The sequence below is a fragment of the Anas acuta genome, chromosome 16 (genome assembly GCF_963932015.1).
Source record: "Anas acuta chromosome 16, bAnaAcu1.1, whole genome shotgun sequence".
NCBI classification, from domain to species: Eukaryota; Metazoa; Chordata; class Aves; order Anseriformes; family Anatidae; genus Anas; species Anas acuta.
In genome coordinates this window covers 3,108,085-3,382,768 of record NC_088994.1, presented here as the reverse complement: position 1 = coordinate 3,382,768, position 274,684 = coordinate 3,108,085, and the positions used below count along the sequence as shown (strand labels likewise).

Here is a 274,684-nt window from a genome sequence, read left to right as displayed (position 1 = left end):
ACACAGTGGGAAACCTCTGATTTTCTCCTCACTGCATTTATTCCTCTCTTCCTTATTTCTGTTTCAGTCCTGTCTCGATTCAAAACAGCAGTAGAAAGAAATTAATTTCATTATTATAATTCACGTTATTAGGTACTATCTTCAGAAGCAGTCTAGGATATTCAAAAGCAAAGAGCAAAGTGCTAGAGAACGACTCATTGCTGCCTCTGCTGAAGGACCAGATCTGAGACTAGGCAAGGACCTCAGCATCCCAGCGGATCTCCAGGGTTTGTGCTTTGACAGGTCAGCAGCCGCCCCTGTCTGCTCCATCTCTGACTGTCAGCACTTGCCTGGAGCTTTCAGAACCAGCCCAATGCGTCCCCTGGTGAAGGAGAGCGTGGTGGTTTACTCCAGCCATCCAGTCTGGCCCCGGCCCATTGCTCCGGCCACTTGTTTCTCAGAAAATCCCACTGGCAAAGGAGAGATGTGTTTGCTCATGGATAACTTCTCCCAGTTACCATCACCATGGTAACAAAGCAATTCACCAGCATTACTAGAATTATCCTTGCAATGGAGAGAGGGCAGTGCCATCAACTTCAAATGAGGGAATGGGGCAGCTGATGAAGACACAGCTCTGGAGCATCACTGTGCAGCAGCAGAGGTTGCCTCCCACCTCCATTCCCACTCCCATTCCCACTCCTTTTGCCCCATCCTTGAATCCATCCGCACCTGGTGTGGGCACCCATTTAGCAATGGGAAGCTGAATAATGTGACACAACAACTGGCACCCTTTCTGCGGGGGCTCTGCCCACCACACCACCTTAGAAGCGGCAGCAGGGCAGGGCCAGGCAGCCAGGCAGACCTGAGCTGGTAGGGATGAGCCAATCTGCCAGTATGAATGTGAGATGGTTGGAGGCAGTCACCTGGCTTCTGACCCTGACCAGCACTACTGAAATCCAGCTTTATGGGAGCTCTTCTTTAATAACAAAAACAAACAAACTAACAACAAAAACACTCCCCTCACTACCCCAAAATCAAACAAAGAAAAAAAATCAGAAAGCAAGATGTAAACCATGTGCTTTTACTCTCAGAGAAAAGAGAGAAATTGGGATTATATTTAAAAAAAAAAAAAAAAAAAAAGCAGAAAGCAGTTAAAAAGCACGGAAAATGCATTATGGCATGAATTTGCCAAGTGGCTATAGCCATTTTCAGGCTTTTTAGCATTCAGACTCATCACTTCTGGAAACGTGGGCTGGCTGGACATCAGCTGGCAGGTTATAGGAGCAGCAAGGCCAGGGAGCACAGTTTCCCAGACCGGGTGAGGAAATGGCACAGCCACAGCCCCTCACCGCTGTACCCGCTGGCTGGTGGCACCATGCAGCCATGCAGCACCTTAGCCAGGGGAACAGGCACGGTACTAGGAACCTGTGTGTGGTACCTTGGAGGCGTAGGATGTATTCTCTAGCTCTTACATGCCACAGCTCTGGTTCCACAGGGCCACCAGCAGTTACCGCACACACCCTTCCCTCTGCAGGTCTCTGTAAAGCAGCTCCATGTGCAGCACTGGCATCCGCTGTGCTTCCTCCCAAAGCTGCCTACAGGACCAATTCTGCACCCAGAGTGGTGCTGACAGCAACTTGCAATCCTGCTTGGTGGTGATCCACACAGCCAGCAGTGGAGAACAAGGTGTCCCCTGAAGTCCAAATACTGATAGCTTGTGGCTCTGCAGAATTAGCAGTGGGGCTCATTTCAAAGGGCAATCATATAAAACAAGAGGTGTGCCCACAGCAGCTTGACTGTCAATGCCACTAAAAGCTTTAAGTGGCAATTATTTTACAGGGATGCTACATTCAGGGTGGAAAGCACCTACTCTTTGGTTTATAGACCAAGGGGTTTATAAACCAAGCAAGAGGAATGAACTGGGAAACATAAAATGCTATTCGACAAACTGCCCGATCTTTTATGAAAGATATTTCTGGCTATGTATGAGGACTGCAGGCTAAGAAATTTAAACTTGTTGCTGCAGACATTTCCTTGCAATGCTTCATCAAATCCCAGCCAGAGATCTCCAGCTGGCAGAGCACTCTCTAGAAGGCTGCAGTGCTCTGGAAGACGCTTGTTCAAAACTGCTCAAACGTGTTAACTTCCCAGATATCCTGTTTTGTGGAGCACCAGGGAAATGTTTCTCCCAGTGGTGGGACCCTCTGTAGCTCCTGGTGAGCAAGCATGTGCTCAGCTCCACAGCAGCTTCTGGCTGTGCTGTAAGCATAAAGGGTTCATCCTAAGAGCTGAAGGCCAGTTAGACTGCAAAAGAACACAAACACCTTAAAAAAATCATGCAATTACTCACCTTAAAAAAAAAAAAAGAAAAAAAAATCATTTAGTTACTCTCTGTTCAGCAATATGTTGTTTAACTGTCTTGAAATGCAATTCATAAACCAAGTCCCACAAAAGTCAACTAATCTCCGCGAGTGCCATGAAGACAATATTGAACCAAACAGCTGGCTGAATTACCCTCTGTAGCAACACATTACAGGAAAAATCATGAGAACTTTAACTTCAGCAAGGTGACATTAGTATAATAGGAAGCTCTTTTGTTGCATTAACAAATTACAATAATGGTGCCTGGCATTCTTTTAAATAAAATTCACATAACTGCTTTATATATCAATAAATAATAATAAGCATCTTCAAGCATAAGTGGACACATCCCACTTTATTGAAAAGTGATATTAGCTGCTTAATGCAATCCTAATAATATCTCAACTTACAGCTAATCTGCATCAAAAGCAGTCAGTCATACTTGGCCCATGACGATGATTTCTCTCCTTGTTTTAGAATAAGGCTTTCTTCTAAGCTTTCCACCTTTTTTTTTTTTTTCTTTTTCTTTCTCTTTTCTCTGTTGGATCCATGTAAAGAGTTAGCTTCACATGAGTAAGAGAGTCCCACCATTTTATTTGATATTTTTTTTTGTAGTCAATGAAGAGAAGCTGGGAATTTAACGCAACAATCCTAACTGAGTCTTCTGCCTCATCCCCCAAAGCATCCCAAAGCTCAGGCCCCCGCGGTGACCATTAGCTGCTGGGGCTGTCTCTTGAGGGCTGTGCTAAGGAACAGAGTGCTGCTGGCTGTGGAGAAATCCTCTGCTTGCAGAAGAGAGACAGGCCCTGGTGTTGGTGCAGAGACAGGAGCTGTGGTCCAGCAATGAGGGACACCAGGAGAATCACAGAACCATAAAGGACTCATAAAGGGAGGAAGCTCTGAAGGTCTGAATTCATATCCCTAAAGGTGACATGTTGAGTGTCAGTAACTTTTGACAAAGGTGTCCTCATCTTACCTGTTTCAGAAGATGAAACATTGCTTTCTCATACGAGAGAAAAAAAACAATAGTTCTTCCTGCAGCCCTCAAGGACAAATACTTCAAGCCCCAGCAGGCTTAGGCTACAGGAGGGACGAGGTGACTTTACAACCGCTGACTTTACAGCTGCTGCACTTCCACCCACCACATTTAAGGACCACAGGGCTGCCCAGCCTCCATGGCTCATTCACTCGTTGGCTCTTCTGCCAACAGTGCCAGGTGTGATGCTGCTTTTGATGTCCCCAGCTCGTTTCAGCAATGCCCACTGACCAGCTGGCAGGAGATACGGGGGGATTTCAGACACCGCTGGCCCAGGAGCAGTTTCATACTCCATTAACAACGTCCTCTGCTCTGTGCTTGCAGTGCCATGGTAGGGATATGTTACCCACCTAAGAACAGCTACCCCAAACCAGCCTCCAGAAGCTGTCCATAAAATAGATGTTTCAGCAACAGGTTTATTCTACCTTAGTAGAGCGAATAAAATATAGCATTTCTGCTAAGTAAGTTTTCTGGGCTTTTTATCAGCACCGTAAAACAGGCAACAATGTTGTTCAGCCTTTTTTTTTTTTTTTTTTGGAAAGGCTGTAATCAGCCTTATTTAAATTGGTTTGGTCTTTTGCCTCATGGCATCACCTCAGAACTTCTGTAATGTGCAGGATGATTTTATGAGAGATGTACGGGCAGACACCTTGGATTCTTTCAGTTTTCATTAATTTGATTCCTTCCAGGCAAGAAGAGGCTGTAATAACGTGATAAAATGAGGGAAGTGGTGACATTTAATATCATAAAAGAGCACAGAGAGGGGTTTGGTGTTTTTAAGTGTCACTAGCACATTTTTCGGAGACAGCCCAGCCCTGGGAATCAGAGCACTGAAATAATTTAATCCTTGCCTGATAAAAGGAATCACTAGAAATAATTCATTCCTTGTCTTATTGCATATAGGCTAATTTGGGAGCTCATTATTTATTTGGCAAGTATTTAGCATAACAAATCAATTTCTAGTGACATCTCAGATGAAGTAATTTAAACTGAAAGTCAAAAGAAGATGAGAAAAGGAAGATAAAAACTTTGTTAGCTTATAAGCAGACTGTTTGGGTCCTGGTGTGCCTGCTGCAGAAAGGACGGGGGGGCCGGGACCTTGTGTGCCCCCTGCTCCTCCTCAGCCCCATAGCAGGGCAGAGGCAAGAAACCTGGAGTACCAGCGAGCCAGTGCATTACATGCCTCAAGCTGTACATCCCCCTAGGAGGAAAATCCTGTTGACTCCCATTTAGGCACCATCTCTTTTCGCCTACTGCCACCAACACCCAAGACTGAGCCATCTGAACAGGCTGCCCAAGAGAGAATATTTGCCTCAGGGCAAGGCACTCCAGGCACACCGTTTCACAGCTCTTTTCCTGCTTCTGGCGGGAGAAGTCAGGCTACTGAAAGCAGTCTTCTGCATGCATAAAGTTGTTCTAAGGACGTTTCGATGGAGGCTAAAGGATCTGCAGTAGGTGACATTCAGATTTCTTCTGAATCTGGTTCAGCAGTGCAGGAGAGGAGTGGTTTCTCAAGTGCAGCCCCCAGCAGTTTTTCACGTAAGCTTGCACAGAACCATGTCAAGGGTGGCAAGAAGATGGGCTGGGGACATCCCTGAAGGTAGCAGCAACATGTTCAAGTTTCATCATTTGCTGCTGCTGCCAGCACAGAGGAGAGTGTGAATCTATGGTGCTGGGAAAAGAGAGAGGGAGATAGGGTTGGAAGAGAAAGAGGAGACGAGTTTGTGCATCTGCTTCTGTGTTTTTCTCTGCTAACAGCCCTGAGCAGCTGCAAGCAGGCAATACCAGAGCACATGGAAGCTCAAATTCCCCGTCTGTGCTTGCATACGCCTAGCTCAGTGTGCAGGGAAGGACTCAGATCCTCAGCCAAAGAGCCACATCAGAGCAGACCAGCTCACCAGCCCACCCTGCTGTGCTGCTACAGCCAGGAGTGAGCCATGGGTTTTTTGCCCAGTTAACAGGCAATTCACTGAAAGTCAGGTTTTCTCAAGGATCAGTGCCATTTGGATTTGCATTGTGTTGGCAAAATGTTTTAAACTAAAACTTTTCATGTCAGTGTTATCTAACAGAAACTTCTTCCATTTTGTTTTGAGTTGATATTTTTAAATTAAAAAAAGGAAGACTCCAAAATAATAATTAAAAAAAATATCTTTTAGAGAACACAGAACACTGTGGGGGTGACAAGAAGTGCTTTCCAGAAGCATTCAGAAGCAGGTATTTGCCATTTAATGACAACAGACCATTTTCTTGTTTTCTTTGACCCAAACACTTTTTTCTCCGATGTCTCAGTTTGGCCACCAAAATGGAAGAAGAAAACACCTGTATCTGTCTAGCTTTAGTCACATCTGGGAATTCACAGACAACTACAAAGTGCCTTTTGCTTGAAGATGCTAACTGGACAATATTCCCAGAGAGCAAAGAGCACAGAACAGGTCTTCATGCAGCCCAGCTCCCTGCTGGCAGGCATGCTCTGCACCACCAGGTCACAGATGAAAACAACCTGGAAATGCTCAGCCGTGGAAAACCTTTGCATGGATTTCTCTGTCCTGTTTTCAACTTTACATGTTGACGAAGAGCTACAGCTGCCATTCCGCAGTTCAGTAGCTTGTTATTATTTAAAGAAACGCAAATTCTGCAGCCACCAGGCAGACCACCTAAACCTGAAGTCATCGCCACCTCACGCAGGAAGGAAGCAGAAGTGCTGCTCTCTTTATGACAACACATAATTTGTGGGTCCAATGGAACTGAAGGACTAAATTGGTCACTGGTCTAATTAGGTGGTGAGGCCTAAAATTAACTGCTATAATCAGAAAATACTTTGTGTTAGATTTCCTATGAAAACTTCATAGGTGGGTTCACTTGGCTTGGAGAGGACCTGTTGCTTCCTCAGTAAAATAGAGCAGCACTTGCTGTCTTAATGAAACACCCCAAGATATCTCAGTTGTATTTTATTTCCACAGGTGTATTTTCTTTCTTGCAAGGCCTCAAAGTGGTCAGGATCTCCAGACTATGCCAGGGAGACACGAATGGTCTCACCCAAGTCTCTGCGTAAAGGACAGTTAAAACTGACTCTGAGATGGGACCAGATCTCAGTGTGAACCGCTCTGAATTTGGATTAGCTTAGATCCTGTGTCAGAAATGGCTTTTGGCCCTTGCCTTCTCTGATGAAATTGCTCCTCCTGCTTAAACATCCCCTCCACCTGCCATGAACCCCATGTGCACGCTAACCCCACTGTGCCTTGATTCCCAGCACGGTTTGGGAACCTTGGGAATCCTTAGATCAGTTTTCACCAGATGCCTCAGTGACTACAGCATCATGTTCCCTAAAAGCAAGACTCCCCATTGCCAGAAACCCATGGGATTAAACTCCTTCGGGCAGGTGCTGGGGTCACCTCTGCCAGCAGGGACACCTTTGGGTCCTGCAGGACAGCGATGGGTATGGGGGGAGCAACGCGTGTGCATGCACACAAATGCTGTGTGTTCTTACCTTCTCATATTTGCACCCAGTTGTTAATTAACAGCCATAGAAACTCTGCAAACATTTAAACAGGCTTTAAATAGCCATGAAAACACAACTGCAATGCAAAGCGTGCCCACCTAATTAATGTAATTAAAGTATCAACCTCTGAGCCTGCATGGAGGATCACTGCAGCTCCCCCCCTGAGCCCAAACCTGCCCTGTGCATTAAGCAGAGTTTAGCAGTCCTGATGACAGGTTTCACAAGGGATGGCTCAGCAGTGACAGCAAGCCGAGGTGGTGGGGGCTCTTTGCTTGGTTGGAGAAGCCAGCAGGCACAGCTTAAAAGCAAGGACGCGCCTCCTGCACCCGCTTCCATGTGCTGCCCACCTCCTCTCTCTCCTCCAGATGTTGGCACCTTCTTCCACCTTGCCTGCTCCCTCACCACACGCTGGGGACCACACGCTCCTGTACTCCTCATGAGGGATTCAGGGCTTCTGTCTCAGGGCATCAAAACCCTGAAACCCTGGAAAAAACACCAGGCTAGCTTAGTGTTCAGGTGATCTCTTTTTAAATGGGGATGGCTTATAGTTGCCTCTGATTTCTGCATCAGCACACTATGTGGAGGACAAGACTCAAGATTTTTCCAGGAAATCCCAGGCAAAGAAATACTTTGTGTTTCTTTTAAAAAAGTCAGACCAGAGGAACACAGAAACAGGACTGGAGAAGCATGCCCAACCTCACACATTGTAAGAAAACGATGTAATGACTACATATGGTTAACCTTGGAATAGATGATATCACCCAGGCTGTCCTTTCTGAAGGCAAAATCAAGGAGTAGAAACAAATACAGTGCTTGATTTGACTATGCCCTTGAGAGAGATTTCTCTGTACTGCCATTGAGCCAGTTACACTAACAGTTGCAATAAAGGCTTTCCCTGATGTTCCCTTATATCAGCCCTCTTCTTTAGTCAGCCAAGACCACTTCATATGAGGTTGCTAAGCATCCCCTAACAAGAAAATTTTGTGTTTGTCACTAACTTGGATTAGGTTTGGTTTTAACTACCGCAAGTGAAATAAATCTGACCCTAGATCTCATTGTTAGTCATCTGGATTATCCAATTCCCCCCAGATCTGCAGATGATCGATCACCTGAAAACCCGCATAACCTCCAGCAGGCATATGTAAGGAGAGACTAGAGAGCCATTCCTGTGTCATTATCCCTTTGGAATTAAACAAACCTCCACCAATAACACTTCTGAGAGTCCTGTCTCTTTGTTAAGACCTGTGCTATTTTCTTATACGTGTTTATTTTTTTAAGTCATCTAAATTCAGACCACAAACTTCTGCCTTTACCCACTCTCTCTTTCCCAATCCCCGGGACAAAGTCCTGCACAGGAGCAGAGCCAGGAGCTCTCCCAGGACTCCGTCCTCCACCTACGACAGATTTACAGTAAAAGCAAATGTCTAACAAAGTCCTGCAGGTCAGCTCTTGTGCTCAGGGATCCCAAATCTTCTGACATAGCCAAAAAACAGTTCTGAAATATTTTTTCCCAAAGCCAGAAGTTCCCGTTTTTTACATGCAATGCTTGGTAACCCCCAAACCTTCATTCCTTACCCTACCTCTCCCAGTGCTTTCTGCTGGCTTGGATTGCCCAGGGGATGGCTCTTATAGGAGCTGTGCTCAGTCTGAGCTGATTTTGGGCCTAAGAAATTACAAGATTACCACGTTGTATTTCCTGTTTTATTTATTTAATTTTCACTGAGTCATTCGTCTACTACTTTGCAGAGAGAGCTGGGTCTGTTCAGCCTGGAGAAATGAAAGTGAGGGGGGATCTCACTGCTGCCCACAACTGCCTGATGAGGGGGTGCAGAGGAGACAGAGCCAGACTCTCCTCTAAGATGTACTCAGGCACAAGCTGAAACAAGGAAAACTGCAGTCTGTTAAGGGAAAAAATCACCATGCAGATGGTCAAACAGTGAAACAAGGGACCTGACAAACTGTGGGACCTACATCGTTAGAGATATTCAAAACTCATCTGGGCAAGACCCTGAGTAACCTGATCTAGTTGGCCCTGATGGGTCATTGGAATGTGCTTGGACTACAGACCTCCTGAAGTCCCTTCCTACCCACCTTATTTTGTGTTTCCACGTATTTTGTGATTCTGTAAGGAGCTAAACAAACCCCCACTTTGAGACCTTGTCCTTAAGCCTCCAGATAACGTTCATTACAGCAGCCGATGGGCTTGCTGATGGAGTGAGCTAATTGATACCACTGACATTGGCATCCGAGCATCTGATTTGGAGCAGAAGGCTGAGAGCAGGGCTGTGTGTGGAGACACACCAGCAGTGCAGAGCTCTCATATCACATGGGCAGGCATCAGTGGCAGTATCAGTCACATCGCTTTGGTGGCCCTGTGGTGTCAGTGCCTGCAGAAGAAGCAAGGCTCTAAAGTACATGTAAAGACAAAAAAAGGAGGCTCAGCTCTACACTCGGTATCCTGTGTGTATAGGGTAATTAATCACACCAGATATTAGTAATTAAGAATAACTATCATGTGTCTCCTGGTAGATAAGTATGCATGCTCTCTGGGTCTCATTATGCCTCCCCTACATTGTGGTAAGTACACTGCCATTAACAGCACTACTTCAGACACAGTCCAAGTCTTCCCAAAGTGACAGGCAAGCAGGTTTTCCATGGGTTTCCATCTTCCTCGTGGTAAATCACTTACATCCCTTACTGGAATGGATTTAGCAGCACAAACGTGCCTTACCCCAGGGTCTCTCCCCTTCTCTGTCTTTGCAGCTCAGAGCACTGGATAATCACGTTTGGCTGTGGTAAATGTGCCACTACAAATGTCAGTGCTGGGACCACAAGGATAATCCCATGCCAGTCGAGCTTAATTAGGTAAAAGAGCAACATGCAAAGGGTTATTTCATTACATCCTTAGTTGTTTGTGTGATTAATAATGTAAACTGACACCTCATTAGCTTCTGAAGAGGGAGAGGATAGGTGCAGAAGTCTATCTATTAATGGGAGATAAAAAGGAGCAGTATCATTTCAAAAGGCAGCAGTATTTATCACAATGCATTTGAAGTTGAAATATCTGAAATGCATGATGTTGTTCTGTAAAACTACAAATGAGTATTCTTGCAATTGTAAAACACATCAGGGTCTTCGTGCTGCCTTTAATTTGTCAGTTCACCTTCAAGAATTTAATGAACTTGTCTAGGTTACGAAATGTTTTATTCAAGATGAAGGCTGATATCATCATTTAAGATGTAAATCCTAAACTAATAGAAGCTGAAGTTGATAAAATAGCAATTAATTCACATTGAGAGTAACAAAAATTAACAAACTATTGTTCAAATATTTATAGCAGGAAAGTTCTGTTACTTGCTCATTGATACAGTTTTGAAGACTGACTTTGAAAGCACAAAACCTGGCTTTCTGTCAAGCAGAGTGCTCTCCCATATGAAGCTGCCTGGCATTTACTGCAACAGAAACAGCCCCAGCAACAGCAACACCCGCTTCCAGAGGGGACTCTGGGACCATTCATTTCTAAGCTTCCCAATTTTTCTCTTGCTGTTTGCTGTCCTGAAAGTTTAACCTCTTTTTCATTATAAATGGAGATCTGGGATGGGGGGGCTCAAATGATTCACTGAAGAGCTGTAATACTGCAGCTGGGGGGTGCCACACACACTTCACTGCGCTTGGCTGGTCTGATTTAAAAATTTGATATGTCATATATCCAGAGCAGCTTTCTAACCCCAGCAATAGACTTTTTTCTCTCCTGAGCTTTGTAGACTTAGTGAAAAGAAAAAACTGCAAATATAAGCCTAGGAAAAGCTTCATGTTTCTACATGATGAGGATCTGATCTATGTCACATTACATTGCTCAAGGTTAGGCATCAGCAATACGTGTAGCTACCAGGGATGCGAATGCATATCAAGAAGACCACACAGAGTGGTAGGGCTAGAAAGGATCCAGTTTCTCTCCATAAGGAAGGTACTGGCATGGGCCAAGAGAAACCTTTCTGCACAGAGCAGGTATCCCATTTCAGATCATCAGGCAGCTTGCCAGAATATCTGGACCTGAGACACAAAGCTTGAGCCTGGAAATGGCTCCTTTGGTTACAGAGGCGGGTTGTGAAGCTTCATGGCCTTGTCTCAATCACATAGCAATAGCAAGACATGCTGCATCATTAATGGGAAAGAGAGAGAGAAAAGAGAGGGGAAGGCATCACTCCTGTAACCCTACCCATTAAATCTGCCCCCAGGCAGATGGACCACCAGCCTCAGCTGCTGCATTTATTCTCTTCCTCCATCTGGATTACAGACTGTTCAATTAAGATCTCCAAGGAATTCAAAAATCAGAGGTGTACTTCCAGACCCTTCCATGAATTCTCTGCTGGACCCAGATATCCAAACAAAGAGGGAAAAGAAGGTGTGTGCAAACATTTGCAGGTGGCTGCTCATCAATGCATGCAGTCATTTTCATCCCAGCCAGTTCTCTCAAGCCAAAGTAAAAATTAAAGTTGGCATTTCACTCTGCAGGCAGATGTGTTTCATAATGCATAGGCAGGATATATTTTATTAATTCTGTTTTTTTGTGGATCTCTGTTTGCATAAGTTTCATCCTTCCATGACGCTGCTTGGCTCCATGGGTTGTGTGTTTTTTCCCCTCCTGTGGGATGCTGTTAGAGGCTGATGCAGGGAGCTGAGCAGGTTCCAGAGAGCTCTGCGGGTGGGACAGCAGCAGCAGGGTCCTTGGGACAGAGGCATGGGAGTCCCAGCCTCCCGAATCCACAGTTGAATGTTGCTCTTCTGGCTGTGTAAGTCTTGTGAGTGCAGAGTCACCTCTACCAAACAGCCAGTTTACAGAGCTCCCTTGATATTCACCTAAAACCTGTTTCGCAGTGTTTTGTATTTTCCTTTAATAAGCTTTTTGGAAGAATCATTTGCTTATAGGATCTAACTGGTGAAGGGGAAGAAAAACAAGCATGGAGATTTCAGTGCTGAATGCTTCCTCTCTGCGGTGACAGATGTGTGATAAAACCCAGTTTCCTAGGAGGCCACGCTGCTCTCCCAGCCCCCCTGCCAAACACATTCATTACGTTCAGGTAGTTGGCAGCACTCATTGTGTGTGTCAAACTTCAAGACATGCAGCTGCTGGAAGCAGAGAAGCAGCTGGGAGGGAATCAACAGTGGTGGGGCCAAGGGGGAATTTGGGCAATGCTCTAGCCCTGTATGACCCCTGTCAGCTGCCCTTTACATCACTGCAATGCAGCACGGGCTCTCACAGCCCTGCGCTGGTAAGACCAAGGATATTTGCTCACTTCAGCCATCCCAAGCTTGCTCTGATGCGAGTATGCAAATCAAGAATCCCCTCCCATTTCCAGTGAAGCACCAAGCTGTTTTTTCCTGTTATTCTGATTCGTTTTTCTAAACAAGGTGCTATAGTCTTTCTGAGCAGCTTCCTCCACTTGGATTTACTGTCAAGGGATGTAGGCATGACCAGTCATAAAACAGAGGTGACCAGCACACAGCCAGCACTGACGGTGAGGCAACCTGGCTTTTATCCTCTTTACCTCCCATGTTAGAGAGTAGGCAACACACGGGCACCATCCCTGCGATGACTGTCTGCCTGACCTGGGCAGCTCTCCCTCCTGTACCCTTCACTTCCATTCCCACTTATAGCTGGTTGTTGTTGTTGTTTTTATTTTTTCTTCTTCTTCTTCTTTTTTTTTTTTTTTCCCCCCTGTAAGGTAAAAACAAAACAAAACAAACAAAACAACAACAACAACAAAACAAACAAACAAAAAAACACAAAACAAAACAAAACAAAAAAAAAAAAAAAAAAAAAACACACAGGGTCTGGAAGCAGGCAAAAGCACAAGTTAATAATGTACAAGTCATTTGGAAACAAGCACAAGACCAGCCACTAATGGTACCAGCTGGGGACCTGCACTTATTTTACATAACGCAGCCCCAGGGCCAAGCTTTTGTGAGCTGGGGCTATGCAGAAGCATAATACAAACAGTTATTTTTGGAGCAGTATTTCTAGGCTGGTCTCAGTGTATGTGTTTAGCATTTTTTTTCCTCTCTCTCCTCCTTTTCCAAAATCTTTTGGGCCATCTTTCAGTATTTCTCTCAGGAAGCATCGCTGAGCACTGTGTTGTTCAGCTTTTTTTTTTTTTTTCTCCTTGTGAAACTGCACCATTTCACAAGGTCAGCCTAGAAAGCGAGTACAGAAATCTTCATGCTCTTTCTTTAGGGACATGTTACACCAAATAAGAGAGGAAGAATGGTAGGACCTTTAAGAAAGACACTTTCAGTAAGAACACATTGCATTAGAGAACGTGAACAGACTCAAAGTGCCAAAACTGTGCTTGGGGCAATACAGGATTTAGGGAGACAAGATGTCTTTCGGACCCAGAAGATGTTTTCAAGGTCAGCTTTTTAAAGTGTTTCTGAAAGAAACAGGAGGATATTTCTAAGAAGAATATGTCATACTTGAGATCACTGGCATCTTATTTTGGTATGACAAATCAGATCTCTCCACCCCCTACCTGCTTTGACTAACTTTAATTATCAAATCAGTAAAACATCCTAAGGAGTGGAAGTGGATATCCCCCTTACCCCAGAAAAAAAAAAAAAAAAGTCAGAATCTACCTTGAATTTTTTTAATTTTGTAACCTACACATCATTGGAAAATATGGAAGAGTACCACAACCTATCCAGTTCACCACAAATCCCCTTTATGGTATTAAAAGATTCAGATCCAAAATATGTGGGTTAAACTAAAAAAAAAAAAAAAAAAAAAAGGAATATGAAAAGGCATGATAAATAAAATACAAATATCGATTGAAAGTTCTTGTAGAAATATGTAAATTTTCTCCTACATATATATACACTGTACATAGAGAGATTTGAAAATGAAGTTCCTGAGACTATACAAAACCTCAATATTTACCACTAAGACAAACTTTTCGGGAAGCATGCTGGATGATCCACAGTGCTGAGGAGCACGATAGCTGCAATACTGCATGTTTAACAGATGTGGTATTCCTGCACTGCTCTCACACACAAAAATGCAGGCAGCCCTGCACTAAGCCAATATTTAAGTCATTGTTGCCAATGACATGAATAAATAAAGTAGATTGATTGCTCTTTCTGGGCTTGTCCTCTGTGATTGTGTGCAGAGAGAACTGCTGAGTAACTCCATATACCTGCCTCTGGAGAAAGGGACTTCCAAGTTTGTGCCTTTTAATTTTGTGGACACCTCATGGATGTGGCACTTAAGGGATGTAGTTTTGTGGTGGACATGGTAGTGTTAGCTTGATACTTGGACTTGGTGATTTTCAGGGTCTTTTCCAACCTAAATTATTCTATTATTCCAAGATTAATTAAGCCTTCAGACAGCTTCACACAGTGAACGCAAGGACTACCATGCAGACAGACTTCATCTGTGCAATAAGTAGGGGCACGAAGTAATAACAGGTTACAGCAATCCATATTCCTCCTTGCTACCTTCTCTTTGCCCTTGAAGATGCTTGTAGCACACGGATAGGAAATACAGGTATTTCTCTGCATGTGTTCAGCCCCCTCTATCAATTAAGGTAGGAAAGAGTCCCTCTCTGTCAAAACATAGTTAAATTTTGGCTCCGCACTCTCAAATGCCACTTGCCTGTTTCACTCATGTTGGCATCTCACATTTTAAATGTTGCTGTAATATCCAGGTGGCAGAATCAAGACTAGGCAAAGCAAAACAACATCTTTCACTGTGATGAGCAGCAGACACACTTCTAGCAAAGTGCACATTTTCAAGATGGAAAAGACATTTTCTATGATTTTTTTTTTTTTTTTTAATGCAAGAAGTATTGCTTATGCTGGTATTTTGCATTTAATATTGAAAAGTAAGGCTAACATCAGGCCCCAAACTCTTCAGATTGCCAGTGCCAGCTGTCTTCATCCCTTTAGTTAATGAACTTGTGATTAAAAAAATACTGGTAATCAAGTGTTAAGGCCAAGAGGCCATCATCTTACAAGAACAGAAAAAAAATATTGAATAAACAAAAATTCCAAGAAACAGTTCTGATCTAAAAAGGCAAATTACTTAGTATTTCAAGTGTCTAGATAACCTTGACTTGGAAAAAACAAACAAACAAAACAAACAAGACTCTGAGAAAAGGGTGCCCATCAGCCCCCATCACAAAATTATAAAGAAAAAAGTTTTACTTGATCAAAACTCAGCTTTTTTTTTTTTTCCTGCCACAGGGTTTACAGAGTTTTAAAACCAAAACCTTCTTGTTCTGACAAGACCTGTGCTACAAGCAGATTATTCACAAAAGACTATTTTGAAGATCCACCCCAACAGGCCACTTGAATTTTATTTTTATGTTTAAATAAGAACTTATCTAGACTGTGTATTGTCCCAATATTCTTCACATAGAATATTTTTAAGTAAACAAAATTGTTATGGAACCAAAAAAAAAAATAGTAACAGCAAGCTTAAGCTTTGAGTTGGAACATAAACCATAATAGATTTCAACAATAATAAACACAAACAAAGAGCAAGACATTGGGAATCTAAATTTCTTCTTTGCATCAAATGCTTTTAGTATAAGTTGAATCAGTGCCTTGGCATTTAACCTGCATTTTGTTGTTACCTGGTAACAAAGGCAACCAGCCTTTTTTCACCAGGTCCAGGTGCACATGGAGACATTCACTTTTTGCAGACAGTTTTCACTTGTCCATCAGCCACACACATATACTATTAACATACAGATTTAATTTACTGCAAGCACTACTTGACAGATGCAACAGGAATTAACCAGCACAACAGGACCATTTATGTGGTGTTAAATGAGACTATTTATCAGCATGGAGGGTCCTTAAAACCTTTCTGACTGTTTTTCCTAATCTTGTTAAACTCCTTTCACTTGTGACAGCTCAGATGTGCCTGAGGTGTGCTAACAGAGCTGTCTGGTGCTTTACACCAGCTGGGGAGCAGGGTTCAGATTATTCTGAAAAGAAAAAGAACAACCCTGTTCTTTGGGGTTGCAAGGGGAGTTCCATTTCCTGGCTAATATATTCTGCTTGATTTATAGAAACTAAACAAAGCACATTCAGTCATTGTTGGCAATCAAATGATTGTGAACGTTAGGACCATGTAAGCAATAGCACCTTCATATCCTCGCTCTGCCTTTGAGCAGTGTTCCCAGCTGGGAAGCTGCTGGGATGGAGGATGGCCTCCTCAGCCCACTCACTCTTATTTTCTGATGGCAGCAATTGCATCCAGTCAGCTTCATGCTCAATTTGGCATTATTTAAATAACTACAAGAGAAATGAAATGCTTGGATATACATGTTTTCATGCACTCGTTTGCTAATACACCATACAGACCTGGCTGCTGCAAACAAAAGGCAGATCTAAGAGGCAAGTATTTATTACAGAAGTTCAAGCTCCAGGATCTTGTTTCCTTATTTCTATTCTTTCTTTAATTACTTTATTTCAGTTTATCAAACAGCCAAGTTGCACAAAAACAATGCCTACAGAGAAAAGAGTTTCTGATTCTCTCCAAAAACCTGTGGACTTCTCAACACTCACCCTGTAAAGTGGAGGAGAAAGTTGAATTTATCTAATAATTGCAAACATAAATAATGAGTTACAAACCTAAGTGGGGATTTCTGCAGAAGCAGTTACTCTACATTCCCGGGCAATTCCAGGTTTAAAGAGCATCTACACATAAAACCATCTTGGGATGGGGCCCCTCTGTGTGTCTTCTTCAGTTTCTATCTGTTGTTTCCCAAGGAACCCCAGATCAGTATTTGGTGCAGTTTTTGGAGAATTAAAGCCTCCTGCAGAGAAGTTACAATGTTCAGTTCAGAAAAATAGATTTCTGCTTGCCTGAAATTTCCATTTTCCTTTGAGGAATGCAGCATGCAGCTCTTTTACAGCAGGTACATATGTTAGTGAGGAGAGTGACCAAACCTTGTCAATATGGGTCAGATGAGAATGTCTTTCACCCTTGCAATTCTTCTTGGTCTCATGGCTTTTGGAGACAAAGAAATGCAAAACCATCTCACACTGAGGCATTGTGCTAAAAGTGTTTTAAAGAAATATGTAAGAACTTGTCCTGTTAGAGCCTTTATCATTGAAAAATGCAAACTTTCTGGTATCACACATACATGTAGTGTGTCCTAATTTAATACCTACCACCTCATTCAAAGGAGGGTGTGTTTTTATACCTACAAAGCCACGGGCAGCATCAAAGTTAAGTCAAGCCCTACATCTCCCCACCACCCTAGAAGCATTTACTGGTGTGTGAGGATCCAACTGAGGGCAAGGACTTCTCCATGATCCTTACAGGACAACAGTTTCCAATATTAGGATGTGAAGAACAGAGCCTAGAAAACAGGGGAGGACAAAGGACAGGCAGTGAGAGTCTCCTACAGGACACATGGCATGCAGAAAAACCCGACAAAAAGAAGCCTGTGGGCTGAGAGTATGTTTAATCCTCAATGTCACAGATAGTCTTCCAACAGCTAAAATAAGAAACTATTAGCAAAACTGCCAGAATTAGAAAAGGGAATGAAGCAGGGAGTGCGGCATGGCTCGCAGGAACAGCTCGTAGGTGGAAATGCAGCTTGTGAGTGAGGAGCAGTGAAGAAACACTTCGCTTTGGTGTCCAGCCTCAACAGGGCCTTGTTATCCTGAGCAACTTAGCTCTAGCAAGCTGGAAGTGAAGGGCACTGTAGGAGAGCAAAAGCCAGCAAACAACCCTCTGGAAGAGGAGATGACAGACCAGTTTGCTCTGATTTAGGTGCTAGGGAATGTTACCCTTTTCATCTGCCTGTTGGGTTATTTTTCCCTTTAATAGAAATGTTTATATTAAATCCTGTGTTTTTTATTTTTTTATTTTTTTATTTTTATTTTTATTTTTTTTTATTTTTTTTTTTTGCAAAAGGGGTAAACTAATTCCATGTGTACCAGAAAATTAGATACACTTCTGCCAGGATTCCAGGTGGGTGCACTGGAACCCACTCAGAACCCACTCATTGACACGAGTCCTTATGATCCTAAAGAAATGAGTCCTAAAGAAAAACCTCACAAGGACCATCCACAGCTCCACCTTGTCCTTGGCTTCCCCACCAGGCTGAGTCTGTGTTTCTTTGGGGAACCTCATCACTGTGTATTCACCTCATTGTTTGGTTTCATCTGAAATACTGCACAAGAAGAAATACATGCATTTCCTACTGTACAGTCAGAAGCATTGCTCCCAAAGCCCTGGGAAAGGATATTCAGGGTAGATGTGATATCCAAGTGTAAAGGCAGATTTTGGAATTGTATTTTTTCCCCATTCATCTACAAATGGAAGAACTGCCCGAGACAGTAAAATGGGAACTTTTTGTCATTGTCAGACAACCTTCTCTGGGATACTCTTTGGCTCCTGAGGGCTCCAAGGCTGCAACCCCAAATTGTTGGCAGACAATTTCATCCTCCTTAAGCATTTTGAGGTTACTTGGACCCAGAATGTGAGAAGCTGTTTGCATGAATCTGAAAGATAGTCCTGACCCCTTGCACATACCAAGTAGTCAAGGCTTTGGATAATTTTCACTCCCACACTATGATATTAGAAGGCAGCAACTGAACAGCTATTGCTCTTAGAAATGACAAAGCTGGGAGCAACCAACTCAGCTGGTAGGATATGGCATCCCATAGAAATATCTTGTCCTTATTGGGTAGAGGTAGATCTCTTTCTTCAACCACGCAGCCTCAAGGACCACTACGAGGGTTAGAGTACAAGCCCATCATTTCTGCTAGCCTGCTCTCCTGCATCCATCACTGCTGTGATGTTACAGCCCATGGAGGGCACCAAAGCCTTCCAGAAAGGGAGCTCACACCCTCAGGGTCATGTTCTTCAAGGCCTTAATTGCCTGATGAGGAAGTCTGCTGTCCAGAGGAATGGGGAGGTGACTTGGTTCTTAGCACAAGGCTGCCTCCAAAAATGGCACTGACTGTTTTATTTTGTTCTTCTTGGAGAAGGAGTACCCAAATCCGACTAAAGAAGGGCTTTGAAAGACAGCTCCAGAAAGACAGCTCCCTGCTCTGCACAACCAGTTTTACTGTCTCTCCTCTCTAGCAGCAGCACTTCTTCCATCCCACAGGTAGGCGTTAACTAGATAATCAGGACATGGCTCCCTACATGAGGATTTCCTAACCACAGAAAAACTGTTGGGATTTCCCTGCAGACAGGCAGTGTGCAGAAAAGTCAGGCAGAGACCCCCATCCCTGAGGAAGCTGAAGACAGTAAAGGTAACGCCAGGGCAGAGGTGGGATGTACCCCAGCTTTTATTAGCTCCACCAAACTGCTTTGGCCACAGGCTGCAAGCAAAGAAAAGCACTTTTTGCCAAAGGATTACTTGAAAAAAAATAATTCCCATGACAATATGAAGGGACAAGAGAGGAAAACCTCATTTTAATGGAGAAAGGTGAAAAAAAAATAGGATAGTATGATCAGAAAGTCCCTATTCAAACACAAATACCTCTTTCAGGAAGAGAAAAGAGTGGCAAACTCAGCAATTGCTTCTCCACTGCTGCACAGTCATTCACATTGTGAGCCTGAGCACCTCCTTTGCAGAAACATGATTAGACCATATATCCACAAGCGTAAAGCACTGGAATGAATGAGGATCCTATGGCAAGTGCATGGAACGATTCATTCCTCCCACAAAAGTGACAAATAAGGATAATCCTACCTCATTTCTGAGATGACTTTTTGGCCTGGCTGCAATAAAACTGTAACAACTGTAATAGCATGTACACACAAATTATCTTTTGTGGAATTACGAATTAGGCATTTCAGTTCATATATCTGCTTGGGTTTTATTTTAGGGCACTGCATGCAATATACAACTACCAGCCATTTGCAAGACAGCACACACAAGCCAAGTAAGAGCAACCACATTTTCCAGAGCAATTGACTCAGTGGGAAAAGGGACTTGGACCGCAACTCAGCCTTTATTGATAGTAACTTCAATCTTTCTGCCCTAGGAAAGATTTGTGATAAGGTTAAAGATACCTCAGACTGTTCTTACCTTCTCTTCACATAAATTTACAACCCCAAGGACACCTGTTAAGACTAGTGGAGATAAGAAAGGATAGTCATATTTCCTTATCTGGAGCTCTCTTGTTTATAGCACTTCAGTTTACAGTATAGAAGTGGTTATATTCCCGGAGAAAAGGTCCCTGCGAACTTCATGAGCAGCTTTCTAAACATTCAGTAGCCTCTTGAGTATATAGTATATGTGATTCATGATTAAAAAAAAAATAATAATAAAAAGGGCTCCTACCTGTCAGGAACACAGATACAGATTGAAAAGACTCAAGAGACTTTCCACCTTCCCCTAAAGAGAAGTTTTCCCATTGGATATAAGCACTCAAGCTTGTTTTGATCTTGGATACTACCAAACCCCACAGCACCCATCCAGGCTCTGTTGCAGGCTTCCACATGGGATGCAGAGCATTAAGAGCTTGGCTGTGATTTAGCATGAGCTAGAGAATGGCAAGTCAACAAGTCCTGCCGAGCCTGTCACTGTGTAACAGAATTAAGGTAATAGGAGCAACAACCACGCAGCACATAAAGCCATATGAATTCCTCCAGGGAGCTACATAAGCTGCCACCTCTTTGCACAGATTTTTTCAATGACGCCTATTTGCATGGCTGTTTGATGCTGTGCTTAATACATTGTTCTGAACAGAGGTTAGCCTTTCTTTCATTATAACTATACCACTGATTATAAATGTATTGTATACATTCTTACAATTTATGCAACAATTTACAACAATCTAGTCTATCCCTTAGCTTCTCTGACTTTTGCTAAATTTGGTTTGGGATGCGATATAGAATTAGTTCTTTGGCAAGGCTTGACAAATGCTGGAACTTTAAAATTGAATGGCAGAAAAACGGGATTTCTGAGGACATTCTCAAATATAAAACACTGGAAAGATTCAGATTGTGTTCAAACCCTCTTCAAGATTATTCTACATGAGTAATTTCTTTTTCTCTGCAACAATAGATGAATAATTAGAATTGCCTCTTATGCTGAAAACTGCAAGGTTTCTTTCCCAGGCAGTATGTCCTGGTCTTACTGCAGGTATGTTCTGGTATGTCAGGATTGGGTGCCAGGGATTTTTCTTTTCCCTGGTATACCAGTACAGCTGTGATTTGAATACACACACACCCACATGAAACTCAGCCAAGTGTTAAATAAAGTGCTTGCCTTAGCAATCCAGTGACTGTAGGTTCCCCCAAAGCTCCATGAATAGAGAGGGGCCTTCAGGAGGCAGTACAGATTTTGGACAGACTCTCCGTATGACCCACTGGAGAAAATTCTTTGTCCACATACTATCACTGATGTTTAACTCAATTACATCTAGGTAACAACTAGGTCAGATGAATTACTCCCTAAAATGAGCTGTGCAGAACAGAACAGAACATCTCCAGTTGGAAGAGACCCCCAAGGATCACCGAGTCCAGCTCCTGGCTCCGCACAGCACCACCCATAAATCAGACCGCCTCTGAGAGCAGTGTCCAAAAGCTCCTTGAGCTCTGGCAGCTCAATGCTGTGATCACTGACCTGGGGACCCTGTCCCAGTGCCCGACCACCCTCTGGGTGCAGAACCTTTCCCTAACCCCAGCCTGACCCTCCCCTGTCCCAGCTCCATGCCGTTCCCTTGGGTCCTGTTGCTGTCCCCAGAGAGCAGAGCTCAGTGCCTGCCCCTCCGCTCCCCTTGTGAGGGAGCTGCAGGCTGCCATGAGGCCTTCCCGCGGCCTGCTCTGCTCTGGGCTGATCATCTCGATGTGTAGATGCTTAAAGCTCGGTGAGACCAATCCCACTCTTGAAACGACTCTGTGCATATTGCTCAGACTTCTGATAAAGTGCATGCTGTGACTGCAGCTAGGATCAGACTCTGCAGCTCTTGGTCGTGTTGGACAGGACTTCATCTTATGAACCATCCCCTTGAACTCACTCATGTTCTGCACTTGGAGCAATTTAATCTGAAAAGGTGGTGAAATTCCTTCCCCAAAAAAGAACAGTGAACTGACACCATCACAAGACAAAGGCAAAGATATGTGAATAAAGCCACTGTGCAGACTCCCAGCAAGGCTGAACAGAGCCTCAAGCATTGCAGCAAACCTGCAGCAGAGCTTTCATTTGTCCCCACTGGAAGGTGATGAAGAGATGCTGTTTTGCCACCTGACACCCACAAGATCTTGGGATTTCTCACAGATCTCAGGGGGAAAAAATGCTATTTGCTCTAATCTGAGAATAAACTGCCCCAGGAGAGAAGCTCTGTGCTGTTGCAAGCCATCACAAATACATAAGCACCAACTGGATGCAAAAGGCTGGGACAAGAACCCACATTTGGCGGTTCCCAAAACAATACTCTGTCAGCTGAAAGCCCCTGGAAGATGCACTCTGGGACTCTGATTTTCCCTACAGACAGATCCACCAGAGAACATCACCTTATATTTCTGTCAATACAGCAGGTAATTTGCATGTGTTTGGCTGCTAAGCAGATCCTGAGCTGTTTAACCCCAAACTTTGCAGAGAATAGGTCAGCTTCTGCAGAACCCCCATAATGAACAGCTTCTGAAATGCAGGATAAAACTTCTTATCAAAATCAGAGCAAGATTGACACTAGCGAGACATATGAGATGCAGATTCAATTCCCATTCTGCCTAAAACCACGCTTGCTTACTCCAGCTGAGACTTCCTTGTTTCTTCTAGTGTCATTCAAATTATTGCTACAAAACTGTAGGTTAAGGCTGCCTTACCTCTCCTGGCACCCTGCAAAAATATCTAAAAATACATGCTACTCCTAAGAGAAATCGTATGTCTCAGAAGAAAGGAGTCTAGTGGCAGAGGCAGTGACCAGTTCTCATGGTGATTTAGCCACTAGCTGATGACCATTCCAGATTTTCTCATTTATGTAGGTCTCAGTGACTGAAAAAAATGTTTCCTATCAGTTCTGCATCAGATCATCCCCAGCTCATTGATTTGCTCATAGATATTGCCAGCTGATCACTAGCTTGAAAATGAAGTGCTTTGTAAGGCATGGTTTTTACAGATACTGAGCAAAATCACTTTAAAGTCTTCTAACTCCACACTGCCCTGGGGAACCCTCCCCAGGACAAAGTTGTCTAAAAAGCATGTAAAGGTGAAGCCCAGAGCTGCAAAACTCTGTTTCCAGGACAAGTAATTTTCATAATAGTCTGTTTGCAGGCAAATGTTCTTAGAGTATCTTGTCTGATTGCTTTAAAGTACATGAAGATTCAAACAGATGCCCTCACCTCGCACAGCTTTGGTTTTCCAGCTGGGCTGACTGATCCGCCATCACTGCAAAAACCCCAAGCCAGCCCCTCTTCAAGCAGCTAAACCTCTTCTCTTTCAATTTGCCTGTGTTTCAGGTGAAAAGGGGTTGGATCAGGTTTGCAATGTTGGAAGAGAAGGAGGAAGAAGGAAGGCAAAAGATAAAGGGGAAATCTCTGCTGTTTGATCTGCTGAAAAGAAAATGTCTAAGAGCTGTTCCTTGAAGTGCATGAGGATGAAAGGAACAGGAGCACAATTTGGTGTGCTTGTTTGCTTGCTTTTCAAAATAAAACTGCAAAGAATGGTGAAAAAAAGAAAATGCCTTTTGCTTCATTTTATCTGAGGACAGAATGCAGACAGCAGGGTTCATATTTACCCCTCATTTAGACTCAATAAATGTATCCTGTGAATACATTTTCGAAAACTATTTTTCTTAGGGAATACATTTTTTTATTAGCTATTATTGCTCAATTTGTGCTGGTTTTTAAAGAACTCATGTGGCTTGTGGGGACAGATGAAGAGGAGTGATTCATGACTCACTGCAAAGATCTCCTTTTCTTATAAAACCTCATCAGTCAGTCATTTCACAGGTTTTTAAGCCCATATGAACACACTGGTGCAGCTGTGACCTGCCTGGAAATGCCCTGGGAGGACACATGGGGACATACAACCAGGTGTTTTACAAATGCAGGAGAGATGGTGGAGGATGGCAGAGCCAGTAACACTGACATGACACCAAAGTAGACACCCAGAGCTTGTGCAAATCCTTTAGCTGTCTTTAAACCAAAAAGCAGTGAAGCTTTCCTTCTGTCCTGCTCCTCTTTCCTCCCCTTCCCCTCTCTGTAGCCCAATGGCTTACGCAATAAATTCAACCAGGTATTGGTATTTAACTAGCTTATTCACAGGGACATTTGATGGACAAGACCAAGATGGAAGCACCAGAGGGGAAAAAACAAAACAAAACAAAAACAAACCAAAACCAAAACCAAACCAAACCAAAACAAAAACAAACAAACAAACAAAACAAAACAACAAAAAAAACAGACCAGAAAGTGCTTTAAGCTCCCTGGTTCATTCAGAGTCAGGGTATTTCAGGCTGTACAAGTTCCTCAGACTTCTCCTTCAGTGATAATAATACAGTCATACTGATGCATAAGTAGATGCTCTGCAATGCATATTCTCCATGCAAATACATTTTCTGTCTAGGGATATATGTGAAAAATATTCTTATGGGAAATATGCATTTCTCCATCTAAAGATAACATTTTGGATGGCAGAGCCATTTTCTTGGTCATGCTAAATGACTTAACACTGAAATAAATCTTTAAATAATAAAAAAAAAAAATCCATTTTATTTTCCCATTATCCAGTGGAGAGGGAAAAAAAAAAAGGGGGGGAGGGGAAAGAAAATCAAGTGAATAGAACAGCTAAAAGGAAACAGAAACAAAAGCCACTCTTGCTCTAGCTACTCCTACCCGTCCATCACCTGGAGGCTGGACTTTTCCAAGTACTTTGGCAAACAGGCTACCAGTACACACGGAGGTCATGGAAATGGCTTCTGGAGAGCTGTGGTTTTCTCCAGCAGCCTGAGGGAATCTGGGCTGCTGAGAGAAGTGTAAAGTTTCCTTAAGGGACAATGTCCATGTGCGAGAGGAGACAGCACAGGTTCCAGCAGCCCTCCCCTTCCCACACAGGGATGGGGCAGAGCAGGACAGGGATGCAGGAGTGGGGGCAGAAAGGCTGTAGAAAGCAGAGGACCCCTGCCATTTCTCCCAGCCTCTGAATTATGAGATTGGGAAACACATTTATCTTTTTTTTTTTTTTTTTCCCTCTCTGAAATAATAACTCAAACCTAGAGACAGTTTAGCAATAGCTCATGTACTAAATTGCTTCCATTTCCTGTTCACCTTACTTGTAATGTGTTAAACAAATTGCATCTGAGGGATGTTTTTTGTTATCCTCTGCATTAGTTTGTGCAGGGGTGTAATATACTCTCATCTTTTACTGGAGGGAAGCATAAATGAAAGAAGCATTTAGAGAAATACGAATTTGTAGAACAAAAATCACCTTATGTGAGGAAAACTGCAAAATATTAATTAAACAAACAAACAAAGAACAACAGAAGCAGGATACAGCTTGTTGTAGAATTCAGTTATCAAGAAGCACACCTGCTCAGTGGAGGACCAATTATTTTCCTTTTTTTCTAAAGACTTTTATGGTATTGTAATTAAGGAGTTTGAAGAGTTAGGCACACATTTTAATTGCTAGATAAATAAATGAAAGGCAACCATACTGCACTCTGAAGGATGAAAGACTGATGAAATGGGAGGGCTGGGGGGAGGAATTCTATGTTACTATTTCAGAGAAGATGTAATATGAAAAGTCAGGGCTGAACCCAACAGTGCCTGATTTCCCTGCGCAGCCACTCGGGCCTGTAAGGAACAAGGCTCAGCAGGAGCAGGTCGCAGCCCAGCAGTGATGGTGGGGATAGGCCGACACACAAAGCCCAACACACAAAGAACATCGCTGCATTTCATCTGCCTGTTTGTGAGGCAGCTGCAATCATCGGTGCTTTTCACAAGCAACAAATGTAGAAGTTGTAGGTATCTAGCCAAGCAGGGGATTGCATTTTATCAGCTCAGTGGTACTTCAGTCAATTCTTGTGAATGAACACGGAGGCTTATTCCTCTAGGCACTGCAAACACACTGAAAATTTTTCAAGAGTGACAAGAGCACTCTTCAGTAGCAATGGCATCAGCAAAACAACCCGAGTAAGAGATAAGTATTGTGACAACGTCACTTCAGAAGACAGAAGGGGCCTAGATCTCCTTCCTGCCTGGGTTCTCAAGAGTTGGGGAAGGGGACGACACACTTGTCTAAATCATCACGGCTGGCTTAAGCCAAGGGAAGTAAGACACTGTCCACCAGTTGAAGACCTGCCCTCCCATTGCACTTGCCAAGAGCAAGTACAATCATTTAACTTAAAGAATGGTCTTGCTGAGGATCTATTTCACAGACTCACAGAATCACAGAACCATATGCTGAATTGGAAGGGACCCCCAAGGATCACTGAGGCCAGCTCCTGGCTCCACACAGGACCACCCAAAAATCAGACCATGTGTCTGAGAGTGGTGCTATAAGGCTCCTTGAACTACAGCAGGCTTGGAGCCATGGTCACGGCGTTGGGGAGCCTCCACTCCCCCTCAGAAGGAAGCTGTAGGCTATGGTGAGGTCCTGAAATACATAGGCAGCAACAGATTAGAAGTAGGTGGAATTTCACTCTAAACTTTATATCTGTCATTTAGATGCACAAGCAAAGCACCCATAAGTGGTAATAAGAGAAGATATCATCAAAATTGCTCTACAGCATCAAATGGCAAGAAATCTGCTGGGGGTGCTGTCTCTTGGAAGCAAAAGGTATTGAAGACTTCAGGAAAAACCTGCATTTCTTCTGTTCCTGTCAAATTTGTTGTTTTTGATGCCAGCCTTGACAACTCCGCCTCATTATAGATGAAAAATCAACAAAATCTGGAAATCAAACGCGGTACATCCTAGTCATATGGAAACAGCTTTTCCTTCATCCTGTGCTCCCTAAAGAAATCCAAGTGAAAGAATAAACTATTCTGTAATGCAAGAAGGGAGTCATGGTCTCCCATATCCTCTGTCACTCACTTTTCTCAAAAATATACCACAAATCAATGGTAAGTCACAGCAAATCAACACGATTTGCCCATTAAAGATAACGGATGTGGAGTAGGACAGGCTTTCCAAAAGCTACACTCCAGTTCTACATCAAGTTATTGATCCCCTTCAGCCCAGAAAAGTCTAACAGCATTTTTTAAACATGAAATTGTTCTGGTAAGGAGTCCTTTTACAGCCCACAGTGTGTAAGAGCTTTGGCCATGTTGATCCCGAAAGATGGCATGGCTGACTGTTCCTTTTACAATTGAGCTCTGGCCATTAAAACCAAGCTGGAAGCTCACAAAATTTGCTCATCACCGATCTGAGATAGTGATTTTCTCCATGGATGCATTTCTCCATGGATACACAGCACAGTTCTGCTTATCCCCAGGCTCTGTCAAAGGCCAAGCCTGCCCACACCTTACATGTGCATTCTCCTTGTTTCTTACCCTGTTAGTATCTTCTTTTTGTGACTCTTTAGGTCCTGTCAGCCCTTTCTTCTAGCTGGAGAGAGACCTATTCAGTGACATTCTTGTGCAACTACCCTGAACAAATGGTTCTCAGTTCAATTTTCTTTGTGCATCATTTTATTCACAGCAAGGCTCATGTTCTTGAATTGTAGATGTTTTAATGAGTGCATGCCATCAAGGATGCTCATAGGTAGCTGTCTAGGACAAGGCTGCTACCTATATGGCCTCAAACAGGGAATCCAGAACCAGTTACTTGTTAATAAAGATTGCAACTCGAATGTCCACTGAAACACGAGTTCTTACACTACTGCATGCACCAGTGAGCAAATCTTCCAGGTCAAGAGTCCCTGCCCAGAGGACTTGGTACCCCTTGTAAATCCTATGAAAGCCTTTGATACTGAGTTATGAAATGCTTCTACCAGCCCTGGTCTTTCTGCCTGAATGACTAATACTTCACCAATGGCTATGGCCCCAGTTACCCAGAGGCAAGATAGAAGAAGAGGGAGCAGGATAGCTAGCACTTTCACATGGACAAATGCACACTGTTGGTGCTGGCAGAAACTCCAGAAGGCTTTAGCTGGGTGAAATATGAGGAGAGCTCAGCTTTAGTGTTTTCTGAGTATTTCAGTCATGGGGCTGGTCTGCTCCTCAACAGGAAACACACAGACAGGGGTGGTGGGTGTGGGGAACCTGGCACATACCCATGCCCTAGCCCATGGACAGTATTCTCAGCCAGCCTCAGGTGGTAGACGAGCACTAAGCAACACTCTTGCTAATTCAAGATGATGATCCCAGAAGCTCTTAACCCATTTTCTGATGTTTCTCCAGTCTTGTACCCTGCAGGCTACATCTTCAGATAGGATGAAAGATGCTTTACTTAGTTTAATTTTGCTCTGAGACATGGCAAACCAAGAAAAGAAGCCAGGACACGCTCTCCTGTTATCACTAAGTGACAGAGTTAGACTGTCTTGAAGCACAGGAGGTACGTGAGCTTTTACCTTGACAGAGCAGTGTTTAATTTTCCATAAGGAAGTTGCTGAGAAATGTCTCAGGGAAGATGTAGCAGATGAAGGATTTATGAAGTCACGTTTTTTATGCTTCAGTTGCTGGATGCTTCCCTACCAACCTCTTCTTTGCTCTCCTTTGTGCACAGCTCTGCAGCTTTGCCAGGAACTGCAGCGCTGAGTTAACACCCCCAATATGCAGCAGCAGAGATAAGCACCAGTATAACACAATACAGTACAGAGACAGGTACATGGGTGACTGTGTCATTGCTGGCCTAAATGGGGAAAGGTAGAAGTACTGTGCAGGGTGGGAAATTTAAAAAATATTTTTGTCTGTGTTACCAAGCATTTCAGGAGCCCTTGTTCTGCAGCACAGCAACCAAACAGCACAGCAAGTGAGCTATGAGGTTCAGCAAGCCAAGATGCCTTATGTGGAGTTAGATTAACTTCTGCCCATTTATCCCTGTATGACTACTACATTTAACAGGATTAATTTATAAACAAGTCCCTCTCCTCCAGGGACACTGAATGCCAGGCTCTCTGGATTTTTTCTTTTTTTTGTTTTGTAGTATTGAATTTTCTTCAATAGGTACAGATATTGCATAAAAGGATGGTAAAAGGCTTTAACTGGCAGGAGCTTATGCCACCACAGGAATTTATTTTTATTTTTATTTTTTTTTATTTTTTTGATCATGGGGAGGTTTACTCGGCACCTGGCCTGATGGCTGTCAATGAGTCCCACCTGTCTCAAAGGGGGAAACAGGTCCTAGCCAAGGTGCTGGCAGGGCTCATTGAGAGGGCTTTGAATTAGGTATGAAATGGGGATGAAATGAGGCTAGATAGAGGTGAGCCTGGGGGAGGAGTCCCAGGGTTAGAGGTCAGAGCAATGGTGCAACTGAGGTGCATCTACACCAGCACATGCAGCATGGGCAACAAACAGGAGGGGCTGGAAGCTGTTGTGTGGTAGTTAAACTATGACCTAGTCACCATCACTGAAATGTGATGGGACCACTCCCACGACTGCAGTGCTTCAATGGATGTCTACGCGCCATTCTCAGAAGGAACAGGTAACTTAGGAGGGGAGGTGCCGTGGCTCTCTGTATTAGGGAGTGTTTTGATGTTGTTGAGCTTGGGGTTGGGAATGACATAGAGTCCCTGTGGTTAAGGATCAGGGGGTTGGCCAACAAGACAGACATCCTGGTGGGGGTCTGTAATAGACCGCCAAACCATGATGAAGAGGCAGATGAGGTGTTCTGTAAGCACCTGGCGGAAGTCGCTCAATTGCCAGTGCTTGTTCTGATGGGGGACTTCAGCTTACCGGACATGTGCTGGAAATGCAACGCAGCCCTGAGGAAGCAGCCTAGGAGGTTCCTGGAAAGCGTGGAGGACAGCTTCCTGACTCAGCTGGTTAGTGAGCCTACCTTCCTTCCCCATCAAACACCCATCAGTCTCCAGCAGCTATTCACACAGATTGCTCAGATCCTTTTCCAGAGGATCTATGTGTATGTCTCAGCTCTGAAGGACAGAGATCACGTCAGGTCAGGGAGATCTAAATGGGGACCATGACCTGCACAGCTGCACAACTGGATCATTTTACGAGGTCTTACACTTCACTAAAAGCACTGCGTAGCCTTCCCTGAGCCATCCTGCCTTCCCCGAGAAAGGACAGCTGGTACCAACACAGCTAGCTCCACAGAGTCAGTGCAGACAAGCCACTCCAGCTTTTCCTTCGACATCGCTCGTTCAGGTAAACCCCTGTGGTAGATATAATGCTGACAGGAATGAACCATGCTCTAAACACGATTTGACTGGTGATTAAGTTTGCTCTTCTCTGACTCACTTTTCCTGCCCTTAAAAGCCTTGCACTCTGCTCTCCCACAGGAGGAGCGCTTCCAGAACTGAGCTCCTAGGGTGTGACCTCCCAGTCAAAGCCCAAAGCAGCCCAAAACTTCAACAGTTACTTCAGAGGACTGACAGCAAAGGTCACAAGGAGTGGACTTCACTTGCCTTTTCACATATAATTTCTGTGCTTTTAGTTTTCAAAGACCTTATCATAGCATTTGGGACTGAAAAAACAGAAGGCAGACGTGGCATAAAAGTCTTCATCAGATTAGTCCTCAAATCTCAGAATTGCATCGTAAATAACAAGAAATCGTCTTTCCTTTCTTGAGATTTAAGAGACTGAATAAACACTTCAGATTTTAATAAAACATCTCTTTTCTAGTCTTATGGTAGCAGAGAGAATTTGGAATGGTAGAAAACCTCAAAGGAGTCAACTTCAAGGTTAAATCAGGTTATTCAGTGCTCTGCCAAATGTGTTCTGAAAACCTCCAGGAATGAATATCCCACAAGCACCATGGGCAGCCTATTCTGGTGCTTCACAACTCCTGTGACTGAACAGTTTCACCCAAGACTATATAAAAGGTTCGGGAACCAGCAGGTAACTCACTGAAGGAACACAGAGAATGCTTCCTATTCTGGGAGGTCCTTATCTGTCTACCCATCATCGCAGAGCCTCTGCAGGGGGGGCAATCCAAAGTCCAGGAGCATCTGCTGAAAGACTCTCCCGGCCTGTGTGATCTCTGGAAAAGCTGCAGTAGACAGCATTGGACCAGCAGTTATCCCCCGGTGCAGTCTCACTTTTAAGGTAGTGCCACACTCAGCTGGCCTTTTTGAAGCTCTTACGGCTTTGTTCTTTCAGTTCTCAAGCTGACAGTTCATTTTCCTTCCTACAAGTTCCTGCCATCACACAAAAGAATATTTACAGCTGTCTAAACCCTGTGCCCAAGCATTCTTCCAGAAAACTGTTCATGGCATGTGCATTCTCATTGAAAGGAGAGACAGGGAAATGTAATTTGCATTGAGGATGACGCTCTCTGAGTGTGCACTTTCCTTGTGGTTCCCCTAGTCTGCCTCCATCCTCTCCAGTGTTTTGAAGCTAGATCCTGCATTACAAGAGTTCAAAAAAAAATATATAAAGCTGATCACCTTGTGTTAATAGTCTGGAAATTTATAGGAAAAAAAAAAAGTTTGGGAGTTCTTTTAATTAGCTTGATGATGTTTATAACACAAGGCTTGGGTTGTACTTTCAAGCCAGTCTCTGCAAGACAGATGGCCTGAAGCTTGTCAGGCATGCACAAGGCCAACAGCTGGAAGAGAACACTCTGATGAGAAAGTCAGGAATCACCTGTGAAGATTGGGAATCCTGCTTAATTCAAGGTGGGATTTTCCACGGATCCCTAGAAGATCTGAGGCAGTGCTTCCCAGTGGTCAGGACACCTCAGCACATACCCCAGCCTCTTCACTTCTGCAGGCAAGAAAACTGAACTGCTGCTTTGTGCTCATAGAACGTTAATTTTGCCGACAGGGTAATAATAAGGCTACTAAATCAGGACTAAGATTTCTTACATTGCATACACTACTTAAATTACATGTCATTTTTGTAAATTGTAAACTAGATAATGACTACTCATAATTTACACATGACTTGCAATTGAGATTTTCTAGCCATGGAAGTGGCATTACTGAAGAAAAATGTGCTGGACATAGTGGTGGTCCCCAAAACACAGCAATGGGAGAATAGGATAATTCACTCATGCTGAATTGGAACTATGTCTTTTAAAGTGTATAAATGCTAAGATCTAAATATGATCTCCTGAGCCAAGGTATAACATACATCAAGACGTGGAAATTAGGAAATCTGCTTAGAAAGCCTACTTTTTCTTTCTGGAAGCAAGTGACCCCTCCCCCCCACCCCACCCCCACCTCCCTTAATTATGACAAAGTCCCAGTTTACTGGATTGCTCTACATCTGAAATGCCAGATTTTGGATTAGATCCTTATACATAAAACCACAATGATCAATGCAAAGCTGAATTCAAGTTTTTACTTGAAGTCTATCACAGATTTACTGCAAAATTAAGTTAAACCATTTCTGGACACACTATAGCTCTGGTCATTTTCCATTATTTTGCTATTTCTCAGAACCACAGTGTGAAAAACAGTGCAAAATGCAAAACAAACAGAAATAAATAAATAAAAAAAAAAAAAAAAAAAAAAAAAAAAAAAAGCAACCACTTAGGATTAATTTTTAAAACATTTTTCATCAAACATGGAGAATGGAATAAACAACCTTGGGGACTGTTTCTTATCTTTTACCTCCTAATATTATTACCTGAGGGAAATCATAGATGAGAGAAGTGTTAGGTAAACAGGAAAAAAATGTATTTTTCATATTCTTTCTCTAATAAAAATAATATATTTAGGTTGCTCTCTTTTTCAGTGATTTTAATAATTTTAAAGAATATTCAAACAGCTACAAATTTATACAAAAAAAAAAAAAGTTTGATTTTTAATTGCCTAAAATATACCAAATAAAAGATAAATTACACTATAGTTTACAAAAAGATACTAAGATTACTAAATGGCAGGCACATCATTACCAAGAAAGTAAGTCTCCTGGCCTCCACTGCTTCTTCTTCCAGACTGCCTGATCTCAGAGCTTTAGCTACAGCATATGGCTCTTGCTTAGTCTTGAAGTTATCACTTTTAATATATCATTTTATTATATCATAATATATCACATGAATATATCATTTATATATATATATATTTATTTATTTTTTTTCCTCCCAAATTCAGCATCAATCTGCCTAGTGCACAAGCAGCTCAGGCTTGTTCTAGTAAATGAGAAAGTAGGGGACAACAGAAAGAAGACAAGGAAATGGGTGGAGAAACAAACAAACAAAAAAACAAAAACAAAAACCAACAGCTTAGATAGATGGATACAAGAAGTGTATCAGCATCAGCTGCCTATTCCTTGTCTAGAAAGCAATGCAGAAGTTCAACACTTTTTTTGGCTTTGATTTCTTGGGTTTTGTTTCAGAGCTCCACGGGTATTTCAGGCCTCAGCAGATGGTCAAAGACGGGAACGAGACTGAGGTCAAGTTCTGCTTGGGGAGTTGATGACATGCAGAGGATGAGCTCCTACTGAATATTCACAGAAATGTCCCTTCCTTTTCTGAATGAATCACAGAATCACAGAACTGTAGGGGTTAGAAGGGACCTCGAAAGATCATCGGGTACAACCCCCCTGCCAAAGCATTTTCCTCAGAGCAGGCATCCAGACAGGCCTTGAATATCTCCAGAGAAGGAGACCCCACAGCCTCCCTGGGCAGCCTGTTCCTATGCTCTTTCACCCTCACCGTGAAGAATCACAGAATCACAGAATTTCTCGGTTGGAAGAGACCTCAAGATCATCGAGTCCAACCTCTGACCTAACGCTAACAGTCCCCACTAAACCATATCCCTAAGCTCTACATCTAAACGTCTTTTAAAGACCTCCAGGGATGGTGACTCCACCACTTCCCTGGGCAGCCCATTCCAGTGCCTAACAACCCTTTCGGTAAGGAAGTTCTTCCTAACATCTAACCTAAAACACCCCTGGTGCAACTTAAGCCCATTCCCCCTCGTCCTGTCACCAGGCACATGGGAGAACAAACCAACGCTCCGTCTTCCCTGTTCGAACTGCCTCGCTAACCAACTGCCTCGCTAACTTCCGCGCCACTCCCTGTTTGCCCGCCATGTTTGCTGCGCTCCCTAGGGGCAGCTTTTGAACGGCCGGGGGGGAGGGAGTGCTGCTGGCTCCGCCTGCGCCTCGTCAGCCTCCCTCATGAGGGCTGCTGGGCCCTGGCGACTCCCTCAAGTAGGCTCAAGTAGGCCAGAAAAATTAGCACTGCCTGTCCGATCCCCCGATCTGCTGCAGAACGCGTCTGCCCCAGAGCCGATCGCCTCGGAAAGTGCATTCATAGATCTTCCTCTTCCTTTTGATCTTATTGATGAACTCCTTGCTCATCCACGCGGGTTTCCTGCCCCCCTTCCCCAATATCCTATTCTTCGGGATGCACTGACCCTGAGCATGGAAGAAGTGCTGCTTAAATGTAGCCCAGCTCTCACAAGCACCCTTGCCTTCTAGCAACCTATCCCATGAGATACTCCCAAGCAGGTCCTGGAAGAGGTCGAAGTTGGCTTTTCGAAAGTCCAGGGTAGCAATCCTACTTTTAGCCTTACTTCCTTTGCCCAGTTCCATCTGGAACTCCACCATCTCATGGTCGCTGCATCCCAAGCTGCCCCCAACCTTCACATCCCTAACAAGGCCATCCCTGTTGGTAAGAACGAGGTCCAGGAGCACCCCCCATCTCTTCGGCTCCTCCACCACCTGGATCAGAAAATTGTCCTCAACGCATTGTAGGAACCGTTTGGACTGCTCGTGCCTGGCTGAGTTGCTTACTCAGCAGATGTCTGGGTAACTGAAGTCCCCCATGAGGACCAGCGCTCGTGATCATGAGGCTACTAGCAGCTGCTCGTAGAAGGCCTCATCGACTTCCTCCTCCTGATCTGGAGACCTGTAGTAGACTCCCACCACCATGTCTCCCATACCTCCCAAAAAGAAAGCAGGGGCTTTGTTGTCCAAGACAGAGTAAGGGGAGCACAAGAAAACCAGGAGGAACTGGAAGAAGACAAACATCCTTATCTTTGTAACAGCAGACACGGAAAACAGCCTGGCAGCTCGTGATCCTTGTCATTGGGACCATCCTTCGCTCTGTTTAACTGAAAATATCAAGCACTGCCTTTTACTGGGTAGGAAACTTATTTCGCGCGAAGCCCTACAGCCTATACATGAGCACCGCTGTCAATATGGTGTTTCACGCAACACAGTAGCTCACCTGCCCGGCTCCTGCCTCTGTGCTGGCTCACACTCAGCAGGGTCACGTCACAAAATGCACTTGTCAAAACTCTGTTACTGTCTGAGACAGAGTTTTACATAATTCTGCTCCAGCTGCCTTTCCGACTCAAAATGGGATTTTGGGCTCGCTTTCTCTAGCTTGCAAATTACTCACAGCACTTACTGGGGAACCAATGTTGATGAAAATCCTCTTAATCTGTTTTACACATCCAACTTCACGCCTTGTCCTGATAGCATCTTGCAGGAGGGAAGTCTTGAAGGAGGGAGGAGAGACAGGCAGCAGAAATTCAGACAAGTCTGTTACTTTTAAGGCATTACAGGTTTTTATTGGAAACGTGTTGTACATTGCTGCACAACACATGGCTTCATCTTTGATGATGGGAGGGCTTCATCTTTGTCCTTTCCATTGCGTTCAGTGGTTTCAGACCACTGCGTGTCATAAGCCACTAAAGCAGCTTCTTGCTCGTTTGGACATCTTTGAATATTACTTTGATTCTTGTGGATTTCATTGATGATCTTCAGTCTGGAGGCTGCAAAATTAATTTTCCTTTTCGGCTGGCGCAATGGTTCCCTCCTCTGTGGCTCCTTAAGATTAGGGAACACCTGGATCACAGAGGATTCATTTCTTTCGCACTTCAGATTTGGTGCACCAGCTCCAAGATGATGTTGACATCTTATAGGAAGTTGTTGATTCTTGATGATTGCATTAATTACTTTCATTCTGGAAGCCACTGAAGGTATTGTAGAGTTTGGTTGGCGTAATGCTTCCATCTTCTGTGCCCCCACATTGACAGCTGTAAAGGAAAAAATGGAGAAGAATACGAAAGAAGAAAAATAATAAAAATAATAATAATAATAATAATAAAGAACAGAATGAACAAAGTGAAGAGAAATCAGGTGTTGAGGGACATGGGACATGGTATTGCCTGCTGCTTTGCCATACCTGCATTACCCAGGCTCAGAGCTGGCCTAGGTCTTCACCTAAGTAACCTAACACATGAATTCTAATTGGCTATAAATTGAGCCTTTATCGTCCACAATTTTATCTATACAGGGGCAAGTGTCTGCATGTGTTTCCAGGCAACTCTTAAAATGCCCAGTTCTTTCCAGCAGCTCCACACATATTTGAAGCTACCTTCTCATCCCAAACTCCTCTCTGTGTAGCAGCATATAAACCTGTTTCTTAAGTCCCGTTGAGATCAATAAATGTGCTGAGCTGCAGAAGGAGGCAATTAATAACTTGGATCAATGTCCCCCATCTGCATCCTAAGAGCAGCCCCACATTTGTGGGAGTGGACAGTTGCCAAGAACTTGGTCCATTGTGCTCCTCTGTGAGCCTTTACTCTCGAACCACTTCTTACCATTTTCAGCAGCATGCTGCACCACGGTAGAAGCCTTCTCTCCAGTTGTCTGCGGAGTACCTTTTTCCTCCTGAGAAACCTATGCACAAAACCTTCGCTTTACTGGGGGATTTAGTGCAACACCTAAGCATTTTCCATATTTCTGCCACCGTCTTTGAACCATTGCAGAGCAGCAAGAATGGGAAACCCCATTCATTACCACATTCAAACAACACTGCATAGGACACCATTCTAAAACTGTGTGTACTAGTTCAGGAATCAAGCAAATCATGGTATTTTTCCCTCAAGCTCTTTAGCATGGAAGACCTCATTGGTTAGTATTACAAATGGCATTGTTGCCCATGCAGTTTTCTGCTCGTGCTGGGAACGAGCAATGGTCATCCTCGAGGAGGTGGTCTGCCTGTTCTCAAAGTGCCTGCTGACTGCTGCCAGGCCACCAGGCGCAGTGCAGGCCTTGATCTCCTCGGAAATCTAGAGGGGTTAAATAAGGCCAGGTGGTTTCCATTGGTAGGAAGAATGTACTGTCCACGTCAACAAGAAAGGGCAAGGGGTTCTAGAGTGTAAATGAAGCGGTTCCTATGTTCTCCACACAGTTCAGTTGGGCCAGGCTTCCTACAGGTCTTCCTTTTGGGGATAGAGAGCTAACTGCAGCATTCTTTGAAGTGTCAGGAGGAGGGAATTTGAACCTGCTCTGCCCAAGGAACCGCAGGAATCTGCTCTGAATACGCAAAAGCGATGAGGAAATCAAGAAGCCAGCGGGCAGGAACTGTGTGGTTTGAAAACACCTGGACTCTTCCTGTACCTTACCTGAAACAGCCGCTGATTTATAACGCAGTGATTTCAAATCCTTCAGTTTGAGCAGCAAGAGCTCTAAGCTCATTGTGCATCTGAATAGGATTTTATTATTTGTCAATAAAGAATATTTGTTGTGGTAAAGAAACTGCCTTTTTTTGTGAACATGAGGAAATAGGATAACCGCATTGCTGCTCTCTCTCAGGCCTAGGGCCCTCATACATGAAGTTCAGGCAAAGGTGGACTACAAAGAAGAGCAATTCCATGAATGAAAAGGGATTGTCCAAAAGACCAGAGGCATGTAGCATGAAAAATCTCATTTGGTAGAGACAGACTGAAGGATGACTATGTTTGCTATCTAAGTTTCCTAATTTCGGATTTAAATTTTGATCCACCCCATGAGCCATCTGATAGCTTGCTTGTAGAAATAAAGACAGTTAGGGTCTGACCCTGTGCAAAGCAAACGTAGAATTAAGAAGATAATGAGACATTGGGATCTTACATGATTAGCAAAGCAGTTCCTGTTCTCTGCTTTGGATGCTGCAGCTTGATAAAGAGCCACTTTATCCTTTAAGGAGACATTCTCCTCAAAGACCTGCAGCGTGCTGCCAGGCTTCGGAGGGCGCGCTTCTCGAAGTCCTCTGAGAGGTTTGCGACTACCCCCTGAAACTACAAACAGACATCATAGTTGGGGAGAGGAAGATGGGTGCACCTGTTTCAAATCTTGAAAGAAAAGCAGTAGGCAAAACGAACAGGAACACCAACTTTTCAGCAGCCGTTTAGCAACTTTTACTTTAGAACACAACAAGCACGGAGCATTCGACTTGTGGAAACCTGAAAGCCACGCTTAAAAGCTAAGGTGTTGTTACGAAAGCAACACGTCTCCAAATCCAAACTATCTTCACCAACTGAGAATAGGAAGCTCCTGCTTTTTCATAATTGATGAATGCTGCCCATATTTTTGATATCATAGTTTTAGATTTGGGTTGTCTTCATCATAAGTTATCTTCTCTAAACATAGGACACTGTTCTGTTGTGTTTTGCTCAAAAAGTGTTTAATGGGCTTCGGGCACTCCTCCGTAACACAAAGATAAAATGGAGAAAGCTGGAAAGCTTGTTTGGCATCAATAAGAACACCACGTTCTTTTCCTGGGCAGCCTGGGGGCTGCCCTGAGGGCACGAATGTGGTTGCCCCTCGTCACAACAGAGATCGAGTGCACTCAACTAGAGTGAGAAAGCAGATCCAAGTGGTAAGACTAACCTTTGGCATCGCTGTGTTGTCCATTTTCTGAGAGCATCTCAAAGACTGCCCTCCTCCTTTTAACGCCGGACTCCGCTACACCTGGATTGCTCTCAGGCTTGCTAGTCCGAGCTGGTGACAGTGAGCGCATCTCACTTTCTGCTCCCTGTTAGAAGACGTCAAGGGGATGGGAGTTAGAAGCTACTGGTAGGAGACTGATAGGGTTCTCGGGGGCAGAAATGACATGAAGCAGCAGCAGATTGGAAGGGGGTGCTGTTCTGGCAGCAGTGTTCTCCAGGATGCTCTATGGTCAATTTCTGTGGCACTGCAGGTTGTGAATGGTGCATTCATGTGCTGCTTAGCTGATAGCTCATCGCACCAGCGTGCTTAGCAGTATCTCGCACTTTCCATTTGCCATGGTCTCCTTGCAAAACAAGGAGATTTGGCACAGTTGCACATGCTTGCCTCATGTTGACAGAAGTGCTAGAATCACAAGGCCACAGTGATGGTGGGGGAATCATTCTGAAGTGCAGAACCTTCTTGTACTCACCTTCCTGCCACCCAGGTTCTCGAAGTGGCTCTGAAGCTCCTCATAAGCAATGGGGAAGGTTTCAATCTCGCCAGTGCTGCCCAGGGGCTCCTCCTCAATGGTTTCCATGATACGACCCTGTGCCCGGAGTATTTCCACGGATCTGACATGGATGCGTTTCTTTCGTGCCCGCGACCGTGGCGCAGGTGGGCGCTGGCACACCAAGCTGGGTCTTGTGGCACTGGCAGACTCCCGTTTCTTCACAAGGAGCTGGAAAGAGCCCTTCTGTGGGGTCACATCAGGTGACTCCATCGTGCCCTGCCAATGCAACAGGTACATCATGACATAGCTTGTATCTCAGACTGAGCTTCAGCCTGCATTGTTGGACTGACTGGGTTTTTGTTTGTTTGCTTACTTTGTTTTGAGACAAATACCTAAGGATTTGAGTGGTCTGCAGTATTTCACAGGGGAGGAAGAAGCACAGGAGAAGCGCTAGGTTTCTGCAATCCAAGGGTACTCATGGAAGAAACTGCACTGTGCCATCTGCACTTCTCAGGAATGAACTTGAATTGAGGCCTCAACCTGACTTTAAGCCACTTTCTCCACCTGCTCACAGTCACTTAAATCACTACAAAATGCTGATGGGAATTCATTCTTAAGTCAAATACTTGATGGCGACTGCGCATCTGAAACTGTCAGTAGATTGTATTGCTTCCTGGGCTTCATAGCCTTTATGAAAATGCAGGGAGAAAACTGGGGGAATAAGAACAACGAGAGAGATTTGGAGTTTGGCTTCAATGGCCTTTAGCATTTCAAACCATCTTTGCTGACTGTGGTTCCTAACTTTGGCTGACCACTTGTCAAGTTATCTTGTTTAAATGAAGGGGAGAGCAGACAAAGCATGGTCGCTGCATCCCAAGCTGCCCCCAACCTTCACATCCCTAACAAGGCCATCCCTGTTGGTAAGAACGAGGTTCAGGAGCACCCACCGCCTCGTCGGCTCCTCCACCACCTGCATCCGAAAATTGTCCTCAACGCATTGTAGGAACTGTTTGGACTGCTTGCGTCTGGCAGAGTTGCTTACCCAGCAGATGTCTGGGGAATACATCCAGGGAAATCCTCCTGCAGGGAGGTGTCCGTATGAGCTGCCACATGCAATGGACCCATCAATTCCCAACATTTTAGAAAGTTCCAGTCTTCCTAAATCTGGCCAGTCATGCCTACAGAAACCAGGAGAGCTCTTGTGCTGCAGCTCTGTAGTAAGCACTGCCACACAACTAGAAAACACCTAAAACACTTCTCTTCATCCTGGCTTGGAAACTCTGTTCCCTCCACTAGTTGATACCTGTTTTACAAGCCTGGCAAAGGTGCTACATAGATCAAAGCTCATTCAACAAAATCCTGCAGAACTGTCTGGCCTAAATCCACCTGCTCTTGATGTTCATCCTCCCTAACCTCCCAAGGCAATTTGGCTAACAATCTACGCTCTTCCCAAAACCATGGCAAATACAGATTACTGCAGCTGGCTTACAAAGCTCAGAACATCCAGCCACAAGGTGTCAGCTCCACCTCTCCTCACCACCAAGTACTTACAACAACCAGCATCATTCTCTAAGTATACTTCAACCTCCCTTCAGTCGCTTCCCAATGGATGGACTGGCTTACCAAAAAGCAGAGGCTGCACAGTATGTTCCAGAGAGGGGAATTATTTCCACTCTTCCCTGTCTGCTGGACCACCGGCTCAACTAAATGACAGGGAGTTGTATCTGGGCTGGCATTTATTCCTCCTAATGTCTGTGAGCTCTCATAAAAGATTTTGCCTTGATATTTCTTCTGGTGCACTTGGAGGATCAGAGCTTCATGGGGCAGCACAAAGTCCTTTCCAACTGAGTGAGCTTTCTGTCTATTTAGCAGCTCAGCCAAGTATTCCAGGAGGAGGCTTGCTTGAAAGAAAAAGATGTTTCTTTCAAGCCTCGCATCTTACTCTGTATGAAAGCAGCAAATGTAGTGAAAAGAGTGACCTGCCCCAGCAAGCATGTGTTTGGTAACAAGGTTCAGAGTTCAAACCATTTTGGCAGGGCATGACCATGGCCTATGGCTAGCAGGTCCTGCTTTGCATCCCACACAATATCCATCATTTCAAGATTCTCAAGTGGATAACACCTATTGCTCAGTTTAAAACACTTAGAGCTGTCACAGAGGTAAGAGGGAATCACCTCTGGGACTAGAAGTTACTTACAAATGATTTCTTGGCTCTGCTAAAAGGAGAAAGATTTAGAGCACATGGCTACACCTACTCTGGGAAGCAAGTCCTGCCTGGAAGTGCCTGAGAGGCCACAAGACAGTGGTGGGGCATCAGGATGGGGACGGAGGTGGGCAGAACTGTGTGCCCAAGTGAAGGTGAGGCAGGAGGGGGACCTCCCTTCTTCACTCTTCCCTCCCTATCCTTGAAATTATAAGCAGAAGCAGCCTGCTGGCTTTGGGACAGACCCAAAACATGAAGTCCTCTCTAGTTCTCTGCCACTCCCCAAGGTGTGACCATGCAAAAGTCACCATCATTCCTGCACCTTCAGATACCCTTCCCCATCCCACACAGCATTTGGACGATTCACAAGCTGAGCAAAGACTGTCTCAAACATACAGCACCACAGGGACACAGTCTTATAAGGTGTAACCCTTGGCTGCACACAGGCAGATAAATCATATGGGAGTTGCTTGGTGGCCACACTCTTTGCCAGATAAAGAGTTTCTTATATAGCTGCCTCTTCTGAGGGAGATGAGGCTGTGAAAGCGGGTAATAATCTGAGCTCATATAGACTCTGTCTCTAAGAGCTTGCTGTTCTGCTATCAGTTTAAACTTTGTCTCTATATTAAGCTACACGTCTTTGATTCACCAGCCTTCCTGGGAAGTTTCCAAGGCTTCTTGCTTCTGAGTTCGTGCTATGGCACTGTTCCTGTTCCCAGCCAGAAAGATCCAGGAGTTCAGAGAGAGGTGAAGTTATACAAACTGTATTAAAAGAAAACCCACCAGAGCAACAAGCTCTACTCTCTCAGTCCCAAGGACAATCACTCAGTTCACTTCTAGGAGAAAGTCTGATTTAACTTTTTTGGCTGCATGAGCCTGAGCTCCTGGAGTTCACCACCAGCTCTTCCCAACCATGGATTTCTGCTCCTTGCCATGGCTGGCTGTTCACAGAGCAAAGTGGCTCTGATTTTTCGTGACCACTTGACTGCTGTGCTCGAGTTCCCTGGAAAAGCACAGCGCGCTGACTGGGACATGAGCCCACTTATGTATGTGAACCTCTCACCTCAGAATTCTGCGGTGTGGTGGCCATGAATGACACATGGAGCTGTGTTTGGGCAATGCTCAGTCCCAGGGGAGCACCTTGCTCCCAGTAAACCACAGGGAAGCTGAAACACCTGGGTAACAAAACCACACACATACACACACTAAAAAAGGAGCAAGACTTTTCTTGCTGCTCTTCCACAAAAACAATGCAGCCTCCATGCAAAGCAGATGCAAGCATCCACTGGCTTGGACAAAAGATCTCCTCATTTCCTTTTTTTTTTTTTTTTTTTTTTTTTGTTTGTTTTTTAATTATTTTTGTTTCCTCACATGCAGCTGTTTCACTTTAACAAACATGGCACAGCATGTGCCCATCCCAGCACCCAGCTCAGCCCAGCTTGCTTGCTTCATGGCATCTCTCAGTCTCCCCAGCCCTCCGTCTGCCGCCAGCTGCTCCCCCTGCACGGACCAGCACGTTCCCCAGAACCGCAGGATGAATCGGGCCGTTACTTACGTGAGCATCATGTTACAAGCATTTGCAATGGGACTGCTGGCACCACAGCTGTTGCTGGCTTAAAATAAGCAGAGTTGCTAGGTCTGATCACTGCTGCGACTGTGGCGTATTAAAGAAAAGGTCCCAACAAGGCTTTGGTTCTGCTCTCAGCAGAATGCTGAAGGAGAGCTAAACTTCAACATCATTTATCAGAGCTTTATAGACCTCTTAAAGCACCATGAAAGAAATACTTTCTGTAGTCAAGGTGGTGCATTTTATTACGCTCATCCAACAGCATAACCTTAGTTTAAATCCAGGTTAATGGAACTTATGGTAGTACTGAAAGAATAAAAATTACAAACGAGCACAAAGAATCCTAAATCTACATTCTTCTTCTTTTTTTTTTTCAGAGATCATTTAAAGTTGAACAACCTTAGATTTGACCTTAGGAACAGAGTTCCAAAGCTTCTCTGGACAGCCCCAAATTTAACCTACCAATGCAGAGGGCACGGTTGGCATAGGCTTGTCTTTCACTCTGCAATAAGGAGCTCACGATGAAGAGTGCAGCCCATCTCTCTCACGTCATGGTGGCAGACAACAGTACCACACCAAGCTTGGAGCAGATTTCTAATGCAGAGCTGAAATGAAATAAATACATCTACTCATTCTCCATTCAAATATGCCAGAAATACTATTCTTAAGAAACAATTTCAAGGCCATTTTTAAAAATGAACAAAATTAATGGGTGACAGAAATTGCCACAGGGGTATACTGGGAGTTAGAAAACACTTGTTCCTTCTTGGCTAGGCCACGTGGTAACCTGAAGAGTTTTGTAGCTGAATGCACCGAACCTTATGGCTGAACCTCCTCTCTGTCTCTCCCACAGCTGCCAAGTGTGTACCTGCTCAGGTGTAAGACCTGGTGTCCCACGCCAGAGAGCCCAGAGCTACTGAATTTGCAGAAGCAAAATAGAGGCACACAGCACAGGGAAAGCAGCCCTTGTCCTTATGCTATGTCCTGGGTACATCCTGAGACACGGGGCTGTCCCCGTGATCTCCATACCAGCCATATGTGACCAAACCAGCCATATGTCCGTACCAACCCATATGTGACCAAAATAAGCTCCAGCCAGCCAGCTGGAGACACCAGCACCAGCTCCACTTCACAGCATGCCCAGATGTGCCCTCCTCCTAGGAGCAGAATGGTGACCAAATGGTCATGGTCTCCTGTACCTTAGGCCGTAAGGACAGTGTGTACAAGAAAGGGATGTGAATTCGAACATACTTGGCTTGCAGCTAGTGTCCCCAGCCCCGTGGCTGGCTGGGCACGAGTATCACTTGGCTGTCCCCCACCGTGACATTTACTGAGTGCTGCAGGAATGCACGGCAGACCTCTGGGCTCAGCTACGCTCGTCAGGCTGTAGGGCAGGTGTGATAAGATGCTTTGGGTTCCTGAAGAAGATGGGAAGAAATGGGAGAAAGCAGGCAGAGATAAGAGTTTCTGCCTAGCTGCTAGGCAGCTCTGCAGGTGTTGTCTCAGCTTCAGCTAGTGGCAGGCACCATGGGACAGAAGAGGGATCCAGCTCCAACGTGAAGGTTGCTGTGCTGGGCTCTGGGGCTCCATCATGCTGTCTACTCAAGCAAAAACCCCTTACAGAGCAGTGGGGGCCTGCAGCAATCCATCTTTCTATTTAAGTCCTACCAATGTATTTGTTCTTGCTTTACCAGCCTACAACCAAGCTAACTACCACAATCCCACCACCAGCCTTTTGGTGTATTTTTGTTTATTTGTTTTGTGGGGTTTTGCTTGTTGTAACGGGTTAAAATGAGCCACCCAAGCCCCTCTATCTGGAAGGCATGCTCTGCCCAGCAATCAGTAAACACTGCTTGGCAGGGCAGGACTGGGCTGCTGCAGCCACCTGGCACCCTGGCAGGCAGCAATCTCACATCGCCGGGCTGTGCTCCTGCAGCCGTGATGAGAACAGGGGCCAGACACCGTGCCACGTAAATCAGCTGAGCCCTTCAGATCAGTGCTGTGGTTCAAGGCCTGGGTCCTGTTGGCAACTCTGCTCCCAGAAAGTATACAGAAAACAGGTAAAGTGAACTGTTTGCATGAACATGTTCGTTACTGTAGCTTGGCAGCATCTCTGAGCAAAAAGCAAACCACAGCTATGAAGTATGGAAGCATCTGGCCCCTTTCTGCTGTTGTTTAAATTTTTAATTTTGCCTGAAATGTCTTTCCAGGCAGTGGGAATCAGCTTTACTTCTTCCCATACGTGAGCAGTGGAAGCGCAAGGCATGCCACCTATCTGAGTTCCTGTATCTGTGGGGTGTTCACAGGCTGTGTTCACCTCCAAATTACAGAATGCCAACCCAAATCAGGGCTCTGTTGTGCTAACAGTAAGAAATAAATGCTGTCATGCAGAGCTTGCTGCCTTTAGAGGAGAGAGAGTGCATTTACAATTTTATAGACTAGAAACACAGTCTGAAGAGCCTATTTAAACCACATTTAAGTTCCAAGAAAGACTCTCCTTGACTTCCCTGGGTTTTGGATTGTGCTAAGGGAAATTAAGCAAGTTGCCAAAATTCACACAGTGAGTTTGTAGAAAAGCCAGAAACCAAAAGCTAGATTTGCCGAGCTGAAGCATTCGTACTCAAGCCACTCCACTGCTGGAGGTGCTGGAATGGCAACAACAATCTGCTCGAGTGTGAAATTCTAGCTGCCAACCTGGCGATGTTTTCATTTCTATGACCTATTCCATTGCTCATATCCAGGATTTTCCTTGAGCAGAAAAGAATTACAGAGAAGATTCGGCATCATCACTGGACAGGCACTATCATGCCCATGATAATTCTTTAGCCACAGAGGAGAAGGAAAGAAACTCTCATTTTCAGGAACCAGGACATACATCTGGGGCACCGGGTTGCTGAACGGTGAATCAAGGATGCAGCTTTATGCAGCCTGAGTGCCTTCCTTTCTGGGCTGCAAGCTCACGGATGCTTTTGCCTTCCTGGAGGCTGCTTGCAGGGGATGTTTGCTCCTCTGCTTGGCCACCACAAGCATGTCTAGTCCTGAGTTGTCAGCTGCCGCTGCCTGCTCTGGTGACCCACATACTCACCCACATTGTGATAGAATAAGGTGATGGACGTTACCCAGAAATATGTTCATTTTACCACACCAATTAAGTCCTGAGATCCTCCTGTTTCATCCACAAGTGAGCCTGGCATTGCTTTTTGTTTGTTAAGCTTCACATTCTCGCTAAGGGGCTTTCTGTAAAGAAAACTAGTTACTGCCATGGACAAGGGATTGTTTGGAATCATTTCATATATCAACCAAACGCAGCCTTCTTTGTGGGGAAATGCAGCAGCAATTTACCAGCAGTGGCTAGGGATGAAGACAACTGCACCCACTGAAAACTGCAGAGGAAACTGTATATATATATCTGCAATAAAGACACCTGATTTTGGCTAAGGTACTACAGCTGATTGTTAGAAAAGTATCACAAAAGGTTTTCTGACTAAATGCCCTTTAGTTTTGGATCTGATAAAAGCATTTTCTGGAGAGAAAGGGAGGCTGTGAATCCATTTGAAGTAGGAAATTTGAAAATAGAGTATTGTATTCTGAGGGGGTTTATTTAAAGATCTTCTTGCCACTGTTCTAGGTTCTGAAGATCTATTTTTATGCCTTTGTTTTCATTTGAAAGAGAACACGTTATTCCAACTGCCCTATGACTAGCAAAGACGGTTATGAAAAGGAAAAGAAATGATCGTTTCCTTCTCTTCAGAGCCAAGGAATTTGCATCTTATAATAATGGGTGTAAATTTAACAGACTTTAACAAAGCAGAAAGCCCATACATCTGCTGAATGTGGTGGTACCCCCCCGTACAAGTCACTCTGTATGGAGGACATGAGAGATCAGCTGGAGCACTTGAGAAAGGACGTGTGTTTGGGGAGGGTCTGAAACAAGAAAATGCAGCAGAATGACAGACATGCTTCATGATTACAAGTCTTTAATCCTCATTTTATAAAGGTCTGGACCACATCACAGATTTCCACCACTGCTCAGAGCCATGCCATGCTCTCAGAATGACATTTTAATTTGGACATGGTTGCCCTGTGGAGAGATCCAGCTTTAAAACAAGTAATTTGTATGGTGTATATCAAATGCATATTATTTCTACAGGGTCCCATGCTGCATTACAAAATTTAACATTTCAAATTTTCACATTTCAAATTTTCATCCTTGAGACCAATGGGAATTTAATGCACGGAACAAATGGCAAATACAGTTAGCAGTGCAGTGTTTCCAGGCAAAACAGTGGCTTGACCTCATCTGGACCTGCCTGGTGTCCAGGCACTGCAGAACAGCTAGTAAGACTTGGCAAGGAATCGCAGTGCAGTAATGGGAATGATTTTTTCCACTCTTATGGAGAGAGAACAAAAACACAAATTTACCTTAGAAAGGGAATGAGCAGGCTAAGCAAAACCCTGAGATCAAGGAAGGGGAGAACAAGCACTTTTCTTTGCTATTTCCCAACACTGGAACAAGTTAAAAACTGGTGAAACATCATCGTGCCAAGTTCCAAACTCAGGAGGAGACTGCCCTGCCCCTTCCCACACCATTGTGACTCCGTGGGAGCCTCCAGTGCAGGATGCCCAAGGCTTTGAACTTAGGAAACAAGAAGAGACTTGACATGTTAATGAAGTGTGAATATTCCACACTAAAGAGATTCTTTTAACAGAACATAAAATATAGTTTACAAGATGTAGACAGACCTCAGCTATTAAAATGAAGGGCTCAGGGCTTCGTGGGGTTGGCTTAGCCTCTAACACACACAGTGAGGGAGTCTCAGGCTTTCCTCTTTTGCCTCAGAAAAGGGAGCTGGAACTGAAGAAGGCTCAGGAATTACCATATTTGACCTGACTCATTTCTGGCAAAAAGAGGCAAGAGCCAGATGAGACGGTAAGAGATGAAACCACCAGTCAGCATTTAAGTGGAAGCAGGACAGTGATCATGTGGCTGCTTGGTGTCAGCACATGCAGCTCTTTAGAAGCCATTAGATTTCTTTTTTGGGGGCTCTGTCGTGCTGCCTCCATAGCAAAATCAGCCTAGCAAAGTATCTCAGTAAAGCAAATGGGATAACCAGTAATGTATGGCTCAGTGTGAGCTTTTCTCCAGACGAGGTAAGCAAAGAAAAAAAGGCTAATAGTTGGGAAGAAAAAATTTTCTGACCAAACATGCTGTTTTAGAATAATCAGACCTACATGGATTTCCATTGCATCAGCAGCTAGTCCTCTAAGAAGGAGAAAGGGGGGATGGATAAATTAGTGTCAAGTTTCAAGTTTTTCTAGATTAAATATTTTGATTTTTCTAAAGTGGTTCAAATAATCGTCTTGTATTTGACAGACAGTGTCTGTAAAAAAGTACTATATCTGCTCCAATTTGAAATGTCTGCTGTCAGTAAGGCAAGTGAAGAATGGATTCTATTTGTCACCAACAAAATACTCATGTTTTTGGTCACAGAGTTACAATGCCAGCATCTCCACGGAACTATAGTTATAAGAGGGTTTAGGGAAGATTTTCAGAAGATTTTAACACTTGCTTTTCCCTTCGCTAGTACAGCCTTGCAGAGCTGACCTTGTGTATCATGTGCAAAACTGGACAAAAATAAATGTCTTTATCCACCCAGATTGTCTGCAAAGTGATTTGTCAAAACCAGCCTCCCTGCTCACCCATTTGTATCACATTATATTAATTTGACTCAATAGTCCTAGCACATTAAAGACCTTCGGAAACAGCCTAGTCTTTTCATATGGCTCAGTCATGCCAAAATTGAGCAGCTGAAGCACCACAAAAAAAAGGGGAATTCCCGAGTCCGCTTCACTTTTCTCCATGGCTTTGCTTATGTCTCTTAAACCTGAACTCTGCAACTACAGACTATCATGTTCCTCCAAGAGCCTCCCCAGCCAGCTTCTCAGGCCAATTTACACTACTCACCATGACCAAGCGTGACGGAGGTAAAGGTGCTTAATCCTTCAGGATTATCTCCTTGGACAACAGAACTGCACGCTCTAATGGGCAGAGAAAGCCACACAAATGGCTGTGAGTACAGGTCTTGCTGTAGGTCAGAGGAATGTAGCTTAAAAGGCAGAACTGAAAGTTGTTGTGCACAACCACTATACACAAACAGGTCTGAAAACTCCGTCCTGGGGAGGGCTGTAGTACAGCCCTTCCAATGTCCCCTAAAACCCACCCTTGCAGTGAAGCCCTGATGCTTTCCAGGGCACAGTTTGACAGGAAACATAAAAGGGACTCTTTCTCTTCACTTTCAACCAGGCTACTTTCAAAGTAGCAAACTTTGAAAAAAGCTGATAAAGCACAACTTAAATGATTCATATCTTCCAGTTCTGCAGGTTGGGTAGGGCTTCAAAATGAATCTGCTGCCGGTCCTCTTCTGCTCCTCTCCCGCTGTTTCATAGCTGGATAATCATCAGAAACTAGAGCTCAATGCGGAAATAGGACCATGTCGATGAAAAGAATCAATCTACATGAAAACCACGTAGGATGGTGTATTCCCCAGAGATGAGAACAGCAAGGGGCCTTATCAGGGAAAAGAGGAAATGGACAGATTTAATAAGATGCGTAATGCTGAGCACAGCAGTAAGGAGCCAGACCAGATCCCAACAGCACCGAGCTCCGTCTTTTCTCCAGGAGTTGTCAGGAATCACTCTATGCTCTTTTCCTTCATTCCTCCGATTCCTTTGCTGGGATTGTTCCAGGCTGAGGACATTTTCTCTTGTGCAGATAATGGCACTTGACAGCTTCACTTGGGGTGACCCTTCAATCGACTCTGCTTGTTTGCTTGGTCCCACTTAGCGTGCTCTTCTGCAGCTCTGTTTCACCATGAGAAAATGATATTCTCTGTTCTCTGAACACTTCTCTAGCTCAGCTTCTGAACAGGGAAAGCAGAGATATTTCAGTATGTAGTACAAAGACAGATGATATAGGAGAAAATGAAATAATGAGAATGTCCCAGAGCAGAGAAAGGAAGCTGAGATCTTCAGGAGGTCAGAGAAGAATAGATAAGACAGAAAAATCAGTTAACTTTCTCAAAAGAAACTATCGTGCCTTTGGACACAGTGACATTAATGTCTAAATTAATACTATAATTATTATATATAATTGTCCATGTGCAACCGTCAGTGAGAAGAAGCCAGCCCTTCAGATTTGCTCAGTAACTCTGTACTCTGTGCAATTCATTAATACAATAAAAAGTTGATTTCAGTGTTGCCATCCAGGCTTTGTTTTAAAAAATTGAAAGTCTAAAATGGGACATTCAGAGGACTTTCTACTCTGCTTCCTTTCCTTTCCTTTCCTTTCCTTTCCTTTCCTTTCCTTTCCTTTCCTTTCCTTTCCTTTCCTTTCCTTTCCTTTCCTTTCCTTTCCTTTCCTTTCCTTTCCTTTCCTTTCCTTTCCTTTCCTTTCCTTTCCTTTCCTTTCCTTTCCTTTCCTTTCCTTTCCTTTCCTTTCCTTTCCTTTCCTTTCCTTTCCTTTCCTTTCCTTTCCTTTCCTTTCCTTTCCTTTCCTTTCCTTTCCTTTCCTTTCCTTTCCTTTCCTTCTCTGCTATCATTCTGCAGTGACCCATAAGTCATTTAGCAGAGGGCTCTTGCATGCCCAGGACAGATGTCAGGCATGGCAGAGGAGAGAGGTGACTGATCTGCTCTGCAGTGTCTCCACAAGCACCGTTTATTTGCTGCACACACCCGATCTACTTCTGTACTCCATCACCACGGCAGCTTATTGACATCCAGACAGCCTTGCAGACACCCTCACAGCATCTTCCCAGGACTGCAAATGAGAGGAACACAGATGCCAGAAGGCATCCTGAGTGGGAGACAGTTCATAAAGGAGGGAATGTAAAGTGGGAGCACATCTGAGTGAGAACACTCTGAATTATCTCAGCACCTACAGCACGCCTCGACATACACAACTGCTGAAAGAGGACAAGGCCTGGACGTGCGACAAGCTCCCTAAATGCAAAGAAATCACAGCATTAGGCTTCCACTGTGAACACTGCACTCAGATCAGGCAGGAGTTCTCCAGAGACTGGTTCAAGGACTAGGACCAGCGATGTCTTTGGTGACATCTGTCCCATCACACACATGAGCACATCACTCATGCAGAGAAAAAGTGGGATGGTGGCTTGGGAAGGGTTCAAACACAGCACCTTTTGGCCTTTCCTCTGAACATCTTGTATCAAGAGATGAAGGAGGAAGAGCTGAGCAGAGCCATGAAAAAGGAATCAAAAGAGATCTGCCTGCGGGTTGGCTTCTTTTGAACAGCCAGACACAGCCACAGAAATTCCCATTCCTGAAAATACCAGAACAACCAGAGTCTAGAAAAACAGTTTTTCTGGTGACACGACAGAAGCCAGTTGAACTTGATAGGAAAAAGCCAACCAAAATCCAAGCTGTCATGCCAAGATGACAAAGCCCCATTTCCCACCAGCTCCCAGCTTTATCTTGTCAGTACCCAGCAAAGCCCAGATCTATGAACCCTAAAGGGACTGGGACAGCTCAAAATGCTGTGCTCACACCCACACCCCAGCCTGACACCAGCCTGTGCTGCTGGATACAGCACGGACAAGTCCCATGTCCTTCAAGAGCCCCTTTTGGAGCCCTGAGAGCCCTGTTTGGACCACTGTGCTTTGACAGAGGGTAGCATATCGCCAAAGAGGCGTAACAGTACGTCCACATAAAAGCTAAAGAGCTGCAGACCCTTGGCTTGGAAATCAACACAACCCCCTCCAACCACCTCTGGCAGGGGTAACATACCCAAACAGCTCGACCCCTGGGATCAGTAAGCAGCATTTACTAAAACAGCTAGGCAGGTTTTGCAATGGCATTGTTCACCTGCTCTCCGTGAAGCTATTTTTAGTAGGTCATTTATTTGAGAGCCGGCTCTGGGAGCATCAGTTTCCTAGTCAACTGGGCAAATTGGGCTGTGTTTGCTGTTTGCTGAATTTCTATAGAAAAAGCACTTAGGGAAAAGGAGAAACATGAGCGAGGCAAAGGGAACTGGCCCCCCAGATCTCACTGATAGCACAGAGCTCGCTGTGGCCATGCCATTTTGACCCGCTGCCCTCCAGCCACCTGTGCATGGGCTTTGCATGGCCACTGCCATCGCTGCATCGATGCTGGCATTGCGCTTTTTGACAAAAAGCAGCAAGGATTGTCCACGTGTCAGTAGAGATGTCATACATCAGTTACAGCCTCTCACCCAAATCCCCCTGGTTTGGCTCCGACTTGCTGCTTTCCTGGACCAGCCTTCAACTGGAGGAAAATGGCAGACACACAAATACCCCGCACTGCACCCTGCAGGACCCAGCCTTTCCCTGTAGGGACATTGTTCCTGTTTTGACTGATTTTTACACTGCATACAAAAGAAGGGGAATGAAGGGCTGGTCCCGCTGTCTGGAGCCCTCCCGGCCCCGCTGCTGTTACAAAGCTCTGTACCACGTACACCATCTGCAGCTCTGCCCCGGCTGCAAGTCACACCAGCTGCTCGGAGCTGCTTCTCGCTCAAGCAGGGTTAAACCTCAGCATCTGCTGCGCTGGTCCATGGAGGAGGCCAACCATGAGCCCCTTCGAATACTCCTAGGGTATGGCACAGAGACAAATTCCCCACGTTGCAGCTGTACAACAGTCAGCTCTGAGCACAACCGAGCCCGGAACAGCCTGCGTGGGCAGAAGCCCCAGCATGGCCAGTACACGCTGCTCTCCTGTTCCCACTTCCAAGCGACTGGAAAGGAGGCCCCCACTGGCAGTGTCCTCTGCTGGCCCTTACAGACCCGCCAGCTTCCCCCTTGAATGCCACCAGTCATTATCCTGCCCGGTTTGTTATTTCTCTCCCAATAGCCTCCTTTGAGGATAGCACCACGGTGAACTCTTCTGGCTGAACACCCCGTTTACACCCCCATCCACCATCCCACTGGGTTACAGCCCACAGAAGAACAATCTTCCCTTACTATTTTCTCCCTTCTCCCCTTCAAAAAACAACTTTTCTTCTTCTCCAGGCACTCCCCAGCCCCTCTGAATTTCTTGAAAGGTCATGAGAGTCATTTCTCATGGCAGCTGAAGAAGCACCCCTGTCTCAGAAAGCCACCTTCATATCCCCGGGCTCTTGCATCCTCCCATGCAGCTGCCACGGGGCCAGAATTTGGGAGCCCCCACGGCCCCCAGCAGCAGGAGGCCTGGGGCACACAGGGCACCCCCTGTGTTTCAAGGGGGTTGCTTCTGCTGATCTTTCACTCCCCTTTAGTTCTGCAGCCCATTAGTGCAGTGAATGAGGTACATTTGGGGGCATCTTTGCAAATCTTTGTGGGGGTAAAAAGGAGAGTAGAAAAAGGCCTGAATCTCAGCCATGTTCTTCTGATTCTGTTTCAACACTGAAACCAGTGCAGTGGCATGGGTGTAATGCTCAAGCCTTGCTGAGGATCAGCTCTCCATCCTCCTCCTCCATTTTGGCCTCACTAAAATGGCTCAGCCCAAAAGTCTGATGCCCTGGGTTCCTTCAGGTTGGCATACCCAAGCACCGACTTCCACTTGGTGTCTCTAGCCTCGCTACCATTTCTGCATTAGTAGTCATGACAATCAGGGGAAGACAAACGTTTCTGGACTCAGCTGATGGCAGGAGATGTGAAGGGAGAAAACCTTCCTGAACCTTTCCAAGGCAGAGCCTGCTCCTCAGACAGCACCAGTCTTGACAAGACCTCTGGTCTTTCATGCCTCGTGTCTCCGTGGTCAGTGTCATGTTGAAAATCAGGTCAGCTGCCCTGCTGTCATGCATGCTGAGTCCCTGCAGTCACCTTCGGACACTTCCCACCTTTACCCCAGCCGAAAAAATTTGAGGTAAGCTTTCAGACAGCCTGTTTGAATAAAACTCGGTGATCTTTCCTGCTTCAATCACTGCTCACTTTGTTCCATGCTGTGTGGCACAGACAGCAGGCAGAAGTTCTGGGCAGGGGCAGCAGAGCATCTTGGTGGTCACGCAGCCCAGAGGTGCCATCTGAGCACAGCACAGCAGTCTCCACTGCCACACAGGCTAATTGTGGCCACGTGAGCTAATTGTGAGGACATGAGTACCTGGCCTAGGGAAAAGATCCTGCCTAGCATCTGCCTACACGTAGTGTCCAGAAACCATTTAAAATGCCAGGGAAAAAATATAGTAATGTGTAATTTGCAAATTCAGGTCCCTGGCCTCAAACCAAAATGTGAGCAAGAAGACAAGAAAGTCACTTGCAGGGAAAAGGAAATTAAGAGAAAAAGATATAATTTACATTTAATCATGTTTCCAGCGACTGGAACTTTTTTTTTCTTTTTTTTTTTTAATAAAAAGGCAAAATCCCATACAGAGATGAACAGAGCCAACACGGTGGACCCAGGTATGTTTTGGTCTCTAGTACTCCTGCAACACGGCTGTGGTGAATGGCCTCTCTGGGCAGGGTTTGCCAGCTACACCGTCAGTCGTTTGCCTTCCCTTTCACAGAACTCTCTCCAGAAATGTAACTTGCCTATTCCTGCTCCAGCACAGAAGGGAAGACCAGATGCTAACCTGTTTGTTTCAGAAGCTGAGAAAGCGATGGAGAGAGAGCATTACCCAAGGCAAGTCCGTAGGAGGCCCTGCACAGCCTGGCAGCTCCCCACTCCCCTCCCGCATGAGCATGCTACAGATAGCGTTAGCGCACCACACAGCGTAACTCGCCCACTCATCCAGTCAGTGCCAAAAATACACCAGGAACAGAAAGAACAGGCTCAGCAGAAACTGCTCAGCCGCTGCAAGAGGGGCAGCTCTGGGAATCAGAGGCAGATACAGGGCAAGCGATGAGCACGGAGGGGCCACCTCGATGGCTGCACATGGGCAGAGGAGCTTGCCGCAGCATTTGTCTGGTTGCTGTGACCCTGTGGCTGTAGCCAAGCAGCATGGAGCTCAGAAAATCCCCAGCTTCTCTGTTCCATCTGTTCCCTTCCACAAAGGGAGGGTAGTATAGAAACCATTAAACAAAACATGGCTAAATGGGTGCTGGGGTCATGGCAGTGGTGGAGGTAGAAGCCAGCTCCTTCTTGCTGGGACCGACCTCATGGTTGCTGCACGAGGACTGTCTTTTCTCATTGTGGTAAGTATTTCATCCATCAGGCAGAGGCTCAGACTTACAGTCCAGAATCCACGGCAACTCCATGGCACTTACAGCCCATATGTGCACCACGTCCTTACACACGCAGAGACCATCCCGCGCCGACACACTCACAGGATCACTCAGACACGGTGCTGATCAAGCTGCTTTTACAAGCCAACCCTGTGCTCTGCCTTCATGCACCTGAGGAACAGACCTGCAAATCCTCCCCAGCACGTAAGGCTGAATTCTGCTCCTCGTAGACTCGTGTGTCCCAGCAGGAGATCAGTGCTGAACGAGCAACTCCTCTTCCGTTTAAATCTTTTGATGAATAAGATGCTCGCCTGCAGCTGCCAGTCAGTACATCAGGCTCCTCATTACGTTTTAAAATATGAAATGAAGAAATTGACTGAAATGTCAGGCAGCAGCCTCTTGTCCTGCCTTTTATGAAAGAGTAAGTTTAAAATAATAAGAAGAAATAATAAAACCCTGTCACCTCTGCAGTTCTCTCCATTATGCAGGACTGAGTGTGATAAGAACTCCCTGAAAGTAGAGGCTGCGTTGTCTCCGGCTGCCGTTACCAAAGGCCTCTGGCAGCCCTCTGTCACAAGGGCAGCTTGCAGAGAAATACTGCCATGTCCCTGGGACCTGGGCAGACGGAGGCGTGCGATTTTTGCTCGAGTCCCCCGAGCCTCTCTCCCTCAGCGAGCCAGCTCAGGCCATGCCCCTGAAATGCTCACCAGGCAACGTCAGAGCAGGAGGAACTGCTGGCATCAGGGAGAGACTGAACTGACGGAGCTCCCAGCAGCAGAAATTCAGCAGCACGAGGCTTACAAATAGCCATGCTAATTACCAGCTACTGAGACAATAAATCAGGTTCACCGGGTCTATAGTTCAAAATCTGTACCAGTGCAGATTTGGCAGAACCCACCATTCTTTGCCTTTATTTCAGTTTAATGGGGTGAATAGTCCAGCCAGAAGGACCTGGGGCCCAGTCCTGCAACATTGCTCAGGAGGAGCCTGGGGTCTTTTGCAGAATCAGGGAAGCGGTCTGGGGTTTTGACATATATTCCTTCAGACTTAAGCTGTCCTTGATTAGCCTTGAGAGAGGAGTTAGGTACTGGAGGTGTTGGAGCAGATCTGAAAGACCCTGAGCACATCAAGACCTCTGAGTTTAGCACATTAGTTTAGAATTCAAAGCCCTAAATATCTTCAAATACCTCAAATTACCAGAATGTTTAGATCAGAAATCAAAACAGACAGTGGAGAAAATTTAACTTCTTTTACACTTCATTTCAAAGCACCGGGTTCTTCAAACTGATAAAGTTTGACCATTTGAAATTTTAGCTCTGTACAGCACAGCAGAAACCCATGCCAATTAAAAGATGAAAAAGGGTTTTGCTGTTTTCCAGAAGATAGCGGAGTGGTAACTTTCTAAGGAGAAGATGATCCAAAACAAAATATTATCAAAATGGCAGTGTGGTGAGGCATTGTAATTTCAGCAGGACTGCCTTCAGACATAGAAAACAAAGCACCACAGCTCCTCCTGACCAGTTCTGTTCTGGGAAGTTTGCGTTTTTGAGATGTTCAACTCCAGACCCAAGGTCTGTGAGGGCAAGGAACTGACTGATAACAGATAGGCTTCTCTTTGGAATTGAAAAACAATTTTTTTTTTTTACTTGAGGTAAATGGTGACAAGTGCCAACCACAAATTCACCATTCATCTGAAGAATAAAAGACTGAAAATAGGACTTGGAGGCAAATGCTATTAACCAGTGCTTTGTGTAAGTGGCATCTTTCACATGAATTCCCTGGGTCTTCTGCCTTCGGTGAGCAGATTCAGACTTGCTTTGGTTTAACTATTTCATCAAAGGAAATCAGCAGCATTGCCAGCACTGACAGATGCCCTCACAAAGGCTGACAATTGGTAAGATTCGGCCAGACATGACAATGGTGCAGGTACAAAGGAAAGCAGTGGCTGAATACGGAAGGAGAAATTCCAGCTTAAAAATTATTAACATTTGCAGCACCTTGCATGAAGCTGAACAAAAGCACTGTTTTGAAAGGAGGACAGCTGTCAGTGCAAGGAAACATCTCTTTCGTTGGAGTCCTCTAGTACTCGTTGGGCTTTAGTAAAGCAAGAAACATTTTCTTCCCCAACTATATACATATCCCATGACATATATTCTTTACAGCATTTTTATGAGCTTCTTTAGCTTCTTTTAGCATGGTAATTGTGTTGGCTGCATGTCCTGTCACTTAATTATAATCCTGTCATTGTCATTTGCCAGCTTGTCTAACAGATTAACTTTGCCATGTGGATGACATCCAATTAAGGAGAAGGGGGGAGAAGGAAGGAAAAATATATAAAAATGTGATATCGATCTAAAATACAATTGCTTGATGGTCTTGTGATAAAGTCCCTAAGTTAGAACTCTGATAAACTGTGTCCACTTTCATCCGCAGGCTTCTCGCACATGCGTTATGTGTACAAGAAAGACTTAGCTTTCTGTAAGTATCCTTTTATTTATTTTTTCTGGGCCAGCACAAACCAAGCTCCTGACTAGCTCTGGCAAATATTTGCTGCTGCCGCTTGAATGGAGCTTTTCCCCTTCACCAAGTGCGTGCAGGTACAACTCCAGCCTTAAAACAACCTCTGCTTGTGAAAAGAGCTGGCAAAGGACTGGAAGGGAAAGTATGGGTGGAGAGCAAAGAGACATCTCAGAGAAGTTTAAAACTCAGTCAGAAGGCAGTAATTAATTAATCCTTAATCCCTTGTATTTTTTATATGGGGTTTCTTTTCTGTCTATCTATCCCTGCCTCTGCTGACTAGCAGACACACAGCTGATGAGGCTGACACCCTCCTCCACTGCAGCCTCCCGCACCAGCTCCCTCCCAAGATCCAGTAGAGAAAATCTGGCAAGTCCTGCAATTCCTCAGCCACTGCCTCCAGGACACTCGATATGTTCCTAGACCCTTGAGGTAGTGTCACTTAATCGAAGCATTTAACACACAGAACTAAGTTTACTTTGGCTATCCTATCTGTCCTTTCTAGCATGGGTGTCTCCAGTAAGCTGTCTCTAGGGCCACTTCCACAAGCAAGTAGCAAGTAATGGTGCATTGGCTCTGCCACTTCAACCATCTGCGTGTGCTCTTAGCTCACATGTGGCCTCTTACAACAGCTCAGGTCACACATGGTAATTCATTAAGACTTTTATTTCTACTTCAGATGTTAGCTGCAGAAGCCCAGAATATCCTCTTTAGTACAGATAAGGCCGTTGGATACATTTTGTTACACACTCATAGCCATTAGAGGCTTACATGCATTATTAAATGATCGCTACCCAATCCCATACTTGAGCATCCCAAGAACTAAGGAAACATTATCACAGCCAGAGAAATTCTACCCCTAGAGACCTCATAGATTCCCTGCTGTATACTCAATGTCCTTTTCCACAGTGAGTATGTAACTGCAATTAACAGGGAGACAAAAAAGCTCCCCACAAACAATATACCTGTAAAAGAATGAACTGTAACATACCAGGATTTCCTGCTGCTGAGCAGCTAGGAAAAAGCTTGCCCAAAAAAATTTCCATAGGAAAAATGGAAAAAGAAATTTAGGAGAAATTTTCCTCTCTCACCACTTCTTTCCTTTCTAAGCAAGAGGTTTGGGATCCCTTCCACATGCTCCACTTGCTGTTTTCTCCCTGCACCTACCAACTCTCGGCACCACTGTGCCCCCGGGTCGGTCTGGCTCCTGGACACAGGCAGAGGAGTACACAGCAAGCAATGCAGCACCGCGAATCACTGCTTAAAGGCTTAGTAATTTGCTGTGGCAGTGTTTACTCTTCCCACACTGCTTTGGCCGACTAACCATAAGAGACAAAATCCTGAAAGCAACAGGAAAAATGGAATAAGAGTGAGAACCAAGGGGTTTGGGGTAGGTTGTTTCACCCAGCTTAGCCATTGTACTTGGCTGTGTGGATAGAGAATTGCTGGAGTGTCTACAGGTGAGAGCAGGAGCAATCAAGTTTTCTTTTTTCTTTCTTTCCTGAACTGATCACAGCTTTCTTCTGAACTGCTTCTGCTCCTGAGGAGCTGCAAGAAGCCACAGTGTGCAGAGCGCATGGGCTGATGGGGCCAAGAGGGAAACTCCAAGCAGGGAGGTTTAATTTAATGGAGCATGGCAGAGAGAAGAAAGGTGTGGTTTCCCCTTTTCCATACAGAAAATCTCATAAGGATAAAATCACCGAATCAAAGTTGGACTTACAGGAGACTCAGGGTGAAAGCACCAGAAGCTGGGGAAGAAAAGGTAAATCCCAGCTGGCTTTGCCCAAGGCAAGGCTGACATTGCCGCACCTGAGAAGAGGGGTGAAGAAAAAATCTGCTGCCTTAATGCAGGTTACACTAAGAGGAGACAGAGTGCCTTTAAATTGATTTATGAGTACACACACTGAGGTCTGCATCAACTTAACCAAAGCAATTAAAAACCTGATGTTAGCTTAATCGGTTCAAGGTTTACTACAAGCAAGGCTTAAATGCTGAGATATTTCTCCAGAAGAAGGGCACTTTGAGCTATTTGTCAAGTGTTTCAAAGGCACAAGACCATGTTAATGTCCTTTGTCCCTCCTGAGCACACCAGTACAGCAATTGACCTAGACAAGACATACCTGTTGTAACTGATGGCTCCTCCCAGGGTGATTAAAGTCTGTAACACCAAATTCACATTTTTCAGACAAGATCCTTGTGCCCCTGTTGGAATCTTTTCATCTAAAATGTGACCATAAGTGCCTTCCCTTTCTATACGAAAACCTATATGAAAATATATGAATATATATGAAAAAATATATATGAATATATGTGAAAATCTATATGAAAACCTCAGGCAAATTGAAAGCCAGTGTCAAAGTCAAACTTTGATTCTGTAGATATAAAGCCAGGAGGTGGTTAAGATATACACAGATGATTCATAATATCCTTAATCTTAGCATCCAGACACTTCAATAAAAGCCTTTGATTTAGGCCACCTTAGCTGGCAACTTGATTTTCTTGTTCATCATCAGTTCTTAGTGTCCTGTGAACAACTTCCCATTCCCTTAGTGTAACATAAGTACCTTAATTAAATGGATGCAAACTGAACCACATACCTGCTAGCAGGGGTGAGCAAGCTAAGCTGGGAGAAATAACATCTCTTGCTCCACTGATCTCATGTTCATTTGCAGATCTGAATAGGAGCCAAGTCTTTCACAAACATGCCTTTGCTGCTATTTCACAGCAATTGCTATGTAGCATTATAATAAGTGAAATCACTAGGCAAGCATTTCTCAACTACAACAAAATATTCTTTGGCTTAAAACATTTTTATCTATGTAGCTAACATACAGCCTGCACATGAGGCCATCTCCCAGCATGAAACACTCCTTCTTTGCTAGTTTCTTTCCTGGAAATGGATGATTTGATGCTAAAGGTGGAAAGGAAGAAGCTTTTAGTCTTGCTCAAGTGAAAATCAAGGCTACAGAAAACTTTACTAAAGCCAGATTTTATCTTAGCTCTTTAAAAAATTCTCCACGACTGCTGTCTGGTGACTATTTCCTTTGCCCATGTTTCCATGCCATATGAGAATCTTGTCTGATTGAAATCTGCTTTGAAAGACAATGGTAGCATGCTGGTAGTAACAGGCCTTTTCTTACATCCAGACATGCTGAAACATGAACTACATCCTTAAGGGACCACTTCTCCAGGTACTTCTAGAAGTCCTTAAAAATCTCCAGCTCTTCTAAGATTGCCCATCCAAATTGTGCAATCACAAATAGCTTGGAAAAAGAACATGCTTTTCCCATACCCTATTTCGTGTCCTGATCTATCTGGGTCCATCTATTTAGAGATCTCATATGCAAACGCACACCCATCCTCTAAGTACTCCTGAAAGTGAGCTGCAAATTTGGAATGAGTCAGTGCATTTTTCTTGGTTCCATACATCTGCTAGCAACCGGGAGCATTAATTAAACATTGGTGATATCAACACACACACTTTGCTGGCCCAGTTTATGGGCACAGGTACAAGGAAAAGGAAGAAGAGAACTAAAGCAAGCTGGAACAGGAGCTGACCATGCAGACCTGTCTGTCCTCAGGCAGGTCAGGTAGGTGAGAACACAGCCATTAACCACCACGCAGACAGTGCCAGGAAAGGACAATTGACCTGTCCATAATAAAGAAGTTTGGCCATTACTTTACGTTGTCTTGCAGTAAAAGTAGAAATGCAGTTCATGTCCAAATACATGTAATTATCAACAGTAATTGCTTTTGCGACTACCATTCCAGCTTTTGCGCTGAGGTCTGGTCTCACACGGTGAATCAGCCTCGGTGTTCAGAGAGCTCTCCTTGCCTTAAGCTGGTGTCGAGGGGTTATTCTGTTTCTATCCATTTGATGTGGGAAGTATTACTAGCCCCCATCACCCCAGGTTTTTCTTCATCCTCAGTATTTAAGGGAGCTTTTTCCATCTGATCCAGGCAAAAGCAGCTGGAGATCAAAGTTAATTTGTTCATATCAAAAGGCTTCACAAAAGCACAATTAAAAATATATCCTCCTAATCAGAGTGGCCTTCTCAGAAGTGCAAACAAGTGAGGCAGGAGCAGAGCAAGTATCCCCTAAACCAGATTTCAATCTGATGTCTCTCCAAGGCCTGCACAGCTTTCAAGCCACTCTGCCCCAAGCCCGTAGCACTGCATGGGGTCGTTGTGGCCCAAGTGCAGGGCCCAGCACTTGGCCATGTTGAACCTCACCCCATTGGCCTCTGCCCATCGACCCATCCTGTCCAGGTCCCTCTGCGGGGCCTTCCTACCCTCTGGCAGATCGACACTTCCCCCCAGGTTGGTGTCATCTGCAAACTTACTGAGGGTGCACTTAATTCTCTCTTCCAAACCATCAAGAAAGATATTAAAGAGGGTGGGACCCAATACTGACCCTTGGGGAACACAAAGAAGTTGTCCTAAAAGATGTTGGAATGAACAAGAGGTGCCATATCTTGACACCTTTCCATTCTCTGGGAGTAATTTCCTATCTCACCCACGGATCTGTTTCACTTGTTTTACTCTCTGTATTTAGGTGGCAGGAACAGCAGCCATTATCTGCAGCATGTATATCCCACTCCACCACTCGTTATTCCTAGCCTTGTGCCTTCTAGCATTGCCACCATTATTTTTTTTCTTTTTTTTTTTTTTTTTAATTATTTTTAATTGCTGCTATTTAACTTAAAGGAAAACTTACAAAGCAAAAGTTGTCAGGTTTTGTCCTCAGCTGGGGACACTGTCCATCAACACCTTTTCATTCTGGAAAGGCTTGAATTCCTTCAGCATCCCCAAAGATGACAGACACAGCAGTTTTGCTCTTTCTTGGGCACAGCCTAGGTATGAACTTGGTGACAATCATACCTGAGTGCTGGCTTTTTTTTTTTTCTTTTTTTTTTTTTTAAACTCCCTTTTTTGTCTTGTTTTGGTCGCTGCTCTGCTATCTGGGAGCCACTGTGCAAGGAAATCTCTACATGGGAGAGAAGAGAAAAGCTTATCAGAACTTGCTTATCTATTTATGTCACACAATCATCAAGATCCTCTCCATAATGTGCCTCCCTTTGGTAACGATCCATATAGCTGGAAGGCAATTTCCAGGCTTGAGTCCAAGCACAGAAGGCTTAACACTTTTGTATTAACCTTTAGCACAGCTTTTACTATGTTGCACTTCTCAACTAGCACAGTTTTCCTCTGAGAGTCACAATTTTCCTGCATCAAGAAGGAAAAAGCCAACAAACTTGTTTTCTGCTTTCTTTCAAGCAAAGCCTGGGACTCTTCCCACTCATTTCAATGGCAATTTTAGCATTGTCTTGAGATTTACAACCAGGATTTCATAGATTTCTTTATCATTTGTGGTTGGGAATGATCTCAGGTTAGTTCTTCATTTTTATCTGGGGTAACCAATGAAGTATTTTCCACTTTATCCTTTAAAAAGGACCATAAATTCTTTAATTTTTAAGCTACTTTCCAATTTTGCTCTGAATGCTTCATGTAGTAGCCAAGAGAAGAGAAGCACTCTGCACAGATTTTTTACTTAAAACCTGCCTACTCCAAAAAATGTTTATGTGTCCAACTTGACATCTGGTGTTTAAAGAGCTGCCTTGGCAGCATATGAATCAGAGGAGGAACTATAGATTAGGAGATGGGCATTGAAAGAAAACGTGTCAACAGTACATCCCTAAATCTGTGACACTCCACCAAGAGAGACTTTGTCAACTCAGCTTATGCCAAAATACACAGTGAAATCCCCTTCAGAGGTTTTTAAGAAAGGATAGTTAATCACTGTCCATCAGTGCAGACTTTGCTCTGGGCAATGTGGGTTGATGAACAGTTAGTCTTTCCAGAGACAAATTCAAAGAGGAATTTGATCTACTTAGTTATGCTGCCTGTGTTGCTCCTCCCAGCCCATTTTTCCAAAGATTTTCAAACTCATTGGCTAAATTTTAATGAAGTGGCAAAGGAGAAGCTGTTTTGTAGGTACGTGATTATCTCACCAAGCTCCTGAAAGTTGTAAGCAGGACAGAGGGAGAGACCTAAATTAGCACCCACCAGAGAAAAAGCTTCAGCCCCCTTATTACCCCATTTCATTTCACCTGCTGACCAGCAAAACCTCACTCAGAAGCAGTGTGCAGCCTCTTGGTTTGCCAGTAGCTACAGGATGAGGAGAGTGCCAGAGGAGTCCAGAGCATGGGACTGTAAGGGATGTCAAGTGGGGCAGGGTGGTATGGACATTCCCAGGAGCAGCAGGCTAGATAAGCTTCCGTGTTTCTACTGCCCTGTGGTACGGTCACTCTGTAATAAACCAGAGGTTTTACACAGTCACGTTATCTCCAGGACCAGTGAACCATCAGATATCAAAGGGCTCCCCAAAACAAACCACAGGCACTGGCTGGGGCTGATCTATTTGCTTATCTGCTTATTTGCACGTGTTTTCCTCCTTCTGACACTTTCTGAAAAATAAATAAATAAACAAATAAAATCCTATGGTCGACCTTGCATCAGCTTCAGGAGAGGAACCATCAGCTTAACAGCACTCCAATTAACCTTTATAACTGTTCTTTTCATTAAAGTGCATGAGGAAAATGTATCAGGTGGACTTCAACTTGCATAATTGACAATCTGGCCGTCAACCCTCCCCCCCCCCCACCTCTCCCCAGTCAGGTACATGTTAACTACCAAGTTGTTTACTAATTAGACCTTCAGGAGCATCCGTCAGCATGGTTTAACAGCTCACAGGTTACAAGCACATGCCAGCAACCACCTGTGCACCCCACGACACCGCAGGATGAGATCCCACAGAGGACAGCCCTTCCCTCTGGGCGGCAGAGGCCATGACAACATCACAGTGCATCAGGAGATCCCTGGCCCGAGGTCAGCCGCTGGTGGAGAACATCAGCGGGCAGGTGAAAAAGGAGGACACAGGAGAGCTAAGCTACAGCTGATGGAAATGTCTGGAGCTGAGGTGGCTTGAAGCCATTCTCTCGTTCTTCCTAAAAATTCCATTTTTAGCCAAATCCCAGCAGCCTGTTTCTAAGTGCCCCCATTCTTCCTCCATAAAATGCTTTATGAACATTTTCCATAATCAATACCGTTCTGTTTCTTCCAAAAAGGCTTAACCAGAATTGCAATGAAAAGCCGAGGTCGTTTCACAAAGTTCACTATCTATAACAGAGGGAGATCATCCTGGATAAATATTAGTGTGCAGTGACTGCTCTGGCAACCTCTGTGGAACTACCACAGAATTTACAGCATTGATTTAATTTGCAGGTTTGTCCATTTTCCCGTAAGGCTTTTTTAAATAGGTATCTAATATTTATATGTGCATATACAGTACTTTGCTGGAAGTGATTAAGCATTTATAATGAGACAACAATGAAATGCATTTACTTTATTTGGTGTACTAACTATTTCATTTTGAATGATTTAGTACATATTGTAATATCTGTTTATAAACACTGCTGTCCACCTAGGAATTACCACAAAATGTTTGTTCATCAGTTATAACATGTTACCAGCAGGTAGAAACAGGGATTTTGAAAATGCTCCCTGTGTGCAGCAGAGAAAGAACAAGGTCAATGTGCTGTTAGAGGGCTTCTTCTGCAAAAATTACGCTGGTTTATTAAAGTTGCAATCCATGCTGTGAACTTGTACCAGCATAGCTCTTCAGATACACCAGCTCTTGAGTAAAAATAAAATGCCTCTTGCCATGAATTTGATACTGTGTGCACAAACATTTGTGCCTATCAGCATTAGCAGAGTTCTGGCCACTGTGGGCAGAGGTAGAAAATCTCACCCTGCAAATATTTTTGTTGAAAGTGCATTGTGACTCACCACGCCACTGCATGAAACTATGACTCAAATTGTGCCTATTGCCTGTGATTAATCCATTGAGGAAACATCTGAAAATAGACTAAAATAGAAGTTGGAAAATAACTGAACTTGAGGCAGGATGCAAGTCATTCAGGTATGCTGCCTTAATTCACTTGGCTTCTCATCTCATAGAATCACAGAATCATTACGGTTGGAAGAGACCTCCAAGGTTATCTGGTCCAACCATCCTCCTACCACCAACGTCCCTCCTCTTGTGAAGCAGAAGGGATTTAGGGCAGTGGGCTTTCATGGATCTAGAGGAAGAAAAGAGCCAAAAAGGAAAAGGTGATCCAGGAGGGCACTACAAGACATGAGCAAGACAGAAGGTGATGTCGTCTAGTAATGGCAGACATGGAAAGAGGAGAAAAGCATTGGAGAGGAAGAACATCACCAACAAAACTAAAGAAAGAGCTGTATTGCTGATTTATAAGGCAACCTACAGGGCTGGAAGAAAACTTGATTGAAGAAGCTGGTCAAAGAACCGGGTTTATTCATGCCTGGTGGAGTTTTCCTGGTATTTCCTACGACATGACAGCATCAGCAAGGAGTTGCCAACCAAGGCATGCTTGCACAGCTCACCCCAGGCACACCGCACCAGCAACCACGTTGCATGCAGCTGCAGTGCTGCCCAGTCTGGGACATGCTCTAAAACCTGCCTGGGGACAACCTAACCCTTTTTTCCCCTGGCTTCACCCTTCGTATGGTAACAGCATTATGCAGGCACAGGGGAGAACACACCAATGGCTGCTGCAGTAAATGCTGATGTGAGATAACTGCTTCATTCATTTTTTATGAGGATATCTGCACAGGAGTGCTTATTCTAAATCAGGGACCCTTAGGAGCACAGTTGCAGAAGCATATGGTCAGTGTACAGCATTCAGTGTTTTTTGATGAAACATCTGTATACTGATTACCTTCCTCTGTCCCGGAAGCCAGCTTAGCCCAGTTACTTCTGCCCTGAAAGAAATATTCATTTAAAAATGTATGGTAAGAGAGCAGAGTTTTAATGGCAAGCTGCAGTCAGGTACCAGAGTCCCACAATACATTGCTAGAAGATGTTCTTATGATGCCTCTGAGTACTCTCTGAATTTGCTACTATGATTTTAAAAACATGCACTTTTTCCATTGTTACTTTTTAAAAAGGGAGCTCACCAGGAGTATACAAAAGGGAATAGACTCAATATTTTCTCTAGTCTGAGTTTATGATGACCAATTTTTAAAACCAGCTTTTTCATAGATTTCAGGTGTATATTCAAACATTTTTCAGCTGAACATTTCTCAAGGTCCCCGAGGACTAAACTTATCATGTAATTATCATTTAAGTAAAAAAAAAAAAAAAAAAAAAAAAAACAGATCACAACAACTAACAACAGTAACCATGTCTTCTACCCACATCCCAGCAGGAAACTAGAAATAGACAGAAAAAGAAAGGGTGGAAATGATGGTGTAGACATTTCAGGCACAGAATATGTTAAATGTTAGAAGAAGATTGGCCACAGGGTATACAAAGAAAGAAAGAAAATTAAGAAGTTAAGATGTTCCCTTTTTCAGTTACTCTTACAACGAATAGCTGTAGGATGTTCAGAAAGCTGAACATGCCCTCTTTGGTCACTCCAAGGGAGGAATTACAGGATTCAGCTCCTGCAGTCATGTGATTACAAATGCCATTGCTGCCAAAACTAATTTTCCAGTGCTTGCAACTGCAAAGAAACCCTTAAAAAGCCTTTTATTTTTTTTTTTCCCAGAATACTGTGTCTGCCTTGTTGCAAGTCCATAAAGAATTAGAACAAAACTGTTCTTTGTGCCAACAGCTATACATAAATGACGTATGAGTATTTATATTTGTGTGGTCAGGTTTGTCGGGGAGCAGCAAGCAGCTGTCCTGCCCACAGAGCTTTGAGATCCTTCCAGATGATAAGTATTAATAAAGCAAGGTATAGTAGCATTATCATTATTTTCCGCTTTATTTCTTTAATTTAATTTCATGCCTCACTTTTGTTTTGTTGGTGTTTTGTGCACTGCAACATTTGTAATCATTCATTATTCTGGTTGATAGAGAATGCATAATGCTTTAGCAGTGATATGACATTTACATTCACTTATGAGTTATTAGATGTCTTCTTATAAGTGATGAAGAATGTCAGATCTTGACATCTTGTATTTTGCGTATCAACTAAGATCCCTTTGTAGCTTCCTCTCAGTTGTTCATTGTCAGGACTCTTACCCTGAGAGCATTTATGCTGAGTTCATAAAATCTACAGAAATAATAATTACAGCATCCATGCAATAACTTAGATGCAGCATGTACAATACGGATACAAGGCATGGTTCTGCATCTTTACCCGTGTGACTCTTGCTTTATAGTCAAAGAACCTACTCCTGTAAGAAAGCATGACTCAAAGTTGCAAAAACAGGTCTTGAACGTATTGTAAAATAGAATTATAGCACAATTTAACTATCACTTATAAGCTGGAGCCTGCGGAGTAAAGAAATGGGTAGCTTTCTCATTTATTAAAATATTACTGTCATTGCCTACCATGAAAATGGTTATTAAAAACCTCAGATACCCGCTAGTTATCCACAGCCTACTGCTCACAGCACTGCCACAGGCAGGAGGAGCCGGCAGTGCCCCCAGGTAACAGCCCCCAAGCACACTGTTCCATGAAGGATCAGCTCCCAGCACAAACCAGAGCCCAGTGCTGTACTGGTGCATGTGGGGCATCAGCCATTTCCTGATAAAGGCACTGCCCCCACTCAACAAGGTCCAGTAATGAGGGATTACATATCCCCATGGATATATGCATGTCCAACACCAACCTCCCCTCCCAGCTTCTGCAAAGAGACATCATGGGTGGCATCTCTTATCCCCTCATCTCTTATCCCCCTCGAGGAAGTTACTCATGAAAGGAAGTGAGATTTCTGGTTTGTTCCCGTGTTCCTTCCACCTACACAGACAAACACACTGGAAAAAATAAAAATAAAAATCCTATGTTCTGTCTATACAATATCTGTCTTTTCGTATGGGTTATACTGCTTAAAATTTACACCAGAAGCATTTAAACACATTGTGGCAGGAAGTAAAACTGCATGTGGATGCCACACACTGTCCCCTTTATCTCTGTCTGTCTCTGAGTGGTGCACAGAGGAAGAAGCAGTGTTCCAAGTCTAACTGCATATTACTGCTGACTCTTAGCGAGACTGATAAACCAGCTCACTCCTCACCCTAGCTCTAGAGTGCCAGGAGACAAGCAACACTTAGACACAAGTCATTTTTCCATGTCAAGCAATTTTCCACAACCTGCTCAGCTGCTATGTCTTTGATTTAAGCCACTGCACCTCCAAAAAGAAGCATCGGAGCATCCTTTCCCAAGGCTATGGGATGCTGCAAGCAATTTCATGTTGCATTTCTCATACATACAAACATGACAAACAATGGAATGAAGACTGTTATTGAAAAGAACTAGCAAATAAAGAACATGCAGATGGAAAGACTGCACAAAGGGGAAAAAAACAAAACAAAAACCACCACAACAGCTACATGGAATAACATTCTTGCTAAGCAGATTATGTCCAGGTAATCTTTTCACTGCTGTTCAGGTACTGAAAAGACATTTCTCTCTTTGTATTGGCAAGAGCTCTCCCTAATTTTGTACCAAAAGGTGGCAGCACTCTAACCACCTTTAATTTGTTTGTCCCTGTTCCTGCTTCTATTTCCCAAGACACTGTAGAAAAGGACCTATGAATCACAGCTTTCAGAGTCAAGCAAGCATTTCCAAATGTTCCAATGAACTTACACCCCATTCAATTAACCTTTGCCCTTTCATAGTTCTTTTTTTTTTTTTTTTTTTTTTTTATTATTATTTTAAAAAACATTTGACAGGCAGCCTCATTTAAGAAGTTACATCACATCCACAGAAAACAACTTTGGAGCCTGTAGATTCAAAGAATGCCAGAAGAGTACACCATTCAATAGAGGAGTGGGAACAGCAATGCAGATAAGCTATTACAACTCTTTTGAGATGAAATGAAATGAAACAGTTTCAAACACTTTGGCATTCAATATGAAAAAAGAAGTCAAGGGCAAACACAGCTTGAAAACAAAACAAAACAAAACAAAAAAAAAAACCTTAGGAAATGATTCTGAACAACACACTCCATCAATGGGAACTTGCACCAAGCAAAGACCAGAGAGCAGCTGGTTAAGAAGGAGAGCACTACAGATTCATCTCTACTTTGGATTTAGCTAGAAGCTCAGGAGAAACTGCGTGTAATACCGCAACTTAGGGTAACAGGGTTAATAACATACTTGTTCTAGCATACGCACTGTAACAGCACCTCAGTTAGCATCAGCATAATCACCCCACTGACTATCTGGGAGATGGAGGGGGAGTGAAAGTGAAATCATAAATCATAACCTCTCAGTGTCAGCCTATCTTGGTTACGTATTGATTCAAAACAGGAAAACAGTCCTGAAATCTAAAAAGTAGATTTTTGTATATATTTATTGAGAGAGCCATTGCTTTGCCCTACTTTGTTGCTGGTTCGTTATCTACTTGAAAGCAGCAGGATAAACAGTCCAAGCCCAAGTATAAAATTCTGCATAGATGTTCAGTCACAGGATTAACTAATAAATTCAGCTCTATTTTGTTTGCAAATTCAGTTCACAAATTGTGTATGAAGAGTTTAAGGTAAAAACCTGACCTTCTTGAAGTCAGCATCTGTTTTCTCCACTTCTTACCCTAAAATCCTAGTAAAATATATGTATATTTATTTCTTAGCTAAATGTTGGAAGCAAAAGATATCTGAGCCAAGGATTTTTCCAGAGTTCATTTACTTTGAATGTGAGCTACTTAGTGCCTGTAAGGCTTGATCAGTCCCCTGGTACTTGCACCCCCATTTGTTAGTAGAGATGCTGCTGAGTGGTGCAGACTCTACCAAGATCACGATGGGCACCCAAGTGCTTCTCATACAGATTTTGCACGTATAGTTGCATGTCATTTTTTGTAATTTCTATAAATATTCATGTGCTCTTTTCCTTACAAACGCTCTCACAAACAGTATGTACTTCTGTGAATGCTGATGAGGAATGGACAGAAAGGATCAGAAAAAACTTGCTGGAAAAATTGTTATTTTGATTGGAGTAAGTGTTCACGCACATCTCTTCACTTTCTTCATTCAAGCATATACTTGCAGAAGTCATCCTTTTCATTATTAATTGGTTTTAGTTTCCTGATTTACAGAAGCTACCTTTCTGCCTAGCATTACAAGAAGCAAGTCAACATGACACCATTAGGAATAATTACATCTCAGTTTTTGCACTGAAGTAACTTATAGCCGTGGCAGCTGAAGCAAAATACGTCAGTCAAACAGTTTTACTTCCAAGACACTACAACTTCCCTTATCAAAAGTATAACAGGCAGGATCTGATTGCTGTTTGCAGCCTATGACTGGCAAGGGATTCATGTTAGCACTTCAGTAGCAGGTGATGATACACTGCAAAATACCTACCCTATTCTATGTCCCTCTGAGACCATCACCCAGCCACTTCAAAGCAAGTCACTGCTCTCAGGTTCCTAGCGCCTCCATCAAAGGCTTTTGAGAGATCACTCTGGAATTAGAGATCCAGTGCAAGAAGATCATTACAATGCAAGAAATTGGAAGGAAGACATTAGAGACTGATTAAGAAAGATCATCAGCACTTCTAGTCAGGGACCTCACCCATGTGCTGTGACCTCACCCCTGTGCTGGGTAGTCTTACACTGCATGTCCAGAAGTGAGAGATGCTTTTCAATCATCTCTTGAATAACTATCATTTATGTCAACTATTTCGCTCATCTGAGCATTTTTTATCTTAATCTGAGAATTGCTCACATTCTTTGGAACTCCAGTTCTGACCTACCTTAGGATACGATTCCCAAACACACTTTAGCACATGCTGAAATAGTTTCCTGTCAAGTTAATCAGTCATGTAACCTCTTGTTGCCCAGCTATGACAAAAATGGATGATAACCAAACACCTGCAAGGGCTATGCTGTCAGGAGCACAAGCAGATGCAGGTCAGTCCTTGGATGCACACAAACAGTTCATTAAAATAGATAACATAATGCATAAGCAGAAAGGCAAATTTAGGCTTTGTAGACAGTGCTTAAGTTTTGAGATCTTGACTTGGCCAACCTACTAATGACCTCAGCTCTTTTTTTTTTTTTTTTTTAAAGAATTAAAGGCTGAGAAGAACTATCCTACAATCCAGCTGTACTAATTTCTCACATGTTTTATCAGCAGAATTTGAATGTTCAGAATTTGAATCCACTACAATTGTTTTAGTTGTTTCAGTTAAACTACAACAAGGAGCAGCAGAAAGCTGTTAGCTTCCTTACAGACCAAGAGATGGAGATGGTTTTCAGCTATTTACCAGACAGCAGATGCAAACACCTGAGTAACGGGTCCAGCTGCTCCTGTGTCAGATGCTTCTGGCCATCCCCAGCCTCTCCCTAAACTCCTCTTTGCCTTCTGCCCACCTCCTCCTCAGACATCCTTGGCAGCTCCTCCCAAACCACCTCCCATCCCTGAGACCTGCTCTTTCCTCCCTTTTTTATTCCCCCTTTTTTATTTATCTATTCCCTTTTTATTCTAATACACCCTATGAGTCAAACCCTAAGAGGCTGGGTTTTTTGGCACCTTCTTCCATTATCTGGAATAAAAGGTGTTTCCAGCCACCCAGAAGCTCTAAGTTTAAAAGTGCTCTCCTAAAAATACATTTAATCTATTCCTCGTATTTTGTATCATGCAAATATAGCTCCTTTTGAAATATCTTGGTTCTCATGCACCTGTCATGTTTAAGTTATTTTATTCACGTGCTAAACATAAGCTCCCACTCGGCTCCTGCTGTATTTTAATGCACTTTTTGGACATTTCCCAGTCTGCACATTCCCCTCCTGTACCACCCCTGGGGTCTTGTACCAAATTCCGCTAGGCCTTTGATGGAGAGCAGCCAGGCTGCTCATTAGCCCGTTACGAAGCTGCTCATCAGTCCCTCTCCCAGGCTCCCCATTACTTCATTGGTGTATCTGCAGTAATTGGGCTGCATATTTTTCAGGCTTGTATTAGCATTGCTTCAGCCAAACGCTAATGGCCCATCCTGCGGTGTATCCCACCATGTCTCCCCCACATTAATGCAGTTACATTTTTGTCACTGGTTTTGGGTTTATTTCTCATGTGAATGGGAGAGTTTTGAGAAAGCGCTCGGCAGGCCTTGCTCCTGGCCGCACCCCGGGCACTGCCTGAGCTGGGAGGAGAATGGGATGGAGCAAAATGCTCTGCTGTGGAAATGATGCCTGGGAGCCATATGCAGTCGGGACAAGATGATTAAACAACGCTAAATGATTAAAAGCAAGATTCAAACCTGACCAGCAAATATTTCAAAGCTTCTAACACCTGTTATAAAAACAACTTCACAGGTGCCATGCCAGCATAGCTCAGCACTGGCCCCACAAACCACACCTGAGGGAGATTTCATCAGAACCAGCCCCCTACTTCAGTCATAAATATCTGGGGTGCGTGAAGCCAACAAAAATCAGCAAGAGACAGAGTGTGGTGGTGGTGGAGCCTCCCCTCACAGCTGCCCCCCACCCCACCTCACCTCAGCTGTGGGACACGATGGGCAGGGCAGGCCAAGGGTATCCAAGGGTATGGCTGGTCAGTGTGGCAGGACAGCTGGGGACAGCCCTGGGTCCCTGGGAGAGAGCAGAGACAGGCGTGGGGACAGGCTGTGATCCCTGAGGTACGGCCTAGGGTCAGGCCTTTGCCCACCAGCTGGGGACAGAGTCATCACAGGCAGCATCAGCACAGCTCAGGCCTGGTGCTGGGGTAGGAGCAGACATAGAGCCCCAGGGGGCTAGGTGGGGTCCCTCATCCTGCTGCCTTTACTGTGTTAACCTTTATTTGATATCTGCTGGAAGGTTTGTGTAACAGGGTGGAAAGCTTAGCACAAGCCTGGCCTGTACCCCATGGAGCACAATGTAGGCCAGGAAAAATGGCTCTCTCATAAAACCAGCAAAATCAGAGTAATCAGCACTTCCCTTCAGTCCACTTTGCGCTTTGCTGTTCTCTGCAAAACCTATCTGGATTTTCTGACTGTTTGCAGACTGTCTGTCATCAAAAGGACCAATACTACTTGTTCCTGGCAAGGAAACATATGGGTCGCAATGGGATCCAGCACTATGAGCCTGCAACTGCAGGGCTGCAGTTGGACACCGTGAGTATTGGGACACTTTTGCTCTGGCCAATGTTTGTTCCAAATGAAAAACCCATCTTCCACAAATGATTGGAAAGCAAGAGGACAAGCTCTGAAGTCCACCTGTAGGAATATGCAGAGTGTGTTGAAGAGAATATTCATGAGTACTTTATTTTCTTCATACCTCCAGCTCTAAAACTTGGAAGTGAAATTCAGCCAAATACTGTACAGCATGGTGAAGAGAAGAAAAAAATGTTTTTGTGCTCCCTGAGTTCAGGTGGGCTTCAGGGTCACAAATTCTGAGCCACTGGAAATTAAATTCTAAAACTCATCAACCTAAAGTAAAATTCCTTGCAGGGGTGCTGGAGAGCTTGTTACAAGCAAAGATCAGAGCAGTAAAATTTGCCATTTCCCCCACAACTGCACTAACAATAGGTCAGAAAAGGAGGAAATAACTTCCAGCTCCTATTCCATAATGTTTTTGTTTGTCACTTTTAATACTCTCAGGCTTCCAACCTTGGGCTCAGTATGTGAGCTGCTCAGGCATGTTTTCAGCTGCATGAGAAAATGCCCAGGCAGAGAGCTCAAACCTGTCTTCAGGGGAGACTTCCCCACAATAGCCAGGAGCATGTTGAGAAAGAGGACAAAGCAGCCACCGAGTGGGATGGAGCGGGACCCATTTCACGAGCCCAGGAAGCAGACTTGAAAGATTAAAGTTCTTACATCTAATCCCTACTGAGCAAGTTGTACTTTCTTATTTACTAGGAAATATGCTGATTGCACTGAAGTCTCTGAAAATATGGAGATAGACTTCGCTGAACTGGGACTCTGCTGAAGGCAGGTACGTAAGAACATAGCAAATGTATCAGAGTTACTTCCATACATATTTGATCAAAATACTTGTGCCACTCAGCCCATTCTTTACTACTGTGCAAGGGATGTTAGAGTATGGAGGGCTTAGAGATTAGCATGCAGGGATAAGGCGATGCCTATGGAGAGGAACTGTGCCAAGGAAGCAGCACTGCCATGGCTGGTACAATGTAAAGCCACCATGGATCTGAAAGGACTCGGTAGGTTGGATGTCATGCTGTACCTTCATAACAGTATTGATTCAGGCCATGTCAGCAGTTCAGGCATTTTCAGGCTGCACGTAATCTAATGAGCTCTTATGGGCTGCAGCCTGTTCTACATGGCTTCGTATGGGTGCTGGAAGCCCTGTGTTCATTTCTTGCCCTGTTTTCATTGGCACAGTGCTGGACCTGTCCTGGCTCTGTGAGCACATCTGTTTTGCAACTAGGAAAAGGGACAGAATGCCTGCCTCTGGGCTGCCTGTTTCTCAGAGTACCTCATGTGGCACATCAGCCCACCTAGTCATAGCCCAGCAACTCTCCTCCCCATAAGTCCACAGAAACCAGGAGCCATCCTCTCATTCCTGTGTGTGCTGTAGGGGACCTAACAGAGACAAGGTTAGGACACAGTAGTCTTGGGTTCATATTCCAGGAGATGGCTTTATACCCAGTAGATTAAAGGTCTAGTGATGGAGCAGAGCAACACTTTATATCTCACCTTCTGAGGGGTCTGTACACAAAAGGAAAGAAGTGACAAAATTCTGCAGAAGAGAAAGACGTGTTCCTCTGACAGACAGCTCTTAAAAAATGGAGGTGACTGGAATCAGGTGAAAGGAGATGAATTGATGGTCAGAGTCCAGAGGAGACTGTCAGAGGAGCTTGATAAATATAACCCATCATAGCATCAGGGGCATGTGAATGAAGGATGTAAAAGCATGTTGTCTAAAACTCAGCCATCGTGAACACCTCCAGAGCACTCTATGCCTCTCCCTCAGTGTTTTTCACTAGCTCCATTCCCAGTTTGCCTAGCAGAGAAGGGAAAGCTGCTCCTTAACAGATATTCCATGTAACCCCCAGAAGTCCTTTTTCAAGCATCGTCTCTTTTCCTGCTCTCCCTAAGGGACAAGACAGGCAAGTTTTTTGTTCACTGTGTTTCTGTTCTCCCACTAGGAAAGAGACCCTGAATCCAAAATGGTCCTTGGTAATTGCTCGGCCTTTTTCTGGGCTGAAGATTGTCACTAATTTCAGCTGACCCCTATAATTATATGTTCTGTATGGGAATGTCCTCTAGTTGTCACGTCTGTGTAATCTGAGAATGTCCTAGTAAGAAGAGGGTCTGTGTGCATCTCTGCAGGGGACAGATAGTAATACTGTTTGTTCATGTTCTCTGGACAGAGACATCCTGCCAAAGTGGTGGTATGACCAGGCAGGAAGGGAAAGGCTGTCTGATCTCCTTGTCCTTGATACTGGTGCGTGGAGTGGAGATCTCTGAGAGCATTTTGGCTTGGAGATGGTGCAAAGAGCGCGAGGACAGGAGATGGTGATGAAGAGCCATCAGCATGGCTAGGGGATGAACGGGGAAGTTCCTGGCCTGCAACAGGGAACAACTCACAGCCCAGATGCAGAGCTGACAGACAAAGAAGGACCCGCAAAGAATTTATTTCAACCCAGAACATCAGATATAATTTGAAAGGGAGATTTGTGTGTGTGACTACAGTTAATTTTGCTAGTCTTGCTCCATTTTATTATTTTTGTGTTCTAATAAGATGCAGCCTCGACTACTAGGAGCCTTTGGTATTTCTTGCTACATTTATTTAAAACAACAACAACAATAACAAACAAACAGGAACACAAAGGTTCCAGCCCAGGGCTCCGGGATTGCTGCTGCCTGCTGTGTCAAGTGCCCACATTCAGCCTGGTGCTTAGTAACGAGCAGTGAGTGTGGGATTGGAGTTATATTAGTGATTAGTTTATGTCAGCAACTTGAGATTGCTTTATTCTAGTACTCTCTATGCAAACTTTAAGGTATATGTGTTCACGCAGACTTTTTTCTGAGGAAAGACATCAGTATCCCCCTTGTCTAAATGCACTCCTCAGTAAGGAATGAAGATGACTCTTTGTCCCAGGGGTGCATTAACTATAGCACTCCTGACATATCGTCCCTCGATCTTGCAGGCTTAGCTGGTCAACACACATCCTACACAGAAGATTCTGGCTTTGTTTAAAAAAAAAAAAAAATATATATATATATATTAGCACTTCAGCATGAGGTGCTCTTTCAGTGTTTGGCACTGACGTAATACTTTTGCTGAATGTGAGGTCCAGAAGAGGTTTAAGACTGTCTTTCAAAGGAGGTCTCACACAGTGTCTGCTGTTCAAGAAGGCAAGAAGGTTGCTGGCCACATCCAGTGTACGTATTTGTCACTGGACAGATTCCCTTGTTTGTGTCTAAGCTCCTGCTAGAGAGGATCTGTGGTTGCTCCTACAGAAATGAGCTCCTCAATGAACAAAAGAAATGTCTCTTCTTTGGCCTGGAGCTTGGAGATGCCACATACATGCACAGCACACCACAGACTCCTCCAATTCCAATTACATTTTCAGCCAGCCCTTTCTCTACACACCTGCTGAAGATTGGGTATCTCAAATCTGCTCTATGGATTGGACAGGTGGACTTGCTCAAAACCATTGATTTAATTGGAGATCAATACGCTGAAAATGGAACTATCAGTTTCTGCAAAGTGTGACATACAGTGGCATTTAAGTTAGAGCTAAGTAGAATTGCTTCTATTGCATGTACAGAATACTAACAGGAATTGATTTCACCCTGCAAAGGCCTGTATTTGTTTATTCAATGGCAGAGGGCTTTTCTTTTTTTTTTTTTTTTCTCTTTTTTTTTTTTTTTTTGGTGGTTGTTTCTGATTTTGAATGCTTTGCGTAATCCCGTGTTTGAAGCAAATGAGATGAAGAATCAGCAGACCCCGTGTAAACTCAAGCCAATGGTGCAGGGACGAGGAGGATTCAGCTCCAAAGACAATGTTAGAAGCTGGAGTCCAAAGCAACTTCTGCATTCATTTTCTCTCTCTCTGCCAACTCAGTGCTCTCACTGAGGGGAAAGCTGCTCCAGCCATGCAGAGCAGGAGGGTAGCTTTGTTTTATGTGTGCGTTGTAGAACAATGTGATAGGGCAATGCCTGCTCCAGACAAGCTGCTCATAAAGGCATCTACCTGGCACTGATCTTGGAGGTCTCTGCTGGCCTCTCAAGGCTCCTGGTGTGAGGTGACATAATGGTACCTTCCAGTTTTCCTCACCTCTTAGAGAATTTTCCCTCCTGGAGGCTGCAGGAAGGGTCTGGTCTGACAATAAAAGCCTGCATAAAACCGGCCTGAGACAGGTCCTTTGACTACCCAGGGAGGAAGACAAATGGCTGCAAGTGAGGGAAGCCTTATAAATGCAAACCACATGTTTAGAAAGTGAGCAAACCATCAACAAGGTCAGAGGTCTAGGACTGAGAAACACATTTCTCAGCTTTCCCATCTCCACCTAGTCCCAGCCTGGATCAGCAAGGGTTTGAGCCTGCAGAGCATCTCCTGAAGCACTTCTTGGGGGCTACAGGTCATACAGAAGAGTTTTACAGGATGCAGATGTGTTATCACCTTAAAAATCCAATCCAATGCCCCCTGGGGTTGGCAGAGAAGCTCCCAGTGACTCTCCGGAGTTCTTGCTGACCGCGGGCCCAGGCCATTTGCTGGAAGCTCAGAAGCCATCAGCATATAGCGGTGCTCTCAGTTTTTTATTACATCCGTTACAAATAAGCTATCATGATCTGTCTGACACCCCTGATGTCCAGTACAAGAACTATCTGAGCCCAAGATGCTCTCGTTAAGGAGATGGGGCATTCAGGTAACAGCTCAGGCACGCAGAGGGAGTCAGAGGGGAAGCTCATGTCGCTGCTGCTGGTTTTGCAGGAACAAAACCAAAAAGGGGAACTCCCCACTCAAAAGGGAATTCCTATTCACAAATCCTAAACACAGCTACTTGTGGACAGGGGAAGAAGATGACGATGTCAGAAGATATTTTTTCTTTTTCATCTAAAGCTGATTTGCTCATCCTTTTCTTTTGTTCAGGGAATATTCATTAAATAGGGAAGAGAAGCAGGTGGCAACACTCTGGTTTGACAAATGCTGCAATCCAGGAGGGACCCATTTCTTCACTCAGTAAGGTTTGTTTCCCACGTCATGTCTGTTGCATTGTGTCCCTTTGTCCTCTAAGGCTATAGGGGCTCTTGGGCCCCTGCCTGGGTTCGACAGTTACAGAGTAGGAGTAGGCACAGCTTTATCTCATGCACCTGGGGACTGCTCGAGTCTCACAATAGATGCACGTCCTTATCTGTGATTATACACACATCTTTCTCCTGTATTGTGAGACTCAAGGAAAACATGGGTTATTTTTTGCATCCCTTGAGGCTGGAGTCTCACTCCATTCACTCTCACAAAGCCTGGAGTCACTCCATTAGTTGGGCTATTTCCAGCCTTCCCAAAATCAGAGGGGAGCCATGCTGCGAGCGAGTGGGCTGCGAGCGTTCCTCCACTGTCAACAGTCAAAAAGAAAGGAATAAACCTCATGATTATATCCCTAACATGACGCACAGCAATATTTTGCAATAATCTTGCTCAAAGAATTCTCCACAGATGCTTACTCCGGTGTGAGCTGCTGTGCTGATTCAGTTGCTGTCGAGAATTTCCATAGCTCAACTCCCCAAGAGAAGAGAGATGTTAATGTCAGTGCCAAAAAATTCATACTCAGATTCACAGCTTTGGCTTGTCAGGGATTTTAAGGCCAAAATGGACCATTGTGATTATCTGGCTTGATCTTCCTGATAACCCAGGCAAGCAAAGTTCACACCAGGATTTCTACATCAAAGCCAGTGACTGGCAGCAGAATGTGTGTTGGAAAAGGACACAGGGCCTCAGTTCAAAGACTCTGTATCCATCTCTCAGTAACCTGAGTCCATAATCTAATTACCACCACTGCCCAAATGTGAACTTTATTTCTATTTGAATATATCTAGCTTTTACATATAGCAAAATTGTTGTTATTTACTGGATTTAGGGGGTATTTTCTACTAAATTACATAATTCCCTGCATTCACAAACGAACCTACTGTTTTAGCAGTTATGGATCATATCCTCTTGTCAAGAAAGGAAATTAAAACCTGTCATTTTACCTGACAAAAGATGAGTTAGAGGTTGCAGGTCTCCAGAGCCAAGTACAAGGACACTGATACATACATAAAGCAATGTTGGAAGTGTAGTAGCGATGTTTCTGTGGTTGCTGTGAAGATCATGATTGATACAGGTGTAATCCAATAAAGGAAAAATGATTGATATGTTTATTATTTGAAGTTCAGTTTCAACCATTTTGACTCAGCCTTAAATGCATTAAGCTTTATTTCTACTTAGGAGACACTGCTCAGCTGGTTGAATTTGGAGGCTCAGGACTCTGACTCTGAATTTAGAGAAGGTCCAGCTGTGAGGGGGATGGAGTATTTCCCAGTGAGAAACAGGTCAGGCTTTACAGCATCACAGTCTGTTTCTGTAATGAATAACATCTAGGAACTAGCAGCAGCACTTTCCTTCTGAATGGGATATTGTTTCAAGAAAAACTGAAATAGAAAAATGAAATCTCTCTCTCTCTCTTTTTTTTTTTTTTTTTTTTTAAACATTCTTAAGGGTTTTTATTGGGAAAAAAAATGCACGATGATCAATATGAAATATTTTGTCAGACCAAATCTGAGTTTCATGGTGGTGGGGAAAAAAAGTAAGTAAATTTGGGTTAAAAAACAACACCTAGCAAGGGTCAAATACCCTTTTAATTTCCCACTGTTGTGCTTTCTGGGCCACTAATCAATGTACAGTTACCAGCTGACCTTCCCAGTTTTTTAAGACAGTCAGTTAGGAATTCATGATTAATGCATAATCTTCACGAAGCAGTTGCTGCTGCGACACCAACGTACTCACAAAGGTTAGTCAACTAATGAGACTTCATCGCAAAACCTGTGAATGAGAGGGAGGAGGGAGATGATTTATTTAAGTGGGTAAGTGTCTGTAAACAAAAGAAGGCATCTTCTTTTAAGCAATTCCTTAATTTAGTTATTTCCTTAAGTAAAAAATGTTTGGTTTCCTTTAAGGATAACATATCTATGACAGGAGTTCTTTTTAAATGCTATTTTGTTTAATAAATCATGTAAATTCCAGCATGTAAACTAGAGCATTACAGACAGGCTTATAAATAATTAACAGCTTGCTTGCATGCAGGGGGAGAAAATATCAAATTCAGCAAATTGGACAAGAAGCTGATTGTTTACCCTCATGAGGAATAAGAGGTTGGATCCTAAAATGCCTGTAGGTTTGCTGGTATAAGGAGAGAGGTGTTTTGTGTTCAGTGTGCTGCTCTGAGATGGGGAGGCTAGCATCTTTTGAGCTGCTGCAGGCACAACAGCTGAGGTAGTAAGTCTGCGTTAAGGCTTTGCAAGGTGGGGTGGTAATGTAGCGTTCCCTGTGTTTAGGTTTTTTTTTTTTTTCTATGGGGGTTGTTTTCTGGTACTGTTTAACTCAACTTTCTGTTTTGGGAGAGATGAGGGGTAGAAGAGAAAAGCAGCAGGGCTCTTCTGGTAGGTGGATGCTGCCGGTAGAAGGAACAAGACCAGTTTTACGTAGGAATCATTTATAAATAAGCTAACTCAATCAGCTGTCCAAAAACTGAGTGTGTTGTTTCAGGGCATCCTCTACTTGCTTTTGTAAAGTAAAGAGAATAATGGTAATGCTTGTAGGGATGTTGCCTTCAGAAATGAAATCATTCAGGACTTTAGAGCGATCTGAGTAGGAAAAGCTCTTAGAAACATCTGTCTGTCTCAGAAACCATGAAGAGCTTTAATAGGCTTGAATTTCAGGCAGGGTGGGTTTTGATATCGCTGGGTGAAGTGTTAAGTCATCTAATACTAAAGCCAAAGACACTAAAGTTTTCTGTGATGCTGGATCTTGTTCTCTCCCCCTGGAGCTTCTAGTCTTTGAACCTGCTGTAACAGTAGCCTCTTATCTGGGTGATAAAAACAACAGAGTAGGGAATTACATAGACAGGAGGAAAAGAATCTGCTCTGCCTTTGCAGGGCTTTCTGCATAAATGCCTCTAGACACATTAAAGTGAAATATGCCAGCCAAAGGTGCTACCTCTGCACTTAAATTGCTGTGATGTGATTTATTTGTCAGAATCACAAGGTGCTACCAAGCCACTTACTGTAATATCTCAGTGAAAATAATAAAATTATCAGGAAGCAAAACACATTGCAAAGAAAAAGTTGCTGCTTCCTTAAGTCCTTGGCTGCCCCAGCCCCCTCTGACCAAACACTGTTATTGCCTCTTAGGAAGCAGCCGATGGCTCTGTAATGCATGTGCATATTATTTGTACTGGTTGGAAGCTGGATGTGGGAATAAATCGCTATATTATGCCAGACTGCCTGTAAAATGGGTTTTTCTTCGGGAAAAATAGCATCTGTGGGCCCAGCAATGTGTCTTTGCTCTAACAGAGTTGGATCTATCAGCATGACAAAGCTCTGCATTGCCATAGAGCCAAGTAGCTAAGGATTTAAAAGCAGTATCTAAACATTGATTAGCTTGTGGCTAATTATGGAACAGCCTGGTGGGTCAGTGTTAGTAGCTGCTGCCTGTGGAGGACAGAAATAGGATAGTAGGGTGAGCTGGGGATAGAGCAAATATCTGGCAGGGCTGCGATAAGAGCTCGCACCTGCTGATGCCTGGTGTGTAATCTCTCCTCTGCTTTGCATACCTCTAGCTGGAGGGCTGCAGCACCCAAAGCTGCTTCTTGGCCTCGGGTACCTGTACCAGGCCCCTTGACGGAGACAAGGAGCCACAGCAGAGGGGAGCAGCATCAGGATCCTTGTGCTCCAGGTGGGGAGATGTGGCTTGTACAGAGTCTGTGTCTTGTTTGCCCCAGTGTAATGCCTTCAGAGTGCCCTCTGCATAGTTCTTCTGGTGAACTCTTTTGGGGGAGTTTTGAAGCGCTGAAGCCTGTGCTCTGGTTACGTAAATACCTACATCCACTTCTCCGAGCAGCGCTGTGCTTCCTCTATTCCCTCCTTCCACCTGCTCTTCCAAGGGGACCACAGTCCTCCTAGCAAGATCAGTCTGTTGCTATGGAAATCTTTGTCACAAATGAAGACTTCACAGCGAGGCAGAGGTATTAAAACCAGACATTTACATATGCCTCTGGCTCCAGGGGGATTTGGGTCTTGTCATTTGCAGTGAAAGATGCAGCTGCTTTCCCGTTTCTCCCAGGGTGGTGCTGGCCAGGGAGGCACAGGGCGGTGGTGGGACCATATAGAGACACTGGAGAAACCTCCCCAGCTGTGCTGCGTGGCCCCCACATCTCCCTGTTGCTGTGGGGGTCAGCAACTAGTCCTGCAGCATTAACGCCTCTTCCCCAAAACACACTTGAGCTTTTCCTCGGAAGTGCTGCGGAGCAGGAATGTTGGCAGCTGATGGAGTGAAATCAGGGAAGAGCATTAGAAATAGATACGTAGGGAGGGCAGCTGCTGAACCCGAGCACACTGCGGGGGCATGCAGCCTCCTGAATGTCAGCGTGGGGGATTAAAAGTCCCCCCTGGGAAGGGGGTTAGGGGTAACAGGAGTAATCCAAATATGCCATCTTCATGTAACTTCCCCCTAAGCGTTGCTAAGTTTAGCTGCATCGCTTCCAAGAAGAACTGCTCATCTAAATCCCAGGGCCTGGCTTTGAAAATTTCAGCACATCCCCTGTACTGCAAAATCAAAGCTTCTTCCCTGCTGAATGCACCTTTGATCAGAACTGTGAGAAATATTTGCAACCATGTGAAACTTGAATGATTTGGGGTTTCATTACACACTTGAAACTCAGACCATTTTCATCAAAGGCATTGCTAAAGTTCACCAACCCTCTAACAGAACCTTTGATGGTTTATGGCTTGCATTTTGTGTGTAACTCACAGGTTTGCTAGACTTTCTTTAAGTGAAACTAGCTGAAAGTGGCTTTGACTGCGTTTTGAGAACTTGGAGTTACAGAAAAAGCAGCCAGCCAAATTTTGTTGCATTTACAGCTGCACACTATAATCTTAACATGAGGGGTAATTCCACTGGAACAAGTATTCAGAGGTTATGATTATGCCTGGGTGAGGGTGTGGTAGAGAATACCAATAGGGCTCTTGTACCCTCCAGGCTGGGGATCCCGTTGCAGCAGCTGGACATGGCATTTCCAAGTGCCAAGTTTGCTATTTCTTGGTGCTGGCAAGTCCCTTGTCCCAGCTCATCCTGGGGAGCTGCCCCTTGCCCTCCCACGGGAGCACTTTGTGAGATCCCTGTTTCTGGGAACATGGGACTGTCTGGGGTCCAGCCTGTCCTTGAGCTGGTTCTTGGTCCCCAGCCACCTCTGGTGGTTCAGCCCACCAGCACAGTCTCTACTCTCTGTTCCCTTGCCTTTTTACTGGTTTCTGTGCCTCTTCCCCCTCCAGCTCCAGGCCAGTGAGCTGCGACTTGGTACTGCTTGCGCAGGGCTGTGCCCTCCCTTTGGGCATGAGGTTCTTTCTGGATCAGCTGCCAAGACCAGTCCTGACTATGCTCACCCAAGAAATATTCTGGTCCAGGTATGCAGGCTTTGCCTGCTGATCTTAATCACTGGAGGGGAAGAGTCTCACTGAATAGAAAATGCTCCAGCTACAGCGTTGGCCTGGTCAGCCTCCTGAACACCGCTTTCCCACTAGCTTTGCTTACCTGCAGTGAGAAGCATAGGGGAAAAACAGCAGCTTACAATAAAGAGCTAGAGTACATGGGTGAAGGTTAAAACGGCCATTTGCCTGGGCATTCACCACGTGTGCATTACACTTGCGGGTATGGGTTGTCTTCTAGAAATCACTGAAAAAAGCACTCAGAGCAGTGTTCCCTACCTGGCACCATTTGGAAAACCAAGTCAGAGCAGCCAGGGTCTCTGCCACGTGTTTCCATTTCAGCTTTTCCCTTTATGGATCTAACTCCCATTTGGATGGGCTGGAGTTTGTTTTAGGTTTACCCTTTGTCCAAAGGCACAAACCTGAGGAAACAGCAATGTTGCTCCTCTCCCAGCTTGAAAGAGAGTTGGGAGAATTACATTTGCATTACTTATGCAAAGACTTCTCAGGTGAAAATGTTTGGATGCAAACTTGCTCTGATTCGATTGAAGTAAGAACTTTTGAAAATCATGCACATAAATTGCAATACAGAAAATGCTGGCACTGTGCTGCTGGTTGTGCCCCAAGGGATGCCAAAAATGTCCAGCACCTTGTATGTTGTGTAACAGGCAAGTTCTGTGCCATGCAACTTGACCATCTTCAAGACTTCCTTATCTGCTACAAGCAAACTACCACCACTTTGTTTTAATTAGGTGCATGCACTTAGTCTGAATCAAAACATTGTGCTTTGAAACGCAGCATTTGGTTTCCAGTGTGACCTGAAAAGGCACCTTCTGGGTACTGACAATGCAGCGGGGACATGGTGTGCTCACTTCTCCATCTTTCTCCAAATTTTTGACCATCTTCTCTTATGTGAGGCAGTTGCTCCTCATCTCAGTGAAGCTGCAGGGGATTACAGCCCAGTTCACAGCACTCATCTGTGGTGAAGAGCAGAGCTGTAAATAAAGCCCTGGGGAAGCACAGTAGCAGGCTGGATCAGGAAGCAGAGGGTCCTCTGGCTTTGGATTCCCCATGAGGTTGCTCTTTCCTATGGGGAAGGGGGAGGACAGGCAGCTGGAGCAGGGGCACCACACAGAGCCCCTCTGATGTGCAGCAGAAGACCTCTGGGCTATTTCCCCAGCACGCAGGCTGCTGCAGCAAAGGGAGCTGTTGCCTTTTGCGGCCAGTTGAGAAACTTGTGTCTGCTCATGGGGCTCATTTCTCCCATGGTCTCAGAGCACTCAGGCCCTGTTGCTAAGCCCTCCTTCCTTGTCTGTGTCTGAGCACAGGGAAGCAAGCAACCAGATTGCCCAGGGCTGGTGGTGCTGCATCTAATGAGGGCGCCAGGGATACAACCTCCCTGTTGCTGCTGTTAATGCAGAAAGCAGACAGGAGCAAACCTGATTTGCATCACGTCATTTCAGTTCAGCTGAGAGCGAAGCAAAGTCATGTGTCCTCATTAGGAAGCTCAACAGAAAGGGATGAAAGTCATGAGGGACAGTAAACTCTGCAGGGCTTGTTTAGTTAACATGGTTACAGCCAGCCTCTCCGTCTCTGCGCGTGTCCTTTTCTCCCATTACAAGAATGCTTTTCTGCTTTATGCCTTCTTCTTATTTAATACATCAGAAGGAAAACTACACTGATTTACTCCCTCCAATCCTCTTGGACTGCCTCTTCTCAGCACTACACGTGTGCTGTGAGTGACCGCTGCATGGCATAATGGCCAGACAGAATAAATAACAGGTAAGCGGCAAGAGGTAGGCTAGGTCTCACACCAAAGCAAATTCGAGGCTGAATTTGAGTCTGCGCTGGAGCAGGCACTCAGAAAACACCATTTGTACCTTTGTCCATGCAGGGCACAGTTTGCTTGGTGGATCTCCACCTCCCCAGATGTCAGAGGAGGCAGATGGTGCTTGGAGAAGCCAGGTCAGGGCTACACATTGTGGACATGGGCAAAATGCTCTCTCATCCAGATGAGATTTAAAAAAAAAAAAAAAAAGAGAGAGGGAACAAGTTCAGACTCCAGCTGCATCTGAATAAATTCCCTGTTGCTCACTTCCAAGTTAACATTTGAAAGAACTTGAGGTGAGGCTTTTGGGTGCTGGCTGTCCCCATCAGGTCTGCAAAGCTGGATATCCCCAGAGATAGGAACCCGTGGAGGTGCAGCAGGCTGGGAGGGTGCTCCCTTGTGCGTGCAGTGACCTGAAGGCTCTGCACGTGGTGCTTGTTGAGCACTTGGCTTTGGGAGGTGCGGTCTCTGCAGCTGAGGGCTGTCTGCGTGAGCGTGCTCCTGGCCCAGCACAGCTGAGCTTTTCTGCCTTAGGAAAGCCCCTTCAGGAATGAGGACGTTCACAGCTGTTGGTACACACACAAGTAGCACACAGGTGTTATTGTGGAGGTGCATTTTGTTTGTGCACAATGGGGAGTCAGATGGGGATAATTGTTCTGCAAATTTAAGAGCACAGGGAAATGGAAGCAGCAAATGTGTAAGTAGAATGAGGGTCAGTTATTGTGAATCCAGCTGAGCTGAAGTGGTGAGACAAAGAGGGACAGCTCTGGTGTTCCCTCTGAGATGCTCTGCACACACTGGGATGTATGAGGGAGGGTGACAAGACTAGAGATGCGAGGGCATTATGGGCTTCTTAACCTGACAAGAAACACTACCAAGAAGGTGAGAGGGCATAGGACATGGTTTAGTATCCCAAATTAGAAGTTCACTATGGGGTTTAGCCTACACGAAGTGACACTTCCTGTCACCTGGCTAGTGTGGAAGTTTGCTGAGCTGATGAGATCAAAGACAGCAAGGGACTGGCTGCCCGAGCAGCAGTCCTGCTCAGTCACTGCCTAGAGATGCAATTTGGCCAAGCAAGGGATGAGGGAGTAAGAAAGGAGAGCACAGCTGAGGAGTCACAGACGGAGGAGGTCTGGGGCGCAGGAGGGAGCTGGTGGTACAAGAGGTGATCCCGAGATGTCTGGGATACCATGAAGGGTGCTAAGGCTGGTCAGATTCACGATCTGAAACTTGAGACTAGGAGAGAATTTTTGAAGAAAGATGATAACCTAGAAAGTGCATTTACTGCCAACGCTGTGTCCCAGAATAACAAGGGACGTCTATGCAAGCAGCAGCGAAAGGCAGTGAAAGGATACTGCACAATATTGCATGCATGCGGGCTGCAAAAGTGGAAGAGGATGCTCAGACAGCCCTGTGTAATCCCATATGTGACAGTTCAGGGCCAGGCCACTCCGTAGTGTACGGTTTATAGCTGCGCCAGCTTTTGTGTGGGTGTGCACACATAACGTGCATCCAGATCAGCCGCGATGTGTGTGTATGGCTCCTACCTCATGTGTGCAAACCATATGGCAAGTGAGAGCAAGTCAGCACATGCATTGTCAAGAGGACAGTCAGAGAAAGCAATCCTCCCCTCCCCGCACGAAGAATTTGTGCCCTACCTTATGCCAGAAAAGAAAGATTCAGAAGGAGCTAAGAGCAAAGCAGCAGGTCCATTGGGAAATGAGCGCCTGTCAGACTTGGAGATTAAATGGAAGCACGACAAATCTAGATTGTTCCTGCCAAAACCAACTTTGATTACTTTATAATTCAACATGTGTTACCAGCTCCTATTATTAGAAAGCCAAACTTACTCCACTGTGGGAAGAGGCTGAGATGGAGCTTTCTAGCCTTGTGTAAGTTAATTACAGTACACATGTTAAAAGCTGCATCTGTCTTAGTCAATCTAGTTGATTATTGCAGCACTTTATTTTTAGTTATCATCAAGGTGAAGGATGACACTAATATAAGTGGAGAGCTTCCTGCAGATCTTGCTCAACTAAGTGTTCTCCAAAACCAGCTTTGTGAAGTCTGGTGGGACCTTCACCCCTGGAGCTGGCCCAGATAAAGCACTTGATGGACTTGTAGAAGAAAAATCTGTATGAAGTGCTTTGACTACAGAGTAACAACAAAGAGGCTAAGGCCTGGCTATTAAAGCTGGCTGTGAAAACACTTGGGTTGTTAAATCTCTGTAGTACTCCAGTGGCCAAAACTTGTGATGCTCCACTTCTATTCCGAGCTCCCTCTGATGCAAATCTTTCTGGCCTTGTGACTGAATGCTTTCATTTTTCGAATATCATCACCATGTTCTTTCCCTTTTTTCTAATTCCACTGCCGACTGTTATTTCAACTTCTGGACCAGCTCTACAATGCATGAGCGTTAGGGTGACTGACAAAGCCCACAAAGGCATGCCAGCTGAGAAGCTTCCCACATTTGTGATGAAAACTCCTGGACAAATGAGAGGTTTTGGGAGCTGGCCCTGGCTAAAAGCTCAAAGTATGGCAACAACTGCTCCCTCCTGCCTTAGGGCCCATGGGCTGGTGTGGTACTGGTCTCACGTAGGAGGTAAAGAGTCGGCATTCATGGTATGTTTGAGCGCTCCTGGCTGTTGCAATGCTGACAGGGTTGGGAGGCTGGCACTGACTCCATTCCTCATGCCCTGCAGACCTGGGGAGGCCTTGCCTTGCTTTGTCTCCTTTCCAAACTAAAATGAACGGATAAACAAGAAATAAAAAAGCTTGAACAGAAAAAAAAAAAAAAAAAAAAAAAAAAAAAGCCTTCCCTTTGGGTTTTGAAACCATATCCAGGCAGACTAGGAGCACCTGGAAGGCAGAGTTGATGAGCAGCCTGGAGATGCAGGAGTCAGATGGCAATGGCCATCTCCAGGGATGTTCCTCCTCGATTTGCTGTGCAGCTTCATCAGGAAACCCAGCCAGGTGGTGATGGGGAAGGGAGAGAGCATTAAGAGATCCTCATCAGATTTAAAGCAGTAATGCTCGGTGGACCTATGTTTGTTGTCCAGGAACATTTCTCAAAATCCTGGCTTTCTGAGCTTGTATTTGTAACAGCCTAACTGCTAGCAATGTATCTTCTGTGTGTGGTTTCAACAGAGGCATAGCTGGTGCCGGCTGTGGTTTTGTGTGCCAGGCGTGTGTGTGACACCTTGAGCAGCAGATCAGCTATCTCTTTTGACAGATCACAGGGAAATCTAAAGGGTCTGACTGTCACTGTGTGGTCGGGTAATGGTCTGATAACAGATCAAACTTCCCTGGGTTGTGTGCAAGGACCCAGTGTGGGTTTGCCATTCTTACGATTCCTGTGTTTTGCTTTTTTGCTTTTGTTCTGTCATTTATGAAAAGATGCAGCGGGAAAAGCAATGCTACAGGTTGGGTTTTAAATGTACAGCAAGGGTTATCGGAGTGATCACAATTCCCCACACTTCATCCACGCCTCATCAGAATAAAATCCCCACCATCACTGCTTCTATAGATCAGGAGAATTCACAGGGTGGTGCACAGCCTCCAGCCCCTTCTCTGAGCCCCTGTGCAGGGGCTGAAGCAAGAGCAGTGCCATGCCCCACGGTTATGGTACATGCTGGGGTGCACTGAAATTTCTGCTCACCTCCTCTGAGCTGTGAACCTGATCTGGACTTGTGTTTGCACCTGTGATGGGACATGGAGTTTACTTACGGGGAGAGGTGACACACCTGACAGCACCACAACTGAACATGGTCTCCATGTTTTTCCACAGAAGTAAGTGTGAGCACGCAGGACAGGCATTAAGGTTGGCTCTCTGGGTGCTTCTGACCCAGCAGCTCTTGAGGAGTACTCATGAAATACTTTGAGGAACCACCAGCTGGCTTTCCAGCCACAACGCAGACAAATTAAGCTAAATGAGAAGTTTGGGAGGGGAGTTAATGTCCCTTGGGGCACCACCATCGTAAGATGCAGTAACCCTGTAAGATGCCTTTCACCCCTCTGTTTTCAGGGGGCCTGACCCCACGCAGGGGGTGTCTCCGGGATCAGACCCACAGATCACAACCACCCTCCCGGGCAGCGGAGCCGCTGTGTCCAACTCCCACTGGCTGAGCAGCATGCTTCTTACAAAGCAATTAACGGCTGCATGATTAGAGACAACTATTACACAGAGGAAGACAAGCTTCAAAAGGTCATGGTTGCTGTGTTTACTCCCAGGAGGTCTGCGATGCCACAGTGGTGTGAGGGATGGGGAACATCACGTCCCCGCTTGCGGGGGCACGGCTCCCACAGCCTGCGTGAGGCTCCTCTTGCTGTCCCTCCTCAGCCAGCCCTGCCTCTCCCTCCAGCCTGGTGCCAGGCTGACCTGGGCATGAGGGAAGCTTTGTTCTTCCCGTAGTTTGGCCGTTCAGTAGGTGCCCGTGGTGGCCGGGGCTCCTGCTGGTGCTGCGGCCACCCTGGGGAGCCAGGCACGCAGCTGCTGCTGGCGCCGTGTGTGAGCGCGCCCGCGCGCAGCGGGGGTATTAGACTTGACTTTACTGTTCCTGTAAGCCAGGAGGAGTGACTGACATGGTGAAAATGCCTCTGCTCAGCGTGAGTCTTTGTAGTGCTGCAGCACGGGGATAAAGTGTTCAAATGCACTCCCTGGGGGAGCCTTCTCCCATCTGACAGGAGCCAGAGCCATCGGCAGAGACTGCTCACCTGCGGCTGGATGCATGCCCTCCTCCTCTGCTCCCCACCGCTGCGGAGTGGTGCCAGGTGAAAGCAGATGAAAGATTGCTTCTCATTTGGTAACAAATAACTTCCAAGCCCATCCAAGAGACTTTCAACTTAGCTGCTCTCTTTGCTCCTTTCATGTCGTCTTTGTGTAGCGGGTGCACTAATGCAAGCTCCAAATAAGCATCTGTACTCGTAAGACATGAACAAATAGGGAAAGGATAATAATATCCAAGGGTTTTACAGGAGAGGTTAAAAAGGAGCCAGACTACAGAGACGGCTGAATAGTGGTTTGCTTGACTGATGTTACAAAGGCGAAAGACAGAAAAATCCTTGGAAAATGCCTCTGAGCAGTGATTGCTTTCTCAGAAAGCTTTGCAATTAGGCATGAAAGGAATCTTTCCAAGCTTCTAAGATGCATTAAAGACGCTATTATGAAATAATTAAGGAATGTGGAATAGCTAGAGATCTGTTCCGTGCCCCATCTCCCCCGTCTCTTGAGGTCCTTACGCAGAAGGCAGCGTAGCAGCTCTGAGCAGCGTTACTCAGCCCCTTTGGATGGTCCCAGCCTCCCACTGCCCTGCTGCGCTGTGTGCTGGCCTGCCTAACCTGGGCAGGAAAGGTGCAGTGAGCTGTGTGTGTCTGCTCAGGATGATGCTGTACCAGCTGGAGCCTGCTGACTCCTGACCTCAGGGTCTGTCCGTGCCCTCAGGATGCATCAGAGCTGCCTTCCCTGGCACAGCAGGTCAGTCTCATCACATGCACAGCGTAAGGAACATGCAAGTGTAGGTGCTGGCCGGTATCTCCTTGTTTCGCCAGGGGTCTTTTGTGTAGACTAAGCATTGTTGAACTTAGAAATGACAAGAGTGGATTAATCCATTCTTAAATCAGTTCAGTACCTGACTGGAGAACACGAAGAGAAGCTAGAGTTTTTCAAGCAAGTTGTGCCTTTGAGAGCTGGGAAACTTTAAAAAAAAAAAAAAAAAAAAAAAGTTGCTTGAATACCCATCATGTCAGTGATGAGCCTGGGGTATTTATTAGAATAAGTTTTCTTCTCCCACCTTACTGTGTGCTCCACACAGACCCACTGTTGGTGCCAGCCCCCGACGGCACCGGCTGGTGCAGGGCAGCTCCTCCAGCACTGCCTGCCCTCGGTGTGGGAGCTGTGTCCCCACGGGCTGTCCTGCAAGTCAGGGTTTGCAGCACGGATGTAGCCGATGCACAGTGATATAGGGGATTGTTTCCACTCCCACTGGCCACCTGATGTGTTCCCTGCAGTGAAACCCTGGCTCAGGGGGTGCAGCAGGGCTGCATTTAGCCCCTTTGCTGGGCTCAGCTCCCAGCCAGCGGTGGTGTGCATGGGGTAGGGGCAGCTGCAGCCCCAGGATGGGGGGTGCCCATTCACGGGGTGCTCATTTGAGGGGTGTCTGAGGGCCAGGCACTTCATTTCCCTCCAGGTGCCATCAAGATTGAGCCTGTTTTCATGGCTCAGGTGCAAGTGCTTGAAGGTCCCTGTGCTGGGGAACTTACCGATGGAGGAGGAATGGCACCAGCGCTATTATCCTTCATATCCCTTTTCCCTGTCCTCATTATCTGGTCAGCTTTTAAACCCCACACGGTCAAGCCAGAACTCTGAATATCCTGATTTGTTGACAAAGGCGATGAGCAATATAATTGCACAATACAGCTATAAACTGAATTATTGAACCTACAGAAGCACCATAAAACCGATGAACAACAAATTCTTACTGTCTCCAAATCCCACGCAGAGAATTAGGTAGAGCACGTTCCTGCTTGTTATGGAAAGCAAGGGGCAGCACTCTTCATGCCGTGGAGCCCACTGGGGTCACACTTATGGCTGCTGCCGTTTCTGAAATCTCCAGGCTGCTGCCTCTTTGTACTTCCTCCCCCATGCCAAGTATCATTATGTTCCTGGGATGTTGTTATGCTTTGCTTAGTTTCTCTCATCGTGAGAGCTCGCAGCTTTCTGCCCATTGCTGGAGGTGCCTGTAGAGTGGAAGGCTTCACTGGATGCAGAGATCATCACCGCTTACAGGGAGCATTAGCTGAACTGGCACAGCTCCCACAGCCGTGCTATTAGAGACAGCCGATGGCTGTAGCATCTGCTGTAACAAGCTGGATTGAAACAAGCAGGGGCCTTACTTCCCTTCTGTGCTGTAGTCTCCAATCTCCTTTGCTGCCACTTTGTTTTTTCTTGAAGACTGGGGAAGTTAGCGAGTCACTTATATAAGAGCCATCCTCTCTGCTGACCAGGTCTCTCCACCCTATCTGTTCCCACAACGGGGCTGGAAATCCTGCAAAGGACAAGGGGCTCAGCCCTGCACGGGGCACTGTGCTGCTGCTGCAGCAGCTGTGGGATGCTGGTGTGAGCGCCCAAGCCCAGAGCTGCACCTGAGCGAACCAGCACTCAGTGCTGCATCCCCACTGCCCACCAGCTGGATCCTCCTCCTCCTTGTGCCAGCCAGGGTGGTGGTTTTACCGTGCAAGGCAGCTGAACTCCCCCACAACCTCTCTCTCACTCCCCCTCTTCAGAAGAGGAGGGGAAGAAGTAAAGGAAAGAACAACTCATGGGTTGAGATAAGGATGATTGAATTAAAGGGAAAAATAATTATTAAGGAAAGATTATTATTAATTAAACAATTTAACCAAAGGGAAAAAAGGGAAAGGGGAAAAGGGGAAAAAAAAAAAAAAAGAAAGAAAGAAAAAAAAAGTAAAGGCTGTGTTGACGTGCAGAGGAAAGAAATTACTCTCTGCTTCCCACAAATGAGTGATGTTTGACCACTTCCTTGAAGCAGGGCCTCGATGCACATAGCCAGTGTTTGGGAGGACAGATATTGTCACGAGAGCCCACCCCTCCCCTCTTCTTCCTTTTTCCACCTTTTATTGCTGAGCGTGCCCCCGTATGGTATGGAATATCCCTTTGGTTGTTTTAGGTGATGTTTCTTCCTCACTTTTTGCCCACCCCTTGGAAGGGTTAGAAGGGTCGTGGTGCTGTGCCAGCCCTGCTCAGCACCAGCCACAGCACCGGTGTGATACCACTGCTGTTCCAGCTACAAGTGCAGGGCACAGCACCGTATGGGCTGCTGCAGGGAAAGTTAACATCCCAGCCAGACCCAGCACAGCCAGGCCCTCAGCCCCACCCGCTGTGTTCGAGGAGAAGTCCTGCATCCTGCCCCTCTGCGCTCCAACACTCGCAGCTCCTCCACGCACTGCACCGCAGTGAGAGCCTTTCCCAAGTGAATTCCTGATAAGTCAGTGTTGGAGAACCTGGAGCCCTTACGTGGGGTTTGCACATTCACAAGGTCAGTGGGCTGAGTAAAATAATACAAAACAGGTTACTATGGGATTTTACTGAAGGGAAAAAGAAATAAAACAGGTGAAGTTTCTTTCTGGGACTTGCTAAGGAGAGATGTTATGGAGCAGAGATGTGTAGGTTTCCTCTTCTGGTATTTTCTTTTGTAACCTGGACTCAGTTGAACTCTGTGTATTGTCAAGCATTTCTTTTCTAAATGTATGGATTAATTAGCTGCAGGACGTGGTATGTGTCCTGAGAAAAACACTTTGTGCTCTCTGATACTGCCTATAATGTAAAGTCTTTGACAGGAGGAACGTGCTTTGACTTTCAGGAACGTTCTCCCGGTGACTCATCTGCACACGGGGGGAGCCTGCGGCCCCGTTTACCTGGATGGAAAACGATCCCCTCCCGCTAGTGCATGAGCAGGCTTTGATGAATCAGTTTCTTTGAAAGGAAGTTTCGCCCTTCTAGAAGATTTCAAGCCTTTAGGGCAGGGCTTAGCAACCCACACCAGGTGCAGCCTTCTTCAAAGTCAGTGCCGACTCCCAGGCCCTGCTGATGGAAGGGAGCTGGAGGTGGCACCTTGTGCGTTCATAAAACACCAGCCCCTGTAGCCCCATTTGTGGCTGCTGACCCATTCAGTGCTGCTGTGCCTCCAGCCAGATTCCCTGGTGTGGGTGAGACTTCTGCCTGCTGCAAACCATCCCCTGGGACGGTTCTGCAAAGTCTTGGGGGACCTTCTGCATCCTCAGAGAGCAGAGGTCTGCCTTACAGCTGCTAGGATGTGTGCGGGAGGAGAGAAAGGTCCTGGAGTAGTCCTGTGGGAGAAAAGACAGCCTCTCCTGTCTTTCACCCTGAAGAGGTCCAAGTGGATGGCAGCGCTGGTTCAGAGGAGCATATCAAAGTCCCTCCCATGAAGGATGGAAGCGAGGACTGGGAGGCACTCCTCACTCCTCACCAGGACCTGCTGAGCACTCAGGGTGTAGCTGTGCCATGTGGGTTGGAGACGGTGAAGGAAATGCAGAGAGACCCATCTCTGCAGCCCCAAGGTCAGTGCAGGAGGGCAGGAGGGGCTCCAGGTGCCAGGGCAGAAGGAGAGGCCCCTGGTGGAGCAGCCCATGGGTCCCCCACAGAGCAGATCTCCAAGCTGCAGCCTGTGGAGAGGAGCCCACGCAAGAGCAGGGGTCTGGGGGCAGCTGCTGCCCGTGGGGGACCCGTGCTGGAGCAGTTTGCTCCTGGGGGATGGACCCCGTGGGACAGAGCCGTGTGGGAGCAGTTCTTGAGGAGCTGCTGCCTGTGGGCAGCCCACATAGGGTCAGCTGGGGAAGGACGGCATCCATGGGAGGGACCCCACAGGGAGCAGGGACAGAGAGGGACCGAGAAGGAGCAGTGGAGACAAAGTGTTAGGGACTGAGCGCAGCCCCCATTGCCCATTCCCCTGCTCAGGGGAAGGACATAGAAGAGGGTGGATGGGGGGAAGGCATTTTTAGCTTGCTTTGAGTTCTCACTGCTCTGGTCTGCTACCAACAGGCAATACGTTACGTTAATCTCCCTGTGCTGACTCTGTTTTACCCCCTGATGGTAACTGGTGAGCGATCTCCTTGTCCTTATCTCAGCCCACGAGGTTTTTTCATCTTTTCTCTCTCTGTTTTGCTGAGGAGGGGCAGGGAGGGAGTGGTGTGGTGGAGCACGGCTGCCCGTCAGTGTGAAACCACCACGGCAGCTTTGGCACCTTGTTATTCCAAGGTCCCAGCATCACCAGGAAGAGAAAGGGGCCGCTTCAGCTCAGGTAGTTCAGGGAAGCTTGGTATTTAGTTACAGAAAATTAGCTTCACCATTAAAAGGGCAGGACACCTTCTAAAGAATAGAATCTATGGGGATACTGTAAAACCTCAGAATTTGTGGATTTTTCCATGCTTGAACATTTCATGCAAAATGAATTAAAGGTTTCAGTCCAGTTCCTGGTGGAAAAAGTGCTCCCATAACAACTGGCACTAATTGGCTCCCTTGTTAACAGCCTCGGAGTGAAGGCAAGGAGCGAGCTGCCACAGAGCCCAAACCTCCCGCCAGCACCAGCACCTCGTGTGACTGCTGCGAGGCAGGGGAAGTGTCTTGATGTTTTACTTCTTCCGAGGATCCTGACATCAGAATTCGCTTTCCAGGCCTGCCAATTTAGTGTTAAATTCTCTTTAAAATCTTTGTTTGTGATGGAAATGTCACCCTGACAGATTAATTGAGCGATAACGTATGCAAAATAATGGGAGAAAAGAATGCAGTTGCATTACCCAGTGTTAATGCTGCAAATAGGCACTGCTACCTGCAGTGATGACTGTCTTGAATGCTAAAGGATCACAATCCTGGGCGCATCAAATGAGATATTTTAATGGGGAAAAACATCATTCTCATCTCACCTACAGTTGAAGGAAGGGGAAAAACATCTGGGAAGCGGTTCTGTGGTGAGTACGGTGGTTCATCTATCAATATTAATAATAACACATAAAACTGGGGCTTGCATATTATCTCCCAATGAACAGAAGACAGAGACTGAGTTCCATGTAATTTAATTTCAATTAGTGCATTGGAGCTTTTTAAAGAATGGACTATATATTCTTCTACAGTTACTCACAGACTATTAAACACAATGCAGAAAAATTATTATGTAAATGAGAATTATCTTATTGGCCTTAGTGTCTTTCTCCTTCTTCCTTCCCCAGGTAATTGGGTAGGTAGATGTTGGGGAAAAAATAGATGATGAGAAATGTGAATAATGAAATCTCTGCAGCACTCTCTCTCCTTAGATGCAGGAGCCCAAAATATATGTGTGTGTCAGTTTAATTTAATTCGCTGTTAATTAGCTTAAATAGTAGTCTTACCTTCCTTTGCTTTCACTGCATTTCTCTCCATGCTCTCATTAGGCAGTGTGATGAAGCAGGTGCTTGTTTGAAATACCATAAGTGCCTATTTACATTACAAAGCTATTCCTAGCACCCCCGATAAAGGAAACTGAAGTCTTGTCCCTGGATACAGCTGATGGGAGAAGGGAAGCAGTACCTTGTTTTCATGTATTTAAGCCCCAAAACACTGATTCCCTGGACTACTAAGACCAGAATTTAAAATACAAGGTACAGAAGCATCCAATAAACAAGCAGGCGTGTGGCTTTCTCCAAAGCAAGGTGCACAGTAGACCTTCTGAGATCTGCCTGGAGGATTTGTACATTCAGTTCCCACCAATTTCTAATGCACACAAAGGACTAGCACCTAAGCAGGGATACGAAGATCCCGTTTCGATGAACATGAATGGAAGTTGCCAATTATTTAATTCAAGGCAACAAAGGAAACAGAAAATCTACGGCTGATTTTATTGGCATGGATAAACCTGGGAGAGGGCAAACTATGGACAAAAAGGGAAGAAAAAAAAAGATGGAAAAGGCAGCAGGGAGGGAAAAAGGGAAAGAATTCAGCATAGGGCAGTGTGCTTTCAAATATTGATATGGAAAAGGTATAAATAGAAACAAACGCATGCTTGTGGAGCTAATAAGGTTCTTGTTTACAAGTGAGCAGTATGATTCATTAGGAATGGGAACAAACAACTGCTCTGAAAATAAGGGAACTGCTTTGTGAAGGAACTGAGAGACCAGAGGAAGGACTTTGGGTGCAAGTGAGCTCAAAAAGAGAAGTTCTGCAGCTCCCAGCACCGTTGTGTGCAGTGTGCCCCCTCGACGTGCAGAGGCTCAGAGGGCAGCGGGTTGTGGGGGAGGCAGGAGCAGCTCAGAAAGAGGATAGCTGGCTCTCCCCTCTCTTGTTCCAAGCACTGTAAAAACTGAGCAAACCAAATGCAGCTCCTTTCTCATTTTCAATTCAGTAGCCTTTCCAGTCCCTTGTTTTCGTTTTACAGACAGGGCAAAGTCTAACCCTGCTGGCAAGCATCCTGGTTCCCTGTGCGCGGCAGATGTCCCCAGGTGCAGCTCGGCTCTGCAGGTGTGGGGATTAGGTGTCAGTGCTGCCAGGTCGGATCCTTCCTCACCTCCGTCTTCAGGAGGACACAGCTCCTTGGATGTGTCCATAACCCAGCATTTATTTTTGATAAGCCTGTGAGATGGCAGTGTTGGCTAAGAAGGAAGGAAGATGGCCAAACACCCTCAAAAATAAGCATGGAGGTGAATGTGGAGCAGAGTAAGAAAAAATGTGTCTCTCTCTGACTGCCCCCCAGAACAGCATTTCCTTGTTACATTGGGAATCTTCTCTTTCCTCCCTGCCAGAAAGCTCTGCCTGGGACAGCTTGAGGAAATAATTCGGGGGGGCTCCCAGGAGAGCAGCAGCAGTCCCGGAGAAGGGGGTTGGAACCACGCCTGTTGTGTGCAGCGTGTCCAGGCTCTTCACCATCTCATCTGTGACCTGACTTTGGAGGTGAGGTCAATCAGGTCCCATTCCTTCCAGTAACTGCCGTCATGCTCACAAAACGTGGTGGGGCCTGCAGCAGTGAATGAGCAGCAGAGCTGGTGATGTTTTGGTAGGCTGTGATGTTGGCGTCCACGCCGGTTTTGTAACCGTTAAATTGAGCGGCCCCATGGGGTGAGCAGGATTATTCGCTCACACCGCTGAGAGCAGCTGCCTGGCTGGGTCTGCCCACAGCCTCAGGAAGGTGTCTGCATTATCCCAAACCCCACCCCTGCAGCCAGAGCGGTGCTGGGCATCCGTGTGGGCAGCGAGGTAGCTGGCACGGTGCCTGGGCGCCTTGCCTGTTCACCCTCTTCTGTCTTTCCTACTGCCCTCGTGCTCTTTGGGATCTTGGTTGTAACGTAGGCACCACTCGCTGTATGGGGTCCTCTGCCTTCCGCCTGGCTTCTGCCTGCTTTCTGGCCCTGCTCTGCCAGCCCGTGCTGTTTCCAGACAGCCTGGAAAACCACTGCAGCAGAAGTCTGTACAGGCAGCGTTGCACAGGTCTGACACTCCTCCTGGGACCTGAGCATCAAGCCTTACAGCTCATGCTAAAATCCTGCCTTGCCTGGGGCTCCGCAGGAGAGAAAAGCCCAAGCTTTGATCACAGGAGCTGCATCGACAAGCTGCTGGCAGGGCTTAAAGCTCTCCAGACCCACCTCCCCCGGGCTGGTGCTTTCCCTCTGAGTGCGCCCCCAGCCAGCACACAGCAGTGGGACCGGCTGGTTCCCCTGGGTTTGCTGGCCCATCGCAGGGGTGCTGCCCATCTTCAAAGGGCGAGGAGCACCCCACCCACCCCGCAGCACTTGGCACCAGGTATTTACACTCGGGGTGGGGAGGGTCTCTGGCAAAAGCCGTGTCCGATGTAGCATAAAGCGGCTCTGACAGGAAACCATCCTGTGTCTGCACGGCAAAGGGATCGTGTTGTCCCAGCCCGTTAAGAGGCTCAGCCTTGTTATACGCTACCACTGTGGGTGGGTTTGTAGGGCAGATGGAGAGCGAGGTCTCCCCTAACAGCCCGGTTGTGAGGATAACCCCTAAAAGAGTCTGTTTGTTCAGGCTGTCCGTGTGATCTGATTTCATACCCCGTGTTTAGCACAGCGGCTCTTTCCCCTTGAGCAGCGCTATGCACTTTGCAGTTACATCTTTAAAACGACTTAGTTATACACTTGGTACATGTTATTTTGAATTCTCTTGAAGATCAAGGATGCTACAAAGCCAGCAAGATAAAATTAGCATCTGAGCTGTAGCCTCCGCCTGGTATAAGAAATGCAGATCAGCCTCACTTGCAGTGAGCGCTGGAAGGTGAATTTCATTTACGTCTTCCTTTCAGCAGACCTAGTTCTGCCACCCTTATTTGCTTAGGGTAAGACAACCCATGAGCTGTCCCCACAGCTTCCGCAAGGCAGCTTCCAAAGGAAAGCATCAGGCAGTAGCACGGGTGTGGAATCAGACCCCAAACTGATAAGGACCGATCTAAACAAACTGATTTCTTATCTACCCACAGGGGGACCAGCCAGGCTGGGACGTGCCATTCAGCCCTCAGGAAGCCAGCCCTGTTCAGCACCAAGTGCTAGCACGGGACATTTTAAAGGGCTGCAAGAGGTGAGAGCATGTGCAGAGCCAAGCCCTCAAAGGATCCGAAGCCTGGAGAATGGCTGTGAGAGGGGGGGCTGTAGGGGCCCCTGACATTATGTCAGGAGGCACTTGGCTGCGGTGGGCAAGTGATCCCAGCAGTGGGGGCTGAAGGCTGCAGCACAGCTGAGGTAAGCCCTGTAGCTTCTGCAGGAAACAAGATACCTTTTAAAAGCCAGATTAACCAGAAGGGGCCACCATGATGCCAGCCTAAAAACCTTCTCTTGGTTACCCTCTCCTTGAAGTAAATTCTAGCTGTGTTCTTTTTCAGTTTCTCGGTCATGTTCTTTTCAGGGAGGTAAGTTTAAACCTGTAAGAGCAGGTCCTGAACGAGCCAAGTGCTAGGAAAAAACAGGCTGCTGCTGACGTCTGCCACACACCTCACGCCATTGCCAGCACGGGCCTGCGTCCAAACTCAGGTCTAACCTTGTTTTGTGCCACATGGCTGCAAAGTGTCACTGGTTAAATCTGAGAAGCAGAGGCCAGGTCTGTGTTCCTCAACCTGGCGCTGGTCTGGCACAAACTGCCCCCTCCTTGTGCTCAGGAGCAGGGCTGGAGCAGACTGGGACAAGAAACACGGGGCAGAAATTCAAAGCTTAGATCCTTAAATCTTTCCTGTGACCACCTACTGAGCCTTCACCCAATCTGTCTTCCTAGGCATTTGCTGGTGAAATACCCTGCTACCTGTTTGGGAACAGGCTTGAAATTGGCAGCCTTTACAGTATTGCCTTGGTCCCATCAGGCCTCATGAGTGCATCATTATCTTCTCAACGGGATCAGGAGGCAACTGCAGGCTCACTTACAGGGTGGAGACCTGAGTTAGACCCTTGGGGCTCTGCAGTCTTCCTGCCCAACAGGTCAGGAGTGAGAGCATCCAACCATGGTGTCAAAGTCAAAGGGGCAGGGGGAGGACATTGCAAGAAGAGCAGTAGAGCTGCCTGGGGATATAGATGGGCTTTCAGAGGGGACAGTCAGGGTTAAGAGATCTGTTTTCAAAGCTGTCAAATGACTGGAGGTACTTGATTGGGCATCCAAAAATTAAGGAGCCCCATACTTCCAGTGAATTAATTCCTACTGAATTAGGAGACACTTTTTCTGTCTCTTTCTTTGCAGATGTTCCAGAACAGTTCCATCTTTTTCCACAGTATTTGAGGCGATTTACTGAGTAAGATCTAGGTTGAGTCATTGGTTGTCGTAAATGAGTACCAGTCCCTTGAAATTTGTTAATTCTTACCCATTTAAGCCAACAAAAGATTGTTCTTTAAAAAAGGTGTCTGCGTATCCAAATTTTAAAACCAAAGTTGTTTTAATTGGACTTGCAGGTAACATGTTCCGTATTTCCAAAGTGAATACTCAGTAGGATGAATTCAGAGCCACTTTACGAAAGTTACAGATACACACTTAAAAATAGGTGTTTCTGGGAACATCTCTGCCTTTTATGCTAGTGAATTTACACCAAACCAGCCAGAAGCAACAGAAGGGCAGTCCGTCTGAGCCACTGGCACTGACATCCATTCAATAGCAACAGCCAGCCAGGCCTGGGTAATACTGTATGCAACTGCTTTCTTTGTTAATGAAGGTAACATTGTGCATTGAACCAAAGGTGGATACCTGCCACAAACTTCACACCTCATCCAAGCTTCAGGATGTGGCTTTTTAGATCCAGATTTTTGGTTTTGCCATTAGGGAAATAAGACTGCCAGGGAATTAAATCTGGAGCCAGCTTCTGCAAAATCTGAAGGAGGTGGGAAGCTGGATTCAGGCTGATGCATCTCTCCTCGCTGAGTACCCCGGAACACTTTGCCTTCATTCCGAAATCCCCAGGCTATAGCGCAGAGGAGATGTGCTGCACGTGAAACAGCCCTGCATTGCCTCTGGTCACAGGGCATTAAAACGTGGAAGTGAGGACCCACAGGAGAGAACAGGACAAGCTGTCACAATGTGAGTTTGCTGTCCCAGCATAGCAGAGACTGGGAGAACTGATTAATTTATGATATTTTAAGGATTTCTGCTGGTACATTCAAGTATTTCATTCCTAGGGAAAAGGAGAAAGTCCTTATGGACCATGGATGACTGGTGTTCCCCATATAGTAGTAAGTATCCAGCAGGTTTTCTGCCTTACTGCTTTATGCTGAGGTTGAAATACACAGATAAAAGGCAGCCAAAGGAGAGGCAGGTCGCCTCAGCTTCCCCTGCTCGGGATTTTCATTTGTGAAATGTACATAAAAATAAGCAGACAACAGTTTTCCCAAGTAAGTAGGTTGGTTGCTTGCCTTCTCTCCTTCCCTTAGTATTTGCAAGCTACCAAAAATAGTTTACTCCTATTGTTTATTCTCGGTACTCTGTCATCAACAAAATCCATTCAGTGCTGTGCTAAGCACTGAAATGAACAAGAGGGAGATGGGCCCCAGCCCTAGAAGGTCAGAAAATACAGCAGGCTGACAAAGCAAAAAACAAAACAAAACAAAATAATAAAAATAAACAGAACAAGGGAAGGACTATGATTTAAAAAATAGACCATGAAGAGAGGGATTGTATTTCACCTCCCTAGCATCTCTGTAACAACACTGAAATGGTTTACTTGATCCCCAAGTCACCATCATTTGAGGTCTCACACTTTTTTTTCTGCTGTTATTTTACATTTCATTATCTTGGTGTTTTCAGATGAAAGTAGTCCTGCTCCAACAAATTACTGGAAGTGTTTTTCCTCTGTTGCAAACAGATTGTTTCCCTGCTCTTCCTCAGCATTCAGCATACAGCGGCAGCAATACGCCTTTCATTATGTGGACCAGGAGAGCTCTGCATCCTGCATAATAGTTTCCTCCTCTGATGCTGGGATTGATGTGATGGCAATTTCTGTGAGTTCTGTTACCTGTCCTAAGAGAAAATGCATACATGTGTGGGCGCACCCACACATTGCTTTTCACTGCCTGCTTTCAAGCTGATGTGGAAGCTGTAGGGAAAAAATGAATCTTATTTGCCAGTTAGGTCTACTAATTACAGGACTTTTTTTTTTTTCTTTTTTTTTTTTATAAAAAAAATTGTTTTCACTTACAGCCTTTGCAATCTGTTTTGAATTAGGAAACACTCAGGATTAGAAAGTGTTTTCTCATTAGAACAAATGCCATAGATTTAAAAACCTCTTCATTTAAATTCCTCCTAATGTTCTTTGGCTTGAAAAAGTGAGCTCTTAATGTCCATTTTAATTAAAGCATTTCAGTGGGATTCCAGCTGGGCACCAAATGACAGCAGGTCTCTGAGAAGTGGACGTGGTCCAACTAAAAAAGGGAACTCCAGGGTGGGAACTTCAGCAGAAGCTGTCCTTTTTAAGGAGAAGTGCTAAGGGAAACATAAACTAAGGTCCGCCTAGAAAAGCGATCCCACACTTAGAGTGGGTGCATGCATCGCATAGTTTGTGAGGTGCTGCCTGGGGGTGCTGGGTTTTGCACTAGGGCAGACGTATATTGCCCTGAGCTGCTCCGTACCGCTGTCTCCTTGCTGCTGTACCAGTTTGCAAAGCATCAGCACAGGCTTTTGCAGTTAGTGGGATTACTGGCCACAGGTTTTAGCACCTTACCTCCGCTGTCAGGTTCCTCCTCTTTTATCCACTGCCCCCAAAATTTCTGATTTCTCACTTTAAAGTGCTGGAAAATAAAGCCTCATCCAGCACATTCACATTCCTTTCCTAGAGCATGGAAAAGGCCGAGGGCAGCACACTGATGGGGATTATCCAGCACCTCAATGCTCTTCTTTCCTAGCTACTGACCAGAGAGCACCGGTGCCCCACTTTTCTCCAGAGCAGCCTGGGGCAGCGCAGAGGGACAGAGAGGGACCGGACAGCCATGAGCCAGCAGGAGGTGAGAGCATCATCTGGGCAGTGTTCCTCTGCAGGCAGCAAAGGCAATGGAAGAGAAGCAAACAGCAAGGTCAGATTTGCACTGATGGAAATCAGACAGCTCCAGTAAAGTCAGAAACTTCGCCTGGGTTCACACCAGCGTCGTGTCTGGCTTGCTCTCTCCTGCACTGAGTGATGAATAAATCCGGAGACAGTTAATAATGAAAGACTATTAAGAAAAGATTTAGTCATTACTGTTCGTGCGCTTCTGTGCCCTGTCATTTGTCAGGCACTTGAACCAAACATGGGAAATGTCAGTCCCAGAAACGCTGCTGATACCCATCCTGGTCACAGATTTATTGGTTCTTGTGCCCAGACAGCATCCAGGGGAGGAGTAGTGAGACCTGGGCAGGAGTTTGCCATGTGCCACTGCTTCCTTCCCTCGGCACAACCCTTTAAACCAGTCACCTTCACTCATAAACAGTTACCAGTATCAGAGCTGAGCAGCATTTCTGGGCCAAAAAGCACCTTGTGTTATGTTTTTAAGAAGGAAATGTTCTCAGCTCAATTGTTTAACCTCCAAAGTCCAGGCAAAGAGATTCATTTTGAATGATCCTTGGAAGTAATATTATTTGCTCCCCACTCCCCACCATATTAATTGTTTCTCTTTCTTTTTAGAGAGAATCCTGTTCCTGCTCTCACGTTCACACCTTATGAGTTGGTGCATGTTGTGTGTGAGGTGGAGCAACTGTTTAAGAGCGTATCTTTGATGACAGTAAGAAAACATAAAAATAAGCACAGGTTTTGTTTTCAGACCATCTTCAGCCCCATGTAGTGTACAGTTCCTGGAAGGAAAAACACTTGGATATACACGGTGTGTACACAGGAACAAAAAATAATGCCAGTAATAATGCCATATTGCATGGGCGTTCCTGCACTCATGGCAGCAGCATTGTGCTGGACTGACCCAAAATGTGTGTCCCTTCCCCATGAGGGCAGCTGTGTGCGTATAGCAGGGCCATGCAAGAGTCATCTGCTTTTTGCGTCTGTGTCCGCAGAGTTTTTCTCTGTTAACACAAAGTTGGATGAGCCCCAGCTCCCCCCTTCCAACATCCTTTTATTGCTTTTAGAGTGACTTTGAGACGGGGTGGAAAAAGAAATCTGACAGCGGTAAGTTCCAAGGTCAGTGCTGCTCACCCATCTCTGTCATCCCACTGAGCTCATAAATTGGTGTTAACGCCTCCTGGAAAAAAAATAAAAAATAAAAGACATATAAAAAGAGAACCTTGTTCACACTTGGAGGCATACCCGTCACTAGGGCAGACTCTGTGAAGCGTGACTACAGCAGGACTGCGAGTGTAGACAAAATCCAAAGCCCATTCAGTCCAGCTGTGATCCTCAGCCCCTGCAAGCATCCATCCCGGCACCCAGAGCAAGCAGGAAAGAGCTGCCTTTTTAGGCAAACTGTTTTCTTTTTAAACATCATAAAGCACATGTATATTTTTGTTCCTCTTTTATTAGAAATCCTCTTTTGCAGAATGATCATTTTTGTTCTTTCTTCAAACAGCTGCTTATAACAGGGCTTCATGGTGTGGAAAGTACAAATAACTTAGGACCTTTTGAGATGCACCCCTAGCCTCCTCCACTAACTATTCTCTTTAGTGGGATTCATAAAATCTATTACTGTTTCTTCAGATTGGCCACGGTGTGACTTTGGAGATTTTTTTTTCTGTGTTGACACTGTTGCTTCATTGTTATTCTTTCTGTACTGGTGGAACAAAATGAAAAATTCATTAAAAACAGAGAAAAAAGGGAAGGAAAGCAAAGCACTGGCATTTCTCTATCTCCCAGCACAAGAATCAAATGTAGGAGATTGAAATCAGGGCTATGGGAAGAAAGGGGTGGGAGGGTTAAATGTCTGAAAGGTTCATAACCAGACACTCTGTGTCCTGGGCAAGCAATCTATGCTGACAAACAAGAACAGTTGCCTCCTTTCCAGGGAACCACTGTCCAATTAGGAGCTGAAGAAAGGTCTCACAGGAGGACTTGCCACCTTGGGGCCAGCGATGATTTTGACACAGTCTCCTACAGCATCCTGGCATCCAACCTGGGGCTGGGTGGGGGCTTTGTACAGCACTGAGAAATGAGCTGGGTGCTTGGGCTCCAAAGGGGTCGGGGTGGGTTGTGCCCTACCTGGAGGCCATTTACAAGGAGTGTTTCTCAGCAGTCTTCCAGGGATGTGTCCTAACAGCCCTAGTGATAACCTAAGGAGGAGATAAAATGCAGCAGATTGCAGGGAATACCAAAGAGGAGTTTGCAGGTGCTCGAGAGTATGGTTGCCACTGAGCAGGGTGTGCATGGGCTGGAGGAACGGGAATCTCCCTGGCCCGTACCAGCCACGTCTGGCACAGCTCATGACATGGTGCTAAACTGGGGTAAGTCCAGAGACACCCAGCTGAGCCCTCCGGGGTCCCTGCCAACCTGAACTCTCCTGGGGTTCTGCAGATCCTCGATCCTCTTCCCAGATCTGCTGTGGGTTTGCTTTGCTGTGCCGTAGCTTTTCTTTTTCCTCATGAGAGGCCTCAACTTCTGTAATTACCCCTACGTTACTTTTCCACCCCAGGACAGGGACAGCCCCCCAAACAAAGACCTACATCTTTTTAAAAAATAAAAGTGACAATCCAAAACATTTCCCAGGATCTTTGCTTAGGAACGACACAGGGGAAGAGCAATTCTTTTTGTGATCAAGAGGCTTAACTTCAAAAGCATCCAACCTGCAGCTCTCCGTGGGACACCTTTCTGCAGGGTTATTAATAAGAAATAATTGTTTTAAGTGCAGGAAAGGATGTGTACTTTCCATTCTCCTCCAGAACCCCTGCATCGTTTGTCCTTAATAAATAATGAAAGATGTTTTTGTACTGCTGCCCCCCCCCTTAGACTTTAAAGTGATTGTAAAGCAACAATAAACAGGACTTTGAAGAAAAATGGGGTAAAGCTGGTTTGGATGCAAACTTAACTCTGGACTAGTACGAACAGCAGCTGCTTTTGCAGAAGCTTAAAGATGTAACGGGGGCTTTTTGTGTGGTGAGTTTTGGTCTAAAAGCTGAACGCCCCGACACCGGGCGGTGGTGAACCCAGAGCGGGTCACACAGGGAGGCGCCCAGGCGGGGTTTGGATGAGAGGAGACCCCACAGCCCCCTGGGCAGCCGGTCCCAGTGCTCCGTCACCCTCACCGCCAACTTTTTTCCCACATTTAAGCGGAATCGAGCATTTGAACGCCCACACGGCGCGGGAGGAGGCCGCTGCCCGCCTCTTCTCCCGGGGGGCGAGCGGGGCTGAGGCGGCAGCCCCGTCACGCCAGGGGCGGTGACGCGAGGCAGCGCCTCACGGGGCGGCGGTGGGGTCCCCGTCCCCGGGGCTGTGTGGGGCGGGGCTGTGGTGCTTGGGGACACTGCTCGGGGGCTCAGCGGGCCCGCTGCCCGCTCCCAGGGGCCCCGCCGCTCTCTAACGGCCGGGGCCCGGCGGGGCTCGGGGCCGCGCGGCTGCCGGGGGAGGCGCCGCTGCTCAGCCCCGCCTCAGCCACCGCCTCCCCTCAGCGCCGCTCCCGCCCCTCCCGCCGGACTCTCCCATCGCGCTGTCTGCGGGGGGACGAGAGTGGGAGGGCGGAGGTTGCGGCGCGGGGCGAGCGCCGCTTTCCCTCTGCCGTGTCCCGACAGCGCAGCTCTGTCGCGATCGAAGCAGCACCGTGGTGGCGGAGCGGGGCGAGGCGGGGCAGGGCGGGCAGCAGAGGCTGGCGTTGCTCAGCGCCCCCCCCCGCTGCGCCGCTGTGGTACGGTCGGCGGGAGGGGCGGGGCGGGGGAGAAAGGGGGCGTGGTTTTGGCGAGGAGGGGCGTGGCCTGCGGGGAGGGGCGGGGCCTGGGGGAGGGGCGGGGCTCCGCCGCCCGCGGGTGCTGCGGGGCGCGGCGTGCCCGGGAGCGGCCGGAGCCGGCGTGGCGCTGAGCGTGAGTCGGGCTCCCGGTGGGCTCCGCTTTTTTTCTCCCCTCCTTTAAGCCTCCCCCCGCCTTAATTCCTTTTGGCTCGTGGTCGTTTCTTTTTACTCTCTCATTTGGGGTATTTTCCCTTAAGCCTGCGTTTCACGGGAATCGCCGGGAGGCGCGGCGGGAGGGAGCTGGGCGCTGCCGGGGCTCGGCCCGGGCTCCGCGCTGCCCCCCGGTGCCCCGGGGCGAAGCAGCGGCAGGGGGGAGCCTCCCGGGGCCGGCGCCTCCCGCTCCCGTCCGGAGGGGCCGGGGACGGGCTCGGGGGCGGCTCCGTGGCAGGAGGGGGGTCCCGGGGAGCCCCGGTGCTCGCGGAGCCCCGCTCCGTGCGGCTGGCTGGGGCCGTGCAGAGAGGTCTGAGCCCCCCCGGGGTGAGCCCTGGGACTGATCCTGCCCCAAACCCGGCCCCGAGCGCGTCCCGGCAGAGCCGCCGCGCCCGTCCCGAGCGCTCCCGGGGGAGCCGCGGAGCGCCCCGGGTTTGCCGTGCCCGGGATCGGGGGGGAAATTTTGGGGGATGCTGCAGCAGGTACCGCCGGGCTGCCCGCGTGTGGGAAGGACGGTGCTGAGCCTAGAAGGGGCTGCGGGTGTTTTCCCTTCCCGCTGAGTTACCGTCCTGCCCGGCTCGGGGTTCGGCAGGGACATGAAGGCTTCGCTGCCAGTTACTGGGACAGGGGGGGCTGGGGGAGAAGCGAGGGGTTAAATCTCGGGTCAAGGTACGATCCCTTCAGGTCGTGGGCTGAGGTTTGCGATGGAAAGGTTAAAAATGCCTGGAAAACACGCTAGGAGGAAACAGACTGAACGGGGGTAACTTCAGAATAAACGGTTACCGGGGATTGCTTAGAAATCCAGGAACCTGCTGGTGAACAGGGAGGGAGGGAGGGAGGAATCATTCCGATCGATAACGAGTTGTTTATTATTTTTTATATAACTGTACAATTTTTATTATACCGCGTAAAGCACGCGTTTAGGTTTTATTTTTCATACCTGTGTTTGTAGCCAAGGCTAAATCTGCAGAGTTCCTGCTGATGTGGGGAATCAGCGTGAACTCTGATCTGAATCAAGCTGAACAGCAAAGAGGCTCTTAGGAGAATCTGAAACCCAGGAGGCATTTTTCAGACCTGAGTTATGTCACTTTTTTTAGAGGTGCCTCAGGCAATTGCATTTTAAGAAGACAAAGCTTTTGTTTTCCAGCTGGCCTAGAAAAATGTCAAGGATGAATCCAAAGCAGAGGCTTTCAGAAGTTGTCATTTGTGTTTAAGTTGATTTTGCTGTTGTGCACAAAACGCTGCTGCCTTCCTCGCGGGAGTGTGAACAGGGGCTATTTTTATTTTTGCCACCAGTCCCCGTCTACCTGTTTCAGCTCAATTCAAGTGAGTAATGTTCTTTAGTGCTTTTCCTCTGTGAGTGTGTATTTAATTAGCAGGTCAGGTGTCTGCAGCTGCATCTCGGTTATAAAATTAATTGTATGTACTTTACAAAAGGCAGAGTGGAGGTGACACCGGGGCAGAGATTGACACAAAAGCCCTGTTCTGGGGAATTAACACCTGCATGCAAGGCTCCGGTTTTGCATCTGAAATACTGGAATTTTCAAGGCAAAGGCTGGTAACAATGGGCAAAGACTGCTTTTCTGTGCACATCCTAGGAAATCCACAGTTTGCATGGAAACGAGAAGTATGCATGCTAATGGGAGGTCTTAAGCTTTTCTTGTGGCTAGTGGTGTTCCTTGCAGCTGAAAGCAATTGCAGTTGGCATCCCAGGGTTGCTGGGCTGCAGGCAAACAGCAGAAGCTACGCGGAGGGTACCACGGAGGATGCCCCAGCCTGGATGTGGGAAAGCACACTGCCTGCAATCTGTAGTTCTGCAAGCTCTCAGCGAGGTCCCTCTCATTTAAGAAGCGCTGCCAGTGTTGATGATGACTTATTTTTCCCCAAGTAAAATGAGAACAGGTTTTGTCTTTGGGAAACCTTCAGGAAGCAGCATTTACCCTGTTAACGTGGTCCAAAGCTAGAGGAGACACTGTGGGAATTAACCTCACCCTCCGACTTCTGTTGCCCTGCCTTGCTTTGTTCTGGATGCCCAGGGAAAGGCAATACGGGCGGTGTGAGTCATCTTTTGGCTCTCGTGTGGCACTGTTCAACACAAACAGTCCTGTTTGCTCCCCTCGCTGAGGGCGCTCGGATCTTCCTGCGTGGGAGGGCCCGGAGTGGGTGCACCAGCTCTGCTGGAAAGGCAGCTGCTGCTTCCATGGGAGAGGGTGGGTCCTGCTCTTGCAGCACCTCACGGGAATACACTTTTTTAAAATAAACCTTTGCAATGTGTAGAAAGCCGTGCATGAGGCAGGACTCAGCCTTGGCTTTGTGGGGCAGGTTCCCCCGCTGATTTTGGGGGGCCTGTGCTAACAGGCAGGGTGCCAGGCTCCAGCAGCGTTCCCACCTCTGCAGCAGAGCGCTTCCTTCACTGAACGGATCCGTTTGCAGCCTCTACCAGTCATGTTGCACAACAGTCTTTTTTTTTCTTTTTTTTTTTTTTTGATCTGAAAAGTCAGTTTTTAAAATAGAAACGCGGTGCCAGTATGTTCGTAGAGAAGAGGAATGAGGTGAATGGCATGGGTGCCTCCGGGCTGCGGCCGCATGAACGCAGCAATTCCCAGGTGAAGTCTGCGGCGTCGGCTGCCTGGTGGGATGGCACGGAGCAGTGGGAGGTGGGACGTGGTTCCTCTGGGGCTTTTGCAAGCAGGTTGTGTTTTGACAAATGTGGCCATGGTAGGAAAGAATATGAACTTGTCTTCTGGCTGCTGCTGCAGGCTGGGGGACGGACAGACTGGCTGGAGCCGTGTGTCCCCTGCGGTGTCCTCCCGCTGTGCCCGCCACCCCCGGGGGAGGACAGCCCTCTGCGCGGGGCCTGCCTTCTGGTGGCAGCAGGGTGTGGAAATACGGGTGGCAGTTCTGCCAAGAAAAGATATTTTGATGAAATGAGGGCAGTGGCCGCTTGCTGTGGGAGCTGGGAGGAGATCAGCAGTGTAATCTGTATTGGTGCGCGGATTGCTGAGCTGGGGAGCAGACTGGAGCGGACACAAGGTAGGGATGGGAAGCTGGTGCTCCTCACCTGGGCTCCCAGTGCCTTTACAAGACTGCTTAAACCTCATGCTTTTATCCTGCCTTTAGCGAATTCTTCTGGAAAGATGCTCTAGGAGCATTTGTGAGGGGGAAAATGCTGCTTTAGGACATGGGACCTGCTGCTTCTGCCAGCTGCATGGTGCAGGTGCCGTGGCGAGGGCTCTGTTTGACCACAGCTTGTAGATGAAGCCGAGTGCCTTGGAGAAGCGAGGGCTGTCCAGTGCCAGCTTTTGGCCCTTGGCTGTGTGGGACTGCATGGCAGCAAGCATCCCTCCAGGTCAGGGGAAGCACGCTGCAGGTGTTGGGTGCCAGGCACGGGGCAGCTTCCCCGGGGAGCGGGGCCCCCTCGATGGCTCCCAGCCGTGCTCAGGTGGCCCAGAGCACGGTGCTGCAGCCCCAGCCGCATGTCCCAGTGCCCAGGGATGGGCACTTTGCAGAGGAAGGTGCTGCAGGGCTGCTGTCGAGGGCTGGTGTGAGCTGTAAGCTCTGTGAAAATCCTTCTGAGCCTCTCCAGCAACTGAGGCTTCGTTCTCTTTGCTCTTGCTACCAGGTTTGCTCTGCTGCGTGATTTGTGCTCGCTCATTTAAGCAGGGCAGCGAAGCTTTGGCCTGTGTGTGTCCCAGCTGCACTAGGGATGGGTTGGAAGGTCCGGTGTGTTCTCGCCGCCTCTCCACACCCTTGCAGTGAGTTTCCATGCAGGCACAGGAGCTCTCACCGCAGATTACATCACAAGAGGAGTGAGAATGTAGAGCTGGTTTGGAAACTTCTGTGCCTATAAAACTCCTGGAGGAGCCCTGGTGCAGCTCATCTCGTGCAGCCAGGGTGTGTGTTTTACCTCCAGTAGTTATCTCAGCACCCACGGGGCACAGGCTGGTGAAGAGAAGCTTTTTAAGGTGAAGTCTGCTGAAGGATGCCCTGTGAAGCTAATACTGGAGAACAGCTTCACAGGCACATGGGGAATGACTGTTGCAATGGATGTACATCAGAAGTAGGCACTGGACTTCTTGGCTCGTAATTAGGAGCAGAGTGCTTGCCTGCAGATGGGCTCCCCAGCCGTTTTACTGCGGTACAAACAGCGTTTTCAGGGAGGGTGCGTTAATAAGCCAGGGTTTGCTAATACCTCCTGTGAGCAGAACCACACCTTGTGGTAGGAGAGGGATAGGAAGGGCTTAGATGATTTTAATTAAAGTTATTGTGAGGAAGAAATTAAACACGGTCTCTTGCCCTGCTTGTACGACGAGCGGAGAGGGCTCAGCCTCCGTGCACCGAGCTATTAGCTGCCTTCTGTTTGCATAGGAAAAAAAGCAATTTATTTTTCAGCTTTTACCCCTGCTCCTGGGCCCTGTTTGCGTGTTTGTTTTTGGCAGCTCATCACTTTGAAGATGGACGTGAACGCTGTTCACCCAGATAGTCCTTCATCTTTTGTTGGCAAATGCTACAAAACCTGTCTTAAATTGCCTCATCTCTCCGAGCGAACAGGCTGTGTACAGGCTGTGTACGTACTCCTGGTGAACGAGGTGCTTTCAGCCCAAGTGTAAGCCAGGCAGTGCTGCTGCTCCATGCGCTGCTCCAGCCTCTCCTGAGTTCCCCTTCCAGAACAGCCTCTGAACCTGTAAATCTGAAAAGCAGCAGTGGCTGGGGGAAAGCAGAAGGCCACAGCACTTCTTTATTTCACAGCAAAACCTGCTGGTGCTCCAGCTGCTGGGCTGGGTCCCACGTCCATGTCCTTGGCTCCCCGCTTGTGGCAGTGATGGGGCTGCTGCTGCTGCTCCGTGCTGCCCCGTGGCGCTGCGTGCCCGGCAGCGTGGGCTGCTTTGTTTATTGTCTGGAGAATTTCCAGCCCCTGCCTTCCTTTCTCTCTCGAGCCCTGCCACACGTGTGGTGGGCTGGGGTGAAGCGTCCCGCCACAGCAAGGTGTGCTGTAAAAAACAGAAGATGGTAGAGGGGGCTAATTCAGTGTGGAAAGGCCCAGAAGCTACAGCTGAACAGAAACAAGATTTAATTAATCATTGCGTAGCCTGCTTCTGGTGGCTACTTTGTGCACATGGGTACTTTTTTTTTCTCATAGTGTCTTCCCTGACCTCAGCTGGAGGGAGCGCGTTGCTGACTTGTCATGCAGGTGCATGCTCATCTTTGCTCCCATCCCGTGTCTCAAAATGACAGCGAGAGGAGCTTCTGGATGGCTCGTAGCAGAGGGGTGGGTTTGACAGCCTGAGTAGCCGAGGAGGGCAGCTTGTGAAGTGGTGTTTCAGGCTTTCCTCTGCATTCATTGCTTTTATTATCATTCCAATTTGCAGATGTCGTATCACTCTCCACTTTTTTTGTGCTTCTTGCTGATGATACATGTCTGTTCAAGTACTGATTTGCAAGAGGGAAAAACACTGTGCTCATGACCTCAGAATTGATAGATTTTAGCCCTATGTATAGTGTAAACGTCTGTCTGTTATAGCTTGTTGTGGGGGAGCAGTGCATGGGATTGTGGCTTTGCAAGTCGGAGGCTCTGGCCCACCAAGGAGTGCGGGTGATTTATAGTTTGCCCCCAAGTCTTCACAGCTGGGTTGCTGATCTTTGGCATGTGTAGGGAGTACACAGTGTGTGATTACGCAAAGCCTTTTCTCCAGAAGCCCCCAAAAAAAGGGGTGGGATAAGCTTTGTGTCCTGCCAAGCTGCTCAGGTTGGGAACTTGTCGTGTCTTGGGATGAAATGCAGCAGCCCATGCAATGTGATAAATACAGATCTGCTTTTTATTTTATCGTGGTCATGAGAGAAGGGTGGTATTGCCAAGTGTGTCTGTGACTTGGGACAATGATGGGAATGTGCCACGATGGAAAGCAGTGTTGGATCTGGTAAATGGATGTCTGAGGAGAAAACACTTCTGGAAGCACAGGCCCTGTGGTGGTGTCCTGTCCTGCCAGAAGCAGGCTGATGCTGGGGAGGTGCCTGAACACAGCGAGGACTTCTGCTTCTGGGGGATGGCTTTTAAAATTCCAGATGGCAGGAGGCAGTAAGTCTGTTTTTTTCTGACCCTAAAATTTCTCTCTTCATTTTGCCTCCAGAGCCTCACTGTCATGAGCAAGGGAAGTCTCTAGCAAGTAGACTAAAGACCAGCTGATGAAATAAATGCGAGCTGATTAGTCTGCTTGTTCTAGTTTATTCCTTGAACTTTATTTCTACTTGAGGTCATCCAGTAGGAATAAAGGAGACCAGGAAGCAACTGGTAAGGTTCCCTGCCACCCTCCCCCCAAAAAAAAACAACCCCGTGTGGTTCTTTTCCCTTCCTGGAGGGGAACTGAGCAGATACCAGCGGTCTGGAGGCCTTGTGTAGGTGTCCTACCACACAGTACAACAGCACCTGAAGATCTGTGCCTATAACCAGCAGCCGTGGCTCCAGAATTTATGCTCTAAGCACATACAGGACAGGGGAGCACGTACATGGACGGACCGTGGTGGTGGCAGGGCTGGGAGCAGCGCCAGGCCCTGTGCTCGTGGTTCAGCCTCTCGGGGTCTGTGGGGCTCTCTCAGCCCTCCTTCCACACCCTTGCCTCCAGAACCTGACCTGGGGGGGTGGTGGGGGTGTTCTGCCTGCCCCAGCCCAGCCTCCCCCCTCACCCTGTGGCTCCTTGGGCTGGCACCCCACAGGGGACAGGAGTCTCAGCAATGCTTGGCGTGTGACATTTCGATTGGCCCAGGAGCGTACAGTCATTTCTGCGAGCCTTGGCGGTGGCTGGCGAGGAGGTGACCTCTGCTGTAAGCCCTCTCGGCGTAGGAATGTGGCAGCTCTGTCTGGGTGGCCTTAATTTTGTTTTGTGCTGCTGCATCTGCTTATCTGCCTCTTACCTCCAGATTAAACTGGTCCAGAAACAGGCGCCTAACACAACGAGCCTTCCAAAGGGTCACCCAGGCACTGCCCTGGGGCCGGGCATGTTGCTTGGTGGGCGACGTCCTCTTGCAGGGGCAGGGATGGGAGCTCCAGGACAGAACCTGGGCCCTGTGCGGTGCTCAATGGCCGAAGGGGTTTTTGAGGTGGTCGTCAGTGCAGCTGGGGGTGTGCGGCACTCCTCACAGCTGACTTGCTCAGTGCTTCCAGTCTCGGTACAACAGATAGCTCAGTCATGAAAAACATCCACTGAGGTGTATTAAGAGGGAGGTGGCGGTACCAAGCTCCAGCTTGAAACCCAGTGAAACCTCTCTCTGCGCGGCCGCCTCTTTTTCACGTGGCTTTCCAGGCCAAGCAGGTGGCGCTTAATTTTTTTTTTTTTTTTGCTTAAAAACCCGGGGAGCGCCGTGCGTGTCTGCTCGCATCTGTGCGCTCTATGTAGGTCAGATGCGTGTTGGCTGCTTTGCCAAGACCGAACCTGACAGCGCGTCCTTTCTGCGGCGAGGGGGGAGCGCTGTGCCAGCCCCGGCGGGGCTGTGCTCGAGGGCAGAGCCCCGGCAGGGCTGTGGGCGAGGTGCGTGCTCTTCAGCACGTGCTGCGGGTCTGGGACAGAGCCTCGCCGCTGAAAGATTAATGCAAGCTGTGCACCGAGGGATGACGGAGCGTCGTATCAGATTAGCCTTACGGTTCAAAATACTAAATGTTTCTACGCTGCGTGTCTAGCAGGTGCCTCTTGCTTTGCTCTGAATAAAGAGCCTGTTTCCCGACCTCTGAAGCTTGTGTTTCTACAGCAGGGGTTATTAAAACACAAATCACTCTCCTTCCGCCTTGCTCTCCCCCCAGCCAATCTCGTTCTGGTATTTCTTGACCTTTTCTCACTCAGGCTGTGTTGGTGGAGGATAAATTGAGTTGAAAACAAGCAGCTTTTCTAACAGAAGCATGTGAGGAACCCAGTCTAGCGCCCTTTAAAACAGCTGAGTCTCCTTTTTGCTTCGATGGACACAGGTCAGAGACAGATGCGTGTGGTCCCAGGGAAGATGCTGTCCTAGTGTTAAATCAGTAGGTATCAAAGCCATGGCTGCTGCTGATGTCCCAGCTGGAGCTTTGTCCTCTGATCATAGTTTGACTGGTCCACGCAGTAGGTGACCTAAACCCACCTGGTTGTTTTTTGCATGGTTGGCAGTTTTTGTCTTGAAGGCATGTGAAGGATGCAAGAACTTTGTTTCCCAAAGCAGGATACTCCTGGCTTTGTGGAAGGAGAACCTGGAGGTGTGACACCACGGGACTCCAAGCATCCCTTAAAAACAGATACGTAAGGGATGTAGTGTTTATTTTACAGCTGAAGAGGGAACTTTGCAAGGCTCTCTCTGTGGAGACTCTGCTCCCTGAGTTACGTTTCCCAGATGAGATGAGCCTGTGAGCAATCACAATTGAACTAGTAGCAGACAAGGATTGGCGTAGATGAAGGTGGATATATGAATATCCTTGCAATCTGGTGCAGTGTGGGAGATATTTCTAGTATTAAAGCTGATCTGCTTGCTCTACAATACTATCAAGAAACACTTGAAATGGAAGAAGGGCTGCACCTGTTGTTCCTTCCTTCAGCAGATGACAAGCGCCTACAAGCACTGCAGGCTCCTGAGGGTCTCGAAACCGAATATGAAGTTCTGCACTCTGAAGCAGCTGGATGAGTACCCAGCACTTGGAGGCCTCTCAGCGGTGAGCAGATCCTTGCGACTGAACAGTAAATATCAGGAGGTGGGGAGCTCTCGGCGGACTTGGCTGTCATTGAGTCATGGATTTAGGAGTATTGGTCTTAGAGGTTGGGTAGGAGTTGTGCCAGGCCACCAGCACGGGAGATGAGCTCTGGAATACGTGGAATTGTTTAAAGTTGCTTGGAAAAGAGGAGTGATAGAGCCTTTAAAGGGAAATTGGAGCAAAATTTCTGTATGTCCTGTGCGGGAATTCTGGCTGGAATCCTATTCTGGGTGTGTACATATGTGAACTGAGCGTGTGGAGATGTCTCAGGACTGACATCTCTGCTGGAGAGTCCGCTTTGCTAAGTGCTCTCTCGCTGTGCTCAGCTGGCAATCAAAGGGTGAGATGTATCCTACAACTGCTCTTTCCCTTTATCCTATATAATATGAACTGCGCATTGTTGTGGAAGCTCCCGAGTGCAACCAATTTTTGCTTAAGTCCCTGCTGACCAACAGAAACTAAGAGGAAACTAATGAAATCCCTATTGTCACTACATATTTTTTTGACCTTTAAAAGGAAAATGCATTGGTGAGTCAGGAGACCCTCTGGGAAATCTGTTCAATTTGTTTCGGGCAGAAGGTGAACTGAGATGCAGTGGTGACAGTGCCAGTTTAAAAATAAAGGCAGGGATCAGAGCCGTGCACAAATCTTGCCATGCTGTTGTCTCTGGTTTATGCATGAGCACAGAAGTGGAGTCCCCAGAGCTGTCAGGTGTCTCTCAGCTATTCTGGTTACAAAGCAAATAGAGACGCTGAAGTGTTTTGCAATTTTCACCTGACTTGGTTCTAAACGCAGGGTGTAAAATCCTTGTTTTCTGACTGTAAGAAAGAGAGTGAAGAAGGCTGTTTCCTGCTCTGCATCTACATAGGAAATGTGGTTTGGGCTGAAACCAGTGAACTTAAACAGTTTTGTGGCAATAAATGTCATTTGAGAGTAGTTCGGATGAAGCTTGCCCATTGTTATAAATGTTATAACTTTGTTATAAATGGCACTCCCATGAAGGGGAGTGAGCTTGGCTGAGCCTTCCAGCAGCTCAAAAAGCCTTTATTATTTTTGTGTAACTTCAGAGTTAGATTGGAGATGATTGGGGTAAGGCTGAGTTCTGATGCTGCTGATAGCCCCAGAGTCTGGAGGAGAGCAGGTTTTGTTAGTCTTGCTCGTTCATCAGGACTTCTAGTTGTGGGTGAGTGACTGTTGCTTTGCCCACAGATCTTCAGGTTGGCTTTCCCTAGCAAAGACTTTTGGCTTGAAGGTCTCAACTGCTAAAAGTGATGAAGTTCAAGTGTTGGAAAACGTAGCTTTTGGTATAGCAACACTTCCAAAAACTCTGTCCCTTGCTGCTGTCACGCTCACAGCTTGGGGCAGGCAGCTCTGCATCAGGTGTGCTTGTAGCTGCTGTGTTGGTTGGGCTTCGGCCCCTTCATGCTCTCCCTCCTTATAATTAAAAGGAAATTGCAGTCCAGGGCTGGCACAGGAGCTTCCCTGGCAACCAAGCGTGACATCTCATGTGGGGGGCAAGGACCGCTGAGGTCCTGGGGTGTCACAGGCCTGCAGAGCTCTGCTCCTATTCCCTGGGGTGACCGATGCCACCAGCCTCGCAGCATGCCCCCGGCAGCTGTGCAAGGACTTTGTAAACCTCCTGCAGTTATTTTCTGTCTGATCTCTCGCTGCTTGAAGCAGCTGGGGCAGTGTGAGACCCGCAGCTGGTAGTGCAGGGCTGGGTGGGAAATGCCCTGCCCTAGGGGCCAGGTGTCCCGTACCCTGCTGTCGTGGTTCCGCTCGAGTGGGCAGCCGAGCTCCACCACAGCCGCTCTCTCACTCCCCCTCCTCAAAGAGGAATGGGGAGAAAATATGTGAAAGGGGCTCAAGGATTGAGATAAGGACGAGAAAATCACGCAATAATTAGTGTAACGGGCAAACCAGACTCAGCATAAGAAGACAGATAGTAAGATTTATTGCTCATTACTAACAAGCTAGAGAAGTGAGAAACAAAGGAAAGAAACCAAAAGCACCTTCCCCCCCATCCATCCTCTTCTACCTCCTCCCTCCGAGCGGCACAGGGGAATGGGGGTTATGGTCAGTCTACAGCACTTCTCTGCCACTCCTTCTCGGTCACTCTCGTCCCCTGTGCTGTGGGGTCCCACCCACGGGATGCAGTCCTTGATGAACTGATCCGGCGTGGGCTTCCCACAGGCAGCAGCTCTTCCAGAGCTGCTCCAGATATGGGTCTGTACCACGGGCTCCATCCCTCAGGAGCAAACTGCTCCAACCTGGGTCCCCCACGGGCAGCAGCTCCTGCCAGGTCACCTGCTCCTGCGTGGGCTCCTCTCCACGGGCTACAGGTCCGGCCCGGAATCTGCTCCGGCAGGGGTCTTCCACAGGCGGCAGCCTCCATTGGTGCAGGGCCACCTGCTCCACCGTGGTCTCCTCCACGGGCTGCAGCGTGGAACCCTGCTCCACCGTGGTACTCCATGGGCTGTAGGGGGACATTCTGCTTCACCATGGGCCTCACCACAGGCCGCAGGGGACTTCTGCTCCGGCGCCTGGAGCACCTCTCCCCCTCCTTGGCGCCTGCGAGGCCGTTCCTCACTCCTCTCACTCTCCCAGCTGCTGTGTGGCACAGCGTTTTTTCCCCTGTCTTAAATATGCTCTCACAGAGGCACAAAACAACATCGCTTATTGGCTCAGCTCTGGAAAACAATGGGGCCCTTCCCAAACATGGGGCAGTTTCTAGATCCTTCTCACAGAAACCGCCCCTATGGCCCCCTGCTACCAAAACCTTGCCACATAAACCCACTACACCTGCCCGGTCACACAGCCTCGCAAAGCTGGCTTCCCGGTGGGAGCTGAATGTGTCCTTGCCACTGGGGTGGGAGAGAATCAGAGCCCTCGTGGTCAGTCCGGGAGGTGTCTGCGTGGTTCCAGTGCTTCAGTGAGCTTGTCCCTGTCGGCCCATGGCACTCAGGTACCAGCAGTGTGAGTTCAGGTGGTTTGCTGGGCCAGAGGCTCCAGCCTGTCCTGCTGCTGCTCTCCCCGTCGGTACGGCAGCCCGCAGCCAGGGGTGTGCTTTGATTTGGCTCTGAGCTTGTGGATTGCTTTGACCTAAATCATATGAATGCTATTAGAGCTGGAAATCCTGTGTTCCCTGCTGGCTCCAGTTTATTAAAATAACAAATTCATAAACAATAACTCTTCAAAGCAGTGTGCTAGAGACACTGCAGTGCTGGATCATGTATAAAACATGACCCTGCAGAAACCAGCCTGTTCCTCCGTGGGCAACTTGTAGTTCTGCCCATCCTTGAAACGATGTTTAAAGCAAGGTATCTCCTGTTCCTTCAGCGTAGCCTGAGACTTCATAAGATAAGAACACGAAGCCGGATGCAGTCTGTGGGATCTTATTTGTCCCTTGGAATAGGAATTATACCCTTACTGATGCCAGCAGTGTCTCCTATACTGTGTGATTTGGCTGCAATTTAGCATCAGTTATTTGGTTTAAATGAATTAAAGTATTCCAGACCAAGCAATTTGGTAAAACTTTACTTTTATCTGCGCTGCAGTGTACCCCAGCTCGCCGGTGATGGTGGTTGTGTGTGCATCCACATCCAGGTTCTCCCTTGGGAAAGGTTTCTGGAGATGAGAAAAGCGGCTTCTCCTGTCTCGTACAGGTGGGGGGAATGAAATGGTGTCACCAGGCTGTGTTGGTCCTGGTGGGGCTGAGCTGGGGCCACCCCAGTGTCAGCTCAGGGGCTTCTCACGCTCCCCTGTGCCCTGTCCTTGGAGAAAAACATGAGCTGTGATTTCAGGAGGGATGGGAATCCTCACCTGGGAACAGTGTCTCGCCTTCCTGCAGGATAGCTGGCAGGACTGGGTCCCTATGGAGGATGCAAAATGGGAGCTCAAAGCCCTGTATGAAACTTCAGCCAGAACCCTGCACGTCTGTGCTGTCCCCTCGCAATTGCACCATTCCCCTTGGGGGGAATTTTATACATGTGGAGGTAATAATTCTGCATAACCTACTCAGAAGTTGAGTCAAACAACATTTCCTACTTCACATACTTCCAGAATAAAAATACCTTTCATTAACCTCTTTTTCTCAGTAGAGACCTCTCACATGCTTTTTTTTCTGCCCTTTTCTGTTCCAAGACAACAAATTTCCCCTAAATAACAAGTGCTCTCTTGGCTACTAATTCTGTGCTATTTGAGTGTTGCACTTTTCTCCTCTATCTCCCCCCTTTTTTTTTTTGCCTGAACTTCTCCAGGGATCTTTTTTTTCTACAATTTATTCAAAGATATATGCAAGATCCATTCCTGCAGCCATTTTAGCATGATGGCCAGCAACAGACTGAGGTAAAAAACCCTCAGAGCTTCACATTGCTTGACCTCAGGAGCCCCAGGTGTCAAAACCCAGCAGGAAACCCTGCTGAGGCTCTGGGAAGGCACTGGGAGCTGGCGACCCCGTGCCACACGCATGCATTTGGAGATCCTTGCGTGGTGCTTCCAGGTCAGGCTGGACCTCTGTGTAAGATCAATCAAGGGGGTTTAGATTAAAAGAAAAATACCAGCCTGTTTTAGGCCCCAGAAGGCAATGCTAGGTGCCTTTCTATGCAGCCCTGAGGCTCCTTACAGCTCCTCTGTCCTGAGTGCGTTTTAACTGTTGCTTTGATGTCGCTGTGAGCAGCTGTAATGTAGGTGACAGCAGTGATCTTGGAAAGACAGCACGGGAAAACGATTGTGGCAGGTAGGAAGAAGTTTCATAAGCATTGTTTGGGGAGCTCTGGGGTATGAGGTCAGGACGTGTTATCGACCGTGCTCTCTGTAGGATCAGCGTGTGTCTGCTTCAGCGTCAGGTGTCTGTGCTGTAAGGGCCCCTCACAGCCCTGCTTCCCGTTCAGTTTGGCTGCCTGCTGTCTGGGAGCGAACTGACGACTTCCCCAGTGCTCTCCCACATCGTGCAGAGGGAACTGGAGCCTGGTGGCTGAATTTCCCAGCTGAGCTGGTGAGCAGGCCCCTCCAGCACTGGCACTGCAAGGTAACTTTTATGACTCCAGCGTTTTGTTCCAATTCACGGCGTTGCTTGTGTGGGTATAGTAAACGACTTGAGTGACTAAAATGCTGTAGGCCTGATGTTAAGCTTTACCCACTGTCTGTGCATGGATCCTTGGCAGTGCAGGAGCAGCATATGAGAGAGTGAGTGTAGCTTGGCATTAGTAACACAGTGCTTGTGTCTGGACAATGAGCAGAGGTTGCACAGATCAGGGTGGATACGGATAGCTGGAGAACATGTTGGCTTTGATCCAGCCTCATCCACTTCTCATTATTCCCTCTCAAGTAGCAGGGTTGACCTTGTTCCTAGAAAGGCAGACAAAATGCCAGACAGAGGTGACTCTGCGTGATGGCTGTGTGGGTGTCACTTTGTCCCCTCCTTAAAGAACACATCAGTGAGCAGCCTGATGTTCATCCTAGCTCACTCCTTAGCCAAAGGAGTTGGGTGCCTGAGATTTGTCTTGCGCAGATAGGGGGGTTATTTAGGATGTAGAACTCAAACTGTTCTCCTGACCCATGCCATAGATCTTCAGGATTAGGATCCGGTCTCACAGGGATTAGCACAAAAATGGCAGAGGAAGTTATTTCTGTTTGTTGAAGATACCCTCTCTTGTTGGCTTCCTCTCTAGAACAGACCAATTTGATTTCAAAGTTTGCTGAATTCTTGGTCTTCGTGGTGGCAGTCCGTTCTGCTCTGGATGAATGGCCTCCAGGACAAATTTGTCATTGATCTATCACTTATGGGCTGGAGCATGTAACTGGCTGTGCGAGCCCCACTGGTGTTCCAAGGGAAATCTTAGCTGTCTCCATCTCTCGCTGTCTGCATTGTGGACAGGCCGTGATAATCTGCCCTGCTATTTTGCTTGCTCATGGCATGTGTCAGATGGTGGATGGACTGGGAGGCCCAGTGCTCATCCTCACAGGGCTGCGGCCGCCTACTGCGGACCAGGCTTCCAGGCAGGCCAAAACCCAGCTGATCTCAGGCTGCCTACGGAGGCTGCATTGATGTGGGGAGCCAGGTAGAGCACACAAAAAGAGCCATTTCCTTTCATCAAGAATATTTTATTCCCTGTGTAACTTTTTTTTTTTCATCCCAAAACACTTTTATAGCTGACAAGCCAGATTTAGCTTTCTGATACTCTGGTATGAATTGGGTGTTATTCTTCTGATTTCGCTAGAGCTGCTTTGATTTCACGATAATGTAATAGAAGAATGGAGCTCTGTGATAAATAGTGCCCTGGTGGAGACAGAGCAGCTGCCTGTAGTCCTGGGCCACGCTGCTCAAAAGACATCATCTGACCTCCGAAGTCAGCCTGAATATTATATTATTCATGCAGGAATGGACATCTCTTCTTCTTTGTCCTCTGGAATTTTGATCAAAGTCCTCTCCTTTCTGTGCGCTTGATAGACCTCATGTTTCAGGGATGGGATAGCTGCGTGCTTCTGGGGTGGTCTGTGCGCTCCGAGTTTGTGTCAGACCAGCTTTGTCACGTCATTGAATGGTGAGAGGTTGATCTCAGCTCGGTGATGCTCAAAGTGAGTTCCTAGGGCTGGTTGGGCAAGGTGCGTGTCCCGGCCCTGGAAGCTGCAGGAAGGCTCTTCCACAGCCCTAGCAGGAGGCGCACGTACGTGCTGTTGCAGGAGCTTTGGTCATCGTTACGATGCTGCTTGCTCTCCACTCTGATGGGCTCACCACGCATGGTATTATACCAGCAGAAGATGTGGCACTTCCCAGGCCTTTATTTCACAGCATTTCCTTAATTGCTTAATTCTTTGTTTGAATGCACACTGGAAGTGTGTGAATCTGTCTGATCCGAAACGATTGAAACCTTTGGAAAGTCTCACTAGTTTACTGGTTCTTGGATGTGATTCTCGCTGTGTATGGAAATGTGAGCATGTTCTGCTGGCCAGTGTGGGCTGGCCCAGAGCCCACAAGCAGGCATTCGCCATCCCCTCTTGTGAGCCTCTACCCCCAGAATCTATGAAAAAGGCAGGAGGAGCTGATGGGGTTGAAGTGTCCTGTGCTTTCCGGGTGCCTCCTCTTCCCCCTTAGTATCTTTTTCCATAGTAAAGAGTCTACCCCTGGAGCCAGCAGCTTTCTGATGAGCAGAATCTCTGGAATGTGAAATTCAAGAATTAAATCCATCCGTGTTTGCAGGAGCTCCTGCCTTCCATCCAGGCCAGCTCTGGTCACAGCAGTGTCAGTTATCTTATTTCTAACGTGTAATGAAGCAAATTCTAAGCTCTTTTTGCAACTACAATTAATAAAGGGAGAATACTTGATTGTTTTTTCAGTACAACATCCAGTAGCATCTTTGGGGAGGAAAGAAGTTAGTGAAACTTCATTTCCTTGCATGTCTTTGTTATGTGGTTGATAATTATTTTTAAACTGCCCATGATGTTGTGAGTTGGGTTGTTGCAGGTTTTTTTTTTATACTTGTCAAAATGTCAATTGTAATGAAAGACTTCACAGACATGCTGTACCTGAGTGATTTAAGCCTCTAGGCAAATCAGGCTGCTGATAGCATTTTCGGATGAGTCAGAAAGGTTTGTTTCTCTCTTTTTATATTCTTTTTGTTTGGTTGGAATGTCTTCATCAAAATTAGTTGTTGAAGGTTTTTTGTTTTTTGTTTTTTTCTTTTTAAAGGCTAATCTGCTGCCTGTCAGCTTACCACAGAGCTATTTGGAATTCAGCATCTTACATTGCACTCACATCAGGGGGAAAAGGAAGTGCCTGTGTAATAACAATAATTGAAAATTAATAGTAGATTAAATTAATACATAATTAGAAAACACTAATGCTCCCTGCGAACAAAGGCTGATTCCTATAGGAGTTTTATGAATAGAAGGGGAAAATTATGTGGCGCTTTCCCTGGGCCCTGTCTATTCCAGCCTGCAGATCATTAAAGCAATTATAATTTCACAGAGGTTTGATCTGGAATTGATTTCTTTGTGATAATTCAATTTGGAGGCTTGCTTCCTCCAGGGTAGAAAATGACAGAAGCTGAAGTGTATAAATCCTCAGCACTGTCCAGAGGCACGCATGGAAGCTGGCGGCGAGCCAGTGAGGAGTCCCTCCAGAGAACAGTCTGCTTGTGACCTTATGGTTGGAGTGGTGGATGGTTTTGTGCTTAATTAGGAAATGATCAATACCAGCTCAGTGCCAGGCTCCGTGGGAAGATGACCCATCAGAGCACGGACCCGAGGACAGCGACACTGTCACACGAGGTGCAGTTAAACTGGTCACAGGCTCGTGTTGGCAGGAAGTATCTCGGGACACTGGTCTCAGCAAAGCCACTGTGTCTGCCTTGCCTTCCACCAGAACTGGCATCGTGAATGAACGACTTCCTTGGGTGAGAAAAGCAGCTGAGGTGGGGCTGCTGATCACCTTTCCATCCCTGCTGGGAGGGACGGAGAGAGCTCTGCGGCGGGGAGGACGTTGGTGATGCCAACCCAGGTGATGCAGAGAGTGGAACACAGCCAAGACCTTGCTGGAGAGCTGTGAGGTGCTGTCTGCCCTGGTCTTGTTCCCTTTTCCTGATGCTGGAGCGCCTTTTCCACTTGTACACGTGCTGATGGCCGTGCCAGCTGCAGCACAGCTCTGCCGTGCCTGGTGCATGCATTGATGCAGATACAGATGAACAACTCATTAATTTTATGGCTTCAGCTTTTGCCTGACCCTTACCTCTACCATCTTCAGACCATCTGCTCTTGCCAGAACACAGAGGCATGTGCAGGACGCTCCTTCCACATATGCAAAGCCACCTACTCTGTGGGGTTGTGCAGGGAGGAGACGGGCTGCCTTCGACTGCCTTGTAGCTGCGTTCATAAAGCAAACAGCATCACTACCACACGGCAATGCTCCAACGTGCTGTCCTGCTGCTTCTCTTGGGGCTGGACAGGAGAATTTCTCCAGCCTGGTCCTACAGGCATTGGGAAGGTTCTGGGTAGGCAGACCTGGATGTCACAGTAAAATGGGGGGAGGCGGATGAGGAAGGAGAACAGAGTAAAGAACAGTAGAGTGTGCCAAGGCACAGTGAATCCGATGTAGCAGGGAAAATTGGGACCTCGTGGAATAAAATGATAAAGTTTACTAAGCAGCTGCTGGGCTACCTGCCTCCCCTCCCAATTAGACTTGTAGGAAGTAACACAGCCAGCTGAAACTGGTGTGTGCAGAAAGCAATACCCTTGTTAATTTGTCTTCTTCTTGGCCCAACACAACGTTTCATTTTTATTTTGTAGCTCTGTGCACAAAGCCCCTCTGCTCCCCTGATCTCTAAGGCTGTGTGTCCGGGAATCCTGGTGGAACAGCTATTCATTCAGGCTGGGGTTTTGTTCATGCATATCAAATTGTGTGTGTTGAGGTTTTGACTTCAGTTGCTATTTTGTTGCAGGGCTTTTTATTAAAAAAAAATAAATAACAAAGATGACGAAACCTGCTCAAAAGAAGGGAAGGAAATTAAGAGAGACTTTTAGTTTTAATTGCATTTGGTAGGCTTGGCAGTTGTTATAAGAGAATGTCAGGGGAAGATAAAATATATATTTATACATATGCATGATTTCAATCAGAAGTAGGCAGGGAGGGTTCATGGCTGGGTTACGCAACTCTTCTTCACAGCACTGAGCACTTACTCAATGAGCGTGTTTGCTTTGATCTATTTCACATTTATATTTAGTGGGGGGAAGCCATCCCAGCCCTGCACCAGTTGCATCTTCAGCTCTAACTCCTGCCTTTGGGACCAGGGAGAGGTGAGACCCTGACCAGCTCCTCCCTCCGTGGTGGGTGCTGCAGATGCAAGGAGCTGGGAGCTGCTCCGTGCTGCAGGAGGGCATGCCAGCGCTGTCAGTCCTGTGGTGGGGCAGGAAGCCCTAGGAGGGGACCTCGGGCATCCAAGCCAGGGATTTGGGGGTTCCAGATGAATGCAGGGAGGTGGAGTGACCTCCCGTAGGGAGGCCATGCGTGGGGCCCTGTTGCACAACGCCTCCTTGCTATGAGTGATGAGGCTTAGGGCTGGTTTTTAGCGATTCAGAAGTTGTGGACCCAGTTGTCCCCATCCTTGGAAGTGTTCAGGGTCACGTTGGACGGGGCTTTGGACAACCCAGCCTCGCAGAAGGTCCCTTTTGGGCAGGAGCTGGGTGGTCTCCTGCTGTGGGCTGCAGCCCTACCCAGAGCTGCTGCTGCTGGCAGGCGGAGAGCAGCACCCAACCACCCTCTTCAGAGGTTTTCTGGAAATGGGAATTTGTCTGCAGGAGAGGCCAATGCTTCAATATGTGGCATTTTGACAAGAGCACCTGAAACAGGAAAAGCAGTCATTGCAGAATGAAAATAAATTCAGAGGATCCGGTGTTTCTTGTTGCGGTGTTTTGTTTTGCAGCACCATCCTAGAGCATGCTGCTGAATGCCATTAAACAGCATATCAAAATGGGGATGAGTTTGTTGTTTTGAAATACTAGTTCATAAAAAAAACCACAAACAGCTCTTTTTTTTTCTGTTGTATTTCTTATTGCAATGAGAGGAGAGGGGAAAAAAAGTAACAACATAGTAGCACATATTCTCAGGAAAATGGAAACTGTTCTGTTGAGGATTTATTTATTTATTTTGCCAAAATCTCTGTTGTCCAGGATTGCTGTGAGCTTGGCGATGTGATCTGTGTCAGTCCAGCTGAAGTTGTGACTTCTTTGACAACACCAGTGTTGGCATTTACATTCATGTCCACTGCTCATCCTCCAAAGATATCCTTGCTGTTCCCTCAATTTGCTCCCCGCCTGCTAATCTTTTAAGAACTTTATCCTTGTAAGGAGAAGAGGCTCACGTGGTGTGGCTAACACACGTCCCTTAGGTGCCTAAATATTTGTGGCTGCTGCTGGTGACCAATGTTAGCACCTCTGGGATGTGGAGGGGAGCGGTGCAGCCTGCTGCGCCTGCCCCAGGTGCTGTCACCTCCCAGCAGCTGCCCCTTGGTACTGAGAAACCTCTTTGGCTCTCTTGAGTTTTCTTAGGGCCAGCTGCTGCAAGAAGTGTGTTTCTCCTTCCTCCGGCTCTGAATTTCAGTGGAAATGGGAAGAGTGCTCCCTTGAGGTGCTGCAGTGGCTGTGGGGCTGCCCCCCACCCGAGGGATGGCAATGCGCCCAAGGGTCAGCAAGGCACACGTGGGAAGTCTGCTCTGGGATGGATCACTTTGTTACTTGGGGCAGAGGTGAATCTGCATGATAACGAGCTTCAATATATTAGAAAAATGTTGGTTAAAGCATCTGGGTCAAATTGAGGTAATTGGATCTAACCTCGCTAATTCAATACCCCAATTAATTCATTGTGCTCTGAGAAGTCTGCAGAAGGGCTAGGACCAAAATGAGCAATGGCCTTAAAGATAGCTGTAAAGTAATTACTTTTTTTTTTTTTAAACATCGATTGCTGATTTATGAAAGGCTCAATATTTGGTGTTTCATCTTTTGGATAAAGCTGGGGAAACCAAGGCTTCATCCTGGCTGTCAAGAGGTGTTAGCTCTGAGATGGAACCTCCAGTTTGGGGGTGGGGTGAGCACAATACCATCCCAAATACTGTTTTGAGCTATTCCAGATTTTTTTTTTCAGCCTAGAAAGTTGCAGCAAAAGGAAATTCATTGTCCAGAGGAACGGCTCTGAATGCAGAGGGGTTCATGTTTATGAGGATCAATGCCTGCACCCAGGCTTCTCTTGGAAATCAAGGTGCTTGGGGTGCAGAGCCTTGTGTTGAGGCCCATGAATCTCCTCATCCTTGCCTGCCTGTGGGTGAGCAGGGAACAGAGTCTGAAACCTGCAGGTGAGAGTGCCATGAAAAAAAAGAGGAGAAGCTTGCTGGACTTGTAGCAGAGGCATTGCAAGGGGTCCGAGGAGCTGAGTTCTCATCCTGCTTCTCCCTCTTCTCAAGGAGGCTCCCTCTTCTCTTCTCGTCTCTTCTCAAGACGTTGGACAAAGCTACCTATTTCTATCTGATTATATATCTCACATCTACACTGTAAATAACACCCTCAAGGCACCACCGTGTCCTTGGGTTCTGCAGCTGGACCCAGAGAGCCAGGTGCACCCAGGCTGGCTCTCCAGGGCCTCCCTCCAAACCGTTTTTCCTTGTGCTGCTGGCATGGATGCTGCTATCCAGACCAGACAGCAGCTGGTTGGTAGGGATATGCCCTTTACTACCATATTTCTAAGCCTTGTTTCTCCTGCTCTGTGTGCACTTAGGGGTGGTTGTGCGTGTCTGCGTTGGATCAAAGCAGGATATTGTGCTGCTGGAGACGAGGTTTGGATGTGAGTCCTTTGCCGTTTGGTAAAATTAGAGGGAGGTGGGTTTGGTGAGAGATTGCCAGAGGAACATCCCACACCCAGCATCTTGGGGGAATGCATGTGGTGTGCCAAGTTTTACTGACATGCTTGGCTTGCACAGGCCCCTTGATAAGGCTCCATGCGATTGCATTTGTGATTAGAAGTGCTGAGCTGCTTTTAAGGCCATCTAAAGGCAAGGAGGACTGAAAGACTGCAGGGTGTGCGTGCGAATCCTGCCTCTGGCTGGGTGCAAGGCTGAGCTTGCAGCATTTGCTGGGGTGAGTTAAGGGCAGCAGCCCCCAGGACGGTGCAGCATGGTCAGGTCTCTGCCCATCCTGAGTGCTGAGCTAGGAGAGGAGGAGGCAGGGCCTGGATGGGTCCAGGAGCTGGGCTGGCAGCTGCTGCCTGCGCTCTCATCAGGGGAACAGAAAGTCGGCACTGATTCCCTTCTCTGTGCAGGTCCAGCTGCTCGGACCTGTCTGTGACCTCCTGAAGTGTGTGCTTCAGAGGGATGCTTGTGTGGAACAGCCCCATGGGTGCCGTGTGTGCCCTGCCTCTGCAGCACGAGGAGCTTTGGGGTGCGAGCAGCAAGCGAGTGCTTGCATTTGCTCTGTTTCCAGCTGCCTCCTCTGAACTGTTCTCCTTCACCTCTCCCTACCAGCCTTTTCTGTACACCACCGCACCCCCCCCAAAATCTTCCATTTCTTGGTGAATTAGTGCTGTCATCATGCTTTATGGTGAGCATTTTTATTTTGCTGCCTTGCTCTGAAGTATTGCCGTGTCACGCTCCAGCCTGCCAGCAACAGGCAGAGGTACTGAACAGAGGAGGGGTGCATTGGTTTGCGACCACCTGGATGTTGCTGTGGCTGTTCATAGCTTAAAATGTGGGTGTGAATTGACCCGCACAGATCAGCAAGCTATTGCCTGATTATCTGGCCGTGATCAGTCAGAGCCCCATAGAAACCCTTTTCTGGTGCCGCAGAAGATTTCCGGGCTCCTGGTGTAAGCAAAATGCTTTGTTGCTGCTCATCTGTGCAACTTGCTTTCATGGTGGAAAAATGCACATTTGAGACTGCTGAGATAATAGACTGGAGTGACAGCGGTAGAGATAAGTCTGGCATCTCTGTAGCATTTCTGCATCAGTGATGAGGCAGAGACAAAAGATCGCAGGGAGGTTTGAGCTGGACTGGCACAAAAATCCCAAGGAAGTGCTCAGCTCTTGCAGTTTTAAGGAGGCATGAGGTTGGGTGAAAATAATGTTTTCATTTTTTTTCAGAAGTACCCTGGACTTCAGGGTCCAGGGTACTTCTAGCACCATCCACACTATTACAAAGAAATTAGGTAAAAAGCATCTTTCCTATGAATGGGAAGAAATAAGAAACATAATTGTCGTGTGCCTGGCATCTAGTAGGGTCTCTGTGGACCTCTCTGGTTCTCTGTGGAGATATGGTGCAGCCAGGGAAACGTCTCAAGCCTGTGTCTGATCTTTCCTTCTCTGGTGAGCCCTGGATTTCTAGTGCTTGTCTGTGCAGTGTCAGTCAATGCAACACTTCCTAATGTGTGTAGCAGAAAAGTACATTAAAAAAAATCTATATATTTGTAATTGTTTTTCCTCCTGTCCATAGACCCCAGGAAGAAAGTCAGCCTTGAACTTTGGTGGTGATTGGATGTAGAAGAGCCTTTGTGCCCTGTAAGCAGATGGGCTGAGGAACTTGGCTGAGCGTAATTTCTCATGGAAACTTTTTTTTACTGAAAGGTTTTTGTTTGTTTGTTTGTTTTGCAAGAGGAGGAGCAGCAGCCTGGCAAACAGGAGGGGGCCAGGGGGTGCCTGGGATGCTGCCCTGCTGGTGACTTCTCAGTGGCTCTGGGGAAGGTCACTTCTGCAGTCATGGGGGGCATTGAGTAGCAGCCTGACTGCAGCCCAGGTGTGCCTCAACAGGTGAAGATCCAGCAGTGTACGTTGTGTTTTGCAAAGTGTTTTGGGCTCCCTTGCAATGCAAGGCATAATATGAAGGCAAGATTAAATTTCATACAACATGTTTAAGGCAGGACTTTCAGTAGAGCCCAAGTATCTACTGACTTGCAACTTAGTGACTTCCAAGGGTATGTAGTAGTCACATATACCTTCCTTGGGCACTTTTGAAAAGCCAAGCCTAGCAACAGATGGAGGCAAGGCAGAAAGACAAGCGGTGTGTAATGCCAACAATGAAGTTAGGTGCTGAACCTTATATGTAGACATTTGTCGTGTAAAGGTAGGTGGCTTCCTCTCTGATGTATTCTGCCATACGTTTCACATGATCTAGCCTTAGTACCAATAAAATTTGTTTAAATTCTGGGAGAATGGGCAGAAAGGCAGAGCAAGAGGCTGCCCTTTGCTAAACCACAACCTCCTGGGCTGGCTGGCAGCAGGCACTGGCTCCTAACAGAGCAGGGCTGTGGTCCTGCCTTCCTCCCAGAAGCGTGGGGACACCAGGGAAAAGACTGAGCTGCGTTGCTCGTCCTGCCTGCATGCAGAAGTAGAAATCCCAGCTTGATATCCCTGCCTTGCATCTTCAGCACAAAACAAGACCTCTGTTTTCTGAACTGCACGCATCTGCTTAGCTCCTACCTGTTTTCTTTTTCCCTTAAGCCAATGGGAAATCAATTTTGAACAAATCTGGCTAAATCTGGGAGTTAGAAAAGTACCCATCTCTGAAATCAAACCAGGGATGATGCTTTTTGACGTTGGGGAAATGCTTATTTAAGCCAGGCTGCTGAGGATGCCCATCAGATTGGGCCAGTGTGTGCTGGGGGTGTTGCTCAGCACCAAGGTGATGCCCGATCTGCCTGTGCCTCTGCCCCCCATGCCTCCCCAGCCCATGAGCAGGGCAGCAAACAGGCATTAACGTTTCTGTAGGCATCTCCAGCAGTACCCAGGTACTTTTCCTTTGTCTCTGTCTCTGTGCTCTTCCTTTTTATGGTGCTGGTTGCTGCTCTGAGGGTAAGTGGTGGCTGGTATGAAAAAGCACGTTGCCGTGCTGGTGAAAGAGAGGTCTTCAACGGCTGTGCACCACCTGCCATGCTAACAGAAGAGGCTATCTGGAGGCAACAGGTTTTCTCAGATGCTCTTTATTTGCTTAGATATAACTGGAACTTATAGGACTGCAGACATCACGGGGTGGCTGGGCATAAGGCAAGAGCAGCGGTGTAAATGTAGCTGGTCGGTGTCCCTGGAGGAAGGTCCTGCTTCAGGAACAGTGTTACAGGCCCTGTTCAGACTGATGTGGTTCTGAGAGATCCGTGGGAATCAATCACTTGTGTGCCTGTATCTGAACTTTCCTTTTTAAATCTCAAAGGGGTGCTGCTGTGGCCTTTCTTCCTCTTGCCTAGTCCCAACAGCCCTCTGTCCATCAATCACTGGGAGAAAAATTGAGAGCAAATAGAAGCTTACAACTGCTTTTCCCTGCTCCTTTACTCAGCTGAGAGTCTCAGTCCCTATCAGCAGATCCTTGAAGCTGATACTGCGTTATTTTTCTTGGCTATTTTTCCCTTTATGTTGCTCCAGAGACCCTCATTCAAGAAGTGCTCTCACAGGGCCAAGTGCCTAGGCCTAGTCTGTACATTGATCTGGCAAGTAAATAATGATTTGGAAGGCGTGAAAGTCCCTGTTATGGTGGCTTGAATTTTGTATTATTTTTATTTTCTTGTTGTCAGTTAAAACCCACCTTTCTTGAGCACAAGTGCAATTCTCAGATGGGACTAAGACCATAACTAAGATTTTATCAAGGAATCATATGTCCTACAGCCGCTTTCACATGCCTCATGCACGTGTATCTGGAAGTCTGCTCTGTTCGTATTTAGAGTAGAAGTGATGGGAAAAGCTGCTTGACCCCTGGGTTTGTGGAGACCAGTCCTCACTCCTGGGGGGTTTCTGGGCTGTTGGCTGCATGAATGATCTTGATCTTTTATTTCTCAGCCCTCTAGCTCTGTGTTGAACAGACAGTGAAGGGCCAGCTCCTCACATCTCTGTGCCCAGAGCTGCTCACCGAGCTGCTGAGCTGGGCATCTGTGGACTGGTGCCATGTGTGCTGGGCTCTTTCTGGAGGATGCCAGAAGTCCCACTGAAGTCTGGGGGAGCTGCAAGCACTTACAGCTTCTGTTTGAAGAGGACATGGTCCTAAGAAACAGACGTCAGCATGTTTTGTCTCCTGGGACAAGGCTGCCGGGGAAAATGGTGTGACTGTAGTCCATGAACGGCACAGCTCTGTGAGCATAGCTAGCAGGGCAGATTCTGGCTGGCAGCAACCACTACAGCAATTAGCCATGCTCTCTCCTGCAAGCTCATTACCGTATCGTTACACCTCCCCACCTTGCTGTGACTCCTCCATTTGGCTATGCAGACACATGCTTAGCATCCTTCTCTCTTCCTAAAGCCACAACGGTGATGGGCAGTCAGTCTGCCCAGGAGAGAGCGGAGGGATGGTGGGGCAATGTGTCAGGACCCCTGCAGAGCTGGGCTGTCACATCTGCTGGGTGCAGAACCAGAAGGCAGCAGGTGGTGACAAACTCCCATTAATCCGTGGCAGCTCCAGCCTTACTGAAGGGTACAGTGGGACTGTCATCGCGGAGGTGGCAACGGGGGCTGCCTCTCCCACTCTCTGAGATGGCATTCCCAGGATCCCAGCTCGTGTCTGTGCATGGGGTTGTGTAGCCTGGTGTGAACTGTTAATGGCTCGCCCCTGCTATGTGCTGAGCATCTGGAAAGCAGGGGCCTGACAGCTGTGAGTCTGGGGGAGCCAGGGCTGGTGGAGGAGGAGGCAAGTGCTGTGGCTGTTGCAGGAGCTCGTCTGGCATCAGGAAATGCTCAGGTGAAGGAAGGAGCTCAGGATGTGGGTTAGATCTTCCGAAGTCACAGTAGGTATTTCCTGTGGGAAAGAAACTCGTGTTGGGGTGCTCCCTAAGCGAGGCCCTTTCCAAAATGTTGGATGTCTGCTTGAGGATGTTCCCTCTGTGCACAGCTGCTTCTGTCTGTCCTGGCAGGGTTTATACTGTTTGTGTCAGTGAAGCGAGCCAGGAGGACCCAGCTGAAAGCTGCTGAGCAAGCAGGGGACGGTTGTGGTTGCCTCATTGCTTCGACCTTGGCTGAACTGCTGGGGCTCTCCAGACCCCGCCGCCTCGCAGGGCAGAGCGCCTCACCTGCGGGAGTTTTCCAGCTGCTGGAGCCACTCCTGCTGTGACCATGAGGTGGAGGATTCACACCGGGTCCCTGAACGTGAACCAGCTGCGAAATCTGCCATCAATTTATGGGACTTAGCGAGCGATTTGTGTTTTGGATTTCGTGGAAGGTCTGAGTTGCTCCGTAGATGATGCACAATGCAGAAAGCAGGGTGGGGGACAGGACTGCTCTAGTTCTTGTAGCAAGGATTGTTTTACATGTGGTATTCCAAACGAAGGGCTGGCATTTCCTTTAGGGGTCTGTCATCAGCTCTGATTTCAACAGGGTGTTCAGGTAGCCCTTTGTAGCCCTTCAGAAAAGACACTCACCTTTAATTACAATTAAAAGATTCCCTGTTGGTTTGCCTGTTGCTCTGCAGATGGAGGACTGCTGTCCTTCAGGCATCTCAGGACCAAGAGGAAGGTTCTGTCACCCCAACACGGTTCTCCTAACCTCAAAAGATGGAGTAGTTTAGGTAGGAGAGGGCCTGTGGCGGTCCCTAGTTGAGTCTCTTCTCAAAACAGAAACAGATTAGGACAGGTTGCTAAAATATGTCCAGCCATGGGCATATCACCACTCCCGTGGGCCTCTGCTAATGCAGTTGACAGCCCTTGTGGTAAACGTGCTTGTCCATGTGCCAGCTTGTGCTCAGGGCCTCCTGTGCTGTCTGTGCATGCCGCTGAGAGGAGCCTGGCTCTGTCTTCTCCCCAGCCTCCTGCTGTGCAGCTGAGGAGGGCGGCGAGATCCTCCCTGTGCCTTATCCAAGCAGACCTGCTGCTGCTCTCCTCTAGCAAACCCCATTTCCTACATATTTCCAAAGAGCTCATCTAGGTGTCAGGGTCACATTCCCAAAGACATGGTGGAGAGATTTGGGAATGGTGTTGCAGGCTGCTGCTCACTCGAAAGGCCCTGTGGTTGTCAGCAGACTGCGAGTGCTGCCTCCCTGATGCAGGTGGCCCCTCCTTGCTGGGCTTCCCCATCTTTGTCCTGCTGGCCCCTTCCTGCAGCCTTCCTGCACTGCCCTGAGTGTGCAGCTGAGCCTCACTTAAGGCCTAGGTGCTGTAATTGGAAAACTGGAGAGAGGTGAAGCTGTCCTGTGTCACTGGAGGGTAGCGGGCCTTCTCCCAGAAGCCGCAGGAAGCTCCAGAGACTGGTTCCAGAGTGGTTAGCAAGAAAAAGAAACAAACCCCCAAAATCTTAAGAAAGCAGGAAATTCCTGAGAACACTGAAATAGCAACTGAAAGATGATTACCTTACTGGGCAAGGATTTTTGGCAAGGGCGGACCTATTCTGGTGGCCCTGGCGTTGTTGTTATGCACCGTGTGGGATGCACTGTCTGGAACATGCATTTCTCCTGAGTGTATAAAAAGCTGCCCTCTTCTAATTACCACCCACTTACTACCTTCAGGTAAATCAATACTTAGTCACTGCAAGATTGTTTCACGTAATAGGTCCAAGAGAGATCCTGAATGCCATCTTTTTCATAAAATAGTTTCTTTAATCAAATTTGAAATGCTTGGAAAAACAGAAATTATTTCAGTGCCAGTTTCCTGCAGGAAAAATGTTGAACTGAAAATAAAAAAAAAAGTCCCAGCCCACTCCAAAGTCTGTTTTGTAAATTCAGCTTCTTTGTTTCAAGTTACAGCTTGTGGTAGAGGTTTTTTTTGTGTTTGTATTTCTGTTATTAAGGCATCATGGTGAATCTAAGCAATTTCAAATGTTCTCAGGTATAAGTTTGGGGTTCTCAAATAGAATTTACCTAAATCATGCCTTCTCAGCATTTTTGATTTGCAGGAAATTTGGAAGACACTTTTTGCTTTATTTATTTATTTATTTTTTCGTAAGCATTAAATTCAAATCAGGCAGAAAAAATGGTATGCTGAGATGTGAAAAGCTTCTGTGGGTTAGGAATTCAGTCCCTGGTCTATGGAAGAGGGACTTAGTGGTGATCGTTGGCTTTGTTCCTTGAGGTCCTAAATGCCCAGTGTAGGTGGGGGAGGCCACCAGAGACATGGTGCAAGAGCCCAGCATGGGTTCAGGTTGGGACACTGGCTAAAGTAGCCAAACTCAGCATCCTTTTTCTCCTGGGGCTGGCTCCAGAGACCTAAGCGTGGCCAGCACTCTGCCCAGGCCTTGGCAATTGTGGGCAATCCAGCTAGTCGTTTATGAAAATGACCCTTCGTTTTAGTCCTGATCAGAGGAAACTATTCTAGAGGAAAAGCACCAGGGAGCTGTAAAGTTCTGAAAGACTGAGTATTTGAATATCCAGGATTCATTCTTGGAGCTCATAGAAACATAGGGTCAAGGTCTGTCTCAGGTGTGTGGGACTGAGTTCTTCTGGGACCAGCTGATTACTCAGCCCTGATTTATTCTATTTATTTATTTTTGCAAGTTCATTTTCATTTTCCTCCTTTTAGAACCATTCACCTCATGCATATTTTGTAGGGACTGTTTTGAGGGTTAGCTTTGTGCTACAATTCAATGTTTCTGCTTTTAAGTAAAGTGAAAATGCACTGCCCTAAGTCCCTGCTTACTGTACAAATACCTTTTGCACCTACGCTTTGTTTATTGTTTGATTGTTATATTGCTTTGTGAACCATCCTGCACAAAGACGTAGGACGTTTGGAGGAAGCGAAACTTGGAAAAACTCACGTCATTTGATGGCTGCCCACGATTTTGGTACTGTGCTAAAGCACTAGATTTCTGTGCTCCCATCACCCTTTTGTTGTTGTTGTTGTTGTTCTCTTTTTTTTTTTTTTCTCCTTTTGGAGGAGGGAGACGTGGTTTAATGTGCCTAATGCTGGGGCAAGCAGCTACACCGCATGGCCAGGAGCTCCTGTGGATACTGCTGCCTTTGCTGTACCAGCCATGGCTTCAGAGAGGAGACTTCTGCCAGACTTGTTCGCCTCTTCTCCCAGACATGTTCATCAAGTGGCTTTGTTGATGAGCTCTTGGAGTTGTTCAGCTTCAAAAAATGTTTGAAATTCAAGCCGCGCTGCTTATTTGTGATTGGCCTGATAAGTTGGAGGGTTTCTAAGAGTCACTCAGCATTGTGATTGCAATGAGCAAATGAGCACTTCTGGCCTCAAAACTTGCAGGTGGGAGAGTCCGATCCCTGCAGACAGGGCTGGGAGATGTTGGAGCAGCAGGGACCTGGGGAAGGGCTCTGGAAGAGGGAAAAAACAAGACTTTGCTTCATAATTTGACCCTTCCTTGGTTGTGCAAATAAACATTTTGTTTAAATTAGCTCCAAATATGACTGCAAACATCTATTAGGGTTCCTTCAAATGTTTGTTAAGGAGTTTCTTTAAAGTGCTCCTTAATCAAATGCTGTGTATCGTTGTTGTTTGTGTAATTGGCTCCCCATTTTCCCACCCACCACAGCACTGCTGCTTGAGAGGCAATGTAATGGGAAACATCTAATAAGAAAGCTCCTGAGGAGCTTTAGGGGAGACCTCAGTGATCTCTACAACTGCCTGAAAGAAAGCTGTGGGGAGTTGAGGGTCAGCCTCTTCTTGCAGGTGATAGGACCAGAGGGAATGGCCTCAAGTTGCACCAGGTGAGGTTCAGGTTGGAAATAAGGAGACATTTCTTCTCAGAAAGAGCAGTCAGGCACTGGGACGGGTTGCCCAGGGAGGTGGTGGAGTCACCGTCCCTGGGGGTGTTCAAGGGAAGGCTGGACGTGGTGCTTGGGGACATGGCTTAGTGGGTGATGGTGGTGGTAGGGGGATGGTTGGGCCAGATGATCCTGGAGGGCTTTTCCAACCTTAGTGATTCTGTGATTCCACAGGTTAGAGCATCCTTTTTCTGTCTTTTCCAGCATCTTTCAATTCCTGCCTTACCTCAGCACAGACAGCTGAGCCAGAGTGCACATTTCAGAGCCCTCAGGACCTCCGGGCAATCCGGCCAGGAGATCTCTGTGGATGCCCATCCATGGCCCAAGTGGAAGAGGGCGCAGGCCCCACAAACTGGAGAGGTGGCAGCGGAGTGTGTGGGAGAGGTGCCAGGTTTGCACAGATGGGGCTGTCACCACAGCCACAGAATGGTTTGGGTTGGAAGGGACTTTACAGACCACTGGGTTCCTACAGACAGGAACACCTTCCGCTAGACCAGGTTGTCCAAAGCCCCATCCAACCTGACCTCGAGTGCTTCCAGGGATGAGGCATTCACAGCTTCACCACTGCTTTGTCCCAGTTACTACCACTTGTTACTGACGAGTAAGGGGTACTCACACCCAGGGTACTCCCTCCTGTGCCTGGAAGGAGCAGTTGGTGGGCAGCAGGCCTGGGGCTGTTTGGGCAGGAGGGAGGGAGCACCTGGTGATGGCTGTGTCTTGGGCATGGAGATGCCTCTTGTTCTGGGGGCTCAGCCCCCTGGGTAGGGATTTTGGGCTGTCATGAGACTCAAGACATCCAGGGGCTCCACGAACACTTCGCGAGAAATCAGCAACCACTGGGTCAGGTCACTGCAAACACATGGAGATGCAAGGTTGGTGTTGCTCGCAGCAGCACTGTGAAGAGATTCACATAAAGTGAAGGAAAAAATGCTGAATTTATGCTTCCCTGCATCCTTCAGCTGCCAATTTCCCTGCGATTCCATCCTTTGTTCCCTAAGCTTGTGCGCTGCACCAGGTAAGCCCTTTGGGGAATCAGTAGGGGTGTTTTTAGTGGGTGGGGACGGGCGAAGAACATTGCCAGAGGGTCCCCACACATGCTGATCGGACAGAGGGGACGAGCAAGGCAGTGCTTGATGCCAGCTTGGACTTCCCTCCACATTTTTGGCCGAGCGCAGGAATGTTTAAAGTGAGACTCCGTTTCTTTGGTGGCAGGAGGCTGAGGCTGGTGCTAGTCCGGAGGGTGACGTGTGGTGTCAGCTGGCTTTCCTCTGGTGGTGGCACTCCGTCCACGCCTCCGAGTGAGATGTGGAGGTAAAGTGTGAGTTATACGGCGTTTCCAGAAGTATGAGGCTAGATTATGTTGATCTCAAATTTAGAAATATTCCTTCAAGAAAGAGGGGGTTAAGGGGAAAAGTCTATATTCAGGTTTGTTCATCTTTGAAAGATGATCGGATAAACTTTTTATATTATCTTAGTTTTATGTCAATGTTTTTTGTGGCGGGCACGTTATCTTGAAATTAGTGAACTGCTCTGCTACAAAGCCAGCAGTGCCTGGTGATCAGGACAGAGAGAGGAGGATATTGCTCTGAAGAGGGGTGGTGGTGTCAGGAAGGGCGGTGCTGAGATGAGGGGCAGTGAGGTGGTTTTGATAGGAGGCCATGAAGGAACCGTATTTCTCTCACATGCACATTTACGGGCTCCAAGCTGCATTTATATATATATGGCTACTATAATGTGTATATATGTTATAAATATAGCTGTTCACTCTGTGTCTGGACCTTTAGCAAGTAGTGTATTTGTTGGAAAAAATGTCCTCTCTCCTGCCTTGGTGGCAGGATGTGATGGATGGATGAAGGTACTTTCCTGAAAATGACCTTAGAGTAAGAAATATATTTTCAGGATTATTTTTCTGATTAGTAATGCTTGAAGACAGTAAATGAATGAATTAAAAAATTAGTTCTGAACACTAAATCAGACGTGCCTGGATCAGCCTCTTGCACTGGTGCACGTTAGATGTGGGCTGGAAGGACTGCAAGGCAGCACCCGGCTTGGGTGTCAGGTCTTCTGTCTCTCAGCTGCCCATGAGCAACCCCAAGCGTGAGCTCTGGGGGCTTTTCTTAGGCATCTCTGCCTCCTTACGTGGGAGGGGAGCCAGTCCAGCTCTCCTGCACTGGTAGCTGTGTGCTTCATTGCTTGAGTGTTCACCGCCAGCTTATGGCTGTGTGGCAAACCTTCCGTTAGCTCCAATGTGAAGGTCTGATGCCTAGCCTGTTGGAAAGCAGCTGTGTCACCTCTTAGCCTTCCTTTTCTAGGCTAAACAAGCCCAAATCAGGCAACCACTTTCTAGATATCATTGCTTTTCAGCTCGGGAACGTGAAGCTGTCCACTTTCCAGCCCAGCCCCAGGACTGGTGTCCTGGCGGCTGCAGCACTGTCCAGTCTGCAGGCTGGGCTGGGCTCAATTCTTTGTGCAGTGGAGGTATCTCAGCCCCCGGGGGATGTTTTTATTCAGCCCCATGCTCCTGCTGGCACTGCCATCGCAGCGAGCCCAGCTGGTGCTTCCTGTGCAGCTGCTGCATCAACATCCCCAGGTGGGCAGGTGACAGCAGTAAATACCCGTAGGAACGGGCCATCATATTTTCCACTTGCTCCTGCCTGATTTCTGCCTCTTAGCCATGCAGAAGCTGCCAGAAGTTGAGAATTACGCGCACCGTGTGATGGCTTCAAAATGGAAGATGTCATTTTTCTCAGGTTATCAGTCAGCCCGGAGAGCTACGGCGGGACCTGCCGCGATGCTATATAACCCCATCCAAGCAATGTTTTTTCCACTCTGTGAAATAATTTGGTGAATTTCTAATTACACAAATCTAATTAAAGGCTGAATGGAACGACTATGCCTAATCATAATGATACACCCATTTCATTAAAAAAAGAAATTGCTTGTGTACAACAAACCATCCAATTTAGTGCAGGATTAATATACGCCTCCCCAGCTGGAGCGGTGCAAGCAGCAGCTTGGGCACGTGTTCCCGGGAGGCCCGCACGGCCCCACTGCTGCGTGGGGCTGGAAACTCTGCCTCTGCTGCAGGTAGGGTCCCAGGAGGTGTCTGCATGGTGTGGGGGGTTAAAAGACCCTGCCGGGTGGGCAGAAGGTGCTTGGCTTGGAGGGACAGTGGTCTGCGGTGCACGTGGGGCCGTGCACGAGCATCTGGGTGGGCGCTGAGCTGGGATTTAGTGAGTTTTCTGTCTGAAGCTCAGCAGCTGTGGAGCAGTGGATGTGCCTTGGCTGAATTTCCATGTCTGCTCTCCTGGAAGCTCTGGTGAGCCACCACCAACCACAGCAGGGAGCTGGGCAGGGCTTGGCTGCCCCCTTTGCTGGGCTTTCAATTCCTCCCATCGGCTCCCAGGAGATCTGCAGTGTCCCAGCCAGGAGGCAGCTTCCTACAGCAAGACACGAGCCTTAAATCCATGCAATCGAGCACCAGTTGCAGGGGCCACAGATGCACTTGTGGGCCTGAGTGGAGTTTTCTATTAATATTGCTGTGGTAGCTTCTTGCTGAAATCGCTCTTGGAAAAGCGACTTGGGCTCTGTGCTTTCCTTAACGGTAGCGCAGCGTGAAGTTATCCCACAGCACGGAGTCTGCACCCGAATTTCTGGCAGGTCTGCAAGAATTCATCTCTCGGGTGAGGAGCCAGATATTGGGCGGAGGAAATAATATCAGGGCAATGAGGTTAAATAGATAATTGATTTTTTTTCAGCGCTGGTCTCAGGTGTAAATCCATTGAGGTTAATGAAGTAAGGCAAATTAAATTGAATTGCCCTGTATGGAAAGCTTAGGCTGGCGTGTAGCCTGTTTCAGGGGCTCCTCGTGGTGCTCCTTTGCTATTTTTGATGGCTGTCTTCGTGTCAGCTCTTTCTCGTTTGCGCTGGCTGAAAGGAGCTGAATGCCTACAACCATTTTAATTCCCAACAAGGAAAACTGCAAGTTACAAGCAAGCCTCCCACCTTGTTTCCTTACTTAAATACTTGGGTCTGTGTGCTCACTGGGTTTGTTTCTGATCTTGCAGTGGTTTTGTGGACCTGTGGAGCACTCAGCCTGGTGATCTTGCCAAGCCCCACAGCTAGATGTGCCCAGCCCCGAGCCAGAGCCTTTCCATCCCCGCATTGCTGCGATTCCATGAGAAGCCCTGCAAGGCGTCGCTATAAGTAGCCTCTTCTGGATGAGGTGTCAAATATTTGTTGCAGAAGTACTCGTGGCATCTTGGCAAGTCTTAGCTCTGGATCCCGGATTAAATTCTGATTTGGATCATGATATCCAACCCTCCCCTGGTTCAGGCTGGCCGTGTTTGTTTGACTTCCCGGTCTGAGCAGGTGGGAAGCAGACATGTGCTGGCAGCAGCTGTGTGTCTCAGGTGGCACGGGGTGTTCATCGACCTGCTTTATTAAAATGCTTTAGTAATATTTTGGTTGTGATGGGTCTGTTCACACTGGAGCTTCCCCTGATGATGCAGATGTAGTGAAGGATAAAACGCCGGTGAGCTCGGGGCAGCTGGGGCACGCTGTAAGTAGCTCTTCTTGCAGAGTTTGAGATTGGAAGGGGCCTCTGGAGAGCACCTGGACCAACCACACTGCACAAGCAGGGCCAGCTTGCCCAGAAAGAAATAGCTGTGAAGTACATCGCTCCAGGTGGAAGGAAAAAAGGCAGGAGGGAAGTGACTTAGGAGGAGGACACAGGTCCCCGCACATCTGGGGACAGTTTGGGACGTGTTCCCAGACTTGCCGTGTGGCTGTGCTACTCCAAAGCCTCCCTGAGAGCTTGGCTCTGAGTTGACAGGTGGGATGGATTTTCAGCGTGGATGCCCCAAACTCTTGACAGGTCTGAGCCCAGGCCTTGCAGGGGCTTGGATTTTATGGGCTTTAGTAGCAGCTCATGGGGTTGATGCACCCAGCACCTCCTGGCGAGTCCCCGGGTGCTCTGGCACTGAGTCAGTGCCACTCCAGGGAGCAGCAGTGCCCATCCTGTGCTGTTTCACAGTGTTCCTACACAATGTCCTGCGTGGTGCCACAGCTAGAAATAATCACAGGGACGGCTGTGAGCCTGCAGTGAGGGAAGGGGAGAGGGAAGCCCTGGGTCTGCATGAGAAATCTGACTCCTGCAGTTGGCAGGAGCCTGTCAGTCATGCAAGCAGCATGTGTGACTATCCTTGCTGGATAGTCAGTGGCTAAATAAATAAACAAGATCTGTTTTTGTCTTCAGCCAACCTACCACTGCCTCTTGCTAGCCTTGAGTTTTTGACTTGTCTGTATTTTTAGCTGCAGGACACCCTGTCCCCAAAGCTGGCGAGGACCCGAGGTTTCTTATACCTCCCTGAACATGTGAAGCCAGCTTGCCCTTCACCACGTCCTACCTAGGGAAGGGGAGATGTCGGTCAGCACCACGTCTTCCCCCTTACACCCTAACATGTGACTGAGCTGAGGGCCTGGGGTGTGAATCTCTCTTTGGAGCTTGTCTTATTGCTGGTTGTGCTGAATAAATGCATGTGGGGACGGTTTCTGTCCTCCCTGTGAGATGTGTAGTGGTGGAGGAGCCCTACTTCCTCCTGGGCTGGGATTATCGAATTTAATTATATAACTACAGAATATCCCGAGTTAGAAGGGACCCATAAGGATCACAGAGTCCAACTCCCAGGTATACGTCGTGCCACAACCCGTGAGATCCAGCATGTTGGAGGCCCTCTTTACTCCCTCAAGTCTAGAACTGAGGGGGCCCAAAGTGTTTTCCCTTTCTATCTTTTGTCTTACTCACATACAAAGAAATAGAGTAAAAGAGACATTTTATTACATTCAGCAAAACGTGATGTTTCTTTGTGTCTTACAGAGAGAGGGAGCGGGTTCAGGGTTTATTCTCTTATTTAAAAGTAGGAAGCAATTTAGCATAATGCAAAATTAAACATCGCTTTGGCTAACTGAGCAAATGCTTTCCATGTGGAAAGTGCTGGAGCTAGCATGCATTTCTCTGTGGTGCTTCTGGTGCTTTGCTGCTGCGGGTGGGACTCGGGAAGGAGCATCCCTGGTTTTGGCAAGTTCAGTGTCTGCGTTTACACACACCTGCCTTCTGAGCTGCCCTGATCCTCAGCTCCGTGGGGCTGCGGGCTCAGCTCTCCACCATCCTTTCACCTCCCTTTATCTCCACTGAAGTCCTCATTCAGACACTCGCTTCAGCCTGGACTTGGGTTTAAGCATCTGAGCAGTTGCCTTGATGCAATTAGGGCTATTTGTGTGCCCGGGGGGAAGCAGATGCTGAAGCATTTAGGATGGAGGTGTGGAAGCTCTTGCATTTCAACCAAGCCGCAACACAGGTTGTTTGGGGGCACCTGGGCTGCCAGCCCCGTTGCTCATCCCACAGTAGCTGTGGGTGTAAGCTGAGATGTAATTGTGACCTCTCCCTGCTGCTGAAGGCTGGATGTCCCACGGGCTGCTGTTTGTGCTGTGCTGACACGTGTCTGCATGAGATTGTGTGACCACCTTGTCCCTTGGGGAGCCACTCAGGGTCACCGGCTGCTCTCCTGCGGCTCCCGGCGTGGCACATCTGCCTGCTGGGCTCCGGCTGTGCCCAGGGGCTTGGCCTCTGCATCCCCACCCTGGCAGAGAGCTGAGAGCAGGGACTTCTCAGCATGGAGGAGAGGAGGCTCAGGGGGATCTCACTGCTGTCTGTAACTGCCCAAAGGGAGCGTTTGGAGGGGATGGAGCCAGGATCCGCTCGGTGGTGCCCAGGGCCAGGCGCAGAGGCAGTGGCTGCTGCTGGATTTGCCTGGGCAGTGTTTCCTGACCTTCCCGTGCAGCCAGAGCGACCCAAGGTGGTAATTTCCCATCCGAGTGCCAATCCCAGCAGCTGAGATATTTTGCGGTTTTTAATGGTTCTCCACTGTGCCTGAATTAACAGGAAAATGGACTGAAACTAAAGTGAGGCAATTGAAGGCAGAGAATGACAAATTGGCTTTAGAGCGTGGCAGCGCTGAGCACTGTCAGGGGTTCACACACTGACCTTTATCTAAACAGAACTGTATGTAACAGATAAGAATATTTAACAATAATTAATGTCACATCATCGCAGAGAACAAAACGACTACATCAAACAGGCAAGAAATCCACTGCAAATTACTCAAAAGGGAAATGTCAGCTCCTTCATATCTGCAACCTGCCTTGTGCTGATGGTGCTGGAGTGAGAAGGGAGGGCATGCGAGTAAAGAAGCTATTAAAATGATTTAAGGAGTGGATAATATATATATAAATGAGCGAGGGAGGCAGAATGGAGCAGAACAACAGCCAGGCTGCCGGACCGGACTTGTGGAAAATCAAACACTAAACTGAGCTGATAATTGGGTGCAGGGATAAATGTGTGTAAGCCAATTATCTCCACTGCTGGGGTTTTGACGGGTGGCTGAGGTTTCCCTTTCCTTTCCCTGCTGTCTCTGTGGGCTCCTGCTGCGCTGTGCTTCAGCAGCACCTCTTGCACGGGTAGGATCTAGCTGCTTGGGCTTCCTATTCACCACTGGCAGTAGATGCTGAGATGATTTTTATTCTGTTGCCAAAGTGGGGTGGTCCCACGAGGTGTGGAGAGGGTGGCGGGGCTGGAGTATGGGCCCCACGTGCATTGCTGGCACTGGGTGAGGGCTGGCGAGCATGGTTGGAGCTCTGGGGCAGCAGGGGGTGTCTGCGGGGTTCTTACACTTCTTTTCATTTTTAAAAAAATATAATAACATGGAGGCTTTTAAAGTTATTTTTGCCTTCCCTGGGGCTGCGTGCGCTGGATGCTGTTACTGCTCTGTGTGTGCAGATGCGGCGGAGCAGCTTGGAAGCTTTCTGTTCAGCCACTTGGTTCAGAGCCCGGTGCCGTCCTGGTGGTGGGGTCCCCCTGGGGACCAGCCCTGCTCGCAGAAGCAGCTCTGTGTGCCCAGCCCCGCAGCCTGGAAAAGCCTCAGGGTGGTCCTGGGGCACAGACTTTGTCCACCATGGTGGTGATGCCATCGGGCTGGTGTTCTGGGAGAAGGAGTTGGTGGAGTGCTTGCACAGAGCAGTCCCCAGCCTCATGGCAAGCGTTCTCCTTCCCACCCCATGTCCCTCCCGCAGGACCTGGTGCACCAGGCGTTAGGGGAGGTGCAACGATGCAGCCTCCTGGGTGAACAAGAGCTTGCAAAGGTCAGTTGGGCAATTGCAAAAGTCTCCTCACAAGCAGGGTCTGGAGACCTGCAGAGGAATGAGACCAAAGTTTTGTCTCTTTGGCTGACCCCAGCAGCCCCTCCAAGGGGTGGGGGGACCCCACTGCTCCACCAGCTTTCCTGCATGCCTGCAGCACCTGAGCCACTGCAGAGGTATCGGCCTCTCCTTGTGCCCTGCAGCTGCTCCTCCTTGGAAATATTTATTGTCAAGGAATGATGGCAGGTGATGGGAGAAGATCCTGGAGCTGAGCCTGCACAAATCTCATAAAAATCTCAGCCCTAGACATGATGTGTTACAGTCGTCCTTGGCTTCATTCCTCTAAAGCTAGTGGTGATGCAAGGGAAAAAAATATCCCCTTTTATTCTAACAGGGCCCTTGTGCCCATTATAATAAACTATTTCCTAAACAAAAATTAATTTATCCGCATGACCAATTGTGGGAAGTGCTGTTAGCCTCAGTTAGTAGAGATGAGGTGAAGCACAGAGCTGGAGCCCAAGGTCAAGCAGGACAGCTGGGGAGGAGCCGGGAACTGATCCTGGGTCCGTAAAGGCCAGTCCTCCCTGCAATGCCATGCCCAACCTGCGGTCCTGCTGGCCACCAGTCAGTTTTGTTGTCAGCATTTTCCTGGTGGGAGGAGGCAGCAAGGTGCCTCTGGATTAGCAAGGTTGTGAAAAATAGCTTTCCAGCTGGCCTGGTGACCTTCTGGCAGCAGGAGAGAATTTATAGGCAGAAGATGGAGATGGGATTTAAAATTAGCAGCAGTGGGGATCTGTGCCTTCTTGAAGTGGAGCAGGAAAACTGACTTGTCCCTGATCCCATCCTGGGCTGAGAAATGGTTTTTGGGTTTCATGTCTCCATTACAGAAAGCGCTCAGCATCTCCCCTCGCTTTGCTGCAGAGCAGCCACGGTGCAAAGCTGGGCGCTGCCGATGCAGTCACTGAGAGCGCCCGATACGCTCAGCTGCTGAGCAAACCTAGCCCAAGGCTGGGTGAGCAGATAAGTTCCAATTAGGGGATCTGAATATTGATTCAATGGGGAGAAGATACGACATTAAAGGATCACTGGAAGACTAAAACCACGCCGGTGTATTGCTTAAAATGAAAGGCAGTGAATTTGCATCAGAATGTGGGGCAGGACTTCGAAAATGAGGGGCAGCTACTAATTAGAGCGCATTAGTTAACGTAGTTCACCCCTATTTTATCTCCGGTGGCCAGAGATACAGAAATGGCACTTGTTAGAAAAACAGTCAGTATTTAGTCCCAGAGTGTTACCGATGCCATCCAGAATGACACAAAGGCCTTTGAGAGATCTTACATTTCAGTCGTTCCTTTTTCAGCAGACAGCCGTCGTGTAAAACCAACCCAGCCAGCAACCCGGGAGCCTGGAAACCCAGCTCCGAGCTGAACCAGGCTGTGGTTTTGAGGTTAGGTGGCTGAGCTCATGCACGTTTTCTGCCTGTCTCTCCTAGCACTTGGGTTGGAACCTTTTCACCAGCAGGTATTGGAAGTACCCTGACAGGCAGCTGGGTGCCACAAGCACCATCGTTTATGGCAGAGCAGAGCCTGGGCACAGGCAGGTCCAAGCCCATCTGACTTTGGGCATCCTCAGACTGAAAGCCTCAGTGGTGGAGGCTGTTCTGCGAAGGCTTGAGCCAAACAAGCTGCCCTAAACCCCCAGACTCTCTGTCAGTACAAGAGATGAACTCCAGGTCTCCTTCCCCTTATAGCCCTCCTGTGTTAGCAGAACCGCGGTGAGCAGCACCACCTGTCCTCTGAGCTCTCCTTGCTTCTGCTCTCCTCACAGGGTTGACTTGTATCCTCAGTAGTGACTAGGCAAGAGCGTTTCGTCACGTTTTTCCCTGCTCCTGGAGTGTGACGGAAGGGTTTGGGCAACCTGAGGGAAAGCAGAGCCCTCTCCCACCCGACTCGATTCCCAGGGCAGCTTCCAAATCCCGGGGTCCCCTCTCCGGCTGTGTGCTGCGGTGTAACCTGCGAGGAGAAGGGGGTGCATCAAACCCAGTCAGACACTTCATCAGGGCATGGGGAAGCAAAGTGATGCCTGGCAAGGAAGAAGCAGGAGCAGCAGTTTCAGTGTTAGCACCTCTGTGTGAGGTGAAGGCTGTGCCAGGGTACCTCCGCTCGCCTGCCCTCTGCGCTGCTGCTAGCCCTGCACCACAAGGTTTTGGCAAGGGTGACATCCTGAAGTTGGCTCCTCTTCTTTTCAAACCACTTGGCTTCACAAAGTTACCATTTCATCTATCCCATATCAAAAGGATTTTTATCTGAGGAAAATAAAAAAGGAAAAGAGAAAAGGAGTTTTCAGGTCACACCATCTGATTCGTGCTGTTGGTGTCAACCTTTTTTATGTGCATCCAGAGCCGGTGCCATTTCACACCTGCTCCGTGCTTGTTTTTAAATGACACATAATGATGATAGGCAGCGTAAAGATGAAGCTTCATCCCCAATTAAATTGCATTTTCTGTCTTTTCATTTCCTGCCCCAGTTGAGGAGGAAACCCCTGGAGAGCAAGATCTTTGAGTTTAATGAAGTAGGAGGTGCCTGCAAAACTAAAGGTGATCTTGTTTGTAAGACGAAGATCAGTGCTGATATATAATGTTTCCAGAATATTGTGCTCCTCTGTGATGCCCCAGGGAGTGTTTCAGTTTATTGGAAATGCAGATGTAGGAATTTCAGGTCATCAGGTGAGAGCATTCAGCCTGTGACAGCTGCTGCTCAGAGCTGCCAGCAGCCCCACTTCAGCGTGGGGCTGGACCTTCCTCGCTGTCTCCGGAGATCCCAGTTGATCCCACTGGTGCCAGTGGGTCATGTTTGGCACGTGGTCCTCGCATCCCTCCGGACTTCATCCCAGCATGAAGTGGGGATGCAATCGGGGTGCTGGGGTGAGGTTCTCCATGCCCTCTGGGGCTGCGCTGTGTTCCAGCCCCACCGCTTCTCTCTGCGACTTCCCTTTGCTTCTTCATCAAAATTCAGCCCACTGTGGTGAATCCCCTGCCCTGAAGATGAGTTCTTGGTTTTGTAAGGGTCTATGATATATCTTAGTCAGTATCTATGCTATTTCATCCTTTATTCCTTCCCCCAACTTCCTCTGAATGCCATCCAGTAGTGGTGATTTATTACCCTTCAGTGTGTTTCGCTTTTTGTTGGAGAATTTATATTTAATTTTTATGCCCGTTATCATTCAGGGAGAGAAGGGAAATGCTTTGGGAGCCCAGAGTGAAAATAAAACAGCACATTTTGGTGCAGTTACTTAGTTTGAAAGATGTTGTTGTATGTTGGCAGGGTATTTACCTCCTTCCTCCTTTTCCATCATGGGTTGAAGTGATTCTAGAAAAATCACAGGATGCTGCGCTGCACTGCACGGGTGGACTCCAGCATTGCAAAGGCTGGAGCCTGCTGCTCCTCCTGCCGAGTTCATTCGGTCTCATGCAGTAAAGACGGTCTTAGAATAAGAGCAGGACAATTTGGTCTTCAAAGTAGCTGTGCGCTGAGAAACGAGGGGTTACAGAGCAACAGAAGGGGACTTCCTTTTCTTAGCCCCTATGACCTTGCTAGTGGTGAGATTCTTCTGCGCCACCTCCTGTACACCTTCCATCTGAGGTGAATGTCATAGAGCTCATCTGAGTCAAACTTCACATCCTAAGGAGCACAGAGATGAGTAATTTGGCCCTTGGTCTCACAGCAACACCAGCGCATGGTGCCAATACCGCAACTAAGTGCTTCTGATGCTCTTTGCACAGTGTCCCTCTGCTCCTCATTCCTCCCTCCAGCCCCCACTGAAAAAACACTGGGTTTTTCTTATCAAAAGTGGAAGATTTTAGGAGCAAGATAAAGCTCGTTTGCTTAAGCCAAGGGACCTGGGTGAGTTTGGGAGGAGGATGGGGGAAGGCGTTTAGCAGTTCATCCAGATGTCTGGTAAAAAATCTGCTCCTTCTTCCTTACTGGGATTTGCTCCTGTAATTCTCTGTTTGCCACATCCCCATCCTGAGAGTTTTGATGTTCAGGGCTCTGCTCCCACCCAGTTTATCTCCAAATTACTCTTATTCATTCCCGTCTTCTACATCTCTCTTGCACGAATGCCCATTCTCATGGTATCTCTGAACTCACTGAGTACTGAGAGATGCAACCAAACCTCTTGAGAGGTCCACTAAACCTGGATGAAGGGCCCATTGAAACAGAGGGGAACTGAGGAAACAGCATTGTCAAGTTACTCTTTATTGGGTTCTTGGTTGACAGCAAAAGTGGCCCCATGGCCACCTGGTTTTAGCCTGTGTCACTGTGGTGGCTTCTTCATGCAGAAGGGGTTGTCCCTTCAGCACTGCCTTGGTGGTGGTTTCAGCCCAGCGGTTCATTTCTCTGTCTCCTTAGTACTTTTTCTGTTTTAATTGAAAGCTTCACTCCGGTTTGACCTTCTGCAGTGCTGTGGCACATCTGAGGCTGAAGTGAGCCTCTAATTACGGGGGGCCGTGGCTGCTGGCAGCTGGCTGCACTCACCGCTCACCCTGCTGTTAGCCACGGCCGGCAGATCCCTGCCTGCTCCTCCCCTCAGAGCAGGCAGCCCGGGTGCCAAGTATTTCACAGAGCAGGGTGTAAAAGTACTGCTCCATCCGTGAGAGCCCTGGGTGCTCATTCAGGAGGCATTGCTGGGAATCGTCACTGACTTCGCGAGGGTGGAGCAGGAGGCGCAGGAACCTCACCTTGCTCTGTTGCTTGTTTGTACATTGTCAGCTAGCTCAGGCTGATATGAAGGAATTGGTTCCAATTAATGGACTCGTTAATGGTTTAAGACTCAGAGTATGGGGACTGGATCCAGTTCCTGAACACTTGGGACTGTTGGGGCTGTGAAGTCAGAGATGCGGCCACTGCCTGGGGGTCAGAGAGCACGGGGACATCTCGTTGCACCCCAGCTGTTTGACCACAGCTCCTGGGTCCTCTCCCAGGACTTGCGGGGCTGAGGCCTCAGCTGGTTGCAGAGGAGGGGTGTTTTGCTGGGATCTGGATCCCACCACTGAAAAAGCAGTCAGTCCACTTTGGGGATGAGCAGTGATCTCTGCTGTCTTGGCCACAGCCTTCCTAGCCTGCAGAGCCACTTGCTGGGCTGGCAGTGCCGATGGTGTCGCACCAGCAGCGTGCTAAGCAGGCACTTGGTGCTGCCCAATATAACAAATGCCGTGGATAATCCTGTAGCTCCCACTTCTGAACTGTAACTCCCTGAGTTAGTTTCTGCCTCCCAGGCTTCTCGAGGTGACAAAGCAGCTCGTTGCACAGTCCAACCGGGTGTCCCAGCCTGTGGGAGGAAAGGGAAGGCACCCTAGCTGCAGTCCTGGAGGGTGTCCTGGCAGTTCAAACGGAACCCAGAGGAACTGGCTTAGAGGATAGCATTTCAGTTCAATGAACAAAATGCTTGCTTTACTGTGAAATATTTAATTTTGAAGAAACTCTCTTTTTCCTTAACAAATCCCAGCCATCATGACAGAAAATTCCCATCCTCTGTCCGTCGGGTACCTCATTCTCTGCAAGCACTAACACGATGTAGCAGGTTTTGTGGGATTTCCCGAGCCTGAGCCAATCTGAAGCAAGCTATCCCAAGTATTCAGCCCTGCAAACACAACTGCCTCTGTCTCCGGCTTTGAGCCCCTTGCTAAGCAGCTCAGAGCCTTAAGTCCGAAGGTCTTGGGTCTGATCCGTGCAGACAAACAGCCAGAGGCTTATCTTTCCGATGCGCCATACCCTCCTCTGCCATGGATTAGAAAGTACTGGATTATCTGCTTGCCACAACTGGTAGAAAACTGTGTGTCCTGCTTCTTGTAGGGCGAAGCTGAGACCATAGAGGGGTGCTGCGCCTGCTCCCGGACCTGGTGACGGGAAGGACTAACAAACACAAGTGCCCACACCATTCCCGGTGAGTAGCTGCGTCCTGCGTTACACGCGGAGGTGGCGAGCGGTACGGGAACGCCCTGCCCTTAATTCCTGCAGCTGCGCTGCAAGGAGAGGCTCACCATGAGCCTCTAAGAACACCTGGCTTCATATTCTGGCTGGTTTTGCTCTGCAGTCAGGCTGAAGGCTTTCCTTTTGAGCCTGCTGGGTGCACACTCATCCTGGCCTGGTGCAGGCATTCAGGGGGTCGGAGGCTGATGGCTGCGGTGAGGACCTGTGCTGCTGGCACTAGAGGTGAGAGTGCCTTCATCACGCCTGGATGTGCAGGTAGTGATGGTTCGGATGTGGTGGGGTTCAGCACCTTTTAATTCCTGATTCTGCCGTGTCAGGGCTTGGGAAGATGAAAGCCAAGCCCCAATCTGTGGTGTTTCCAGGGTAAGGCAGAAGAGCGTGGCTGTGATGGGTGCATGGGGGGCGTGGGGAAAGCACTCAGGTGGCTCTCGGACAGCTCTGGTCCAAGGGCAGCTAGGACACAGGCTTCAGGCTGGGCTGAAAGCACCTCATGGAAGAAGAGGTTTTGTGGAGGGATGGAAGAGGGTCTGGGGATCAGTGATGCTGTGCCCTAAGCATTGGGAATGCTGCTCCAGGGAGCGCTGGTGCGATTAGAAACTCACTGTGCTTGTCGAGCATCTGAAGTCAGTGTAGTCCTGAGCTGGGAGATCTCTTGCTGTGTTTGTGGGAGTTCTGTTTCACTGAGCACACAGTAAAAGGGCTCCAGCTGAATAAAAAACGGAGTTTGCTTCAGCAGAGACTGAATGAAGATTTCAGGACTTATGGGAAGCAATTGTACGATGCACAATGCGTGATACGAGCATGAGGTAGTGAAATGTTTTCAGCAATGGACTTTCCCCTCCAGTTCCCAGGCAGATAAAAGCAGCTCCTCCATTTCCAGTTCTGCTGGGCTTGCAGCCACGGTGTAACACATCTGTTTTAACTGGTAGCATGGTTGAGTTTTTCCTTGGGAACTTACGTAGGAGAGAGAAAAAATAAGTGTTACCAGGTGGAACCTCTTGCCATATGGGTAAGAGCTCTGCTGTTGCTTGGTGGACACCAAGGGATACCACGCTCAGGTTTACATTTTTAATCATATTTGGAAATCTGATACATGACACTCCAAGATAACAGAGGGCTACCCCTGATTCACCTGAATGCTTTCAAACCAAAAGCAGGATGTTGAAAGAGAAGGGGAATTTGGCTTTGTTTACAATTTGGCTGAAACCTCTTTCTCTTTCTAGCTTAATATACCTCCCTTTAGTAGTAATGAGAACATCTTGTCGCCTAACGAATTCTGACGTGGACATGTTAAGCAAATAAGTGGACTGAAAGTCTCCTTCTTCATGACCAAGAGGAGTACTATACCCTAATTCCAGAGACCAAGATTTAACTCAGCAAATTAAGTTATGTGATTCAGCAGCATGGGAAAATGACAGAATCACAGAATATCCTGAGTGGGAAGAGACCCACATGGGTTAAGTCCAACTCCAGGCTCTTCAGAAATACATCATTTTTTAACATTCAGGGCATTTTAAGAAGAGTTCTGCCAGAAGTTTTTCAAACTTTTGTTTTGGTCATTGGCATATTAAATAGTGTTTTCAACTACGGAGCCTTATTTTCCTACAGGGTATTAATTGTAGCTAGGTGCAGCTGTGCTGTCCCTAAGCAGAAGAAAGTCTCTTTTATCCTGCGTACAGAGGCTGCAGGGCTTGAGCTGCAGCACCTTCATCAATTGGCAAGCCTTGTGCTTTCCCAGGGCTTGTGAACCCTTGAATGCTGCTGGCTGATTATTTGTTGCAATTATGGGCAGCTCACAGAATAAAGGTTGATTCCAGGAGGAGCTGTGAAACTGCCTATTTCTTGGGGGACATACAAAAAGCTGTGAAAATATCTGTTATTCAGGCAACTCAAGGAGAGAGAGCATTGAGAGTAACTATGGAGAATGGGGAGGGCTGATGAAAATGCCTGTTATTTCAGCAATGCTGGGAAGATCGCAGAAACACCTGTTTCAGGGCTGACCCAGAGAGGTTTGGAAGTGTCCCATAGCGAGAGGACCCAGAGCATCCTATAAGGGTTTCAGTAGCTCAATGAGAACTGTGTGGATGAAGGTTTCTGTCTGTCGTCTCAGAAGACAGCGTCAGAGGGGGCCATCACAGTGTCTAATCACAAATAAATCCAGACTGTAATCACTCGCTCAGGTCATTTATCAGCTCTGGCAGTTCCTGTCCTCTCTGGATTAGGACGGGGCTCGGTCACGCTTTAAGCTATGATCTGGCAGTGACCTTCTTAGCACCCCGTGGGCCAAGGAAGGAAGCGATGTAACAGGTTGCTTAATTTAGAAGAGATGGGGTGGGTCGGTGGGGACTTGCAGGTGCTGGTCCCAGGCGCAGGAGACGTGGCTGAGGGGCAGGCATGGGGCTGCCCTGGCTGGTGCCGCAGGACATGGGGGCTGCACTCCTAGGGGCTGTGCGCGAGGCTACAAAACCCTAACTGTGGGACTGAGTTACCCTCTGTGCCTGAGATAATTCGGTCAGGGAAAAGAATCGGCTTCAGGAACTGATGTACCTCGAGTGACTGTAAAGTTGTTGCTCTTCCCAGAGGCTCTGCAGGTGCTGTGAGCCACAAGAAGACAACTTGAGCCCTTTGGGAGCGGCGATAGCGTGTGAAGCCCTGAGAGCAGGTTCTCAGCTGCTGGGCCCATTGCTTGCAGCGAGCACTTTGCAGCACTCGCATTTCAGCCAGCGTGGGCAGGCGCTTCATGCCCAGCACTGACCTGCTTTGCCCCTCGTGGGTTGTTCCCTTTTAAAAAATTCGTATTCTTCTGCAGGCAATTAGATTACGTGGTTTCTGCAGTGTGGGTTCTGAGGTGTCCACGCACATGGCCTTAATTTATTTTTACTTTGGCAAACATGTGCAGAGGAAATTTTTGAATGCAGTCGCCTTGCCAGCGGAGCCGTGCAGGTGGAGACCACATCCTATGGGGAGGGAGAAGAAACCCAAATACCTGAAAGCACCCTCAGATGATTCCCTGGAGATAAAACGAAGCATGTGGTTTGCTTTGCTCTGTGACCGCTCTCACAACGGGCTGGGTGAGTGTTGAGCTGGAAAAGCCGTGTTCTTGGCAGTGAAGCTGTCACGGAAGCAGAGCTCGTTGAAAGTGGTTTTGATGGATGGTTATTATTAAGGAGTTATTTCGTGGCTGCAAGCACCACGAGCACTCTCTGCAAAAAGCAGGTCCTGCTGCTGGCCAGCACCGAATTCCCCAGGACGGAGACATTCCCTCCCCTTGCCCCCACATCTCTCCTACCTGTGCAGAGCTGGGCCTCGCTGGCTCCCAGTAGGAACCTGAGCAGCCCTGACCACGGACTGGGTTTTCCTGGTGTGCTGAGCTCCCAGGGGTGGGCACTGACCTTGGCTGAGGAGCTCGGTCCTCGCTTCTGCCCGCGCCAAGCTTCTGTTGCTCTGCTGGGGGTGAGCAGAACCTGAGCAATGCCTTCACACAGCGCGTGTGATGCGGTGCACTGAGCCTGCAGGGGTTAAAACACCTCCCCGAGGTAGTGATTGAGTGCTGGAGCTGAGGTGGTTTTCTGCGATCGGCCGAAATGAGCAAGTGATCCATAGTGAGCTGAGAGCTGAGTTCTCTGCACATCTTAAACTTATCAAAATAACACGTCAATTTAAATGATCTGATTTGGGAGGCAAGGGGGAGGGTTGGTTTTTAACTCTGGGATTTGCTGTTTGAAATTATCTTTGCTTCCCAGAGCTTCTCCACGCTTGAAGGTTAATTCAGCTTGAGGTAGTGCGTGAATCAAAAATGTAAAATCTTTTCCCAAGTAACTGCTTGTGTGGGCACCACCCGACAGATAATGACACGAGTCACTTCTACGGCCAAGGGTAGCTCCCATGCTCATCAGGCACAAATGCTTGCAGAATGAAACTTTAAAGGTTTCTAAGCTTCGAGTGGTCGGTCGCAGACGTGTCCCCCAGCTGCAGATAGGCATTCACTGAACACTGCAGAGCCCAACGAAGTGCTCACAGGCTTGGCACAGGGAGGTTGTATTTACTGACACCCTGGCTTCTTAGAGAAACAAGCTGATAGCCAGAAGGACTGAGGATGGGTTCTTCTCACCTGGGTCTGAACCACCAGGTCCCAACCGTCTTGGCTTGTTTCTCCTTCACCCAGGAGGCATTTTCTCCCTCTCCTGGCAAGAGCCAGTTGCTGCCCACTCAAGGATTATTCCATGCTATAAGATAAGCCAGAGATAAGCCAGGGAACAGGATTTAATACCAGATGAAGGCAGGTTCAAGTCTATGCCTTGCAGTTCAAGTTCTCCACCGTAATTTTCCCAGGTTCCCTGCCCAGTCAGCTGTGCTTAATCCTTCAGAGGTATCCAGTCACCTTTGAGGGTCTGTGCCTGAATTTTTCAATTCTAAACCTTTACAAGGGAATATTTTTATCTGCTGCAGCTTCACCTGCTGTTGTAACTGCGAAGACATTACCCCGTGCCTTGCTCAGATGCTGGGCTCAGACCAGGTGCAGCTTTCTGGCTGCCCCTCTGAGTACCAGAGCTGGAAGGGGAGTCAGGAAGTAGAAGGCAAAGGGATGCCTTAAAACAAAAACCTGAAAATAAATCTCTTTTTGTACATCTTTTCTTGGCTTCCCCTCGCAAGGCTGTATCAGCGTGCGCTTGATGGGATGTGATGGCTCTGACCTTGTCAGATGCATCAAACATGACATGTGAGCGTGGATTTTCTTAAAACGAGGAATAGGAGTTAGCAAGAAATGCAGAGAAGACAAACAAACAGATGGCTGCATCCTTCATCAATAGAAATCTGGGCCTGGGACTTGTTTTCAGCGTGGTTTGAATCGGGGATTTTAGAAAATTAGCCAAGAAGTCACTTATTTTACCACCCCCATTATGCAGCATTTCATCTTCATGCACATTTCCCCCGTGAGGCAGTGACCTTTCGCAGGCTGCGGTGGCACAGAGAAGTGCCACTGATGTGGGGGACCTCATGCTGCCAGGGCTGGGCTGGGCTCCTGTCCCCTGCGTGCTGGGACAGCCAGCGAGCACTGTGCCACGTGTCCCCGCGCCGATGGTCCACGGTCCGTGTCTTGGGAAGGGCACTTTTCTTCCAAAATTCTGGGGTGAGGGGGGGATTTCTTCCTGAGGTTAGAAGTTGCACTAAAAAACAGGGTCAGAGGGGCAGTGAGGGTGGCCTCAGGGTGGCCTGTCCAGCCCTGGGGGACAGGGCTGTGTCCTTGGTGGGGGAGCTCTGCAGGGACAAGCTCTGCCATGGGCTCTTCCTGCTGCCTTCAGAGCAAAGGGACAAACAGGGACCACGCCGGCTTTGGTCTTCTGCTTGCTCGTTCTTTCTAGAGCGACAGGGGAAAGCCTTGTAATCAAACCCTACTTTGTTCTTCAGCATCTGTCCCTACAACCTTGGCTTTGCTTTCTGGCAAGGCACAGGTCTCGCACCCACATCCCATTGACCTCCCTTGGGTTATCTCCGCCTCCGGATGAAATAACCCCACCTGCAGACTGTGACTGATGGTTGAACACATCTCTGTGTTGCATCAAGCCCCAAACTGAATACAGTTGGGTTTTGGGGTTCTCCAGGCCGTGGCATGATAGCTTGCAGCAAATATTAGGAATTGCTTAGCTAGAAATAGGGTTGGTGGCTCCATGCTATTCATCTCAGCGTGTGTGTTTGTGGGAAGATACAGGCGTTACTCTTGAATTTCTTCTAATTCAGATAGAATTGGGAAATAACACAGATTTTGCGTGAATCCTCTTGAATAACATTTCTTTTTGAAAGTGCTGCAAAGGAGCAGTAGGTCAGGAGGGCAGACTCACGCCTCTGGAGCTGGATTGAGCCACGCACAGTCTGAGCAGAAGGTGACACACACACCACAGCGCTGAACACTGACTCTTTGTAGCTAGGAAGGTTGCTAGTTGCAGGAATTAGTGTTTTAAAGGGCATAAGTTTAAAACACAGGTGTAGTCAGAGAAGTAACGTTGGAAGGGGATGTTGTCCTCCTCAGATCTGCCTCCCAAGTGAGTTCGGGGACATCTTGCTGCAGTACAGGTCTGGGGGAAGCACTGCAAGCAGTGTCCCCGTGTGTCCTGCAGCTGCTGAGCAAGCTCCCACTTCCAGGTGAGCTGCAGGGATGCTTTGCTGGCACCTGCCCTGCACTGTGGCATTAATTTAAAGCACTGCAAAGTTGGGGGCCAGCTGCTGGGCTGCAAAGCCTCACCCTGTGATAATCCAGAGGCTCTCGTCATCAGCTTCTACCTTCATGTATGAGAGTAAGGCAGCTGTTGTTGTTGTCACTTGCTGAAATTCCCCTGAGTCCCAGCAGCAAATCCTAGAGGGAGTGCTGAAGGCACAGGGAGAAGACTCCAGGGGTCTGTGTTTGCATTCTGGATCTGTGCATTTTAAGAAATGGACACAAAAAGGGGACGGGTGGTGTCTGGTGGGGATGCTGAGTGGGGTCAGGTCCAGTGCAGGCTCTGTGGGGTATCAGCATCCTGCAGTGCCCATCTCAGCCCAATGCTGGCCTGTGATCACAGCACAATGAATATTTCCTTGTTCCGACCCTTATCGCCCTGTGTGGCTCTGCTCTGGTGTGTTAAAAGGGACTGGGAGCACACCCTGTGCCTTGCCTCTCTGCACTACAGCGTCCCTGAGAAGTTACCTGCTTCCTGTTATCTGTCAGCTAAAACGCACCATCAATTTAGCTATTTATAATCCAGCTTAACCAGAAGCCAAAGACAAGTTTGTGAGGGCGGAGAGAGGTCAGGGAACCCACTTAGCTTTCTGCAGTGCTATTAATTATCCATGGCTTTTTGTCCTACTTCCCTCCCGAGTGCTCGCTGAGACACGCGGGGGCTCGCTGCCGCCGGCTGTGCCGCGGTGCTGCTCCTTGTCCAACTTTGACTGCCACTGTCAGTGCATTGATCTTACTCTTTGAAAATAATCTGCCTTTATTTATTTTTTTTTAATTTGCCTCTCATGGCTTTAAATGTTACTATTTCTTCTTCCCTCCTCTGGCACGTGTACCTTTTGCTTAAAATCGCAACCTTCTCCAGGCACCAGGGCAGGCCATTCATTTCGAAGGATGCTGATTTAAAGACAAGATGAGATCCAGGCTTGCCCAATTTGTTCTTTTCCTCTGTGATTTGAAGGGCCTGAAAATACCTGCGCAATTATTTCCCATCTCCGCACATGCCCCTAGATACTTCTCTAAAAACTTCATCCCTACTCCTCCTGAGAAAAGTGAGGCGTGATTAGGGTTTAGGTAATATTTAGGAAATATTGGCTATATTGGCCAAACTACTCCACCTTGCAGTGCCTCATCCCACGGGCAGCCCCTGTTCAGTCTCCTCTGGGGGCACAGGGCTGGATGGAGACCACTTGCAGGCAGGTGAGGGGAGTGCACAGCCGAGGAGTGAGGCTTGGTGTACCAGCACCAGCCATGCTGTCCCCTTCTGCAAGACGCTTACTTTCTTCTTCAGTGGTTTTGTGCTTCTCATCCTCTTAAAAACGCATCTGCATTGTTTATCTGGCTGTTGCACGTGGTCACAGCCTTTACAGCCTCTGCCTTGGTTCCTATTACACTTTCCAAAGCCTCTTCATTCCCTGGGTTCTCTAATCTTTCCGCCAGCACCCATGTTTTATGCTTTGGTTATGCCTCCCTTCCTTTTAATTAATTTTTCACACTACCTTGCTCGTCCCCGTTGCCCTCTTTTGTTTAATTTATTGTTCACTAGCCATCATAACCCCTGGGCAAGCCTTTAATTTATCTCTTCCCGCGTTCCATCGCCCCCCTCTGTCCTTTCCCTTTATTGATTTCTCCAGCTTGATTTCACCCTGTGCTTGCCAGCACCGTCTCATGCTCTTCTCTCCCCCCAAAAAAAATTGCTTGGCTGAATTTCTCCCCCCATTAGTGACCTTGCTTCCTTGTGGGCACTATCCCAACAGGGCTGAGCCTGCTCTTCGGTAAGTCCCCACCTTGCTCATGGTTATTTTTCGCCCTGTTCTCCACATGGAATTAACTAACCGTAATTTCCATCCAAATTGCCGTAAGGAAATGGTGCTTCTCCTCCAAGCCTCTGCCAAACCGAGGAGCCTTGGTGGCCACCACCCAGCACAGCATCTCTGCTGGCAGCCTGGGGGCAAAGAAGGACCCCCCAGGGGCAGATGCCACCAGGTTTCAGCTCCGACCAAGGGCAGAGGTTGGTGCTCTCAGGGGCTCTTTGTTCCAGCCTTTTCCCCGGTGCTGACCAAGTGTTCCTTGTCCTGGAGAGGCTTGGGCTGCCCACCGCCCAGCTGTCCCTCTGGTCTGAAGCTGGTGCCAGTCTGCATTTAAGTGGTGAGGAAGGGGAGAGGGAATAAATGACCCTTCGGTGCTCCAGCTGCTCCCTACCAGCCACAGCCCAGATCGCAGGAACTGGGTGTGCATGGCTGGGACAGGGAACATTCAGCTTTATTTTCTGTTGGGAAGAACTTACGGATGATCGTATGTACGATCCATAAATAAATGGCCCATCTACTTACAGACCAGCTCCTTCCATTGCCACAGTGGGTTTGGAAAGCAGTTACACGGGTTATTTTATCATTGTGGCTGTGTGATCTGCAGTCAGAGCCCAGGAGCAGGAGAGGGTCGGTGGCAGGAACCATGGTTTTAACATCTAGAACAAGCATAAGGTATAGGCATGCTGTGGCTCAAAACTGTGATAATGAACCCACATTTCTAGAGCTGTCCACCCAAGAGAACGCTCTGTTTAGAGTCTTGCTCGCATACCTGGTGTCTGTCTGCATGAACACCGAGCTGGTCGTGTCCGATGCAGGGCCAGAGCAAAGCAAGGAGGATTTGATGCTCTGTACAAAGGATGTGTTTGGATGTACCACCTCCTGTCTCACGGCTATCGGGTCGGTGAGAGCAGATGTTGAAGTAACGAGATGGATACTGAGGAGCCTTCGGGGTTGCTCTCCAGTCCCTGTGTGGTGCTGGTAAATCGCAGGGCAGCAGCGCTGATGCACAGGTTATCACCTGCTTGCTTTTCATGAAGAAGAAAGCTCAGAACAGGAATACCTGCACTGAGAGATCAGGCCAAGAAAGTAAAAACGTCTGGAGAAGGGTGGTCCTGAACACATCTGCCCCAGGGACAGCAGAGCCTTGGCAAAGGACAGTCCCCGTGAAGGTTCTGCCCTGGGACACTGACTGAGTGCTATTGCATTGATGGGTCAGTTGTAAATACTTCTAATTCTGTGGTGAGGTGTTAGCATTGTTTGGCTAGGAAATGAAATATAGGACCTGTGTAAGGTGCTGTATCCAATAGAGGTTTGTAGATGGGGGCTGAGAAGTGTGAGCTCAGCTCCAGCCCTAGGCTGGCCGTCCGTCTGCCAGCACCACCTGAAGGTAAACCCGCAGCGCCTTGTTGCACCGCTTCCTTCTCCCCTTCTCTGTGCACAGTTGTCTTGGTTCTTCCTAATTTCTATTCTCCCTTCTTCATCCAAGGATCCTTCAGATAAACTCTGAAAACAGATCGTTTCCGGTGCTTTCAGGGAAATTCAGAGGTGTCCATGAAATGCTGGCCTTTTTTTCCAAATTAAGAATCCCTCCCTGTCTATCTTGCAACAATTACACAGGAAAAGCAGCCCAGCTCGCTGCTATCTCTCCTGCGTTGTGTCTGCAGATGCAGGAATACCTCTTTTTTAATGTAGGCAGAGCCCTTGCCCTGCCACTAAGAGCAGTTTTACACCGATTTGTGCTGGCAGATTTTTTTCCCAACCTGCAAAGGGAAATGTAAAGCCCACTTGGGTGGTCAATGAGCGCTACCCATCTCACGTCACACGCCATTAGATGGGACTCGAGATCAAAACCTCGGTGTAATCTCAACAGCTGGGTAAATACAGAGACAATTCCTTTTTTGTTTGCAGCTTGGTCAAGTTCAAGGCTGAGGAACAGATCTCGAGCTAGAAAAAGGGGCTTTGCCGTATTTTTCGCCAACTTCGTATTGAGACAGCATCTGACAGGAAGGGAAGCATAAAGGTTTGGGTAATTTATCTTACATTGTGAATTGTGGTTCTTTTGTGAAATACCCCAGGCCCCTCGGCACAGTGATTGATTCAGTACATCTGCCTTCCCCGGTAAATGACATTTCTGTTTGTCTCTGTAGGTTCTCTGCAAATAAGGAGCTATAAATAAACAACAATATCTGTATTTGCAGGGGGTGGAAAGCTGCGTTTAAGCTTTTCCTTTGCACATTGTAAACAAAAATGGACAATTAAGGCGTGCAGTAAGTCAAAGCTGTGTGGAAATCAGGAATGCACACAGATGCTGCTTTATGGCACATAAAACCTATGGTACTGTAAAAACACTTCATATTTTTTTGCAGTTAGAGGAAAAAGTTTAAGGCTGTGCAGAATTTATAATGGGGAGAGGCCAAGCCTTCCAGTAAGTTTTGTGTTTCTGAGCCCACAAGCAGAGTACAGACAAAGTCCTTTGTGATCCCGGAGGTTCAAGTCTCCAGGACCACAAAATAATTCAGTAAATTCAAAAGGCCGGAGGTGTGCCTGGCTGTCAAAAAGGTACAGGATTAATTTGCAGCACAAGCCATGCATGGGCCATCTGCGGGCAGATACTGGGGCCGTTGCTTGCTCAGTATCACCTCAGCAGTAAAACCACGCAGCCTTTGTTTTGTTCCCTTGGTGAAGTGCTTGAGGGAAAGCTCAGTCCCGCTGGCCTCAAGGTGGGTGACTGGGTCTGAGGGCCAAATCCCATGGGATATGGGGGGTTATCCTGTTCTGAGCAGGGTGCTGAGTCCATCATTTAGAGTCTGCCTGTGCTCAGCAGGGCAGTGGATGTCACTTTATAGGGTGTTCCAAGAGAAATGACCGTAGAAAAATGGTTCCCTGAGCTTCTCTTTACAACACTGGCATTTCTTCCTCATAAGCGTTTTTCCACAGAGCTGTCTCCTCGGCGATCTATAGGCCTGGGCCTACATGTACATTGCAGGGCTGCATGCAGTACAAAAATCCTTCACCATCTTTTATCAGCATCTACTCCATGTAAGGAAAAACAAAGCCAAAGGATGGGCTCTGCTGGCAGCTCACCCCACCCTGCTTGTCCTTTGTCTCTGCTTTCACTTCTGCCTTTCGCACTCCAGCTGGTGGCATCCAGAGGGAGAAAACGTGGCACCAGCTGCAGGCAGGGCCCTGTGTCACCTGTGTCTGCACACCTGGAAGTGTCCCTCCAGGTGGCACAGCACCCTAGTGGAGCCAGCCAAGCACAGTGCCTCAAATTCAGGTTCTTTAGATGCAGGCCTGTGTTGGAAACCTTGCATGAAGGCAAGATGGGGAGCAGCGGTGCTGCCTCTGGCCTGGAGGGTTTGGTGTCTCCACAGAGAGGCACTAGCTGAGCCATGCAGGAGCAGGGAGTACTCCGATGGCTTATCCCAAATTCCTTCCCCCCTGAGAGCTTCAGCAGGGACCAATGCCACCGCAGCCCCAGGAATGACAGGCTGGGAAGCCCATGAGGTCCGTGCCCATGACCTGGCATCAGTCATCTCAGCGCTGCAGAAGCTGGATGCTCCATGCCGCATCACAAACAAGGCCCCAGTCTGGTCAGGGACGCCTTCTCACCCCGGCCTTCCTTTCTCTGTTCCTCAATCCCTATAATCTGCCTAAGCTGATTCCCCTCAGTTCTGTAGTGCCTACAGTAATGCATCAGTCTCTGAACCATGCTTTGGGTTTCTTTGTCTTCATCTTCTGTAGTGTCTGAGTCCACCAGCACAATGCTAGAGCTGCCTTCTTAGTGCAGTGAAGCTTGTCCACGGGGAATGGCGTGGCCAAACTGGAAGAACTATCTGTACTCAGCTGACTCCTACTTTCTTCTTAAGCCCTGGTATTAATATCAAACTTGTAAAATTGCAAGGTATTAAGTTTTTGTGGAGATGCTGCTCTTTGTGTTTTGAGACAGCTGATGGAAGTCTTAATGCTGCAGGTGGTGTGCTGCCAATCCCTGTAATGCTGCACTGTGTTAGCACTCTGGTGTCAGAAATATCCCTCCAACAGGGAGCTTTGGAAGGCAGAGTGCATTGCCTTCATTTCTGGGCATGTGTATGCACGCTGCTCTTCTGAGTTCATGTTTGAATTTGCAAAGAATCTGTCACATCAGTAATGCCTCCTATGAATTTGGATATTAGTGTGAAAAAAAGAAAAATGTCCCATCTCCAAAAACGTTAGGTGGCAAGACAGCCACCAAGGCAGGACGATGCGAAGGATGGGACACCACTGGGGTGGCTGTTCCCTGTTAGTTGCGTCTGCAGGACTGGGGGGCTTAGGAGCAGCCCCTTCTGACAAAGATACTCACTTCTGTTGTCACGTTTTTTGTTTGTTTGTTTGTTTTTTCACTCTTCTCATGGGGGTCCCGCATCCAGACCCTGTGCCAGCAGGGGCAGCAGAAGGGGTGCGGAGACCTTGGCTTGGGTGGCTTTGAAGGGAGGCTGGGGCTGGTAGCTAGACCAGAGGGTTTCAGCACCGAGAACTGGCCTTTACTGGTCTGCTTGTATCTTTCAGTTTTAAAAAATAACCCAGAACAGTAAGCAGAAAACACGATGTATAATTTATGAAATGAAACAATGGCGGTTCTTGTAGATGAAAACATTTTTGGAAAGCTCTTCCTGTCTCACTAAAATTCTCCATAAGGAACAGGCTTTTTCCCACCTCGCTGCAATCAGAAAATGCAGTTCAAGGAAAATCCTGCTCATCCCACTGCGGTGCCTCACGCCTCCTCCCTAGGCTGGATCCGTCCCTTGCCTCCTGGCACTGGAAGCAGGAGCCCGGCTGGGAGGAAGGGCTGGGGAGGGAGGGATGCAGAGCTCTGAAATCACAGCTGCAGCAGCAACTCCAGCAGTTAGGGCAAAGCATGCAAGTCAGAAAATATGCAGTGTGTTCTGTGAAGTAACTTGGTGATTCTCAATTAATGCCCTAATTGCCTTTAAAAAAATAATTAAAAAAAAGGGCTCCAAAATTACTAAGCTGAATTTCATATGCTGTGGAATATAAAAGTGAAGGGCTCTTATTGACATTTTGGAATTACAAATTATGTTTGTTGTGAAAAAAAATGAGAAACCGCCTGTTTAATTGGTTGTAGGCTGCAATTTGTGCGCACTTAGGTAAGAAAAATACAGCTATCCAGGGGCCCATTAAAGATCACTTTCCTTTGAGTCAGCAAAGTGGAGAGCGGGGAGGATCCATGTTCTGCAAAAGCTAAGACTGGTGAGGAGCTGTGAGAGATGCACTGCCTCGGGTGGGCTGGTGGTGGCTGGACAAAGAGAAGAAAGTGGGGCTTTGGGTGGTTTGAACCTCAGGAAGAAAAAACAGAGCAGCTCCCAGCTAAGGTGGCCTGAGCTTAAACACCTGGCAAGATACAGGCTGAGCTCCTGGCACAGGAGAAGCTGTAGGTTTCTGGCTGCAAAGAGCGGTTTGAGCTTCATCTCCCACAAAAAATCAATAGTAAAGGCTGACCTGCTTATCCAGGAGGCCGTTCTGGTCCTTGGAGAACCAGAAACCTCTCCAAGCAGTGGTTCCTCCCATCTCACACAGGTTTCCATGGGAAGAGAAACCTTCTGCCTACAGCACTCTGCTTTCCTGCACTGATGAAGGAGAGTAAAGCTTGTAAACTGGGGGACAAAACCCGGACACCCTCTGAAGGCACAGGAGGAAGAGGAGGTCTCTGGAGCAGGACTGCCTTGCTCCAGGCGTCCCAGCAGACAGCGAGGACCAGGAGGGTCCAAGCACCGTGCCAGGGTCTGCGGTGTCCCGAACGGCTTCCCCTGGCGGGGCTCAGCAGGGGCACAGCAGGTGACCAGGCACCAGGGTCTCCTTCTGACAAAGCCCTGGGACAAAACACCACTGAGCACTTCCTAGTGCAGAAAGATTCGTCAACACCATTAATTAGAAGTGAAGCTTATATTGCAGGTGAGAAAGGCCTCAGTAGACTGAAAGACCAACATTTAGCCTAAGAAGAGGCTCAGCTCTTGCTCATTTGATGAATCACAATATTGAGCAAATGATTTCTTTGCAGAGAAAGCAATTGGGGTGGCTCTCTGTAATTATTTTCAGTCGAGGAGGAGGAGGGAGATGCCGAAGGGGTGGATGTGAGAGCCTGGCGGTGAAATAAGGCGATGTTGGGAAGGGAGCAGGGTTGAAGGAAAGGCACACTGGGGTACAAACCTGGCTCTCCTGGCTGCTTTCCCCTCTCGCATATTTTGTCCTTGTGAGTCCACTAAGGTTTTGAGGGCTCATGAATTACAACGTGCATGGGGTTATTGGAGAAGGATGGGAAAGGCCAAAAGCCAGGGCCCTCCGGCCTTGCTGGCAGAGGCTGCCAGGCATGTGTTAGGGAGGCAGGTGCTATGATGGAGCACGCCAGAACGTGGCTCTCCTGCCTTCCTGTTGCTCACCAGCGTGTTTCGTGAGCTTCAAGCTTGCTTTGCCTCTTCGGACTCCATTTTCCAGATCCTTCAGGCCAGCTCTGCATCCCTCTGGGTGGCTGGATGGGCAATCCAGGCAGGGCTGAGCCTGGGTACCTCTGTGCCCAGCTCAGGGTTGTGCATAAACCCCTCTGATTGTGCCACCCGAAAGTCAAGGAGGGCTTTGCTGTTAGCTTCAGAGCAACACTGAGCCGCTGCCGGGGAGCATGAAATCCCTGCTGTCCCATGGCAGCTGTCTGTGACACCGCCTAATTAATAGCAGCACCTCCTGCCTGAGGCGGAGATGTAGTTGACGAGCCACTGAAAGTTTCTCCTGTGATTCTTTTCCTCTTTGTTTTAACCAGATCTGATCAATACCATAAAGGGCAAAGTGGCCGTATTATTTACTTATCGCGGGAGCAGCGCAGCAAACGGTCTATCACTTCACAGTTTGCTGACCGGCGCTGCAGATAATCTGTGTTTATCACTCCCTTTGCAGGGAAGTCCTGTAGAGCGTAGTACATCAATAATGCAATGATCGTAGGCGTTTGGTGGGAAATACACCTTTTTAATAGATTTTGTAGCTCTCGGTAGCAGAAACGTTGTTCTGCGGAAGAAAAAATAAAGAGAGTAAGTTTTAATTCAAGGAGTTTTTAAATTCAAAACGACTTTTTCAGTACAAATTGTAGAAAATATTTAATTTCAAAGCTGTTGTGTTTGTAGGAAGAAGAAGGAAAGCCATAGCATTTACCTGAGAAACAATGAGTTACAACTTGGGTTTTAGTCTAAGAAAAAAGATAATTGAGTAAATATGTTTTTCTATGAGCTTTTTGATCATATATCAGGTTTTTCATGGAAAGCCCTTTCCAGTTCCTGCCAGCTGCTCTCTGCCAGGCCGTGGTAATTCTCTAACCCGTGTGAGCAGACGTCTCTGCGAAGCCGCAGACCTGGGGCAGCGTTCATGGTCTCCAGCAAGCGCCGCTTCGTTCCAGCAGACATTCGTGCATCTCATTTCGGAGGATCCCTTTTCACAGCACACACTTATTTTTCAAGGGCAAAATTTGCTTTCAAGCTCAGCCAGAAGAGCGTGGGCTGCAGAAGATAAGAGTGACAAATTGGCACACGGGGAATAAACTTGGGTCCTTCAGCTCCATCACCGTACCCCAGCTGCTCCTCAGATCTACACAAGCAGGGGCACTGCACTTTCACGGACCACAGCTTAATGAACACCCTCTTTAAGATGCTTTGGAGACTTCTGCTTTGTTTCCTTAGTGCTGCGCTTCATCTGTGCTCAGGTTCACATATCCACAGCCTTTTGTCTCCACCCCATCCCTATGGACCCAGCTCCTCACAGCAGCCCACGGGTACAGGGAAGGGGCCGGATCGTTACTGCCAGCAGCAACCTCCAGCATCTCGTAGGGAGGGGAACAACTTGCTTTGATGGAGACTCCAAAGCCTTCTGCCCCCTGGCACCAACAGCTCCGAGGAGCTTTTCCTAGGATGTTTCATGCATCATGCCCATGGAAAGATTTTTAAGTTTCACACTTTCGGCTGTTGCTTTTCAGAAGGGAATTGTTAACCTCCAGTTGTGCCCTGTCTGCTCTGCGATGGATTTTTGGGAAGCCCAGCAGCATCCTTGTACTGGGGACCAGCCCTACAGCAGCAAGGAGCAGCCTCAGGGACCCCCTGAGATGTCCCCAGGAGTGTCCCCCACCCTGCCACTGGCTTTGGGTGACAATGCCCAAATGAGTTGCTCCAGGTCATTAGTTTATTTTCCAGCCCACAGCTCCCATACCCTCAGGGGTGCAGGATAAACCCCTGGGATGCCCGAGGCAGCTGAGAAAACCAAGTTAGCAGCACGCAGGAAACCTCTGAGGGTGGTTAAGGGTTTATGTATGGAAAAAGTCGCAAGGTGATGCAATGCACAGGACATGGTGATGCTCTTCGTGGTCAGTGAGACAGGTGGGGATGTAATGCACAAATATTCGCTCTGCTGAGAAGCTGGCAAGCACTATTAGAGCCATGAGCACCAGCGACTCTGTTGATGCAGCCCCGGGGATGCAGCCCCATCCTCTGCCAGCATGGCTGAGCCTGGGCTAAGCGGAGCAGCATGGGGTTGCACCACGGTGGGTGTAACGCTGGGGCTCGGCGTGGGTCCCTGCGGTGCCCCGTGGGCGATGGGTGCCTGGGGCGGTCCCGCGGGGTGGGCAGGGACTGGTGGCAGTGACAGAAGCAGCAGACGGGGGCTCGTGCACCTCTGACTCCAGCATCAGAGGTGACTGCATTTTAGCAAGTGGGTTTGCGGTGTCTGTGGCTCACAGATCAGTAACGTGCTGTGCAGCAGCTGCTGTCGGTAAGGCACGGCGACGAGCCTCATTAACGCTGCCTTATGAGCGCAGTTGAGTGTAATTGTTCGCTGTATTTAAAAACCAGAACGGGGAAAAATTGCCGGAATATATCCTCCCTGCGTGTGAAATGCTGGAAATAATGGTAGGCATTCATGTTTAGAGCAGTGTGAAAAAGGCAGGACTGTGATTTTAGGAAGCAAATAAAATGTCTCACCTGGAGCTGCAGTTTTACAGGGACAGGCACGTGCTCACAGCTGCTCCTGTGCACCATGCGTCCCCGCTGCCCGTCCCGCTGCTCACCATGCACCTTGCCCAGGAACCTGTGCTTGATCCAAGTATCTCTTCCCACAAAAAACACAGTTAAGATGTCAACAAAGAATCCCCTGCCTCGCCTTGTAACTTGTGCCCGTGGTTAATCATGTCCCTTCTAAAATGTGAGCCATTTATCCTGTTTGAATTTGGCCTCAGTTTCCAGGTGTTTGTTCCTGTTCCATCTTCACCCTCTTGATTTAAGAGCTCTCATGTACCTGATATTGTCTGCATGTGGAAGTTCTCACCTAGTGTAACCAAATCACCTTCCGATCTGCTTCGTGATAAGCTAAATAGCACGAAGTCTGTAATTCTTCTACGTCAAGCGTTTCCTTCAGCCCTGGGATCATTTTTGTGGCTGCATTCTGCACTTCCTTCCTTTTCTTTGATCTGTGAACAGGAGATACTGAATTGTGCATTGAAGGTTTGAATTCAGAAGTGATGAGGTGTTTACCCAAACCTGCCCTGGGCATCTGCCAGGCTAGGGTGGCAGCACCAGGCTGCCCGTGCCGAACAGTGCTCCCTTGTCATGGGGAGCAAGGACACCTCCAGCTCTACTTCAGCATTTTGCTTTCTGATCTCAGAACACTCATGAGGAGAACCAAGGAAGTGACTCAAACTTCCCTGAAACTCCCTCAGAGTTGCCACGATGGCTGTCCTGTGTTACCTGTTCCTATGCCATGATTCACCCAAGGGCAGCATTCTCCCTGCCTGTGAATATAGTTAGGGAAAGGGGGCTGCAGCAAGCAGTCCATGCAGCAGGTAGAAATCCAGGGTGTGCTCTTGAAATCAAAAAACCTTTAGAGCTCTGCAGCCGCTGAGGACCAGCCCCATAGTAAGGAACTCCCATCGCAGTCTCAGACCCGTTCCAGGGGTGGTGCATCCTCATTTCTTTTCAGCAAACCTTACAGTGGACCCAAAGAGGGGTTATATTTGCATAATCTTGACTTTTTTTTATCACCCTCTCATGATTTTTGAAAGCTTAGATATCTGAAGCGCTTAGCTCAGTGTTGAGTGCCTCATTAAATTTCAGAACCCTGCTTTCCTAGGCTCCGTTAATTAGGCACTTGATTGAAAGTCTGAATCTGAAGGCTTGGGTATTGACTACAGCTTTGCTAACCTAAGGTGATCTGTTCAGTGTAGTTAAAGCTTGCCCAGCCAATTTCTTTTCTTAACGTCCTTCACCCTGCTATTAAAGAGGCATCACAGATTGCTGGAAAACCCTTGTGTTTCTACTGCGGTGGCTGGAGAGTCTCAAAGATTTATTTTAGCTCTTGAGCTCCATTGTTACTTGAGTTTTCTGCTGCATTTGTTGTTTAATAAAGACTGCCTGTCCATTTAACAGGCAGCACTTAAAGGCCAGCCAGAATATTGTCTTGAATGCTCTTGTAGCCTGTTAGGTTGTGGGTTTTTTTTTGTATTTTTATTTTTTAAGTACTGGAGAATCTTTTAGGTGTTTGTATAACAAGCAAGGAGCCCCTTGTCAGGCGCCAGCATGCTTTTCTTGTCTGCAATGTCAGCTCCAGTATTTCCATCTACCAGACACGGAGCAGTTTGGAGGCAGTCTCCCCATGGACACGCAGGTTTCTAGGTGGAGGGCAGGTACCTGAAGGCACATGGACTTGCCCTGTGGATCACACGCTGGTGCTTTTTTCGGGAGCAGTTACGGGGTGTGCAGCAAGGAGACCAGGCAGCCAAAACCAAGTATCATGTGCTGCTCCTCCACCACACATCGCTTTTGCATCGGCCACAGGGAGAGACCTGCCAAGCTAGGAGGGCAGATGGAGGGAAGTGAAGGACAGGCAAGGGATGTCCCTGCTTCCAGCTGAGCCAGGCTGGGAGGAGGAGGTAGGGAAATACCCCAAAATGAGCTGTCCTGGCTGCACAGCTTGGACTGGAGACAAAGAGATGCTGGGTTAGAAGGGGAAGGTGTGCAGAGATCCCAGGAGAGAACGAGGTTGGGTGGTGAGAGAACCCCCAGGGCAGTGAATCGCAGTGAGATGTCTGGGTTTGTGTGTGCCCCCTGCTTTTTCCCATCAGCCACATGCCAGCGACACATGGAGACATCACCCAGCTTTGCTGTCAGTGAGCAGCTCCATGAGGATGGGGTATTGCAGGGGCAGCTGTAGCCATGACCTCCCTAGCTTGCTGCATCCCGAACCAGCATCTCCCTGCAGATTCCCAGGGTTTTTTTTTGTTCTAGTCTCTAGTAGAGATACTATTGGTATTAAGATATCTCTTAGAGATACTAGATGTGTCTGTCTCATAATTCCCTCCTTTAAATTGTCTCCTGTCACTGTGATGTGGCAGCTGCTCCAGTTTGTGCTTCAGGCTGCACATCTCCTACCTCCAGTCCCTTGACACAACCTTTTTCCTTCTCATTCTCCTCCCCTGCAGCTCACAACACCTCGATTCAATTAGTTGGCCCAGACTGGCCTTCCTCTGCGTGCCTGTTTTGTCCTGACAAAGGTGGCAGTCAAGGTAGACAGTAATTTAATTTAATTTTCTTCTGAGGCTTTAAGTGGGATAATCCTGAAGTTTAATCTTGCCTCTGAGTCACAGCTATTGGCCTTGGTCACTTGTGAAAGGTTGCTTTTAGTTTTTTGGTCTGCTCAACAGCTCTCATTTGTTACTCTCTTTGCTCCTGGTGGATGTTTCTGACCTGTTTGTAGGCAGAGGATTGCTGAGACTACACAGCTCCCTCTCTGAACAGCACTGTGGATGTGTGCCCGTTGAGGAAGATGCAAAAATGGCTTTAGAGGTGAAAAACGTTACTACTTCATGCAAAGGTGGCATTTTTATTTTCTGAAGGTAGTAGGCATTTTCCCTTTACCTACTGAACTTGACATTATGAAATACCTTTACACGTGCAGTGATATGAATGTGTTTCAAAGTGCAAGTCTGCAAGACCCATGTCCAAAGCAAAAAAAAAATAAAATAAGAATGGAGCAGCACTTGATGGGGGGTTGCTGTTCACCTGCTGACCTTTGTAAAAATGTTTTCACATTGCCGGTCGTTTGCAGTGCATTCAAACCATGCAGAAGGATAAAAATTGGCATCTCCTGTTCATAAAAAAGGAAATAAATAAATAAAAACCATACGAAAAAAAAAACACTACTGAAGTGCTGGTGGAAACCCCCAGGAGGGAGTTGCTGCCTTGCCGAAGCTGAAGTGCTGCTGGTTTCCAGCAGAGCCAAGCACCTGTGTTGGGGTGGGGGCGAGGGCTGCCCATCCTTGTCCCACAGCCCCACCGAGCCCAGGGCAGCAGCTGGGAGGATGGAGAGCAGGGAGCTGGAATGGGGTCGGTTCTGCCCGTCCAGGGTTGCAGGCTGTTGGTTCATACACGGGTGGAGAGTTTGGGTGTTGCTGGTTGATGGAGATAATCCCATGGTATCATCCTGCCTACTGGGCAAATTCAACACCTTCAGGATACGCAGCAACTTTGCCCTCAGTGAAGCCTCCACGTGTGCAGCGTCTTCCCCACGTGCTGTGCTTAGCCCCAGGTGAGGCTGGCAGTGGAGGTGGAGGTGGAGGTGGCCATGCTCCGCAGGACGTGCTCTTGGTGGTCTTCAGGGCTCGCTCCTCCGCACCAGCTTTCTGCAGGCATGTGCGTGTCCTTGGGGGCATCCAAAATCCGTCAGAAAGCTTTGGTCACAAGCTCTCATCTCTGTTTCGGTGAAACATGAGCCTTCAGGTTTTTCTTTTCCACAGAAAAGACAAGGCAAGGTTGATTCCTCTTTAGATTTCATGTCAGTGGGCAGAGAGGGAGGGATGCCACGGGCAATGCAGATCCCTTCTTTTTGTAGTTAATATGATAGCTTGCAGCTTTATGGAAGATAAATTGTAAACTGAGGAGGGTGTTGAATAAAGGCTACACTTCTCCCTGCCTCCTCCCCATCAGAAGAATTTAATTAGAAGCCTTCTGTATGCTGCACAGAGCCTCTGGCTTTATGCATTTTATATCAGGGACCTGGTCCAGCGAAACACTTAGGCTGAAGGGGTATCCTGCTGCATGTAATTAGGCTGCTCATCTGCATGGATTTAAACAAATAATTAACTGATTTTCTGAGTCAGCATCAGGGTACTGAGCACCTTGTAAAGTGCCCCTTGTTCATGTTTTGGAGCAGGGCATTGCCTGTGAATTGAGTTGGGCCGTACGGCCTCTGGTCTGTGCATGCAGACCCCAGCAGGGTGTGGGACTCCTGTAATTTCCTTCCTGCAGACAGGTTTGTGCCAGCCCCTCTCTCTGGAGACAGCAAAAGGGAGCAAGCCCAGCGAAGGAGAACTCATTGGAAAGTCCATAGTCACACTCAGAGGAAACGTGTAAGTGTTTTGCTTTGCTCAGCCAGCTGCTGTCCCAGCTCACACCGTTACTCTGCAGGACACGGTGTCTGTCAGAGCTGCCAGCCTGGCTCCATCCGCAGTACCCAGCCCGGGGCAGCCATGGGAGGCGCAGTTTCCATCCAGCCTGGGGCAGAAGGGCTTGAATTTTATTACTAGCACGTGGCAGGTGTTCAGTGACCTGTGGTAAGCGAACGGCATAGTTGCAATAAAATTGTGAATGCTCGTTGATCCATATTTATAGGATGAGGTAGGTAATATACTCGGTTTACAGGTTTGATGAGATTTTTCACTCCGAGAGAGAGATGGAACATGCAGCAGTGTCTTCATTTCAGTGATGGCTTTGAGGGAATGTTTTCAAAAATGCCAGCACTTTGGATAACAAGGCAGTTGAGTGGTGTTTTCTGGGTGCAGAGCCTTGGAAAAAGTGCTGGGAAATGACACGTGGAATGAGCAGCTGAGCAGTGCAGATGAGGCCAGGCCACCAGCAAGATTCAAGGGGCCCATCAGGATTATTCTGTGGATATGAGCTTGTAACAAAGAATTAGGTGGAGTTCGGATCCTATCCTATATATTATTTCCACTGAAGGAGCAGGGAGGGGTAATAGGCCATGGGTCTGGAAAGATAATTAATTACATTCTAATCCGAGGCCAGAATGAAGATGTAGCCTGGTCTGAAGGCAGTGTCCACCTTGCTGTGCTGATGGAAGTGGAAATCGATGGCAATTTATCTGAACACTGCGGGCCGTGAACAGTGGCTGCTGAGGCATAGGTTGTGTTTGGTCTCCACAGAGATGGCAGCCTCCAGCCTTCAGCAGGGAGCAGGGCAGGGCTGTGAGGGCAGCGGACGAAGGTGCTGAGGATGCAGAAATCTCAGAACTCTCTCCTCCAGGAAGGGATTCAGAACATCAGCACTCAAGCAGAGGGACTTTTGTTTTGTCCCTGAGTCTGGCGCTGTGCTCTCTTGTAGGGTTTGCAGTGGGTGATATGCTGGGAAGATGTTGAAGAATGGATCTACTGAGCAAGGTGTGGATTTAGTAGAAATAATGCTGTGTTATTTTTCATTGTCAGATCTGATTTGTTATATGCCAGAGTGGCGCCTGGCCCTATACATGGTCAAAGCAATGGTTCATGGTCAAGAGCCAGTGCAGTCTGATGGATCACGGGGTGTTGGTTGCCATCAGGTGCGAGGCTTTCCCCACCTCTCCATGGATGACAGCCTGGCAGTGTTCAGGAAAAACAGCAGAAAGGGAAGGACAGGGAGGGAAGAGACTGCAACAGTTCTATTTTCCTGTCCCATGAGTGGAAAAAGGTGGCCTTTCTGTGGGACAAGAATGTTGTTTGTTGTCCAGGTTGTGCTTGTTAGATGCCGCGACCAGATTTGCAAGGACAAATTGGTGAGGGTTCAGGTACCTGCAGCAGAACCTCTTCTCTGTCACTGCTGTGGCCACCTCTGAAGGACTGCAGTCACACATCCCGCCTTCTCTGCCCTGTTTCTTCAGTTTCTCCATTAAATTAGTTGATATACTCAGTGCCACCCTGTGCATGTGGTGTCTCATATCTTCTTCTCCAAGCCTTGGATACATGGGCAGATCTATCTTTGGCCGCAGTTCAGCAGTCTGGATGTTCCTATGGTTGGTGGTACTAGCAGGAGATGTCAAGTTTCTCTACGTGGTTTCCAAAGACATTAGCTAATGTCTTTGTGCTGGGATCTGGGGGGCTGAAGGCTGTCTCACAACAGGCATTCAACAGCAACTTCAAGGTCCTGTGGAAAGACGGTGAAATGGATGTACACATGGACTTTTTCACTGGCCACCTTCTCTGATCACCCTTACTGTGAATGTTTGGCTTACACATACTTCTGGGACTAAAACTTGGGCCTGTTCTTCTTTATGCTTCAGGTGCAGAGCTTTCTTCATGCAGGGCGACACCATACACACCAGGAAAGGCAGTCTGTGACCTGTGGCAGTAAGACCTCCCTGTGGGTATTCTAGCAACAATCCCCTGCCTTCCTCGTCTGAGGAAGATCTCTTTTTACTCAGATGACACTGAAGGGCTCTGTCTGTGTGTGACTGCAAAAATCTCTGGTTAGGCTCAGAAATCAATGGGAAGTATTCATTGTGCAGGACATTTATCATTTTTCTTTTGTAGGTTATACACCAAAATATGTATTATAAGCCAGAAAAAGAAAGCTGCTCCCCAGAGCTTTTTGCTGGGGCATTCAGCATCTTATCTGAGTAAGCGAAATCACAGCTAAGCAAACACAGGCAGGGTCAGGCAGCGTATAGAGCAGCTGGGAACTGCAGAACAAAAGCCTCTTTGCACTCCCAATAAATTGGTCCCATAGGAATTTTGCTTTGAAATTATAATTGACCCAGGGAAGAAAACTATTTCATAGACTTTGAACTCATTAAAAAACTCCATCAGTCATCTGCAGTTTATTCCAGACACTTATTCAAAAGAAATTTAATGATCTTTCTAACGAACTTAATTTAATGTTGTTTGGAATGTATCTTATCCAAAGTGCACAGCACTGATTGTAGGAGTGGAAGGTGTTATTAGCTCTGTCAGTTGCAGCCATGAAGAACCTCTCAGGAATTTCAGAAGCTTCCACAATTAGGAAGAAGAATTTTGGCATCTTTTTTTTTTTTTTAACTACAGATTCGTGTGGAATTTTGTATATTTAAAACCTTCTTTTTTAAAAAAGTGAAAAATAGTGTTATCAAGTTGTAAACCCCAGATTAAGATTTAGAAGAGATTTTTTAAAAACTAACTGTGAGTGGACTTGCACTGCATTACAGGACATTCACAGCACAGTAGGATTTGCCTCCAGCCATCAAACCCTCTAATATGGCTCCCATGTAGGAAAGTATCCCTATTCAGGAAATCATTTCTGTGTGCAGCCGTTTTATAAGTATCGACCCTTTTCTCCTAGAGAACTGCTGCAATTTCGTTGACTTCAGGCTATGAAAACATCGCGTGTCCTGCCCCAACAGAGCGTATCGAGGCACGGGCTCAGCCGCATGGCTGGGTTTGGGGGCCACACCAACCCGCTGCCCAGGGCCTTAGGACAGGCGAGGGCTGGGCGAGAGTGTGGAGCCAGGTGCTGTGCTGCCCGTTTTTCCTCCTTGTGTTAAATCTTGTTGATATTCAGACTGTGGCCGCTGTCTGAGTTGTTTCCTGGGTGCCTTGGGAGCCCCGAGGACCAGCAGGCCCCACATGCTCAGCCCCGGCCCAGCTGCATGTGTGTGAGGAGCCCCCAGCGCCTGCTCCTTCGGGCTGTGCTTTGCCATCGCTGCTCTGCCTGCGCTTCTGGGTCTGTTCTCTGCTGTCTTTGGAGCAGGTTCAATGCTTTTTCACCCTTGGTGAAAATCAAAAACTGGGTAAAGAATAAAGTACGAACAGCTGGTTGAGCTACTGGCATTGAGGGGCCCATTCCTTAAGTGAGGTTTACTCTCAGTTTATTTTTCCTGGCATTTAGCTCAAGACACTTCAGTAAGATAAGATGTTTTCGCCTGGGACAATCCTCAAGGAGATCCAATATAAGGGGAAAAAAATTACACTTCCTTCTCAAACTCGCTCTTGAAATACTTGGAAGGCCCCTTTTGCAGCTGCCTTTAGGTGGTGGGGTGTCCTCTTGAACAAGTGCCATCTGTACACAGCTGTGACACTTGCTCAGTTGTACAGTCCCCATGGCTTTTGGGAACCATTTTCGCTAGTCAAACTGTCTGAATGGCACAGTAGGCAGTGTTTCACCCAAACCGTGCTGCTGTGCTAACCCTGGGATGGCAAGAGGCTCTGGAGAAGGTGGGTAAGGTACCTGGAGTGGAAGGGCTGTAAATGTAGCTTGGCAATGATGCTGTAGTAATTTAACTGAGCATTGTCACCTGGCAGTGTTTTCCAGAGGTGAATGACACCAAACAAAGTCTTTTTGGTCTTTCATTAGGGACTAATTGTGCCCTGCTGACGTTAATGGTATAGTTAATTGACTTCTGTGAGCGCCAGGCAGAATCAGGAGTTTCAGGAGCAGTTGGTGCCACTGAAGGTCATGCGGAGTCGCTTTTGGTCTCAGTTAATCGACTTTTTGACTGAATTGTACCAAGGTGTCAGCACAAGCTGATTTTTTGTAGAAACTGGTGGATCTAAGTGAGTTTTCTCTGATGTCTAAAGAGGGTTGTACTCACAGTTGAGTCTTACCCAGGAGAGTCTCTGAGACCTTCTTAGCAGTTTTGCTTTCCCACCACTGGTAGGAACTCAGGTCTAAGGTGCAGCAGCATGAGCAGCCAGCAGGTTTGCTAGGAGCAGGTTCAGAATACATGTGCTGCCCCAGTCTGATGCTTTTCTCTTGGATTTCATCCCTGACCTGCGCTTTTCCCCATGTCCATCCTGTGAAGGTCCCGAGAACCACTGTATTGTACACACCTGGGAGAGATGAGGAGAAGAGAGGTGGTGCAGGGAAACCACCCAGCCCTTTAAAAGAGGTGGCCCTGTCCCACCCCAGCTCTTGGCCACCTCCATCACACGTGTGGGTTAACCCTGGCACTGGGCATCTCCTTGGGCACCCAGTGAGAAACAGAGCCCAAAGCCTCCCTCAAGGTGCCTCCTGCATCCTGGAGCTCCTGCTGGAGCTGCAGCTCCTAAGTGCACCTGCACAAATCCCTGTGATGCCTCTGGCCCTGCATGCTGTGGGGACCCTGCCAGGTGCATTTCATTGGGGTGCACAGGAGAGGGGCCTGCTTGTATGCTTAATACTTTTAAAAAACTGAAAGCACTCAGCCTGCTTGCTGTTAATCCACAAGCTGGGTGTCTCTAAGAGCATGTGCAGATGAGAGGCTGGAAACCAGGTCAGTAAATACAAAATGACACTTTTTAAAGTAAAAATGTTTAAATTTCCCAAGGTTTCTTTCTCCAACTCCTGCCTGTAAATCTTGCCGGTGCTGGGAAGCAGCAGGGCCCCCTCCGCTTTCTGCACTTCTCAAAATGACAAAAATCCCTCAGTGGCAAATCCTGGCATTAGGGGGGGACGGCTACTCAGATTTTCATCGTCACATGTGGAATAAGGAGGCACTGGGGATTTATTGTGGCCAGCGGGGGGGACACTGAGCAGGATTTCTGCTCATCACAGAAAGGAAAGAGGACAAATCGTGCGCCAGCCTTAAAGTGCAAAAGAGTAATGTCTTTGGAGGAGTCATTTGCTCTCCCTTGGAAAGGTGATGCCTGATTTTGTTTTGATTCCTCGTCTGGATGTCTCTACCCAGAGCAATTTACTCATTTCTTTCTGTGTTGCAAGACTGAAGTAGCAGAGGAGCCGTTGTAAGATAACAGAGCACAGATGAAGATCACGTCAGATTCAGGCTGTTGTTAACTGTCCTCAGCAGCTAAAAGCATTCTGGGCTCTGCTTCACTGGGAGGAAGATTGTCCAAGATAACCAAAGAGGTCCCCTTCAAAATCCCCATTGCCTGATCCCGCTCATCCTGTAGAAACAGACCTAAATTTTCTCTAGCAGAGGTATTTCTCATATGCATTTCTCTCACAACAAAATCGTAATTATTGTCGTGTAGCTGGTGCACAAAACTCTCCTACGTGTTTTAAGCATGTGACATTTTTCCAAGAATAAACAATAGAATGGCTCTGAAATGTTCACAAACCTTTCCTTTCCACTTTCTAACCTCTAGAGAGCAAGTAGAAAATATACAGTGCTTTCAAGTGTTAATGAAATATTGTGTTTTGAAAGAAAAGAAAGCAAACAGTAAAATATTCCCCAAATAATGCAGTGACTCTGTCCCTGGATTCTGCCATCTCCAGTCACTTCGTTCCCTTCATCTCATTGAGAAGTTCATCCTTGTGTCACACGTTGCTGTTTCTGCTGACAGGTTGAGCAGCTGAGCTTCTTTAAACAAAGGGTAATAATGTTTATTCCAGTCCATGCAGGACAGAGTCAGTCTGTAGTGGAGATGCACAGGGGAGGAGTGTTGAGGAGTGAGCAACACTGGTCTCAGTTGGACTGGGAACTACTCAGCCCTCTAGGACAGGACCTGTCATCTCTTACCTCCTTGAGCATCATAGGCCATGTTGCAGTCACGTCCTTTTCTTCTGGCTCTCAAGAGCAAAAGCACCATAAAGAATAACCAAAAGAAAACTGGAGTGCGGTACCTTTAATTAAATGTTAAAATAAAATGAACAACACCACCACCAACAACAGAAGTGCTGGACACATCGGTCTGCCTCCTTCTCAGTGATGAACTCTGTTTAGCCAAAAGAAGACTATTTTTTACCATAGCAAGATTCACGTCCCCGTCCTGGTGACACATCGCAGCCCTCTGCACTGGGACCCAGCAGTGCAAGCTGCACGGCCGCCCTTGGGCAGGAGGAGGGCAGAGACAAGTTTCTAGTTGGGCTGATAGACCTGTGAAAAATCAGCAGAATGTTAACCCGAGGATTTGGCCCATAGCCCGTGCTACAGAGAGAGGAACAAAGGTGAAGAGAGCAGAGGGAGCTGGCTCTCCACCTGTTTTCAGCCCACCAGCATGTTGGCTTTTCTCTCTTACAGATGTGAAACCTGAACATCTTGCATCTTTGTAAAATCCAGGCAGGTTGCTGGTGCTGGTGTGGACGACAATGGTTGTGCATCCTTATTTTTAATGGTTCAATCTGGGCTGTTGCTATGGTTTCAGCACTAACAGATCAGGTTGTAGGAGGCAAAGCAACCCCTGAGAGGAAATAAACCAGTGCTGCTTTGGGAAGGTATTATTAAATATTACTTTGTTATTATTGCTGCTGGTTTCATTCCTTCATCTGCTGGGCGTTAGCAGGGGTGGTGATTAAAAGCACCCGCCCCTGGTGTGCCGTGCGGGTGGTTTGTGTCCTGCTGCCTCCAGTGCTGCCTGCAGATCCTACAGCTACTTTTGAGAAAACCCCAGGACTGACCAACCGCAGTCTCCATGGCCAAATCCAAGCCTCAGTCTCATTCCTTTTCAGTCACCTACCGTGAATGTATCTGCAGGTGTTACCCCACAGGAGATCGGCCCATTTTACAGATGGGAAAAACAAAGCACAGAGCTGCAGAGTGACTCACCAGGGTCCCCAGAGAGAGAAGCAGGAGTCAGATCCAGGTCTTTTCAATCTCAAGTCAATGCTTCATTCGTTTCATTAAACTGAGCATCTCTCATCTCCCGTGTCAGCCATTTCCCCTGGGTGCAATGCAAAGCTTTAGGCTGTTTTGGTCTTGGAAGAGCTTTGTACAACCCCTCCAAGATTGCCTGTTCTCACCTTGGCCGAGACCTTGGGATGACCTGGGTCAGTGTTTCTATGTGGAAACCTTTGATTTAGCAGTAAATGGTGCACCCCTGCTGCAGCCTGTCACTAACCCATTATAAAAGCACCCTTTTGCTGCTTGCTTACCCCTGAGTGTGCTAGTGAAAGAAAAGTAAGTGCTAGGGGATTACTCTGCTAATGAATAGACCTGTGTGTGCATGCATGTAGCGCAGCATCTTACAAGTCCATCTCAGTGCTTTTTAGGTCTAAGAATGAAAGTTATAATGAGTAAAATATTGATTTCCCATAAAAGGGTTTTAATCAAATGCCCTGACACCCCAAGGGGGACAGAACTCTGCTACAACACCAAATTGCACTTCATATGCCATCTATTTTTCAACCACTGTACAAATGAGCCTGCCCACCGGATATTTTAGCGTTCCCAGATGTCATGCATCACGGGAAGCAGGGAGAGCTGTGAGGATAGCCAGTGCTGCCTGGCTCTGGAAGAGTACGGTCTGACAAACCTGCTAGGGGGCTATGGAGAAAGCAAGACAGGAGAAGAGATCTGTGATGCAGACCAAGGCCAAGAGGCTTGCCTTTAATTGCTGTCATTACCAATATATTCAGCTGACCTGTGGCATCAACTCAGGAATTAATTTTTACACCTGTTCCTTGTCCCCCGTCATCTGTTGCCTACATGAGGCTGGCTGCTGACATCCCCTTGGAGCTCCCTCTCCAGAAGGTGCCCAGAGATCTCCTGCAAGCTTTGGGCAGAGAGCATGTGCTCGTGGAGACAGTTCTGCCTGCTGAGAGCAGTGCCAGCTTGTCACAGGTTATTCCCTTATGCTTCAGGCAAAGTGTGAGCCTTGAACAAGGGCTGAAACAGCAGAGAGCAGCAAAAAACAACTGAGGCAGGATCTACCCTCTGCTATACCTCATCCCAGGCTGGCATCAGGGCTCCCAGCCCAATGGGGCTACTTCTCCTCAAAGAGGAGCATTACAGGACCCAAAGCTTTCCTCATCTTTGCATTAAATTCTAGGAGCTTTTTTTTTTTTTTCAAATTTGGAAAAAAATGTCCAAGATAAAGCTTAATCACTGGGGCTCTACTTTTTGGAAAGCATCTGATAGGGTTCTTGGCTGTTACAAGTCAACATGTCTCTCCTCACTTCAGTTCGTACCACTGGAAATCTGCTTGCTAGTCCTCTCCTAATATTATACAAGTCTCCAGCCATGGCCAAATCTTTTTTATCAGTAGGTTTCTATTCCTTGGATCTTCATTAATGTTTTCATATTTTTATTAGTATTGTAGCTATGAGAATTGTGTGTTGAGGTGTGGGGGGGTTAATAATAAAGTATGACTAGAAGCAATGTTTATTTTATGAATACATAATTTCAGTTCTAGAATAAATTACCCAAAGGGGGGAAATGTGTCTTGCTGCAGTCTCTGTCTCCTGCAGGTTTGCCAGCCGTTGTGGTTTTACCATGGGCCTCAAGTCTGTCTTCTTAAAACTTGAGTTCCTATGGGGGTATCAGTTGCAAACTTCCTCACTTTCAAAAAAGTAGTAGTGTAATTTTGGCCTATCATGGGGAAAAGCTTGAAAACTCAAAAACTCAACCTGGTCTTGCAGGTTAGGGAAGAAAAAAAAAAAGAAAAGGCAAATGAAAACAACTCAAAAACTCTAAGACAAGTTTTTTAGAATATCAAGAATCTAAATTCATCACAAGATTTGGGCACATAGCGTTTGCTGAGAGATAAGATGGGACCGGTGAGATGGTAAAACACCCACATTGCACAAATGGGATGGGAAAGGACATTCAGCTTTGTGTCATGCTTCATGGCAGACCAGGTACAGGATCTACATTTTTAAATGAAAGCACTTGTTCACATTAAGCTTTTGGCTCGATTTCAGTCCGTTTGTCCCCCCCCACCCCCCCACTTCTGTGGCGTTTGAAGGCTGTGAGCCTGGGGAGCCTGGGCTGGACCTCGTGCCCATCCAAGCAGGTGAGCTCTTCTGGCTGCAGGACACCAGCAAAGGCCCAGGCGAGAGACTCAGAAATCAAACAAGTTTAGAAAATCATCGGATGCTAGCATGGTCACAGAAACACAGAATGGTTGAGGTTGGAAGGGGCTTCTGGAGGCCATCTGGTCCAACTCCCCTGCTCAGGCAGGGCCTTAGAGAGCAGGATCATGCCTCAGGACCATGTGCAGATGGCTTTTGAGTACACCCAGCCTGATCACCTGTGTGCACCAGGCAGGGAAGAGCGATGCCTGCCTCCTCCTCGCTCAGGGGGTGTGTTCCAGCAAAACTACCAAACCTGCTCTTCAGAGGATGGTCCAGTGCTCAGCCCCAGCCTGCTGTGTGCATGATGTGTTCCCCTCACTCAGAGCTGAACTATGCGGACATGGACAAGTCACGTCAGTGTAAGATGGCAAAAGGACTCAGGGCTCAGTTGAGTCAGGGCTCAACTCCAGATTTTGTACTGTGTCACGGGCAAAGGTGAAGAAAGCATCAAAGAGCGTTTGCAATAGGAGATGCAAGTGTGGTCTGCTCGCTTCTTCACTTTCTCCAGGCAAAATCAAACAGCCTGAGGTCCCAGCTGGTTTCTGGGATAGCTGAAAATAAACAGACTTGAAACATAAGTACAAATTCCGGCATCCAAATCACTCTGACCTTTCCAAATAGTGTGATTTAGACTCAGGTGGTGCCTGGGTCTTTGTTCCATGATCTGAATTAAGGTCTGCACTGTTCTTTAGGTAGTTGTCTCCTAGATTTTGCCTCTTCTCTGAACCTGTTCTCCAAGCAAACTTTATAGCAGGGGCTACTAACTGGCATCCAAACAGGAGTTAAGGAAAATGTAGTTCAAGTTGGCATGCACTCCCAACATACCCTCACCTGTCCAGTCATCTCCTTCCATCATAAGAAGATAGAAACCTGGATAGAAATCTGGGTCTGGGATGTGGTTGTTTCTAGCAGTGGCAGAAGGCATTTCTCTGCTGCTCAGGAGTTAGCTAACTTAAGAGGACCTTCATGGTATTTCTGTGGACCCCAAGGTACACACTTCACTTGAGTAAAATAAGCAGTGCATTAGGAACCTGGATGAAAGCGTTGTCCTTAGGAACCACTTCAAGCATTTCTGGGAGCCCGTTGTTCTCACTACTATCGTTTGTTTTCATTGCTTTCTTATTTACTCCCCACCTTCCTCTTCTGCCTTTACGGCTGGGAAGTTCTCATGTATTTATTGCTCTTTGGTTTAACTCAAATTGCCTTGGCTTTGTATCAGAGAGCCAGAAAACATTATCACCAGGCAATCAGTATGCTGGAGTGCTCCCCTGCCTGCTTTCTTTCTGAATACTTATTTATCCATCCTGGAGGAGGTGAGGGTGTGCAGTGTCACCATCTGTGCCTTGCTGTCCTGCCAGGAGCGTCCTCCTGGTCCAATATCCCCCAGTGGAGTCAGACGCCTGTGGCTGGGTTCTTCCAGGAGTTATCTGAACTGCTCTTGTTTTGATTAGAGTGGTTTGTCCTTCCCTGTCACACATAATTTCTGTTACGATGGCTCATTTTTCTTGGCTGTAAGTGGAATTGCAGAAAACAGATAAGTTGTCTTGCTCTTCCTGGCTGATGAATCATGCTGCCTTCCTTTTCACGTCGCACACTCTCTAGGTTCACTGTTGCCTCTTCTCCACAATAAATACTTTCCTACACCCAGTGCTCTGTAAATCTCACCCAAGGCCTGGAAAGCTTTAAAAGCACACTCTTAAGTCACCCTGTGGCTGCTATGAGAGCCTGCAGAGAAGGTGCCCTGAGCAGGAGCATTTTGGCCTTTTACATGGGTTTTGCAAATAAGTGGAAAAGGCAAGAGTGGGAATAAAGCAGGGGTGAGGACGACTGATGTGGGAGCCAGCACATCTCCGGAGCTGCAGGGCAGTGGGGAGGACATCCCCGCCTGGTGTGGATGTGCCTGCCAGCTCCTGGTGAGGAGGCTGATGCTCCCCCAGGCACCTCTGTCCTGTCTTGCACTTCCTTGCAGGTTGACCCTGGGACAGGAGCTGATGGTGCAGCCCCAGCAGCTGCACAGCTCAGCCAGCTTATCACTGTTCTCCATCCCCTTTCCAGGGCTTCTCCTGCAAGGCAGATCTTCAGGTTGGTGTGGCAGCCTTGTTCCTGCAGCTCTTCTGGGCTGAACTGCTTACTGGGAAAAGCCTCTCTGCATTTCTCTGCTCAGGCTGGCTCTCAGCACAGAGCCGGGCTGAGAGCTGCTGGCAGCGCGTGTGGCCCCGGCCTGCACCCAGGGACACATGAAAGCCACCCTAGGACTTGAACCCTTGGAGAATGGGACTCTGTGCTCAACCAGCAACATTTGTTCCCCTGCTCTAGCCCAGCTCTTGAGACATGGCCACCCGACTTGGTCTTAGGTGTGGTGGGGTGCAGGATGCTCTTCCTCTGGAGCCACAGCACCCAGTACCCTGGGTGGAGACCACTGCCTTCAGAGCTGGGCTCCCCTGGAGCCACCAAGTCCCTTCTGAAAGCTGGAGGCTTCTGGAAAACTGTAGTAAGTGACAGCCCAGGAAATAAATCAGTGGCAAGTCATGGATATCAGCAAAGTTGCACCACCTCCAGAATTAAGGTAATGAGAGAATGAGACCAGGAGCAATGAGCTATCTGCTGTCACTGCTAGGATGTGATTAGAATAATTACTGTTTTTTCTGCAGGTGTGAACTGCAGGACAGATTAGGAAATAGGGCCCCTTTGTGTGTGGCATGGGGAAGTGAACCAGAGGACAATCTTGCTGCAATCCTGTGGCCCTTGGTGGGCAGTTGGGAACTGGAGACCCTGGTGAGCAGCCCTGCCTGCTGCCCACCTCTTGGGTTTTGCAGCCGGGTCTTTGAAATTTAGCCAGAACACCTGAAACCATTACATTCTATTAACAGCAGCAATCTGTCTTAATTTCCTACAGCTTTGCATGGGGTTTTTGAAATATAAATAGGTTAACGGGTTTAATGCTCCAGTTCATACTCCCTGGCATGGGCCTATTTTCATTATGGTTTATGACAGTAGGCAAGACTGAACTACATAAAATTAGTAGACACAACCATAAAATCATGGAGACATTTCTTTTTATGTCACATTTTATATGACTCTGCACTCCTGTTGCTACTTTAAAACAAAGGCTGAATTGTTGGTGCAGTCACTTTAGCTCTGCTGCTGCCATGAGCTTTGGTGCCATCCGTGACAATCAGGGCTCCTCGGCGAGGTTGCACACTGCCTACGTGTGGTTTGCACCAGGAGGAGACTTTAGCAAATGCTGAGTTAGCTACGTGGGCAGAGGAAGACTGGATCAACCAGGTTGAGGATGGGGAGGTTTTCTGGTGAAAATCTGACTGTATCTGCATTACAACAAAAATCCTGAATCATTTAAAAAGTACATCTGAACATCTCACGCTGTCAGCTGTTGAGAAGCGGCACAAGGTTGATCACAGATAGCCAGGTCTTTCTCACTTGCTAACTTTCACCACTTTCCCTTCCCTTCTGATGTCACATCAGAGTTTTCTGTGCACCAAAGTATCTGGACTTCAGGTGGTTTTCACTGGCAGAGGTAATGTGTGTCTCCAGATGTGTGCCTCATCTCCTCGTGGGAACACTAGGACATGAGGCAAAGGCCTCACGTTGTGCCAGGGGAAGGTTTAGATCGGATGGCAGGAAGAGTTTCTTCATGGGAGGGGTGGCTAGGCATGGCAGTGGGCTGCCCAGGGAGGTGGTGGGGTTGCCGTCCCTGGAGGTAGTTAAGAAATACGGGGATGTGGTGCTTAGGGACATGGTTTAGCAGTGGGCTTTCAGTGTTAGGTGGATGGTTGGATTTGATGTTCTTAGAAGTCTTTTCCAACCCGACTCATTCTAATGATTAAGTTAGCCTTAGGAGGGCTGCTTCCAGGAGCTGGTCCCGAGGCAGGGATTTTCCAGCTTGTGCAGGAGGCTCCTATCCCTGACCATTCCCCTCTGCTAGATCCATGCCTGGGGAGGATGGAAAGGGAAAATAAGATAAGTGCACTTTATTTCTTCTGCAAGTACTCATTTTGTAATCAGGCTTCTTGCATGTTTTGGCAGTAGCTGTTAGCCTACCCCAAAATCTAATTTTTAGTCAATGAACTACTCATCTGGAAACTTGTTTCCCAGCTTTGTTCTAGCAGTGCTTCATTCATTGTGTTCATATAACCATATTCTACCCAGCCTACTAACCCTGTTCACTCTCTTCACCTAATTTGTACAAGAGCAAATGAGAGATGCCTTTGTCTCCGTACTGCATAAAATATACATTAGTATTTTCATGTGGGATGAGCAAACCACTTTATTGGTCAAATAACCTTACTTCAGAGTAAATTCTCCCACTTCCCTGTGGGAGAAAATCCTCGGTCCATTCATTTTTCAAACATCTCTTGTAAATTAAGACCTTGGTATTTTCTAAAGCCCCTCACTTTCCTGCCTCATCATTTGTAAGCTTCTAATCCCTTTAATCTTTCTCGTCAGGAGATGTCCAGGCAGCAGGGAACTGTGTAAAGGTGAAGAAATCTCATCAAATTCGCGTGTAATGCCCTCCTGCTCTGTGCTCCTGGTCACTCTGCAGTGACACATTGCCCGGCTGCTGAAGGCAGATCAAGGAAGGGCGGTGCCTAAACACCTATTTAATACCTGCACCTATTTAATGTCTGTATTTGTCCATCTCCACTTCATTCAGCTAAAGTGTGTTTCCCTGAGATTTGAACTGGTTCATTAAAGGTAAATAGTGGAAGTTCTAGAAGTGTTTTGTTATCTAAATGGGCAAGTAAGCTCAAAATGACAGACAACTAATGTGCTGGAAGCATGAATTGCCTAGTCCATGACTTAATGACATGGTGACTGCATAAGACCACTCAGCCTCTCAGTCTGGCAATGGTGGATCTTTGTTTTGGCAAAGCTGAGTCCCACCTTCCAGGGAATTTTGCCTGAGCAAGGATCACAAGCTCAGCAGTCTCCTTTCCCAGTAGTACTGCTGAGGCTGCACCAAGCAGGTTGGGTTGGCCTGGGAGGCTCCCCACACCAAGCCAGTCCTGACTGCCTGCGCTGGCACGTGGCGGGTGACAGTCCCTAGGTGGGCACACGGAAGGGTTCATCAGTCAGGAAAGGAGCAGTTGAAAATACCCATACAGTTCTTTGTTCCTGCTGGATGAGAACTGAACCCTCAACAAAACACGAGCATCCCTTCCCTTCCCAGTTGTAGTGCTGAACTGAAATTAGGATTCATCTGTAGTAATGACTGTCAAAAATTGAATGAAAATGTAGATTTAGCTTCACAGACATTTGAAGTAGGACCTGAGCATCCTTTAAATGGGGAAGCTTGGCTTTAAAGTGTAATTTGACAGCCAAGGGCACATTCTTGTAGATACTACAGGTCCAGGTAAAGTGGTAAAACCAATATCAGCCGTAGCAAGGCAACAGGATCACCTCCTGCTGGATCACCAGCATGTCCTGGTGATGACAAAGGGAGGAGAAGTACTGGAGGGAAACAGAAGCAGCATGTGCATGAGCAGTCATGTATAATAAGGTGCTGAATGAATTTATCAAGTCAAATTATCCCTTCATCTGACCACTCAGGTCCTGGGACTGCCCTGAATTCCATACTGACCTAACAAATACGTGGTAGCAGTTTTTTTAGGAGAACAATCCATCTGGTTTTAAAAACATGAAAGAAACTATCAAAACAAGTAGTCTCTCAGGCTGATTACCCGCAATGTTAAGCATTTATACTTTTGGTTTGTTATCTGGGCCTGTCTAGTTTCAACTATGGGCTGATGGATTGTGTTGCATTTCTGTCTATTTGATGGATAAATTCTCTTTCTGTTTGTGGTCTTTGTAATGGCACTTACAGCCCCTGGTCAAGTCACCATGGAACATCCTCTTTGTCCAGCTACAGAAATTTTGTTCTGGAGATGTCAAAAAAAAAAAAAAAAAAAAGTTTTCCAATCCTTAAGTAGTTCTTATGCCTGAGCTGGCTCCAGTCTGTCTGTGTTTTCCTTGCCAGCTTTGGATTTTGCCTAGGAATATTCTACCAGAGCCAAAAGCAAAATTATTGATGCCTCCTCAAAGCATTGCCTGGCCTGATCACCCCAGCACTTCATAAGCTCTTTGGGGTCCACAAAGACTTTCCAAATTTTCTACTTCCCAAAGCAGGTCACCTCACCATGTGAGTCCTGCCCACATGCTGTACTCCAGGCACCATGCATTTGGTTGTGACCCACTCTCTTTATTATTTTCTGCTTTCCCCAGTTTTGTCTCACCTGCAGACAGCAGCAGTGATGGTTTAATGTGTTCCTGCAAATCATTAACAAAGACAGAAAACCTCTTGGGTGCAAAACCCACTTGTGGTGAGATACCAGGAGCTGCTGCGTGCTGTTGGTGTCCTCTCACATGGAGACCTCTCAGTTGAGCTGGATTTTAGTCCAGGATGATGTTGTAGTTCTCAGATTTCTCAAAAAAAACATGTCCCCAGTCAAACAACTTAAGTCTCAGTTGATCACATTGATACTATTATTGACTCTACAAGCAACTTAGGATCTTATCACGATATGATCCTGCTATACTTTGACAAGATCAGTTTTCCATATGTGTATGCTGATTGACATTAATTATCTTAAAGACATTATATATAGCAGCTATCACTGTCATCATTTGCATTTACAGGTTTCTGTTCATCAAGGTGATTTGCAACCAATATTGATCCCAAAAAAGCAACCTCTTTATGCAGATGTGGGCATAGGGGGGTTAAAAATGAGAGTGAAAGAAAGGGGATTTCTCCCAGCTTTCCTGTGTGAGGTGTTCTCATGGGTGCTTCAGAGGCCGAGGTTACGACCTCCTCACATTAAGGATGATCAGCACCCATAATGCAGAGCCCTGATGGCATGTATGTCCACCTCCCAGTTTCAGTTGGCCTCCTGGATTGGCAGCCAGTTGCAGAGACAAAGCACATCTGAGCCATACGGACTAAGTTAATGGCTGCAGCGATATTTAGTCCTCCGTGCTCAGGAGCAAGAGGTGAGCTGGCCATGAAAAAAGACACCGCAAAGCCAGAAAGATAAACATCACTGCTTGTGAATTCCTACTCTGTGGGGAAAAAATGTTTTAAATAGCCTGATGTGATAAAAGCTGAAGCTGCAGGTATCAGAAAGCAAGCCAGCTTTTTTCCCCATCACATCTCCGGTCCAGCTGTGCTCACGATGAGTCCATCCCAAAGGCTCCCATGGGGTGCTGGTCTCATGGAGCTGCAGAATGTACCCAGGGCTGGGACATCCTCAGCCAGTTATGCAAAGCACCAACTCCCACCGGCATGGGACCAATTACCATAGAGCAGCCTAGTGCAGACCCCCAAGGGTTGACACATTCAGCAGATGACCTTGGTGAAGTCTCCTGAGCCCACCCTGCCTCTTCCAGAAACCCAGAGAGGGTTCTTCCAAGCTCACAGAGATCACCCGCCTTGCACCAGCTGATGAGGAGGGTTCTTGCCAACCTCGTGGGCTCAGGAGCTGGTCTTTCCCTCCTCACCTCCTTATTTTGGCTTTAAAATGAGATTTTTTTTTAAGTGAACTTTCTTTTATTTTTATTCCTGCCAAAGTATTTAGGGTGCATTTGCTATTCTCCTCTGAAAATGCGCAGCGGGAGTTACCTTAAGCAAAATCAACTCAGAAGGTCTCACAATATCACCGGGTGCCAGGAGAAAATGCTGGTTAGCAGTGGGTTCCCAATACAGTCATGAAATGTGAACGCCAAGTACTGCCCTTTTTCCATTACACACTCCAGCTGCAAAGAATAAAACACCTATCACTTCAGCCTATCAAAATTAAAGTCTTGGGGTGGATGAGAGGTTGGAAAACACTTAAAAATGAATTATCCTTGATTTCTCCATCTCTATTGAAATTACTGATGGTGTTCTGCAGTAGTGAGTTCCAAGCAGTAACCGGTGATGTAGAGAGATGTTGGCGTGTTTCAGACTCTTCTATGAAATATAAATGCATAAAATTACAAAACCTTCCCCTTGCCATTCTCAGAGGCAGACAAAGGCAATTGGTGTATCACGAGGGTTTGGCTGTCTCGTGGCTTGGGGCAGGCACGTCAGTCTGTGCACAACCAGCACCCTTAAAAAGTGGAAAAGGAGGGACTGGCGGACACCCCCTCACATTCAGCCATGGAGCTTTCACAAACTGTCCTGAATTCCTGATTTAGCTTCATGAGCTTCAGCTCATCCAAAAACAGGGCTGAACAGGGTGAACTCCCTCGCTGTGGTGCAGTGCCCGGCCCAACAGGGCAGCATGCCTAGAACCCGGCTCAGCCAGCACTTCCACAGGAGCACTGACTGGGGGATGCAGGTGTGGGTTGGCCATACAGGGGCTATCTGTTAGGGCCATTAGCAGTTTTCCTGGGGGCTTTTGTCAATTGTCAGACTGGAACAAGCCCTGGGCATCCGAGAACTAAGTCCAAACCTTTGGCATGTGGGCGATGCCTGGTGTTTGCTGCTGTAGGAGCAGCACGGTGTCTCATGGTGTCTGTGTCCCTGGGAGGTGAGAGTGATTCAGACAAACTCATCCAAGCAGGGCAGGGGGAACTCAAGGTTATGAAAATGAAATCATTCTTCTTTTGCTTTTCCAAAGGCTGCTACTGTTACACTGAATTAGTAGTTGCGGAGCAGCCATGTCCAGACAGATGTGTTCCTGCTCACAGTTCGTGGTGATAGTCAGAGATGCCCTCCCTACACACTGAGGAAAGCAGACAGCATGTTTGAGTCGTGCTGGCTCAAGTAAGCCTCCAAAGATCTGTGGGTCGGGGATGGTAGAGCCCCAGGCAGCCAGTTTGCTCACAGGAGGTGAGATTGGATAGGGTGTTACCCAGGGCAGGATAAATTCTTGCCTGCTATTGTGCGTGGGCAGTGAGGGTGCATGGAAGGTCATCAACCCTTGTGGATGTCAGCCAGTCACTCCAGGGGACACCAAGGCAGCTCGTTGCCCAGACCAGGAGGAACACTGGTCCTCTCTGCTGGCAGTGTGGGAGGTGGTTAGGTGTTGGCCACTGCCAGATGCAGGACAGAGAGTTTCTAACACAGTGGCCTGGTCCTTCATGACATCCCCATGACCAAGTCACATCTGCAGCACCACGACCCTGCTCTGGTGTCACTCCAGGACACCTCCGATGGGCTCAAGTAGGGAAAAGCTTGGGAAGAATCTTAGATTTTACTAGATTGACCAAGTGATGTCAGGGTGAGCGATGTCAGATCTTGCCACCCCGTACATCCCTTATTGGTGACAGGGACCAAGCTGCCTGGTCACCATCCTGGTGTCCCTTCACCTACCCCTGCCCTGGGCCACCAGCCACCTCCTTGCTGATGTGGAGGGAGCTGTGAGGGACAGCTGGGCCTTAACCCAGGAGTCAGGCATCCACACCTGCCTGCTAGTACAGTGTCCAAGTGGTGCTCCCCCTCTTCTCAAGGCCAGGAAGAGGCTTTGCTGCCTGGGAAAACAAGCTCAGCCATTGCGATGCTCCTTCCACCGTGCCCAACAAATTAAAGCCAAATAGGCAGTAAACTGCCACGGACCATTACCCCTCTCACAGAGGAGGTTAAGTTTGATGAGGACCAAATTGGCATGTAATGTGATCTAATTGATTTTATAAGCTGTTGTGTTAACAAGAGGCTCGATGTCATTCCCCCTGCATCACCCAGGTGTTTCTGTGACATCTGCTGCGTGGCCTTCCTGGCTCGGATCTCGATCCAAGGCCTGCTCTCATCCTGGTAGGTCCCAGCTTGGCGTGTAAACCATGCACCGGGCCTGGCCCCCAGGGTGGGCTAGAGGGAGGACACTTGTGAGGCCCAGGGAGCTTCTCCCACCCTGGGTGGTCAGGGACCAGGAGCTTGGTCCTGACTTCTCCAGAGTATTTGGGAGCTCTGCAAGGTGGGGGCAGAAAGAGTGCTCGTCTGCTGCAGGAAAGCTGTCCAGCGTCCCCTGAGAAAGGCAAGGTGAGCAGCCCGTGTTGTAAAGGAGCTACAGCATTTCCATGGAGCTGGAGAGGGCTGGCGGCCAGCCTTGGTCCCTGCCCCTCCATCAGGGTGGGCTGCAGGGAGTGGTGCCCCCATCCCAGAGCAGAGACATGGGGCCAGGACAGGACAGGAAAGGTGGCCCAGTGTCCTGCACCCAAAACTGGGTGTACGTCTGTACTGTGCACAGTGGGGTGGCTGCTCTCCCAGCAAGCACAGACGGTGCTTCACGTTCCTCCCCCCGATGCTGTCCTGACGTGCAGGTGGGCTTTATGTGGACTTGTGCTCCATCCCCCAGCAGGGCCATAACTGGTCCCAGCGCTACAGGCCAGTGTTTCTGTGGATAGGTGCTCCGTTATGTGAGTGAAACAGGGCAAAGTGGACATGGGAAGCAGGAACAGCCTCCCAGGCCCCCCAGAAGGCTGGTGGAGCAGCTTCCCGAGGCAGGGTGTGAGGCAAGCCAGGCTCAGCTGCCCGCTGGGGTTGCTGGCACCCAGGGCACAGCACTGAGCCCCTCATGGCTTCAGTGGTTGCTCCAGGGCAAAATGCTTTGTTGCAAGTGGCAGACAAGTCTTGGAACTGGCTGTACCCATTGCCGCTGTGCTGCAAGCAAAAAACAAAACAAAACAAAACAAAAAAAAACATGCTGGTAATTTTTTATTTACTTTTAGGTGGACTATCTGACGTGCTATCTGGTCATTTCCCAGGGGCCTAAGATCCTGCAGCCCATCAACCCTCTCTTCTGCTTGGGAAGCCAGGAATTGCCCTGCTCCCCAGAAGCAGGCAAAAGGCATAATTAACATTGATAAAGCCACGTGCGGTAGCCAGCGATGCCCTGCACACATGCAAAGTGTTATTTATTGCTAACTCCCTCTCAGCCTGATGCTGCGCAGTGAAAGCCGCCAGCTCTGACTAATGGTCCCAGCAGCTGCGTAGGATATTTGAGTTGCTTTTCGTTTACAGATTCAGTGGGTCCCTGGTAATTGGAACACAGCAACTTCTAACACATAACAGATGATACAGTGGTGGAGGGCATTTGTCATTGCTTCACTCCCCTGCAGCAAGAAGGACTCATAAGTCACAGCTGACAAATCTTTTAATGACTTTTAAACTTCATTTATAGGAAAGGATGACCGTAATCAACAAACAATGATGGGTTACTAATCTTCCTGTATTACTAAAGAAGGGGTCTGTGTTTTTAACCCCCCTTGCAGAAGCATAATGCTGCAAAGGGGCAGGTGATGGTGCCTGGAGCAGGGCCGGCAGTGTGAAGGGGTGAGGACAGCACCGGTGGGGAGCTGAGAGTCCCTGCGGTCCTGAGCCATCACCCATAAGCACAGTGTACAAGAGGGAATCTGTCAGTAGCATGATGTTACTGATGTTACTGATGAAGAATTAGAGCAGCAAATGACGTGCCTTCAGCTCCAGCTCTGGCCCAGACCTGCCGACACCAGTGGGAAGGTGGCCAGACCATCAGTGCCCGTGGGCATCAGGCAGGCAGATGCAGCAGGCAGCGTGGCACATGGCAGCGAGTGTCCCCACCACAGAGCGGCTGTCTTTGACTCTGTGCATCTGTGTAGAACCGGAGAGGCAAAGACGAGTAGACAGGGAGCAGGATTTTTTATTTTTCAGGAGAAAAGGTCATGGTAGCCAACATAGGTCTTACCATAGCTTTCACCCCAAACAGCTCGGTTGCTTTTCAGGTCTCCCTGTCACCGCTGGCTGCAGGATGCCACTTATGCCTCCCATCTGAGATGCTTTTCTTTGGCTGAGGGTGCCACTGCCTCCCCAGTCTCTTCCGAGCCTTCGATGTCACGTTCAGACAGACGGACTTCAGCAAATCCCACTTCCAGTGAAGTAGGAGCCCACGTCCCAGTGACTGTACGGAGATATGTGTCTTAATCATTGGTGTCATTCTGAGTATTTAGAGTGTCTGAAATAATTCTCAAAGGCAGTCAGCTGATAATTGACTCTGAGAGAGGAAAAGAATATGTCAAAAACCTCAGCTGCTGAAAAATAGAGGGTTAGTGTGCCAAGGACCCGTAACGTGCTCTTGCTCTAAGCTCCTAAGGCTCCCCATCCCAGGCTCTGCTGCCCCCACTGCAAGTGCCTGGCCTCAGTGGTGCTAACGGTGTTAATTCCCATGGCAGTCCTGGGGGAGCAGGACCCGTCTCATGGGGCATTTGCACACTGGAGGAGCCATCACATGCAGCATCCGTGCATGGTGGTGAATAATGACAGTTGCATCAGCAAAGCCCCATCTTTGGGGACTCCTCTTCAGGAGCTGTGTGGTTGGTTAAATTATCATTAGGGGTCATACCTGCAGCCCAGATTTCCCCCCTAGTTCAGCATTGTCCTGGGGTAAGGGTCCACGTGTGCCCCACGCAGGAGCCAGCAGCGAAGGGGGTGCTGCAGCATCCTGCCCCATGCAGGGGGGCTGTGCTGGAGCCAGGGGGTGCTCTGGGTCTCTGACAGAGGGGGCTGAGCTGAGGACCTGAGCACCCGGCTCCTGGTTTGGGTTAGGCAGCTCTTCTGCAGCCAAAGCGTCCTCCTCCCTGTGCAGGAAACCTCTCAGCTGCCAGCAGAGAGCCACAAAAAGCAGCAGCGATGGTGCCAGTTCGTTAAGCTAAGGAAGTTCCCAGAAAGTTCTCTGGCTGAAGATCCCACTTTCCTCATGCATAAATCATTTGCTGTTAAAACAACATTTGGGCTGGTGTGGGGGGCTGTTCATTAAGGAATATCAAGTCAATAGGCCGCTGATGGGAACCTGTCTGCACTGCGCAGGTGGAGGAGAGGGGGATGGAAACATTGTGTTTTCCCATTAGGCTGTGAATGATAAAGAATTAAAGTATAATTCTCAAGAAATTAGTCATGGCCAGCCATTAATGAGCATCTCGGTAACACACTAATGAGCTGGCTTCAGATGCCTGTAAAAAAGGACTTTAATTAGATTAATACATGTACTGTTGTCCATAGCCCAGTAGGTAATCATCAGGTTTTGCACCAGTGGGACTACAGATGACATTCTATTTAATTGCTGTTTCCTTTTCATTTTCTTCTTCTTTTTTTCTTTTAAAGATTCTTTTCTCCAAAGAATTTTGTTTCTGTTCTTGAACATAACGTAAATGTTATCCATGGAATTCTGCATCTGCAAGTGCTGCCAGACTGGGCTTATCTGATTCAATTGACCTTTAAAATTTATTTTGCTGCTGTCAAAAAGAATGTGAGTCTGTTCACAAGAGATTCCCAAGACGATTAGGAGCAGAGACTCCTGAAAAGTCTACTTGTTGCATACTCTGCAATCAAAGGATGGTGTGAACTCTTTTTTTTTAAGGAGAAAAATGCCTGCATTTAAAAAATATATCCATGGAAGAAGCAGAGCCCAGAAAAGTTTGGTGTGAGCGGGGAGCCCACGTTCAGGGAGACAAAGAGCTGCTGAGGAGCTGTGTCTCACAGGTTGAAATCTGTAGGTTGGGCTGTGTAGGCTCCAGAACATGCCCAAATCTTTGCTTCTAGCACAGCACTGATGGTGTGTTTTAGGGTTTGGGGTTTTTTTTGGCTGTTTGGGTTTGTGTGTGTTTTTTTTGTTTGTTTGTTTATTTTTGGGTGGGGGGAGTGGGATGTTATGCTGTCAGGACTCTTCTCATGGTTTAAATGCAATGTTGTTAGCTTGGGAGTGGAAACCGAAATTTAACCTGCTGAGGCTGATACCTGCCAGTCTCCAGCCTTAATTCTGCTTTTGTGACAATCCTGCACGGTGCCCAGCAGACAGCTTTATCTTCAGAGGGCTTGAGCTCAGACCTGAGGGGCAGGACTGAGGGGCAGGGGGCTGTTGGATGCCCCTCGCTTTGCCAAGCAGGTGGGCGACAGCACTGCTTCCAAAGCCGGCACAGATCAGCAGCCTGGTGTAAAGGCCAAGCATCATGAGCACAAGACGAGGAGCAGGTCCATGTGCTCAGCTTCTGAGCTTACCTAGGGTTAGGTGCTCGCTGGGGGGAGCCGTGCCCTGCCCACAGGAGCCCACCAGCTCCAGCACGGCCATGGCCACCTGCACCACGCTGGGCTTCAGCAAGGGGATGAGCAGACAGGTGGGCAGGGCTGGTGCTGCTGCACTTGGATTTATCTCAGGGTTTCGAGCCATAGGTCATGCCTTTTTCCCACTTACCAGGATTTAAGACCCTGACAAACAGATTTTTAAGCTTTCCATAGGCATGAATTCTATGTAGGACAGATGGTTACGAGCCACAGCTATAAACTGCATGCTGACCTGATAGACTTTGTAACCATTGTAGTTTAACAACTCATTAAATACTTATTAAAACAGCTACTGATTATTTATTGCTCCTTTATGAGGGATTTGCCAGTTGCACTGAAATTTAAATCAGGCCATGTTTTCAAAGGATTGGCAGTATTTCTCCAGTTCAAAATGGCTTGTTGTTTTAATTAAAAATTAAAAAAGAAGGCTCTTTGCGTAGCAAGACTGATAGCTGAAGGAAGATTATAAAGCAGCTAATTCTGTCCATGCTGCTGTGCACGCAGCATCTGGGCAGGAGCACCCTGTGTCAGCTGCTGTGGGCCCCAAATTTGCGGAGATACCACTCAGAACCAGAGAGGTTAAGGAAACTGATTCAGTGCAGTAAATGCTGACCGTTTGGGAAAGCAAACTCCATTTCTGGTTGATTTGGGGTCAGATGGAGTCTTCAGACATCCCTGTGCTGACCATTGCTTCGTTAGAGGTGACATGAACATGCATGTAATTACTGCAGAGTGCTGCAGCTGTGCCAGCCCCAGGGCAGCTCCAGGAGAGGATGCACCAACGTAAAAGTTCCCGGTGCACCTACAGCAAGGTGGGACAGCGGGACAGTCACCCCCTCCTGGCAGACCCCTGCAGAACTCAGGATCTTCTACAAAATCATGGTGTCACCCTTGATGATTTTTCCTACAGATGTGCTGTAACGAACCAGACTGAGCTGATGTTTTAGCTCTCTCCTGCTCAGCAGCTTCTTGTCTCCTTCTGTACCACCCAGGTCGGATGCAGCTTCCATCTAAGCAGGGGTGAAGGAGATGGAGGGCAGGTAGCAGCTGCCTGCCCCTTGCCCACCCCGTCAGTTCAGTGCTGAGAGCTTGGTGGAGAGCAAAGAGCTATTCACTGCTGACGTCCTCCAGCAAAAACACCTCGCGTGCCAGGGGACAGGGAGGATGTACGGTGGGCTCCTTTTTCTTCAGTGCCTTCTCCATCTTGCAAAGGGAACCTGCAGCTTCCCAGAACACCAGTCCATAACTCAACCCACTGAGCTGATCGCCAGCTTTTCGCCCTCCCAGCTCGCTCGGAATAGCAGAGATTTCCCCAAAGGCAGCAACCTTGGTCCAGAAGAACTAGTGCAATAACTTGACATCTTTGTTTACCCCCTTCTTTTAATAACCTCCTGGTCCCGTAACAATCACATATGGGAGAATCAAAGCTATTTTTCCCCAGAAAACCTGAGGACTGGTATATTTCCAGTTCATTCTATTTATTGAACCACACAATGGTACAAAGGGGAACTCTACTCTCCAGGAGAAAGGCTGAGACCCTCTGGATCTCCACGGAAGAGCTGCTGGGGACTCAGACGCTATTAAAAAGATTGCAGGGCTTGTGATAGTTATTAAACCAGTGCTTCGGAGCTCGGCTTCGGTGTGTGGGGACTCACAGCAAATTACTCCCAGGTCTCAGGGGAGGAATGATTGGCACCAGGGGCAGCAGCGAGTTTACTTTTAGATGCATCTGCATTTCTGTGCTATTGATGGGTCTGTGCCAAGGCAATCAGTGGAGTCCCCGCATCTTGCAGCAGGCCACATTTCTTTTTAAAACTGCTCTTCAGGTACAAGAAGGGCTGTCTGAGTCAGAATTGGCTCCATCGCTGCGCAACAGCCACCCCAGCTTGTTGGTGCTGGGGTGGGTCAACGGCCCTGTTTCTCCCCAGAAATAATAATGCAGGGGCTCCGTGCCAGTAAGGGGTATGGGTGTTAATGGTTTGGGATGGAAGCAGGGAGGTAACCCTCGAAAGGTGGTGCAGAGTTGGGTTGTGTCCCGTGTGAGCCTACAGGGGATGCACAAAGGCCTGAGCTGCACAGCTGTGGCTTCCTCCAGCAAGGGAGATGGAGGATTTGGGGACACGCCGCCTCCAGCCCTCAGATCTGGTGCTGGGGACCTTCTGGCTGGTCGGGGCACCCCAAAACACCAACATTTCCCAGAGCCTGGGGCTGTGGCAGCAATGCAAGGAGCAGCTTTGCCCACACCCCCTCCCCGAGGTCTCTGCAGGACCTCGTTCGTCACCTGGCTCCGAGCACAAAGTCACCAAGTTGAGGAAACTTGGATGGAGCCAGGGACAGGATGAAAAACCGTGTTTCCCGTTTTGTGAACAAGCGTGATAAGAGGAAAATAACAGCCTGCCTGCGTGTCGCCGTCACACAAATAAAGAGAGCTTTCTGCAAAGAGAGAGTGGTGGGGCTTGCTTGTTTTTCTTCACCGCCTTCTTCTCTGACAGTTCATCACTAAGACGAAGGCCTCTGGGGTTTTTAGACACCTGGCTCTCAATTAAACAGCTAATCTGTGCAGCAAGGCACTTAAAGCAGGAAGGAAAAATGGCTTATCAAGTAAACCAGCTCTGGCCTTGGGCCGCTACCGGATTGAATATCAATATCTTTAAGGGATTCTTGAACATGAGCGGCAGTGGGGACCGTGACATCGCTTCCAGCTGGGCTCTTTCCTAGGACGTGAGGAGAACGGGGAGGGGATGCTGCTGGTGGCACCACGTACCCTGAATGCAGCAGTGTCCGGCCCAGGGGCTCCATGGGTGACCCAGGCAGTCCTCATCGCTGTGACCCCCAGAAACTGCACCAGGGCTCCTGGGGCTTTGGGGGTTATTTTTTATTTTATTTTATTTTATTTTATTTTATTTTATTTTATTTTATTTTATTTTATTTTATTTTATTTTATTTTATTTTATTTTATTTTATTTTATTTTATTTTATTTTATTCTATTCTATTCTATTCTATTCTATTCTATTATTTTATTTTATTTTTATTATTTTACTGTATTTTATTTTACTGTATTTTACTGTGTTTATTTTTAAGGTTTATTATTTTGCTTAGCCTGGCAGCAGCCAAAAGGTTCCTTGTGCCATGCAGAGTCACGTGTTAACTCCATGGGATTTTTGGTAGGGTCATGTTGCAGGGAGGGGAAGGGAGCACGGCCAGGGACCCGCAGCCATGGGTGCAAAAAGATGCATCTGTGGGATTTCACATCATCACATGAAGCTGGCATCTGAAGCTCTAAGCAAAACAGCAAATGTCAGGGACTTCTCAGCAAAACTGCAAGGTCTACCGAGACTGCCAGTGTTCCTCAGCAACTGGAAGGAAACCGTCCCTCAGTTTCCCTTCCAGAGAACAGAGAGATTCATACTAACGTTTGCTCTGTTTCCTTTGAGGTCTACAGCTGAGGGTTTGATTTACCTATGTCCAAGTGACAAGTATCACTGCAAGTTTTTTTTTTCTTTTTTTTTTTTTCTTACTCTCCTTTGTGACTCAGATCTGGCTTGTTGCAGTCCGGAGCTGGGGGAGGAAGAGTAAAATAATAGCTGTGAAAATGCATCCCCTGAAGACAGCTGTAGTTATTAGAATACTCATATATCACCAGTGGTACTTGTCTCTGTTGTACGTATTTTTCTAATCAGAGACATTGCCAAGATGCTCTGCAGGGGCTCCTGCGGGTTTTTACATGGCATTATCACAGAATCACAGAACTGTAGGGGTTGGAAGGGACCTCCAGAGATCACCAACTCCCCACCAAAGCAGTTCCCTACAGCAGGCTGCCCAGGGAGGTGCCCAGCTGGGCCATGAATATCTCCAGAGGAGCCCCCCCAGCCTCCCTGGGCAGCCTGTCCCAGCGCTCCGGCACCCTCACCATGCAGAATTTCTTTGGCATGTTGGTGCGGAGCTGCCTGGGCTCCGTTTTGTGGCCATCGCCCCTTGTCCTGTGCCCACAGACCACTGAGAAGAGGTTGGCCAAATCCCTGTCTCCCACCCCTCAGGTATTTATACACATTGAGATCCCCCCTCAGTCCTCTTCTCCAGGCTGACCAGCCCCAGGTCTCAGCCTCTCCTCACAGGGGAGATGCTGCAGGCCCTGAATCATCTTTGCAGCCCTCCGCTGGACTCTTTCCAGGAGAGACAGTATCAAAAGAGACAGTATCTCGAGGAGATAAGAGGCACCTCTTATCAAAGAGACAGTAGCTCGAGGAGACCCTGCACAGTGCTGAACGGCACGGGAGAGCCGAGATGTGCCTTGTGGCACTGCTGCCGTCCGGGCACAGTGTGCAGGCAGGGGGAGCATGGCGTGTTAATACCCGGTGACTGGAATTTGATGCCTTTGGTGAGCAAACGGGGATGAAATTTTGGTTGTTACGGTAAGAGGGGCGATGAATGGTGCAAGGTGAATGTTGCATGCATGAAGACGCTACAAATGAATGGGACGGGAAAGGCAAAGGGGGCAGGTTTCTCCGGGAGTGCTGGTGTTGTGTGAGGGCCGCAGGAGAGTGCCTGGCACCAGCCTGTTAAACGCCAGGATGTCGCTGATGGGGCTCCACACCTCGGGGTTGGATCCCAGCCTTGGACAGGGGCTGACCTGGCCTGACCTTTAGTTTGCCATCTGCTGTCCCTGCCCTGCTGTTTGTCAGATGCTGCCATGGATCCTTCTGAAACGGAGGCCCCACGGGGAGCACCTGTGGGTGCTGCAGTGACCCTCTTCAACACCACTGGCACCCTCTGGAGCGTGACTGCAGGATGAGGAAGGTGCTTGAGGAATTTGGGCTGAAGACACGAAGGCCTCAGACCTGGGAGTGGGGGCACGATCTTGCCACCACTTCGGGGTGGGAGCTGGAGGCTTCACAAGGGCTTCAGGGGTCTCTCAAGTCACTGGGTTACCTGGTTCCTGCCTGTAAAAAGGGGGGGGGAGGGGTCATGTCTCACCTTCATGGAGATGTCAGGGTTGTTGTTCCTCGTTATTTATCCCTCCTCAAAGTGAAGATACATATGATACCTGAGTGCCCAACTGAGAAACATCCTCATCCAGCTCCTTTGTTTTTAGAGAAAACAAAGAGTGTGGACCAGATCCACTGGCAGCAGCAGAGCTGAATCATGTTGCCTCCGAGAGGAGGCAGCCCTCTAAATTTGAGAGGAAAAGCCCTGATTTACCCTGATTTACCCTGATTTACCTCCCGCCAGACCTTTCTGTTCTGCACTCCCTTTGCACGGAGGCAGCTTAACCCACATCCCTCCCACGCCAGCTTAAGCAGCTCAGCACTGATGTAATTGGAGTTTACAGCTGCAAACAGCTGGGCAGAGATCAGACAGATGCAAATAACCCACTTCTGGGCTCGCCACAATTTGGGAAATGTTTGGGCTTACCGCAGCTTTAGGGGTTTCCCTAAGCTGGGGTTTGGGGTAGCAGCTTAAAACTGGCCGGGGTGCGGAAAGGAGGTGTTGAGAGCCAGGGCTGTATTTTGGGTTGTTTAGCACTGGAGCTGGAAGATGCAAATGCCCATTTTTGTCATCACAACGCAGACAAGGGCAGCTTCAGAGACACTGTTGCAGGGAGATCACACAGGAGACCGAGAGACAGGCTTTAACAGCAGGCCCTAAAGGCACCCAGAATTTGTTGTGGTTTCTCAAGTGGGAGCCCCGGGTGCCACAGCAAGCTGCAGCAGGGCAGGGGCGTCCCAGCGCAGTGCTGCTGGCTCTGCAGGGCTTGGATGTAGCTTCAGCACACAAGGGTCATGGGTGGCTACCAGGAGGGGTTGGGGACTTGCATAATCTCTGCCAGACAAGTGAGGATGGTGTGAGGTTGAGAGCTCTGGAGACCACACACCAGGGCAGAGCTGCTCTGAGGCAGAAATACGGGAACAGCAGCAAAGGGATTCACCGAGAGTAAAGTTAAACGAGGACGCCAGTGCCCTGCGACATTGCTGATACCATGGGGCAGGGAGAGCCAGGGATGCTCAGCGGGTTGGGCACATAATGTCCGGGGCTACCAGGGCATGGGCACCCTCTGCGTGTGCAGGCTCCTGAAGGTCCCTCACAGCCTCAGCTGTCCCAGGGGGTCAGTTATTATTTCCAGGGTTTTGGGGAGCACTGTGTCTGCTAGGAATGGTTTTAAAAATGATACAATAAAAGTCTCTGGCTATTGTAATCTGTAAGGGTGAAAAGGAAAATGAAATGAGCCAGGCTCAAACTCCACCTTTTTTTTTTTCTTTTTTTTTTTTTCACTTGGATTTAGCAGAGAGATCATTTCCAGCTCCAGTGGCAGGTTAATAGAATCACAGGGGTGAGAGCTGGGTAAGATTTATTGCACGGTCACATCCTCCCCTGCTCTGCATGGAGCATCTGCCCTGCCAGGCGTCCCCAGCGCCCTGTTGGGTCTGGCTTTAACCGATGAGAGGAACTGAGTGCCTGGTCCTTTGTGCTCTGAGAAGCAAAAAGGCAGAGGTCTGGCAGCCCCAGCGTGTCCAGATAGAGCCAGTGGCTGCAGTCAGCATTAACCATCTCCCTGTCTGCCTGGGTCGGGCTGCAGGCACCTTCTGGGTCAGGCAGCTCTCCTCGGTTGTCTCATTGAAGCTGCAGATCCTGAGGTAGAGAGCTAGCGGTGACAAGCCCTAAAACACTGATGCTTGTCTGTCTGCATAGAAATGCCATCAGGTAGAATGCACCATAGGAAGAAGCAGCCTGTCCAGATGTCCCAAGGGGCCGGTAGCTGAGCAGTCCTTCAGAAGGACATCCAACACCTGAGGAGCCAAAGTGGGGCACAGCTGGTGAAGGGGTGACATGGATAGTGACCCCCTGCCCTCCTCCTGCAGGTTTAGGGGGAGAGAGGAGCAGCTGGAGAGTTCGTGTCCTATGGGAGAAGTTCTTTGCAGGAGAAGAAGGGAAAGGAGGACTTGGGTTCTTTGAAAGTCCTGGTGCAACCGCAAAGCACACGTCAGGAAGTGCCTCTGTGCCCAGTGAGGGCTGGGGGACAGACACCGGCCCTGCCTTGGGGCAGGCAGCTCAGACAAACACGATTCTTCAGCCTGGAGAGCCAAAGACCCACATCGGGCCAGATGTCGGGGTCCCTGGGAGGGGATAGGATGGCTCTGCAAGAGCTGGGGGGACCTGGGGGAGAGCAGCACCATGGTGTGCCTCGGAAAGTCAGTACCTGCCCCAGTTCTGCACCCCCTTTTCCTGGGTGAGTACCACACTATATGTGTGCAGTGCTCAACAGCGATCCCAAAACAGCCCCTCTGCTTCTGAGAGATGAAAATCAAACTGATATCTTTGGACAGCTGTAATTTTGGCTGCGGCAACAATAGCAAGCTGCCCGATAGGCAGCAAGACCAGATTGGATTTACCGCAGTTCCCAGCCCTGTCCCTTCCTCTTCTTTGTCCTAAGAACAGAAGCCTTTCCTCGGGGGCTGCCCTGAAACACCCCAGGCAAGGAACACAGAGGGCAGTGCCTTGCAGCTGGGGGAAGCGGGTTGCAGCAGCAGCAAGCAGGCAGCCTGCGATTCCCAGGCTAACAGTGACACCTCCTGTCGGCACAGAATTCAGCTCGGAGCCCGGCACGGCAATGCGAGAGTCCAGGTGTCAGCCAGGAGCTCGTGGGGTCCTTCGCCACTTAAACCTCTTTGTGTGCACCCAGGAAAACGAAGCCCTGGTCAGGGCTGTCCTTGTGCACGGCGAGACGCAGCCTGCGCCGGGGTGCTGAGCAGAGGGCAGCCACAGGAGCTGGGCACGAGCATAAGTGCTGAATGCAGACTGCTTTAAAAAGAGCAGTCCTTGAGTTGTTATTAAGTATAGGCAGGTAAAAGCTTTCCTTTAATAGCATTAAACCTTATATTTGGATGTAAAATGTATTTAAATGCTGGTTTGTTCCCCCAGGAGCAACCAGCTTGCGCTCCGAGGATCAGCCTGGTAAATACATTTATTTCCATTGAGTTCTGTGTGTGACAGAGTCCCCTCCCCAGCACAGAGAGGTCTCCAGAGACCAGCTGAAGTCAAGAAGCTGGTTCCCTTGCTCCAGGCTTGCTGAGAGATTTACCCCCCACCTCTCTTTGTAAGACTTGCACACCTCCCTGACTCCCCCTTTGTTCATTCAGGTGTTCAAGATGTCATTGAAGGTGCAGACAAGCAACATCACGAACAAGAATGACCCCAAGTCCATCAACTCCAGAGTCTTCATTGGCAATCTCAATACAGCCGTGGTCAAGAAGTCGGATGTGGAGACCATTTTCTCCAAGTACGGACGAGTGGTGGGCTGCTCTGTTCACAAGGGCTATGCCTTCGTACAGTACTCCAACGAGAGGCACGCACGCGCCGCGGTCCTGGGCGAGAACGGGCGCGTGCTCGCTGGCCAGACGCTGGGTAAGTCGTTCCTAAAAATTTGTAGGTGTCCAGGTGCAACAAGGACGGGCTGAGCCCTGAAGGATGGTCGAGGGATGGCCGGTCCGAGGTCAAGCTGGGACATTGAGCTGGAGGTCAGGGTCAGGTCTGGTGCTGGTCAGGAGGTTGGAGACAACCCCCAGTGACCCAGCAGGCACAGGCAGGGCTGTGACAGAGCTGGAGAGCAGCAACAAAGCTGTCCTACAGCACAGCTCAACGGGGACTTGATGGAGGTTCCTGGGCCCCGCAGGGGTGGCAGGCACTGTGAGGCTGGTCCTGGCCATGGGGCACACCAGCACCCACAGGGCTGTGACCACAGCACTGCCTGGGCTTAGGAGAGGCAGTGGGGGCTCCAGATAAAAGCCCAGCCCTGAAGACACTGGTGTGGAACCCTTAATTTCAGGGTGCCTGGACCGAAATGACAGCACCACAGCACCTGTATGGGTTCCCCTACCATGACAAGAGACTTCATCTCCCCTTCTTTTACCATTCAAAAGCCAGGTGTCTCATCGTGTCCCATTACCGGGGCATCCTCTGTGGTCAGCAGAGACAGACACCTCTGGGTTTGGGCCCGGCTGAGGTTGGGATGGAGGTACCAGCCTTAGCCTTAGCCTGTCAAAAGAGGCAATAATCTCACTTGGACTATCACAGACTAGCTTTAGCCAGCTGATGTTAACTGAGGTAACTCTCTCCCCACCCGATATGTGACAGTCTCTCCTCTGTGCTGCTGTGTGATAAGAAATAACAAACAAAACCGCCCCAACTGCTCCCAGCTGCATCATTATTTTGCAGATTGCTCTGAAGGGTCACATGCTGAGAAGCCCTTGTCACCAGCTCTAAGCTGAGAATTGGAACTGAAGACAGTATTTTTAATGAAAATTTGTTATTTCCAAGCCTGCTGCAGGCAGTGGTCACTGGACAATCAGGAAAGCGATTTGCAGCCCATTCCCACTCTGCTTCCAGCACAGCAGTCAGAAAGTAGTTACGTGCTCAGTCTGGTCTTTAAAGCCAGTGTGCTGTTTCCATCCATGGTTTATTCAAATACCAGAAACTTTTCTTCACTTCTCTTCCCATCAGCACAAAGCTGGGCTGAGGTGAGGAGCAGTGTGCCGGCTGTTCCAGCCCAGACGTTGTCCACGTGCACGGGGCTGGTCGGCACGAGAGCAAGGTGCCGGGGAGCCAAGGAGCTCTCGTGGCACTCGGGTCAGATGCCAGCAGGGCAGCTGGGAGGCAGACAGCACGTGGGCACCATGCTGAAGAGAGAGATGCCTCTGAAAGTGTACCGTGAAAGAAGGCGCAGAAAGAGGCAGTCACGGCCCCATAGGCTGTGCTGATCTGGAGAGGAAGGATGGGATCAGACAGACAGGGGGCACAGTAGGCACATTGCTGAAGAGGCTGCCCCTGCCTCTTTTCGTGGTAGGACTGCCCTCCCCAGCCCACCTGCTTCCTGCCCTGGCAGGCATCTTCAAGCCAGAATCTGTGGATGCAACCAGAACTGTCAAGCTTCAAAAGGAGGGTTCTGGATGTGCATCGTGAGCTGTGACACCATGGCTGTTGGAACCGATGTCCCTTTCCAGCTCCATCCAGTGCAGGCACAAACCATCGCAGCTGCATCCTGCATGGGGAGTCACCACCCACACACTCAGCACAGTGCCCGGTGCAGGGGCAAAGCACCCCCACTGGGTACTGGGGCAGCGGCGTGCTGCAGTGCCTCCTGTCCCCACTGCCAGCAGGTCCCTCGGCAGGACAGCATCCCCACCCAAAGCCAGAGCCACTCCTGCACGCCAGGCCCCAGCTGTGGTGTCCCGGTTCTGCTGGCACTACATGGCACAGTTTGCATAATCCAAGGAGGATGTATTCCACCCAGCTTCCCCTTAGGGCTCTTGCAACCCCTTCAAATAGGCTGTAGAAAAGCCGGGACTTGCAGAGCCCCTCAGGTGGAGGGCTGTGGCTCTCAGTGGCTCCTGCTCCCGAGCACCAGCGGCAGTCTCCCTGCCATCTCTGGTGCCATGGCAGAACAAATGAGCAAGGCAGCAGCTTGTCTTTCTAGCTGTCTTCTCCCACATAAGGTCAGCTCTCAAGCTAGGTGGTCTAGTAACATTTGTTCCATCTTTTCGTTTTGATTCTTCTTCCTTGGTCAGCGGACAGGCGAACTGTCAGGCTTCCATTTTAACTGATCAGCAAGATGCATCATGAAATGGAGGTGTCTGGAAGCCACGTCTGTAGCCCATCCTGGGTCACGGACTGCTTTGCCAGGCAGTTCCTGGCTACCTGTGTGGACAGCCCAGCCACTGCAGGAGCCCATCACCATTTCAGTGGGGGAGCTCTGCACTGGAATCTGGATCCACACCAGTAAGCTCGCCCTGCCACCTCCGCTTTCAGTGTGGGCAGAGATGCCTGGTTGTGAGCAGGGGGGACATACACCACCATGGGCTGAACAGATGGATACAGCAATGCTGAGGAGGGAGCCAGAATGGCAATGGGTTGCAAAATCTGTCCAGGCTGGTGTGCATGCTGAGCTCTTGTCTCTCCTTGTTCACTGTCAAGGGAGTCCTGGGGGATCTTACTTCTCATCACCACTACAGGTTGAAAGTACAGATTTCCTGCTCTGACTGCATGCCCTGATGAAGGCTCTGTAGTGCTATTTCTGGCAGCGCGTACCAACAAATTGAGCTAATTGTTGTCATTATCCACCGTTGGGCTTCCGCTGCGTCTCCCTTGAAGGGTGTTGATCAGCATGGTGCTGTCATCAGCTCTCCGTTGTGCAAGAAAAGTGACTGGCAGCTGGCAAGATGCACCCTGACAGCAGAAAGGGTTCACAGCGGGGGAACTGGAGCTGAACAGGGATGTGTTCTGGGATGCACCAAAGAAGAGTTTATTCCTCTCTTCCTTTATAGCGTTGCCAAAAGCACTGCATTGCTCCAACAGGCCCACACTGGCAGCAGCTGCCCACAGAGCTGTCCTGTGTCCATGCACGTCCCTGTTCAGGCTCAACACTCTTCTGGGTGAAGGATGAAGGGTGAAAGGCCGCAAAGAAAATGAGCACTTACTTCTGGTCACTTTGCCAGCTGTTTATTTTGATGGTGAGCAGCCCAGCTGGGCCCCATTATTTCCCCAAGAAGTCCTGTGCTCACTTCATGCAGTGTGAAACAGGCAGTGACTGGTAGGACTGGGACGTAAAGCTGTTGAGTTTCACAGCACATCCTGCAAGTCCTGAAGAGGTGAGAACTTAAATCCTCCAGCTGGCAGTGTCAGCTCCACAAGCCCTGAGCCCCAGGTGTACCTCAGAGGCTGCAGCCCATGCTGGCTGAGCACACAGACCTGCACCAGTGCTGTGGGGCAGCCCATGCCCAGCCCCGTGCAGGCGGTACTCCTGGGCTACCTGAGGACATCCAGCCTCGTGTGCTTGAATCTGCCATGCCCAGAGGCACTTATACAGAGGCTGACCCGTGGTCACTCTCAGCACTGGATTGCCAGGCTCTTTGCAGGCTGCATGAAATTGGCTCTGCCTCTTTATTCTCACGTCAAAAGCACATTTGACAGTGAAGCCGAGGAGAGGAATTTCCTCCACAGATTAGAGCGGCTCATTCTCACCTTCCCTCATTGAAGACGTGCCCGCAAGATCAACTGGGGTGCCTGCAGGCGTGCACCTGCACTCTGTGCACCTTTTAATGCAGCCCAGTCCAAAGCCATGCCTGGGTGGCTTGTCCTTAACATTCATTTTTTATTCTAGAAGGAGCAAGGGGTAAATCATAACTACCAGTTAGCAGCATGCAGCATCTTTCTGTAGTCTCTGCCTTATCACAGCAGCGCTGAGTTCTCCTGGAAAGCCTGCCCTGAATTTGTGTACACGGGTTAGATCATGTCTGGGGAGCCTGACTTTGAAAATAAGTGCTTAGAAGTTTTGTAAAAGAAAAGGGAGAAGCTGGCTAAGTACGGGAATGCGTGCCCGGCAAGGATCAAGTAAAGGCAGACAGGAGTGCAGTGGGTCTGTCTGACCTTGCCTTGATCCGCTGGCCACAGCCGTGTAATGCTGCAGCTTTGTTCATTGCAGATATCAACATGGCCGGGGAGCCCAAACCCAACAGACCTAAAGGGCTGAAGAGAGCAGCCTCCGCGTTATACAGGTAGGTCTCCGCTGTGCCACCTCCCTGCAGCGAGGTCTCCGGGCAGGTATTTCCTTCTGGCCAGGACTGATTTTCCTGAACTGCCCCCCAGGCCTTTTGTGCACAGTCAGATTTTCTCCTCCCGTGGCTTTTTCTGAGCCTGGCCTTTGCAACACCCCTCAGGGCTAGGCTGAAGGGAGAAGAGCCAGCAGGAAGCCACACGGCAGAGCCAGGGTTGGCCGAGACCCGTGGTGTTGTGAGACTGCACCTGGGCATGGCCTGGCCCTGGGCGCTGCTGGGCCTGGAGCACACTGGAGGAGCGCAGGCAGTAGGGGCACTTGCCAGGTGTTGGGGACAACAGGGGTAATTTAGGGAAAGATGCTGGAGAAAAGGGCAAGAGAAGAATAACACAGAAAGGGAGAGAAGAAAGGAAGAAGGTGGGAAGGCATTGGAGCAATGTGTGGAGGTGGACCAGGGAGGTGGCCAGGAGAGGCCCTGAGGGAACCTGTGCTGGCAGCAGCAGTGAAGGGGACAGAGAACAAGGGACAGAAGGGACAATGGTACATGACATAGGTCTGTGGGAGATGTAGGGTGTCACAGATGACAGAGAGAGCCTTCAGTGTCACTGTTGCCACCTCTAGAGACTTCATCATAATTCGCACAATAATTGGAGATTTTCATTGAAGCCTCACAGCCTGGAGTCGTGGGAGCATGGGAGAAATTCATTATGTTCTTGCTCCTGAGGTTCAGAAAGGAAAATTAAAAAGGTATTTTGAGAGTGCCCCACAGGTTCGAGAACCAAAAACCAAATAACTAGATCCCCAAATGTGTTTTATTTATAAATTCTCGTGATTTTTGTACCAGTTTCATGGTATGGAGACTGGGGCACTGAGTCAGGATTTAGAATGTGTGATGTTGGGAATAAAATTAGTATCAGTGCTATAGAGGTGGGTGTTATAACAAAAGAAAATCATGAGAGAACTGTGGCTTTTTCTATAAAAAGAAAAGAAGTGAGAGGGATAAAGAGAAATGAAAAAACTGTGATCCAGACTCAGCCCCACACCAGTGTGCTAGTGCATGGCAAACCTTAGCAGTGGCAACGTGCTTCTGATGCAGGCAAACCCTCCAGAGCTTCCGAAACCCTCCCATGACACCCCCAAGGCACCTGCTGAGTCCTTCCCTGGGCCTCGCAGCTGAGTTCTTTCTCTGCAGGCAAACATTTCCTGCCATCCAGGACCAGCACTTCCTTCCCCACTTTTCCACCCACCTGGGCTCATAGGACTTCTTGACCGGCCAGACCCAGCCGAGAGGATGACATCTTCCCCCTGCATCCTGTGGTCCAGTAGCCCCAGCGAACCCAGCTTCTCTTTTTGCCTGGCTCCCAGGGTGACCGGGGCCACCCCAGGCAGCTTGTGGGTGTCCCATGTGGTTGGCGTTGGCTCACCTGTTTTCTGTCTCCCTAGCTACAAGGAGGGAAGAAATGCAGCATCACCCATTTCCGACAGGTTTCCCTTGGGCAGATGGCATGGGGCACCTGGGCTGCCAGTCCTAGAGCTTCCACCTGCAAAAACACCCTGAGACAAAAGACCCCAGAAAACCGTGCTGAAATCCCAAGCTCTTTAAGCTGTGTCTCGCGCACTTCACGCTGGCTGCAAATCACTCAGGAGGCTTATTGTGGATGCCACCCTTAGCCAGAGCTTGGCCCTCCGGATTTACAGGGGGAAAATGTGCATCCATGCATCATCCACACTGATGTATGGAGATGGAAGTGACACAAATCCTTCTATTTATTTGCACATGCATGACTTGCGTGGTGTTGGTAGCCATACTGCAAATCAGTTCATTCCATACATCATGTGATAAAGAGCATTTTTTGTCAGCATTTACTCTTCACCCATGCCTTGACTACTAATCCTCTTCTGTTGAAATGCCCAGTATTTCAGACTTCTGGGCTGCCATGTAGAAGAAGAGAGAGAAGTTTGCTTCCTCCCACAAATAAGGATATGCTAAAATATGGGCCAGAGAACTACACTGCTCTGAGCTTCAGCAATATTTCATCCCAGATTGGTGACAGATTTAAACTTTGCCATCTGGACTAGCAAAACTTACGATATCTCGTGGAAAGCCAGGAATCCAGGTTTGCAGTGAGCCGTGGTTATAGCTTCTCCTAACTGTCATAAATTTTTCTAAATGTTAGACATCAAAAATCACAGCACTGTCATTTATAGAAGTGCTGTGTTAAACACCTAAGATCAGTTTTGCAATGGTTGCAATTTATTTTGCCTAACTCTGCATGAGAGAATCAAGTACTACAGAAGGGAAGGCAAGGGTTATCTAATTTTGGACACAGAGGAAGTAAAAACAGTGGCAGTCTTATTTGATCCATCAGCCCCAGGGTAATATTTGGGTGTTTAGTGGAAATCCCTTGGGATGTAGCCTCCCATCTACCTCTAGCAGGTAAAACATACCCCAGGTTCACATCATCATGAGTTTTCTAAGATGCCTCTACAAAACCTAGACCTTCAGTCAGTGTAAAGCCTTGCTGCCATCACTGCTCTGCCTCGATCCCTTCAGGGCCACCCTCCCTCAGCCTGTGCCTTTGCCTGGGCATCTCCTTGCACACAGAACATCCCCTCCGTGCTCCCAACCTGTGCCCTGGCCACCGCTGCTCAACACAGACGTGCCTGGAAATGCTGCAGAAGAGTTAGCGAGGCTGGCTGCAAAACGAGCTTGTCTTTTGACCGTGTCCCCCAGGTCTTCGCATGCTGTGTCTCAAAACCATTTGCCTTCTGGCAGGACATTTTTCACCTGCCTAGCACACGTCCAGACAGGGTTTCCTGGGGCATTTTGGACCACAGCCGGGTCGGTGCCGGTGCTTCTGCCATGCTGTGCTTTGGCTGCTCCTCGCTGGGGGCTGTGCAGAGAAGACGGCTCTGCCCTGGGACCAGCTGCGGGGCGCTGGGGTGGGCAGTGCTGTGGTTCACCAAGGGTCCCTGCCCGTCCCGGTGGTGGTGGTGCCCATGTTGCTTTGTAGCTGAAGGACAGCGAGCTTTGGGACAACCTGAGCAAGTCTTGAAGGGCCGCTAAGTGCCAAGCAGCTCGGTGGACACAAACCTCCGCAGACACCTTCACAGCCCATGGATGCAAGTGGACAACGACCTCGCAGCCCAGCTGGCATCTGCGTCCTTTGCTGTACCCACTGCAGTCAAAAAGCTGGTGTCGAACCACCTGCAGCCAGCAGACCCACTCCTCCCACGTCTCAGCTGTGGTGCTCGGATCAGTGACAGCCCTGCAAGCCCTGGTGCCAAACCCACGCACAGGGCTGAGGAGCAACCCCAGGGCAGAGCAGGAGGTGGGCAATGGCACCGTCGGGTCCAGCACCGGTGAAGAGGACTGGTGCACACTGTCCTAGCACCTCTGCAGACCCAGCATCTTGGAATTGCCGCGTTCCCTTCCAGCATTTCTCTCCCAGCTTCCTGCTACTTCAGCTAGTTGCAGGAGTAAAGAATCTCATACCAGATGTGCAGGATTTTAAAAGCTCGCTATTTAATTCTGGCTAGATATTCCAAGTAGCGTTTCAGCAGATATTGTTTCTACTACTGCAATAATTAAGATTATGCAATCGTTAACAGGAGGATCTGAGCAGAGCACAACATGTCAATTGTGATTATCAGTGCAGGGCTGTCAGCCAGGTAATTAAAAGCACAGCCACTCAGCTTTACATTTACTGTTCAGGTACGTGCTCAGAAACAGCACTATAAATGTAATATAAATGCAGCACCTAAAAACAATTCCCCTTCAATTGGAAATGTGTGGATTTTGAACCTTTGTGAGTCATTTATAAATGTTGTTTAATTGCTATAGGAAAACAATGCAGAAGAAGCCTCATGAGCTGGAAGCATCACGCTACTTGACATGGCCTTATAGGCTTCTGCTGCCTCTCTCTCTGATTGTCCCTGCTCTAGTTGTAAAGGGCACGGTGTCACCAGCTGACTGAAACATGGCAGAAATTATTCCTGTACACAAAGGAGGCCCTGCCAGCTCGCTGAATAATGATCCATCCATTTCAGGAAGGTTTATCTTATGTGCTGTGAAATTATCAGCACGCAGGTTCCAGGTAAACCACTGAAGCTAGATTTTTACTCGTATTTTTCTGTATTCCTGTTGGAAGCCCTGCCTTTTGCTCTGCACCTGACTTCCAAGGATGCAGGTAAAGGCACCCAGCCACTGCCTCCCTCCTTCCACAGCCTCCTGCAGGACTGGCTTTGTCTGTTAAGCTGTGACCTGACTCATGTTATAGCAGCATCCCACAGTCACAGACTTCAGAAAAATCCCTGACTTAAGCCCGCTGCCTTCTTCTTTGAGGGCTGTGTCACACTTTTCAGGTGTTGAAAGAGGCTGGGGTCAGAGTTTTTGCCATCCCACGCTGCCCTGAGTCTAAGACAGGCTCATCTCACATACGTTCAGCCTTCTACACTGTTGAGGCTTTCCTGCGGTCCGGTTGTCTGGGCTCCCTTTGTGCTTACTGGATAAAAAAGTCTTTCTTCAGTGCAGTTCACCTGGCATCATGGCAGATGTCTGCCTCTGGCTGGGATAAGCCATGACCTGGAACTACCTCTTGCTCTCTGGCTTGGATTTATGTGATTACATTCCCAGCATCTGACGCTCAGCGAGATGAATCCCTCTGGTTTTGGGGAAGTCAGAAGTCCAGGAGTTGCCAGCTGTGTGCTGAGCCCAGTGTCCACACCCCAACTAATGGGGCCTGGAGGAAAAGCCAGCTCGGGCCAAGTCTCAGAAGCATGACAGCACTGAGGGTGTTTCAGAGTTGTGCCAAATTCCCTCTAAGCTTTGTGTTTCTCATCAGGAAATGGTCTAAAGCTGCCTCATGGTCTCAAGTGAGCTTCCCAGCGAGAGGTGGTCCAGCTTCTTCCCACTTGGAGTCTGTGAGACCTTTACAGAGAGGTTACCACTGTCTTCTCCTGCCTGTGGATACAAAGAATACTGGCGGCATTGTTAGAGCTAGCCAGAAGCGTTTCAACAGAGCCCGTCAGGTTTGACAAATATTACAGAACTGTATCAATTTTATTTCTAAAGAAAGAAAAAGAAGAGTGAGAGCCTGACATTGTAGAAGCACCCTTGTTCAGTTTTCCTTTCAAATGACATCCTATTTTGATTTGATTCTGTGTTTATTGGATTCAAACAGAATTGGAGTCAAACATACTTGGTGATTAAAATAGATTGAAGTTCTGAGGGGAGCTGCTGTTCTATAGCACTTTCTATATCTCCAAGTTTCATCCTGGGGCCGAATGAAAATCAAGTTATCAGTCTTGAAATGCCACGTGAAAACATATTTCCTCTGTCCGTATGAACACGCTGGTTACATTCCAGCAAGAGTTGGCGTGGTTGGAATTGCCTTTCCCTTTCAGCTGAGAAAAGCATACCAGGGAATAAATGCAGACCACGCAGAGTTTGGATGGAAGGCTGCTGGGACAGCTGTTTCTCCTCTTTGAGGCCAGCAGGTACTGTGTCCACAAGTCATATCAGAAAGGGAGGGTGCCAAGGCTGAAAATATGCTGAAATTCTGAAATTAATCTGATTCATCTATGCTGAGGCTTTCAGCAAAATGGCTTTCTTTTTTTTTTCTTTTTTTTCTTTTTCTTTTTTTTTTTTTTTTTTCTGATGAAATCGAATTTGGAAGGCTTTTGGAGATAACAGCTCTGTAGTCACACCTTCCCTGCCCTCAGTGCTCAGCAGCAGGAACCCCCACCCAGCACCCCAGCCCAGGCACAGAGCTGGCCATGGACGGTCAGCATCTGCTCGGAGACAAGGTTCAGCACAAAACCACTTCCAGCTGCCAAAAAAGACAGTAGGTGCAAATGCTGCCTCGTTGTCTGTAACTTGCACCAAGTCCCTTTGGCTCCAAGGGAGCCCAGCTGTCCTCAGCCAGCCAGAGGTGTGTTTCGGGTCCCCAGAGGCACAGGCTGTCCCTGCACGTGGCTTCAGGTGATCAGGGAACTCAGGGGGCATCCAAGGAACAGGGAAAGTCCCATGCTGGAAACCAGCGGGTTGCTGAAACCAGAATATTATGTGGGAAGCCCAGTGCCAGTGTAGGCAGGACAGATGTCCTGGGCCAACATGAGCCACGCTTCCTGCCAGCCAGCCAGCCTTTTTGTCACTTCTTGCCTGAGATGCAGGACACCAATTTTACCCCTCAGGCTACATACTTGAGTGCTCATCCTTCCCTCTTCCCATCGCTATCTCCTTCTTCCCATTAGTGTTGTTTATTTATAAGCCACGAAATAGTTTCATGACACAGGACAGAGCTTTTGCTTCCAGGGGCTGCTAACCATTCTCTTTGTCCAGAGCAGAGCAGAGGGAACGTCAGCATAACTTCCTCATAAAGCAGCAGCAATTCGGGCAGCAGCACACAAGGGAACCAGATGCTGTGCCCAGCTGGGGGTTACCTGCTCTGTTCAGCAGCGTCACTCTTCCACAGTGTGCAAGTGTGCTGGGGCATCAGCCAGCACAAGAGCACTCTGAAGAGCTGTGATTGCCCTCTGCAATCACCTGTTTTGTGTTGCCTTGTGAAAAAAAAAAAAAATCAGCTGCAGCAAGAGAGAAAACACATTACTGGGTCTCCAGGGAGTGTCAGAGGTGAGAAATGTATTGGTCTGACCTTGGGTTAAAATGCAGCTCAAGCCTAAGAGAACAGGAGGTGGGCAGGGTCTTGCTGAGAGGAGGGAGGTTTAAAAATCCTTGATAGCAAAAATGTTTCCTCCAGGCCCCTTCTTCCTGACTTCTCCCCCAGCCATTACATACGGTATGGAAGAATATCACCCAGGTAGAGCAGGTAAAGCTATGTCCTCCTGGCACAGGTGCAGTCCCACCACACAAAATGGAAGGATATCAGCAGTGCCCTGAGAACAAGTTAAACCAATGTATTACAGTGTGTTACTGGCCACCACAATTACTGGCCTCCACAATTACCAGTGCTGTAATGTAAATTATCAGTTGAAGCTCTCCACAAGGTGGCCTGGAGATGGAGAGCTGGCCACCAGGAGCTCCCCAGGCTCAGCCATCACATGGACATCCCCTCAGGGGGTTGGTGGACATTTGTCCCCAGCCCCAGTTTGTAGCTTTTAATCCATCTGCACTTCTCGTTTCTCCTCCAGATAGCGAGGTTCGTGCCAACATCACATCTCCAGTGTGTTCAGCCCCAAATCTTTCTCCAGGCTAGGCTTTCTCCCCGTGGCCAGTCAGGAGCATGGCGGTGGGGTGGATGTGGTGGTGCGTTATCGGCGTTAATTAACGTGTGCCATCCTGACTCTGTTTCTGCAGCGGCTACGACTTCGACTACGACTATTACAGAGATGACTTCTATGACAGGTGAGCTGGGGAGGCTGAGCCAAAGGGGCTTTCTGTGGGGCAGGCAGCACAGAGAGGCCACAGCTCCAGCCGTGGGGCACGAGGTGGGGGGGGACACAGGCCCTGGCAGTTGCATCCGATGTCCAGGCTTGGCAGGGCCTGGGCTGGGGGTGCTTCGGCTCGTGTTTCACCCTCTGCTTCCCCCCCCCGCAGGCTTTTCGAGTACCGGGGCCGAGTGTCCCCAGTGCCCAGGGTGGTCCCTGTGAAGCGGCCGCGGGTCACTATCCCCCTTGTCCGGCGCGTCAAGGCGACGCTCCCCGTCAAGCTCTTCTCCCGATCGGCTGCCATTGCCAACAGCTCGGCCAAGCTGAAGTGTGAGTATGTGCGTGCAGCCCGGGGACTGGCCGTGCCACCCAGCACTGTCCCAGTACGGTCACCACCAGTGCTGTGACGGGAGTGACGAGCTGTCGAGGGGCTGTGGTGCAGGAGAGCTCGTTGCTGCTCTCAGCAAGGTTTCTGCCCCCCTTTCAGCAAAGCCCATGCTGGCTGACGCCTCTCTGTCTTTCTTTCCTTCCAAGTGAAGTGCAGCGAGCTGCAAACGATCAAAACTGAGCTGACGCAGATCAAGTCCAACATCGATGCTCTGCTGGGCCGGCTGGAGCAGATTGCCGAGGAACAGAAACTGTCCACAGGTCAGTTGGGTGCGTGCAGGTGCCTGAGGGCTGGCCTGAGGCAAAGACCCCACCAGAGCTGGTCTTCAGACCCATCACAGCTTGTAGCATCCTCTGGGCACCAGCACTGAAGCATCTCCCCCACGATCCAGGTTGGGGGGTGCTCAGACACAGTACAGGAGGTTTCTGTAGCCCCAGCTCAGATAAGGGAACTTTGCTAACAAACATGAAGATAAAAGTCCCTGCCCTGAGGAGCTTAAAATTCTGCTCAGTGCTAAGTTCTCAGCTCCAAGCTCTCAGTTGTGCCTTGGAGAGGGAGGGTGCTGCTTTCTAAGGGTACTTCACTCTTCTCTTGTCATTGAAATTCAAAGCTGAAGCAATGGACTTCAGTGAACACACCGATCTGTTTCTCTCAGGAGAAAACATCACAGAAATCCTAGGTGGTGTTGAAGCATCACTGCGAAAAAAATGGTCAAGATTCAGAAAATGGTTTTGCTGACAGTTACATGGGCTGCCAAAATCACATGTCAGAATTCCCCAAATTACAGAATTGGGTTTAAAATTGTGAGTTTTTTTTTTCTTTTGTAGTACAGTTTTTATTTTTTTAATTTGCTTTCTTGTTTGGGTCACTTCTGCCTCCCACACACACTCCAGTTGGGCTGCTCGGCCCACTCCTGGGTTTCTTTATAGCAGCTCCTTCAAAAGCAGCAAAGCTTCCTACTGCAGAATAAACCCTAGATCCATTATTTACACACCGACCCCATTCCGGGGCCTCTGGGTGAGTCTGACCAGGCTGCAGCCACAGCCTCCCCCAGCCCCTGATTCTGCTGGCTTGTCTCTTCTCACAGAGGTACGGAAGAAGGCGGATGGCAGCAAAAGTGAAGTCTCACAGGAGGACACAGCGTCAGAGGCAGAGGTCAACACGGAGGAGCCGCTGAACAGGGATGAGGGAGAGGAAGAGGGGCTCGCACGGGATGAGTGTGAAGATGAACTGGTAAGAGCAGTTGGGTGCTACGTTCCTCCAGCCAGGGGAGTTCAGTAATGGACCACAGTTTTACTGTAACATATTAAACCCCCAGGAAAATAGTTTTTCCTTCCTAAAAGGAAATTGTTGTATTTAATCCCATGATTGTTCACAGCTTGTTCTTCCCAACTGTTAAGCTGCTTGCAAAAGCTTTGACCTAGCAAATGGTGGAGAAACACAGTTGGCTCCTGAAATTCGGACTGTATTTATCCTTGATTTCACAACATTTAATTAATGGTTAAAGTAAATTGCTTTGCTCCAGAGGAAGTGTATCTCGAATGAATTGAAACATATGCCAAAGACAGGCCATGCTGTATTAACCGCACTTTCCTAAAACAGGCATTTGCAAAGGCCTTTTGTCTGTGGGCACCAAATTGCACAAGTGTAGTTATAAAGTCTCAGCAAGCTGCTGTGCATGGAGCTGTACATCCATGGCAAGGGCAGCGCTTTTCTCTGAGCGTGGCTAGCCTGATTTTATCCATGTCAGCCCCATTGCCTTTTGTTCTGCCCTGAACAGGGACTGAAGAACCCAATGAGCAGGATTTGTGGGCCGCTCCCAGGTGCCACAGCACTGGTGGCAGCAGAAGTGAGGATGGAGCTCACCATCCCCTTCTCCATCCTTACCCCATCACCGCTGGGCTGACCACACAGCACTTCACAGCTGCAGCACTCTGCCTATGGCCAAGGATCTCAGAACTCTTGCCAGCTGATTGCAGTCTTGCACTTCACCCCACCATGCTCATGACAGATGTAGGATCTGAACGACATATTTCAAGTGTTTCAGTTTCTGGGACCTCATAGCTAAGTTCGTGACCCCTGCTAAATCTGAAAAGAGTTGGTTAAGGGGAGAAATAAAAGACCACTGTAAAGAAGAAAGGCAAAAGCTGGCCTCCATCTCTGTGTCAATTAGGATAAAGAAGGCCAGGTTTAAATTATGTCAAGGGAAACAGATGGTAGAAATTAGGGGAAAGCTTAATGATGAGAAAGCAGCTCACAGACTGTCAACAGAAAACATGGACCTTGCCGTTAGTGGGATGAGAACGCAGAATGGACAGACATCCACTGGGTGTGATTTAAGCATCACAGAATGGCTTGGTCTGGAGGGGGTCTTAAGGACCATCCAGTTCCCCATGCCCTCCCACCTTGTCCTATCACTGTATGTCCTTGTAATTAGTCCCTCTCCATCTCCTTCTCCAAGAAGAGCTGATCCTCATTTAGGGATAGATGAAAATCACTATTTCAGGTCCTTACCACTTCTAATTTTCTGTAATTCTCTGGTTTTAAAGTGACATTGAGTTTGGAAATATTTTACTGCCATCATCAAACAGGTTCAGATGTACTCAGCACGGGGCAGGTTAATCTGTGGAGCTCATCTGCAGGGGTGTTTTCTTAAACTGTCCTTTAAAGCTGTCCTTTAAATCTTGCTCCTGACCTTAGAGCACAGCAGCTTTGAAGTCATTCCAATTTCCTGGGGAGTGGCTCCTTCGTTCCACGTCTCTTGGGCTTACAGTCATCAGCATAACCTTCACCTTCTGCTGTCCATGGACAGCTGGGTGAGGGGCTTTGTAGAGCCCAAGGAAATCAAGCACATGATACCCACTGAAGGCGATGAGAGCTGGACAGATGCTTCTTTACAGCCCTACTTGCAGGGTAAAGTTGGCTGCCTGGTTTTGTACACAAATCTCTGCTTGGCCTTGGTGAAGGCTCCAGCATTGGCTGGGGAAATCACGTCCAAAATGTACACTCCAGGCCCAAGCAAGGAGGAGGAAGGGGGCCTCTGCCAAAACAAGTTTGTGCCCTTTCCAGAGAGGCTGGGCAGAAAAGGAGCTCTGCTGTGCCCAAAGTTTACAGACTTGTAAAATAATTTAGGTAGGAAGGGCCCTGTGGAGGTCTCTTCCCCCATCCTGCCAGCTGATGCACCCCAGGATGTGGTAGGGTCTCTTTGGTAGGGTCTCTTTGCCCCAGGGACATTCTGCTGACTCCTGCCCAACTTGTTTGCCAGCATCCAAAGTCTTTTTTTTTTTTTTTCAAAGCTGCTTTCTTGCCAGCCATCCCCATGTGTCCTGCTCCACAGCATCATTCCTATTGCATTCCCACAGGCTCTACCACTAGGCTCAGGGGGCCTGGGAGGCCAGGAGACAGACCTGACCAGGGAAAACGTGGGGGAGAAATAAGCCTTGAGTACCTTGGCCTTCTCCATCTGCTTTGTCAGCAGGTCCCTGTGTCCCCAGCCCCGCTAAGCCATGGGCTTACGTTTTTGTTATCCTTCCTTTTCCTGCTGGTGTACCTACAGAAGCTCTTCCTGTTGCCCTTCATATCCCTCACTAGTTCCAGCTTCTGCCTACCTTTGGCTTTCCTAACACCACCACTGCACACTGGAATTTCGGCTTTATCTTCCTCCTTGGTGGCCCAGCCCTGCTTTCACCTTCTGGGTTCTGCTTTTTGTGTAGGAAAAAGCTTGTTTTGGAGTCTGCTGCTCATCCTCCTGCCATGCCTGCCCTTTCTGCACAGCAGAAGGGGCTGTTCCTGTGCTCCAAGGCAGGTGTGCTGGAAGGTGGCCCCGCTGCCCTGGGCTCTGTGAGCTTCCAGAGCAGTCTCCTGTAGGATTCTGCCAAGCAGATCTCTGAACATCCCCAGATCTCTTCTCTCAAGTCCAAGGATTTGATTCTGCTATTTCTCGTGGTCACTTCTCTCAGGATTCTCTTTCCACCATCACACATTTGTCCAGCTCTTCCTTGTTCATTGGTAAGAAGGTCAGGAAGCACACCTCGTTGACCCTAGCCAGCTTGTCAATCAGCTGTGTCAGGAAACCTTTCTTGATGTTTTCAGAAGTCTCCCAGCTTGCTTGCCCCCAGCCCTGTTGACTTCCCAGAAGATACCAGGTTGGATGAAGTCCCACTGGAGCACGAAGGCCTCCAACCAGGAGGCTTCCCCCAGACATCAGAGCAGGTTTCCTATCGGGTGGGCTGTAGCAGATGCCTGCCATGATGTCGCCTACATTGTTCTGCCCCCTGCCCCTCAACCATGTGCTCTCAGCTGGCTCATCCCCGTTCCAATGCACGTCCCCATGTACCTGAGCCCTTCCTTTGCCCAGAGCAATCGCCACCTCACCTGGTTTTCCTGACGAGCCTGTTCCCAGGACACTATACCTGCTTTGTAATTGCAGCTCTGCAGGCAGAGGAGCCTTTGTTCTGCTGCCAGAAGTCACAAGCCTCCACACTTGCCCATCTTGAGAGTCTCAATTCCCAGCTCCTGTGAGCAGTTTCCAGCTGTCCCTTCTGCATGCCTTGCAGTCCTCAGGCTTTTGCCCGTGCAGGATCTCTGCAAAAGCCCTGCTGAGCTCCCCGATAGCACACACCTATTTCCCTTCCCCAGCGCCCTGCTGCTAACTGGGTTGGGACTGGTCTCCCTTGCCTTTCCTTCTGGATCATCTGGTATTACCTACAAACTTCTGGCTCCATTTCCATCTGTTCATCATAAAATGGAGCCTGTGTAGGAAATAAAATGTTACTGCTGAGCACCTTACTCTTTTAATGATTTGTGTTGCAGAATGGCTCCAGGAGGGCAACTTTCACATGCCTTATTTTCAAACCCACTCTTGTGAGGGGAGCAGTTCAGCATGGTGTGCTGTCATTGTGGCCTTGGGAGTGGTGAATATTATTATTCTGGATGATGAGCTGTGCTGCAAACTGGGACCAGTTTCTCTGTTCACCAGCAGAACCCCTGCATTGCGCATGATTTGCCACTGCAGACCAACTCCCCCTGAGCATCCTGGGCAGTTCCAGTAACCACAGGAACCGTGCTCCCAGTGTGGGTCCTCCCCAGGTCCAAATAAACTTCTCACGGGGCTAAAACAAGGAAGAGCTGTGAAAACACACATAACAAGGCCCACGTTATACGCATGCTGTGGCTACTTGCTAATTATGGGGCTTCTCATTTAACCTGGCCATGTGAAAACTAGGGATCCAGCCTAAATGTTCACCTAGCAATGATGAGTGCTTACCATTTAGCACTCATGCCCCAGGCCTAAGACCCTCCCTGGGGACATGCAGCCTGCCCACTGGAGGTGCTGGCTCTGCAGCAGCACAGATCAGACACCTGACTTTACACCACTAAGGGAAGGTGGGCTCGACTTCATCCCGGTCCCTTTGAGGTTCAGCCAGACCTCAAAATCAAAGGAGGAATCACACATCCCAGGTCTGTTTGGCAAATGCTTGCTAGCATAAGGATCAGAGGAAATTTCTGGTTTTACCTGGAATTGTCTTTTCCCATTGCTCCCCACAGTCTCCACATTGGCGTGTTCTGCAGCTCCTCCACCACGGAGCATCTGACCCTGCTGCAGCGTGCCAGCTGTCCTGCCCGTGATGGACCAGGCTGCTCCCTGCTTGTGACACAGCTCGGTGTCTCGGGCAGGGCAGGGGGGCACGTGGTGATTTCCTGTTTCTGTTTCCCTTCTCCCTCCAGGAGAACAGCCATTACACAGATGTGGAGGATGCCAGACTACAGTAACCAGGTACAACTCACATGCTACTTTTTAGACATCGATTCTGAACAGAAGTTTTGATCCCATGCAAGATGTTGGGATCTTTTGATGCTTCAGAAGATGCTCTTTCACACTGATCCTCTGTGCTTTCTAGCACTGAGCCTGGCTGCTCAGCTGGGTCACCGATCAGCTCCTCACTCCCTTTCCTATGTCTCACACTACCTCTCCGAGGTTCAAGGAAAATGATGTACCCTTTTTTTAATCACTGCCTCTTGTCTCTCCTTGCAGCCCATTCAGAGCAGCAGTGAGCAATGGTGTGAGGAAAGCACGAGACTAAACCCTGTCCTGGCACACTGAGCAAGACAAGCTAAATTGAAGTGCTGCTGTCATCTCTACCTGGCATTCGAAAGGAGACACATGGCCCGACATCCTCCATCCATTTGTAAAGCAAAGACGACTAAAACTCATCATCCCAGTGAATCCCCACGACCCTCTGCAATGGATTCAGAGCTCTGCAGCCAGCCCGGGCAGCAGCCAAACCCTGTGTAATCTGTACCCACCACTGACTGGGTAATGGGAGAGCACTTGTGTCACCCCATGAGTCAGAGCTGCTACAGGGCTTTTTCTAGGAGCGGAGGGAGAACTAAGCCCAACCCCACAAGGACTTTTTTTCTCATACTGGTGAGAGACAGAGCATTTGCTAACTGGGGGAAAGTACTGTCTCAGTTTGGACAATTTGTGTTCTCACGCCGGAGGTCATGTTGAGGAAGAGGGTGTGGGGTGAGCTCTGCTCCTGGAGTGGCCACCTCCTGTTGTGGCTCTTGTCCCACGTGCCACCGCGGGTACCTGGTCACTTCCAGGCAGAGAGGAGCCGGTGCCTGTGCATGTGCTGTGCTGCTCCAAGAGGGGAAGGTGAGAGGAGCCTGCGGGACAGCAAGACAACAAAGCCTGCATTGTCTTCAGCAGTTTGACCTCCTCGTTCTCCACTGGGAAACCACCATGGGAAGGCTGAGCAAGTCCCTGAGGAACGAGAAGATGCAAGCATACGTCAGACAGGCGGATAAGACCCTTTTGGACCTGCCGCCCCCTGGAAGGGCTCTGACCTACCTGCTTCCCCAGCCAGAGGAGCCAGCCCCTTCCCCTGGGTGCTCACACCCCGTGCCCCAGCTCCCCTGGGTCTCCACACCTGCGAGGGGCCAGGAGGCAGCATGCTGGCTCCTGCTCCTGGCGGCGAGGGCTCTCATCAGTCTGGCAGAGCTGCAGCACGCCTGGGCACAGTGGTCCAGGTGAATGCCCCGAGCACAGCGCCTGTGGGCATGCTGCCACCCCCCTCTGCCGCCCAAATTCAGCCTGCTTCTGACCCGTGCCATGTCGTTCGAGCACAAGGCTGCGGCAGCCTTTTCACACCACAACACCCCAGAGGTCTCTCAGCCTTTCTCGGCTTGTTCCTTCCTCTTCCGTGGGCTTATGCAATTTTTCTGAGTTCAGAGGTATATGGGACTGAGACTCACACAGCACTTTATTCAGAGCAATTGTGTCCTGCCCATCTCCCCTCTGTCTGCCACCCCCCCCAAAACACACACACACATCGGCGCTTTGAGTCCAGAATGGTGCCCACACCTCCTCAGCGAAACTCTCCCACAAACCACGTGGCCCCCTGATTGTACAGGGTGCTCTGAAAGGGGACTCCTGCTTTCTGCTCCAGCGCTCGAAGCCAGACTTCCTGGACAGCATCTCTCTTTGAAGGGTGGAGGGGAAAACAGGTCGTGGGGGCAACGCTTCCCTGCCCAGAGGGCCATCCTGGAGCAAGCATGGCTCTTGAAGCACAATGTTTTATTTGCATTTCTTAGTTTCGAATAAGTCATGAAGGAATTAAGGGATAACCGTGCTTTCCCCTACCTTTTTCTGGTTCCTGTACAATTTATCCATTGTGTTGTACTGAGCCGTTGTAGAGCTGTTTTCTAGGCTTTGAGAGATGAGCTGCGGTTTTTGCTATGAACTGACTGCGATGCTGATGTCTGGGAGAAAGGTGACCTTGTATATATGATCCTGTATAATAAAAGAAAGAAGTCTAATTTGCTTTTGCTGTCTTCTCTGTCATACACACACACACACTTTTTTTCCTGTTTCAGACAAGCAAGCCTTCTTTCCCTGCCTGAGCTTCAGTTCTGCCTGCAGGACTGCCTTTGCCTTGCACAAGGGGCATTGAGCGAAGCAGCTGGCTCGCAGTGGCTCTTCCTCTGGGTGCCTGGAAACTCGTTCAGTGCAGGAAGAGACAAATGCAGGACAAATCCAGAACTTCAATCTCATTAGCTGTTTGCACTAGTCCAGCTCATAACAGGCTAGAAAAACATGACCGATGATCCAGTTTGCACAAGCCAGCAGTAGGAATAAATGCCCCTAAAGCATTGTGACTTCTGGCCATCTCCACAGCCACTGCCCCAGCAGAGCAAAGCTCACTCTGCATTGCCAGCTGCGTTCATTAGGGCCAAACCCCAGCACCTGCACTGCGTCCAAAGGGTAACCGTGACCTCAAAAGGAGAATCCAGCCGCTACCTCACCTTCAGGCTTTATTTCTGTGGTCCCAAAAAGCCATCTGCTGAGCCTGGCCCAAGCCATCATCCAGTACTGGAGGGCAAAGCTGCCTGTTGGATCTGTTCATGTCCATGATGAGTTTGGGGATGCTTGGGCATCCATCCATCCTGTGCTCAGCCCCTGGGTCAGTTCAGGATGAGGAAAACAGCACGTTCAGACTAATTGTTGGGCGTCTGTGCACCCGGGAAGGGGGAGAGAGGAAAAAATATTAGCAAGCAATTTGGAGTGTTTGGCACTTGGCTACTGAGATCATAAATTAGTGCAGCATTAGGTCAAAGCTGGGCCTAGAAGGTGGCCATGGTGCAGTGCCTTGGGGGCAGGATGCGTCCCTGCTCCATCCCCACAGCGCTGCCCTCACTGGCCCGAAACCAGTCCGGGCCTGGGTACCTGTACGTGGTGCTGCAATGGGTGCTGGGCCCTCAGAGCCTGGTCACAGCCTCCTAGCACAAAACTGTTCTGGTCTTGGCAATGATTTTTTGTTGAGGATGAGACTTTGGGAGCTCATGCAGGTCCCTGTGTGGCCATTCTCTTTGCTATTAGCTACAGAGAGGTCCTCAACAAGATGAGTTTCTGTGTTTTATGCACTAAATGAGTTCTGTATGCTGCCATGAAGCATATCTCCTCATGAAGAGGCAGTGGGGTGGGGAGAGGAGCCACACACCTCCCCCTTCACCCCTTCAGGCCATAGAGCAGGTGAAAGGCATCCCGCTGGCTTTGCCGTGCAGGACCCGCAGAGGGAAGGAAGCCTCACTCACCTCCTCCTCCTGAGCTCTGCTTTCCACAGCCAGGCTTGCCCCCCCCCCAGCCCTCCCACCCCACTTCCCATGCCTGAAGGCGCCCAGAGGTGTGTGTGGGGTGCTGGGTGCTCAGCGCACGGAGCAGCACCCGAACCTCCACGCCTCCTCCCAGACGCTCTGGTGGCAGGGAGCGGGCTGCAGGGCAGAGCAGAGGCCCCATTGCTGGGCCTGTCCTGGTGAACAGAAGGACTCATGGTTCCTCCCCCCCCAGGCCCGCTATCCACGATGCAAAATAACCTGTCAGGTCTCGTTAGCTCTTGAATGAATGTCAAGTAGTCACACCCAGCCTCCCTGGGAACGTCTTTTCCATGATGTCCCCATGCAGTCACTCCCTGTAAATTGTCCCGGCCCTGCTGGGATGTGCTGGGCCAGCCCGTTCTCCCCGGTGCTTCCCCCGGGGCCGCAGTTCATTCAACATCTGCACATCCTGAAGAGAAGCCACTGCTGTAGGCCGAGCAACTCAGCTGAGCACACAGCCAGTTTCCATCAGACGAACTGGAAGAAATCGCTTTGTTCAAGCGGCTCCCCACCACCCGCGAAGGCCAGAGCCCAGTGCCCCATTCCACGGCCCTCGCTGGCCTTCTCGTAATTTCTGCTCCTCTTGTCATCACGGCTGCTTTTGATGGTGGCAGCAGCATTGCCTGTACTGGAAACAAAAACAAACTCTTAAATCCCCTGACACCATGCCTGCACCTCTGCAAGGGAAATGTGGAACAACGAAGATTTAAACGTGGGCTTAAATGTGCTGCTCGGGGTGGAAAGAGCAGATATGCAAGGGTTTTTGGTGCTCTGCTTTTTTTATTATTATTTTTTTGGAGCAGTAGACATTAGAGCGGTGTAAGTCCAGTCCTAAATCTTCCTTTTATGAGTTTCTGGACATGGGAAGACAATCTGTCAGGCCAAAATATCTGCAATCTTGCATTCAGTTTCAGTCAGGAGATGCAACAAAAAATCCCACAGACTTTAATAAATCCCATTAAGTTTAATGGGCATCACATGGTTAAAGTCCATTCAGAGCTCTGGAAATATTTAGGTTATTGCCGTTGTAATGGGAACAATTCTTTAGGGAGTTCAAAAATGCTATTTGCTGCCTCTGTGGAAGTTATCACATCCCTCCTGCATCACCTTCCCATTATCTGCAGGAGCTTTAATTCCATATTTTTCCTCTCTCTTAAGAAAGCTGTGGAGACATTTGGAGATATGCTCAAGAACCCCAACAGCTCCCAGTAGGGGCTGTTCATTCTCCTCCGGGACAGGACAACACAAGGCATGGATCAGATGCAATGTCACAGGAGTACTTGTGAGAATTTGTGAGGACGTGCATGTCCCCCAGACCCCATCCAGCTGCCACACATGGGGCTGATCAACACAGGACACACAAGGCACATGCCTGAGACCCAGTCTGGTGTCAGCACCGATGGGTTCCTCCTGTCCGTGCAGGGTCCCTCACAGCCACCCTTGTAGTGCTGCTCACATGGGGCTTGGTGCCTCTGCCCCTTGTCCCCAGCAGGACAGGACACTGCTGCATCCCCAAGGGGCATCACATCCTCCTGAAGGCCAGCACAGGGCTGTGCTGTGCTCCCAGCCCCACAGAGAAGCTCCAAGTGAGACCTGCACAAGCGAGGGTCTCACCCTTCAGAAGACAGGGCTTGGAGAAACCCGAGGTGAGCCACAGCAGGTTCAGAGCAGGCTCCAACAGCCTCGTGAGCCGTGAATGAACGCATTTCCCCAAGCCAGTGCCCACACAGAGGTGGATTCACCAGTGCCACAGAGAGCATCGCCGCCAGCGCAGCGCCACGGGGTGCTCAGCATGGGGAAAGGGGCACTGGAGGAGGTGAAATCCCGCACAAAGCCAAGCTGAAATCCAGCATAAGGCCAGACATGCTGCTCGGCCATGGGAAAGGTCCAGAGGCAGCCTTTGAGCAGAGGAACAAAGCAGAACCTTGATGAAAGTCCTGAACACAGTTAGAGAAGTGTGAGAACAGGGAGGTGCACAGTTAGCAATGCCTGCTGGTCTTCAGGGTCTGCTCCAGGGACCAGAATAACAATGAAATGTCTTGAACATCGGCCCCTTTGAAGCCTCTTCTTAGGGTTGCTCCACATTTCGTGGGACTCCCTCTTTGGCATAATCCCTCAAGCTAAAGCCTCCTTTGAGGTGATCCCAATGTTTTGGGGGCCGCTGCAGTCTGTCAGGCATCAGGAGGAGCAGCCTGGGGCTCTCAGCACATTGTGGAGATCAACACTCATCGGTGGGCAGGAAAATGCGGGCTCCAGCCATGTGGAGCATCATCCCTCCTGTCTGCATGGCACATTTTAAAAGCACTGCAGGCCTTTAAAAAAACGGCCTACATGTATGTGATGTAGGGAGCTTGGCTAGATGCGGTGGGAGAATGGAGGAAAAAATCAGGATTCAGGAAATCCCATCTTTGGTGAGAAACCCCACAAATTCAGCACCTATTCATCATCCATGCTTGCTTGCCTGCAGGTGGATTATTTTCTTTGATGGGTTAGAGAGGGTTCCTCAAACATGACGTCCTACGGATGTCAGCTTCGGGCGCACACACACGAGCTCACAGCTGCTCCAATTCACCCCAAAACAACCTAAGCAGCTCCTTGAGGCCACAGCAGGCAGTTTCCTCCCTTAGCACCATGACTGAGACCTGGGAGGCTTTGGGATCTTTCATCTGCACATCTCTTTTAATAAAACCCCTTTGTTTGCTGCGAGGTGTGATCCACACTAAAACACATCCATTTCAACTGCTTGAAGACCAGGGTGGGCAGGGGGCCCAGGGATGCGAGCACAGCACCCTGCCCCATTGCAAGGCAGGAGCCCAGCAGCACGGGAGGCTCATCCCCACTGGCAGGTCCAGCCCCAACCCCTGATCCAGCACGCAGCCAGCACAGCCGGCCCCATGTCCCCAGAGACAAGGGCAGCGACATTCAAGTGCCACCAAAGCTGGGTATTAATGCTGTGGCACAGAGGATGAGAATGAATTCACGGGCTGGTAGCACAAGAAATTAGGAGCTTGTTTGCATATCAGCATCTAATGAGATATTTGAATAAATGCATTGAGAGCTTTATGTGAGAGAGGAGTTCAGGTTGGGCAGGAAGCAGGCAGCTGTCAGAAGGAATAAGGACAAAACAAGAATAATCTTAAATAGACGATAAAGAACTATTTCTGCACCTAAGAGCTCTTCTAAAATAATTCGCCTACCTCTGGCTGATTGGATGTGAGTGAGGAATCAGAAATCACTGCCAGGACTCAGCTCATGGCTAACACAGCCACCTGGGACATGCATTTGCATTCAAAAGCCTAAACTTCAAGAGGCACTCAAGAGATTAAAAAGAGCAACAAAGATGTGTTAACAGCAATGTGGGATGGTGGATTGTAATTAAAACCACAAGAAAAAGAAGCAGGAGGTATTAATAAAAGTGAGCTGGTGCCCAGCTCTGGGACACCCCAGCTCGCTGCCCAAGAGTAACCCAGAGGACATTTGTGGCATCCTCAAGTGCTCATGGCTCTGGCACAGGAGATGTCCCAGGAACAAATAACAAAACAAAATGAAAGGTATCCAGGGGTGATGCTGAAGCAAAAATACAGTGCATATCAGTTTTACTTGTAACTGTTTGCTTTCAATTTTCATGAAGGATCCTGGATTTAAACCTTACCAGACACAGCTGGTATTTGTTTCACACCTACGCTTGTCCCATGCAAGGGGAGAATGAGTCGGTGTGGAGCCAGCAGGCGCTGCCTGCCCCATGCAGAGCACAACCCAAGAAGGCAACAAGGGGAGGAGGCCCCATGGCCCTGCCATGTATCCGCAGGAAATTCAGGCTGGGCACCGTTCCGTCTCCCAGGAAGAAAGCAGAGGGATGCCCACAATGGCTGAGCCTCTGCAGCACACGGGGGATTGGTGTTTTGTCTTCTTCTTGCTCTTCTCTCCCCAAAACAAGCCAACGATAGAGTGATGCATCCCTGCTCCAGCCCCGCTGCTGTCTGTAACACTGACATTCCTGCACATTACGAGGTTTCCCCAGGTTTTCTTCTATCCCTCTAGCACCGGGAAGGCTCAGCCCTGGCAGGGTGTCACGGCTGGCAGCATCATGGGCACCTCAGCAGAGCTGTGCTCACAAGAACACCGCTGGGGAAGCGACCCAAGGCATGAGGGAGGTGAACAATGCTAACACCACAAAAACAACACTAGAAGCCAAACATTTCAGAACCTTAATAGCAAAAACAAGGACCAAAAATGTGTTTGGCTTCTCTAATTTACTCCAGACCCGGCTTTAAAAGCCGCTTGATATATTGGCTGTTTTTTTCTTCAAAAACAGGTCCCAGCTGCAGATGGAGCTGTGCTACAAAAAGCTTTTGAGAAATCTGGTTTTACATGAATCAAAGCAACAATCCACTGGGAATTGTTCTCATCTACAAAAAAAAAATAAATTAATTAATAATGCATTCGAGGAGCGTTCAGCAGGGCATAATAACACTCACCCACCCATCCTCACTGGGGCTGGTTATCTCACCCAGACACTGCGCTGGGAGAAGGAAGCCAGAGGAGATACCGGGGTGTGTGGTGGGGCAGCGTCAGGCAGCACACAAGCAGCACTTTGCTGTTCATGTACGGAACAACACACGCTTCCCATGACGTTAGGTCACAATCCTTCACTGCAATAATTGTAAACGAAGACACAAATATCACGCACTGCTTTTGCAACTGCTCCTCACGGCTTTCAACTCACACCTTAATAGGTCTGAATTATCCCCCCCAGCAGCAGAGCGTGCAAAACCAGCACTCGTCTGTGGGAGCCAGGTACTGCAGCTGCTGGAGCCAACGCAGAACCAGGCAGGCCGAAGAGCAGCGCTCACCTATGAGAGTCACACTCGATCTGTCCTGCTTCTGAGACTATTTTTGACTCTCAAAACTGCTGTCTCACCGCCCTGTAATAAACAGAACATCTCATTTTGTTGCCATTGTTTCAGCTGTGCTGGTAGCAGGGAGCTTTTTCAATTAGATAAAAATAGATAAGTTGAAAATAGTCTGCACCTTGCTTTCTTTCCACAATCACGGAGACCTTTTCCCACAACAGAATTTTTGCTAGGAGCTCATTTTCCAGTCTAAGACAACTCCACGATTTCCCCTCCCAAATAGCATTAGCAAATGAGCAACAATAACTTTCTCCCAGACAACAGCCAGGAACTTTCTGCATTTGTAGTTTAGCAACCCAACTGACGGGTCTGGGGGTGATGTTTGGAGAAGATCTGCTCAGGCCAACTGCTAAACGCATCCTGGGGAGCAGCACAAAGAGCCTGTTGAGTGCGAGCCAGAAAAGAAATGCTAAGAACGCGATGGCACAGAGTATATGCGAAGAGCAACGCAATTTACGGATTGAAAAGTCCTGCTTATCCCCTAATTTGTACACAGAGCTATAAAACACAGGCAGAGCACCAGTGAAAAAAATAACGTTTATAGCCAAATTCCTCCTGTCCTCCTGAAGGTGATGACTGGGCATAGGGGTGGATGGACAGAGCTCCTGATGGGAGTGAGCGGGGGGGGGGGCACTGTGGGCTGTGTTAGTTCTCACCTCTGCTTCGTCCCCATCAACTCAGATCCTGACAGCATTCCCCTCTTCCCTTCCTTTTCTTTTCCTTTCCTTCCCTTTGTTTTCTTGTCTCCTTTTAGGCATAATTTCAACCCTCAAGGCTGTGGGTATACAAGACACACTCCACCACACTCCTGCAAAATGCTCAACAGGTGAGGCACGATGTACTGGGCCTTACGAAGTAGAAACGTAAATCTGATACACGAAATCATCTTTTTAACAGCTGTGCTCTCAAACAACGGTATTCCGAGCCAGCAGGAATCCTAACCCAGAACCAGCGCCTCTGCACACACAAATTGATAATTTTCTGGTTGCATTTTTTTTTTTCCACAGCATTTGCCCACTTGCCCAACCCTCACCGTTTGTTCTTCTTATGCTTTACGGTTAATCGTATTTTCTCATTACCTGTGCATCACCATGGCTGGAATGGTGCCAGGTTTTGGATGGAGGAGAAAAACAACGCTGATAGCACCGGCTGTTGCAGTTGCTGCAGAGCAGTGCTTGCACAGAGCCAAGGACTTCTCAGCTCCTCGTGCTGCCCTGCCAGCAAGCGGGGGGGGCACAGCCAGGATACAGCTGGCCCAAGGGACACCCCGTGCCATAGGGCGCCCTGCGGAACAATAAAACTGGGGGGAGGATGGTGCTGCTCAGGTACTGCTGGCTGAGCACCAGTCAGCAAGCAGTGAGCACAACTGCATCCTGCATCACTCGTTTTGTGTGTTTTATTCTAATTTCCCTTCCTTTTCTGTCCTGTTAAACTGTCCTTATCTCAACCCATGTGTTTTACCTTTTTTTCTGATCCCTTCCCCAATCCCACGAGAGGTGAGGAGGCGCGAGCAAAGGGCTGGGTGGTGCTGAGCTGCCTGCCAGGTTAAACCACATCAGTCCTTTTGGCACCCCAAGACAGAGCACGAAGGGTTGGGTTAATGATAGATCTGACCAGAGCATGTCAGAGAGAACAAACTTGCCTGATGTATTTGTTTAATATTTGCTGTGATGTTGCTTTTGTTGCTCTCGTTGTTGGATGAGTTTTGAGAGTTGTGTTACATGGCCCCTTACTTGCTGCCTATGCTCCCTGCTGTGCTTTTATCATCTTTGGGGGCAGGTTTAGGGTTGCTTTTAGTTCTATCACTTTGCTGTGCTGTATGACACTGGTTTCTAATATGATCAAAGCACCGGTTGTGAGCCTAATCTGGTATTTGTACTCAGCACTGTTGTCATCTCTGTACTTTGGGAACTATCTCTTGGGAGCTATTACCAATTACACCCTGTACCTTTCCTCCTCAGAGAGTCAATCTGTGGGAAAGACATGGGAGGACACTTTCCCCTGCTCCTTCACCTTCCCCCGCTTCATCATCCTCCTCTCCTCCAGGCTCATTACCATAGCTCTCGAGAATTTTGGATGTTCCCAGCAGCACAATCCTATTGCCATGTATCCTGGATGCGATCCTGGTTTTGTCTCAAATCGAACATATTTAAGAATACCACCCAGAGGTCTGCAGGATGAATCTGGGTGGCGAGGTGTGTGGAAAGATAGAGGCAGGCATCTATCACTGTTGGCACCTCCAGTAGTTCTGTACTTCACCCCCGATCAAGTGCAGAATCCTTAAAAAACTGAGAGAATGAATAAAAAACCATTATGCCTTGATCCTGGCAATGCCAGAGGCCTCCAGCTTGCTGCACTGTCCTGGAGTCTGACACGTGCCTATCAAACAGTAACAGACACCAGTAACACCCTCACGAGGAGGAGCTCACCCCTGGGTGACGAGCTCACCACCTCTGGTGACGGACCCCGAGGCTGAGGCAGTGCCAGGCCCCCTGTGCAGAAGAAACAGTGAATGCAAAAGTCAGCTCGCTTAGTAAGGAATACAGGAAAATACAGGAAACCTTGGGAATAATTACCCAAAGCAGCAAGCAAGGCTGGGGGGAAGAAAAAAAACAACAGGGGTTTGAATTGTATTTGCGTTGGTAGAGAATTCAGAAAGACCTCAAAAAGAAAGGATTTTGAAAAAAAAAAAAAAAAAAAAAAGATTCTCTTGCCTGTAACCTGACATGAAAACTTCAGGTCACAGCTGCAAAAATCCAGATACCACGGTTAATTTTATTCACTTTTACAGAAATTTTTCTCCTTCCAACATCTCAGTTGATAGTTTCCGAAGATCTCTCAGAGCCCACAGATTTTCCATGGAAAATGGAAAGGACTGAAGAGGGAGGTATCTATGCGTTTCTGTTGGTTGTTCAGTAGAAAAGCAATTAATAGCATAGATGTCAAGTTATTACTGTTGGATTTCAGAAATATGCAGTTGCTTGCAACATGTAAAAGAGAAAGATGAACAGCAAGCTTGCACAGTGAGGAACAAATCTGCTGGTATAGTCACAAGCAGAAGGGAAACAATGTTCTTCTTCTGGAAAAGAAAAGCCAATTCAAGTCTGAGGCAGTATTTTTCTTTTCAGCATCCTTCAAGTCTGCATTTTCTTTTCCTTGCCCATCACCCTAGCTGACCAAGCTTCCCTGTCCAACAAGCCCCACACTGACACAAACTGGGGATTTCAGGGTACAGTGTGTATGACCAGAGGATACAATACATGACCAGAAATTTCACACACAAGAACTTATAATGCTGCTTCTTCACGCTTCTTTATACCATTTAAGGCTATAATAAATACACTGCTTTAAATCCTCTCTGACCAAAAGCTTCCATTAAAAAGCAGTTAGGCCCACTGATTTTCTTCACAGTAGTTAGTTCAGCACAACTGAGCCAGGTGACCTCAGAGGAAGCTTATTCCACCCCCCTTGCAGCAAACCAGGGAACTACGCCTGTTTTCATTCCACTGATTACAAAAGTGACCTTGCTCAAGTCACTAAAGTCTTCAAATTCCAACTCCTTGTCTGCACAAGGGAGATAGTGTTTACTTGGCAAGTGTATTATAAAGCCATTATTTCTCTTACAAGGATATCAGTATATTTTAGTCCAACTGACCAGAAAACGACCCCTTTGCAGTTCTCCCAGGATCTCCAGTGATGTGTTTCAAGACTCTTTTTCTTGTTTTGGGCTGGAAGATGTGTTGCATCTTTACTGATGAAGAGACCTGCAATAGCTTAGATTATTTAGAGGTGTATGACTCACAATACAGCAGATGTGGAGAGAAGCAAGCCAGCTGTACCAGCGTGGTCCGGTACCAGTGTGGTTAGCTCCCCAGCTCTTCCCCAACCCATTAAAACAGGGATTTTATTCTGCTCCACACAGTCTGTGACTGCCAAATAAAAATCTAGTTCCCACACCTTCACCAGTTCCATACAGCCAAGTTTTAACTCATAAAGAGGAAATGATGGAGAAACAACTGTGTGCAGCCAAATACTCCACGCAGTCCCAAGGCAAAGCTACCACCTTGCTCTGTTACAAAATCCATCCCTAAGCTGCTTGCTCACAATAAGCAGAAACACATAACCTTATTTTTTTTCTGCCTCTGAACATGTGACTACACTTCAAACACAGCAGTCTGGCAAACAGTAATATGCATACAACACATACAGAGGACTATATTTGGTTTTGAACATACACTGGGGAAAGTTTTTTTTTTTCCTTTTATTATTGGTGTTTTAAATCTAAAAACTGCTCTTAGACAGAAGACTTTTCATGTGCCAGTGAAGTTCCTCCACAAGTAAACTGAAGTCCACACCTCGAGATACTTCAGCCAAATATTAGTCACCAAAACCAATGCCTTCACGTTTTCATGAAGACGCCCAAAATACACCTATAAAGCATCTGTACTCACCAGGACACCAGGAGACCTCCCATGACAGCTCTGAACAGTGATTTACTTCTTCATTAACATAATCTTTTTGATCCAAATACAACGAAGTCAAATTTTGTATTTAACATACTAGAACACAGTACCAGCTCAAGGCCATACTGTGTTTTTTTTTTTTTTTTTAAAAGGCAACAGTTCTTTAAAAAGGACAATAAAGGTATTTGACCCAGGAAAGCATACATGTAAAAACAGAAGCATTGTTCTTTAGCTATTTCAGTGTGCCCAACAGCATGCCACTGAAAGAAGGCATCTAACACTTCTCCAAGAAGTTTTACTTCCAAGTAGGAGGCTATTTGCTAGAGAGGAAAAAAAAAAAGAAACAAAACCAAAGAATACAACAATAATGTTACAAGAGGCACTGATCCTGGCTTTATTCACTTAAAGATACATCCAACATTTGTTATAGCTCACTTGAAATTCAAAATGCTTTTAAGAAACCAACTATAAAACTTTGATTTTTGCCTTGCAGTGCTGTCAAGTTTTCAAATAGCAAGTGACTTCCCAGAAAAACTGTGCTGTGTATTAACATACATACAAAGATTAAAACTTGGTAGAAACCTTTGTTTCTGTTATTTGATGAATCATGTTCAAAATGACCACCATTTTCTCTGGGGAGGACGCTACTCTGCTTACCTGCAGGGATGGGTGTCAGCACTCCTGAGCTATTGCACCTTATCCTAACCCTGCACTGTTTCAAGGAGTGGTTAAACGACAGTTGACTTCTATTCCCCCCCATTACAGTACTCATAAGGGATTTCACTCCCCATTTGTATCTTCACACTTGGCAGCTGTAACAATTTTTTTTTTCAGCACTAAAAAACTAGTCAGGACAGCACTATGCACGTCCCCTAGAGATTACAGATACTGACTGCTAGCAGAGATAAGTATGTTTTATAATCAAAAGATGTCAATGCGTTAATTTGGAATACAAACTACTTGGCAGTATCTTCTGTTAAATTCAAGATATATATAACTGTGTTGCAGCCATCATATAACAATGTTTCCTACAATCTTCTTTTGCTGCATTTAGATATTTTTTTAAAGTGGTAAAGAGTGCAGGACTTAAGAAATATAAACATTTTTCTATTAGAAACTGCAAAATTTAGTACTATGACACTATGAAAGCTTACAATACAGCAATTGTGTTATCAATCCCGTGTTAAGATTCAGCATCAATATGGTGTCTGAACTAGCTCAAAGCTTTATTCTGCCTTATAAAGCAGCATCAACCTGTCTTTATGTCACTTTCTGTGCAAAATGTGTTCCCATACTAATGCAGCTATAAAAGCACAAGCAGTTCTCATGTTGGAGTATCATCCTTGTTTTGTGAACGGTTTCTCTGTTTAATAATAGCCTACCTAGAAATCAGCCATCACACAAAGGCAAAATAACCTTAAACTTCTATCTGAGTATTGGGCATAGTTCAGTGACATGATCTGAAAGGACAACACACCAACCATTCCCATCAATTGTTTAAATAGGAAACTGAAGGAAAAATCCAAATCGAAGACACTCACTGTTACAGTATCTTTAATTTATCTTGTGTTTTACAGAAGTCTGAATGGATTAAAAAGCACCTCCTTTCCCATCACGTTCTTTATAGTTGGTAAAATATATTCAATGAGCAAATGTATGTGAACAGCTTGAGGATCTGCATCTTGCAAGGATTTCACAGACCAATCAAAAGCCAAATTTCTTGTAGTTTTTACAATCTTGTTTTAATACAATGGTAAATCCATTCCGATTGTAAACCTGTCCAGTCATATCTCCCCAGAACACTTTGCAAAATCCAGTGTTGATTAGCAAACTAGTTAGCTTTGGCACGGAGCTGTGCTCTCTTGCCTGTGACAGCCTGGAAACCAGTTTTGATGCTGGCGACGGAGCAGCGAGAGTGGCAGGTCTCACACTGCAAGAAATATAATCTGGTGTCCTTCTGTAGGATTGTGTCTGGTGACCGACACGTATGACAGGTGACATATTCCTCTGCAAGAAAGGAATTAAGTTGCAGTTAAAAAAAATGCATTACCATCAGAAAAAAAATCACTTCTTCAGCCTTTAGTTTAACAGTTGTCTTAAAAGGATGTTCAAATTCAACTACTGACTTAGAAGTGGCTTACTATGAAAGTCACAGAGGTTCACATAGACTAAGAATACTTCCTTGTTCCTAAGTTAACAAAGAGTAGGTTTTGTACATCTGGTACATTGTGCCCTGACACCAGTGTTTTAAGAAGTAATAACTAGCTAAGGCTTCCCACTGGCTTTCCATGACTTACTCTGCTGAAAAAGCATTCCCACATGTCAGCAACTCTTACACAGACAACACTGTCTGAAACAGCATTTTGTTGCATATTAACTGCAAGCACAGTCTGTTAACTAATATGTACAACAGACTAAGAGTAATAATTACCATTATTTTCCATAGTCCTCATTAAAACTAAGAAGTTAATGTCAGATGAAAGCAGTTTTCAGCCACTCTGTCTTCCTTGGTACACCTCTGCACCAGGACAGAGTATGTCCTAAGTGCTCACTATAAGGTATAACCATATAGTTATGTATATGTATCCTTCACTTGCATTATTCCATCACAAAACAGCAAAGTCATAGTTTGTTAGCACAGAACCTCTACAGCATGCACACATGCAGAGGGGCATGCTGGCCCACACACGGGCCTCTGGTCATTAGAAAAATGTGTAGCGGAAAGTGGAGTTATACTTACTGATATATCTTCTCAAGACATTTTCTATCTGTTTTTGCTGGAATCTTCCTTTGATTACAAGTTGGTTGTTACCATCTATTGAGCCACTAATTTAAAAGAAAAATGAAGTTTGAAATAATTGATTTGCAGAAGACATCAAATAAAAAAAGTATATGAAGTCAGCCACTTGAAGCAAGTTAACTGAGGCATTCTTTAAGGTAAGATCAAGCCAGAATTACATTGCGGGGAAAAAGAGAAATATGTAAAATTCTGACAGCAGTTGAAAACCTGTACAAAGTTTTGCCCAAATATAACTCATTACAATAAAAGCAGACTCCAGCAGAGATCAGCCTCATAGTTAAGCTGCCCTACCAGGAGAAATGTACAGAATTGAGAACAACCATCTGTTTGTCTCAAAGAAATGACCGAGACAACTCTACTAAGGTAGAATACTACTGCAATCCTTTTCTAGCCATTCTGATGTAATAAATTAAATGTTTTTTCAGACCACAGTTTCTAAGTTTTTGTTTAAGTTATCTGAAGCCGAAGAGATCTCAATGTCTAGAGTAAAAGGCATTTGTTATAACCACATTGCAATTAGATAGCTTGATTCTGTACATCTATGTATAACATTATTTTACTATCTTTGAGACAGAAATAAAGACAACCAGAGTACATTGTCACAGAGTAAGATCTTTTATCAAAAGCATTTAAAAGCAACAAAACAGCTTTTATGCTAAGACAACTGGATTTAACTGTGGCATTAAACAGAATAACTAGCTACATGCCCTCAAAACTTCCCCGAGGCAGGCAGGCATTCTCTCTTCCTCAGCAATCCTACGGCTTAAGTCAAACAGGAGCCAAATAGCCATCCTCACCAATTGAGACAAACAGCACTGCTATCAGATCATTTTTGGAGAAAGGTCCCAGACAAGGAATTTGAAGTGCTATCCAAACTGTTCCCTGGGACTTATAGCTTGCCTCTGTACCTCTTCTGTGAAATGGTGTCTCCTCAATCACCCAGCACAGCATCTGGGTGCAGGGAAGAAGAGCCTGATGTTCAATGGCAACTATGTTGTCATTGCTTCCTACAAATATGCACACCCACAGCCCAATCGCCTTACCTTGTACCCAATTCTGCCAACAAAAACGCCAGGAGATGTTTTGGCTGACGATGTAATCTAAAAATAAAGTATGGATATTTTTAAACCTCCCTCCTTCAGAGAAATTTGATATCTATACAGGGATGGTAGGTTAAAATGATCTTAAAGTACAAAGTTTGGAAGGGCAGTGCCATAGGGTCTGTACCAAAGAGCATATGCAGACAACGAACTAAGGATCAAAGCTTCACAGTCCACAAAACAGAAAGCACAATTTCAGTAATTACTCTCTAATTAAAATGAGAGAATTGTATTTCAGATTTTCCACTCATAACCCTCACCACACTCCCAGTGCCCTTCGTTTGGTATATTACCCAGGTCCTCCATATAATTGTGCTAGAAAAGTCCTTGCTTACAAAATCAGATAGACATTCCTAGAAGTGCCCACAAATAATAGAACTGACTTCACAAGAAATATTCAGATAGAGAAAGCATAGGGGGAAAAAAAATACTGAACTCCATGCTATTTACCAAGAGAACAGTATTTGAAGTTCACCTGAAGATCAGAATTCACCCCTACCATCCATCCCAACCCAAGTCTTGCAAATAAACACCACTGAATACCAAACCACACACACTTCTAGAAGTGAGAGCACTCAAAAGAGCTTTAGGTTTGGTTTCAGTCCCTGAGGCCCATGAAACAAACCTACCATTTTGGTATGTATAAAGTTTGAAGTTGTCTCAATAAATCACCTTCATAAATACCTTTCACATATATAATAGAGGAAAAGAACAGCATGATTGGAACAGCTTTCACTTTGGTTTGTCACTGTTGTTTTTTTGTTGTTTGTTGTTTTTTTTTTTTGTGGTTTCCAAAAAGCATTCATTCAACAGCCAACAGCACAGAAAATTCCACTATTCCTGGGAAATATTAAGAGTAAAACTTACAATTTGCAGATATCTGTAAAGTTGACAAAAGATGTTTTCTTGGTCCCTACTCTTACGACCTGCGGAGGCTTCATGACAAATTTCCGTTTTTCTCCAGCTACCATATCTGGGTTTTTTTCCCGCATGATGTTAAATACCCTATTGAGTAACTGCAAAAAAAAAAAAGGGGGGGGAGGTGGTTCACATCATTTGAGACATGTAAGACATTCATAAGACATTCATGCTGAAGTACACTGTTAATGCTACCTCAGATGTTTAGAGGCAATGAATATTAGATAGTCTTTGTCTATTAACACTTCCCCATAAGCTTTTCAATGCACACTTTTTTTTAAAGTTGTATTAAATGCAGAAGATAGAAGCTGTTTTCACAGAGGTTTACTTTATAATGTCCAAGTACCTCAGTGTGCTTTCAGAGGCATTTTAATATTGCTTTATGTGAAAACTAACTATGACAACAGATGTGCTTTCTGTTATTTTTCTGATCATGTGCTTCTGAATGTAAGATCTTTAGTTTTAAGTAGGAAATGGGATACACAAACACAAGGCTCTGCACTGCCAGAGCACTTTAACATGTAAAATACTTCAAAAGCCTTTTAACATTACCTCATCATATGTGTAGTCCCTTTCTGAGCCTGCCCACGCAGGTCCTGACTGAAGACTAAAAGAAATTCCATCATCTTTTTTGCTATCTTCATCTTCAAAAGCTGTAAAGAAAGTTGTTTAGGATTCATTAAGAAAAACAAGTATTTCTTTAACCTTGCGTGTACATTTCTAAAAAGTGTATCAAAAGATTTTACTAAGACAGTGACAGAAGTGTTCCCTGTTTGTCTGCCTAGAAGAGACACCAGCACTTACGGTGAATTCATACAGCACTTCTACAGAAGATTTTTTTTTATTTTGATAATCGTGACTGGTAAAAGTAACAAAATTAATTTTGAAACCAAAAGATACTTCAACAGAACTTATTCACCTATAACATGGACTACATAAAATTTTCAACATCTCCCAGGCTACATTATACTTTTACCTTCATCCTTCTCCATTATCTCATCTTCATCTGGAAACTTCACATACTTTTTCTTCTTCTTCTTATTGCCCAGCATGATATCAAGGTCATCTTCAGGTTCTACTACCTCTGGCACATCTCCCTCAATTTTTAAGTCCTACAAACAAAAATATATATATATAATTTACAGTATTAAACAAATCTCTATACCACAACATTAGAAATTATACCAGTTGCACACTATACTAGACGAACGCTAGTATTATCCACTAAGATCCTGAAACGTAATAAGTAAGAACAGAAACTGTAATATGTTGAATATAGCACTGCAGTACAACACATGAAAAAAGGGACAGATTTTTAAACGTCAAGTTGAGATACAATGGGGTACATGCACCTAACATGTAACAGTGCAGTTAGGTATTAAAACTTAGTCTACATTACTTCCTTTGTAATACTTGGTTTCCTATTAGGTAATCAACACAATCTTCCAGTTAACTTCTGGCTGGTCAAGAACAAGGTCACGCTATACTTAGCTAAAGGAATCAGCCACATTTGGGCACTAGGGAACAAAACACCTTATGTGTCAGACACTGACATAAGGCAAAGCTGTGACACCTGCAGCCAGTTCAATTTGGTGTCACAATTCCTTCATGGATGCAGGTATGTTTCTGCACTTACAGAAAACACAGCAACCATTTTGGCCTGTCCAGGACAGATCAGAGGAGCATTTTCTTCCTCAAAAGGCAGAATCTAAGAATAGCTTTACATGTAGCGTAACATTTCTCTGCCCTCTTGCTGTCTGGGCTTCCCAGTTACGCTGACATGTGATCCAGAATTATGACTTGGAATAAAACTTGAGCAGAGTAAACATATCTTGTACACCTACTGAAATACATAACAGTAGCCAATCATTTCTAAAGAAAACACGAGAGTAAGAACAGATTTCTTAGCAGATATATACCCTTTATTTGAAGGGTTGGCTTGTAGAGGACTGTTTTGTGCATGGCTTCTGACATCATTTTCTTCTCTCACCCCAGAAGACAGTTACCTTGATGCTAATCAACCCTTATTACTGACTGCGGAATTACTTGCTTATTGTGCATATCAATTAATTTTTTCTCATTTCCAGGCAAAAAGCCCTTACATACAAACATACTCAGCAGAACCTACTATACATGAAGGACACTGTGAAACAAGTTTCACTATTAACTGCACCAGGATATAATGGCAGACTCAAAACAGTTCCTGCAACGTCAATCTCCAGAAAAGAAAAGCAGGAAAGTTACTTGACAATAGATAAAATGGCCTTGTTATGTAAACAGACCTTTACGCCTTCTTCCGCTTCATCTATATCAAATATCTTCTTTGGCTTCTTCTTCTTTTTCTTTTGATTGAAGAAGTTTAAATCATCCAAGTCATCTGTTGCATCTAAAAAACAAAGGATAAGCAAAAGTAGTCCAGATATTAGTAACTGTAATAAGAGTTCAGATAGTAAGGTTTCCAACGCACATCCAGTGCCTTCAAAACATTACAGCAAGACATAAGCAATGATCTGTAGCCCCTACAGATATCCTTCCGGTTTTCAACAGATCATTCCCCTCTACCCCGATACCTCAGCACTATTTTACAGTTTCTGTATCTTGTACTTGTATCTGCATTTTCTTATTTTTACCTGTTTAATCTTTCTTTGTGCTGTGCAAGAGAAATTAGATGCTTCTGCAATTATTGTAGAAATGCTCAAAAAAAAAGTGAATAGAAAACTGCAGGAGTTATGTTTATTTTCTTTGGTCTACAGCAGGAGCCAATTTTATCAAAAAAGGATTTAATTCAACAGCATTCCCTTAATCAGGTCATCCTGAAATGGCATTGGCCTCAATCTAAAAAGCAAAATCATATATATACACACACACACACTCAGAAACATATTTCCAAACAGATTCTGAGTAGCAGCCTAGTTGCATTCACACTTGTCCAAAAAAATAGAAACACTTTTAACCATATTTCTGTAATTCACACTACAGCTTAATTGTTGAAGTGAAATAATGCCAGAATTGTGCAATTATTGCAACAACTGCATGTGGAAGATTTTAAGCTTCATGATAACTATTTTTGAGCTCCTTTTTTCACTGTCACATACAAGAGATTCTGTCTGAGTCAGGAAAGCAGAATTTGCATAAGCTGCTAGTCACTTGCTCTATGTTTGTGAATGGGGCTTTAGGCAGTACAAGCGAAATACGCTTTTCAAATAGGCAGAGTATCTTAAACTAGATCTAAACAAGATCTTAAACTAGGAGCCCAGCACCATACATTATGATGACACACTCCTGAAAGGAGGCTTCTATCAAAATACAGAACTACCTTTCAGAGTTCATCTACGTAGATTCATTTTACCTTTCTTCCTGCTGTCTTCTTCATCTGCTTCAACATCTTTGTCTTCTGTTGGCTCTGGTTCAACTTCTTTTGTTTCTGACTGCTGAGTCTCTTCTGTTTGTGTATCCCCTCCTTCCTCATCCAACATAAACGGCTTCTTCTTTTTCTTCTTCTTCTTGCTCATAGTAGGATCAAAAATCATCTGTAAAAGTCAAGAGTTCATCAGCAGCGTAATTACCACCCACCAATTAACATTTTTAACACCTTTAGGTTTCTCTCCACATTCCTTCTGTTTGGTTAACAGAAGGAATGTTAACCAGGCTTTCAGCTCAGCCTGGGATTTTTCTTGATCTGTGGCAAAGCAATACAAGTGAACTGACTCCAAAACAGTGAGCCTCAGTGTTATCACCACTGGTTTTGTTCCAAGGCACAACTAAGGAGACCAGTTACAAGGAAAGAAAAAGTTACAATGATGCTCAACAGTTTCAAACTTCTGCCACTTTTCTCACAACAGTTATGCTTTCTTCAAGTTTCCTACTATCTATGTAGGAGTTCAGCTGAAAGAATAATAAGGCTGTGAATCTTTGACAAAGTAGCTACTTCCCTGTGTTATTACCGTTTTGGACTCCTACACTGAAGACAGACCACGAAGAAATCACTGTACCATTCAGCATCACAAAAACAAAGAGTAAGAACATCTATCACGCAGAACACGTTAATTTCCAGATGTATTAAAAGGGCAAGTCTTACCAAAAGCCATCTCAACAAAAATGCTTAGGACTAGGAGAAACTCAGAAGGGCCTGGTGATACAGCCAGGCTGGTGTCAGCTCCTAGCACTATGAAGCAGCAGAGGTCTCATCTCAAAGCTGTTTGATTCTTTAACTAAGAAAGCAGCTTAATTCAGCTGGAATGTCCACGAGGAAAGCACTAACCCCAAGAATGACTTTTAATCTATTCTTTACCTAACTACCGGAGACAATCAACACAAGTTCTTCAAGTCTTCCAACACAGGATTGCCTCCTGCTACTTTTCTTTAAGATGCAAGTTTGACATCTTACCTACCCATCAGTTTTGTTACATCTGGCCAGTTTTTCTGCACTATAGTGTATACTTACTGCTTCAAACAATTTTAGATACTTAAGAAAAACTGGAGAGTCTTACTTTCTAATAGCTGAAAAGCGTTCTTTCAGGTAGTTACAAGTCAGCGTCATAAAAAGCTCTTACTCAGGACAACAGAACCATTTCAAAGGAGCAACTCTGCAACTTCTTGTTTGGTTACACCCTCCAAGTTTCTCTGTCCATAAAGCATTCTTTTCCTCACACTTCTCATTCTCCTGCATGTGATAATCTTGTGATACTCTGATTTTCTGGAGCTTACGTGTTTCATAAAAGCTCTGAACTGAGGCTGAGGGGCAGCACAAAGCACTTAATGATGCTGTGATTCAAACACCCAGAAGTGGCTACATGTATGTGACAATGTAGCTTGAGGCTTTCAAAATGAAGTGTGCCTTTAGCTGTGCATGCTGTGCTAGAATGGCTCTCAAGGAAGTTCTGCTGGCTGGCTTCCCTCTCAATGCACATGTATGAATCATGCTCTGGAAAGGCACAGCAAGGAATGTTCACAACTGGTTACGCTGTTTGCTGGCTTCCTCTTGTAACCTCTGGATTCTGCTGAAACAGAAGGAAAACTGTCTGCACAGGCAAGGGCCTACAGCTTTGGGAACACCCAGATGAACACCTGTTTCAGGATCATGACCCATTTCCATGATGACACTTTCTTTACAAGGCTCCTCAGACTTCTATACCTTCTTCTATGAAGAAGCAAACATAAGATAACGTTTTAGACTGAGTGCAATAATTGCTAAGGAACCACTCCATGTACCCCAATATTACCCCTCTCTTTATAAGAACAGCTTTCAACCCAAACTGCCATAAAGTGTATCTTGTGTCTACAAAAGACAAGTTCTCCAGTAGTACACTAAGCTGAGTTTAACAAGCAAGGGCAACTTCTGGACTCTGCAGGTAATTTTAAGGCTGAAAAACCAAAGCAATTGGCCTGCAGAGCCTGGCTCTGACAGCCTGCTCGACTCTAAAGAGATGCCACCTAAACCCAGGCAGGGCAAGCCATGCTTCTGCAAACCCCGACCTCATCATAACAGGCTAACTGCTCTGAGGAAACTGAATAGAGAAGTCAGACAAGCTGAGAAGATCTTCACCGGAATTATTTTGCTCACCTAGAGCTTCAGTAAAAACTAAAGAGCATTCTTGGGTCATGCACAGTTTAAAAATAATTGAAGTCATGATATAAACTGACCAACCACATAACCAGGCTATTCTGTGTTTTGCCAGAAACACCACCAGAGCCCATGCCTTTTACTATACAGAAATGAATATAAACTTCCATCCTGTTTCTGCTCGCAACATCAGATTCCCACGAGGATTTCCCCTTCTGTAAGCCACGGTTCTTTCTCACATCCAACTCCATGTATCCATTCCTTATTTCAAAGGTCTATACAGTCAAAATCCCAACTTGCAAAATTCAAGCAAGTGAAAGACAATGGAAAAAAAAAAAAAAAAAGGAAGTTGGACTGTGAAGCTCTAATCCTAAAACAAAAGCCCATGTCACCCTATACACGGTGTATACCCTACTGCAGTGGCAACTGCTGGGGATTCTACTGGAGGTTCTATTAATCCCATCTCATTAGTCTGAATAAACACAGGCATGTCTACAAAGCACACAGCAACACCACACTGAAAAAGTTAGTTCTGTACTGCCCTCTGTGATAAATAACTTTGTTCTATCAATCAGCACCTAAATCCCCCTTGCTGCTCAAAACGCAGCATCTTCCAGTATTATTTCCTTGGAGCTTCATAAAGCCACTGGGCCAGGAAAAAACAACAACAAAAAAAACCACACAACTTTCATTTATCGTTAAGTAGGATTTTATATCTTATTAAAAACCCTACTACATATAAATAGAGGTTAATGGACTGCTCATCACTTTCAGGTTTGCCTTTTGCCTTTCTCCTCCCTTGGAGGCAGGCCTCATGTTGCCTGGGTTGTACCATGCTGCTGGGCAGCACTCAGACAGGAGATGTTGCTACCAGAAAGCTTCATTTTGTTTAAAGCTCTGGAAGTTTTAAGCCACAGTCCAGAGCCCATATTTAGAAGAACGCTGTGCAGGTGAATCAAACCAAGGTTTCTAACACCTAGACTAGGTTTTAAGGTGCAGATTTGTTAACTGAGATTTATGTGCCTTCAACTTCGAGGATCATGAACTGTGAAAAGAGCCCTCACTTGTAAAGCTCCACATCAGCTCCTAACAGCCAGCAGCTGCAGAAGGCACATGCACTCACTCCCACACATTATTCAGAAGACCTAACAGTGACAGTTCAACCATCATACCTTTTACTACCTTCATTCTGTCAGTCTGATAAACAAAGCAAACCAGAGATGTAACTTTACTACACTAGATTCCTGATCCCAGGTGAGTATCAGAACAAATGCATCATGCAGTATAAATAATTTAAATGACACAAACTAAATCTAAACCAGTAAGTTGTAGGCTAGCTGCTCTGTGGTCTTATGGGCATCTGAGATAGAAAGTAGCTGAAGCAAGAGTCCTAATTTCCTAACCTAGACATTAGAACTGCAGTTGCAGGCACACAATTAGGCCTAAAAATGCAGCACATTCATTCCAAGCAGCTTAATAAACCAGCCTCAGCTACCATTAAAGTAATAAGTACACTAGTTGTTGTTTACTATGTATGACTCACCTGTCACCAAGGTTAGCGTGACTGTGCTCTGCTCATATGGAGGAGAGCCACAGAGGGATTTTAAGCGACACCAGCAAAAAGATAAAAGCCCAAGAGCAGCCATGCCATGGATTCTGCCAGCACAGCTCCCAACAGTCACCCCTCAGGGTGCCCATAACCTCAGGCAGGGAGAGCTCTCTGTCTCCCCAGGAGAACACCTGAAATGAGGTTACTAAAGGTAGAGCACACAAACCCTACAACATCTGAAAAAACCCTCAGAGACTGGCACGTCCACTTCCCTAAGCGTGTACATAAGGAACCACCATAGCTGGAGAGCTTTCAGTTATCAACCGTCGAGAAGCAGCTTTCAGGTCAGAAGACGAGATACTCGAGCCCCAAAAGCAGCCGAGCCTCCAGGCCACGCGCTAAGCACCGCTCCAGGAGCCCGGCACGGCGGGGGGCAGGCAGGGGGGGCCGCCTGCCTTCCCCCCGGCCCTCCCCCTACCGCCGGGCGAGGCCGGGCCTCCCCTCAGGACCGGAGCCCCCCCGCCTCCACGGGCCTGGGCGCGGCAGGGAGAGGCCCGGCAGGGCCCGAAGCCAGGCGGCGGCCCCCGGCCCGGTCCCCGCCTCCAGAGGCGGCCGCGGGCCCCCCCAAATCCGGGGCCGGCGGTGAGGAGGGGGGTGGGGGCGAGGCGCCGGCCGTGCGGCGGGGCGGAGGCCTGAGGCCCGCTCTCCCACATGGCGGCCGAGGCGCAGGCCTCGGGCCCGGCTCCCCCATCCCCCAACGGCGGCGGCGACCGCCGGGCCTCACCTCGTCGCCCGACATGGCTGCGGCCGGCAGCGGGAGGCGGAGGAGGAGAAAGAGGCGAGGAGAGGCCGGGAGCGCGGAGCTGCGGGGCTCAGGGACGCGGCCGGCCCTCGCCTGCGACCGCCGCGCTCGCCTCTTGCATCAGCGCTCCCCTCCCCCGCAGCGCCGCGCATGCGCACCCCGCCGCGGCGCCGGGCGGGAGCCGCCGGGATGCTGCTGCGCATGCGCGGCCGGCACGGCGCCCCCCCCCTTCCTCCCCCCCCCAGTCCCAGCCCTGAGGCACCCACTGGGGGGACTGGGGGGACTGGGATCGCCCCGCCTCCAGCCTCTGCCCGCCGCCCCCTGTCTCCTCTGCCCTTCCCCAGTCGCTTGCACGCCCCGCTGAGATCCCCCTCAGTCAGTTCCTCAGACCCTTCAGGTCGTCAGTCCCATGCCAGCTGCAGTGCTAAGGCAGAGCCACCAGCAGAACCTCTGCCACAGGGGTTTTACATTTCAGTATTTGCAGGCCATTTACATTTCTGGAGCCCCATAGCTTCTTAGTATGTCCTGTAAACTTAAACTATAATTCTTACATTAGCTGGAGATTATGCACAGTACATCATTTAACTTTTTAATCAGCTGCAAGAAAAGACTGGCCATTTTGTCTATCTTTGGTCTTCCTTTTGTCTACCTTTCTTGCTCGCCTTTGTTCAAAATGATGGCACCCAGCCTGTTCTGTGCACAAAGCCATCAGTCTGGAGGTACTGAGGACAGGATCAGTTTTAGCTTTTCCCAGCATAACTAAAATATGTTTTGTAAAAAAACTCTGAAAGCCAAATTTAATACTACTTTTCTCTCCTGATTCCATACCAACACCTTCCTCTGGGAATTCAGACCGTTTGTGTCTTTGTCACTTGCTGTTATGTGACAGGGATACTGTGGGTTTAACACTTATCACGGGACAGGATAGCTATAGTTTATGTCACCCCACATAGTACTTGTCTAAGCTGTCCTTAAAAACCACCATGGACAGAGGTTCTCTCTGCAGCCTGCTCAAGTGCCTGATAAATTTCATCGTTGTTGCTACCACTTAATCCAATGCCAGGTGTAATGTCCCACAAGGACACAGAGCGTCACTGTTGGCGGTGTGTCAACCCACGGTACTCTGCAATACTGCTGTGCCTTTTCCTGTCCTGTCCCCAATGTCTTCTCTTTCAAAATGTGCAAAATCCAGCCCCTCCAGCCTTTTTCAGAGGTCTTTTCTTTCTCTTCTGATTTTCTTTGCTCTGTTCTGTACCTTACTAACATACGTGTTTCTTAAGTGCAATGCCCAATCCTGGGCACAGCACTTGCATCTGATGCCTTGGCAGATCCAAATAGAGCAGCATAATTACCCCCGATGCCCCATCCATAACAGATTTCTTAATAGATCCCAGAGTAAGGTTCACATTTTTCTTTGTCAGCAACACTTGATGAGCGATTACAACCCTGAGAGTTCCACCAGTTGGGCTGTCTAATGAGTAAAACATGATACTTTGTACATGCAGAATACATACTATTTGGGAAACGCCAGAGGAAAAGCTAGTGGCAGCTTCTAGAAGTGCTGTGCTGGAGTTTCATCCCGATCTTCAGCTAGAAACCAAAGGAAGGCTGAGATGCTCCTGTCTTTGAAGCTCCTGGCTGCAGACACTGCAACATCAAAAGCATGTCTGGGAGATCGCCTTACATTGATTTTTTTCTTCTACGCTGAAATACTATTCAGGATGCAGTGCTTTTCTCTTCTGTTCTTTTCTTTGCTCTCCTTGTGAATTAAAAAAGTTCCAGAAAATTAAGACTACATTATCTATAATTAGTAGTTACCAACATCAGCAGTCATCCAAGAACACCTGGAGCTAGTGTATTTGATCTGATACTAGGGAAAAACAATCCTGTGTGAGTTTTGATAAGAAGAGCGCACTCTGGGTTCAAGTGGTTGCAGAACCACTCAGACAAAAATATTTTTTTTTCTTATTTTCTTGAGGAGTTTTGAGTAAGTCAGTTTTTATTGAGTCTGCTAATAGCACTTAATTCTGCTCTCAGTAAATAAATTCACTTTAAAATGCTGATTCTAAAGATGGCCATGGAGTGAATGTTGTTAACCACTGGGCTAAAACACTCCGACACACATTTAACCACTGCCCTTCACATAAGATGTCTCTAAGATAGTATGGTAGCCCTATTTCCACCCAAAAGAGAGAGCCACAAGGGTTTACTTGGATTTCAGATACTCTGTTACACAACAGTGCAGTGAAACAGGGAGAAGGAAGTCTGGAGCAAACAGGTCTATGCCCTTAGGAGAAGCCCAGAGAATGGATGACGTAGGTTTAAAGAAAATAGTCACGGAAAAAGAAGGCTTTCTAGCAAAGCCCCACAAAGAGGACCAGAGATCAGAGGGGGCAGGGACCCCTCCCACCATCCCAGGCTGCCCCCAGCCCCATCCAGCCTGGCCTTGGGCACTGGAGGGATGGGGCAGCCACGGCTTCTCTAGGCAGCCTGGGCCAGGGTCTCGCCACCTCCAGAGTAAGGAATTTCCTCCTTACATCTAATCTGAACCTACCTTCTCTTAGTTCAAAGCCATTACCCCGTGTGCTATCATTACACACCTTGACTTTTATCCACCCAGCATCTGAAATCCAATCTTCAAACCCAACTTTCAAATCTACCCTCTTTGTCACAATACTTAGAAAAACATAGCAGTGCTTAGGCTGCTGGTGTGCTAGATTCATGGTCATTATTTACTTCACAATCTCTTCTCTGTTTCTTGTCCTTTTCTTGTACTCAGTTCTTAAGTAATGATAAAATAGGTTCTATACTTGTGTTATTTTAAAGTAAATTGTTGACCAGTGTTTTGGTGGAAATTAACTTCCAGAGCATATTTCGGTTGTTTATGAGGCAGTGGAACGTGCCATAATTAGCCATAATAAACTCTTATCTTTTACTCCAAAAATGACTCTACATTGTTGCCAACTGGAGCAAAGAGCAGAATCAGTCTCAAACAACTAAACAGTGAAGGGAATGTTATGTTGGACTACAATTGTATGAGAATGCAAGCAAAGTCAGAGCTTTGAATCTCTTAGCAAAATTTTAAGCAGTGGGTTTAGATCAAATAGTCACTTTTGGACAATTTTAGGCAGAGACAGAGGCAGCATACAACAGAGGGTGAAAGTTATTGTCCAAAGTTTAATGTCATGGTAACTGACAGACTCAGCGGAACAATAAGCCAAAGGCTGGGGGTCTTAAAGAGGGGTAACACTACTTGCACAATCAATTACCATTAATGCAATTCTGTTTGCAAGAATATACAATGTCTGCTGTCTGGAATCCAGGAGACGGTCAAGCTACAGGGATAATTTCATGCCAGTCCATCCTTGCCTTGCTTTTCCGTTTCAAAACCTTGCTGTACATAGGGCAGTTCCAACAACCAGAAATTATATATATATAAAAAAAAAAAAAAAAAGTTAGGTCCTTTTCCTGAGAGCCATTCTCACATGACCAGTGGATTTATTTACTCCCTTTTCTGCCTAGAGCAATTGCATGTTAAGGTACACCTTGCAGGTATTTCTGGCCATCATCCTCTAGTAGATGTCTTCTCAGTTTTTCCCCACTTATACTCTGGAAGGGACCTGGTCCTGAGGGCTGAAGCCCTTAAGGCCTCAAGGTGAAAGTGTTTTCCCATGGGAAAGGTACTGCTCCTAAAGCAGAGCTTAACCCTGGAACTTGGGATTTCAATTACATGCTATTCAAGATCCATACGGGTTGTTTCTCACTTCTCCATTGTGGTAGTCCTTGTGGTAGCTGTCAGCTGTCTCTCCAGGGAAGAGTAACAGAGATTAAGGTGACTATCACCCCCACTTGTACCATTTGCTTTCTGGATTGGGCTGTTCTCTGAATCATTTCCAATATCCAGTCCCAAATCACTCATGGGCCAGAAAATATGACTGTTTCCTTCCCCCAGCCTCATACCCCAAGGGCTGGGAAATCCCCTCTGACAATGAACAGCAAATACTCATCTTTTTTGCTGCGGATAGTCTGCTTGGTTGTTTGTATCATTAACTGAGAGATCAAACAAAATAATGATCTCCACACATAGATTTAATAACAGGATGCATCAAGATTTATCATGAGATAGACAGGACTGATCAGCCTCAAGTAACTGGAGCACATGTGCTGGAGTGCAAGCTACATCACTCGTCTCACAAAAATGTGTCTCCTGCAGAGCTGGGAAACCCCATTCATCCATCAGCCTGTCCCCACTCCCAGGGACAACATGTGCTCAGCCGAGCATCTGCAGGAGGAAAGGGTACTCCTGGGAGCCACCTGCCCCGAGCACAGGCAAGCAAAGAGGAAAAGCCTCTTACTTACCAGTGCTATTGGATTTCAAGATTTGTTTATGTGCACATTCATCTCTCACTGTCCTTTGCACCTTTCATCCTTGCATCCTTTGGGATTCTGCAGCTATGAAGAGCTGTGAAACATGTGGCGAGTATGGAAGAGCAAGGCAAAAGCACAACAAGGGGGTAACAGCGAGGTCTCTGGCTCTATCGTCATAGTTCAGCCTGCCACAGAAATGCCCCCACTGTGAAGCTTCTTTGGAACGAATTGCTCTGTTATGTTATGTCCATGGAAATCCAGGGCTGTTGAGCCTCATGGAGCTGACGGATTGATGCTTTACGCTGAGGCAGGTGAGAGCCCAGCTGCGCCCTGGGAGTGCCCCCCAGCAAGGGCTGCTGGCCGCGATGGCACTCCTCTCCACTGAGTCACTGTCAGAGTCACAGAATGGTTTGGGTTGGAAGCAACCTTAAAGACCATCCTGTTCTACCTCACCTGCCATGGGCAGGGACCTGTCCTGCAAGCCCAGGCTGCCCCCAGGCCCCCCAGCCTGGCCTGGGGCACCCCCAGGGATGGGGCACCCACAGCTTCTTGGGGCAGCCTGGGCCAGGGCCTCACCACCCTCAGAGTACAGAATTTCTTCCTTACATCTAATCTGAGCCTGCCCTCTTCTAGTTAAAAGCCATTACTCCTTGTCCTATCACTACACCCCTGACAAAGAGACCCTCCCCAGCTTTCCCCCTTAAGTGCTGGCAGGCTGCTGTGAGGTCTCCCTGGAGCCTTCTCTTCTCCAGGCTGAACAACCCCAACTCCCTTGGCCTGTCTTTGTAGGAGAGGTGCTCCAGCCATCAGATCATCCTCTTGGCCCTCCTCTGGCCTTGCTCCAATAGAACCCTATCCTCTTGTGGGGACCTCAGAGCTGAACACAATTACTCCAGGAGGGGTCTCAGGAGAGCAGAGAGGAAAGGGAGAATCACCTTCCTCAACCTGCCTGCAGCCCAGGTTGGCTTCCTGCGCTGCAAGTGCCCACATTTGCTGGCTCACATTGAGCTTCCCATCAACCAACACCCCCACGTCCCAATCCTGAGGGCTGCTCTCAATCCATTCTCTGCCCAGCCTTGTATTTGTGCTTGGGATTGCCCCAGTCCAGGTGTAAGACCTTGCCCCTTGTTGAACCTCATGAGGTTTGCACAGGCCCACCTCAGGCCTGCCCAGCTCCCTCTGGATGGCATCCCTTCCCTCCAGCATGTCGGCTGCACCACACAGCCTGGTGTCATCGGCACACATGCTGAGGGCACACTCCATCCCACTGTCCTTGTCAATGACAAAAGTGTTAAGCAGCACCGGTCCCAAAACCGACCCCCATGGAGAACCCCTTGCCACTGGTCTCCACTTGGCCCTCAATCAGTTGCCCGCGACCCTTTGAATGCGCCCACCCAGCCCCTTCCCTGCTGTGAGAAACACGCCATAGCCAATAACATAGGCTCAGGCGAGGATCTCAGTGAAGCAGCAATTTTATTCACGATTGCAATAGCAGGTGTCCCAGCAGCAGGAGCACGCCTACTAGTTCCATAACACCATTTATATACTTTTTTTTACTTTTTTTTTTTTTTTTTTTGACTGGGTAATCCAGGTTCACAATCTACCTGGTGCTTCACAGACAATACACGGCTTTTGGTTGCCGGCCTGTTATAAATCAAATTTCTTTTACTTTTTTGCTCTCTGAGGTGGTAACGTTTCTTACACCCCAATTTCCACCTAATCACTCCAAGGATTCTGGTTGTCTGCATTTTACAAGACCGTCTGTTAAGCTTTCTTATAGCAAGCATACCTCAATACCACATTCCTTCCCTCTAAACAGTGTAACTCTGTGCAAAACCAACGTTTTTATTCCCACACCACCAGCAGCCCCCCGCCAAACACCCTAAAATCCCTCCGGCCTGGTGCCGAAGCGCTGCCCGCCCGTGGCCGCCAGGGGGCGCCGGTGCCCGGGCTGCGGGGGGGGGGGGGCCGCGCTCACGGCCTGGGACGCGGCGGGGAGGGGGCCGCGCAGGGGCTAGGAGGGGGTTTGGGGGGATTTGGGTTGAGTTGGTAGCACACGGGTGTTTTAGCTTTAGCACAGGGCTAAAGGCTAGAGCCTTGGGGGTGCACAAGTGGCTGGGGGGGCACAGCCAGGACGGCTGGCCCCAGTGGCTGGGGGGACATCCCGTGGGGATAAAACCCTGGGGCGCACTGCTCAGATCGGGGCTGGGCAGCAGTGGGCAGGTGGCCAGCAACGGCACTGTGCATCGCTTGCTTTGCTATTCTTTTATCACCATTATTATTGTTATTCTCCTTTTTTGTCCTATTAAACCGGCTTTATCTCACCCATGAATTTTACCTTTTTTCTCCGATTCTCCGCCCCGTCCCAGTGGGATGGGGGCTGTGAGCAAATGGCTGCGTGGTGCTGAGCTGCCTGCCGGGTGAAAGCAGGACCAAAGCAGCTACCTGAATAGCCTCTAGCAGTGCACCCTGAAAAAAGACAACACCCTAAACACACTGCTTGGGATTAGTTCTGCTGTCTCCAACCCCATGCTGTTTTAAATACGCTGTTTGCAGACATTTTCAACCGTCGCTGAGAAATTAGATACCAAATTCCACTGCAGACGGTGGATACAGACAGCCTAACTCTCCTATATCATGAGTTAATTTTCTAAGCTTTCTGCCTGAGCAGCTGCACAGTATGTCCTTTGAAACAAATGTTTAATTCAGTATGTGAGAAATGGGCAGCTTGAGATCCCAGGCCCACATAACATAACTAGAGTCAGATTTCCACATACCTGGCATGGCAGCTGTAGTCCAGAGCGTGTCTGGGAGTTCGCAGGTGACCATGAATCCTAATGCAGATGCTGCTACTCTCCCTCCTATTGCTTTGCATAACAAAAACCACAGATAAATCCATTCCGGAACAAAGTAACGTGCAGACAGGTTTTGCTGGGTACTGTTACAAAATAGGAAGAGAGAGAGGGTTAACACATCTGGGTTTTAAAAAAGCAGCAAGTAAACTGAATGGACAGCATTGACAAGTTCTAGGTATGGCTGAGAAAGAGCAAACTAAACAAGGCTTGGTCCTCTAAGCTAAGAACATGGTTCATGTTCAATTCCTTCCATATTCACAGGAGCAGAGGACTTCGTACCTTTTTTTGCACATCAGGAAAATTGCATCAGTACAACCTGTTCCAGCAGCCTCTTTTCCTTGTAACAGAAACAGCCTGCACGCCAGTCACATTTGCAGAGGTGCCAGTATTTTCAGTGAAGTATTTCCCACATTTGAATTGGATTGGATCAAAATTTAATTCACAATTAAATCACAATTAGATCACAATTTAATTGGATCAAAAGCATTCGAAGTTTCACTGCTGTTCTTAAGTGTCATCTCACTCAGGAAGAATTGTCAAGTTATAGGATGGATGATGAGTAGCACAATGTGCACACAAGATTTTAATTGCATCCATATAAACAAAAAGCAAGTCCTATTTTAATTGACAGAAAATGCTCTGTTCCATGTCTATGTTTCGACAAGTTGCATGTGGATAAAAATGTCAAAGGTACATCTATTAAGGATATAAGACCAAAACCAACCTTTTTCAGATTTGTTGGAAATGCCGCCTTCTGTCACAGGTTTTCATCAGGCAAATATAGGAAGAAAATGGATGCATGAGAGCATATGGCTTAGATTATTTTCTCATAATAACCCCTAAACTGGAAGTTGACACATACCTGTTAGTGATAACTGATGAGGTAAATCAACAGGTTTTTTTGTTTGTTTGTTTTTTTAAGCATCAACAGAATTAAATAACTTCTTGGTTCTGCAGTTCAGACAATTGCCTAGGAAAAAAGAAGAAAGAAGTTAGATCCAGTTCCAAATTGCTACGCAGAACTCTTTGTTAATGCATCTATTTCTCCAAAGCAGCAACTTATTTTTCTATTTTGTAAATTTATAAATGATTGACTGCAGTCAAAATAATTCTCAGAGGAAAAGGCAAAAGCTGAGTGGGTTTTAACAAGCCGTTTCAAGCAATCCACTATCTCACACAGACCAAAGACACTCTGTTAAACAGGCAGCCCTGACATTGCACCTGCAGCCACAACAGATATTTTGCTGGAACAAACACCTCACTCAGACACTGCAAGGAATGTCAGCATAAGCTGTGCACACAGAAGTGTGTGGTAGGGTGTGGTAGAAAAATCAGAGGGATTGGGAGGGGGAAACCTATTCAGTATTATTTTAATTTGCACGTTATTGTGCTAGCTAGGAAAGGTTTTGAAACATTAGAGTGGCCAGCTGGGTTATGTTATGCTGTGCAGCTCATCCACATTCCTAACTGGGATTTCTGTATAGTCATGGCTGGAAAATGGAGGCCTGGCATTTTTCAGAATTTCCCTCCTGGGCACAGGATTAATTATAATAATGATGATAATAACAATAATAACAACAATAACAACAATGCTATTCTGGACATATCATGGCATTGCTTACAGGGAAGGTATGAAGTTGCACTCTCATCAGACATCCTGAGAGTTCACCTGGTAGCCTTGTGTTGGAGTTAACTTCCCTCACTCTGGTAGTAAATTTCTGTTTTGAGTCTGTGAATTATTTGAGAATCAAAAAGTCCAACAGAATACTTGAGACTTTGATCTTATTTTTAAATGCTAATATAACAGAAGCAAGCTGGAAATACTCTTCTATCACAAGATGAGAAAGGCTGGTTAATCAGTAAAGACCACTGTATCTGGAAGGTGCAGAGAAGGGCTGGCAAGCATCTATTTAAGAGACAACGCCTTAATTTAATGATGATAGCAAATCCACAGAGAAGATAAGAGCCATTATGGGAGAGTTGACTTGTGTAGCCTGGGAACAGCATCATTAATCATACTTTTTTTCCAAACTTCCATGGTTTGGCAGTCACTGTCATGGACCATCAAAAAAGCTTCCCTCATTTCCTGAGTGACTGCACTCAGCACCATGATATCTAAACCAGACCTTCTGCTTCCCACAATGAACATAGCTAGTCGTGGGAGCAAATGGTGCTGTCTTTACAAGGCTGTTACTGCCAATGAAACAAGGAAGTATTGTATCAGTTGTTTTTGAGGCTGGTACACAGCGGCCACAGTTCCTCAGCCTAAATCATTCCCAGCGTTGCTCTTGGCCCCCTAGAAGTGTAGAGCCAAAAGCAGACAGCAGGCTCTGAGGTGCAGCTGGCACTGAGGCTGTTGAAAGTCTTCAGATACCTCTGCGGAAGCAGCAGCAGCACACCCCTTCCCCGCTTTTATACCAGTTTGGCCTCTGCTCTTTCTGCAAAGCAAATTCCTTGGGCTGAACCCCCTGGCACTCTAACCTAATTCAGACGTGCAATGTCCCAGCAGAGTGCACAGGTAGGACAGGAGCCTCGCAGACCAGCCAGCAGGAGGCTGCAGGTGGCAGCAGCTCTGAACAGTGTTGCTCAGGCTGCAGGAAAGCCAATGTCCTATATTTCATTTTTTCCTCCAGACCAGAGTCAAACTCTGATCACCATCACCCATTCCTTCAGCACCCGACCTAGTAATAGAGCTGCCAGGAGGCAGCGGGGTGCTCCATGGATTCCTGTGAAACTGTTCTGCGTTGCATAAACCACCCAAACCCTCCAGGAATGGCTGCGAGGAGATAGCTTTTACCACCGGCCATCTCTCACTCACTCTGGCTCAGCAAGTGCTGAGGAATGCCATGGTTGTGTCTGTGCCTGCAGCAGAAATGCAGGTGGTGCTGGAACCCTCACTGCTGGAAACTTGGGCTTAATCGAAGTTTGAAGGAGCTGACTTTTCACTTTGCCCGAGGCTATGAGAACATATTAAGTGCTCAATGCCTATTAATTTCAGACACTTACATATCATTGGTAATTCAGGCCCTTGCTTCTGTGCTTTTTCCTTGTTACCTCCTTGGTCTGTAGAAGTTAGGTCTGCTTTAGAAGAGTCGGTTCCTTAGCATGTGTGTAGGCTGTGCTTATCATTATAGGACCTGCTGGTGCTATACAGCCACTGTAACAAATGCACCAAAGCGGTCAGTCTTCCTAGAGAAGGAGCTCTGACAAATGGGCAGTAGTTAACAAAATGAAAGCAATCATCTTTTGAGTTATTCTAGAATTCAGATGGATCTGAGAGGGGAAATGTGATGAAAACATGAGAAATGGCTTTGTCAAACAGCCAGATGATTCAGCTCTGCAGTGCAACAGGATAAATGTATCTCAGGTGAAGATCAAACCTGGCTTTCTTTACAAACAATAATAGTTTTAGATAGTTAGCTGCATGAAATTGCCATAAAAACCTTAATTTCAGGCCAAAGTGTCTTCAAGATGATTGAAAAATTTTAAAAATGGGTCAGTCCCAGAATGCTGCTTGTTTCTTAGAAGAAGCATGAGAAGATTATTTACACCCTGAGCATGCAAGACACAGCTACAGTTACAACCTGGCATGAGAGAAATGCTTGATTTGATCCAGACATAGCCAAGTTGCTAAAGTTTAGTGGGTTTAGAATGTGCTAATCTTTGGGAAATTAACAGCAATTTAATTGCCAATTATCACCAGAGAGACAAAAGTCTGCAAGAGCTAAAAATCTGGGGGATTTATACATGAACCTGCATGAAAGCAAAGGCTTCCCAGAACAGGTTCTACATGTATAAGGACAACCAGAGCTGAGTTCACTTTGTTAAGCGCACATCTGACAAAATCAAGTTTCAGCACCAAATACATTCGTGAATGAGTAGCTGAACTTTCTTTTGAGGACTATTCAGGCTACTTAAGGACATTTGCATTTAGCTTGGCCAGGGAGGTAAAGGATATCCAACCCACTGCATGGTGAGCCACTCCTACAATGTAATGATGTTGCAGTGGCAGTACTGTACGTAGACACCATTCTGCAGCTTGCTGGAACAAGGAATGCCATGGGCAGCCATGTGTCTCCCTCCCTCCATCATCTTTCTTTTTTCTCTCAGCTGTAGGTTCTGTGCAGTCACCTCCATGAGTGGCAATTTTACAGAAGGGAAGGGCCCAAACTGTTTCTCAGCCCTGGATGTTTGAAGGATACCTAAACCCATACACAGCAAGTGTCAGTGCTCCCTTTCCCTGATCCACACTAGGCATGCAGGTAAGTCCAGAACTAGCCCTATTTACCTGCAGAAACTGACCTCCCCGTGCAACAAGGGATGTGACAAGTCGGAGAGGCTCTGGTTGGTGCTTCTCTGCAGACTGCAGATGATGTACTGGTGCCTAATACAGTTGCTAAGAAAATATTCAGCATTACAGCAAAAGACCAAACAGAAAACAGATTACCAGTCACAAATGAGACCACTCCAAATAAATAAATAAATAAAATTTACAACATCCTTCTGGGAACTAGGCCAGAATAGGAAATAGCATTGCTAGCAGCCATGGGGTTCTCTGTAAAGGGAAAGGTGAAGACTTTAGGCAATCCAATATTTCTGACAACTCATCTAATGTTTTTTGTCTTTGAACTACAAATGCAAAACTAAATACAAAGTAATTCCCAGCTCTGACTGAGTTTGAGCAGAGCGCTGCAGATCCAGAAAAGGAACAGGTAATGTGGAAAGGGAAACCAGGCCCTCCTTTCTCTGCACCTGTCAGTAGCACCATGCTCCTCACAGTGCAGATGTCTGAAAAAGCCTGGAGACCCAAAGAGCAGTTTGAGGTTTCACACAAATGTTTATTTCATAGTAAGGAATGCCAGGAAATTCATAACAAGTAAATATATGCCTTTTCTTTTATTGAATACATTTCTTTATGATGAGCCAAGTGAGAAAGAAACCAGGAATTCATGACAGAAAAAAAAAATAAAATGTGTTCTCTGGTCACCCTGATCTTGAAGTACACCCATCTGAGGGCACACAAAGCAGTTGAAAGATGCCTGGAGATTTATGAAGTTTTGACTCACACCCAGCTGCTTTGTTGCATACCACACTAGCATTCTCATTTTGCTGCATTTCCTACCCTACACAACAAATGTTAACACTCAATGGCATGTTAGCATGAGATTTTAAGCATCAGGAAGACTGATCTCCATCCACTCCCATCTACGTCTTCAAAACAATCAAGCTTTTTAACTACCAAAATCCACACTGAGTGCCGTGAGGCTTGCACTACAATAAGGTAGGGAGCTCTGCTGCCTCCTTACTCTATAAACACCCTCGAGAGCATGTCCCCTTCCCACCATGTGCCCAAGTTACGGTGCAGCAGCCCAGACTGACTCTGGACTGAACTGAAGCTTTGCAGGAAGAAGGTACTTATCTGAAGTGCTCTGAAATGAATTGGCCCAGGAGGTCAGTTGGAATCATCTCCTGGTGAGGGAGAGATTTTGGCTTAGCAGAGAGGCTGTCCGTGATGAAACCCTTTCTGCAGGGACACCCTTTGGAGGACAGTCTGGCTTTCAGGAGTTCAGCAGGTGTGTCCCTGTGGGACACCTCTGTAAAGCATCACTGGGAGAGAATCAAGGAAGAAAATTCCTTTCTGGGTACCTTTCTGAAAATGTTCATTTTCACTTGAAGAGCTTACTAAAAGCTGGGAACCCAGTGCACCGAAAAGTCTTGGACAGTTTTCCCTCAGTCCCCTTGCCTTTCAGAACATACCTCCCATGCTTTATCACCACTGACATTTGTTTTGTAGCTATTGTTCTGCCCTGATCACACATGACTCCCAAACCACAGGGCGGGGAGCTAAGGGATTCTGATGTTCATCGCTTCCCAACTACTTGCAGACGCTCTCATGAAGTTCCACCAGAGTGGGTCATGTCTCTCTTCAGGAGACAGCTTCAGCGATTTTCCAAGCTTGGTAGCAGTTGCTGGCACAGTTCAGGCAGATGAGGTTAACATAGATTTGTGCTGTAACTCTGTGACACTGAGCACAACACACCAGATGTTGTGGCAGAGCCAGCACAGGGCTCAGATGCATCTGAAAAGCAGTACCTGTGAGGGACAGCAGCTCCTGGTGTCTGTTCTGTACAGGAGGAGCTGGGAATCCCTGACTTGTTGAAAGAGTTTACCAACAAATTAACTTGAGGCTATTGCCTCTTGCAGGAGGCAGTCTGCAGTCGCAAAGTTACATAACAATGTTGTTAGGGGAGAAAATACAATTCACTGTCTGTCATTATAGCTCCCTTTTTCTAGAAGAAATAGACAGTCTTCTGTTTCATGAGCAAATTTATGACTTCTATTACTGCCACAGCAACGAATAAACCAAACCACAATGAAATCTGAATCTATGTCTGGCAACCCAAAGGGTAGTCCCTTAGATTGATTCCTTCTTGATCATGGCTTTTTCACAGCATGGTCTCTGCAAACATGTAGGAAGACAATTCCTGCCCTGGGAGGAATAAGTTGCAGAGTCATTCTGACCATTTTCTCTTCGGGTATGCTGCCTGCATTTTCAACCATATGTCTCTTTCAGATCTGCACCACAGACATAAATCCTTGGTTGTGGCAGTTGTTTTCAACTTGAAGTGATGGATGCATCCTAGGGTATTGGCCGGAATTCAAATGAATATTTTGCAGAAGCTGAGACAGTCGCTTTGCTAATACAGCCTTTGGCAGTTCCTGGGGCTCTGTGTGCAGCTAACTCAGTTCCTGCTCAGTCCAAGAGCTGTTCTGCAATCTACCCACTCTTCCTGAAGTGGTATTAATGGGAGAAGGGCTCAGATGATTGCTGTGGTTTTGCAACACACAGTGAAGTTAAGAAAACACAGATTGAGTCATATTCTTTCTGAACAGGCAACAACAGAAAGATTCTTCTTGGAGAGTCTAGAAAAAAGTCTTCTAACATTACAAAACATTAATAATATTTAAAAAAAAAAAAATCTCTTAATGTAGGCCATCTTGTTGCAAGAAACCTGAACCTGAAATGAAAGTAGAAATTGAATTCTGATCACAGAGTTCACTGGAGAACTTCCGTTTGCAGGCAGGAGACAAATGCTTTCTAAAATGTAAACTGATAACATGTTTTCTTAAGAAATTGCACACTTGCCACCAATTTTAGTTTTTAAACCTAATGTGAAAAATTGTAGCTCCTCAGCGTAGACTTACACGAAATCGGAGAACTACCAGCAAGTGGTAATCATCATCAGGTAATGAAATCAATACCCATTTTTTCCCCCCCTCAAAGGAACATTTTCACTTCATTTTATTATCATCTTTGGCCACACAAAATAACTTCTTGCTTATCCTATCTTTAGAACACACATTAGAAAAATGCATATACTAAAAGTATGTACTACATTTAAAATTAGGTCATTTTAATTACGTTTATATGTTACTCAGACTCCTTACAGAAAAAAAAAAAAAAAAAAAAAGAAAAGAAAAAGAAAAAAAAAGGAAGACATGGCTGTTAAGAAAAATTGGAGATGGTTTGCTCTTGGTCAGTATTCTTCCAATACTGCAAAACTGTTAACATTATTGGAAAGACAGAGACTTGAGCTATTTCCAAAGCAATATTTTGGCCAGTAATATCAGTGATCATAGTATGCTCACATTTGGATGATTTGGATGTTATCGCACACTCACTTTTGTCTGATTTACTGTAAATGGTCAATTCAATCAGAGTACTTGCAATAACAATGTCATCTTATGGTCTGTAAGAACAGACACACCAACAAACCATGAAGATCAACAATCATCCATGCAGTGCTTGGCCACTAATGGAGCATTGCCTATTCATCCTTCAATGTGTTCTCTTTTTTGTCCTGTTCATCACTTATGTGTTGCAATATAGAGAAGTTTTACAGAGTGCTTTTGTGGATAACAGTGTATCAAGATATGCCACTTAATTGGGAAACCAGACACTCCAGTAATTTTATGTAGGGTATCTAGTTTGCACATCTGATAAGCTACTGCTCAGTAGCTTATCATCCACTGAATTGCAATAACTCTCTGTATTTAAGTGTTTGGCCAATGGTAAAGGCACAGTGATGCACTTTAACTAGACACGCTTTAATGAGGGATGAAGAGAAGCAGCATTTGCCATGGGTACAGAGTATGCACTTGACAGTTGCTGTGATAATGATGAACACTTTGGGATAGCCTGCTTGGAAAAATTAACTGATTAAACTAACTTTGCAGGGAAAACAAGTCCTGAGACCAAAAACAAAACAAGACAAAACACAAACAGAGAAAAACAGAAACAGATCTCTCTTTACTTAGGAACCCACTCAAGTTCTGCTGATGCTGAGACAGGGAACAAGGTAAAAGGTGTTGGTTCTGTAGGTGTAGCTAACACAATTGTATGTTAACCACAAGGACAGGATGACCCCAAAGATAAGCGAGTAAAAGACTGTATGCATAGATAACGGAACCAGCATGAACTGGCTTGACTGCTGAAGTCTGTCAAAGAAAGGAAAGGTCAGAAGTTTAGCGGCGAGGAAGACTTCTGGCCTTCATCAAAAGACCACCAGAGTATGCCGGATGACCACCCAAGGACTCATGTGAATAGGAGCAGAAGCCTATGTTAATGATTCTTTCATCCTAATTAATATGCAATAAACTTAGGGGGAAATGGGTATGTATATATCTCACTCATATAAGCCCTCTGCCAGTAACCCTTGGTGTGTGTTAGGCGGAGCAGTCCCACACACACCCAGCACCGTAATAAGGAATACCTGCTTAATAACTTTGGTTATTGAGTTTTCACTGCATCAGTGCCACCACTTCTGCCTCTGCCATTCAGGTGGCTGCTGTCCCACAGGCTTTTCCCAATACAAGAGTCATCCTCCGCCCTTATGGAAATCTGTACTGGCTTTCCCAGTAACAGGGGGTGCTGCCACTTTCCTTTTTATGACTCCTTTATCTCAGGGCAATCATTAAGCAATGTTTTTCTTTTGGTTTACAGTGCTGTCTGACATGGGGTCTGCCATTCATCAAGGTATTTGAAGTCTAAGAAGCCAGTTGCTAACCACGAGTTTGCATACAGAGATGAAGAACATCAGAGCCTGGATCCTCACAGGCATGAAGGAGCCTGGTTTATTTTCTCAGCTCAGCACTCACCATAAGAGCATGACCCCTTTTCACTGCATTTTCTAGTGCTGGCTTATCCTGTACTTACTAGCCAACACAATTTCTGTTTTAAGAATTCAATTCAAAACTAACCCACAACTTTATAAATACTATTACTACTACTACTAATAATAATAAACAATAAAAAGCTAGTTAAAACTTGCCAAAGATTCAGAAGTACCTTCTCCTTCAGGTTTGTTTTGAGATGAAACTCATATAGTATTCCTAGGGCGCTGTGGTAGCATGGTAGCAACTAAACATTTTCAGAAGCCCTGCTGTGTTTCCACATCCTCCTTCACCAGATTCTTGCAAAAAGCCCCAAGCTGTCAAGCACTGAAATAACACGCCATCCTCCACGTCACCCCGCACCCCCACCATTGTAGTTGCAGGCAAGCAGAGCATTGCAGAGTTCCATCTTCCATGGAACTTGTGCAGGAATAACAGTCAAGTTTCAGCAGCCTAGTCCCTTTGTCATTTAGTTGGAGACTGCATCTTGCCATATGTAACAATTTAATCTTTCTTCTCATTTTATATTTCCATGCTTGACACTGATTTTCTGTTATGTTTTTTACCAAGAAGCAGTTAAGACAGCAAAACAAACAACAGCAATACCCTTCCCAGAAATGCACCCGACGGCAGAATACAATAGCTTTCAACACCCGCTCAACAGAGACATTCACAGGATGTCAGCTTTAGCCTTCCCCTCAAAGCTAACCAAAACCAAAGCTCAAGAGGTCGTGATTGCTCAATCTCTCTTCCCAGGAGGCCCCTAGTCTGCAGGCCAGAAAAGATGTGGAAACAAAACACAGCTCTCTGAGATTTCAAGAGATGCTCTGATTTAGTCATTTGGTATTTGAACTAGAAACAAAGTCACATCCTCACAGATTGGTCACAATCTTTCTCATTAGCTGTCTCCTCCAGGAGTGTGGCCATCACGCATGGCCACACTGCAGCAGACCCAGAAGCCCTCCTTGACATTCTGCTGCAATGGCTGAGATGCTGGGTTCCTGCTCCCCAGAGGAGAATTAATGACATACTCCACTCTTGGGGAGTCTGTGCAGATTTATCTCAAAAGTAGAGTGCCAAAAAAGATGAAGACAGCACAAACCTTCTTTGCCTTTGGCTTTGCTTTTTTATCAACTGTTTCTCAGGCTCACATGGAGACATCTCCCAAGCAAAAGGTCTCACCGGTGAGAAAAAGAGTCTTATTTATCATAGGATCTCTGCTGTCACAAGCATTCAAGATAATAAAATTAAACTCAACTTTAGAATTTATTCACCTTTATAACTCTATTTTAGCCCAATGAAGTCTTTATTCTTATTCAGGATCACTATTAGGAAAATAACTATCACCTGTCCTTGAGAATTACTTACTTTGTCCTAACTTAAGAATATTTGAATTTTTATTCCCCAGCAAAGAAAGCAATCTTGTGTTTGGTCTGGTGCAACCAAACAGGGCAAACAGGAATAGTTTTGGTATGATGACAGGAAACTCACCAGTACTTTGATGTTATGGGCTTTGATTTTCTGTGTTTTGTTGGCTGTTTCTAATTTCATTTTCTTTCCATCTTTCTCATGCCAGGTCTTAGCTCAGTGCTTATTTCATTATTTGAACATTAGTTGTATTCATATACTCACAACAGGTACGTATATATACAGTTATGGTGAAGCAATGTCCACTCACTATTGGTTATATGGGCAAGGCTCATGTCTTTGACCCAAAGAACATATTCTTCCTTGCCTGTATGTCTTGTCATGAGGAAATCCTATGACTGTAACAATGCTTCTTCAGAGCTGTACTCTGTCAGTCACCACTTTGTTTTTGTGCTTTTCTTCCTTCTTGCCTGTTTGTCCCTCCAGGGTAGCTGGGAATGGTTTTGTTGGTCCCTGAGGCACCAAGACACTGGTCCCTTGTAATCACAAATTGCACCATGCCTCTGGCCAATCTGTCTCTCTGCTGAAGGGACGCCTTGCCCCTTAACTCCTATGTGTAAGACAATCATAGTAGTTTTAGGAGCTAGATCGGCTTTACTTTTGCATCGTCTCTGGCACAACAGCATGATGGAAGTGAACTGCTATCCACAGGTAAAACACAGGAACTCTTTCTGGCAGACTGAGGCACCTGAAATTCTGTCCTTTGCCTGGTGGGACAGTACCTGCAGAACTGTCCAGCAGACTCTACTAAGAAGGTATAATCTACTGGAGCAAAATTCTCTTCTAATTTATCTCTGCCCTTATTTTTGATCATGAGATTGGTTTAAACTTAGGAACTAACCTAAAAGACTACTGACATATACTAAACCAGCAGCTCAAACTGGTATAAATGAACCCGAAGTCCAGATGGAAAGCCTCCCACTGCCTCCAGTGGGTTTTAGATCAGAACATGGAAGCAATTCTGTTGGATCACACTGTGTCTGAGACTACACCAGATTTACTCACACTCTCGCAATCTTCTCATCATTGACTATTTCAGACACTGGCAGAGTGACAGCATTTCCCACATCCAGCACAGGGACACAGAGGCCTCACGTAGTTGTTAATGGGACTGGACCAGCATCTTTGGGCTGAGATGGCAAGATTGAACTGAAAGCAGTACAAAAAAACTCAGCAGCAATAAGCTGTGACTTCTGCCCTGACAGCTACATTCATACACCTGTAGCTGCCATGCCACATGGCTGGTGCTTCTTAGTAATATGCTAACCCTGCCAAAGATATTCATTAAAGAACAGCTGAGTTTCTCAAAGACTAAATCTAAGGCATTGAACTGGGATTCCTAACTTTGCTGTTGACTCTGGAAAACCATCCAAATGAGCTAGGACTAGATTCCTAGCACCAGTATGCAATCCTTCACAGCTTGCTGGAAAATCCAGAACCTGAGTCACACACCTGAGGTGCCCAGAGCAATGGATAGGTACAGCCAAGTAGCCAGAGCTTCAGAGCCTGAACAAGGACTTTAGAAGCAGCACACTTAGAGCAACAGAGTACTTAGGGAAACAAAAGTATGCTTTTCCTATCTCTTCTCCAATTTCTGCTTTGTTGAGTCATAAATGTATTTTAATAAGTAACTGCTACTTTTCAGACAAATACTTTGCTTGTCCAGGAGGAAAGCCCAAACATTACATTAAAAATTGCAATACCATTTACCATGGACATACCAAAAAGACTCCTAACTTGTACATAATAGTTCTACTAAAAGTCTGTCTGTCCTTTTACATTAGGACATGACTGCATGAGCTTTGAGCACAAAGGACATCACACATCAAACTTGACATGGAAACACTGCAATACAAACTGGGGATTGTTGACATTTGCAATGTCCTTAGCCACCAGTATCCACTTCTGTGGAAATCTGAGGCACGTCTCCAAGACCAGCAGGCAAAACATGCAACAAAACATGCATAAAATATATGGGGGATAAACAGCAGGCTTTGGAAGTGGATCTCTTGGTAGATGACCCAATTCAGCAGAAGAGTAACACTTCCTTAATCAACAAGGTGTCCTTCCAGATGCAGGTTTTGGCTTAAGCCTGCTTTATTTCTTCCCATCCTCTACAATTTCTGTAAGATTTCCTATTGAACTCATGCCAGTTTTGTACACATTGCTCCACTGAGGCTGTATCCCTGGGGGAAAACTATTGAATTGTTCCAGATGCTTTAATTCATAAACTTCAACAACTGTAATTCCCCAGCAAACCTTCCATTTCCCTGGGTCAACATGATCAAGGTTGTATTCTCAGCATATCTGTTTCTTTCCTGAAATTGGCCAAGTTGACCTACCACAGTCTTTTGTCTTAAGTAGAACATTACATGAAAGGAAGAGAAAAGTAAAAGACAGATTCTAATGTATTTGTGAGCAGCAAACGGTACTTTGTAGCACATTGGTTTATAGTACAAAAAAAAAAAAAAAAAAAAAAAGACAAAAGCTGTATTAAAATGTGCACTGCAGCAAACAGGAATATCTGGAGATGCTGAAAATTGTGCATTTTTGTAACTGTGCATTTGTAAATGAAGATGCTGCAAAACTGGCTCTCATCTTATGGTGTTTTATGAGGACTTCCTAGATTCTGCTGGTAAGAAAACTTTTAAATAGGCAGGAATCTATCAGGTGATGTTTTCTTCAGTCCATTTTCACACTTCTGTTTTGTGTTTTTTTTTTTTTTGTTTTTTTGACTTATGTTCCTCAGTTTCTTTTTTTCCCCCTCTTGGTTGTACTTTGACTTTGTTCCTCCACTAGCTTTTTCATCATTCAAAATGTTATAAATGGAATTTATGATAATCTGCAATATTAAATAGGATCGAGCACATCCCAGGTTGTTGTGGTAGCCCCAGCATGGTCTTAAAGGAGAGGAATGGGGATGACATCCTCCACCTGTTGGGTGAAATGTGGAAGAAGATGACACATCTGTCCTGGAAAAACAGTGTTGGTTTTCTTTGCCAAAGAATGGGTCTTTCAACCTTCAAAAGGAAGGCTTCAGAAGAAAGATCTTGGAGATAGAAAATAGCACACTTAAGGAAACTAAATATAGTGAGAGGAAGTCAGAAACAGGACTGTCAGCATTTCAGAGAAAACAGGGGGTTGATAAAGCAGATAGCCCCTTTTGTCTTGAAGTTATTTGATGTCATATATCACATCTGCAAGCACTCACTTTATTCTTGGGATTATCTTGTTACTTCTAGTGAAGCTTTGCTCACTAAGTGCCCTATGCTGTTTTTCAAATTTCTGTCAATGGCTCGTTAAAGCTAAGGGTTAAGAAAAAACTCTGCCTGACACTTCAGGCTTAAAATGACTTCACCACCTTTAGGTTTTTACACAAAGGAACTCAACAAGGTTCTGATTGTCAATCAAGCAGGAAAGAAACAAATGTGAATGAACAGTGCTACTTTCCCTTTCAATATTTATATATGTAAATAGTAAAATTGATCACAAATATTACAATGGGAAGTGTCTATTCATCCCACACTTTCTTATGCCACTAGGAGTTGTAATGTTTGGATGTCTTCTCTGTAAAAATCACAGAAAATTTTATTGAGTTTCTAGAAAAAAATCTTTTATGGTCATAGGTATTCTCAAATCATCATTTTGAATCTGAAGAAACTTTACATTTGTTTGTAATGAAAGATTTCAAAAGCAAATGTTTCTTCAGATATTGACATCTTTTCTTCTAATGGACACACTTTTTAAAGGGTACAAATAAGTCTGCATGAGGTTTCTATAACAATGAAAGAATTCTGATTTATTGACAGAATGGTCCCAAACAGGAAACTTGATTTTCAAGTTGAGCCAAAACTAAATGGCTCCAATTTTCATTCCTTCTTTAACTGGATTCTATTCTCTGAAATTTGAATCAAGCTATTTCCTTTGATGGAATCCTAAACAAAGCTTTATTTATTAAGATTTCATGGAAATAGAGACATCTGCAAATGTATATATATATATATATTTATGACTAAAAATACTTTCTTTGTTCGAAGAAATGTAAATGTTTAGCTGAGCAAATCATCAAAAAAAAAAAAAAAAAAAAAGATTAAAATAGCACAGTTTCCACAAGTACTTAGCACTGAAATGTCTTTCACATGTTTGTTACATAAATTGTTATGGCACAACTACAATAATTATTGAATTCTGCTAAGAAACTATGTAAAAGAACAGGTGGAAAGATGGCAAAAATACCTATAAAATCATGTTTGTTATTATGAAAATTGGAGTAGATGTATCTTCCCTTGTTATTGTTACATAGATATAAGAAAATGAAAGGCAACAGATTTGAAATGGACAAAAAAAAAAAAAAAAAGTGTTTTACTACCTTGATGAAATAAAATTGAAATCCTGTCATGAAACAAAATTGTAGTCAAGAGCTTAAGAGGATCCAGAAAAGGACTGGAGACCTACGTGACTAACAAGAATATTCATATTTACCAGAAAGAGGACAGAAATTCAGGAGTTCTGTGCCCTTCCGCTCCATGAACTAAGTCTTCTCCGTGCATCAGTGTGAAATTTCTCCACACTGGTGATGAGTGAGTCACTAGCCCAGTGCAGGGCAGCATATTTTACGTAGTTACGAATCATGTCCTGCTGACCTTTATATATTTTTCAGTTTCTTTGGACAAGGAAGCTGAATCACCTCACTGCCTGTGGCATCTCCTGAGAGGTTCATATCACAGTCACAAAAGAATTATTATATCATCTGAGATTATCAGAGATGTTGTAGTTAAATCAATTAACTTTCTATTCCTGGTGCAGTGGTCAGTGAATTAAGAACAGAAGCATGGAGCAAAAATGGATCTCAACTACATAAAAAAGTGAGACACAGGTCTATGGCACTACAATTATCCAGAGCCACACTGATGCCAGAACTGTGCACCACCCAAGACACATCCCAAACATTACACAGAAGTTGTTCACTGTTAACTGCTAACTCATTCTTAAAAGTCAACATTTGTCCATACTGCAGCCTTTAAATCTGGTGCTTGAAAAGAATGAAAAATAAGTATTTTTGATAGCTTAAGAAAGGGACTAAATCAGCATATTTTTTGTACCTTACATGCTAATTACAAAGGATGTGATAACCTTACTTCCATGTTTATAAAATATTTTATAATGTGATATGACTCCTATTTGATTTTTTTTTTAGTGCAATTGGTAGAGCTTGAATAAGACTAATCCAAGGAAGTTTACATTTTTATTCACGCAATATATGGGGCATGAACACTGGAGGGGATCAGAATACCAACATTAACCAACCAGCAGTGACTGTGACACAGTTCATTCTCATTTACTGGGGTACAGCGCACTGAAAAACATCTTATCTGTAGTACAGAAGGGGTCTACAGCAAAAGTTCCAACAATCGTACCTGAAAAATTGCTTTTCTTGGTTAGTCATCTAGTACAAGTGACCCCAGTCTTTCAGGCTGTTCTCCCCCAAACACAAAAACCGTTGGGAAAGTGAAGGGTCTATGACAAGCTGTATTGACGCTTTACATTTGCAGAGTTATATTGCTGTATTATATCAGTACAGGTTTTTGAAAAATAAATCTGTACAGAAGTAAAATACAGAGAAGAGAAAACTAGTGAGGAGGAAGCAGAATCAAGGAAAGAAATGGAGGACTGGGGACAGAAAAAGAGAGAAAGGAAGAACAAGGAAAGAGCAGACACATTTTTCTGCAATAAATGTAAAGCCTGGCATAGTAGGAAATCTAATGAATTCTTGGCCAGGAAAGAAGGAAATTTCTAGAACCTCCAAAACAAAAGCAGGGAAAGAAATCCAGCTGCAAAGGTTTATCTTCTCCATTAATCTCCTGCAGGTTTCCTATCTCCACACCTAATTTTTAAAGCCTGCCATCTGGTCTCTTCTCTGCCTCGGCTGCTTCATGTGTGCAAGACATGAAAATGACATTTCTGTTTCCAATTTGCATTACTTCCCGCCTGATTTGTGGTCCCATTACAAATCTGAAAAAATCAACATCTAAAACTGGACCAGTGCACTCTTGGCTCGTTAGCATTTTATAGAAATGCCTTGGTACTTCAGTTCAACAGCACTGGTGCTGCTTTCCATGTGCTTCATCCTGTAGAGGCTCAGGAAAGAGCCAATTCAAGTCTCTTAAAGGAAATTCCTTTCCCCTAGATGTCTGTACTTGAAGTACTCAACTCACCTTCCTTGCCCTTCTTTAACATGGGTATAGAGTAGGAGCAGACTTCATGCAAAGGCTGTACTCAATATGTTGTCCAGTGTCAAGATGTCGTGAGGGCATCATGGGTGGACAGTCAGAGAAGAGCCATGTGCTCCTCACAGGCTCTGTAGGTTTATAGCTAAAGTACTGTGACTCTGTTGGTTGCAGTTCTACCTGGTATAGCTTGTACAGTCTCCACCAATTTCCCCTAGGACAGAAACAAGATACTAGCTGGGTACAAATTTTGCTGGCTTTTGTTGAGATTGTATCTAGGAATTTCATGCTTGAGGTGTGGAATAAAAAAAAGGCATTTTAAATCCAGCACATGTGCCTCTAGTTTTATGCATTTGAAATTGAGAAGAGGGAGGAAATAAGAAAATGATGTACATACCTTTATAGTTTAGTTTGTGAGAATTCTTTAAGCTAAACTGATTTAAAGCTATTTGAGTTAATGTTTATATAGGGTCTAATGTAGTTTAAGTGCCCTGTTTTAGATTATGACCTTATTTTTTTCCTTAGGTGAATTCTGAGACTGACAGGACTCCTTGCTTTTTTGAGGGGCTCGTGTATTCCTAAATGTGAAGGGGTTAATTTCATACGCCCCCATACCTCTTCACCAGTGTAATTCTGCCTGATTTTGCAGGCAAACTAAACAAGAGTTAGTCACCTGGTGGGCCTTTTGAATTGAACCGAACAACAATTCAGGATTGAATGACAGCTTGGATCCCTGCCTGGAAATGGTCAGGACTTCACTATTTGCCAGCAAGGGACTACATTGTTGTTGTTAAAACAGAAATAGAGGGAGGGGAAACGAACAAACAGGGCATGATGCAACAGCTTACACATAGATACACACACACACTTCTTCCCGTTCAAACTACAAGGGTCATGGACCCTTGAAATTCAAGGGCCTTGAATTTTATCCTTCTGCAAAGGGGTTGGGTTGTATAACAAAGCAAAGCAAGTCTGCAAGGTTTTCTTTCTTTCTGCTGCTGTTCTTGCATGATAACATACCCATAACTAACTTCATCCCCAGCCTTCTTGCTGAGACATCAGCTTTGTACCTGTATTCACTATGTTTGCAGATGCACTGCCCACGTCAACACAGCTGGTGCTGCCTCTGCACTGGGCAGCAGCATTGCAGTCACTGCTGAAATGCCAGTGGGGATGTTTCTGCAAAGAACTCCCTTTTGGTGGGGCATGGAAGTGACCGGGGGGGCGGCTATTAATTATGCAGATTACACCAACCTGGTTCAAGCAGTACTCATACACCATTACTGGTCTGAAGTTACAAGCATGCCTCTAGATGGCCCGTTTTGAAAACTGCCTTCCTGTCCAAAACTATTACCAGGAATTTTATTTTGGCCTGTACAAGGTAGGCATCTTCCCAGCTCACTGTGAATCCCATTTCCATAATTATAACTAGCATTTGTTTTGTTGGCATTTTAAACTTTTCTTTGAGTGTGACCACGAAACACTAAACTATTTGCACATGAAACATGGGTTTGATCTGCTTTCACTGTGTTTTTCAGCATCCAGTCAATGCAAGGATGACACAGATGGTTCCTGTGAAATCCTTGGGCAACTGGAGTAATGCACTGCTGCTGTCCTTTGCTTCTAAAGACAAACTTGTACTAACACTTCTCTGCTTAGTGGTAGGGCAAGTAATGCATTTGTTAAGCTCACTATACTGAGCCACTTTGCCCCAAACATTACGGCAGTTAAGGCTTCTAACATTTATTTACATTACAAGTGCTGCCAAAATACCATTTAATACAAATTTATATTAGCAATGTTAACACAAATGTTATTGCTGTGTAATAAACCAGAAGTAAACAAAAACATATTAGCTGGTGAGGTTTGCCATCTGCTTTCAGGGCATATCAAACTGAATCCCTACAGGTATGTGCACTGTACGCCTGCTCCTTACTCCAATAAGCCCCTGAGGTCTGGCTCCAGGCCTTCCACTGAGGCCAAGGATACTTTGGCTTTCTCTGAGAGATGATCAGGATGTTGGGCCACTAAATCCTGCATCAATTCATACTCTCATGGAAAGGCTAAATACAAAAGGCCTTGCTCTCCTGGTAGCACATAGCCTATG

At 47.2% G+C, this 274,684-nt stretch overlaps 2 protein-coding genes and 5 long non-coding RNA genes across 12 annotated transcripts; 4 read left to right on the top strand and 3 right to left on the bottom strand.

Annotated features, from left to right (window-relative positions):
* Window positions 1-9,400: 9,400 nt before the first annotated feature.
* Window positions 9,401-15,691, bottom strand: LOC137865612 (uncharacterized). The gene is made up of 2 exons (XR_011102022.1): window positions 15,489-15,691; window positions 9,401-12,573 (listed from the first exon to the last, which is right to left on the bottom strand). It is a non-coding gene; the product is annotated as an uncharacterized lncRNA (long non-coding RNA).
* A 57,365-nt stretch (window positions 15,692-73,056) lies between these two features.
* Window positions 73,057-77,582, top strand: LOC137865419 (uncharacterized). Of its 2 annotated transcripts, none has more exons than XR_011101887.1 (4): window positions 73,057-73,206; window positions 73,570-73,680; window positions 74,425-74,500; window positions 77,460-77,582. It is a non-coding gene; the product is annotated as an uncharacterized lncRNA (long non-coding RNA). The 2 variants fall into 2 exon arrangements; XR_011101886.1 differs by lacking the exon at window positions 77,460-77,582 and adding an exon at window positions 75,903-76,981.
* Window positions 77,583-79,980: 2,398 nt separating this feature from the next.
* LOC137865611 (uncharacterized) lies at window positions 79,981-89,210 on the top strand. Of its 2 annotated transcripts, XR_011102021.1 has the most exons (3): window positions 79,981-80,528; window positions 82,356-82,471; window positions 88,895-89,210. It is a non-coding gene; the product is annotated as an uncharacterized lncRNA (long non-coding RNA). The 2 variants fall into 2 exon arrangements; XR_011102020.1 differs by lacking the exons at window positions 79,981-80,528; window positions 82,356-82,471 and adding an exon at window positions 85,556-86,001.
* An 18,679-nt stretch (window positions 89,211-107,889) lies between these two features.
* Window positions 107,890-225,082, top strand: RALY (RALY heterogeneous nuclear ribonucleoprotein). 4 transcript variants are annotated; one of them, XM_068700040.1, is made up of 10 exons: window positions 107,890-108,002; window positions 151,988-152,078; window positions 205,076-205,340; window positions 209,413-209,485; window positions 216,803-216,850; window positions 217,043-217,203; window positions 217,408-217,521; window positions 218,349-218,494; window positions 222,989-223,037; window positions 223,296-225,082. In XM_068700040.1, exons 3-9 carry the CDS (start codon window positions 205,085-205,087, stop codon window positions 223,031-223,033), a joined length of 843 nt encoding a protein of 280 aa, XP_068556141.1. In that variant the 5' UTR covers window positions 107,890-108,002; window positions 151,988-152,078; window positions 205,076-205,084; the 3' UTR covers window positions 223,034-223,037; window positions 223,296-225,082. The 4 variants fall into 4 exon arrangements, with proteins under 4 accessions (XP_068556141.1, XP_068556144.1, XP_068556142.1 ...); XM_068700041.1 differs by having other exon boundaries at window positions 107,908-108,018; XM_068700043.1 differs by lacking the exon at window positions 151,988-152,078 and having other exon boundaries at window positions 107,901-108,002.
* LOC137865515 (uncharacterized) lies at window positions 177,631-180,150 on the top strand. The gene is made up of 2 exons (XR_011101953.1): window positions 177,631-178,435; window positions 178,882-180,150. It is a non-coding gene; the product is annotated as an uncharacterized lncRNA (long non-coding RNA).
* A 12,248-nt stretch (window positions 225,083-237,330) lies between the features above and the next one.
* On the bottom strand, window positions 237,331-248,686 carry EIF2S2 (eukaryotic translation initiation factor 2 subunit beta). Its single transcript, XM_068700039.1, has 9 exons — window positions 248,508-248,686; window positions 243,961-244,141; window positions 242,894-242,997; window positions 241,588-241,723; window positions 241,164-241,264; window positions 240,561-240,709; window positions 239,637-239,693; window positions 238,534-238,619; window positions 237,331-237,800 (listed from the first exon to the last, which is right to left on the bottom strand). The coding sequence occupies exons 1-9, from the start codon at window positions 248,520-248,522 to the stop codon at window positions 237,625-237,627; spliced, it is 1,005 nt and encodes a 334-aa protein (XP_068556140.1). The 5' UTR covers window positions 248,523-248,686; the 3' UTR covers window positions 237,331-237,624.
* Window positions 248,687-251,682: 2,996 nt separating this feature from the next.
* Window positions 251,683-271,364, bottom strand: LOC137865450 (uncharacterized). Its single transcript, XR_011101900.1, has 2 exons — window positions 255,671-271,364; window positions 251,683-252,330 (listed from the first exon to the last, which is right to left on the bottom strand). It is a non-coding gene; the product is annotated as an uncharacterized lncRNA (long non-coding RNA).
* Between the last annotated feature and the right edge of the window lie 3,320 nt (window positions 271,365-274,684).

What these genes read in the sequence shown, in the direction of transcription:
- EIF2S2 (XM_068700039.1), bottom strand. An exon ending in AGAAGACAGCAGGAAGAAAG is followed by an intron (nt 242,998 to 243,960) that starts GTAAAATGAATC and finishes TTTGTTTTTTAG; the next exon opens with ATGCAACAGATGACTTGGAT. An exon ending in AAGCGGAAGAAGGCGTAAAG is followed by an intron (nt 241,724 to 242,893) that starts GTCTGTTTACAT and finishes TTTTGTTTGTAG; the next exon opens with GACTTAAAAATTGAGGGAGA.
- RALY (XM_068700040.1), top strand. Translation starts at nt 205,085, where the DNA reads ATGTCATTGAAGGTGCAGACAAGCAACATCACGAACAAGAATGACCCC. An exon ending in CAGCTCGGCCAAGCTGAAGT is followed by an intron (nt 217,204 to 217,407) that starts GTGAGTATGTGC and finishes TTTCCTTCCAAG; the next exon opens with TGAAGTGCAGCGAGCTGCAA. An exon ending in ATGAGTGTGAAGATGAACTG is followed by an intron (nt 218,495 to 222,988) that starts GTAAGAGCAGTT and finishes TTCTCCCTCCAG; the next exon opens with GAGAACAGCCATTACACAGA.